Source organism: Rhinolophus ferrumequinum, chromosome 6, assembly GCF_004115265.2.
Source record: "Rhinolophus ferrumequinum isolate MPI-CBG mRhiFer1 chromosome 6, mRhiFer1_v1.p, whole genome shotgun sequence".
Classification (NCBI taxonomy): Eukaryota; Metazoa; Chordata; class Mammalia; order Chiroptera; family Rhinolophidae; genus Rhinolophus; species Rhinolophus ferrumequinum.
Genome location: NC_046289.1, coordinates 2734653 through 3023010, shown reverse-complemented (window position 1 = coordinate 3023010; position 288358 = coordinate 2734653). Strand labels below are relative to the sequence as shown.

Here is a 288358-nt window from a genome sequence, read left to right as displayed (position 1 = left end):
TTGCTACTTTCTTTGCAGGATGAAGACACCCATGATTGTGTTTTGCTTACTGACCACCTTCTTGTTCCTAGGAATGTTTTACAGGAAGCTTCTATTGCTGATGCTTGACTTAATTTGGTTTACAGATGGCTCATATTCTGAAAGATGAGCAGGGACATTATCAAGCTGGATAATTGAAGTTTTTTATTTACCTGAATAAGATCTGCCCAACAAGCTGAATCAGTTGTTCTAACTCAAGCTTGTCAATGGCCAAAGATCAAATCGCCAATATGTACACTGATAGTTGCTATGCCTTTGGTGTCGCTCATGACTTTGGAATGTTGTGGAAGCCCTGAGGCTTCTCAACCTCCTCAGGGCAGCCCATGAAGAATGGAAAACAGGTTGCAGAATTAGTAGATGTCATACAGCAACCGAAACAATTGGCAATTATCAAAACTCCAAGACATTCTAAACACGCCACCACGGAAGCAAAAGGAAATAATTTCGCTAACACTGCAGCTACACCAGAACAATAAGTAACCAAATTATCCAGACCTGAGAATGTTTCTTCTCCCTATTAAATCAATAAAAGACTCTCTCGTACAGTTCCAGCACACAGCTGCAAAAGAATAAAAGGTATGGCAACAAAAAGGGGGAAGCTTTGACCCGGATAAACAAGGGTGGCTTGGACCCAATCAGAATCTGATCTTACCTGTAGGGGTTCAGTTACCTCCACTTCAACATGTACATGAGCTCGCACGTTGGGGTCTTGCAAAGATGATTTCATAGAGTAAATGATATTACTGGAAACCTTCTATGAGCTACTGTAGCTCATAAAGTATACAGCAGATGTCCTATTTGTCCAAAAATAACCCTGGAAAATCACTCCATGAGTCCCAAGGACATTTCCCACTTCCTTTAGGTCCATTTGAGGTATGGTAATTGGATTTTATCCAAATGCCACCATCTCAAGGATACAAATATGTGTTAATCATGATTTGTATGTTGTTTCACTGGTTTGAGGCATTCCCTACAGGAGAGCAACAGCCTTAATGGTAGATAAGTTATTACGGGGGGAAAAAAATACCCAATTGGGGAATTCCCTCTGAGTTACATCGTTACCGAGGGACTCATTTCATCAGACAAATAATGCAATCCATCTGTAACATTTGGCCGATTCTACAGCATTTTCATTGGGCTTATCACCCCAGTCCTCTGGATTGGTGGAACGTACAACTGGTACAATTAAAACTCAACTGGGTAAATTTTCCGCTTTTAATCTTTCTTGGCCAAGAGCTCTCCTTTCTCCTCATTAAACAGTCACTGGTGTCACCCTATGTGTCTGGATGAAGGGATATGTGAACCAACCTTACTAAAAGGAGACATTCTGAATTATTTTCAAGGACTTATTGACCAGCTTGAAGAAACTGATAAATTAGTAACTGATTTACTTCACAGTGCACTCCCAGGAGATGAAGACTTCAAAAACCACAATTCACAATCAGATTTTGTCCATTGGACAAGACATCAATTAAAGACTCTCTCCAACCTCATTGGAAGGGACTTATCAGGTGTTACTAACTAATCCATCTGCAGCTAAACCTAAAGGTATTAATTAACTGAAGGGTTCACATTTCTCATTTTAAAAAGGGGGGGGTGCCTACCCACGAATGGGCATCTGCCCCTGTCTGACACTCACCCCTGCCTACAGCTGACACCAAAGATTCCTTGAGAATCAGAAGCCGCCAACATCAGAGATAGACAGCTGTCCCAAGACATTGACAAGCCTGTATACCTACAAATTGATGTGGAACGTAAAATAACCATTTCTTGACTGTGGGTTAAGATGGGGGATTGAAGACATGCATCTGCTTTGACTCTCACCTGAATCCCTGCAGAGCTATAGTCAGATATTTTTAAAGGCATAACAACCACAGGAATAGAGAGACTCTGAAGAAGACAACATAAAATTTTGGAAGCTGAGAACCAGATGGCTGCATAACAGATCACTTACCAGATTCAAGAAAACCAAATCTTGAGCTATGGGAGATCCATTATGGTGGAGTGTATACATGCTGTGCTTGCCTCATCTAGTGAACACATCAAAATTACAACTAAATTATAGAACAATCAACCGGGAGAACCATCTAAAGTCTGGCTGAACAGAAGTTTCATAACTAAGGATATAAAAAAGAAGCCATGTTGAGACTGGTAGGAGGAGCAGAGACGTGAAACAGGCTGACCCCAAACCTCCATGTTGTGGTTGAAAATTGGGAGCGATATCTCAGCCACAGAGGCCCTCCAAACCAGGCTCCCCAGCCCAGAGTACGGGTGCTGGGAAGAGGAGCCACCACAACTTCTGGCTGTGAAAAGCAGTGGGGATTCCGACCGTCCGTGTGGGGCGGAAGGCTGCAGGAAACGCAGACGTCCTCTTAAACAGCCCGAGACTCATTTGCAGGCACTCACCTTGGGCTCTAGTGGTGGATGGTGACTCTGGTGGCGTTGGAGGCATATGGGGAGAGACTGAGTTGTGTAACTTTGGGGCAGGGACTGGAGGGACAGTCCCCATTTTCCCTGTGAGGAGTCCTCCTGTGAAGCCGACAGGTGGGCGCCATCTTTCCTGTGTTGATCCTGCCCCCACAGGCCAAATCTGAATCTGATTGGTCTGGTGAGCTACACTTGCTCCATCCTGCTGACTCACTGAGATCCCTCCTGACCCAACTCTCACACCACCAAAGGCCTTCTCAGTAGCTGAACAAAGGAGCCAGCAGGTGGCAGCAGACCTCCGAGTGTCCTGGCTTTTTGTGGCGCTGCCCCCAGACCTGGTACTGGTGGCAGCCATCCTCATTTTGCAGCATGGTCTCTCCCATGGGCCTCCAGGTACAACACAGGCAGCGACCAACCGTGGATCACTTTGTAGCTCCTACCAGGTACTCCCCGGCTGTTCACAGGTAGTGACTGACCTGGGCCTGCACTGGAGCCCCTGCCAGGAGGCCCCACAACAAACACACTTGGAGGCTGGCTTCAGACCACAGCAGAGCAGCACCCAATTAGCCCCACAAGAGGCACACACAAAGAGTGGTCTCAACAGGCACCAGAGCCCACTGGGGTGAATCCTGCTCTGTGGGGGTAAGCATCCCACACAGCAGCCCATAAGCTGTGGACATGGACAAACCCCATAGCTAGTCACCCTGAGGGTCAATACCACCCACTGACATGCAAACAGCAATCAAGGCTCAACTATAACAGGAAGGCACACACAACCCCACAAAGGACACTCCTGGAGCACCTGGCTCAGGTGACCAGGGAGACTGTGCCACTGGGCTCCACAGGACCCTTACTACATAAGGACACCCAGCAAGACTGGGAGACATAGCAGCCTAATACATAGAAACAAACACAGAGAGGCAACCAAAATGAGGAAACAAAGAAAGACATTTCAAATGAAAGAACAGGCGAGAACTTCAGAAAAAGAACTAAATGATATAGAGGCAAGCAACCTACCAGAGTGCAAACAAATGGTTATAAGGATGCTCAAGAAACTTAGTGAGAACTTCAACAAAGAGATAGCAAGCATTAAAAAGGACATAGAAACTATAAAAAAGAACCAGTCCAAAGTGAAGAATACAATAACTGAAATGAAGAATGCACTAGAAGGAATCACCAACAGATTAGATGAAGCAGAGAATCAAATCAGCAATTTGGAAGACAAGGTAGCAGGAAAAAACCAATCAGAACAGCAAAAAGAAAAAAGAATCCAAAAAAATGAAGATAGTTTAAGAGACCTTTGGGACAATATCAAGCATAACAACATTTGCATCATAGGGGTACCAGAAGGAGAAGAGAGAAAGCAAGCGATTGAGAACCTATTTGAGGAATAATGACTGAAAACTTCCCTAAACTGGCAAAAGAAATAGATATGCAAGCCCAGAAAGCACAGAGTCCCAAACAAGATGAACAGAAACAGGCCCATACCGAGGCACATTACAATTAAAATGGCAAAGATTAAAGATAAAGAGAGAATCTAAAAGCAACAAGAGAAAGGCAACTAGTAACTTATAAGGGAGCCCCCATAACACTGTCAGCTGATTTCTCAACAGAAACTTTGCAGGCCAGACGGATTGGCAGGATGAAAAGTAAGGACCTACAACCAAGAGTACTCTACCCAGCTAGGCTGTCATTTGAAATTAAAAAACAGATAAAGAGTTTCTCAGACAAGAAAAAGCTAAAGGAGTTCATCACCACCAAATCAGTATTACAAGGACTGTTAGAGGGGCTTCTTTAAAATGGGGGTAAAAAAGATTTGAAAATATGAATAATAAAATGGCAATAACTACATATCTATCAACAATTGTTTTCAATGTAAGTGGATTAAATGCTCCAATCAAAAACACAGGGTGGTAGAATGGATAAGACCAAAAAAAAAAAAAAAAACCCTAACATATGCTGCCTACAAGAGACTCACTTCTAGTTGAAAGACACACACAAACTGAAAATAAAGGGTTGGAAAAAGTTATTTCATGAAAATGAAAAAAAAAAAGCTGTGGTAACAATTCTTATACCGTACAAAATAGACTTAAAGTTTACAAGATATGACAATTAAGTTCGGAACCTGTTGCAACAATGTTGCAAACCTTTTTTGATATCAGAGGGATTATTCATTATGAATTTGTACCAACTGGACAGTTAACCAAATTTAGTATTTGGAAGTGCTGAAAAGGCTTCATGAAAAAGTTAGAGACCTGAAATTTTTGCCAACACTTCGTGGCTCTTGCATCACGACAATGCACCAGCTCACACGGCAGTGTTTGTAAGGGAGTTTTTTAGCCAGTAAACAAAGTGGAACACCCTCCTTACTCACTGGGTCTGTAGATTCCCAAGGGGAATACTTTGAAGGTGACCATAGTGATATTCAGCAATGAGGTATGTAGCACTTTTTCTAGGATGAGTTCACGAACTTAACTGTCTCACCTCGTATAACAAAAGACCAAGAAGGACCCAGTAATCCCACTTCAGGGTATTCACCCAAAGAAACCCAAAACGATACTTTGAGGGGACATATGCATCCATATGTTCATTGCAGCATTGTTTACCATAACCAATATGTGGAGGAAGCCTGTGTGTCTGCTGATGGAAGAATGGATAAAGAGGAGGTGGTATATACATACAATGGAATATTGCTCGGCCAGGGAAGGGAGTGGGTTCTTGACATCTGCAGCGGCATGGATGGACCTGGAAGGTATTGTGTTGAGTGTAGTGTCAGACAGAGAAAGACGCATGCAGTGTGATTTTGCTTGTATGTAAAACCTAAAGAACAAACAAACAAAACAGAAACAAACTCATAGATATAGAGAACATTTTGATGATTGCCAGACGGGAGGAGTTTTAAGGGTTAGGTGAAAAAGGGGGAAAGGATTAAGAAGTACAAATTGGTTTTTACACAGTAGTCATGGGGGTGCAGGATATAGCATAAGGAATACAGTCAATAATATTGTAATAACTATGATGTCAGATGGGTACTAGATTTATCAGTGTGATAGATGGGAGGGGGGTCGAGGCAGGATGAAAAAGGTGAAGGGATTAAGAAGTACAAATTGGCAGTTAAAAAATAATCATGGAGATGTAAAGCAAAGCATAAGGAATATAGTCAATAATATTGTAATAGCTATGTATAGTGCCAGGTGGGCACTACACTAGTCAGAGAGCTAACTTCATTAATTTTATAAATGTCTGCCAATGTGCTGTCCACCTGAAATTAATGTAAAATAATATTGAATGTCAACTGTAATTGAAAAATTTTAAAAGGGGGGGAAAGGTGAAGGGCAATATGTGGTCCCAATTTCCAGGTATAAAGTAAGTCATGGGGATGTGATGTACAGCATGGGGAATACAGTCAAATAAAATTGTGACAATGTCAGATGGTTGCTGGACTTATCGTAGTGATCACTTCTTTAGGTATATAAATGTTGAATAACTATGGTGTACACCTGAAACTAATATAATATTGTATGCTAACTACATTTTTAATAAAAATCTTTTTAAAAATAACCATTTGTCTTTACCTGTCTGCTAATAATATTAGTCATAATAATAGCTATATTGTTCTTTGGGCTTTTCTCAAAGCTTGTTCTTTGTAGTTCAACTGTTGATAATTGCTGAAGGTATATAAAATTTTATATTATTGATAATACTCTTTTTATGGTTTCTCTCTTGAAATTTAGAAGGAATGTTATTATTGCAAAGGAAAGGAAAGGCATGTGTGTGTCTTTGAGCGAGGTTAAAAGGAAGTAGTTTGTCCCAATAAGTTGTTTATTTCTGAATGAGTAAAAAGAGAAAACTAAGGACAAGAGAAGTTGTAGAAGGTTAGAGGAAAAGGAATATTGAGAAAGGAATTTTATGTATAAATGTTAGAACCCAACTATGGGAACGTGCTTACCACCTAACCCAACAAAGACTACTAACTATATTGTTGTAATTCAGATGGAAGCTTAAGTGGCAAAACGAAACAAACAAAAAACCAAACCTGTGCAACAGCTGCTGGGGCCCAGGAAGTCCACTTAGGAAACTTACTGTCCTCCTGGCCTCTGGGAATTGTCAGATGGTCATTGAAATTTACACCATTGTGTTCTTACAGCCTTGACCCCAATTAAACCTGAAAGTTACAGTCCCCAATTGCACAACTAGCAGGAATCAGATTAATAACGAAAGGCACCTGAGTGCTTCCAGTGGGAAGTAGAGGGGCCATATTAATATAAAAACAATAATCAGTAAATAGGAACCCATCTCAGGGTCAGATGGGGAACACTGCAGAGGTGTACGGTGTGCCCTCCAACCAGAAGTAAATGTCACACTAGACGCAAAATACAGAAAAGTGAGGCAGACGGCAAATCTTGGATCATGACAGCTTGTAGTTGAGATGATACAGAGTGGTGTTTTTCTTAACGAAGGCGCATAGAGCGGACTGCCTCCCGTGTGCCTGCCTTTCCCTTTGGAGAAAAATTTGGCCTCAACTGCCATCCAGGGTTAGTCTTGCCCCCCCCAATGGTCCAATGTTTAGCAAGACAGATGACGACACTAAGACTTCCTAGGGAATGAGCCTTCCTAGCCCCAGAAAACCGCATCATCCAACCACCAGATTGCATCCTTCAGATTGAATTATGACCCAAAGGGGGAACAGTGGAAGAAAAAGGGGCCACATACTAAACCTGATGAGCTCTGGGGAGGCCAGCCTGCAGGCCCTACAAACTCAGAGACTGAAAGTGACCACACAGGATGGTCTGAACATCACAATTCCTAACGAAAGGCGGGTCGTAGCGGGTAGTCAGGTCCTAGGCCTGTAGCTTCCTTGACAAAGGTCACTCTTTACCTGAAGTGAGCCTGTCTGTTGTCTTTTTGCATCTAAGATAACAGACCTTTGAAATGTCAGAGGAATCTCCTTCCCCCAAACCCCTCAGGGCACAACCTCCCACCAGAGCCCAGACCACAGACCCCCTCACTGTTATTTTGTTGTTCCCATACCATCTCCACGTGCTTAAGTGTTCATTGTTGTCTGTCCTGTACCCACCCGTGTAAAGGAAGCGTGTGTCTCTCCAGTTTACTTTTTGTCCAACCCCAGAGATCTCCCCGCTTTGCTTTCTCCCACCCCCTTAACCTACCACCCATGGATTCCATGTAACCCCCCTTATGTCTCCTTCTTTGATTCTCATGTATAAAATAAGCTGCAAAACTGCCATACTCGGGAGCATTTTCTCAATCCATTGAGATTCTGCTTCCTGGCAATTGTCGTCAGTCTGGCTCAAGTAAACTCATAAAAATTCTCTACAGGTTTGGACGTTTCTTACGTGGACACAAGGCTCAGTGGGTATTTGTGAAAGGAAGGAATGAGCAAGGGGTACCGGCAAGAACTAAGGAGGGCACCTCCTCCCTGACGTTCACAGCCCTGCGGGTGGGCGGAGGCCCATTGCTCTGCCCACTGGAGGAGGAAACATCCAGCACAGGGGAGAGCAGACAGAGGAAGGGAAGAGTGGCAGGACGGGGAGGGGGCGAGGGGAGGGAGACAGAGAGGGGAGGATGAGGGGGGAGGGAAATGGCTGTATTCCTGTGGGATTCCAGGTAGCTGGGCAACAGCTCCTGGGTCTGGGGCCCCGCTCCTGTGGAAATTGGCACAGTTACCGGACCCACCCTCTCCCCTAAATGCCCCCCGGCTGTTGAAGAGGGAGAGCAGCTGTTTCAGAGACAAAGTGCGGGATCTGGACCCCGGATGAGAACGTGGTCGGTGCCTGAGTCTCAGTAATTAACACTCCGCTGTCTCAATTTATGAGAAGATATATAAGGCACGTAATTGCCTTTGTATTTTGGACACTCATTAGGAGAATAATAAATGTTATTATTTATTAATACGGTAATGAATCATTCAGTTTTTAAAATTAAACATTAAACCGCTCACAAATTAAATGTAAATTATTGGGCCCGGCGTTGATGGAGAAGGCTCCCCAGGGAAGGGCCGCTCAGCTTCTCCACAGAAATGAGCCGCGTGGCCCTTTAATGAAGCGCGGGGGGCTGGAGGCGGCGGGGTGACGCGAGGACACCGGCGGCTCGCGGGGACATCCTGCCCCCTGCCGGCCACGCGAGGGGCTGCGGCGCGCGGCGCCGCGAGGGCTGCCCGGGCGGTTGCTGGTTTTGCTGGTCTCTCCAGAAGTAGTTAATCCGCGCTGGATGCCCGCGCCCCTTGTCTGGCAGGCAGTCCCCCGCGTCACGCATGAATTCCGCGGCACAAATCTGTTAGGAGTGGGGCGTTTGGCCCCGGAAAACCCTGCTCCCCTAGGGGGAAAATACAGCTCCTGCTTGCGTCAGGCTGGGGCAGGGCTCCTTGCTGCGCATCAGCACTAATCCCCGTGCTCAGCGCCCCTGAAAGAAAGGAGCTTTTATCTCCACATGACACAGGAGCAGAGTGAGGCTCAGAGATGTTAAGTGACTGGCTGAGGTCACACAGCCAGAATCTGGTGGGTCTGGAATTCCAGCCCAGCTGTGTTTGGCCCCAAAGGCTGTTCTCCTCTCGTCCTGCTGTGTGGCCTCCATGCAGTGGGGTTTGCCATCCCGAGCCGGTCCAGCAACATGAATATGGTACAAATAGGGTAAGGTTATGATTTCCTGAGGGCTGACTCTGTGACAGGCACCAAGTTCCCTGTGCCCATCTTACAGATGAGAAGACTGAGGCACAGACAGGCTGCAGTGCCTTGCCAGCTCAACTGTGAGGAAGTGGGGGTAGGAGTTCAAACTAGGTCTTGCCAAGCCCAGTGTCCAAGCCTTGACCACTCCAAGGCCAGACCAGCTTCTTCTGGTCCCCAAAGGACAGGCACAAGGGTAGTGGCTGCGTATTTGGCAGACACCTGATTTACCTAACCAGTGCATGATCTGGTGCCTCTTGCTTGTGTCCAGCGACTGCCATGAATAACCCTGCAGCAGCCTCTGAGTTCAGGATCAGGTCCCCAGAACGGATTCCCAGAAGCCAAACTGCTGAAACCAAAGACAGTTTTAGGTTTGGATGCAGGTTGCTAAATTGCCTTCTAATAAGTGTGTCCCAAGTCACACTCCTTTGGGGAGGGCCTCCTGCACCCCCAACCATGGGGGCAGCCCCCGAGAGATAGGCTGGCACAGACAGGTGTGAGCCCCCTTCTATGCCCGGCTGGTGTGCTAAGGAAACCCAGCTTGTCTAGGATTCAATTTCTCAGCTACTCGTCCCAGATCTTTCGGGATGGGCACTGCCCCTTGAACCAGCCCACCCACCCCCACTCCCTCAGGGGTCAGAGGTGGACAGGTACAGCCATGGGTGGTCCCGGACCCCCTCACTTTGCTCCTGGCCTTGCTCCCTGACTAATCCCAGTCCAACACCACCCTTTGGTTTTTAAACACAGCCTCCCTCCCCGTCTTGACCCTCCCCTGTGTCAACCTTCAGGATTCAGTAGCGACTTAGTGGGTACCCTCCCTCACCCCCATCAGACTCTGCCTCCCCTTCAGACTATTACAGCATGGCCACTGAACACTCACTATTTCCCAGACCTGGATCTGAGGCTTTTTGTCGTTATGCTAACATGTTACAGGTGAGGAGCCTAGCAAGCGACCGGCTGTGACGATCTGATCCCAGAGCCCATGCAGCTCTCACTGTCTGCCCAGGCCAGGGCATGGCCCCTCAGACACACTCAGGAAGTATTTGTGGATGAATAAATGAATGAACACAGGAAGCCTGCAGTTGTGAGTTATCACCAGGAGCCCCATGAGGGCATGTGGCGTTGGAGCACTGTTGATCCTGAGTCATCCCTGCAGAAAGCTGGGGATGGGACCAGCAGCTGCTGTGTGTGTGCATGGAGGGAGTCACAGATCCTCTCTGCACTCGGATACCCCCCAGGCGATGAGAAGTGTATGGATGTCCCAGGCCCCAGGGGACATCCCAGTTCTTCCCACATGGTATCCTGTACCCCTGCCCCTGGGAATCCAGGTTCCCAGTCGTCTCAGGCCCCACTTACTCCAATATCTGGCTTGTCCCCAAGCCACTTTCCTCAGCCCAACAGGACTCTGTTCTCTGACAGCCTGCCCCACGCCCCTCACCCCTGGCTAGAGGAGACATTACTCCTGCCTTTGCCCACCGATGTCCCCACCTCAGGAGCCGGACAGACAGCAGCAGCTCCATGTCGTTGCTGTTATTTCTCGGGGCTGCTCAGACACCAGCTAATTTGTTTCAATCTTCTCCCCTCCCTTACTGATCAATGTTTTAACCCAGCCGTTGTGTTAAATGACTTGTTGCCATAGCAACCATCAGATACACGCGTGGATGTGATGCGTCTGTTTCCTGAGCCAGATCGCCTCCTAAGAGCTTGGAGGGAACAAATCTCCTTTCATATCCGCTGCTGTTTGCTGAAAGGTACAGGATATTGTTCAGAACAAGCCATTTTAAAAAAAAACACAGTATTATTAAAAAAAAAAAAAAAACAGGTTTCTCAACAGATATAAAGTTGTTTCATAAGGTGCATCACTCTTAAGAAATATGAAATCAGATTTTTTAAAAACCCTTTGACCAAGTTCATCTTTCTTCTGAGACTCTCCTTAGGAAATAAGCTGAAATATGCAAACAGTTCTCTGCATAAAGATATCAGCTGCCTCATTTATAAAGAGGAAAATTGAAAACAGCCTGAAAGTTCAACAACAGAAGATTCAAATAAACTCTGGTTCATACACTCGAGGATATTATAAAGATGTTTAAAATGCTACCTAGAACAGGGAAACCTATGTGTCAAGTGATGTGAAGTGAAAGAAACAGGATGAAAAACTGTCTGCTGGGGAGATCATAATGAATGTAAACAAACCCAAACTACGTAAGGAAAAACACTCAGAGAAAACACACGCACTGAAACGCTGACAGAACTGTCTCTCGCTGGTGGACCCCTGGTCATTTTTTTCCTTATTCATTTACGAAACAGAGATTCAGGGAACACCTACTGGGTGCCTGGCCCTGTTCAAGGTACTGAGAGCCCGGCAGTTATTTGCATTTCCTACAGTTTTCCAAATGTGTTTAATGAGGATGTGTTATTTTTCAATTGAAAACATGTTTGTTTTTTTTAAAGCTAGGGTGTATGTTTCATCTATCACGTTGACAACAAAATAAAGATAACATATTCCGTTGGCGGGGAGAGGCTGTGGGCACACAAGCCCCCTGCTGGTGGAAGGATGAATTACAGTCACGCCACATATTTTGAAAGAAATTATCTCACCACCACCACCACCACCACCCCCACCCCGCCCCGCAAAAGATGTTCCCAATTGAATGGTTCCTTTCTCCACTTCAGGTAACGTGGGGGTGAAGCACCCCCAAGTTGACATTCAGGTCTCTTCTAGGAAGCCTGCGCCTCTGCCGAGGAAGAGAAGAAAGTGCTAGAAACCAGGCAACACCCACCCAGAGTGGCTCCTGCATGGTTAATCTCAGGGTGGGGTCGCCGCCATGAAGAGATGGGTCTTGGCAGATTCTCATTCCAAGCCCATCTTACTTCGCTGCTCCTGGGCATGTCCCTTCACCTCTCTGGCCTCAGTTTCCTCATTTGCACAATGAAGGCGATGAAATGTCCCTGGCAGTCTTCCCATGTGGATTACACTAGGTATGGCATGTGACATGCCTTCCACACAGGCCCTCAAGTACCTTTTCTTTTCTTTCTTTCTTTTTCTTCCTGAAATGGAAACAATGAAAGCTGACATGTGGCCGTCACTAACAAGCTCCGAACTAACACGTCCCTCCTCTTTTCCTGCAAACCCTTCAGAAGTCTAGGAAAAGGGCCCCCAAATGTAGAGCTTTCCCTGGGAGGGGCTGACAGCTCTTGCCTACAACATACTCAATGGTTTTTACAGCCAGTAAATAGCTCAGCCTGGCATTTTCTAGTTTTAATGTGCAGGGTCGCAGGGAAAAGTGTTCCTTTGTATTCTCAAGGCTGTCACCGGCTCTCTCCTACAGGCCCAGATCTGAGGTTCACCATCTTCCATGACAAGCCCCTGTCCCCTCAAACCCAGCCAGCAGGGGCCACCCCTGGGCCCACTTTCACGCTAAGTTTGTTCAGCTGTTCCAGGTTATTTGAAAACTTATAACTCCTTTTCTTTTAAAAAAAAAAAAAAAGCAAAGTCTTGTCTTTAATGGGATTCCAGTGTTTTCTTAATAATACTAACTCAGAAGTTGCAGGAATTTTCCAGACTTGAAAAAGAGGAGAGAGAGAAAAAAATGGTCACCTCTGATTTCTGACGGAACATGCATAATCCTGGCTGGATTCTAGATTTAGAGAAGAAGCTTCTGGGCCAATGCTCCACCCTCCAACTGAAGGACAGGCCTGCGGGAGTGGGGGGGAGGAGGGAAGAGTGTGGGAGGCTGGGGAGGGACGTAAGCGGGTGGTCCTTGGGGGAAGGCGGGGGAGAAGATGGTTCTGTTCGCATTTTCCGAGTCTGTCCCAAGTAAATGCATGCCAAGGACCCAGCCCGGGTGGGTGGGGGCGCCCAGTGTAGACCTGACTTTACACTGGCGGATAATGTGTGGCAGCGGATCCGGCATGTGGGTCCCTCCGCCCTTCCTGGAGGGCTCTGACACCACCGATCCAAGTCCAAAAAGCCTACATGCCCTTCGACCCAGCAACTCCACTTCAAGAACTGATCGCCACAAATAAGTGAAGACTGGAAGACAAATTTGGCTCCTTCCATGTTCACTGCTACAACTTTAAATGGGTAACGAACATGGAGGGTGCCTAATGTTCACAGGAGGGGCTGAATTGAACAAATTGTGTTCAACCATACCCTGGAATGTGAATAAAAATATTGTCATAGATGATACTGTGAAAAGATGATCTCACCAAACAGTCCAGTGAGAAAAACAGATTACAACACACTGTGGACAGTATGTCACCAGTCATGTTCAACAGAATAGTGGGGACATCTAAATCTAATGAATACATAGGCAAAGGAAAAAGTCTGGGAAGAAATATACCAAAATGTGAAAGTTCTGAGTGACTTCTCTCTTTTAATTCTCTACATTTTCTGATGTTTCCCACAATGTATTAATGTATGTTTTTGTTCATTTCCGAGCATGGTCTGGAAGACAGCCTGCCTGGGTCCAGCCCTTCCTGTGTGCCCTTGGGCAAGTTACTTAACCTCTCTGTGCTTCTGTTCCCCCACCTATACAATGAAGATGGCACCTGCCTCCTGGAGTTGCTTAGCTCACTGCCTAGAAGATAAGTGCCCAAATGTTAGCTGTTTTTATTATTTGCTTGTTTTTCTACATATAAACATGTCATTGTTTTTGGTGCTGAGAATACGGCAGAGACATCTAGACTCCAGTAGAGAACAGACATTAAACCAACACTCACACACAATGAATTCATTAGTTCAGAGCCGGGAACTTTCAAGCGCTGAGCAGGGGACCTTGTTGAGGATGTTGATCATCGCCTTAAGGGCAGTGGGAAGCTCTACATTGAAGGGTTTCAAGCAGAGCAGTGAGATCAGAAGTGTGTGGTTTAAAAACTCACTGTGTCTACACTGTGGACTAAGCGGGACTCCGAGGAGGCAGTTCTGGGGGTGTGGACCAGGTGCTTCTTGATTCTGCTGGGGACCAAGGCAGATGGCACCAAGGGAGGAGGTGGATTCTGCAAAACCTGGGATGTCTTTGGAAGCAGGGGTGGGGCTGTTGGGGTGACCCCGGGCCTGATGAATTGCATGGATGGTCCCCAGATACATAGGCGACATGGGGGAGGAGCAGGCTTGGGGACTTCAGAGTGTTCGGTTTAGGCCAGGGGTGTCCAAACTGGCCCGCGGGCCAACTGCAGCCAGCGATCCATTGTTAATTGGCCGGCAGCAAATTCCAAAAATATATTTAGTTTACTTAAATAAACCAGGTGAGGCAATACATACTTCACCTCGAGTGAGTGGCCCGGCTGTTTGTGTATTTTACCGCGTATGGCCCTTGGTGAAAAACGTTGAAAAAAGTTTGGACACCCCTGGTTTAGGCTATGCTGAGTTTGAGGTGGGGCTGTCCCTGGGGAGAGGACCTTGAGATGGTGTCCTCTGTGGTTGCTTTAAACTCAGGATCCCAGCTGAGACCAAGTGCAGTCATCACTGCACAGGGGAGAAGCCCCAAGTTCTGGGGGTGGTGACTCGCCACAGCTAGGAGGGCAGCCCCCCAGTGACCATCAGGGCAAGGGGTGGAGCCTGGGCGGTCACAGGTGGGGCCCCTGAGATGTGGAGGGGCACCCAAGGCCCAGCATGGGGGGCTCCGAGGGCACCTCCTGGGGCCTCTAGGCCACGACACACACAGCAGCTCGACCCCAGAGGCTTCCTGCAGGTCTGGGTCCCTCGGAGGTGGGCACGTGGACATCCCATGTGGTCCTCAGGCTGTCTCTCTCCTATGCGCAGGCCCCCTACCCACCCACCTCTGAGTTCACCCCGTCACCCTCAGCTCCTACCCCTTCCCCCTGCTCTAGCCACAGGGGCTGCTTGCTGCCCCCCAACCACCAAGTGCCTTCACTCCTCAGGAGCTCTGCTGGGACAGTTCCCTGAACCAGGACACTCTTCTCCCAGAGTCTCCATGGCTCCCTCCTGACTCCTCCTGATCCTGCCAAAATGCTGCCTCCTCCATCTGGCCTTTTCGGACTATCCCACCCCAAGCAGCCTCCCATCTTCCCGCCTCCACAGGAACCAGCGAAGGGACAGTGCCTGGGACATACTAGTTGCTCAGTAAATGTTTGTGGAATAAATGTAGCTACATGAGGGAAACAGATGGAGAGAGGGAGCAGGAAAGAAGAGAGCCCACGATGTTTTCAGCACTTCTCTCAGGGGGATTATGAATAATTTTATGTTCTAACCTATACACTTCAGCACGTTCCACATTTTCCACAGCGCACTAGCATTTCTGTTGGCGTCAGAGAACATGATCTTTCAATCATTTTTTGGAATATATATTGAATACCGACGGAATGCCAGGGTGCTCTGGGGAGAACTGACTGAGCTCTAACTTTTCGAGGAGAAGGGCGATGCTTGCGGGGTGGCCTGTTTCCCCCCACTCCTGTGATGCTTGCTGCACAGAGGCTCCTAGTCAGCCCCCCCCCCCAGCACGAGCCCCCGCCCCTAGAAAGAATAACAAGCCCATCCCTACACCCTAACTCTGTTCACAGCTGAGACGCAGACACTTGCTTAAACCACCTGAGAGCTGGCTGCACCTCGAAAATGTGAGCCCCTCCCCCTTTCCTGTGCTTTGCCTATGTGCTTCGTTGTCACACAAATACATGAAGGAAGGACCTGGCCTCTTCTCTCTTGATTGACCAGGGCCCAGTTTGGAGAGCAGTGTTGAGTGTAGCAGTTAAGAGCATGGACTCTGGGTCTATACTGTCCCCATGTGACATCCAGCCAGCCATCGGGACATCCAGGGACATTCCCTAACCTTCCAAGGCTCCTTTCCTTTAAATGGGACTCACTACATACACCTCCCGGACTGGTGGTGAAAATCAAGTCCTGAGTCCTGGGCAAGGTGCTGGCATGCAGTCAGTACTCTGTAAGGCTAGTTATTGTCATTCTCAGTAAAGTTCTAGAATTAAGTGCATGGAATTGGAATAAGCACGGACCATCGCTTCCCCCAAAGTCCACATTCTCGGGGCTTGGGTGGCTTCACATTTTGGCCAGGCCAGTGTGGAAGTGGTTGAGGATAGCGCATATCCCACAGAAGGACAGCTGACAGGTTCTGAGACGGCTGTGACAAGTTAATGAATTCTGCCCCGCTCACCCAAGGCACACATCTGGGCCACACGGCCCGTCTGTCTGTGCACTGACCTTTAACGGTGAGCAGTGAATACCCACCAACCACTCACGGGCTGATCAAATGTTCGGGAGAGAAGAGTGATCACTGTTTCCCCACCCATCCACACCAAAATACTGTCACTCCTTTCTGAGTCAGAATAAAACATTGCAAAATTCCTTGGTTCTCTCACCAGCCCTTGCTGTGAAAACTGAGGCACTTTCTGACATACCTGCTGCTAATGCCAGCCTGGCAGGGTTCCTTCACCCACCAGGACCCACACGAGCCACTACCGGGGAAAGGGGGACTCCAGACCTCTCCACAGCCATAGCTTGTATGTTACTCCCTTAATAATCTTCTCATTCAACTTCCCATTTATCAGTTGAACAAATATTCACTGAGGATTAGATGTCCTCACCTTAGTTTAGATGTCTTTGGCTACAAGAAACAGAAAACACCTACTCAAGCGAAAATGATGAGAACACATAATTTCATATAACAGGAAGTCCAGAGGTCGAGCAGGTTTCAGGGTGGGTTGATTCAGCAGTTGAGTGTTGTCCTGAAAGACACAGGTTCTTCCCAGTTCTTGGCTCTGAGGACCTCTCTCTCTCTACCTCAGCCTTGGTTTTGTCTGTAAACTGGAACCAAGATGGCGGCTGCCACCCCAGTCCCCTTAGCGGGACCTGACATCTCTTTCAGTGACTTTATTTTCTTCTGGAAGAATCTAGGCCAGACAGCAATTCCATGAACTTCCTAGATTCAGCCATTTATTATTCTGGCACCTCAGATTGTATGTGTAGCCCCCTCCTCCAGAGAGTACCCCAAGGCTCCACCCAATGTCGGGACCCTGGCCTTCCCTTCCGTCAATCAGAGAGTCAGATTATGACTTTAGTCACCCACTGTTTATCAGTGAAATTCTTTGTTTTACATAAGTATGAAAATATTTACTTTTCCTTTTGATTTGCTTTTATTTTTCACAATTTTTAATTCAATCATCAGAGGTCTATGTGATTTTCTTTCTCTTAGTGATGAATTTCAGTATTAGGTGTTTCCAAATAAAGCATAATTGACTTTGTTAATTTTCCTGATTGCTACTTCATTTTTAATTTATGCTTAAAAACTGATATTTACAACTAATAACAGTCTAATTCTTAAATTTCATAATGAATTATTATTTGGTTTTAAAACTTGGGAAACAATGCTTACATGTTTAAAAAATAATAATTTAACAGACCGAAGCAAATCAATTCTTTAAATGGGACTGTAGGCATTTATAGCACCAGGAAATCTATCTTTTCAAAATGTATTTTTCTTATCCATTGTGTGTAGGTAGTAGTCACATTTTATAAATTTATCAGGAATTTAATTTCCGAATACACATCAACATTTTACTACATCCTATTTGTTTACCCCGTGCTTCAGTTTATTTTAATTTTTATTTATATTTTTAAAACATTTAATAATGCAGTCAATCTTTTCTTAAAACACTTGAAAAATAGATTTTCAGAAAAAGAAGCTGCAGAGGTCTCAGGTCTCCTTATTTCCTGTCTAGATGGATGTCCTTTCACAGGTATTTATATTCCCTCCATAAATGACAACTTTTTAATTAAAGCTGGAAAGTTATCATAGTCACAAAACAAGCAGTAATTCTCCCCAAAAGTCTAAGTCGTTAATTAGGCAACATAATGAGAATTGTCACACATTGGGAGTCGCGTGCCCTGACAATTATCCCCTGTCGGCCTAAATGTCCTATTTGGCTGGAAGAATTATCTAGCAAGGAGGGAGCCACTCAGACCTCGCCAGCACCTCACTGCGCACCACACGTGTTTCGCAGAAAGAAGCTGTGACCTTTTATCAGCATCCGCAAGCACAAATTAAGAAACAAAGTTCTTTGCCGAGATCGATTGCCCCGTACACGATAGAGCCCAGGGAGCTGGTTACAAGGTCGAGCAATTAGGAGCTACAGCCGAAATGACTCACATAATTGCAGAATCGCTCATTTTAACAGCCTGATTGGAAATTGTCAACACTGTCTCTGAAACTAATGAAGCAAAGGAAATGGAAAAGGTGACATTTTCGAATAATATTATTAGTAAACGAAGTGACGACACTTCAGATGACAAAGACGTTTCCAATCCAGGGGTTTATTAAGTCCAAAAAAGTTTTCATTGCAGATTGATGAATCGAGATATTAACACATTACTAATTGGTCTCAGTTAAGAGCGCTAATTAGAATCTCTAAAGGAAAGAGACTGAGGAGGCACCGTTTGCTCTTTAAAATAGTCCCTAAACAAATTACTGGGAATGAAACATTCGAACTGGTAAATTAATACTTTAAGATGCAGAGCTCATTACAGAGGGCCTGCTGTGTCGTGTACAGATGTGGCTGTAATGATGGAAGGTGTAACAGCTCCTCCACATCAAGAGTTGGTTCTAGAAAGCCCTGAGATTCAAGTAATGCAGGCATTATTCACAGCTTCTGGTGTAAAAAGGTCTCATGCGGATCTGACTTCTGCATTAAATGACATGATCAAACAGGTGACTAAGTCCAAGCTGTGACAGTATCATTTGCCTCAACATTATGTTGGGGTGAGAGGGGAACGGCATGAGAATAGGGGCTCGGCTGTTCCATATCCAAGTGGCTATCCAAAAAATGATAATTTTTCAAGAGTTTCAGAGCTAAGAGAAGAACTGAGGGTGGGGAAGTGTCAATGACTCCCTTAGCAATCTCCCTTGGCTTGAACAAATGGTGCCCTGAACCTGACATTGTGAGACACCTGAGTGAGTTAACTGGAAATTGCAAAGATTATCGGGCCACGCTGCCCTTCAACTATCCCAGGCTATGAAAAACCATTTCAAAAGCACAGAAACCCAGAAATATACTCTCCAGTCCTTCCTGAGGAATCTCCATTAGATATGCTAAATTAGATCTCACAGAATCACACACACATAGTATATATTCTAACAAAATAGAAAGAATGCAACTTAAAGTGGGAGGAAAAGGAAGAGAGAATGGGAAAAAAGAAATAAACTCATTGATTGTCACATAAATAATTAGTGAGAGACAAACGATGTCAGTGCTGACAAACCAAATAATATTAGTTTCCTCTGTTTGAAATTGCCTGTATCTCACCATTTTTGAACTAAAAAATGAGAGCTCTATAGGGCTCAAGCTAATGAAACATTATAAAGATACTAGACTAGAGACAGCCAATCAAACAACACAAACTTCCCTAACTTGCAAAAGAAATGCAAAAACAGAAACATGCTATGATGTGAACCTTGAAAACATGCATAGTGAAATAAGGCAGACACGAAAGGACAAATCCTGTATGATTCCTCTTATAAGAGGTACCTAGCGTAGTCAGAGTCATAGAGACAGAAAGTAGATAGAGTTTGCCCCGGGGCTGGGGAAAAGGAGAGGGGGTGTTGTTGCCTAATGGGGACAGATTTTCTTTTTGGGGTAATGGAAAAAGTTTTAGAAATAGTGGTGATGGTTGCACAACATTGTAAATGCATTTTGTGTGCACTTTAAAATGGTTAAAATGATAAATTTTATATTATGTGTATTTTTACAATTTTAAAAAAATTAATAATGTAATATACCAAAAACCATTGCATTGCACACTTTAAATGGGTGAATTGTATGGTATGTGAACTAGATCTCAGTAAAGTTGATTAACAAAAAAAATATATATATATATGTATACATAGACATATATAGGAATAAAGGTAGTTATGATTTTAAAAATAAGAACAAAGAGATCACATAGACAAACAGAATAAATGTAATGCAATATACACAATAAATATTACATATAATAATTTGGCAGAGTGAAGACGAGCATATCAGTATAGTAATACATGCAAATAGGCTTAACTCATCTACTAAAAGAAGATGATTTTCCAATCAGCTTGCAGAGCAAGCCAACCCTAATCAGAGTGATTTAGAAAGACTGAAAATCAGAAGACAGACGAAGGTGTATCAGGCAATGGAAACAATAAAAAAGCAGGGTTTGGAACCTGATATTAGACAAGGTAGAATTCAGGCCAAAAGCATTAAATGTGACAGAGATGTTATATTAGTAGGCCAACAGAGATTTAACAGTCAGGAATGCCACAAATAGCACAGCAACCACTTGTACAAAGCAAAAGCCATGGGAAACGTAAGGAGAAATGGACAGAAACACACAACTGACAGGAGACACACCACTCTTGGTCAAGTGAACAAAACCAAAACAAAAAAAAAAAAAAAGGAAGGTTATAAAACTAGAACTAAACGATATAATCAATAAGGAAGATCTTATGGTTTTATATGAAATTTACACCACAATAAAAGAGAATATACCTCCTTCTGAAACACACATGAAACAGTCACCAAAACACATACACATTATACCACAATACTTTTCATTAAGTAGAAATGATACAGATCAACTCTGTTGATTAAAATGTGCTAAAAGTGGAAACTATAAACTAATTCAAAAAAAAACAAATTTTCTGCCTGGAAATTTGAAATCTCTCTCAAACAACTTTCAGGTGAAAGGCAGAATACAAATTGAAATTGCAGGATTTCTTTAAAAATAATGACAAACACTGCATATCAGCACCTTTGGGATAGTTTTAAGACAGAGAAAAAAATCACGGCTTCAAATACTTCTATCAGTAAAAAATATATACAATGGAAATAAGTGAACTAAACTCCCAACTCAAAAAAACTAGAAGGTGACCAACAAAGTCAACCAAAAGACTGAACAATAGGAAATAACAGAAATAGTGAAAATTAATGAGGTTGTAGGTGCGTAGATGGTGCTGCCACTTCGGGAAAAGAGTCTGGCAAGTCCTCAAAAAGTTAAACTCGGAGATACCCTGTGACTGAGCAATTCCACCCCAGGTATCCACCCAAGAGAGATGAAAACACACATCCTCACAGCAGCATTATCCCTGTGATGGGGTGATGAAAAATTTTGAAACTAGAGAAACACTAAATAACACTGAATTGTACACTTTACTAAATAACACTTGTGAATGCTAAATAACACTGAATTGTACACTTTAAATGGTTAACAGTATGCTATGTGACTTGCACCTCAATTTTCGAAAAAGAAATTAATGAGGTAGGAAGTAGAAAAGCCATAAACTAACTAATAAATCACAGTTCTGATCTTTTGAAAAAATTAACAAAATAGAGAAGGCTTTCATTATCAAGAAAAAAGGGATAAAGCACCTGTGTACAAAATAAGAAATGGTAAGGTTATACATACTGCAAGAGAGGAGTTGTTAAAAACCATGATAGACTACTTTGCACAACTCTATGAAAATAAATGTGAAAACTTAGATGAAATGGATAGCTTTCTAAGAAAGTACAATTTACCAAAAATGATTCCAGCAAAGACAAGAAGTTTAGACAGCCTAATTTCACAAAAGAAATAGAGAAAATTATGAAGATCTGCAAAAGTAGAAAGAATAAAACAGAACCCAATGAAATTGGTTAGCTATAAGAACAGAAAACTTAAATATATTTTTAAATGCTCAGATTCACTCATAGAAAGGGAGAATGCGACTTTTCTGGTTATGCCTTTTTAAATTATTTTGACTTTTGACCTATGTTAATATATGTATTACACATTCATAAAAATTAAATTAAATTAATAAGATTTGTGGGGGGGATCCTGAAATTGAATACAAACAGAAGCAAATCCATTTAACTGTCTATCAGTTTGCTAATGTAACCACATAGAAGGAAAAAAATGAATTAATCCAAGTACTTCTTAAACACATTAATCTGTTTGTGGAAGCATAAGAACTTAAAGAAAATCTGCACTTTACTGAGCAGTTTAGTGTTGGAGTTGCAATTCTTAAGGTATTTTCTGTGTACTGTAGGATTGAGCAAAGAGTAAACATATGGATGTTATTGAAAACCAGGATTTGTTGTAGAAGGAGGTTTCAAAAGTGCAATAGAAAAGGATGGGAAGAACCCTAAGATGTTGGAATGAAATTAAAAGTATCAGTGTGAACTAATCTTTAAATATTTACTTTTTAGCTCTCTCCACTGAATCTAGAAGTTGGTAACAGGCCTGGGACAAGAAAAGTCAGAATTATTTGTACCAGATAGTAAGGAAGTATTCAAAACTGATGGAGATGTTGAAATTTCACAGGAACCAGCTTGTTTATTTAGATTATGAACATTTAATGTAATTATGGTTTGTTTGTTTTTTAATTGGGGAAGGGGAACAGGGCTTTATTGGGGAACAATGTGTACTTCCAGGCCTTTTTTCCAAGTTAAGTTGTTATCCTTTCAATCTTAGTTGTGGAGGGCGCAGCTCAGCTCCAGTTCCAGTTGCCATTGCTAGTTTCAGGGGGCACAGCCCACAATCCCTTGCGGGAGTTGAACCGGCAACCTTGTGGTTGAGGGGACGCGCTCCAACCAACTGAGCCATCCGGGAGGCAGCTCAGCTCAAGGTGCCGTGTTCAATCTTAGTCGCAGGGGGCGCTGCCCACCATCCCTTGCGGGACTCGAGGAGTTGAAACTGCAACCTTGTGGTTGAGAGCCCACTGGCCCATGTGGGAATCGAACCGGCAGCCTTCGGAGTTAGGAGCACGGAGCTCTAACCGCCTGAGCCACCGTGCCGGTCCAAATGTGATTATAGTTTTGATTTAGGTTTAAGCTTATGTTGCTATTTGCTTTCTATTTGTTCCATCTGGTCTCTGCTCTCCTTATCTTCTCTTTCTGCCTTCTTTTGGATTACCTATTTTTTCATGATTCCACTATATCTCCTTTTTTTTACTTATTAGGTCTCTTTATATTTTTAGTGGTTACTTTAGAGATTGTAGCACACACCTTTAACTTACCACAATCTACCTTTAATGATTATAATGTATAACATAAGAAACTTACAATAGTAGGAATTTCCAGCCAAGGTAGTAGGGTAGGTAAATGAAATGCTGTGCTTACTTTCCCTCACAACCACATCAAAATTACAATGAAACTACAGAATAACCATCATTGAGAATCACCTGAAGTCTAGCTGAACCGAAGCCCTACAACTACAGACGTACAGAGGAAGCCACCTCGAGACTGGTAGGAGAAGTGGAGATGTAGAACGAGCTAGTCCCACACCCACATGTGACCATTAAAAATTGGGAGGGATATCTCGGCGACTGAGGTCCCCCCTTGAGGAATGATCGGTTTCAGCCTCACACCAGGCTCCCCAGCCCAGGGTTCCAGTGCTGGGAAGAGAAGTCCCCATAATTTCTGGCTGTGAAAACCAGTGGAGATTGTGGCTGAGTGAGATGAGGGCAGCTGGAATCCCAGCCACTCTCTTAAAGGGCCTGCGCATGGACTTACTCACAGAATCACTAGCTCTGAGCTCCAGAGCTGGGGCAGCAGCTCGAAAGGCACCAAGGACATCCAGGGGGCAACTGACTTATTTGGCCTCAAAGCAAGGGCTGGAGGGGCAGCTTTCTTCCTGACAGAGGAGCTGGAGGAAGGCATTGTTTCTTTGTTGAGCTCTCTCCCGTCCCAGCATGCAGACACAGGCAGCCACCATATTTGAGTCTACATCAATAACCTGCCCTGGTGATTCCCTGAGACCCCCCCCCAATTCAACTTTTGGGCCCACCCAAGCTACTCTAGTGGCTTTTCCATACAAATGGCCTGTCTTGGCTCATGCTGTGGACTTTCCTAAAATTTCTCAAAGGTTTACAAAACCCAAACAAGCAGCATCTGGCTTTGGTGTGTCCATACCTCTGGCTGAGCAGCTCTAAGCCCAGCATCAGCGGTAGCCGGCTTTGGTTTGTGGCTTGGCCTCTCAAAGCACCTCCAAGCCCCAGTGATGGCCGTTTGAGGACTGCTTTGTGGTTCATGCAATGGCCTCTCAAAGCACCTCCAAGCCCCAGTGATGGCCGTTTGCGGACTGCTTTGTGGTTCATGCAATGGCCCCGGGCAGGGCGCAGGCTGTGGCTAAACTTGGCCTGTGGCAGGGCCCCTCCCAATAGGCCCCAGGGTTGGCAAGCCCAGTGGCCAGCTTTGGACGAAGCTGGACCATCACCCAGCTTCCAGGGAATGACACACCCAAAGGGCACATGAGGCAGGCACCAGAACCCTGCTACAGCAAATTCTGCTCTGGAGGGTCAGCCCCTGCACAACAGCTCCTCCACGGTAGTCATGACCAGTCCTCATAACCAATCAACCTGAGGGTCAATCCCTCCAATTGATGTGCAAACAACAACCAAGGCGCAACTATAACAGGATGACACACACAACCCACACAAGGGACATACCTGGAGTACCCGACTCACGTGACCAGGAAGATTGTGCCAGTAAGCCCCACAGCACACCTACTACATAAGTCCACTCTACTAAGACTGGGTGACATAGCAGCCCAACCTAATACATAGAAAGAAACACAGGGAGGCAGCCAAAATGAGAAACAAAGAAACATGTCCCAAATAAAAAAATGTAACAAAGTTCAAAAAAACACTAAACAAAATAGAGACAAGCAATCTACCAGACACAGAGTTCCAAACACTGGTTATAAGGATACTCAGTGATCTCAGGGAGAACTTAACAAAGAGATAGGCAACATAAAAATTGAGATAGAAAACATAATAAAGAACCAGTCAGAAATGAAGAATACAATAACTGAAATGAAGAATACATTAGAGGGAATCAACAGTATATTAGGTGAAGCAGAGGATCAAATCAGCAATTTAGAAGATAAAGTAGCAGAAAACACCCAGTCAGAACAACAAAAAGAAAAAAGAATCCAAAAGAATTAGGAGAGTTTAAGGGCCTCTGGACAACGCCAAGCGTACCAACATTCACATCATAGGGGTACCAGAAGGAGAAGAAAAAGAGCAAAGAATTGAAAATCTATTTGAAGAAATAATGACAGAAAACTTTCCTAACCTGGCAAAGGAAATAGACACACAAGCCCAGGAAGTGTGGAGAGTCCCAAACAAGATGAACCCAAAGAGGCCCACACCAGCACACATCAAAATTAAAATGCCAAAGATTAAAGACAAAGAATCTTAAAAGCAGCAAGAGAAAAGCTATAGTTACCTACAAAGGAGTGCCCATAAGACTGTCAGTTGATTTCTCAACACTTTGCAAGCCACAAGGGATTGGCACAAAATATTCAAAGTGATGAAAAACAAGGATCTATAATCAAGATTCTTCTACCCATCAAAGCTATCATTTAGAACCAAACGACAGACAGATAAAGAGCTTTCCAACCAAGCAAAAGCTAAAGGAGTTCATCACCACCAAACCAGTATTACAAGGAATCTTAAAGGGGCTTCTTTAAGACAAAAAATAAAAATAAAAAATAATAAAATTGCAATAAGTACGTATCTATCAACAATTACTTTAAATGTAAATGGCTTAATGCTCCAAACAAAAAACATAGGAGGGCTGACTGGATAAGAAAACAAAACCCTTACATTTGCTGCCTACATGAGACTCACTTCAGATCGAAAGGCATATACAAACTGAAAGAGATGGAAAAATACATTTCATGAAAATGGAAACAAACAAACAAACAAAAAGCTGGAGTAGCCATTCTTATGCCAGACAAAATAGACTTTAAAACAAAGGCTATAACAAGACAAAAAAAGACCCAGTAATCCCACTTCTGGGTATTTATCCGAAGAAACCCAAAATGCTACTTTTGGGGAGGAGATGTGTGCATCCATATGTCCACTGCAGCATTGCTTACAGTGGCCAAAATATGGAGGCAGCCTGGGGTCTATCAATGGAAGAATGGATAAAGAGGAGGTGGTACATATGTACAGTGGAATATTGCTCGGCCACGGAAGGGAATGGGTTCTTGCCATCTGCAGTGGCATGGATGGACCTGGAGTGGAGCATGTCAGACAGGAAGACAGATGTAATGTGAGTCTATGTGGAGTTTAAAGAACAAAATGAACAAACAAACAAAACAAACTCATAGATACAGAGAACATTTTGATGATTGCCAGATGGGAGGGGGATTAAGGACGTAGGTGAACAAGGGGAAAGGATTAAGAAGTACAAATTGGTTGTTACACAGTAGTCCTTGGGATGTAGGGTATAGCATAAGGAATATAGTCAATAATATTGTAATAACTATGTATGGTGTCAAATGGGTACTAGATTTTTCGGGGTGATAGATGGGAGGGGGGTTAGGAAGTAGAGTAAAAGGTGAAGGGATTAAGAAGCACAAATTTGTAGTTACAAAATAGTCACAGGGATGTAAAGTACAGCAGAGGGAATATAGTCAATAATATTGTAATAACTCATATTGTGCTAGGTGGATACTAGACTAGTCAGGGGGGTCGTTTCTTAAGTTATATAAATGTCTAACCACTATGTTGTACACCTTAAATTAATATAAAACAGTATTGAATGTCAAATGTAATTGAAATTTTTAAAAAGGGGAAGGGGAATAAGAGGTCCAAATTTCCAGGTATAAAACAAGTAAGTCATGGGGATGTAATGTACAGCGTGGGGAATATAGTCAATAATATTGTGATAGCGTGGTACGATGTCAGGTGGTTGCTGGACTTATGGTGATCACTTCTTTAGGTATATAAATGTTGAACACCTATGGTGTGCACGTGAAACTAATGTAATATTGTATGTTAGCTATATTTTCATAAAAATCTTAAAAAAAAAAAAAACTTACCATAGTAGACTTCCATTTCTTTGGTCATGACGTTTGTACTACTGTTGACATATATTTTTTCTTTTATAAATGTGTAAAACCAACAATATATTGTCATTTTTCTTTTTTAAAGATTTAAATAATTTTTAAAACCTTACATATGTAGTTTTATCATTTCAGATATATCCATTTCTTTGGTAGAGCCGCATTTCTAAGAGTACCGTTTTCCTTCTGTTGACATTTCCTTTAACATTTTCTGCAGTATGAATGTGCTGTTCATGAATTTGTTCAGCTTTTATATCTCTGAAAAAGGTCTTTACATCATCCTCAGTTTTGAAAGGTATTTTCACTAGATCAAGAAGTCTAGGTTTTTTTCTTTTTATGCTTTAGGGCTGTTGCTCCACTGTCTTCTTGCTTTGATTGTTTCTGATGAGAAATCTGCTGTCATTTTTAGCTTTGTTCCTCTGTACATAACCTGTCTTTTTTCCTCCGGCTGCTTTTAAGATTTTTCTCTTTCTCACTGGTTTTGAGCAATTTGATTATGATGTGTTTTCAGGTAGTTTTACTCAGGTTCCTTGTGCTTGGAGTTTGTTGAGTTTCTTGGAGGCAGTGTGAGTTTATAGTTTTCATCAAATTTGGAAACAATTTTTTTTTTCTTAAAATTTTTTTTTTTTTTTTTAGTTTTTATTGGGGATGGGGAACAGGACTTTATTGGGGAACAGTGTGTACTTCCAGGACTTTTTCCCAAGTTGTTGTCCTTTCAATCTTAGTTGTGGAGGGTGCGGGTCAACTTCAAGTTGTTGTCCTTTCAGTCTTAGTTGTGGAGGGCTCCAGGTCCAGCTGCTGTTGCTAGTAGCAGGGGGCGCAGCCCACCATCCCTTGTGGGACTCGAGGAAACGAACTGGCAACCTTGTGGTTGAGAGCCCACTGGCCTATGTGAGAATCGAACCGGCAGCCTTCGGAGTTAGGAGCATGGAGCTCCAACCACCTGAGCCACCGGGCCAGCCCTGGAAACAATTTTAGCTATTATTTCTTCAAATATGTTTTATGTCTTCTCTGTCTGTCTCCTTTCCTTCCAGGATTCCAATTACCCACAAGCCACTTGAAATTGTCTTATAGCTCACTAATGCTCTTTTCATTTTTTTATTCTCTTCTCCGTATCGTTTTAGATTGTTTCTATTGCTATGTCTTTAAGTCCCTTAATCTTTTCTCCTACAATGTCCAAACTTCTGTGAATACCATTCAGGGTGTTTTTCATATCACAAATTGTTTTGTATTTTTATCTATAGAAGTTTGACTCGAGCCATTTATATCTTCCATGTCTGTACTTAACTTTTTGAACATATGGAATACAATTATAACTGTTTTAATGTCCTTGTCTAATTCAAACATCTGTGTCAGTTCTAGATTGGTTTCAATTAATTGATTTCTCTCTCCATGATGGGCTGTGTTTTTCTGCCTCTTTGCGTGCCTGGTAAATTTTGCTTGAATGACAGACGTTGTGAATTTTACCTGGTTGGGTATGGGATACTGTTGTATTCCTATATTCTTGAGCTTTGTTCTGAGGTGCTATTAAGATCCTCAGAAATCCTTTTTGGGTCTTTCTTTTCAGATTTCTTAGGTAGACTAGAGCAGTGCTCAGTCTAGGACTGTTTCCCACTACTGAGGCAAAACCCTCTGTGTACTGTACCCAATGTCTCACAAATCTCTGAGTTTTCCCATGTGGGCTCTACTCCCAGCCCTGTGTGAGCACTGGGAACCATTACCTCTAGTTCTTTGGGTGGTGTTTTTCCTAGCCTCACACAAGTTCTCATATGCGTGCACTGATCACTGCTGAGCTGAACATGCAAGAGGGAGCCAATGCAGATCTCTGGGGTTCTGTCTGGGGGCAGCTCTCTTCTCTTGGGTCCCCGTCCTGGAAACACTAGGACCTTGCCCTCCTCAGACTCTCACCCCACGTCCTCAACTCCAAGAGTCCACCAAGTTCCTCCTCAGAAACTGTCAAGGCAGCAAGTTGGGCAAATAACAGAGCTCACCTCCTGTATCTTTTACCTCTCGGGAATCACTACTCTTTGTTGCCTGATTCTCTGTGTCTTGAAAAACATTGTTTCATATATTTTGTCCATTCTTTGGTTGATTTGGGTGCTGAGACATATCTGATCCCTATTATTCCATGTTGGTTAGAAGCAGAATTCTCTAGCCATTCATATATAATGTACTGATTGATATAGTTGGGTTTACTAAATTCTGTACACTCTCCCACTTGATCTATAGTCCTTTTTCTCTCTTTCACGATCTACTTTCAAATGAATTATTTTTAATTCCATTATTTTTTTACTCTGCGTGCTTATAAATTATATAGTCTTTTATTATTCTTAGTAGTTACCCGAGAGATCACAACATGCTTCCTGAACTTATCAAAGTCTAATATTACATGATAGTTTTATGGACAATGCAAAAATCATAGAACATTTTAATGCTACTGTACCTACCCTCTCACAAATCATAGGCCAGTATGGCCTTGCATTTTCATTCTGTCCATATTTTCAACCCAAAGAGATGTTATTGTTGTTCTATACTATTTACATTGATTTATACTTATCTATCTATTTACTGTTTTGTTGTTCTTTATACCTCTTTGTCCCTCTAACATTCCTCCTTTTGCCTGAAAAACCTCTCAGTATTTTCTTTACTGTGGGTCTTCTCATACCAGATTTTCTCTGTGGATGTCTGCAAATGTCTTTATTTTACCTCTAGTTTTGAAGGGTATTTCTTTACATAGAAAATCCTGGTTCAGCAGCTATTTTTCTTGTAGCACTGTAAAGCTATCATTCAAATGCCTCTGACTGCCTTTATTTCTGTTGAAAATCAGCTAAGGGGACCGGTGACTGGTGACTGGGTATAAGGGTAACCCAGAAGCATTCCAGCCCTTTTTTTGGGGGGGTGGGGGGCAGGGAGTAAAATGCACCTTTGAATCATCTTACTCCCTAAAACTGGGTTGAGGCCTCGGTGGAGTTCTGGTGCCCTCTGGTGCCTGGCAAAAGCAAACCTCAACCACATAGAGGAAGATGCCCGTGTCTTGAAGAATTTCTATAATATGGCAATACAAGGTCTGTTCCGAAATAGGCCTACAAAGAGACAAGACAAAAATGTGTGGGAAACAAAAGTAAACAGTAACAAGCCCACGGGCACCCAGATATTGAAACTACCGTAAACTGTCACACACAGGTCTCAAAATAAATATGCATTCTTTGTTTAAGAGGTAAAAGGCAAGACTGAATTTTGGCAGCGATCTGAAAACTGTGAAAAAGAAAGTAGAATTGTACCTTCGGCCTCTTAAGACCAGGGCTAAGTTTCTTGGCCTCTCCTGTCCCAGAGCCTTTGGCCATTTGTTTTGCTTCAGCGCTCATGCTAGAAACTGGACTGAGAGGGGCTCCACCTGACTCCATGCAGGTCAGCGCAGCAGTACTTGGCACCCACCTGGGTCTTCTGTTACCACAGAGGCATGAAAAGCCCCAGAACTTGCTCAGCACTCACGTATGCGCAACACAAAAGAGGGAGCAGTAATACTCCATGGAGGGAACCACTGATACATGGTGAGTAAACTAGCCCCTTCCTCCTCCTGATGGAGCTGCTGAGACTCAGCCATAGTATAGCCTCTTGGAAGACACTTCTATGAGAGGGAGTCGCCATCACACTCCTCTCCAGCCGTGTGACTGTCACGCCCTGCGTCACTCCGCTCTCTCGCCCCTGATTGCTTGATTTCCCCTCTAATAAAATTGTGGCACTGAGCCTTTGCCTCACACTCTGCCGCCTAGGTGTGTTCGTCTCCTGTGGCCGCCGTAACAAGGTACCACAAACGGGGTAACTGGCACAGCAGCAATCCTTTGTCTCATGACTCTGAGGACAGAAGTCTGAAACCAAGGTGTCAGCCAGGCTGAGCTCTCTCCAGAGCCTCTAGGGGAGAAGCTGTCCTGGCTTTTTCCTGCTTCTGTAGCCCCAGGCCTTCCCGAGCTGTGGCAGCATCACCCAGGCTCTGCCTCCCTCCTCACGCCGTGTTCTCCCCGTGTGACTTCCCACTGTCTTCTCTGTGCTTGTCAGTCTCTGCATCCAAATTTCCCCCTTTTATAAGGACACTGGTCATATTGGATTAGAGGATATACAATGAAATATTATTCACCCATGAGAAATAAGGAAATTCTGCCATTTGCAACAACATGGATGGACCTAGAGGACGTTATGCTATGTGAAATAAGTCAGACAGAGAAAGACAAACAGTATGATTTCACTCATATGTGGAATCTTAAAAAGCTGAACAAATAGATTGGTGGTAACCAGGGGCTGGGGGGTGAGGAAAAGGGGAGATGCGGGTCAAAGGGCACACACTTCCAGGTATGAGATGGGTAAGTTCTGGGGGTGCCATGTACAGCATGGTAACGACAGTTAACAATACTGTATTATATACTTGAAAGTTGCTGAGAGAATACATTTTAAATGGTCTCCATCACAGGAAAGAAAGAGTAATCATATGAGGTGACGGAGGTGTTAACTAACCTTACTGTGTTAATCATTTTGTTATATCTCATATATAACATGATCATCATATTGTCCACCTTAAACTTACACAACATTACATGTCAATTACATGTTAGTAAAGCTGGGGAGGGGGGAGATGCCAAGAGGAACAGAAGCTGGAGTAAGAAAGGCCAGTATATATGTACACCTTCTTTATATATGTAAAGAAAATACATGTGTGAAGAGGCAAAACAAGAATTGAACAGTACATATCAATGGGGCAAAATAATAACAAAATCACGCCCCAGAATCTCCCCAAACAGATGAAAGGGACCAAGCACAGACTTAAGAAAGGACTTGTTAAAAACCCAAGCAGGAAAAGTAAAAGGAAATACACACCTAGATACATCACGGTAAAAATTCAGAAAACTAAAGAAAAAGAAAATATCAGAAACAGTCAGACTACAAAAGACATACTACTTTCAAAGAAAGCACCCTTCAGTCTCTCAGTTCCTCCCACACAGAACTGGCAATTTCCCCCAAGGGAAGAAGCAACCTAAGTACCAGGCTTACCTCCCTAGCCTATCACTCGTGTAAACATCTAGCCCAGTAATTCTTCACTATCTTAGTATGCCTTCATTTTTTTTAATCCAGTTTTTCTTGCTGTCATCAAAAGAGGAGTCGTTCCAAATTACCTGGGTTTCAGGATTACCAGAAGCAAGATCCAAATTTTAATGTTCAAAATGTCTAAATGGTAGTAGACATAGCATCACTGATAAAAGAGCGCAAGGCCCAGAAAGCGTTTCAAATTAGTGCTAGCTAACATTCAAATAAGGATCATCTCTATGTTAGTCAAAGTATTTCAAGTCATAGAAAGAGTTAGAAATTTCCTTAGTTCAATTTGTGAAGTTAACATGTCCTTAATAGCAAAGTTTTCTTAAGTTACTCTTTAAAAAAAGAAAGAAATGAGCAATTTTCATTTCTTAACATAGACAGAAAAGCAAGTAAAACATTACAAAATTAAACCAAATTTATATTAAATGAATACACTATGAATTTATTTTTATTCCAGGAAAACAACGATATGCCCATATCAAGAAAACAGTCTATAGAACTAATTAAAACAACAAATTGGAGGATTGAAAACTAAGTTGAAGTAAAAGGAAACTCTTAAACTTAATAGACTATTTACCAAAAGCTGATAGCAAATATCCAATTAAACAGTGAAATTCCAAAGTCGTTCCTATGAATATCAAGGAGAAGAAAAATTCAGTATCACCACTGTTATGCAATATTGTTTGGGAGGTGGTAGCGAAGTTATAAAACATGAACACTGAAAAGCAAAATTCTGCTTCTGGCATCACTCTGCAGAACAAATTCTTTGAGGCATAACTGATCTCACAAAAATAGGAGAAAAAATAGCTATGAGCTACAGCCTGAGCATCAGGCACCCAGGAGGGACAAGAGGACCCTGAGGACAGAGCACGGTGGTGTCCCCCAGGAATGTGGAGTCAGCCAGGGGAGACACAGGGGGGAAATCCAACAATGATGGTGGACCTCCAAGGGAGCTTTAGGTGATCCCAACTTGATACCATCCCTCCACTACTGGTAAAAGATGAAGCAAATCTTCTCCTGAGGAAATCGTCCTCAGAGGAAGATCAAGCAATAAGCTCACAAGTAAAGATCACCACGCGTGGGAGGAGACATGTGGGGGAGAGTAGAAGAAAAGCAAGCGGCACATTCAGACTCCCGAGGGTATCGGTGTGGTTACATCAGTCAAATAGAAAAATCGGTGTAAAATGTTTACAAGAATTAGGGCACCACCACTACTAACCAAGAGATAACTGGGGTGATATCAACAAAAGAACCAGTGAAAAGACTACCAGCAAGGATACCTCCATTACAGTGAGCACACCGAGCATCCAGATTTTGGTTTCTAAATATCAGTTCCCTCCAAAGGGTACCTCCTTCGGGAAATAACTAATTTGAGGTCTAGGGTAGGGAATGATAAGGTGAGGTTCGAACATCTGTGCTAAAATCAAGGAAATGCTTAAAGATTCTTGCCAAAAGACACAGAAGCCAGCTGGACACTACACTGAACATTTTGAGGAAATAAAAGTTCATGTATCCATATCAACATTCAGGAAAAGAGTAAAAGGAGAGGGAACTTCTTATAGAAAATGCTAATTATCATCTAGAAGAAGTCCTGGGTTTAGAAGATCATAACTTTGAAACCACCAATAGCTGATTCAATAGCGCATCCAGTAATTGAATTAGTAAAAGTAATAACTGATTCAAGTGAAGAAGTCAATGAATGATAAAACCACTAGGCAAAAGACTGGTGAATGAAGCAGACATCCTCTGCCCCCATCCATTTGCCTCAGACTTGACATTTCACTACGCTCCAAGTGACCTTCAATGGCCACTTCTGCAGCTGTACCCTGAGGGATCTCTGCCCACACGTGGGGCACTAGAGAAGGGCTGGGGTACGGACTTAGTCAGAGTTGCCCAGAGAGAGAACCAATAGGAGCTAGATGGCAGGTATAGATTAGATAGAGATATAGACATGGGGTCGGGGAGAGAGACAGAGAGAGGAGATTTATTATGAGGAATTGGATCACGTAATAACGGAGGCTGAGAAGTTCCATAATCTGCCAAGCAAGCTGGACCGAGAAAAGCCAGTCGTGTAATTCAGTCCAAGTCCAAAGGCCTGAGAACCAGAAGAGCTGCCAACCATGTAAACCTAGTCCAAGGGCAGGAAAAGCTGTGATGTCTCAGCTCGGGCAGGGAGGCGGGGAAGGCCACTAACTCCTGCTTCCTCTGCATTGTATCCTATCCAGGCCCTCATCAGGTGGGATGGTGCCCACGCACTTGAGGAGGACCATCTAAGTCACTAAGACCAGTGAGTCAAACGCAAATCCAATCTGGAAACACCACAGACACACTAGGAAATGATGTTTCATCTGGGCTCCCCACAGCCAGTCCCATGGACACATCAAACTAACCATCACAAGTCCGTCTTTTATCAACTAGGCACCGGTACGAATCTCCTAAAAACCATATTTAATCTCCAAATAAAAAATGGTAACGTCACGATTCTGCCTAATATGTGACCATCCTGCCTAAAAATGAAAACACACTAACCACTTACCCAGACGAGGAGGTAATGTACTTGACAGGAATGAAAACAAAGACAGACACACATATTCATGGCAAAATGAGAAAGAAACGTGCCAGTCACAGTCCCCATTTCCGTAACTGGTCATGTGGCCGTACTGGTCAAGGTCCTCAGGTGAGGCATGCCTCTCAGCTTGTGGCTGCCGTCCACCTATGCAGAGGGGGCATGTCAGACACCGAGGCGTGGGCGTCTTACCCAGCACCTTGCTGCAGGGAGCCCTCCAACACCCGTGTGGGGCTCATACCCCTGACTGGGCACCCCCTGCCCTCGCCTGTTCTGTCTGCTCCCCGATGAGCCCCGGATCCGCCAGCTTCAGCTGAGACCCTCGATGCTCTTCTCTGCCTGCCCCTCACCCCTGAATTTGGTCTCTCCTTCTGGCCACATTCAAGTGGCCCCTGCCTCATCTCCGAGACCCTCTGATTCAGTCTAGATTCCCCTGCCCCCAGGTGGGCTCCCTGCCATGTGGGCAGGATCTGGAGGTCAGGAATGGAGAATGCTGGCCCCTGTCAGCCTGGGAGTGGCCTCCCAGGCCCAGAGGGCATCTGTGGGCCTGGGATCCATGTGGGAAATATGGCTGCAGCAGATTGGGCAGGGATGGGAGGGGCCATGGGGAACTCGTGACTCTGGGCGCAATGAGGATGCCCCCACTCACTCAGAAAATGTTCACTAACTCCTGTGAGCCATGCTGGGGACAGACACATGGGTGGAGTGTGTCATTGGGGGTGGGTGGGCAGGGACAAACCAGGACACAGATGTTACCAACCCTTTCTAGACGTCAAAGGGCCCAGAGAAAGGCTGCCCTGTAGGGAGATCAGGGGAGTCATCCTGGAGGAGGTGACACCTGGCCAGACCTTGCAGGATAGGAGAGATTTGGACATTATTATTATTGTTGGTGTTTGCCAGGCACTGGGCAAAGGGCTTCCTCTGTGTTGTTGTAACCAGTCCCTCCTATGACACTTTCGGGGCCAGGTCACTACCCGGTTTTGCCAAGGAGGACAATTTGGCATGTGCAGGACTGGCACAGAGTCAGAAAGGATGGCGGTGAGGGATGGTGGGGCCAGGGTGTGGGTGCCCTGCTTCAGTCCACCTGGACTGGTGTGGCTGCTCCAGGCCTAAAGGCGATGGAAGCTTTGAGCACGATCCGCCCCCAGCCCCCCACTGCAGGCAATAAAGTGGGGAGGGGTGGTATACAGTTTAAAAGCTGTCACAAATCCAACTAAAAGTCCTGGCAAATTCTAAGCATTCAGTGACATTCCCCACCGCCACCGCAACATGGGATACAAAAGCGTCAGGTCAGAAATTGACTTGCTCTCATTTCTCTGTCCTTAGTTACCTTTGATTTCTGGTAAGTGATGTACTAATTCCGTACGGAGGCAGCGGGGTTCCAGGGGAGGAACACAGCCGGGCGCAGACTGACCTCTCTGGTCTGACTCCTACGTGGCCTGCAGGGGGTGCTGCTGATAGTACGTCGTGGGGACCTCCGGCAATCGTGAAGAGTCGGAAACACCTGTGACGTACAGAGCATGGGCAAGAGCTGAGAAATACTGGCTGTTGCTACATACGTAGGGCTGAAGGGAACAGGGCAAAAGTGCCACAGGCCTCACTGTTGGGAGGGAGTGGGACCTCAACCCACCCTGGGGCCCTGACCGAGGGCTCCCACATCTGTACAGGGCTGGCTCCGACCCCCGCGGAAGGCCCAGTGCAGGACAGAGACCCAGGGACGTCACCATCCAGAGGGACGCGCTGGATCTGGGTTCCAGCAGCCTCACGCCCAAAGTACCGTCCAACACTCCCTGCAGAACCTAAGCCCCATGTCCCCTGCTGTCCACCCAACACCCAGCACAGCACCCGCCACACAGGAGGCCTGTCATGCAGGGTCTCAGCTCCCGCTCCCCACATAAGAACGCAGGATATGCTCAGGCCAAAAAGGAACAATGGAGCCATAGATAGGGAAGTCATACCACTACATCCTCACTGGCGGCTGGGTTGGAGATACAGGAAGCAGAAGCCACACAATCCGCAATCCACCATCCACTTCTCTGCCAACCAACCAACCCCACTTGCTAGCTGCAATCCGCCATCGGCTTCTCCATCAACCAACCAATAGCCAACCCCTTAGCATCCCCACAGCAGTTATGTTAGTGGCTAAATGGCTAACTGGTTACAGCTGACGGCCATCTACTACCCAAGCCCGTACCTTTCCACGTGAGGCCGAGAGCTTGGAAATTGCTCTCTGGGACTCTGTCCCCACAAGGCCTGTTGCCCAGGACAGGGATAGGGCATAAGGAAGACAGCAGAAGCACGGGAATAGTGACAGCTGGGTTTTAAAAATCTGCAGCAGCGAGGGCCTGCTGTTAACCCAGAGACCTGAGGGCTGGGTCTGCCCCGCCCCTGGTGCCCCCCCACCACACACACACACACACACACACACACACACAGTGGGGGCGGGGCTCACAGCAGACCCCACTATATCCCCTTTCCCCCCAAGACCCTTAACCACCTTCAGACCCCGCCCAGCTGCTCTGGGGACAGCTTGTTAATCATTCCTGTGAGGATATGCCCAAGTCATCGGGACAAGAGCTAGCTCTGAAGAGCCCAGGACACTGTGGAAGAGGAAAGGACTGTCCAGTCAAATCCTCCTCTTTCCTGAGGAGGCTGCCTCTTGCAGGGGCCAAGGGGCTGAAATGGCGGAAGGAGGGCCAATAGCTCCCAACAGCCCCCTGTGGCCACAAGTGGAAAATTACCCACCTGTGCACAATCTATGGTGTAGTGATAGATTTTGACCACCAGATGGCAAGCAATGATCATCTTTGTTTTTAGTATCAGAAAAATTCTGGCGTATTTAAACTGCAAGAGAAAAGAAAGGTTTGTACTTACTGATCAATCATTCAGCACGTGCAAGTGTGTCTGTTAGCTCATTTAGTCTTCACAACCACCGTAGGAGGTGTGTCGTGCGGGGTGGCCTGCGGGGTCTCAGCTCCCGCTCCCCACAGAAGAACGCAGGATGTGGCTAGGTCAAAAAGGAACACCCATGGAGCCATAGGTAGGGGAGTCATACCACTATAGTCTCCCTGGAGGCTGGATTCACACGATGTGCGACCTGCTGTCCGCTTTTCTGCCTGCCAACCGACCGACACTTGCTAACTGCAATCCACTTTTGCCAGCCACCATCTTCTTGCTAGCCCCCATTTTCTGTTAGTGTAGCCACAGCAGTTATATTTAGTGGCCAATGGCTCACTGGTTACAGCTGATGGCCAACTAGCCACAGCTGATGGCCATCCAATCACAGTTGATGTCCATTTACTACCTGAGCCAGTACCTTTACACGTGAGGCCAAGACCCTAGAAACTGCACTCCTGGCTCCCCACAAGGTATCAGTCGTCATTTTACAGATGAAGAATCCAAGGCTCAGAGAGCTTGAGTAACCTGCCTGCGGTCACACAGCAGTGACTCAGAGGCAGGATCAAACCCAGGCCTTGGCTCCTGAGTCTGCACTCTGCACCTACTATCCTGCTTACCATTTACCCTGTATGAGTTCTCATGCGTTCAAGTTCATGTTTCAGCAAATTCCCTGTGGTGCCAAACTAATTTGAAATGCTAAGGGGCCAGCATGGTGCAACATAGATGGAGGTCCACTGTGCCATGAGACACACAGAACCCCCTCAAGCTCTTTCATCCCCACCAGTGCTTGCTGGCTCCAGGTTTCCTAAAGGAGGGAGGAAGGGAGGAGAGAGGGAGAGAGGTAGGCAGAGAAGCAGGGAGTCTCAGGGCAGCAGGAGCAACGACAGCGAGGTCCATTTGGGGACCTTCCAGTGGTTCTACGGAACTAGCATGGGGCAGTGGGGGGTGAGTCTGTGGCCAAACAAAGACCCCCCTGGGGAAGCTACGGGAGGAGTTTGGAGTTTACCCTGCAGCAAGGGTGGGCTTGTGCTGCTCACAAGAGCTGACCATTATACCAGGTCTGACAATTAAGTTCGTGAACTTGTTGCACCAATGTCGCTCACCTTTTTTATATCAGAGGGATTGTTCATTATGAATTTGTACCAACTGGACAAATAGTGAACCAAGTTTACTATTTGGAAATACTGAGAAGGCTGCGTGGAAACGTTAGACGACTTGAACTTTTCACCAACAATTCATGGCTCTTGCATCACAACAATGCACCAGCTCACACAGCACTGGCTGGGAGGGAGTTTTTAGGAAACAAATAACTGTATTGGAACACTCTCCCTACTCACCAGATCTGGTTCCCAATGACTTTTTTCTTTACCTGAAGATAAAAGAAATATTGAAAGGAAGACATTTTGATGACATTCAGGACATCAAAGGTAATATGACGCCAGCTCTGATGGCCATTCCAGAAAAAGAGTTCCAAAATTGCTTTGAAGGGTGGACTAAGTGCTAACGTCGGTGCATAGCTTCCCAGGGGGAGTACTTCGAAGGTGACCTAGTGATATTCAGCATGAGGTATGTAGCATTTTTTCTAGGATGAGTTCGCAAACTTAATTGTCCAACTTCGTATTTTCTGGTTGTTAAAAAGTCAATTATATAATTTTACAATTAAATTGTATTAAAAATAAAGGTAATAAATATTTAAAACTTAACACTTCATTATTTTAACTGCTTTTTGCTATCATGTCTGCTTTTATCTACCTACAGAGTGGAAATACCATACTACGCATATCTCTTCCCCACCCCAGTTCAGTGACTTCAGGCCAGTAGTTTGAAACTGACCGTGGTGGGCGTGTTGACACCAGGGAAATTGGCAAACACTACCAATCAGGGCTTTTTATCCAGAGTCGGTTGTTACACATTTGCGCAGAAGCGCACCACTCCCTGCATGGTACTAGTGGTTAAGATTTGCACTTAGTGGAAAAGATCTTGAGGGAGAGAAGCCAAGACAAAACGTCCCAGTAAGGGAGAGCAGCAACCGAGCACAATCGCGTGAGCAAGTGGGGATGGGGACATGTTTGGAGTCCCAAGTACTATGTGAGAAGCCGCCAGCTGATATCCAGACGTGGGAAACAGGCCACCCCAAATCGGTCCTCTGGCTGGGTGCCAGGAAGATCATTGTGGGGACAGAGCCCCAAAAAGCAGTTTCCAGGCTCTCGGCCTCACATAGAAAGGTGCTGGCTCAGGTAGTAAATGGCCATCGGCTGTGATCAAATGGCCAGCAGCTGTGGCTAGTTGGCCGTCAGCTGTAACCAGTGAGCCATTAGCCATGAATATAACTGCCCTGGCTAGGCTAGTAGCAAAAAGAAAAAGGGGGAGCTAGCAAGAAGATGGTGGCTGAGTCTGCAAGCGGCACAGTGAGGGTTGAGAATTGTGTTGCTCCTGATTCCTGTGTCTTCAACCCAGCCGCCAGTGAGAATATAGTGGTATGACTCCCCTACCTATGGCTCCGTGGGTGTTCCTTTTTGGCCTAGCCATACCCTGCGTTCTTGTGTGGGGAGCGGGAGCAGAGACCCCACAGACCCCGCCTGACACCCCGCACAACACATGGCGAAGTCGGCAGGATCCCCTGCACTACAATCATTTAGGCAACTGTATTGACTTTTAACCACACGCCTCTGAATAGGCAAAAAACAAAAAGATATTTGTGTCTCCTGGAACTTCTCACCAAAAGATGACTTCAGAAGAGGAGAATTTTAACAATCAAGCAGATAGATTTTAATAATTAAATTGTGGTCTCTTTCCCCAGCCACCCTTGTCACCACCCACCAGGCTCATGAACCAAGTGGCTGTGGCGGCAGGGATGGAGGTGATTCCTGGGCTCACCACCATGCATCTATTTGCCAAGGCTGACCTGGCTATAACCTGGCACAGCGCTTAACCGCCAGCAACAGAGACCAACACTGAGCCCTTAATATGACACCTCTGTTAGGGTGATCAGCTTGATTTCATTGGATTATTTTATTGTGGAAAGACGTGTTTTGTTCTTACTGGAATAGACACTTACTCTGGATATGGATTTGTACATGATGCTACCATCCGTGGACTAAAGAATGTCCACGGTCACGGTGTCATGCGGGGGACCCTGCTCGCTGCGCCATGTGTCGTGCAGGGAGTCACGCAGGGTCTCTGCTCCCGCTCCCCACATAAGAACGCAGGATATGGCTAGGCCAAACAGGAACACCCACGGAGCCATAGGTAGGGGAGTCACACCACTATACTCTCGCTGGCGGCTGGGTTGGAGACACAGAAAACAGGAGCCACACAATTCTCAACCCTCACTGCGCCGCTTGCAGGCTCAGCCACCATCTTCTTGCTAGCCCCCACTTTCTGCTAGCCTAGCCACGGCAGTTATATTAGTGCCCAATGGCTCACTGGTTACAGCTGACGGCCAACTAGCCACAGCTGATGGCCATTTGATCACAGTCGACGGCCATTTACTACCTGAGCCAGCACCTTTTTATGTGAGGCCGAGAGCCTGGAAACTGCTTTTTGGGCCTCTGTCCCCACACACAGGATCCCAACCACCAGTGCAATGAACTCACATCACAGCAAAAGAAGTGCAGCAATGAGCTCATTCATACTCGTGGAATTTTCTGGTCTTGCCGTGTTCCCCATCATCCTGAGGCGGCTGGCTTGGCTTTGGGGTGGAATGGCCCTTTGCAGACTTAGTTACAAAGCAGCTTAGTGACAGCACCTGTCAGGGCTGGAGCAAGGTCCTCCCAAACGTTGTATTTGCTCTGAGTCAGCATCCAGGATCCGGGGCTTTTTCTCCCGCAGCCCAGATTCACAGCTCCAGGAATCAAGGGGTACAAAAAGGAGTGGCACCACTATCACTCCCTGGTGACCCACGACAAACTTTTTGCTTCCTTTTTTCTTAACTTTATGCCTAGAGGTCTTACTTCCAGAGGGAGAAATGGTTCCACCAGGAGACACAATAACGACTCCACTGAAATGGAAGTTAAGACGGCCACCCGGCCACTTTGGGATCCTGGTGCCTCTGAGTCGATAGGCAAAGAAGGGAGTTATGGTGTTGGGGTGACTGAGCCGGACTTCAGGGTGAAATCCGACTACGACTTCCCAACGGAGGAAGGAGAGAGTATGTCTGAAACATAGGAAATCCTTTAGTGTGTCTGTTAGTGTCACCACTCCCTGTGCTTAAAGTCAAGGAAAACTATGACAATCCAATCCAGGCAAGACTAGTAATGGCACTGACCCTTCAGGAATGAAGATTGGTCACCCCACCAGATAAAAAACCATGACCAGCTGAGGTGCTTGCTGAAGGCAAAGGGAATGCAGAATGGGGACTGGAAGAAGTGGTTATAATACCGCTACGATCACGTGACCATTTGCAGAAACCAGGACTGTCATTGACGTGAGTATTTCCTCTGTATTTTGCTACGAATACGTGTGTTTTCTTTCTTCTTCCCTTGTCATGTAACATAAAATGTATTGATTTAATTTCATAGTATTAAGTATTGTTGATTTTACATCTCAGTGTTTAAGTTATAAGATATCAAGGAGAAGAGTAAATATCACTCAGACTTTACTTCTTCTTCTGGGGAGGGAGTTAGTGCATTTAACATTGTACACAAGACACTGTATTGTGTTAGGAAGAATTATGATCTTGTTATTCTTTATTTGGAGATAAAGTATGGTTTTAGGAGATCTGTGTGGGTGCCAAGTTGACCCAGAGTAGACTTGTAATGATTAATTTTATTTGTTAACTTGACTGGCTGTAGGGAGCCCAGATTAAACATTATTTCTGAATGTGTCTGTGAGGGTGTTTCTGGATGAGATTAGTATTTGAATCGCTGGGGATTCAATCCAGCGATTGTAACGTCATCCAATCGACTGGAGGGCCTGAATCGTACAAAAGGTGAAAGAAGGAGGAATTTCTCCCTTTTTCCCTGCCTCTCTGAGCTAGATCATTGCATCTTATCGTCTCCTGACCTCAGACTGGGGCTTACACCAGCAGCTCCCCTGGTTCTCAGGCCTTCAGACTCAAAGTGACCTGCACCACCAGTTTCGCGAGGTCTCCCGCTGGCAGATGGCAAACAGTGGGACTTCTCAGCCTCCGAAATTGTATGAACCAATTCCTATAACAAATCTCGTTTTATATATAAATATCCTATTGACTCCATTTCTCTGCAGAACAGCGATTAATACAGTTCCTTAAAGGAGTGTTGGGCACTTTAGAAATACATGTCCACTGTACAACCTTAAACCTCTCATCAAAATACATTCTGGATTCTGGACGGCTATAAGGTACATACACTTTCTACTATGTTTCAAATATGTATTTTTAAATGAAACCAAAAAAGTACTAGAAAGAAAATGTTGGTAAATATATAATCTTGAAATAATTCTTCCTGAATATTACTCCAAAGACAAAACCCACAAGAGACAGTTTTGACTACATGGAATGTAATCTCTGGATGGCCAGCAAGAAAAATAATATAGACACTTAATAAAGAAAGTAAGTAATTATCTCATAGTCACTGTATTCCAGGCACCACTGGAAGAAATTTATTAGCTCATGCAATCCCCCTAACAAGCCTACCAAGTATTGATACAACCCCCCAATTATAGATGAAAAAAACAAAGGCTCTCGTAGTGAAGGGACATACCCAAAGTTACACAGAAAGTGGCAGTCAGTGTAACCGAGTCTGCTCCTAACCACAGACTGGGAAACCCAAGAACATTTCATAAACCACATATGAAAAGTAAAGATTCATATAGATATAGATATGGATATGGATATGGATATAGATACATAGATATAGATATAGACACACACTTTTCCATAAGAAAAAGACAAACACCTCTATAGAAAAACGGGCAAAAGAAATAATTTTTTTTTTAATTAAAGTTTATTGGGTGACAATTGTTAGGAAAGTTACATAGATTTCAGGTGTACAATTCTGTATTACATCATCTATAAATCACATTGTGTGTTCACCACCCGGAGTCAGTTCTCCTGAAAGAAGTAAAAAGACAATCCACACTCCTGGAGAGCTGGGACTGAGCCTTGTAATTTCCTTGCATTTGCACTAGGGCCTAAATACGGAGAGACTTACTAACATCCTAAGAACTAATAACAGCTCATATTTATTAAGTGTGCCCTATATGCCAGGCATTGTGCCTTGTACCTTTTACACCCATTAACTCACTGAATTCTAGCACTATCCTTACGGAATGGAATCAATGTGATTATTGTCCCCCATTGGTGAACCTAAGGCTGCAGAGGAGGCACAGCTCGGAAAAGGCAGAGCCAGGATTCAAATTCAGGTCTCTTAATTGCTCTGGCTATATTGGCTGAGTGCACCTTTTCAGAGTCCTGCCTTCCCTCCCATTAACCACTGCTTTCTGGTAAGAATGGTGTCATTTCAGTTCCATTTCACCTAGTTACAGCTAGCTGTCATCCCATTAAAATATAAATAAATTCAAGCTCTTTTCTAGAATATGTCTAATGAAGATTAAATAGACTGGACTTTTTAAGCTAAACTTTGGGCTTGTTTAGAGTGTAACTGCCTGTCTATATGCTAATCAGTGATCCCTTCTTGTCAGGAGGGTTCTCTTTCAATAAAATGCACATTTCAATTGAAAAAAAAAAAGACAATCCACAGAGGAAGAGATTCAGTCAATGCCTATAAAACAGTTCAACCCCACCAGTTATCAAAAAGAGGCAAGTTCAAACAAGGCCATATAACTCTCACGCCATATAACTGGCTAAGAGTCAAAAGCATTTGTCTCCGTGGTAGTGAATGTTGTGAGCTGAGCTCCTCGGGAAGCAGAGTCTGAGATGGAGTTAGCGAGCAACGCGATGTGTATTAAGGACTGGCCTTAGGATCGATAGCTGTGGAAGGGAGGGGAGGGAGGCCCAGGGCAGAGGGAGAAGGAAACTGTGACGCGGACCCAGGGACAGCTCCCACAGGGAGTACCTGAGCTCCCTGGAGGTCCCTGGAGGATTGTCCTCAGTTGAGTGGAGGTGGCTGACGTTTAGACCCCCACGTTGAGGTGTCATTGGATGAGCCTGCCAGGGAAGGGTCATGACTTGGGGAGATGGGTGGCTCTCTGCTGCTGGGCAACCCCTGAAGGGGCTGACAGCTCCTGGCAGCCAGGGCGACAGGCGCTTCCTGGAGGAGAGATCTGGGTTCTCATCACAAAGATACAGAAAAATCCATATTAAAAGCCACTTAAATGTGCAACCCACTTCTCCAAGCTTCATGACAGACGTTAAAGGGGATTAGAGTTCTCAGTCATCCTTATAAGACCTCCATGCCTCCCTCCCCCACCTCTACCCCTGCTCTCACATCCGTCCATGCCGTCTGCTCTGGAGACCACCAGAGCCTAATCTGCGATGCCCCGTACCCAGTGGTCTGCTGCTGGAACCGGCTAGTACTAGCTTGCAAGAGCCGATTGTTCAATTTTCAGGCATTCTGCAAGCCAGCTGTTAAACCATCAGTAGCTTGAAATGGGCTATGGTGGGAGTGTTTACTCCATGGAAGAGGGCAAATGCAGCAAGCCAAGCCCAACAGAGTGTTGTTAACTCAGTACACCCCTCCTCTCACCCACCAAAGACTACCAGGACTCCTGGATCAGCTCTGGAGACCCTAATCCCCATGAGGCTCTGCTCATCTCCAAATCCCATCCCATCCTCTACCCCACACCCCACCCTCAAAGGAATTTAAGAGGCACCATGACCAAGAGTCTCTCTCTCCTGCAAGTTCTCCCCATCGTCTTGTTCCATCTGGAGCCCAGCTCTCTGTAGTGTCCTTCTTGATCCTCATGTTTCCTTCCGGGTCATGATCCCTCCCACCTTTCCCAAACCCTCCAGCTCCTGGTTATGCTTGTCTGCAAATCCCCGGTCCCTCTTACTTGTTCCTAGAAGATTTATACCCCTGTCTCATTGTCACTCACTCTAAACCACTCCTGTCCTAATTCTTGGTGATTTGAATATCCCCAGAGATGATGTCTCCATTCTTTGACCTTCACTCCTCCAATGACCTTGTCTTCCACCCCTCCTCAGCCACCCCTTCTCATGGTCATTCTCTAGACATGCACTGTCCAGGACAGTGGCTGCAAGCCACTTGAAAGGCTGGTCCAAAAGGAGATGTGCTGTTACACAAACCAGATTTCAAAGACAGTATGCGGGGAAATGTAAATATCTCATTACTAATTAATCTGATGCCTCAAATAGCCTAATATTTTTTTATTTTTTTCAGCTTTTTTTCAGTGAGGTATAATTGACAAATAAGAATTATATATATATATATTTACAATGTACAATGGGATGTTTTGATATATTTGTGAAATGATTACTACAATCCAGCTAATTAACATATCCATCACTTTACATAGTTTTGGGGTTGCTTGTGTGTGATGAGACCATCTAAGTTCTACTCTTGTAGCAAATTTCAAATACACAGTATAGTATTATTAACTATAGTCACCATCTGTACGTTAGATCTCCAAAACTTATTCATCCTGCATAAGTAAAACTTTGTACCCTTTGACCAACGTCTCCCCATATTCCCCAACACCCAACCTCTGGTAACCACCATTCTATTCTCTGCTTCTATGAGTTTGACTTTCTTATATCCCACATATAAGTGAGGTCATGCAGTATGTCCTTCTATGCCTGACTTACTTCACTTAGCATAATGTCCTCCAGGTTCATCTATGTTCATCGGTGTTGTCACAAATAAAAGGATTTCCTATAATCACATTTTCTTTATCCATTTATCCTTTAATGGACACTTGGCCATTGTGAGTGATCCTGCAAGGAACATGGGGGTGCAGATATCTCTTCAACATCCTGATTTCATTAACTTTAGATAAATACCCAGAAGTGGGGTTGCTGGGTCATAAGGTAGTTCTATTTTTAATTTTTTAAGGAAGCTCTATACTGTTTTCCATAGTGGCTGCACCAATTTACATTCCCACCAGCAGTGCACAAGGGTTCCCTTTATTCCACATCCTCGCCAATTCTGTCTTGTTGATAGAAGTCATTCTGACAGGTGTGAGGTGACTCTCATTGTGGTTTTGATTTGCGTTTCCCTGAAGATTAGCGATGTCAAGCCCTTTCTTTTATACTCATTGGCCATTTACACGTCTACTTTTGAGAAATGTCTATTCAGATCCTGTGGGTTGTTTGTTTTTTTGATATTGAGTTGTTTGAGTTCCTTATGTATCTATTTTGGATATTAACCCCTTATCATATGTATGGTTTGAAAATATTTCCTTCCATTTTGTAGGTTGTCTCTTCACTCTGTTGATTGTTCCCTTTGCTGTGAAGAAGCCTTTTTGTTTCATGCAATCCCTTTTGTCTTTTTTTGCTTTTGTTGCTTGTGCTTTTAGGGTCATATCCAAAAAACAATTGCCCCGACCAATGCCAAGAAGTTTTGTCCCTATGTTTTCTTCATTAATAATTCTTAAAATTCAATTACATGTTGAAATGATTATATTTGGGATGTATCGAGTCAAATAAAATGTATTATCTAATTTTGACTGTTTCTTTTTACTTGCTTAGTGTGGCTCCTGGAACACGCGTAAGAGTACACATGGCTCACATTTGCACCTCCCATAGTATCTCTATCAGACCCTGCTGCTCTAAACCTTGCCATTGCCCAAACCGCACCACTTTCATAACCTCCCTTTCCAGCACGCTACCTCCAGACCACTACCTCTCATCTTTCCAATTCACCACCACTAGTGCACTCACACAGACAACTTTCAAACCCCCTGAGATCTACAAGTCATTGATCAGTCTTTCCATTTTTTAATTGCCCCTCCTCTACCTCATGTCCTTACTCCCCTTCCTCCCCTGCTGGGACTCCATGGGCCATCATTGCAACCCCTGTCTCGTATATCTTCAGCTCCCTCTCCTCTCTCTCTCATTTCATTGTATTCACCTGAGAAAACCTCAAACCTAGCGAATTATAATGGTAGGCCAGCACCTGTTAAGTTGAAAGAAGCTGAAGGAAAACTTGCACACATGGCAACTGGTCACACTTTAAATGCCACATACTGAACTCAACTCAAGTGCTCCCTTAATGCAGATTGGCAATCCTACCACATTTTCACTCCATTCTCCTCAAAACCGCAACATGTCCTTCCCCATTTCAAGACACTGTACTCAGCTGATGAACTTATTTCCTATTTCACTGAGAAATAGAAGTCATCTGAGGAGAACATCAATATGCTCCCTACCACATCTGCCCAGCCATCTGTCCTAAGGCACATCTAGACTGTGCCCTAAGGCTTATTCACTAGCTCCCCCTACTTCAGAATCTCTTCACCACCAGTCATTCCCCTCTCTACTGGACAACTCCCACTATATCCCATTAGAAAAAGAACCTCTTAATTCCTCATTGCATTTCCTTCCCCTTTCCAGTAAGACTCTGAAAGTATAAATTCTCGGTCTCCATTTCCTCTCTTCCCATTTTCTCTTGACTCATTTCAATCAGGCTTTTGCCTCTTACCACTTCTGAAACCCTCCAATGACTCCTCTATTTCACTTGGGATAAAAGCTAAAGTCCTCAAAATGGCCCACAAGTCCCTATTTGATCCCTACATGATCTGGTCTCCCACTATCATTGCCCCTCAGCAGCCACCATTCCATGGAGTAGCCCAGCCAACTATTTACAGCCAATATCAAGGAGAACCTGGAGAACATGTCTGGGCCAGAGGACCCCTTCTTTCTGGCTAACAAGAGGACCCAGAAATCCTACAGCCCACCCCCACATGTCAGCCACAATTTCAAGTGGAGTCAAGGATGGGAGCAGTAAGAAATCTGAATGGTTGAGTACTTCAGCCTAAGAGTCATAAGTTTCTCAAAGAACTATCTAAATTATTGTATTAGACTAAGGTTATTAAAATGGACTCTTCCCCCCTTTCTTATTACCCAGAAAATGGTACTTCTCAAGGAAGGTCAGATGAATTAAGTAGGGAAATAAAAGAAGCCCTGTCTTCTTTGTACATCTATTGTGAGTGACTTGTGACGTTGCTACATACACACATATGCACAGGGGGAAAAAAGACAGAATACAAACCAAAATATTATTAGTGGTTATGGATGAGTGATGACATTAGGATTGATTTTATTTTCTTCTTTATATTTTTGTTATTTTTTGATTTTGTGTGTGTGTGTGTGTGTGTGTGTGTATGTTTACAATGAGTGTGAATGAATTTTATAATTGAAAGAGTATTTTCCATTTTAAAGAAGATGGACATTTTTCTCCCAAACAAGATGGAGTAATTGAGACTAGGTTTACTTTCCTGCTTGAAACAAACAAAATAAACTGGATTAAATATATGAAATAAGAGTTCTTAACTCACTGATATCAGGCAACAAACACAATAATCTTTGAGAACTGAAACAAATAAAATGAACCCACAATTATCCCCACCTTACTTCCTTGAGAGGGTTTCCAAGCCATGGCACAGAAAACGGTATCCAGGTGAAACTTGGCAGACTCCATGAGTTGAGGAGAAAGAATTGAGAGCCCAGGGAGACCAACTGGCTAGAACTCCCAGGATATCAGCAAAGAGAGAGCTGCACAGAGACAGAACCCAGAAATCTGCAGAGTGTCCATTAAGCATTCAGCAGACAATTGATTGGCACATGCCTCTGAGGAAACAACCCAAGGCTGGGAAAGAACCATCTGAAAGGATCAGTGGTGACGATGCCTGGCATTCATGTATGGCTGGGAATAGTATCTGTTCCAACCATCCAGACTGGAAAACTTATAATTCATGGGGCATTGAGTAAGGTACTCAGGAAGGCCTTTTCTCATTAGTGGACAAAAACTAGTCCTAGAATAAAAGCTACTATGTAACTGCCTAACATGTCATAAAAGCAAACCCAGAGAGTATCAAACTGTGTCCAACTAACTTAACTGTATTCCAAAACAAAGCTCAAGAATATTTCTAGCAATAAAAAATATCTAGCACCCAATAAAATAAAATGGACAATATCTAGCATCCAATCAAAAATTTCCAGACATGCCACAAAGCAAGAAAACATAATAATACTCAGTCACTCAAAGTAAACTCAGAACTGAGATAGATGTTAGAATTAGCAAACAAAGACATTAAAAGTTATTAAAACTGTATTTCATATGTTTAAATGTTATGTAGAGACATGAAAGACATAAAAAAGAACCAAATCAACTTTTTAGAGATGAAAACTACAAGTGTGAAATGAAATAAGTGTTCATCCAGATCACTGGATTAAATTAATGGCAAATTGACATTAAGAAGAAAAGATTAGTTAATTTAAAGACATAGCAATAGGAGCTATCCAAAATAAAAGAGGGGGAAAAAAGCTTTTTTTTTTTTTTTTTTTTTTTTTTACTGAAAAGAATGTCACTGAGCAGTGGGACAACTTTAAATAGCCTAACAAACATGTAACTGGAGTTCCCAAAGGAGAGAGGTTCAGGAAAATATTTAAAGAAATAATGGCCCCAAATCTTCCAAATTTGATAACTATAAATCCACAGACCCAGGAATTTCAACAAATCCAAAGTCCAAAGAACACGATGAAAACTCCATCGAGGCACATCATAATCAAATTGCTCAAAACAAGTAATAAAGAGAAAATCTGAAAAGCAACCAGAGGAAAATAAACACATCTGGTACAGAAGAACAAAGAATGGCAGTAGACTTCTTACCAGAAACAATGCATGCAAGAAGATAATTCAGCAACATCTGTAAAGTACTGAAAGGAAAAACTACCAACCCAGAATTCTATACCCAGTAAAAATAACTTTTTAATGAAAGCAAAATACAGATAATTTCAGACATACACAATGTTAAAGAATTTACTAGCCCAGCTACACTATAGGACACATTAAAGGATGTCATTCATGTAGAAGGAAAATGATATCAGGTAAAAATATGAATGTACACAAAGGAACAAAGAGCACTGGAAATGTTAACTACATGGATGAATAAAGTGTTTTTTCTCATTATTTAATTCCTTTAAAATATAATTTATTATCAAAACAAAAATAAAATGATATATTGTGGGATTTATAACATGTATAAATGAAATAAATGACAACAGCATAAAGGCTAACAGGGGCTATATGGAGGTATGTTATTATTAGGTTCTAATACCACATGTGAATACACATGATATAACATCACATGAAGGTAAACTGTGATTAGTTAAATATGTATACTGTAAGCCTTAAAATAGCCATTAAAATAACAAAACAAAGGCTTATAGCTAAAAAAGCAACAAAGGAATAAATAGAATCATAAAAATTACTCAACATAATAAAAGGCAGTAAAAGAGAAACAAAGAACCCATGGACAAATAATAAAAAAAGCAAGACTATAGACTTAAACCTAAGCATATCAATAATCACATTATATGTAAATGGTCTAAACACCCTAATGTAAAGGCAGATTGTCAGACCAGATTAAATAGCAATATCTAATTATTTGCCACTTACATGAAATGTAGTTTAAATACAAAGAAATTAATAGGCAAAAGTAAAAGGAAGAAAAAAAGACATACCAAACCTGGTTAAAAGAAAGCTGAAGTGGCTATATTAGTATCAGACAAAGTAAAGAATATGTCCAGTGATAAAGATTATTTTATAATGATAAAGGTGCTAATTCATCAAAAGCACATAACAATCCTGAACACTGATGTACTTCATAACAGAGCTTCAAAATACATGAAACAAAAACTGTTAGAACTGCAAGGAGAAATACACGAATCCACAATTATAATTAGAGATTTCAGTAACCTTTTTTCAGTAACTGATAGAACAAGTAGACAGAAAATCAGCAAGAATATATCAGACTTGAACATTATCAACCAATTTGACTTAATTGATATTTATCAAACATTTCACCCAACAACAGGAAAATACACATTCTTTGCAAGTACACAGGGAATATTTATCAAGATAAATCATATTCTTGGCCAGAAAACAATTATCAATAAATTTTAAAGGATTCATATAATTCAAAGTATGTTCTCCTGCTACAATGGAATTAAATGACAAGTCTTATCAAATGACAAGATATCTTCAAGAAAGATACCTTGAAAATCTCTAATTATTTGGAAACTAAACAACATACTTCTAAATAACTATGTGTCAAAGAAGAAATCAAAAGGGAAATTAGAAAGTATTTTGAACTGAAGGAAAATGAGGACACAATGTATGAGAATTTGGGGGATAACATTTGTAATGGTCTGAATTGTGTTCCTCCAAATATCCGTATGTTGAAGGCCTAACCCCCAAGTTACTATATTTGGAGATAGAGCCTGGGGGAGTAGTTAAAATTAAATGAGGTTATAAGTGAGCTGTTAAATATACCATTAAACCAGCACTTGGGGGACATATATAACATTAAACACCTAGAATAGAAAAGAACAATTTCAAATTGATGACCTCAGCATCCACTTTAAGAAACCAAAGACAGAAGTGCAATTTAACACACAAGAAAGGAAATAATAATGATTAAAATGGAAATCATCAAAATAGAAAACAGAAAAAAATGATAAAGTCAATGAAACCAAAAGCTGATTCTTTGAGAAGGTCAATACAATGGATAAACCTCTCGTTAGACTGATTAGGGAACAAAAAGAAAGAAGACACAAATTATCAAAATCAGGAATGAGAGAGGTGATATCAACAGTCTCCACAAATATTAAAAAGATTGTAAGGGAATGTATGCCCATAAATCAAACAATTCAGATTAAATACACAGATCCTTTGATTGACAAAAACTATCGAAGTTCTCTCAAGAAGAAATAGATAACCTGAATAGGTTTATTTATTACCAATTTGTCTATCTATTATCTACTGATAAATAGCATTTATAAATATCTGTTAATGAAATAGCATTTATAGTGATGAACCTTCCCTCAGAGAAAATTCTGGGCCCAGATGGCTTCACTGGAATTCTACCAAATATTTAAGGAAGAAATAATTCTCATTATACATAAACTCTTCCAGAAAATTGAAAAAGAGAATATTTCCCAACTTATATGAGACAAGTATCACCTTGATACTAAAACCAAAAATATTATCCAAAAAGAAAGAAGGGAAGAAAGGAAGGACAGAAGGGAGGGAGGAAGGAAGGAAAGGAGAAGGGGGAAGAAGGAAGGGAGGAAACTACAAACAAATATTCCTCCTGCACACAGACACAAAAATTCAAACAAAATTGTAGCAAATATAATTCAACATACACAAAAGGATAGTATGTCATGACCAGGTGGGGCTTATCCAGAATTCAAGGTTAAATTGTATACATGCTCCAGCATGGATGAATCTCAAAATCACAGTGCTAAGTGAAAGAAAGCAGACATAAAGAGATACACACTGCATGGTTCCATTTATATAAAATTCTAGGAAATTCCACATAATTTATAGTGACAAAAAGCAGATCAACGGTTTCCTGGGGAATCAGAAGCATGGGGGAGGACTCCAGACACCAGGAAATCTGTGGGGGGAGAATCGAGATGGATGTCTTTGTTATCGTGGTTATGGTGAAGGTTTCAAAAGTGTGTGTCCATGTCGAAACGTATCGAATTGTAAACTTTAAATGTGTGTAGTTTATTGTATGTCAGTCGATTAAACCTCAGTAAAACTGTTTGCAAAAATAAAATGGAGTCACACATGTGTGAAGGTGCTCTTCTCTTGTCCAAAACCTGCTTCCCTGACTGTCTTGACAGGACACGCTGATGCTAGAGCCCTGGAATGCCTGCCCTCTGCAAAGCTCAGAGCTCCCAGGGGGCTGGGTGACAGGGTGGGAGCACGTGGGACCCAGCTGCAACTTGGTTTAAAAAGCCAGAGCTATTTATTTCTAAGAGGCCATGAGCCTGAGGGCCAGATTCTTCCTCCTCCCACCCGTACATTTTCCTTCTGGAGCTCCTGGAGGCTGTACACTTTCTCCCAGAGACAGTGATTTTGGTGTAACTCCAAAAGTCCCCAAGCCTGGCTCCTGATGCTCTCATTGATGGCTCAGACCAGGGGTTCCCAAACTTTGGTGACTTGTGCATCAAAGATTGTGGGGGGAGCAGGTGGCGGGGGACTAAATAAAAACCCGGGAGTAGACTCAGGAGTCTCTGTTTTAACAAGCTCCCCCGGAGATTCTAACCCACAAATGCTTGCAAAGCCCCTGCTTGGGATGTGGGTGACCAACACAGTAACAGTAGCGTTGTCCCCGAGTGCTGTGTGGAAACAGGCTACACTTCCCTGAATTCTCAGGAGTGGAGAAAGAGCTGGAAAAGGGCAATGTCCAACAGTAAAAGGAAAAATTGCTTTAGCAGAGGCATTTCAGGCATGAGTCACAGGGAAGTGCCCTCAGCGCCCAGGGGGACAGGGCAGCCTCAGCCAGGCCAGACACAGACTGTTTTTCCTTTTGGAAGGAAGAGATGGACACCTGTCAATGGCAGAAGCACCATGTTTTCCTGGCCTTCCTCACTTAAATACTTTCTAGGTGGGAAGAGGGAACTGGAGGTTTGTCGGAATGCTCTTTGCCTCCCCAGCATCCACCCCCCCATGCCATGAAAGCAAGAGAGTCTGGGAGGAAGAGGAGGGCAGTGGGATGGAGCTGTCCCCCGGGGCAGTGCCCACCAGAGGGCTCTCGTGTTGGGGTGCACGCCCTGCAATGGACACCCCGAGAGCTCGGGACACCACCCACGGCCCATCCTGCAGACCTGACCCTTCCAGAGTGCCACATCCATAGTCTGGACTCAGCAGCCTGCTGTCCCCATCATACACGAAGTCCGTCGTGTCACAGAAACACCTCGGACTTTGCATCTGACAGACACAATTCAAATTCCAGCGTTATCATTTTCCAGTGTTATCATTTACAGGCTCAAAGGTGCATTGACTGGGAAGCTAAACAAGCTGTCCCGCGAGGCCCCAGCTTCCATAGGGCCTCCCCAGGCCCTGACCTCCCTTTGTCTTCTAAAACCTGTTCTTTCCCTTCAAGGAGCCTCGCTACTGTGAAAGGGTTAGGACTCACAGAACAGGACCCACTCCAGAGAGGTGCCCGGGTCCACACCACGGGGGCAATAATGAATGTCTTAAAGGGTCCTTCTAGGGATTAACAAGGTTGTGAGTGGCAGCTGCGCACCCACAAGGCGCCCGAGCTCTGGTGCCTGGTGTCGCTGCAGGACCACACTGGACCACCCTCCACCAACAGGTCCTGCGCCATTAGGATTTCTCTCTAAAACCTGGGGCTCTGGAGAGAAAGTCACGTCGCAGGGCTAGGTTTGCCAGCACATCTTAGCAGCTTTTTGAAGGAAAGCACTTCAATATTTAGACACGGTGGTTTTCTTCTTGGTGATGACATCCACACAATAAAAACTCCGTCTGCAAAAAGTGAAGAAGAAAAGCCAGCAGATTTACTATTTCACAGGTAAGCACGTCTAATGACATCTGCACAACTAATGAACGCTGCACTGTCTTTGGGACCTCGGTTCCCCGTGTTCTGCATTCCTGTAGCGCCCCACACCCACCCATCTCAGAGAGCATCACAGCTGAGTAAGTGGAGCAGATGAAATCATGAATCTCAAATGCAGTATTATGTGTGCATGCCGAAGCAGGTCCTGTGTGAACAACAAACATTTTATAATCGTCTCGTATTGCCATCCCCCCCGCCCCCCCCGCCCTTCCCCTCCACCCCCCCGCCCCCCCCGCCCTCCCCCCCCCCCCCCCCCCCCCCCCTCCCCCCGTTCTGGGTGCTGACGGGCTCAGCTAGGCGGTCCTCGCTCCGGGTGTCTCGGCAGGTCAGTCAGTGGGTTAGCACCTTCAGGCTTCCTCACCTACACAGCTGCCCTGAGAGCTGCCAGAACACCCTGCATCTGGCCTCCACGTGTGCACTGGGCTTCCTTCAAGCATGGTGCTGGGGTCTGTACGAATGTCCGGGGACAAAGCCTTTTATGGCTTAGCATCAGCAGTTACATAGCATTACTCCCGCCATAGTCACAGGCCCACCAGTTCCAAGGGAAGGGAAAATAAGTCCCACCTCTGGGGGGCAGGAATGTCATTGTCATGTTGTAAAGAAGAGCGTGTGGGATGGGAGAACTTGTTGGGGCGATCTTGGGAGCGTAATCTGTCGCTTGTACCTTCCAAGCACAGAATAAGTCATTCCATTTGCCTCTATTTAGTCTCCGGGGAGGCCTGCTAAATGGTCCTCTGTGAATCCAATTGTCACTGCTCTCTGAATTTTGAGTTTACAACTAATGAGCGTGCATTTCTTTGAATAATAACAATCTATAAATCTGACTTTCCACTGTTCACATTCATCTTCTTCCCACTTTTCCCGGTAAAGCGGTTTTGCCATAATGCAGGGCAGATTCTAGATTTGCCCCCCATATGAAGGTGTTTCCCCAATCACACAGGTTAGCACCGGCTGGGCACATGTCCCTGTCAGCAGGGACACTGACCACAGGGAGGTTCAGATGCAGCGGCCTTGGGTCTTGGCCTGTTTGCAACCAAATCAGCAGAGATGTAGAATGAAAGGTGTTGGGGGGGGGCGGCGGAATGTCAGTGTGCTCCTCACACTCCAAGGACACCCTGCTCGAGCTGCAATTGATTTGGACAAGAAAGGCTCTGTCTGGGTGACAGGTCCTGCACGGCGTGGCCCCTAGTGACTTTGAGCGTCCTATATCCAGCCCCCCTTACATGGCAAGGCCATTCACTCCCAAAGGAAACCCAGTTGAGCTTACTTTGTAAGGCTATTTTCTAGTACTTTAGCAACTGGTTGTTCAACTAGAATTGTTCAGATCTTCCCACTGAGGGTCCACTTCTGGGCAGGCTGTGAGCCGGGCCTGGGGTGGGGAGGATTCAGACACAGCTGTGGCCACCACAGCTCACAGGTCACTACATAATGTGACAGTAATGGGGCCCAAGAAAGGCCCCCAGCCAGGTGATGGAGGAGAAGCCCTAAGAGAGTTAGCCAGAGGGGGTAAGAGGAGGTGGGGAAGGCATGGCCTCCGGCACGGGGAGGAGCTTGTAGAAATGCAGGGAGGAAACTGCAGCAGTTTCATTAGGCTGGAGTGAGGAGTGGGTGGGGTGCGGTAGGGTGGTTGGTGGTGGTATGAGATGGGGCTGGAGAAGTCAGTAGAAGCCAGATGGCCAAGGGCCTTGGAACCCACGCCAAGGGGTTGAACTTGATCCCCAAGGTGGTAGTGAGCTACTGAAGGGATTTCAGTAGGGAAGTGACATGATCTGATTTAGGTTTTTAATGGGTGGTTCTGGCTACTGGGCACAGTGGGATCAGAGGACAAAGGAGTGGATTCTAAGGAGGCGTGATGGGCACTTAGAAGCTAAGGGAGTCTTAGTTTGAGAAGCCTTCCCCCTCCCCCGTGTATTTTATGTTAAAATACACCCACCAGCTATACTGGAAATGTAATTCTGCCATGCGGTAATTTGTACAACAGTCCCCCCTTATCCATAGTTTCCATTACCCATGGTTGACCACGGTCCAAAAATATTAAATCGAAAATTCCAGAAATAAACAATTCACAAATTTTAACTTGCATGCTGTTTAAGTAGCGCAATGAAATCTCATGTCGTCCCGCTCCATTCCCTCCACCACGTGAATCATCATGCCTGTCCTTGCCCAGCATCTCCCCGCTTAGACACCCCCCCCCATTAATCATTATCTCAGATATCAGAGCCATTGGCGTGGTATCGTGGTGCTTGTGTTCCACTCACCCTTATTTTACTGCATAATGGCCCCGAAATACAAGAACAGTGACACTGGCAATTTGGATATGCCAACGAGAAGCAGTCAAGTGCTTCCTTTAAAGTGTGAAAGTTCTTGACTTAGTAAGAAAAAAATCATATGCCAAGGTTGCTAAGATGTATGGTAAGAACGAATCTTCTGTCCTTGAAATTGTGAAGGAAAACATTGTAAAAAAGAGTGAGTATAGTACAATAAGGCAGTACAGTACAGTGCTGAAAGAAGCCACATTCACAAAACTTTTATTACAGTATCTTGTTATAATTGTTCTGTTTTATTATTAGTTGTTGTTAATCTCTTACTGTCTCTAATGTACAAAGTTTACCCTAGGTCTGTATGTATACAAAAAAACATAGTGTATAGAGGGTTTGGTATCTTTGGTTTCAGGCATCCTTTGAGGGGTCTTGGAACGTGTCCCTCATGGATTAGGGGAGACTACTGTATTTGAAAGATTTTTTTTTTAATTTTGCTTTTGAATTTGTTTGTGAGCAGCACGTTTCGTTGCTTCTGGGCTGTGACTCACTGCTGATTATGTGTACCTGCAGGCCCACGCCTCATATCTCGGGGCAAGAGTGCAGATGGAGACCGGTCCACATCTGTAAGGATTCCGTCCATGGCCATGGACATACTGGCCCAAGCTCCATGCACACTGCCCCTTAAACATCTCCCTCCAGGCCCCTTGGGCCTAGGGGCATGCACCCAGCTGTGTGATCAGGCTTCGGGGGTCCTGGAAAGAGATTTAGATTAGGGCTTGGGGACAAGGAATTCCAGGATCCCAGGTACCCACAGTGTGGTACAGAGAGAGACGGGAGGCAGGGCTCCTGGGCAGTGGTGGGCAGGAGGCCTCTCCCAAGAGGCCCGGATGCCACTCTGGTCTCTGGGCACTACCCCTCTCTCTGCTTAGGCTGCCTTCGCTAGAGGGACAGCCCATGATTCATTCTTCCCTTCTGCTGTCATCCTTCCTGTCTCCTTTTATCACCTCCAGAAAACCTTGCTCAGCAGCTGACAGGTGACTTTGAACTCTTCTAAGACCTGCAGCATTCGAGATTCAGGGAGTGACCTGAATGGTGGGGTCATAAATGGCCCCCACCTCCACCTTTGAACTCCTAGTCAATGCCGCCCCACCTTTTCTCCCGTATGTTAACTGCCTGGTTCCTCTTCCCCAACCCACGGTCATCAGACATCTTACACCTGATGGCAAAGCATTTCACACCTGACAGATACCATTCCAACCTGTTTCAATATGAGCTCTCCTCAAAGCATCTTGGGATTTCATGTGGACCCCACTGCCGAGGCCCCCGCTCCCTGAGGTTCGCACTCCCTCTGGCCACAGCGTTCTCTGCTCCTGCCTTTGTCCCTCTGCCTAGTCTGAATGGAGGAGCCTTATGGGATAGTGGGAGAAACTCAGGGTCCCGAAACAAGATTCAGATGTGGGCTTAGCCTAGTCATGTGACCTAGACAAACGGTTCACTCTCTCTGACCCCCCCGTCACAAGGTAACCTCCTTTGCTGTGATAGATTTGTGTCCCCCCCCCAAAAAAAAGACACATTGTAGACCTAACCTCCAAGACCTCAGAATGTGACCTATGTGGAGATGGGTTTTTACAGAGGTGGGGTCATCAGGGTGGCGCCTAATCCAATATGACTGGTGTCCTCATGAAAAGGAGAAACTGGGACACAGACACACACAGAGGGAAGATAATGTGAAGACACAGGGAGGAGACAGGCGTCTACACGCCAAGGAGAGATTGGGGCAGACCCTTCCCTCCCAGGCCTCAGCAGGAAGCAACCCTGCCGACACCCTGAGTTCAGGCTTCCAGCCTCCAGAACCATGAGGCAGTAACTTTCCGTTGTTTAAGGCACCCGGTTTGTGGTACTTGGTAGGGCGGCCCCACGACACCTGCCCTGCTGACTTCCTGAAATGAAATAACCACGTGGAGGTGCCGTGTAAAGGGCAGGTGTGGCTAATTCAACCTGTGAGCACCCACTGACACCCACTGTGTGCAGGGACCAGCCTGAGAGCGTCGTCGGCATGACCAACGTTTATCAAGTCCTTTATTTGCTTCCTGTATTCTCTCCGCCATCCTTTAAGTGGAATCCATCTCAGACTGTTCCAGTCCTCACATCTCCTACTTAGTCATTAAGGCCATGGCAGGTACATACCAAATGCCTCAGAATGGATTTAGTATAGGTTTGTAATAGCTGCAAATTATTCAATAGACAAGTCTGTACGTCGGCATGCTGAATATTTTATAGTCTTCGGCAACATCCAGAAAAACTAATCATAGGTTAGGTCCAAAGTAGCCTCGTCTATTTCACACCACGATGGGCCTGCCTCGTTCTGTGGGGCGCAGGCTATTGGGCCCCAAGTGGGGCATCTCATTTGCTTTCACCACCTCATCCCACCTTGCATGGGTGCAGATCATGGCTTTCGAGAGTGTTTTGAAGTGAAGTTACATTTTCCGGGTGTAGCCAACTGTAGAGAAAAGGCATTTCATGTGATGCATCATGCAGAATCTTAATAATTCTAATAACCCTGTAAGTCATTTACAACTAACCTTTTGACAGCTCTGCTTTCTTCTTCAATAAGGAATGAAGGAAGGGAGGAAAGGAGGAAAGGTGGGGAGGGAGGAAGGGAAAAAAACATATTTGGGGCAAAAGCAGTCCTTCAAGCATGTGGACGTCAAGTGAGACTGGTCGGAAGGCTTTCGGCACGGCAGGAGAGGATACCAAGTGTGTACATTAGAACGCCTTCTTCTCCCTGCAAACAGGGAATAATTACAGATGCCAAGTGCCTCAGGGAAAATCTGCTGGGCACATGGCCCTCTTCTGCCTTCACACCACTTTTCTTTGCTCCTCCAGGGTCCAAAGAAACTAGTATGAATTCGAGCGGGCCACAGCATCCTGACCCATGAGGAATAAATATGGACGTGTTTTAAGTCCCAGGGGAACAGGCTCCCATGGTCAACCCAAAACACATTTACTGAGAGGCGAAAATATGCCATGTTCCTTGGGAATGCAGGAAGGGTCCTTCACACAAGGACTGTACAAACTTGCCTGACAGCCTGGTTCCATGATCGTTTATTGAGTGATTACTGTATACCAGGCACTGCGCTCATTGGGGGTTAAGGGGTCAGAGACCAAGATGAATATGCCATGACTCCTGCCCCAAGGCGATTATAGATTCATGAGGGAGGGAGATTCAAAAAAGGTCACCTGTTTTCTTTTTCATTCTCACAGCAACCTATAAAGGAGGCACAATCATCGCACCCCTTTTACAGATGTGGCGTCTGTGGCATGGGTTTCAGTCACTTCCCTGCAGAGGGGTTAGGAACTAGAGGAGGTGGGGTGTGGATCTAGCCTGGCTCTACCGTGTTTTCCTGAAAATAAGACCTAGCCAGACAATCAGCTCTAATGCTAATGAGAGTCTAATGTCTTTTGGAGCAAAAATTAATATAAGACTCGGTCTTATATTATGTTAGATAAGACCGGGTCTTATAGTAAAATAAGACCGGGTCTTATATTAATTTTTGCTCTAAAAGACACATTACAGCTGATTGTCCGGCTGGGTCTTATTTTCGGGGAAGCAGGGTATTCATCAGACTGAAGTGGTTATCCCAGCACAAGAAATGTAAGAGATCCCAGGTAAGAGATGAGGGGGTGAGACAGGTAAGCAGCCCACATGAGAGAACAAAGAAAATGCTCCCACACAGGTGCTGAGATGGTGTCCTTAAAATCCAGAGGAGTGGCTCCAACAGAGAGATGGGAGAGGCTTCGGGACAGGGTGGACTTTGAAAATCGAGGTGGATTTCAATAGGCAAGGAGGTCGGGGATGCCCAGCACCAGCACAGGCAGGACAAGGCAGAACCAGAGGTCCCAGGGAAGATGAGAGGGGTGTGGATGGAGCAGAGGCACCACTACAAACAGCGCCACTACATGAGGAAGATTACACACCATGACCAACGGGGTTTATTCCTGGAGTGCAAAGATGATTCAACACAGGAAAATCGAGTGATGAAATACACCACTTGACAGAAGATGGGGGGAAAAACACACGATTATCTCAATTGACGCAGAAAAGCATTTGACAAAATTCAACACCCCTTCATGATATAAACACTCAACAAATTAAGAACAGAAGGAAACTACCTCACCATAATAATGGTTATATATATAAAAAGCCAAAGCTAAAATACTCAGTGGTGAAAGACTGAAAGTTTTTCCTCTAAGATCAGGAACAAGACACAGACGACTGCTGTCACCACTTCTATTCAACGTGGTACTTGAAGTCCTAGCCAGAACAATTAGGCAGGAAAATGGAAAAAAGGGGCGGGGCATCCAAATTGGAAAGGAAGAAGTAAAGTTGTCTCTATTTGCAGACAAGATGATCGTATATATAAAATATCCTAATGACTCCATTAAAAAAAAAACTGTTAGAACTAATGAACGAATTCAGCAAAGTTACAGGATACAAAAATCAACACACAAAAATCAGTTGTTTCTGTAGACTAACAATGAACAATCCAAAAAGGAAATTAAGAAAACAATTCTATTTACAATAACATAAAAAAGAATAAAATACTTTAGAAAAAAACTTAAGCTAGGAGGTAAAAGACTTGCACACTAGAAACTACAAGCATTGCCGAAAGACATTAAAGAAGACACAAATAAGTCAAGAGACATCCTGTGTTCATGGCTTGCAAGGCTTAATATTGTTCAGATGTGAAAACTACCCAAAGCAATCTACAGATTTAATACAATCCCTATCAAAATCCCAATGGCATTTTTTGAAGAAATAGAAAAATGCATCTTAAAATTCAGATGAAATGTCAAGGGCTCCTGCCTGAGTAGTTAAAGCAATCTTGAAAAAGAAGAACAAAGTTGGAGGCCTCACACTTCCTGATTTCAAAACATATTACAAAACTAGGGTAATCAAAACAGCATGCTACTGGCATAAAGACAAACATCTAGAACAATGGAACAGAATAGAGAGCCCAGAAATAAATCCACACATATATGGTCAAATGGTTTTCAGCAAGGCTGCCAAGACCATTCATGGGGAAAGGACAGTCTCTTCATGAAATGGTTTTGGGAAAACCAGATATCCACATGACAAAGAATAAAGGTAGACCCTTATCTTATACCATACACAGAAGTTAATTCAAAGTGGATCGAAAATCTAACTATAAGAGCTAAGACTATGAACTCTTAAAGGAAAACACAGAGGAAAAGCTCTACATTGGATTTGTCATAAAGAAATGATTTCTTGGATATGACACCAAAAGCACAGGCAACCAAAAAAATGGATAAGTTGGACTACATAAAAATTGAAAACTGTGCATCAAGGACACAATCAACAGAGTGAAAAGGCAACCTACGGAATGGGAGAAATTATTTGCAAATCATATAGCTGATAAAGGGTTCATATCCAGAATATATAAAGCACACCTACAACTCAACAACAGAAACAAACACCAAAATTCAAAAATTGGGAAAGGGCTTAACTAGATATTTGGCCAAAGAGGATACACAAATATGCAAAGCTTATGAAAAGATGTTCAACATCACTAATAATTAGGGGAATGCACATCAAAACCACAATGAGGTATCACCTCTCACCAGTTAGGTTGGCTACGATCAAAAAAGAAAACAACAACAAGTGTTGGTGAGGATGTGGGAAAACTGGAATCCTTGTGCACTGCTGGAGGGAATGTAAAATGGTGCTGCCTCAATGGTAAACAGTATGGCAGGTCCTGAAAAAAAATTAAACGTAGAACCACGATATGATCCAGCAACCCCACTTCTGGGTCTATTTCCAACAGAACTGAACACAGGGCCTCAAGGAGGTATCTGAGCACCCATGCTCCTCACAGCATTATTCCCAATAGCAAAAAGATAGAAGCAAAGTGGGCACCAAGGTATAAATGAGTAAATAAAATGTGGCATATCCATACGATGAACTGTTATTCAGCTTTAAAAAAGAAGGAGCTTCTGGCATGTGCTACGACATGGCTGGACCTTGAGGACATTACGCCGAGTGAAATAAGCCAGTCACAAAAGGACAAATCCTGTATGATTCCACTCGTATACGAGGTACCCACAGTAGTCAAATTCATAGGGACAGAAAGTACAATGGTGGTCGCCGGGGCAGGGGAGTACAGGAGGTCACTTCAGTTTTGGAAGATGAAAAAGTTCTGCATGTGAATATGTGAATATACTGAACTGTACATTTAAAAATGGCTAACATGGTAAATTTTAGATTATGTGTATTTTACCATAATTTTTTAAAGTTTTTAGAAAGGCGGTCTCAGTAACTTCCACTTATAACTTGGATGGCGTTTCCTCTAGAAAGGTGGTCTTTCCAGGTCTCCCAGGACAGACGTGACCAGGAATTCTGCTCAGTATGGCAGAGACTGTAGAGTTCTGTCCAGAAATTGAAGAATTTCTTCTTAAATGAAGTCTGTAGACACAGCTGTGGCTTTCATGCCCATTACTTCCTGTGGCGCTCACAGCAACCATGGAGGGGGCAAGGCAGGTTGCATCACGTCCATTTCACACGGGTGCAGACCAGCGTTTCCCCACCTCAGCACAGCTGCCATTCGGGGCAGGGTTCTTTGTCATGGGGGCCGTCCTGGGCACTGTAGGGTGTTTAGCAGCATCCCTGGCTTCTAACCACCGGATGCCGGTAGCAATACACCGCCTCACCCCTGCCCTGCTACCCAGCTGTAACAGTCCAAATGTCTGCAGACGTTGCCAGATGTCCTTTGGGGTGGGGGGAAATCACCCCCATTTGAGAATCATTGGTTTAGAGAGCTTGAGCCAAGGTCACACAAAGTCTGCACATAAACCTGAGTCTTCTCATTCCAAATTTCCCATTCTTCCCTGATACAGTTATTCTCCACTTAAGGTCCCTCGAGAGCACCCCCACCCTCTCTGGCTCCCTGGCCCTCTGGCTCCAGGCCGTTAGACCAATGGGAGGCACTGGTGAGAGAGAGGGGGAAGGAGGAGAGAAAGGGAGGGGCTGTGAGATGTGACTTTGGGGTGTTTCCTTGGATCCTCAGAACTGAACAGCACCTCACATGAAATCACTGTCCACTGGACTTAATGAGCACTTGCTATGTGCCTGGCACTGTTCAGCACTCCTCATATGGGTATTTCATGTCAGTGTAATCTGAGTTACACTTACTCCCTCCAACTCCTCCACCCCAAATCTGCAGGCACGTTTGAATGGTGCCCAGTTCAGTGAGAAATGTGTTTGATGACATGTCAATGGAAATGAAGAGAGGAAAGGTGGGGGAGTAGACGAGTTGAACTTCCAGGGCAGGGAAGGCCTCAGGGGTGACCGTGAAGAAGTTACTGCCCAAGCGAGTTCATGGGCAGCCCCTCTCCAGGAGAGGTGAGCAGCAGGGGCTGGGAGCCTGGTGGGGCTGGTGATGTGGACAGAGAAGGGGGTCTTGTAAGCACTCCCCAGGCTGAGGGGCAGACAACAGCCTAAGAGAAAAAGCAGGAGGCCAGAGAAGTCTGAGATATGGGCCAAACCACAAGCAGCAGTGGAATCAATTTCTTTCACAGACGCCAGACACCGGGAAACACACAATGCCCAAGACAGGCTGGTGTACAGAGAGACCGGAGAGGGGCATTCTGGGTGGAGGAGACCACAGCTGCAGCATAGCAAGCGGGGCTGGGTTTGAAGTGGCCCCAGAAGAGACTGTGAGAGCAGGGCAGCTGTGTCACAGGCACCTTTGAAGACAAGCGCGTGGGAAGAGCTGCTGAGGGTAGATGCAGGAAGGGTACCACGGCTGATGAGGGTCGGGGCCCGTCTTCTCTCTGCCCTACTTTGATGTACCACTTCTGCTGCCCAGAGTGAAGCACCAGACTCTGGGGCTGTGGCTGTGGCTGCAGTGCAGCCAAGGACCTAGGTCCTCTGGGGACTTCTCTGATCCCCCAGAGACCTCAGAGGTGTACACGAAGTCATCCACTGTACAGAAAAGATGAACATAGAAAAAACATTGCTAGGTCACTGGGGGCCATCTCAGAAAAGTGTTCCAGAAGGGTGGGTGTCTGAAGAAGAGGAGTTTTGTGTGCCATGGGCAGTGCCTTTAGGAATGTGGCAGGCGGGGCATCTCAGAAGAGGTAGCCCTCAGGCACATGTGCACACGCTCACACACACAGGAGTATGAACACACACAATTTCCATATTCCACTAGAGCCTATTCCGTATCCTTCTTTTGACACCTATCTTTATGTTCCTGTAAAGGTCACAGCGGCCAGGACACTGCACCATACCCAGGGTCCCCTGTGAACGTTCCATAACTAATCGTGGTTATGGGATAGCCCTACTGTGGGCACATGAAAACCAGTTCAATGACCAGTGAGGAACACGTGTGCCAGGCTATGGTGTTGGCTCCAATTTCTCTGGTTAGTATGGTTTCAAGGTAACGAGGCAGCTTTTCTGGTATCTTGCCCCTACACTTGCCCCCAAACTCTAATTGAATTGATAAATACCTAACCTGACATGCACTGACACTATCCTATCAGATCCATATTGTCATTTGCCACCTAGGACACCTCTACTGGCATGTGGCAGACATAGCTCCAACTCAACACATACCAAAACCGAAATCACGGTCCCTCAAAATGCGCTCCCTGCTGTGTGCCTTCCTCATCCCTGTGCAGCCCCAACTACACAGGTATTAGCCTGGATTCGGGTTCGCTCCCGCCGAGCAAGTCTGCCTCCTGGATGTTTGTGATCCTCCTGTTACTGCCATAGAGACGCCTCACCTGCCCACACGTGGACGGTAACTAGATCCTGGATGTTCTCCTGGCCTCCTACCTTCACCCCACCCCCAACATTCCTGCTACAGATGTCTTCTAAAGGGCAAACGTGAGCATGTCACTCACCAGTTTAATATCCTTCAGTGACCCTGAATTACATGCTAAATTACAACCAGAAAGAAGTCCAATGCCTTGGGAAGGTCTCGTAGAGGCCTTTGCTCCCATCTCCGGCCGCAACAAAATCCTTCTGTGCTATTTCCTGCTTCCAACCCAGACCACCCTCACCCCAGTCCCTGTAGACTTGCCACACGTCATGTCCTTCTGGCTGCTGGTTTTGTTTCCACCAAGGATGCAGAGCACTTGAGGACAAGGGTAGTGTCTTGTTCACCACGATCCCCGCACACACAGCGGGCATGCAACAAATGTCTGCTAGGGTGCAACACTGTATCAGGGGCTGTGATCCAAGGGTACTGGAGGCATAGACTTGTCTTGGAGAAGCTCCCAGCCCGCTTAGAGCTCCATGGTTGTACTGTTTTAGAACTACTCCTTTTTGATAAGGATTTATGCTGGATTTATTAAATTGATAGCATCTATTTTATTTTTAAAATAAAAAGTTACTAAATTAACTAGGGGCACTGCTCTACCCCTCATAGTTTAACTATTTGTTTTGGAAAAACTATTAAGCTACTTAAAAGACTAGTCTAAAACCGTTTCTTCTGCACATATAGCTGTTGGAGGCTGTGCCATTTACTTGCAGTCATTTGTCTAAAAGTGCACATCCAGATACCTGCAGGCAGAACTTACTTTCAGGACCTCCCACGACACTCCTCACTTTAGACCTTTTTTTCTCTTCTTCTTTTAGCTTTCCCAACACAGAATAACCGAAAATGCTCTGCCTGGCAACTTTCAGAAACTGAAAACCGGAGCCTAAGACAAAGTGCCCAGTTATGATCCAGAAACTTAATCATCACGGTGAGGCACCGCTTCTCACACGTGAAATCCGTTCACTCCTGGAGTCTTACTACCTCAGCTATGTTTTCATCTCCATGCCTGTCATCAGAGTCTCCAACAGGTTTTGACACTAGACTGTGGAAGTAGTCTGGGTATCGAAATTAACCTTCTTCCCTTAGTAAACTCATCTCCCCAGAGCTATTAGTGAGATAACAAATCGCGTGACTACTGGTTATAATGCAGAGACTTCCTCAAATGGTTTATGATCAAGCCAATGGGAAGAATAAAATAAAACCCCATTCGCGCTGGGACCTCGGGGCGGGGTCTCGGTGAGCGGGGCGGGCATCGGCGGGCGGGGCCTACGATGGAGGGGGCGGGGCGGGCACCAGTGGGCGGGGCCTAACGAGGCGCCGCGAAACCGCCGCCCCCAGACTTCCTAGTCACCCCCATGCGCTAGAGCGCGGGCGCTTTCAAGTTCGGCAAGCACCGCAGTGGCGAGGGGGCGAGGCCGGGAGGCCGCCGTTCGCCCCGGGCCGCGTCCGGCCGGCTGCAGAACTTGTTGCCAGCCGTTTGAAAAGTGCCTTTTCCGTGTGTCTCCCTTGCACCCTGCTGTCTCCGTCCCGCACCTCCACCGCGGGCACCGGACCGTCGCCGCAGTTGCAGCCCCACGCTCCCTCCCCAGACTCGCCTGAATTCTCCCGGCCGGCCGCTCGCCGCAGCCGACGACCCTGCCGCACGGCCTGTGGATTCCAGCAAGAGCGCGGCGTGGGAACGAGAGTGGGACGAGGCCCAGCGCCGGAGGCGGGGATGCGGAAGAGCGTTAGGGCACGTGAGGGCGTCTGGGCCAATGGTAGGGCGCCTGGCGGCGGAGGGGCGGGATCTGCGCGGGGGCAGGGCGGGGAGCGGGGCTGGGAGGCGGGCGGGGGGAGGGGAGGAGAGCGGAGGGGCGGAGCGGGGCGGGGAGGGCCGGGGAGAGACGCCGCCGCTGCCGCTGCCGCTGCCGCCGCCGCGGCTGCCGCAGCCTCTGGGAACCTGGAAAAGGGGAAGCGCGAGCCAGCGAACGGCTCAGTCCCCGGGCGGCTGCGGCAGCGACGGCGGCGGCCGGGAGGGCGCGACGGCCGGGGCGGGGGCGCTGCTGCTGCGGGGGGCCGGCGGCGGGGGCGGCCCGCACCAGCCATGCCGAATAAAAACAAGAAGGAGAAAGTGAGTCAGGGCCCGGGCGGGCCGGCGGGGAGGCCGGCGGGGACCTGCCCAGGAGCCGGGCGCGGCGGGGTCGGGGTCCTGCGCCCGGACCTGCGGCCCCGACGCCGGGGTCCTGAGGGCACCAGGGCGCCGCTCCGCCTGCTCCCGGAATGGGGGGCGGCCCGGTCTGGGCGGGGGTCCTGACTGCGGCGTGGGCGCCCGGGCAGTGCGCGCGGTGGGCGTGAGGGGCAGGTGCAGCCGCCGAGGTGGTTGACCAGCCTCGCAGAGCCTGGGAAGGGGCTTCAGGGGTGGGGGCCGCAGACGTAGGCGGGACCCGGCCCGGAAGAAAGGGAGCGAGCGAGTGCACCCCGCTTGATGTTTGTGAAGAGTCGTCTGCTCTGCAAAGGGACCCATTGAGGCTCTGTTACCGGGGTGGCGGCGGCGATGGCTCCGGGTGCTGCGTTTGCGGGGGCGTGTTTGTGCTTCAGGCAGGGCTCTGGGACCACCTCGGGGATCCCCGCTCTCAGGGTTTCGGGGGGATGTGGGTCTTCAAAATGCTGCGAGCACTGTGTACATTTGCGTTTATCTGTTTTTGCTTAAAGTTTTCAACTTCAAACACAGATAAAACGAGGGGAATCTGGATGGTGGGGGGCAGGGTGGCGTCTATCTTAGTTACATCTCTAAACAATATGATATAGGGTTTGATGGTATTGATTAAAACTGTCGTTAAGTCCTGGTTAAATTGTATAACTCAATTTTAAAACTGCATTTTGATTTATCTGTTGTTGAGCAGTCTAAAATTTGAGAAGCCTAATTGATTCTGCTTGATATTTCCCAGGAATTGCCAAAAGCAGGGAAAAGTGGAAAAAGTTCAAAAGAAGGACAAGACGTAATTGAACCAGAGGTAACTGTTCTCAAACGCTCACTTCCCGCTTGTTTATAAACAGCTCTTAACTTAGGATAGAAAAACGGAGGCTGATAAAATCTAGGGTTTTGTAATGTTTCCCTATATGAGATTTCCCCCCAGTGTCTTTCATAGCCCTCAATTTTAGTTATTTAGGTTTTTATAATGCTTTGGTAAAATATGAATGTTTCTATGAATATTATGCGTATCTGTGCTGCTGGGATTTTAAAATTCACCCTTACCCCACCCCCATTGCTCCCCCACCCCACCCACATCTAGCAGCGGTCCTGTAGAGACTGGTTGGTTCCACAGCATCTGTCTCAGCTGGACTTTTTCATGTTCCTTTTAGCTTTCCATCCTCCCACTTCCTTCCTTTGTAAGTGGCCAAGGTCCCTCTCTCCTGGGCTTATCTCCTCCTTCCACCGCCGTAGCTTTCCTCAGTGCTGTCTTTGCTGCTGGTTTTCTGGGCCACCTCCTTTTCTCTGTTGATGTCTGGTCCCCTTTAGTCTCTTTCCCCAATAGTGTTGGTATATTTTGGTTTATCTAGTTCGGGTATTTCTGTACAGTCTTCCATCCTCTTTCGCATTTTCTCTTTGTCTGCATTTGCCAATTCTGACTTCTTTTGCTTCTTGACTTTGGGCTCATTGGGTAACAGCTGCAATGCCCGGTGAAGATTGTGTTGACGTGGTGGGGTCGTGGCAGTCTCTTGACACCCTTGTGCTTTGAGAGCATTTGCAGAGCCAGCCTTTGGCGTTGCCTTTTCTTCCTTGTGACTACTTGTTGAACTGGAGCACATCGGGCTAAGGGTCCAGGAGTGGTGTGGACCCAGGCAGAGCTAATAGGCCCTTTTGAAACATTAGGAGCAGAGAAGCTGCTCAGTGTCCTAGTTCTCCAGGGCTGGATCGTGGAGGTCTCTGGTCTTATCACAGATGACATTAATTTGCAGGTGTCAGACCCCTTCCTATGTAAGCCAAATTAGGATGGTTCATTTCTGCGTGGCCATTATCTGCAGTAGCCTTTTTTTTTTTTTTTTTTGCCCCAGGTAATCTTTTCCTTATCAGTTGGTGCATTCTAAGCTTCCCTCCTCTTGGTAGGTGATTTATTCCAGCAAATGTGTTGCTCTCCCCAAAACAAAAAGTAGAAATCCAAACGGTTCCTTAACTGTCAATATTAGGGATGATTTGTGCCAATCTTTCCCTGCCCTTTCTTTATAGCAGACAATCGAATTTTACTGTCATTCTTGTATTTGATTTGCTTATTTGTCTAAATTGCTTACTTCCGTGTCAATTTAGATTAAATTGATTTAAATGAAATTTAGTCTCTCTGGAAGAGTGTATACTTTTTCTTTTCTCTTTTTAATTTGTTGATCTTTCATTAAAACTGCTAGACGTCCTTCCTAGTGCTCCCCAAATCTTTCTTGCTCACGTACCTGTGTCCTCTCACTTGTTAGTGTCCCAAAGAAGTCTCAATGAGTATGGTTCATTTATTCCTGTTTTAGCAGAAAGAACCCGGCTGAAAGGATGGAAAAGATTAAGTTTGAACCTGAAAAAAATCCATCAATAACTGAAAGATACCAAAACCACTAATAATGTAAATTACGTGTTTTTAAGGTGGATTGGGTTCCTAGAGTGTCAATTGCTTACGACCCTTTGAAGTGTGGCCTGCAGTGTCTGAATGTGATGCCCCAGTTGTCTTTTTGTATTTTTTCTAGCGCTACTAAGAGCTGGAGCTACAGAGCTTGAAATTACCACTGAAAAATACTGAAATGTGGGCCCTTCACTACTTCCTCCTAAGGATACCAGAGGCAACATGGCATGTTAAGCATGACACTGGCAGATGACCGTGTAAATTATTTTGCAGGAATACAAATTAAGGCTCTGCAGTTCACTTGAACTTTGAGTTGAACCTTACTTTTTTATTGTTGTTTTTCTCTTCTCAGTCTTCATTTCACTTCTTCACTTCTGGTTCCACCCACTTACCAAACATGATTGACTCAGGCAGGTGAATTAAACCATTATTGCACACTCTTTTTCTCTCCTTTTCTCAGTGTTACCCTGAACTTGTGAATATTTTAACCTGAACAATTCAAATTGGCTTGCTATTCCCATGATGCTTTTCAGACCTTTTTAGTATCACCTCCCCCTCACAGCCATCATTTGCTCAGGTTACCCTGTGAAGTCACCTCTGTCAGGATGGTCACCACATTCTGGGCTGCCCAACCTGAGAGTACAGGTGCCCGTCTAGGGCGGAGTGACCAGGTGTGGGAAATGATCCCAAGAGAACACGTTCGGGAACGTGGCCTACTCTACGTGACTTACTACACGACTTCAGGTGTGGGAAGGTCCTGGCACTCCAGTGCTGGCTGGCTGCACTCAGCCTTCCAGAGAACAGCAGCCAGCCGTGTGCACTGCCCACCGTTTTTCAGTTCGAACAAGATATGTTGGTGGCCTGGGTTTTTTAGTGAGGAAGAGACGGAGTCCTGCCATGAGGGTAGTAAAGGAGAGAGTGGTGAAGGAGAAAGCATTTAGCATAGTGATAAATGTGCTAACCCCTGATGGCCTCAACAATGTCACTTAACATCTGCGGCCCTGTTTCCTCATCTCTAAACTGACTCGGTGAGTTTCAGACTCGGCCATTTTTAACCATATGGGATAGATGAGGTGCGACCCCTCAATTAAGAAGTTTTTCCTGCAGGATGTGTAGCAGGATATATCTTTCAATGTAACAAAATACTGTTAAAGGTCATAACTGCTACTGTGCAACTTTTGCTTTTTTCTAGGAATTTTTGCTCCTTGCATGATGTGTACTGGTATATTTTTCTTTTCTTATTTTCTCTTTCAAATAGAATGTTTACTTTGACTTGCTTGTCCACATGTGTCCTGGAAATAAAAGTTTCTGCCCAGTGCTTACTGCTGGTTTATTTCGTGGCACGCTTTTAAGGGGTGAGGCCCCGATGGGCTCACGGGCCACTTGAAGTGGGACATGAAGATTGACGAGGAAACTCATCTTTGAGCAGCTGTTCTCGGTGTAACACACAGATCTGTTACATCTTATGACCATTTAGAATCTTAAATTGCTCATAGAGTCCTAAAGCCCATTTTGGAAGATCGGACCATGTGATGGTGTTTTTTGTTTTTTAATTTGTGTACTGTGTCCGGAGTCACATATTTAAAAAGTGTTAATGCTTTTTGTAAAGTGATTTGATTTAAGCACATTAAAGGTTGCTCTAGTGTTGTTCTTCGGTCATGCATTTGACATATCCTACCTTGGCTTAGTTTTGTTTGAAAGTCTCTATGGCAACTCTTCAATAATGTCTGTTGCTGTAAAGAGAGCCGAACAGTCCTCTCTCTAACTTGTTAGCTTATTTTGACACCTACCTTTAGTAATAACTTTTTTGTCTTTATAATCTGTCCCTTTACAATTCCCCTGCCACTCCTGCCCAGTGTCCCAGAAACGTGGGGCCAGGCCTGCTGAGGTCCCATAGGTGTAGGTGGTGGAGTCATGTTTTAGAAATTAAAACTGATATTTAAAAAATATTTATTCTCTAAATAATAATACCCACTACATGTTAAATAATTTTTATGAAAAATGTTTTCTTAAGAAAAGTTTTTTTCCTGTCTCATCACTTGTCTCTGTAGTAGGAATTTTAAGCTGAGTGAGTTGGAAGAACACAAGGGAAGTCGTTTTCTGGGGAGACAGCTGTGATTATCAGCCCCAGAGAGGAGAGTCCTCGATTCCCCTCCTCCACAACACCCAACACCACTGTCTATAAGCTAATCGGGAGCTCAGGCTTTCACTGGGGGCTTCCCGTGCCACATTTCCCATCGTTCTCTCCCCAGCATTTTTCCATACAACCGTAAACTGGGCCCCAGTGAAACAGGCCCAAAGGAACAGTATTTTTTTTTTTTTTTTGAAATTCACGTGTAATTACTACGTAGGAAATGGAGTTCCCTGCTTTTAATTGCAATGTTTTGGTTCACTGTTCCTGGCCTTTCTATTTATCTCTGCTTAGAGCTGGGCGCTCAGGACAGAGGAGGCTGGCAGAGCATAATGGGGGAACTGGAAGGCATTGGAGTTGGGAGGAGCACTGGGAGCTAACTGTCCTCATGGTCATGAGCAAGCAGTTGTTCTTCCCTGAGCCGTCCCCTTTCTAGCACCTACTCCTGTCCTAGATGGACGCCTGGGCTCCCTGTGAGATCTGCTCACCGGTAGGCGGTCCAGCCCCATTGCAGCCCCGTTGTGTGTGGGGCCGGATGCTTCCCTGTGGTCCTGGGCTCTGTAGGAAGTTCACCAGCACCCTGGGCCTTCCCCAGTAGATACCAGTAGCCCCCCAATTCCTCCAGTTGTGACAACCAAAAGTTCCTCCAGACACTGCCAGATGTCTTCTGGGGGCAAATGGCCCCTGTTGAGACCACTGCGCTACAAGACCCCTCAACAAAGTATGTTTGCTTGCAAATCATGCCTGGCACATAATCGTCTGAGCATAGTATTTCCTTTACAACAGCAGTGATCAAACAGAAGGGGTATCAACACCCCTTTATAGTCTTAGAAATGAGGATCTCAAAGAGCTTTATTTAAGTGGGTTATAGCTATCCGGTATGTTTTATGTTAGAAATTGAAACTGAAAATTTTAAAATATTCGTTAATTCATCCAGTAATAATAATAACATCCATTACATGTTAATATAAATAGTATATTTTTATGAGAAATTACTGTCTACAAAAATTCGCTGAGAAAATGGCATTGCTGTGTGTTTTTGCAAATCTCTTTAACGTCTGGTTTAAGAGAAAATAGCTGGCTTCCTGAGTCTGCTCCCACATTCAGTCTCTTGATGCTGCATGTCTCGTAGCCTGTGAAAAACTGACATGATGCTTATAAAGGCAAATTGTGTTACGGTATTATCATAGAAGCAGTAGACCCCAGAAAGGCTCTAAGGGGTGTCCGCCTGGAGATCCCCAGACCACATTTTGAGAACTGTTGTAGAATCCTCTTCCCATCTTCCTTACTGCCTGTCTGAAATCCTTTCATCCTTTTAGCTCCAACTCAAGTCCGTTTATTCTGAAGTTTAAGGGAAGCTTTTTCTCACCATCTTGGACCAAATTTTTTGTATCTTTTAAATTTGAGTAGCAATCATTTGCTCTACCAATTATCATTTGTACTGCCTGGGACCACCTTTATTTACCTGTGGTTAGCCTCCCTAACTAGATCAAGTCCTTGAGACAGCAGTTTAACTTGCTGTTTCTTTGCACTTGCCATTTACGTGAGGTCCTGGAGTCGAGAAATATTTGGTGGATTTTGGTGGATTTTAGGAATCTTTGGGAAGAAGGAGAGCTTTGGATCAATTATCTTCTGATTTTTCTGATACTGTAAATTAGAACAAAAATCTCTCATTAAGAGGCTTATAGCCTTTTTATCCTCTAAGAATGTTTTAATGCAGTTTTCATTCATTATAATTTGTTTTGAATAGCATTCTACTAAAGCAGAAGATTGTGGTACTTGGGTCTTTTTCTAATGTCCGTTGAGAGTTTTAAGAAGAGCGTTTTGGTTTTGGTTTTAGTTTGCTTTTACATAACACCAGAGGTCTGGCAAAAAGTATAGTCTCCTAAGATCTTACTTTAATTAAAGCATTTCAAAATGGGGTTTCCACTTAAATATAAGATTTCCAATATGATCTTCAGTGCTTTATATTTTTTATTTTAAATTTATTTTGGGAATTTTTCTCAGAACATACATATATATTTTTAACATTTAATAAGTTATATATAGAGAGAGAGAGAAAGAGAGAGAGAGAGATTGAGTTTGAGCATCTCACGCTCTGCAAGCACTGCAGAAGGTGAAAAGAATGACATTGTCTTCACTTGTTAGGAATGTCAGTGTTGGCTGCTTCTGTTCATTGTGAAGTGTCATGCCTGTTGCTTGTGGACATTCAGTCGACTTGGGAGGAGCTAGGCCCCCCATTCAGTCAAACCCTCGGCCGCTGAATACATGGAACAAGATGGAGCACATTTAGCATAATGAGCCAACTGGAGGGAATCAGATGCTTGAAAGCATCTGAGCAAACACAGGATCACCATTAGATGATGGAGTTCCAGAAAGCCAGCCGATAAGATCATCAGTATTCCTTTTCTTCCTCAATAAAAGCTCCAGTACACGTTATGTCATTCCAGAAGGAGTTCATCAAGCCAACCACGTGAAATAACCTAGTTTCCCGGTTCATGACGGAGGTGCAGAGTTCGTATGTTAGAGCAGCTGCAGAGTGAACGTGAGCCTGCAGCCCTGCGTGTAACGGTCGAGAAGCTCCCGCCTGCATCTGGCGGGGCAGGGGGAGTCAGTCTGCCACCAGCATGAATCATGGTGACGGGAATTTCATCTGAAAGATTTCGGCTGTCAAGTCTCCAGGGCTCCCTCAAACACCGGTACCCGCCAAGGTCAGGGCGCGTGGTGTTTGGTCGGCACAGGCACAGCGTCGTAGGTAGTTGTCTTGCCTTCTGCCCCCTTAGTGTGTGTGCCGCAGGCTCCCTGCTTCCTGGTCAGGTCAGAGAACAGCCGCTGCAGGAAGTGCCGCTTCCCAAACCCAAACCATTCGCCATCTTCGTTTTCTCCACCTGGGGGAGCCAGAGAACAAGCCTAGGAATTAAACTTGGGTTGGGTGGGATGTTTGATTGCTTTGAGGACCTTGGATTTTCCTTCATCGTGAGTATTTTTTTTAAGATGAGGTTTAGCATGGCTCTGAAGGGTGTTGGCTCTGACCTAATGCCGTTTTTGCCCACTGGGACTGTCAGAGTACCTGTAGCTCTGAGGTGTTAGACCTGTGCTGTCCGAGATTTAGCCAGTAGCCAAGTATATGTATTTAAATGACTGAAAATCACATGCAATGTAGAAATTCAGCTCCTCAGCCACAGTAGCCACATTTCAAGTGCTCAGGAGCACGTGTGGCTAGTGGCTCTGCTCTCGGACAGCAGATACACGACAGTTCCTGCTTCACAGAGAGTTCTGTCCGACAGGGCTCCTTAGACCCTAGCAGCATTTTCCAAAATATTTCAAATGTGAGTGTATTTGACTTAATTTAACTTTGTTAGTTTTCACTTTTTTAAATATGAAATATCAAATTTGAGATTACATTTAAAGGAAAAGAAGTCATATGTTAATAAATTGGCAAAGGAGAAGGAAGTGGATAAAATTAGAGAAAAGAGGAGGGTGACAGACAAGGGAATTTGGTGGTGAGATGGGAAGGAGGGCCTGTCACTATTTGGTCCGGGACCACCTTCGTTTTAAAGACCTGACACAGGCAAGGATTGGCCATTCCCATAGGCCTGGGGACCCTCGGAAAGCACTGTCCTTGATTTCATTTTTAGATGTTTTGTCTATCAAAACACACATGGTTAAAAAATAAAATGATACGAAACCCTATAATTTCCCATTTCACCTAAATCCCTCTCAGCCCCGCATGGCAGAGCAAACCTCTTTGGACTGTTGTGCTGGTTTCCCACGGTCCAGACCTACGGGAAGCAGTGTTGTGTGGCAGAGGGCGGGTTCTGCGGTAAGACCTGCTCCCTGCATTGACCTTTCTGTCTCCGTCATTTTCCTCCCTTCATCCTGGCTGTTCTCTTTCACGTTGCAGGCTTCTTTCCAGTTGATTCATTCACTCATGGTCACCCAGCAGGTACGTCCTGAGATCCAGCTGTGTGCTAAGCACCATCATGGGTGCTGGGGATTCGGCACGGGACACAGAAGGGTCCCTGCCCTCATGCAGTTTGCTTTCCGTGAGTGCTGTGTTTCTAAGGGGCACCGATGACGTGGTGTGAGAGCGCCTCACACTTTGCAGAGCAGGGGCCTTGGGGTTCTTGATGCCTGTGGCACCCTGTGGTTGTGTTACCAAACTGTACTCACACATTTCCAGACACCCCTGTGGGGCCGGACCACCTCTGGCAGCCCCTGTGCTGGAGACCTGGAGGCAGCTTCAGGTGGTCAGGGATGGTCTCACCAAGGAGATCCCATTCAAGCTGAGACCTGAATGTGAAGGAGCCAGTGGTGCAAAGATCTGAGGAAGGGCGTTCAGCCAGAGGCAGCAGCTAGTGCAGAGGCCTTGCGGCAGAAGGGAGCTGGGTGTGTCACCTGAAAGAAGGCCAGTTTGGCTGAAGAGAAGTGAGGGTGGCTCGAGCAGGAGGGATGAAGTGGGAGAGGTGGGCACAGGCAGGGTCCAGTGGGGTCTCGTCAGCAGCTGTCGGCCAGGTTTTGGATTTTTACGATGATGGGAAGCCATTGAGATATTTTGAACAGGGAGTGAGATGATCTGACTTAAGTATTTAAAAAGATCTCTGCAACACATCTCTGTGCAGGAAACAGGGGGGCAAGAATTGAAGCCGGGAGACCTAGAAGACACGGCAGTCTCGGTATGTGTCCTTGCCCGCACTTGCACAGCGGGCCGTGGGCTCTGTACCTGGGTGGGCTTGTCAGCTTGCGTCATAGGCCTAAGCTGAGAGCTGGCTCTGGTGGCTTCCGACCTAGAAAGGCCAGGATGCAGAGAACTTTGCTCTGAGCCGCCAGCTCTGACAGGAGCAGCCTTAGTTTTTCCTGGGCAGTCTGGTTTCTTTGGAGAATCTCTTTCCTCCCCTTGTGAATACGCAGTCCACCAGTACTGTGCACAATGTTCAGTGGCTATGGACAGATCATCTTGCAGACCAAGGATGAATCTCCTTCTTTGTAGCCCCACATCGTATGCCTGCCCTCGAGAGTTTCTGAGTCCTGAGCCTCTCCGGGACTCTGTGGGGTACATCACCTGCTTCTCCCTCCAGCCGCACTCCCGTTTGTGGTTTCCAGGTGGAAGTTTCCTTAGCCTTGCTGTCGGCCCTGCCTCCCGTCTGCTTTCCACTCCCCAGGCATCTGTTGAAAGCTCTTGTCCTTACGTGCACCAAAGATTCCCCTGCAGATCTTTGGTGATTGGGGGTTTTCACCTTCCTATTCCTACATGTTCCCTTGTAATGGAAGCTCGGGAGGTTTGCCAATCACTCTTAATCAGGGAACTCTCTTCTGTTCTTCCCTTGTTTTCACCTGTCAGCCAAGGATTCTTGGCCTAGGGTAGGGGTCAGGAAACTCTTTCTGTAAAGAACCAGGTAATAAGTATTTTAGGCTTTGAGGGCCACACCACTCTGCTGTTGAAGCAAGTGAGCAGCCATAGACAATATGTAAACAAATAGCCATGGCTGTATGCCAATAAAACTTTATTCACAAAACAGGCAGGGGGCCAGATTTGGCCCATGGGCCTTGGCTTGCTGACCCCTGGCCTAGTGGAGTCCAAACCAGGTTCAGAACCTAGAGAAACTCTGGCGAGAAGCTGGGCCCTGTTGCTACCCTGTAGGTCTCTGCTTGGGCTCTTACCTGAAACCAGTGTGGTTATGCTCTGTGAAAGAGGTATTCCTTTGATATTTATTACATATGCCATCCAGAAAATATCAAGAGATTTGCCCTGCCCAATTGAACAGTAAATGTATTGCATCTCGTTGTGAATTCTTAGACTTTCAGTGTTTGAATGGAAGGGAAGAGGTGATTGTTCCTTATAGTGGTCCCTTGTATGGGAAAACATCTAGAACTGGGGCCTTGTCACCAGTCCAGTTGCCTGTTTTGTTGTTTAAATGAAATAGAGTACAGAAACTTTATCGAACACCCCTATTTTTTCGCTCATTATGGGGGTGCTGTTGCCTGGCTCCATAGAAGTTTGGGGATTGTGGGTAACCACTGGGCCCTGGAACAGGCAGGCTTGATGCATCTCATGTTGGAAACTGCAGTGGGTCGCCTTTCCTGAGGGTGAAGGAGAGCCTCTAGAATGCTGTTCCCTCTGCCTTCAGAGGGGCAGCCACACACATCGGCTGCTGTGGAAGGAATAGGGAGAGGGCCTCGTACCCCTTAGGAAGACCTCGCTTTTTGCCTCTGCACCTCCCTGTGGGCCAAGCACTGTGCAATGAGGCCAAGCCCGGGCTGCGGTTTCACCTCCCTTTACAGGGTCCAGACCCACCTGGGACCGGCCACTTCCTCCCCTCCTCTAAGCCCCCACCACCCCGCAGAAGCTTCAAGGATCCCAGCGGCCCACGTTGACAGACCCACCCCCACCCGGAGTCCACACAGCTCTTCTGCAAGGAGGCCCTCTCCTGTACAGCGCCTGCTTCATTGGCATCGCTTCAGTTTGAATCTCAAACGGTGTTTCAGATCATCCCGAAGCCCCCACGTCCCACCTACAAAATGCAGTCACCTCTAAATGTGGCGGTGGGGGTGTAGCTTGCTTGCTGAGAAATCTTCAGAGGCTGCTAAGTTCCTCTGAGAGGAAAAGGGCAGGCATTTCAATTTGGGTTTGATAAATAAATACTGGTTTGATAAATAATTCCCCATCATTGAGCCAAAAATAAAGATGCTGAAGTAGGTCCCACGGTATCCTTCACGTCACTGAATGAACAGGTAAAAACAAAACTCGCCGTAACCTCCATTCCAGGAGTGACCAAAAAAGGGAGATCTAAGTCTGTTTTAGCTTTACCCACGACGAATAGCTAAACAGTATCATACTTCTGTACAAAAATTTCCTGTAACTTCAAGATAGAGAATCCGGTTTTGATTTGGTGAGGAAACACCCAAGTCAAAGCCGCACAGCTGTGTTTATGGCTCAGTGTCCCACCGACATGCGTGCCTCCTGTGTGCGGCTGAGCCTCGTGAGCAGGCGTGCCCGCTGGCACGTGGCACCTGGCATTTGCTGCAGGCGACCTAGAGAAACAGCCAGGAATGGCGGGCTGGGCACACGTGCGTTGAGTCCTCTGTCCTGCCCTGGCCCTCCCTTGCTTGTGCCCGGCACTGTCCTTGTCACTGAACCTTGACTGTTCAGAGTTGAGAAGACAGGCTCTTTCAAAGAGCTTCCAGTCTCCTGTTGGAGAGAAACCCACCATCGCAGTGTGAGAGGTCGAGAGCTACAGGCTGTATGTAGAGGTCAGCGGGGGTCACAGGACAATGAAGCTCCTGGTTCTGCCTGGTACAGTGTGTTGGGAGGGTGGGGGGGTCCCCTGAACATGAAAAGGAACAGATAAAATACTTTTCTTTAAATGCAGTAAAATACACACAACACAAAATTTACCATTAGTGACATTTAGTACGTTTACAATGTTGTGTAACCATCATTACTGTCTAGTTCCAGAACATGGTCCTCACCCCAAAAAGAAGACCCCTCCCCATTAAGCATCACTCTTCATTTCCTACCACGCCCAGCCCCTGGCCACCACTGTCCTGCCTTTTCTCTGTGGATTTGCCTGCTCTGGACGTTTCATGTAAGTGGAGCCCGTTGGGACAGCTCCTTTCACTCAGCATGTTTTCAGGGTCCGCTCATGTGTTGTAGCGTGTGTCAATACTCCATTCCTTCTTATGGGTAAATACTACTCCATTGTTTGGGTATAACGCATTTAGTTTCATCGGTTGATGGACATTTGAGTCTTTTCCATCTTCCGGTTATTGTGAGCAGTGCTGCTATGATTGTTAGTGTACAAGGTTTTGATTGGACACCTGCTTTCAGTTCTTTGGGCTATACATTTAGGAGCAGGGTTGTTGGGTCACGTAGTGATTTGAGGTTAAACTTACGGAGGAACCGCCAGACTGCTTTCCATAGTAGCTGCACTGTTCTACGTTCCACCAGTAATATAGAAGGTTCTGGTTTCTCCACATCATCCCTGTAACTTGTTCTCCGTTTTTTTAAATTATCACCACCCTAGTCCGTGTGAGATGGTACGTCGTCGTGTTTCGATTTGATTTCCCTAGTGGCCAGTGATGAGCATATCTCCCCGTGCTTGTTGGCCGTTCTGTAAGTCCTGAGTCAGCACTCCGCACCTGCACCACCGCCACCACCCCTCCTGCAAACAGTCAGAGACCCTCCTCTGACCCTGCTCCCTCCCCCGGTGTGCTGCGTGCTGCTTTGCTCCCCAACCACATTTTTGGAAGGTGCTACGGATACTCCAGGTCTTCCTGCTTCATCCTCCACCCCCTCACCAGCCCCCATGACCTCTGTGGCTTTGGTGGCTTTGGACAGGGTTGACGCTCCTTCGTCCTGAATGGCTTTCTTCCCTTAATCTCAGTGATGCCCCATCCTCACCCTGCTTCACTGGCTGTGTCTCCTCAGCCTCCTTTGTTACCCCCTCACTTTCCCTGCTCTCAGTATGCTCCTCTACTAGACGGTCTCATTCATTCCCTGACTTCAGTCACCAGTTAGATGCGTTGACTCCAAATTTACGGCTGGTCTCAGAGGACGGTTTCCTGAGCACCAGCTGTGTGGCAGCCAGACTGCTTGCTCCAGGTTCTGGGACCCAAGGTGAAGACGGCAGACGATAGGCCGCTCGCCAGTCTCCAGAGTACAGTGGGATAGACGGTAACCAAGAAAACCAAGAAGAAAGAATTTCAGCTGTTGGTTAATGTAATAAAGAAAATCAAATGAAATCGTTGTGGAAGGAGTGGGGAGAGGAGGTCATTTGAACTTGGACGTATTGGAATTGCCATATAGGTACCTCAGACTCAGCAAATTCGCAGTTGAGCTTATTTCTACCCATGTTTCTTTCCTGTCAGTGACGTGTCCCGCCACCCACCTACCTGTGTAAGCCAGCGGTCCGGGAGTTCTCACTGGTCCCCTCGTCTTCCTCACCCCACGTTCCCACTGTCAGCCGGCACCCTTGGTTTTCCCAGTTATTTATCTGCCACTGCCCTGGTCCCAGCCAATGTCCTTCTCTCTCGTCTAGACGACTAGAAAAGCCTTCTGTGGGTCCTGTGCTTCCCTCCCCCTCCTCATGTGTAGTCCACACCGAAGCCTGAGGGGACCTTAAGAAGGACAACTTCGCGTCATTGCCCCACTTAAACCCTTTCACTTGGCTTCAGGTTGCCCTTCAGATCAAGGTCAGACTCTAACCTGGGCTAGTTGGCTCTGAGGGCACCTGCGGCCACTCCAGCCTCACCCTGTGCCGGCTGGGCTGTCTCTGCTGCGGTCATGCTGAGCCCCTCGGGCTGTCAGTGACGCTTCCAGATGCTTCTCCACACACACACTGCTCCTCTCTGAGACACACACACACATACTCTGCTCCTCTCTCACACACAATGCACACACACACCCCGCACCCCAGCCCCCTTCTCACACTCTCAGAGAAGTCTTCTGACCTTTCAGGTTCCTCGGTCTCCTGTCAGGTAGTAGGCAGCCCTGTGTTTTTCTCAGAACTGGACAGTGTGGTGTCCAAGCAGACGGGCCTGCCCCCCGCTGCTGACAGTCCTGTTAGGTAGAGATGTGTGCCTCCTAACAAGTGAATGTAAAGTTATAGCCATGCCGGTCACAGGAGACAAGCATGGGCTGAGATCACGTGGCAGGACACAGCTGACGGGGGCGGCCTCATGCCATCTGAACAGGGAGTGGGGTCGGAGCCAGCAGAGGCTGGGCCAGCGCCTCGGGGCTCTGCAGACACTATTAAGGTAGAGGGCGGTGAGCCCTGGAAGGGCACTGCAGTGGGTCGTCTTTTCTAGAAGCTAACTGCCTGCCCTGAGGAGGGCTCAGGAGGGAGGCCCAGGGGACAGGAGGCGAGGCAAGGAGTCAGCAGGTCTTAGGGTAACTTGGTTTTTCCAGCCTTATCTCAGCGTGTCCCTCCCGAGGGCTGTCAGTCCCACGGCTGTAATTGTTGGGTGGCTTCGTCACGTCACCCAGTCCTGGTGTTCCGTGCGTTGTTGGATGAGACACGTGGGCCAGGCTGTTCTGTTGGGGTCAGAGCAGCAGTGGGGCTCTCCTTCACCTGTGCACCCAGGTGTCCACCACAGTCATGATGTGAGCAGCACTGGATGCGGCATTACTGACAAATACAAGGCTGTGTACACTGCAGCCTGGCGGACACTTAAAACAAGTGCATACGAGGAGCGATTCGTGGCTGTGAGTAAATACTAGGGTTTCCTGGGGTCACCCAGAGGAAGCTGAGCAGAAGAGTTTTAGCTTGGGGAGTTCTGTGGAGGAGGAGAGTTATGGACGGGGTTTTTAAGGAAGAAAGACCCAGGCTTTTCCAATCAGGTAGAAAGAATGACAGGTGCCAGGCACAGGGCCCAAGAAAGCCTGTTTTGAGGAAAAGGCTGCAGACTGTGGAGAGGAACCCGTCTGTGTGCGGCAGTCTGACATCTTGGAAAACTCTTCCCGAGCTCGGTATTCCTCAGCACTTCCTTCAAAATTAAAGCAGCGCTTACTTCTGAGTAAGAATTCCAGGCAAAGATGAGAGCAGAGTCGGGCGCGGGTCTGCTGTCCTTGGCCCTGCCTGAGTGGGGACTTGGTGGGTGAGTGTTTCCTAGGACACGTTGGGTAGGCTTTTTAAGAGAGCAGATGTGCAGACACAGACTCCATTTCTTCGGGCAGACGGGATGGGGGAGGAGTGAGCACCTTCGTTGCACAAAGAATCTTTTTTTAATTAACATTTATTGGGGTGACAATGGTTAATAACATGACATAGGTTTCAAGTGTACAATCTGTGACACGTCATCTATGTATCACATTGAAGTTCACCACCCAGACTCAGCTCTCCTTCCATTACCATATATTTGACATTGCACAAAAAATCTTGATGGTCCACACTCATTGTTGCACCTGTCAGCTGTCACTGCTGGGGGCTCCGAGCACAGCTGATCCACAGGGCTCCCTGGGCGAGCTGGCCCCTTAGGCCTAATCGGATGACGGGGGACCCCCGCTCTGCTGCGTGCGCCCTCAAGCACCCACCCACCTCTGCTTGAGTCTTTGCACTGCCACTCAGCTTGCATGCTGGCTGCACAGTTGTTGCGATGTGGTCTGGAGAGGAGAGCTAGAAGAAGAGTGCTTCCTGAGGCTCCAGGGAAAGACGCTTTTTCTGGAGCCTTTCCTGACTTTGGAGGCTAAGTAGGGAGCTAGCAGGGAAAACCTGTCACTTGCAAGGTGGTCCGAGATACTAGTTTCCTATTGCTGCTGCTGCACAAATGACCACAAACTTAGTGGCTAAAAGAACATAAACTTATTATCTTACAGTTCTAGAGGTCAGAAGCCCAACATGGGGCTGAGATTAAGGTGTTGGCACAGCTAGTTCCTTTTGGATGCTCCAGAGAGAATCTGTTTCCCACCTAGAGGCACCTGCACTCCTTGGTGCGCAGCCCCTCCTCCATCTTCAAAGCCAGAAGTGTAGCATCTTCCAGTCTCTCTCTGACCTCTGCTTGTCATCCCATTGCCTTCTCTTGTAAAGACCTGTGTGACGGCATGGGACTACCCCTGGTAACCCAGGGTCACCTGCCATCGCAGGAGCCTTCACCCTATCACACCTGCAAAGTCCCATTGGCCAAGGAAGGATACATAATCACCGTGCCAGGGGTTAGGATGTGAACGTCTTTGAAGGGTCATTGTCATCAGCCTACATATATATCAGCCTAAATGATAAATATACGATAGGAGCCAAAAGTTTGAAAGAGGATAAAACATTGGGTAGGTCTGCGAATCTCTCGAAATCTAGTGTAAGTAGAGGCGGGGTAGAACCTCAGACTCCAGCAACTACCATGTTTCCCCGAAAATAAGACCTAACCGGAAAATAAGCCCTAGCATGATTTTTCAGGAGGATATCCCCTGAACATAAGCCCTAATGCGTCTTTTGGAGCAAAACTTAATATAAGACCCGGTCTTATTTTCGGGGAAACACGGTATAAGGAATCATGGCGTTCACAGTAGCGTGGAGGAGACAGTCCCAGAGTAGAAGTTTTATATGTTTTTCCGTATTCTAATGGCGCTATAGAATCAAATCATTTAACGTTTTCCTTTGGTTTTGTTTTTATTTTGGAAACAGATTCCCAGCAGGAAAAACAGCCTCTTATCTGCCCCAGCTTCAGCATCTAGTAAAGTGAAAGTGCAGATTCCTCCGTCCGTGGTGAAGAGAGACAAACGGCAGAATTCCTCCAGGTTTAGCGCCAGCAATAATAGAGAACTTCAAAAACTACCATCTTTAAAAGGTAACTTTTATTATTTGTCTTTTAAAGTTAAACTTTGCCTACTTAGGGAGAAGGAGGAACGTTCTCATAGTTGGCTAGCTTTTTATACCTTTGCTGTGTTTATATTCTGCAGGATCACCTTTTCTTCTTTTGATTTTGTTTAGATTGAATGCCATTAAGTTATTTACTCAACTAATATTTCAAACTCCAGAGCTCTTTAAGATAAAAAATCTAATCATAAATGTATTACTGGTGTAATACACTAAAAAACTAAGAGGAAAGAATTAAAATCTTTTCATGCGAATCATAAGTAAGCCAGTCAGTTTTTCTTTTGAGGGATTCTTCTTTCTCATTTGTCTTACAACTCTGGCAACTCAGAAAGGAGTAATTGAGAGAACAGTGGTAGAATCTCTGGTTTTTCTGGTGTTGGAGGAGTGCTGATGAGAACCACAGTCCTTCCGGGACTTTGTCCTAAGAGTCACTGGGAATTACCTCGACCCAGGGGTTTTCCATGTGAGATGATTCAGGGAACAGTACTCTTTGCTTCGAATCCCCCCCCAAGTGGCACAGTTATCCCTTTCCAGCTGAGGGTCTCCCCTCCCTAAGAGTGTTCCTGTAGGAGATTTTGGTATTAAAGCACATGACACCCTATGAAAGGAAACAGGGTAAGGACCCCAAAGTCAAATGCTAACGTCTGAAAACCTTTCTATTTACCAAACTCTAAGAGTAGTGCAGTAAAGGAAACGTCAGGTATTTTTCCTACCTTGAAGACATAATAATAGGTCTTTTACAATTAATAAACTCAGAGTGGGAAGTTTGTCCTCTCTACATGTGTATCCCAGTGCCTTCCATTCTGCATGGCAGTGAGCAGGAGCTCAGTGCAGATGTGTGTTGGGGGGTGTGCAGGGACCTGGGGGGGTGCAGGGAGGGAGGGGTGAAGGGAGGGAGTGGGTGCAAGTAGGAAGAGGGTGCGGGGGGTGCATGGTGGAGAGATATGGAGGGACAGGCAGGGTGGATGGAGGGAGGGGTTTGTGGATTCAGGGTGCATTTCCTACGCCTGCTTGCTGGGAATCCACTCATGCAATTTCAAGAGTTTGTATGTGGCTTATATTTGGTTTAGCTTTGTGGTGGATAATTTGCATGCTAAGTTGTTTTTGAGGGGTCCCCCCTCCCAAATAGTCCATGCCTTTCTCGTGCCATTCATTCATTCAGCAAATACTGTATTGAATACCTACATAAACAGGCCCTGTTCGAGGATTGGGAGTACAGCATTAAACAAAAACAAGGGCACACAGTGCTGAGACCAGGCTCCTGTTCCAGTGGGTGGGACACTGCCAGTGAGTGGGTAAGGAATGTGTGTTCACGCCTCCGTCCAGGGCCGGGCGGACCTGGGATGTGCAGTGGAGAAGCCTTCCCAGAACCGTCACCGACCTTGGCGGGAGCTTGGCTCCTGCGGTGGGGGCCCAGTGCCCTGCCCTGGTCCACGTGTCCCGCCCGCTTCCTTTGCCTCTGTCTCCCAGAATTCCCTGCTCAATCCTCTTTCTCCAGGCCTCTGCTTTGCTGTCTGAACCTCTATTTTCTCTCTTTGTCTTTATACCAAGTAAGAATGGCATGTAGTCTTCTCACGCTGACACCAGTTTTCTCTTCCTAGAGGGAGAAATTTTCCGTTGTACAGCCACACATCCAGGAGCGTTTCACGCTGGTCAAGGAGAAGCCAGGGCCCCTCGCTGGTCTTGTTTGATCTGTCTTGGTTATTCTAAATTATCAGTAGTTCTGTAGATACGTTAAAATAATTTTGTCTAATTCAGAAAAAAATAGGAATTGATTGGAATGATGTTGAAGTTATATATAAATTTGGGGAAGATTGACACTTTTATGATACTTTTCTCCCATCTAGAAAGATGGTATATCTCCTCCATTTTTCTGGGTCTTGTTTTCCAACTTTTTATAAGATTTTATGATTTTCTTTTAAGTCTCTACTTTTTCATTAAATTTATTCCTAAGTACTTCATAGTTTTTGTTAGTTTTATAACTGGGTTATATTTTTTCCATTTCTGCTTCTAATTGGTTCTTACTAATCCAATTAAAAGTTGTTGGTTTTTTAATGTTTTCTTATTCTGCCACCTTACCAAATTTTATTATTTATCATGGTAATTTTTAAACTAGAGTCTGCATATATCGTCCTGTCATTTGTAATTTGATACTTTTATCTCTTCCAATATTTATACCAACACATACTAGTTATTTTAATTTTATTATACCGTTAGCTAGAACTAGTAAAATATAGATAACAGAGATCAGAGCAGGCTTCCGTTTTCTCCCATTTTGGTAAAAGGCTTCGGCATTTCCTTGTTTCACGTGAAATGGCTCAGTTTCTGGTGCATCGTCGCCTTTCCCCAGGGTGCTGGTGTATGAGGGCCACCTTCACATGGCCCTTCCCCACCTTCGCACGGCCAGTTCTAACTGGCTCGCGCGTGCTAGTGCACTGCTGCTGAGTTTTATCAGATGCCGCATGCTATACTCCTCGAGAGGGTAGTACAATCACTGTGTTGATAGGTTTTTCTGGTTTTGAACTATGCTTGCATGACGGGCCTAAACGTCAGCATTGTCGCCACACACGATTCCTTTCTCTGGTTTATTCTACTAACTTTCCTCATTGTCTGCCTCTGTATTTACTACGTGGAGCTAGTCTGTAGTTTTCTTCTCTTTTCACTCTCCTGTATTTTATCAAATCTAAGATGTCTTCATACTAGCATGTTGTGATCTTTCCTGGCACTGGCCTGCAGGTTTTTATGCAGCTTTGTCACGCTGCCATATGATGGCAGGGACTGTGAGATGCACCTGCCTCTCGGCAGTGACCAGGCGTGGAATAACGGGTGGTCTTGAAGTCCATGACACAAGATTAGAGGTCGACTTAATGAGGTCCGCTGGCCCTTGTGCTTTTCTCAATGAGAAATCTGTAGGTTCCTTCAGGCGGGGTCAGTTTAGAGTAGATGGTATATTAAGTCGTACATTATATTCTCTAACGACTTAATTTCTTCCACATCTGTGGTGGTGATGTCTGCTTGGGAGTTTATTATTCTTTTGTTTGTTTTCAGTATCACTCATTTTCACTTTCATCTTTAATTACTCATTCTATCTTATTTTATTATTTCCCAACTTATTAAGTTGAATACAGAGGTCACTTATTTTTAGTTTGTCTTTAATAATAAAAGAATTTAAAGCGTGTGTTCCTCTGGGTATAACTTGAGCTCCCGCCATAGATTTTCTTTTCTTTTTTCTTTCAAATCGTAGACTTTTTTTTCGAGTTTTATTGAGGCATAATTTACATAGTACAAAATAAACTCATTGTAAACACTTAGCATAATGTTTTTGAATTTCATCCATATTGAGTAGTTTGTTTCTTTTTAATGCTGAATAATCTGTTATATGAACATCCCACTTTTGTTTATCCACTCACAAATTAATAGACATTTGAGTAGGTTTTTTTGTCTAGAATGATGCTGCTGTGAGAATTCACATAAAAGTCTTTGTTTGAATATATGTATTTTCCTCTGTCTTGGATAGATACCTAGGAGTGGAATTGGTGGCTTGTGTGATAAGTTTATGTTCAGTTTCTTAAGAAACTTGCCAAACCATTTTCCAAGGCAGTTACACCATTTTACATTCCCGTGTGTGTCCACACTTTTGCCAGTACTTGTTATTGTCTGTTTCTGAGACAGCCTTTCTCATGGGTGTCTCATTATGGCTTAATGTGCGTGTCCCTAATGGCTGCAGATGTTTCGCGTCTCTTCATACCTGTTAGCTATTTGTATATCTTCTTTGGTGAAATGTCTATCAAAGCTTTGCCTGTTTTTAAATTGGCTGTCTTATTGTTGAAGTACAGTTGACCCTTGAACAGTGTGTGGGTTAGGGGCACTGACCCCCTGTGCAGTCAAAAATCCTATTATGTACTGTATTCTTACAATAAAATAAGCTAGAAAAAGAAAATTTTATTAGGGAAATCGCAAGGAAGAGAAAATGCATTTACAGTATTGATTGAAAAAAATCTGTGTAAGTGGACTTGCACAGTTCAAACCCATGTTGTTCAGGTGTCAACTAGATAACAGTTCTCTGTATAATCTGGATATGAGTCTTTTATCAGATATACGATTTGCAAATATATTCTCCCAGTTTATGTCTTCTCTTTTTCTACTCTTTGAAGCACAGAAGTTTGGAATTTTTGATGAAGTCCTAGTTATCCCATTTTTCTCTTATAGATCTTGCTTTTGGTAGAGTATCTGAGAACTCTTTGCCTTACCCAAGGTCACAAAGATTTTTTTCCCCGTGTTTTCTTCTAGGAGTTTTATAGTTTTAATTATTATATTTAGGTCTATGATCTGTCTCAAGTTCATTTTTTTTTTTTAAATAATGTGAGGTAGAAGTTTAAATTCATCTTTCTGCAGGTGGATAACCCAGTTGTCATAGCACAATTTGTCACAACCACGATTCTTTCCCCATGGAATTGCTTTGGCACCCTTGTCAGAAACCATTGTCCATAAATGTCAAGATTAATTTCTGGACTCTCAGTTTTGTTCCATGGGTATATATGCCTGCTTTATGCCGGTATCAAACTATCTCATTGTGGTATCTTGTTGTTTTCATCTGCATTTCTATGATGTAAGGTCTTTTCAAACGTTTATTGGTGATTTTCCATTGGGTTGCCTGACATTTTCATATTTTTAAAAGAGTTCCTTGTTTATTCTGGATATGAACTCTTTGTTGGTTACATGTGTGTTGCAGATACTTTTTGCCACTATTGCTTGTCTTTTTCATTTTAGCCATTCTGATGAGCTGGTTTCAATGTCTAGTTATTTGATGAATGAAGCATCTCTTCATAAATTTATTGCCTGTTCAGATAAATTATTTTCTGAAGTGCCTGTTTAAGTCTTTGGGCCCATCTTTCGAATGGGTTGTAGCAGTTTTGAAAAACAGATTTGTAGGAATTCAGATAATAGGTCCTTTGTAGATACAGGAATTGCAGGTTTTCTTCTACTCTGTGTCTTGAATTTTCACTGTCAAAGACATTGGCACTTTGAGAGTACTTTGTATGTCCTGTTTAACAAGTTTTTGCCTGCCACAAAGTAATAGATGTCAGCCTATGCCTTTTTCCCTAAAACTTTATTTCACCTTTCGCATTTAGCTGTACAATCCCTGTAGAATTAATGTTTGTGTCTGCTGTGGTGTTAGAGGTCAAGATTCCGTTTTTTCCAGGCAGCTTTCCATTTGGCACAGAACCCTTTGTTGAAAAGATCACCCTTCACTCATTATGGTGTTATCTTTGTCATAACAAAGTACCATTGATGTGTGGATTCGTTTCTGGGCTCTGTTTTGTTCCACTGGTTTGTCTTCCCTTGTTTGTGTCAGTACAACACTAACACATCCCAGTCCTACTGGCTCTTGACATCTGCTTGTGTAAGCCCTTCAGCGTTTTCTTCATAATTGCCTTGGCTCTCTTCATGTCCATGTAAATTTTAGAATCAGCCATTTCTCTAGAAAGTTCTTCCGGTGGGGAATAGTATTCTAAGACCACTGTCTGGGTGCTAGGATTCGTGTACTGCTGCCAAATGGTTATTGTTTTCAGGTCTTTTTTGTGGACCAAACTAGAAAATACGTTTCTTCAGGATATAGCACAGCAGGAGTTTATATGTTATTTTCAATTCAAATTCGGGTTGATAGGCATTTATGTAACTTCTATCTTATATCTACTTTTGTCACCCCAAGATTTCAGTTCTCAAGGACATCAGAGAGAATAGCATTTAAATGTCAGATAATTATTCATTTACTTTATCCCACATTGCACACAATATATTCTCAGAAAAATAATGTAAACATTATGACCAATGTGATGATTGAAAGACAATTATTTGCACTTTTTCATTTTCTGTCCCGGCTCCTTTTTCATAGTTTTGCTCTCTTCATCTTCAGAGCACATAGCCATTAAAACTATTCTCTCCTGCTGTGGAGAAAAAGGAACCCTCGTTCACTGTTGGTAGGAATGCAGGTTAATGCAGCCGCTATGGAAGGCAGTGTGGAGGCTCCTCAAAAAATTACGAATAGAATTACCATATGACTTAGCAGTCCCTCTCCTGGGTATCTACCCAAAAAATCTGAGAACATTTATCCGTAAAGATATGTGGGCTCCAGTATTCATTGCAGCTTTATTTACGGTGGCCAAGACATGGAAACAACCAAATTGTCCTTTGGATACTTGGATAAGATGATTGGATAAAGAAGTTGTGGTTTATATACACAATGGAATACTATTCAGCGGTAAGAAAAGATGAAATAGGACCATTTGAGACAACATGGATAGATCTTGAGAGTATAATGCTAAGCGAAATAAGTCAGACCATGTGATTTCACTGATATGTGGTATATAAACCGAAAACAACAAAAAGAACAACACAAACAAATGAAGAAACAAAGATTCATAGACACAGACAATAGTTTAGTGGTTACCAGAGGGTAAGGGGGGAGGGCGGTGGTAGATGAGGGTAAGGGGGATCAAATATATGGTGATGGAAGGAGAACTGACTCTGGGTGGTGAACACACAATGTGATATATAGATGATGTATTACAGAATTGTACACCTGAAATCTATGTAACTTTACTAACAATTGTCACCCCAATAAACTTTAATTTTAAAAAAAGCAAAAAGAAAACTATTCTCTCCCTCCTAGCCCTATTTATATTTCTTTCATGTGAATGTCATGTTTCCCCAAAAGTAAGACCTACCCCAGAAATAAGCCCCAGTTAAGATCGTCAGCCAGACGGAAGCATTTTGTACATCATGACGATGTTCCAGGAGAAGATGACATGACTATATTTGAATAAATGTAGATTGTTGTACATGAAAAAATAAGACATCCCTTGAAAATATGCCCTAATGTGTCTTTTGGAGCAAAAATTAATATGAGACCCGGTCTTATTTTCGGGGAAATACAGTATATAGTTAATCCTCGGCACCGGTTGTTGTGCTGACACTCCGCCTGTTATTTTGGTCTTCTGAAGGTTGCTCTGTAGTAGATTTCAACTTCAAACTTGAAAGAATGCCTGGGTGAAAAATGCGGGGCTCCTATTTTCTTCAGTATTTTAAGGATTGTTACTCCATTTTCTTTTTCTTTTTTTTTTTTAATTAAAATTTATTGGGGTGACAATGGTTAGTAAAATTACGTAAGTTTCAAGTGTACAATTCTGTAATACATCATCTAGTTACTCAATTTTCTTCTGTAATAAAGTATTGCTGTCAGAGACTGACGTCAGTTTAATCTTCTCCCCCTTACAAGTTTCTTGGTCTGTTTGCTTTGATGCCTAAATAGTTGTTGTTTTTTCTTTAAAGTCCAGTAATTTCAGAATGAATTATTCTGGGTTGGTCACATATACATGTGATGTTGTTTCGATATGTAGTAGCAAGTTTCTTTCTTTGGATTATTATCTAGAGGATTTGTTCTGTTTGCTTGCTTTAGTTTTCTCCTGTGGAGACTCCTGATGTATAAATATTGAATCTTCTTTGCCTGTTTTCATATTCACTGTTTCTCCTTTGTGCTTTCATTTGTTTTTAATTTAAATTATTTTTCTCTTTTTTATACAGTTCCTTGTAAGGCATTTTACGTTGTATTTATTTGCTCTTGTATTCCTTCCAGTTAATCTTCATTTCTGAAATTTTTTTTCCTTATGGAATTATATTACCTATTTTTGAGTTTGTCTGTTAAAGATTCATGTAGTCCTTTCACACATTATATTATCCTTTAGTGTCTTTTGCCTCATCTTGAATTATTAGGTTGTAGTTATTAATGTCTTTTGTGGGATGTCTTTCTGACGTGCTTTTACTGTCTGCAGAGGTGTCATTCTGTTCCTTGTTCTCTTTTACATTATAACTCTGTGTGGGACTTGACTTTGATCCCTCCTGGTGTGTGTATGTGACAGAGAGAGAAAAAGAGAGAGAGAGAAAGAGAGAGAGAGGTGTGGGAAGGAAGGGAGGAGAGAGAAAGAGAGGGGGGGGGAATTAGAGAGGAGGGGTTTGAGCTCTAGAGCTCTAGCTTTGGTTATTTTTGTGAAATTTTCAAAAACATGACGGCTTACGCACCTTCTTAGCTCCGTGATTCAGTCTCTTCCCCCACTTCTATCTGGGCCTGTTTTTCCCGTCGTTTCCTCTCTGCCCGGTGGTTTCTCCCCAGTGTGGCCTAGTTCTGGAAGGGAGCTTCGGCTGCTGAGTTTTGAGGATTCCCGGGCCCAGATGGGTCTAACCCCGTCAGACTTAGCTGTGGCCTCCTTGCTTTCACCGTCTGGAGCACAGACCCCGTCCATTTCCAGCTGCTAATCTCAGATGGGCTCACAGCACTGATAGCACACAGGTGTGCGGCTGCTGGCGGCCTACCCCTCATGCTCATCTATCTCTAGGGACCTTTTCTCCTGACCTCGCTGTAGATGTTGGCCATAGGCTTTGGGTTTTGACATCTTAGTTGCTCTATGATGTTATGCAAGAATTTGGAGAGATGAAAAAACTATGCCACACTTTTTTCATAATTGCCAAAACTTGGAGGCAGTCAAGGTGTCCTTCAGTATGCGGACAACCTGTGGTCCCTCCAGACAGTGGAATATTATAAAAAGGAATGAGCTATCAAACCATAAAAAGACATGGGGGAGCCTTAAATGCGTGTTACTAAGTGAAAGAAGCCAACCTGAAAAGGCTACTTTCTGTGTGATTCCAACCGTGTGACATTCTGGAAAAGGCACAGTTGTGGAGACAGTAAAAGGATCAGTGGTTCCAGGGGCCCAAGGGGAGCTCAGTAGAGTTTAGGACAGTGAAACTATCCTGTGTGTTACCATTGTGGTGACAAAATGCAAAGAATGTAAAACACAGTGAACCCTAATGGAAACTATGGTCTTTAATTAACAGTGATGTTATCTATCCTGGTTTAACCAGTATAGATAATGTACCAACTGGTACATTTGTTACCAGTTGTAACAAATGTACCACAATACAAGGTGTTAATGATGAGAAACTGGGAGCGGGGTGGACAGGAGGAGAAACGTATATGGGAACTCTATACTTTACATTCAGTTTTTCTATAAACCTAAAAATCAGTCTATTAATTTAAAAAAAAAAGCAATGCTACTACTGTTGGATATTTTAATTCCAACCTTTTAAAATCCTCCATAACAGCATTCTTTTATTCTGTCAGTGATCATTTAGATTGATCCATTTATTTATCACTGTATCCTTCATTCCTTTCTGCATCTCAAACTTTCTGGATCTCATTCTCCTTCTTTTTGAACATCATTTAGAATTTTTTTAACGAGAATCTACTCTGGGCAAATTCCCTATTTGTTTAGCTGGAAAATGTCCTTATTTTGCTCTCATTCTTGAAAGATACTCACTGAGTATCGAATTGTAGGTTGAACTCTTTTCCTTCAGGGCGTTGAAGACAAGCGTTCCATGCTTTTTGATTCTGTTAGGATTGAGAAGCCAGGGTCCCTGTGTGAAGGGGGTGGTGTGATTTCTGACCACTTTTCTGATATTTGTCTATGACAGTGATTTTTCCAGTAGTTCCACTGCTAGGTGTCCAAGTGGGGGTTCTCTCCATCAGTGTTTTTGGGGATTCATCTTGAATCTGGATTGTTGTATTTCCTTAGTCCTGGAAAGTTCCCAGCCATTACTTCCTCAGTTGTTATCTCTATGTTAGTCTCTGTTCTTTCTTTGGCTCTAATCAAACCTGTGTTGGACTTTTTTATTTACTGTCTTTCTTTAGTCCTCATCTGTTCTTTCCAGCCTTTTTGTTTACCATGCTATATTCTTGATCAGAGAGTCTCACACTAATCATGGTGAGGCCCCGTTTTCTTTTTCTTAATTTTCAACTCATCATGGAGTAATACATTCAAAAAATACAGTACAAATTACTATAGAAATGAATATAAAATACAGCCCCAAACTATTTTATTATTATAGTCGGTAGACATAAAAGTACCTAAATTGCTATCAGTTTCTCGGTGTCTGTTATCTTTTGGAGAATCTTCAGGTTTGTCTGTGCTTTATGAAACCCACCTGTTGAGCTTTTAATTTCAGATACACTTTCTCATTTATGGAACTCCTGTTTTTGATCTGCACTGTGACTTAAAAAATATTTTCCTATTCTCTTGCAGATACCATCAAACTTGTCATTTCTTTAAGTGTAGTAAGCACACTACTTTATATGTAGTCCGTGTTAGATAATTCTAGCATCTGAAGTCCCTGTCTCAGTTGGCTCATGATACCTTATTTCCTTGTGTACGTGACTATTTTTTACTCTATGCTGGTCATTGTACTCAAATATTTGAAATAAATGGAAACCTAGAATGAAAGGATCTTCTTCAACACCGATTTGTTTTTGCTTCTGCCAGACACCTGGGGTCACTGCTGGTCTGAGAGTGCCAGCAAATCACAACCTTGGTTACGACTTGTTAAATTAACCAAACTGGTTGACCGGTAAAACATCCCCCTTAATCCATGGAGTTCCTGTAAATGGAAACCTTGGATGGAATACGTCAGAGCTGACGCTGAGTTACTCAGCAGATAGTGTCGTTATGGTGGGAAATGCGTGCTACCTGGTGACTATCAGAAGTGATGCTAAATTTTATCCCTGTAACAGGGTGATGACAGACTGAGCTCGCCATCGTACAATGATATTTTTCTTTGCAACTCAAAAGGTACTAGTGATAATCTGCAAGGTATATTTTGGCATCTTGCCCATGTCTGTTCCCTATCAGCCATGAGCTTTACACACTTGATAAAACTTGGCTGAGTCAGTAGTTTCACTAGAGATTTCAACATTTAATCTGGCTTTTTTCTAAAAGCAGAGATATTTCTTACCAGCTGGAGCTATTTGGTTATCTTGATACAGAGTTCCTACTGGAAAGTCAGAGGAACCTTCATTCTTTGCCTTTTAGTTACCAATTTCCCTCAAATGGTGAAAACTAAAGTCTTCTTCTGGCTTTCCCTCTTTCTTTTTTCTTTTTATTTATTTTTAAATAAATTTTATTGGGGAATATTTGGAGACAGTGTGTTTCTCCAGGGCCCATCAGCTCCAAGTCGTTGTCCTTCAATCTAGTTGTGGAGGGCACAGCTCAGCTCCAAGTCCAATCAGCTGGCGCTCTAACCAACTGAGCCATCCGGTCACCCCTGGTTTTCCCTTTTTTGGATATCATTATAGACTCATGTATTTCATTGATTTCAATGTGTTTTAATCTACTAAGATCATTATTTTTTCTGATGTGCAGATGCTTATTTTTAACCACTGGGTGCTCTTTAGGCTAGCTCCTGTGTAATTTTTGACATGGGCGTATTGATTGATTGACTGACTGACCTCCCTACCTTATTTATTTTTGATTCCTTGATTTCTGATACATGAAGATGTCCCCCAGGCTTGTTCCTACCTTCCGTGCCCCAGATTTGGAATCAGCCACTTTTCAAAGATCCCTGAGTCCCTTCAGTGGGGACTGAGGTAGAGACCACAGTGTGGGGTGCCTGCTGCCGCTGGGCCGATGTGGCTTCTAGGTGCTTTCAATGGAGGGAGCTAGAACACGCATATATAGTAGTCGTGCATTCATATTGATATTTCTAATGCAACTTTAACATTGTTTTTACATGTTTCTTGAATTTTCATAGTTTTATCTCTTTATCTTACACTGAAAATCTTGATTTCTAACAGTATTGACATAATTATTGCTATAGCTTATGAAAACAATTCACAATAACAATATTGATATTATTACAAGCAGTAGGAACTTTGGATTGGCTCGTTTCATTGTAGAAAAGTCTGTTGGTGTTTTATTATTAAAGACGCATTTATTCAGCGTCATGATCAGACTATGGCATTTAGCAATCCACAGCATGGATACAAAAAAGAAAAAGTCTACATGAAAACCCTTTGCTGGTTTGCTGTATACTTTCCATAGAACAGAAACTAAAATAACCTGTTACACAATTAGTCACAAATACAGTCCTCGAGTGTTTTGCCCATACACATGAGTATTGTCTAAAACATGGCTTCTTTGTATAATAAGAGCTAGGCTCCACCACCACTGTGCTTGGCTGAGTTCACAAATCTGCTGTAACCTGTGGCTTCCCTGTCACTTCTCTGGATCTCCTCTCCGGCTGCGCTTTGTTTCCTGGCAGCAGTGAAAACCTTCCGCCACTGCCATAGCTGCTGCTGGAACCACCACAGCCCCCTTGGTTTCGTGGTTTGGCAAATACTGGCCTCCACCACCACAGGGGCCAGAACTTCTGCCTCCAAAGTTTCTTCCTTTCATGGGTCCAATCTTTGAAGATTGACTGTTGTAATTGCCAAAATCATTGTAGCTTCTGCCACCTCCATAACTGCTTCCATCGTTACCAAACCCATGATAGCCTTCCCCATTGTCACCATATCCTCACCACGACTGCCATCAAAGACACCTCGACCACTGAGGTTTCCTCCATGACCAAAGTTGTCATTCCCACCAAGAGCACCACCGAAGTTTCCGGAACCACTTTGACCTCTGGCTGGATGAAGCACAGCCGTCTCCTGCTTAGATAGGGCTTTCCTTACGTCACAGTTGGGGCCATTCACAGGATGGTTTCTGAATGGCAATCGTGTCTACAGAGCCACGGTCATCACGGGTCACAAAAGCAAAGCTTCCCTTCCTTCTTTCCACAGCCTCGATCAGTCATGATTTCAGTCACTCAGTTTTCCCACACTGTTCAAAGTCTCTCTTAGGCGATGTTCTCCAGCATCTTCTTGGATACAACAGCAGTCTTTTCTCAGTGAAGTGGGCACCAGGTCTTCGAGAATGTTCTCTTGACACAGCCCTCTCTTGGCCCCTCAGCTTTTCCGTCCACCTGTGTGGCCTTGCCTTCATGGCTGCGTCCACTCCTCCACAGTGGCATAGGTGACAATCCCTAAGCATCTGGACAGTCCAAGCGTCCCCATTGCTCAGGATGGTTCCTCAGACTCTCGTCGCTATTTCAAAGCTCAGATCTCTGGGGAACCGGACTCTCTGGGAGACTGACTCAGACAGGATGACCAGGAGGGGAGACTGATGGGGTGCTTATTCGGGGGTGTCCGTCCACCAACAGAACGCAGGCTGTTGCTATTTTTTTGGGATCCTTTCAAATTTTAAAAACATCCAGGGAGGTTGGATGTGTGCTGCATCTGTTTGTTCAAGGCCACTCTTGTTTCCTTTAGGGTGTTTTTAAGTTTTCCTTAGATGGTTGCATATTTCTTAGTAAGTGTATGCCCAGATATTGTCATTAGTATACATGGGGTCTTCTCTCCCATTATGTCTTCTAAATAGCTGCTAATTGTTTATATGAAGGCTGTTGATCTGTCTTTCACATCCTGCTCCCTTACTGAATTATCTCATTGTTTGCAATAGTTCTTCAGTTGATTTTTCTGTTGTTCAGGTATCTAATTAGATGTGCACATAAAGATAATCTCATCTCTTTGTTCCTAATTCTCATTCCTCTGGTGTCTTTCTTGTGTTGACTGAAAATTCCAGGAAGGTGTTACGTGTGGTGTTGTCAGTGGGCGTGTTTGTCTTATTCCTGACTTTAATGGAAATAGGAGCATGATTTTTAACAGCTATGTATTGTTCTAGTGTGTGGGAACCCCACATTTTCAGCTGATGTAAACTGTGCTGTAGTGTAAACCTTTTGTTGTTGCTGTTCACGTCTTTGAACCTTCCCTGCAGCTGGATCCAAGGAAAGGAAGTCCTGGGTCAAAGACTGTACGTTTGCGGGAGCCCTGTAGATATTGCCCCGACAGCCGGCACCAGGCACACTTCCTTCCTTCCACCCAGAGCGTGTGAGATGCCTGCGTCACTTAAAAGCTTTAGTCATCTGGTAATGGAGAAGGGCACTTCCTATTTTTATTTATTTATTTACCAGTGAAGCTGGTGAAATAAGTCAGAGAAAGACAAGTGCCATATGATTCTGCTTATATGTGGAATCTGAAAAAACAAAACAGAACAGAAATGGACTCACACACAGAGAACAAACTGGTGGTTGCCAGAGGGGACCGAGTTGGGGGTGGGGCCAGGCACAGTAGGTGAAGGGGATTAAGAAGTACAGACTTCAGTTATACAGCACATGAGCTGCAGGGATGTGAAGTGCAGCATAGGGAATATGATCAATGATACGATAACTTTGTAAGGTGACATAATGACCAGATTTACTGTGGTGGTCATTTTGTAAGGGATATAAGTGTCGCATCACTGTGCCGTACACCTGAAACTCATACGATATTGTATGCCAACTATGTTTCAGTACATTTGTAGGTGAAGCTGAATGTCGTCTCCAGGCCCTGTTCATTCAAAGGTTTTTCTGAACTAGTCCCTTTGTTTAACATTTTTGGTCTGGAAGGCAGAAATGTTAAATGAAGAGATGACTTTTTGTAAGTGACTTATGGGAGGAGTAAATTCATTATGGGATCCATTTCTGGAGGTATTCTCCCTGTTTGAGAAAAGAAAAGCCTGGCAGAAGTCATGAGTTATACCGGAGCAAGGTACCGGTAGGACGGAGTCACAGTTAACGGGAGACCCTGGCTGGGGAATTCTGAGCTGCTAAGTGTCGGGCCTTTTGCAAAAGAAGTTGCCACTTTGTTGTTGGGAGAATTTATTTGAATTTTTAAAAATTAGCTTTTGAATGGCTTAAAATTTTATATATCTTGCCCTCCTCTTATGGAAATATAATACTTCAACCTCATTCAGCACAAGTTATTTTCTGATACAGTTAAAAGTTTTGCCACACATGTGGATAGTTTTTCTGCCTACAGATGAATTATGCATCTGTTCAGGGCAGCTTTGCCTCCTGCCCATTAGTCGAAGAAGAACAGAAATGGAGGGAGATATTGCCAGAGCTCCTGCTCTGATCCAGTGGGCTGAGGGACAACCTTCACCGGTGTTTTCTTCTGCGGCCCACAAGTCTTATCTTGTGCCATGTTCTGATTCCGTGTCTTCTCCTGCCACAGTCATGAGAGGGAAGAGTCCTGGGCTGGGTGAGGCAGGGGCCTGTTACCTGCAAATAGTCACTGACCCTCTGCGTCGTGCAGAGCATGAAGAGATGGTCAGAATGATGATGGTGACCAAAGATAGCACTTGCCCTCAGGGCGCCAATGGACCCAGACCCCTGACCCCCGTGGGTGTCCAGCTCCAGGCCCTCTTGGCCGCATTCTGCCAGCAGCAGGGCAGCAGAGGTGCCACCAGTGCCGCTTTTGCAAATAACAGAGCTGGTCTCATGTCAGACGGCCTGAGCCCAACCACAGGCCGTGGCCAGCCCGGCCCCTCCAGGGCACCCTCCTGTCCTCTCTCCTCAAGCCACAAACATGGCCATTACACCAGGAGTGAGTCTCAGGCCTCTGCCTGTCACACTCTGCCAGCCCCCTCTGGGCAGAACCTGGGGTCCCAACTGGCAGCTGTAATCTCACATTGACTGTTTAGCCCGGGCCCTCCCCAAAACTCACCAGGATTTCTCCCAGCTCCTTATGTACAGCTCATTCTCTCTCTCTCTCTCTCTCTCTCTCTCTCTCTCTCTCTCTCTCCCCCCGTCTCTCTCTCTCTCTCTCTCTCTCTCTCTCTCTCTCTCACACACACACACACACACACACACACACACACACTCTCTCTCTCTCTCTCTCTCTCTCCCCCTCTCTCTCTCTCTCACGCACACTCTTTCTCTCTCTCTCTCTCTCTCTCTCTCTCTCTCTCTCTCTCTCTCACTCACACACAGCCCTTTCTTGGGACGTTCCCATCCTCTGTCCAATCCTTCCGGGCCCTGGTGGCCTGGCCTTTTCTCTGTGCTCTGCCTTCCCCAGAGGCAGCCGCCATGCCCTGCCACTTCTGTCTCCTCCAGTGTCTCCTGAAGCACCTGGTTCAAGCCTGCCTTGTTTTGTTGTTCATTGTGGTTAAACATACATTGCGTAATACTTATCACTTTAAGCACTCATGAATGTACAGTTCAGGGCCATGAAATACACGGACAATGCAGCGTGCCCGTCATCACCATGTGTTCACCACCCACCAAAACCCAGGGCCTATTAACACCTCCTCAGCCCCTGGCACTGCCATTCTACTTCTTGTCTCTATGATTTCCACTCCCTAGGTCCCTCATGGCAGGGGAGTCACATAGAATTTGTCCTTTGTGACTGGCTTATTTCACGTAGCGTGAGGTCCTCCAGGTTCATCCACGCTGTGGCACCTGTCAGAAGGCCCTTCCTTTTAAAGCTGAGTGACATCCCAGTGTGTGGATGGACCACACTCCGTTTAGCTTATCCCTCAGCAGACACTGGGTTGCAGAACGCTGTTGCCCTGGAGTGTCACCGATGGCAGTCTCTGTCTGCATGTCTGTTCTTGGTGCCTCGTCGGGCATCTGCCAAGGGTCCAGGAAACGTGTTTGCTGGAAATTGCAGAGCCTCAGGCCCTCTTCCCGTTCCTTCCTGGCCCTTCTGTTTCCACAGAATTGCTGTGGCGTCACCTCTTGTGGGGCACCCTAACCGGTCGAGGCTCACCGCTCCCTCCAGCTCAGGTTCTTTGTAAAGCGGGGTGTGTCACTGATAGTGGACACAAAAACAGTCCGATAGATCTCGTGTGCTCTGTATACTCTGGGTACCTCCTCACACGAGGAAGGGCTGTGGGGACCTGCCTCGGCCTTAAAGGTTTTCTAGCCCGCAGCTCAGCTCGGGAGAACCAAGCCAGCTCAGGCCCCACAGTGCTTTCCTCGCTGGCCTTTCCTGGGGACGAGCTCATCCACCCTTTTCATCACTCAGGACTCGCTCATATCAACAGGGTAACAAGCGCCTGTCCCTTTGTCCTTGCTGTTGGCAGCTGAAGTCCCCTGGCAACCTTTGAACACAGCTGAATGCTAGGTATCTTTGATCTGCCTAAGGAAAAAGTCTATTTTAAACTATAAGTGAAGCCAAATATTTTAGGTTAGATTTTTACCAATGAAACATATATCTCCATATACCTCCATGCTCAGGGGGCTTCCACCTGAAGCAGTTGCAGCGTCCGTGCCTGTGGCTCAGGGGCCACCATCCTCTAGGTCCAAAAACCAAATTTCTTTTAATGAAACAAACTGTAAAGCTTCTTCACTAAAATAGGAATATATTTAATTTGCCTGAAACTTGCCTGGGGATGTGAAAAATAAAACCTTCCGCTGAATTTAGAAATGAAAGTGTGGAAGTTTTATTCAGAAATGCTTCCTAGAAATAAAATCAGTGAGATGTATTTACAGGCTGTTTGTTTCTAAATAAAGAGCAAACGAAAGTAACAGAGGGGGACCAGAGAATAAAGAAAAATTCCTTTTTAAGCCTTTATTTTTGTGCAGTACAGAGGTACTGGGATATGGTGTCGGGGGGTGGGGAACGCACTGAAGGTGGGGGCTGTTTGCCCTCTCACATCTGCGAGGTGCATTGCCTGAGCCCAAAAGACACCTGTGCAGTGTGACACAGTGGCAGGAAGAAGAGGAGCAGGAGGTCACAGACGGGATGTCTGCAGCGTGGGGCTACCTGGCAGGCAGGGAGGGCCGGTGACAGCTGCACCGGAGGGCGTGCTGGAAGACTGGACAGGCTCCTGTCTTCGAGGGGGGAGGCATTATTCTCCAGGTGACCTTAGATGCTCCAGAGACGAGGTGTAAAGAGTAGTAGGGGGTTTGCAGGGTCAGAGGTAGGTGTCCATTCACTGCTGGATTTGTCTATTCACTTAGTAAATTTAGCTGTGCACCTCTGTGCGTGGCACTGTCTGGGGGCCTGGGGGAGAGCCTTGGCTAGAGCGGGAGGAAGAAGACTTCCTGGAGGGGTTCACCTAAGCAGAGGTCACTCAGTGCCTCCTCCACACCCCACACTGCAGGCAGAGGGGCCTTTCCGAAGTGCTAAAGTGTCCCCTGCTTCCTGCCGCCCTTCTTGATTGCTGGACCAGTGCGATGTGGTGGATCCTGCGTGGGTCGCAGCTGCCCCTCCTGAGCTCTCCACCTCACCTCAGCAGGGTCGCATCCTCCATCTGTGACATTTGCATCTACTGCCACGCCAGGAGGTGGGGAGACCACATATACCCCCTTTTACAGGTGAGGAAAGGTCCAGCCCCAGGGTTACTTCAGGTGGCCTCTCCCGGAGCAGGGATGAAAAAACACTTTCCCAGTGCCATGAAGGGCTGCAGTGTGAGCCTCTCCTGGTGGCATTTACTGAGTTGTTTCATCGGGAAGGGAGATGCCCCCAAGACTAATGGAACCCTGCTTTTTCACGGGAGCACACAGATTCCATGCAGAAGTAACAGACTTGCCACCAAAGGTTCAGACGTCCCTAAGGTTAAGTCGTCCATAACGGGATTCTTTGATTCTTTGAGACAGGGAGTTGACAGCCTCTAGCTTGTTGGTTCCATTTGTCATGCCTGACTTAGGCTAATTTTTGTTTGTGTGTTTTTATATACATGATCTTCTTTCCGCATTACAATAAATCTTTTGTATCCTTTTTCCTGGGTCCCATCACAGCCCTTTCTGTGTTCCTTAGCCTGAGAGACGGGGTTCATGAAGGATTCTCTCTGCTGTAACCTAATCTGTATGTCTGTATTTAAATTGTTACTTTCAGTTTTCATGAAAGTATTATGTACTTATTTTAGCAATATTGAAAAATATAGAGAAGTTTTAGAAAGAAAAACCATCCATAGCCATACTCAGCCGTGACTACTGTCAGTATTTTGGGAGTATTTATTTTTATGATTATACTTTTTCTGAAAAATTATACCTTTTCACTTATATTTTCATTTTATAAATTTATAAACATTTTTGATGAATGTGTAATATTTCACTTAATCCTTTTAAATTAAGGTAGTTTCTGGTATTTTAGAATCATAAATAAAAATGTGATGCTCTTAAAAAGAATAAAATACATAGGAATTAACCAAGGAGGTGACAGATTTGTACTTGAAAACTACAAAACGTTGCTGAAAGACTTAATGTCTTTTATTAAGTCTTTAATGAAATTGGGGTCTTGAGAAGACCCCAGTAAATAGAAAGACATCTGTGTCCATGGATTGAAAGACTTAATATTGTTAAAACATCGGTACGATCTACAGATTCAATGCAGTCCCTATCAAAATTCTAATGTTTCCAGAAATAGAAAAATCCATCCTAAAATTCACATGGAATCTCAAGGGACCCTGATAGCCAAAGCAATCTTGAAAAACAGAGTTGGAGGTCTTACATTTCCTGCTTTCAAAACTTACTACAAAGCTACAGTAATCAAAATAGCATGATACTGGCATAAAGACAGACATATACACCAATAGAGCAGAATAGAGAGCCCCAAAATAACCATCACATGTATGATCAAATGGTTTTCAACAAGGATGCCATCCATTCAATGCGGAAAGGACAGTCTCTTCGAGAAACGGTTTTGGGAAAACTGCAAAAGAATGAAGTTAGACCCTTTCTTACCTTACACAATATACGAAAATTAACTCAAAGTGGATCAAAGACCTAATTATAAGAGCTAGGACTATGAACGCTTAGAGGAAAACACAGAGGTAAAGCCTTCATGGACTTGCTCCTGACTTCTTGGATATGACGCCAAAAGCACAGGCTTCCTGTTCAGAAGCACACCTCCAAGTAAAAAGGGATAAATAGGACTTCATCAAAATTTAAAACTTCTGTGCATCAAAAGGACACAATCGACAAAGAAAAAAGGCAACCCACAGAATGAAAAAAAATATTTGGAAATCATTTATCTGAAAAGGGGTTCATATCCAGAATTTATAAAGAACTCTTGTAATTCAGCAAGAAAACAAATGATCCTGTTAAAAAATGTTCAAAAGACTTGAACGGACATTTCCCCAAGAAGATGTATAAATGGCCAACAAGCACGTGAAAACATGATCAACATCACTAATAATTAGGAAAATGCAAATTAAAACCACAGTGAGACACCACTTCACACGCAGCAGGTTGCTGCTATCAAAAATAATAACAAGCCTTGGTGAGGATGAAGAAAAACTGGAACCCTTGTGCACTGTTGGTGGGGATGTAAGATGGTGCTACCTCGGTGGTACACAGTATGGCAGGTCCTCGGAAAATTAGAACTAGAGCTGCCACACGTTGCAGCCATTCCACTTCCCAGTATGTACCCAGAAGAATCGAACGCGGGGACTTAGGTACTTGTAGACCCATGATAGCAGCATAATTCACATTAGCCAAAAAGTGGAAGCCACCCAGCGTCCATCAAGGGATGACTGGAACACGTGTGGTCCGTCCACACAGTGGATATGACTCAGCCTGAAAAAGGAAGGACATTCTGACACCTGCTACAGCATGGATGGACCTGGAGGTCATTACGCTGAGTGAAATCATCCAGTCACAGGAGGACAAATACCAAATGATTCCACATCTATGAGGTCCCTAGAGGAGTCAGATCCAGAGACGGAAAGCAGAATGGTGGTGCCAGGGGCTGGGGGAGGAGAGTGGGGAGTTGGTATTTATTGGGGACAGAGTTTCAGTTTTGCAGGTGGAGAGAGTTCTGTGGAGGGTTGGGGGTGATGGCCGCACAGCAGAGCGAATGTACTTACGGCCACTGAACTGCTCGCTTACAAACGGTTAAAGTGGTCGATTTTATGTTGTGTTGTGTATTTTAGCACAATTTTTAAAAGTTAAAAAAATGTGATGTTCACTCACAGCTACTACGTTTCTAGAATGGATTCCCAGAAGTAAAATTACTTAAAGAATCTTTATACATATTACCAAATTATTTTCCAAAAGAATCAGAACAATTTATAGATTTGTTGGCAGGGTTACAGTATGCCTTTACCAGTATTGAGTAATTATCGTGTTTTTTTTTTTAATTATTGCTAATTTGATAGGCAAAGAAATACTTTCTCATACAATTGTTGATCAGTTATAGTTCTTTAATGAACCAAATCACTTAAATATTGAGATCTCAGTTTTTTCCTAATCAATGATAGTATATTATTAACTCCTTGTATTTATAATATTTATATCTTTTTGTTTTTTGGAGGAAACATACAGAAATTTGTAAATTTAAAAAAAAAATTTGACAGGGGAATGTTGGGGAACAGTGGGTTTCTCCAGAGCCCATCAGCTCCAAGTCATTGCCCTTCAATCTAGTTGTGGAGGGTGCAGCTCAGCTCCAAGTCCGGTCGCTGTTTTCAGCTGTTTTCAGTTTCAATCTTAGTTGCAGGGGGCGCAGCCCACCATCCATCCCATGTGGGACTTGAACTGGCAACCTTGTTGTTGAGAGTTTGTGCTCTAACCAACGGAGCTATCTGGCCGCCCCTCCAGGAGCTCAGAGGCAGCTCATTGTCTTCAATCTACGTAGTTGAGGAGGGCGCAGCTCACTGGCCCATGTGGGAATCGAACCAGCAGCCCTGTTTTTCAGAGCTCGCGCTCTAACCAACTGAGCCATCCAGCCGCCCCTGTAAATTGTTTAATGTGAGTAATATCCCTTAGGGGTTCAGTGTTTTAAAATATTCTTTTCTAGCTTGAGCATTGATACTCACTTCCCTCCTCTTCTAAAAGCTGTGGGGATTTCGGGTTATCATTTTGGTGGGGTTTTTTTATTTATTTAATGCCATTCAAATCTTATTTTGGTGTGGAGTTAAGACTTACATTGACTTCCCTATATACAGCCAACCAGCTACCTGACTAATCTTCCCTTTCCATTGATTCGAGATTCATTCTTTATCGTAATACTGCACTTGTATAAATGTGTTTATGGGTTTGGGGGCTGTTAACTTCTACCCCATCAACCTGCCTCTTAATACCACATCACACTGTCGTTAATTCTTGTGCTTTATAGTGGGTAGGACTAGCCTTTCTCATTCTTCTTGCTTCTTGTCTTTCTGGGTGAACTTTAGGATTATTTTGTCAAGTATCCAGAAAAATAAAGAGACCTATGTGAATTTTGACTGTAAACCAATTTGAAGAAGAATTAACACCAGCATGTTTATAGTACTTATGCTTTCCGTTCAGAAACACACCTTATCTTTATTTGTTCAGGTCTTTTTTTCTTCTTCATATTATTGATTTGTTCATGTATATTTTAGAGTATATTCCATTGGTGATTTCCAGAGCCCAGTCTTTGAGTTCTCCAGAGAACTACTTGATATGCATAAGGCTTCGGAAGAGCATATGGGAATCACTAATAGCGTGGAGATCCTTTGATCTGAGACCATTAGGAAAAGTACATCAGGAAGTGTCTTCACTTTTTCTTTGACTCCTAATCTGTGTATTTTACATAAAGACTCCAGGAGTCTTTCCCCCATATTTCTGCATTCCAATTCATCAGCACAATCTAGGACAGGCATATTTCCCATCTCATCTCAGAAGAAATACTAAATTATTTGAGGGCGGGTCTGTCTTTTTAAAGTACAGGCCTGCAGTAAGCATGTGCTTCTGGACCCATCGCCAAGCCCTGCACGCCTCACCCCTAAGGGCAGTTTAGTCTGAGCTCATCTGGAATCACTCCCTGAGGGAGGAGGTGATGATAGGTCCTGGGGAGCCATCCTCCCGGCATCTGACGAACCCCGATGGTCAGCAGCCAGGATCTAAATTCACATCACCTGACTGCCAGCACAAGCTGTTTTTGTTAAGCCATGTTTGCTGTTCAGATGGCAGAGGAGCCAAGCAGGTGTGAGGCCAGGTATGCTCAGGTGGTAGGAGCCCCCCTCACAGGGCACCCGCTCCCTGTTGCTTGTTACACATAATTCTGTGGCCCGCCATGGAATCCAGCAGCAGTCTTCAGTTCTGTGGAAAGAGGGGGCAGGGTGGGATTTGGTTTGCTTTTACTTGTTTGATTAGGTTTGCTTTTACTTGTTTGTTCCTTTAATGGCCATTAATAACACATAGTAAAAACTCTATTCTTACTAATGAGGGAGGAGTTAATAAGCACCCCTGAACCATCGCAGCAGCTCACTCCTTCAGGGGGTGGAAGCAGGCCAGCCCACAGGTGGACTTGCTAGCCCAGTCGGGTTCCAGGTGTCTCTCACTACTGTGAATTAGGTTCGGGAACCAAAGGGGTTTTGTATCCTTGTGCACTGGGGCAAATGAGGTGGGGGGAGTTGAGTGACGTTATAAAAGGAGAAGACGTGGCTTGGACAGACGGAGTTGTGCGTGTGACGAGATGAGGGATTTCTTCAGTTTTACCTGCCAAAGAGATTTTTCTTAGAGTTTGTTTTTATCTGGAGCTCGGCATGACGGTTATTTTTATAGGGAATCACCTGTCCAAACCCCCACCCCCTATTCCCACTGCCGCCCCCAGGGGTACTTCAACTCAGAAATGATGTCTTTCTCCTTGGAACAGCTTTTTCATTAACCTTTTTTAAAGATAGGAAATTAAGATCTGAATAATAGATTTTAATACCAGCCCCATAAAAATAATTGAAATATATTTTAATTTAAAATTTTTCATTTAAACAGAGTATCTAATATGTTGTCATCTTTAAGATACAAAAATAAACACTGAATTTTATTTTTATGGCCTTTTTCTAACTTCTGCTTTCTAGCTATTAAATTTAAAGGAGCTTCCATTTTCCATGTAATTAATTTTTTTTAAATTTTTACTGAATTTTTCCAATAAAATTAGATCTGGAGAAAAACTGGTGTTTGAGGATTAGAAGTTTATAACTTGGTGGTAAGAGAGGTTGAACAAGAGTCCAAACTAATCAGTTGGAATTGTGGTATTTTTAGTAGAGTTTCTTTAAAAACAACAATAAAAAAAAAATCTGCATTGCCACAATGCAAAATATGATACAGACATTAAAAGAATTAGAATAGAAAATAGGAAGTGGCCAAGTGGGTATGCAATACCATTGACTTTGGGGTACCGGTTAGGGAAATGCTGAAATTGAAAGTTCCCGTGGACATACACACACACTTTTTTGGTAGCTCTGTCAGAATCATCTGTTTACAGTGTGGCTGGAGATGTGGTCTCAGTCCTGCCCCGTAAAAGATGGGGTCTTTGCCTGCAAGTTATTGAGAAATGAAGACAGCAGAAAGCCGGAAAATGCCCAGGCTTTCCATGCACGCTGACAGCCAAACAGAACGCTCTTTCCCGTTGCAGTTTTTTCAGTGTCATTTTAAGTTGCAGCTTCCAGCCAATGGGCGGGCTCCATGCCTGCTGACATCACGAACCAGCCAGTTCCCTCCAGCTGCCGCTTCAGTTTGTCTTTTTTTTTAAACTAAAATGGAGGCTGGTTTCTTGCCTTAAGGAGTCCATTGCCTTCCCCGCCGAGTCTAGATGTTGACATGTAATAAAGCGGGCAGCAGGATGGTGGTGGATGCGGCCAGCTCCAACGGGCCTTTCCAGCCCGTGGCCCTGCTCCACATTCGAGGTAAGTTATTGTGTCTCACTGAGTCGGAACCGTCTGTGGTAGTTAGTAAATGGCTATTGTGCTTCAGATAAGAAAAGCAGGACGTCCTTTCCAGCACAACGCATGCCATTTCGCTGCAGACTGGACCAGGGCAGGCTGGGCGTGTCACTGCAGTCTGGCATTTTACGAACTACTTACAGAATCTGAGGCTTGAGAGAGGCCTTGCATGCATAGTTCAAAGCTGGTTTTTCTGCTTTCTGCTCGTTCTCCCATCCCCCTTTCAGAGCTGTGCTGATGTCAAAGGATGTGAAGTCACTGCCCGGGGAAGGTATTGGGTGGGGGGAGGAGGGAGAGGCGGGCCGCGAGCTCCGGGCCAAGCTGTCCGTGCACGGAGTTTCTGTTACATCTGTGTTGTTGAATGCTGCAAAGCTGTTGTCGGGCACACGTCCCCAAATTAAAGATGAACTGCAGTCAGAAAATGTGCAGAAACGATTAGAAAAGAACTTCCTCTGAAAGGATTGTTTTCATACTTGCCATGGAGCCTAAAAGAGAAATGGACTCATGCTTTGAAATACTGAAATCCATTGTGGGTCATAATTTCTGAAATGTTAGCGTTTTCGTGGATTCCTAGGAAATATTTTGCATTTAAATTGGTTCTGTATTGCTGTTTGACTTTAAAATGTAACATGGCAACAAGTTTTCAATGTCTATATAGATTACTCTTAATAATTACAGTTTGCCTCTTACAGTTTATACATAATTTGGGTTAAACACACAATTTACCTTAAAAACACAGTTACTATAGTAATTAATAATAGTTTTACTAAAATATAGTTATCAGGGTAATAGTATACTTATTCTTAGTTGGTATTTTAAATATTGGTTATGTAAATTTATTGTTCAGAATTGGGTGAAATAGAAAATGGAAGTTAAGCTTCATCAAATCACTTTAAAATTTACAATATCACAGCTGTGCCTCAACAAAACAGTTTTAACTGTCAGAATCTCCTTTAAAGACCCGTGTCAAGGAAGGGTGGGAGTAAGGTTTCCAGGTGACTAATAGTCTGCATGACTAAAATGCCCGACAGGATTTTTCAGATCCCAGGGTGGACCCAGGGAAGATGAAAGCACACGAATACCCAATCATTGAAATAAAACGGGTGTTGCTTTTCTCTCCAATCCACTTTACTGAGGCTAGTTGAGGTTAGTATCCTCAGTGACCAAGTTGTAGGTTTGCCTGTGAATTCATTGTTTTTTGCAGTGCGCTCAGAAAAGGGCAAACATCGACCAACTAAGCAGAGCTTGTAGATATTTTGGCTGCAGGAACCACAGGCACAGACACAATGTAATTGTGTTTAGGTTTAAGTTCTTAAACACTGACTGACTAGTTGGCAGTAAGATTGAGTTTATTGCGTAAAAAATGTATATTTTTATACTTTTGAGATATCTTCTTATAAATAACAGATCTTTTTGGTTTGTGAACTTTCTGATTTTATTAGACACTTGGGGTCCTAGTAGTTTTTTGAACTATGAATTTATTGTGAAATGGAATCTTTTAATTTTATATCTTATACCACATTGATTTTTTTTTATTAATTCCAAGACCTCCTTGTGGCCGGTTTGGACTTTTTGCTGTTGGTTGGGTGATTGATTGGTTGCTGTCTGATCTTGAAGGGAAAGGAGTGAGCTGTGTTAACTTGATAAGGACTTGAGTTTTTAAGAAGGGGTAATCTTTAGGGACCTAAAACTAGTTTCTAATTCAAACTGTGGGGATAATTTCTAATTTCAAACTCGAAAAACGCTTGATTTACTCATAAGGCCTTTTTAAGGTTTAGCAAAATTTGTTGTATTTATATTGGCTTTTAGAGTCCTGATCACTTTAACATCCGGTTAGCCACTGTGCTGTGTCCAGTGCTGAGGGTCATCAAGCCCCGCCCCAGAGGAGCTCAGGGTTAGGTGGGGAGCCCCCACAGGGGCCCTGGTGCAGGAGGGACACACAGGAGGAGCCAGCTCTGGGCAGGTGCTGGGAGAGCTGGGGCTGATGTAATGCCTCTGGGGAAGGGCTGGGGGGAGGGGCGGCGCTGAAGGTTGCCTCCCTCTCTGGGGACACCATGGTTTCCACTTAGGGAGGAAGGGTCTTCCACATGGAAGGGAAGATAACCTGCCAAGGTCACACAGCCAAGTGGCGGGGCCAGGATCCAAGCTCAGGCGATTTTGTTGTTTTGTTTGGATCTTTAAAAAAACAAACAAGCAAAAAAACCTCATTTAAAATAGAAATTTGGGCTGTTTGTAGAACCTTTTGCCACAGGTTATAGTGGTTTTTTCCAGGGCCTTATCAACATCCGTTTCAGTGGCCTCTCGTATGACAGTTTTGTGCCCAGGGTCCACTTCTTCACGTATTCTACAAATATCTGTCGTGTGCCTACCTCCTGGTGCCAAGCCGGTTCCTCCTAACTGGGAATGTGAAGCAAGCCTGCGCTAAGGCCCAGCTTTCCCAGAGTGGAGGGTCCCCTGGGTGGTGGGGAAGTCAAGTAAACAAATCAATACTATCCCTGAACTAGTAGTCCTCATTGGTTTGATAGTTACCTTCTATTAAATAGTCTAGAGTTTTCTATTAATACAGTGAATTAGCACATTCTAAGAAAGTTCAAGTGCAGAAGGGACACTGCTGAACCAGTGTAAGCTTTTCTGTCTGTAGGAGGGAGCGGCCCCTGGAACTCCATGGCTGTAAGTTTAGCTGGATGACTTAAGCCCTGAACTTGCAGCACTGTCCAAGAGAACTGTCTGATGGAGGAAATGTGCTCTCACTGCGGTGGCCCTGGCCACATGTGACTGTTGAGCACGTAACGTGTGGCTAGCGCACGTGTGCAGTTGAATTTTAAATCTTCGTTTAAATAGTCACATGTTTAGTGGCTACTGTATTGCAAGCACAGCTCTGGCTGCGGACGGACAGTGTTTTTCAGCTTCTGGGCAGTCACTATTTTGGGCTGTGATGAAAGCAGCCATAGACAGTAAATAAGTGAAGGGACATGGCCGTGTCCCACTAAAGCTCTATTTACAAATGCAGATGGCAGGCCAGGTTGGGCCCAGCGGCCACAGTGTATGGACCCCTGCTCTAGACTATTCCTTGAATTTTTTAATTGCCTATTAAGAATAGTAACCTAGGTGTCTCGTGGGCTTGCGTCTTCCCTCTACTTCATGGCCTGGTGGGGGGGGTTTCTGGAGTTGGGCCCTCACAGAGCTCACGCTCCCTTTCAGAGCTGGGTTTAAGGCAGGAATGCCAAGCCAAAAAGACTTTAATGGCCAGAGAGGAAGAGAGGGATGCGACCCTTTTCCAGCTGGCTTTTATTCTGGCCTCAAGAACGTTGCTAACTGCTCTAGTCTTTGCTGGTCATTTAGCCAAGCCCACCCGGTGATGGTGCTGGTGACTATGGTGACAAGTGTGTCTTTGAAAGACTGGTGGGGAGCCAGAGAGCAAATTACACTTTTTGTGCAAACCCATTCTATTGGGAAGTGGAGTTCTGATTATAGAAAAGTTTGTTTTCTCACGAGTCTTCCTGAATCATCAATTCGATGAAAACCTTCACCTTTCCAGTAAAAATTTAAAGGAGACAGTGCAGGAAGGCTGAGTGGGAGTCAGACCCCATAGTGTCACTGCCTGCTGCACGCAGCCTGGTGACTTAGCCAGGCTGTAACACAACCTCGATGGAGAGCGTGCCGTGTGGTGTGCAGTCAGTCAGTACCAGGGAGAACATGCCTGGGATTGTCCTCATTCCCCCAAGTTAGGAAGGAAACGTATTTCAGTGATGACCAAAAATAAAAGATCCTTCCAGAGATCTGACCGGTGAGCCGTTCCCTGAATACTGCGTCAGCTCACCTCAGATGACTTCACAAACACCTGTGTGCTGTGTGACTGTCGCTCGCTCTCTGTGAAGTGACTTTTTAGAAATGCACTTTTAAAGCTCACCTGTCGCAACCCTCTGTGTAAAGTTGTTTCTTTCGTATTCCTAAGGTGTGTGTGTGGGGGGGAGGCGGGGGTACAAGTTGGTGTAAAGCCTGAACACCTTACCTTGTTAGTGTGCCCTTGAACTTGGGTACAGTATCTATTCAGAGGTTTCTGATCATGGTTCCTGCCGGGCAACCAAAGCTTAGCTGCTGGAATTTTTTCATTAAAATGTTAATTATGGAGAAAAAGGAGAGAAAAAAGGGTAAGGTTAGTAGTGAAGAGAAGGACGTGTGTTTCTAACCCTAGGAAAAGGCCAGACTCCTCACAGGCGAGTGGTTGGGGCACATCCCACTTGTGGTTCTGGGTCGCACATGGCAGGGGCTTGGCTCTCTGATCCTACAGCACTGACTGGCCTCTCCTGCCAGCATCCCTGCCTGGGAGCTGAGACGCAGTGGCCCGGTCACCACCCGGTCACCTGACCTCCCCACGGCCACCAGCATGTAAGGCCCAGGCCATGGCCCCTGCCCCCTGCCTCCGGCGCCAGTTGCATGTCCCCGAGTGCTGCTAATGGCTGTCTGAGCACCTTCCGTGTGCTGGGCCAGGGCCAGTCTTCCCACCTCTGTGCTCTCTGACCGCCCAGTGCTGTGAGGCACGTTTACTGCCTTTCTTTTCTGGAAGAGCCGAGGCAGCCTCTTGCCCAGGGCCACAGAGAATGAATGAAACAGGAGTCAGCTCAGCCCTGTCCTCTGCCCCATCAGGGTGTCAGGGATGATTGTAGAAGCTTCCGGGTCACGTGTACCTTCTGATTGTTACTGTTCTCTGTACTGTGCCTGGAGTCCAAATGCATCTCCGGTTTAAATGAGAACTTGTGAAACTTCACGCGTGTGCTCGGGTGTGAGGGGGAAATTGAAAATGCGCCATTTCACTTACTAGGTCTGCCAGGTACTCAGTGTTAGCTTCATTTTCTTGTGTCCTCCATGAATCGTGAGCATCCGGGGAAGGCCGAGGTCAGCTGGGTGCTTCTGGTGACACCTGGCACCATCCTGAGTGTGAACGCTCGGTCAGTATTAGTGAATTGAAAATAAAAGTTTCTGGAGGCCCGACTCCAGAAACCCCACCAAGCCATTAAGTAGAGAGAAGACGCAAGCCCACGAGACACTTCACTCAGTAAATAAGTGCAGGGACACTTAAAAGAGCAGGGGTCCCTACACTGTGGCTGCTGGGCCCAACCTGGCCTGCCATCTGCATTTGTAAATGGAGCTTTAGTGGACACAGCCATGTCCCTTCACTTATTTACTGAGTGACCGCTCAGATAATAGTTCTTTGGTGTATTTCTTATCTAATGACTCTGTCACTCAGGCAGTACTTGTCAGGCTCCTGAGAAGCTGTACACGGTACCTGGTTGAGAAAGTGGACACAGGTGACCACTCTGCTCTGGGCCTTGCTTCAGACTCAGTCTTCTCTTTCCTGTCACATGGAAATGGTGCCACCAAGGATAACAGAGTCTTGGGGAACTCTAAAAGACGGGGTAAACAGTTTCCATCACTAAGGTATTTAAAAGTCTTGTAGGTCCTGAGACGTTGACTGAAGGGCTTCAGGACTGACTGGCGCAGCAGGTGAAGTTGGGTTTTGCTTCAGGCCCTTCATTGAATTATTCATTACTCAAAACCCTTCTAGTTTAAAAATCAAAACTAAAAAGATGTAACAGTGAAATACAGTGAGTCAATCTATGTCAGACCTTTGTTCTCAGAAACCCGAAATGAAACCTCTAGAAGGCACTCCTGACGTAATCGGAGAGTTGCGTACAGACACTGACGCTGTGGAATTCCTGGTAATCCTCCCGGTGTGACAAAGGCACTGTGATATCGGGAGCTGTCTGCACTCTTGGGGATGGCAGACTGAAGTATTAAGGAGTGCGGTATCGTGATCTCTGCAACTTCAAATGATAAAAAGATAACTGTAAAGGAAATACCCTGAAATAGGAACAGTTGCTGAATCTGGGGAAGAGGCTATACAGGTATTCATTCGGCTTCTATGTAGGTTGAAACTTTTTCATCATATTTGAGAGAAATACCTTTGAAATGTTCTGCTTTAGAAAAGAATGTGCAAAGGAAATGTAATTACTTAGAATTGTTTCCTAAATAGTGAGCAATGGTCTTTTATGTTGGAGTTTGGCTTTTCCTATGTTTTTCCTTTTGTTCCATTGTTGACAGATTAGTGGCTGTCAGTGAAATAAGCAGGCGAAGGCTTGGCCACCTGGATAGGGGAGGTCAGGACCCTGCAGCCTGGTTCCTGAGTGCCAGGTGTGTCTCCTGCCTGCTGGCACGGTCCCCTCCTTGCTAACTCATAGTGGCTGCATAGACCGCTGCACCATTTTACCAAACGGTATTTTGTGGGTATACATCTTTTTTGATGTTTATTGGCATTTTTATTGGTCTTTTAAAGGGTAATGGCCTTTAAGGCACACTAAAATAAAAACAAGGTGCCCTCTGAACTTGAGAGGCAGGGTACTTAGTGGTTAAGGGTGGGGGTCTGAAACCACAGGGCTGGGGTGAGATCCTGGCCCGGCCCCACCCCACCCCTGGCCAGCTGAGCCCTCTTGGGCAAGCTACTCATGCTCTGTGCCTGGAAATGGGAATGAAATGGGAGTAAGATGACTGGCCTCTCTGGGTTTGATGAGGGTTAAATGAGTAAGAACATATAAACTGCTAGAAACGGTGCCGGTGGTGTTGGAAGATTCTGAAGGTGTCAGTGGTCGCTGTGGCGAACATCCCTTTTTCTAGGTCGTATGTGGCACTTGGGAGCCCAGCATCTTAACCGCTCTTGTTTCTTTTTCTACTGCTGTATTACCTGTTTTGTTTCCTCTTGAAGCTCGTCTATCACCCCGTTCCCCACCCCACCCGCAAGCCTTGTCTCCTTTCACAGTTTGCTGGTCCCTGCACCCCCGGAAGAATCTGCCCCATCAGCAGTCGTGGAGTCTGCCATGTCCTGCTTGTAGGTTGTGTATGAAAGTCCCTAATGAGGGGATCCCAGGTGCGTCCCCGGTGTGGGTGTTCACCAAGCACTCTGCCCCCTCAGTCTTTCTGTTCTCATGAGTCCCCTCTGTGAAGTAAAAGAAGAAATCAGCATTTATATACATTCCTGCCTCTCCTGGTCTGACCTCTCCACCATTTTTAACTCTTGAAGAAGAGTTTAGCCTAACATTCAGAAGGAGAGTTCTTTAGTAGAAGTTAGATATATTATCTGTGATTAGTCCCAAGTAGGATGATGTCACTTCCTTTTAGTTGTTTTTAAATGCGGATGTTGCTTTCCTGGCATTAGCAATTTGACTTACAAAGTTTACTGTCTTATTGTCAAATCCCATAACGTTAACCTCCTGAATTCCTTTTTCGTGTTGGGGTTTTTTAAATTGAGATAGTATTTGAAGTAGGTGGGATGACAATTGTAACCTTACTGTTTTAAGTTCTAAGGTTGTATTTTTAATAGAATTTGAGTTATTAACACTGTTTGGTTAAGTTTTTCCGTCTCTTGGTCATTGATGCTTGTGAACTTTTAATGCAACGTTTGGATTTTTGTGTGCTGGTTGTGTTGCTCATGAACAATGTGTTCTAATTACAGTATTTTGATTTATAAAGTTAGTAAGGCAAATAGGAATATACTCTGGGGAACAGGCCCAGTCCTTCCTGAGTTGCTGGTCCCTGATTCTTGGTGGTGAGCATGGTGTGTACATGTTTGCGGTTGTCCACAATGTCTGTACACACACAACTGGGAATTGGTTTTGTTCACCTTTATGTAATAAGCCAGGCTTATCTAGGAGTGTCATTTGATAACTACATTCTCAGAACTCTGAAATTGCGAAGCCGTCCGCAGTCTTTATGTAGGGTGGCATTCACAAGTGTGGAGACCCTGACATCCTTTCCAGGGTTCTGCAAGGCCACACCTGTCTTCATGAGAACACCAAGACCTCATCTGCCTCTCTCACTGTGTGGCCATTTGCCCTTGTGGTGCAAAGGCGTGGTGGTGATGCAAACCAGCTCCTTTCCTCGAGCAAGGTAGTGGTGTCCACGTGGCAGTCACCCTGTGCTCCACCACATATACTGGTCTGACCTCAGAATGACCTTGGTGAAGCATGCGAGGGCTCATTTGATTCCATCTCAATCCTGCGCACACCTTTTAACACTGTGTGATGAGTGCAGAGTTCACAGAGAGCCCTCTGCATGCTGGAGCATACTACTGTCCAAGGAAAACTGCAGTTGCTTGAGTTGCAAGCTGAACTAGCCACTTTTCTCAGGAACATCATTTTTACTGAAAGAACAAAAGGCAAACTGTGGTTAAGGCTTTAATATTTGACAGAATTTCCTTGAAAAGGAACGAAGGGAAGCAAAAGAGACACCATTTTGTCGCCCATGATAAAATTCAAAGCAAGAATTTGAATTTTGGAGAACTTGAATCTGCCAGCGTGAGCTGGACAGCTGCCAGTAGTGAAGACTCCCGGTGTTGTCAGCAAACGAGTTTCTTGATGTGGACACTGGAAGGTCTGCATGACTCCACACACACACCAGCCCTATCCAAATGAGCCATACACGCTGCTGTGAGACACGCGTGGGCAGAAGAGACGATCAAAGGGCAGGACACACCCGGGATTTTGGTGTAACTGAAACATCCACCAACATGGTTTCAGATTCCACATTGCAACTGATCTTTAAGAAACTACCTCTCGTTGGATGTTAGTGTAGAATCAAAGAAGAACATCCACAGTTTTTTTAAAAAGCCATTGAAATACCTCCCTTTTTCAACTAAACATCTCTGTATAAGGCTGGGCTTTTCTTCATAAACTTCAACCAAAAACAACATATCAGACATTGACTACAGAAGCAAAAATGCACGTCTGCCTGCCTTCTGCTAAGTCAGACACTAAAGAGATGTAAAAATGTAAAAGGCTGCCGTTCTTCCTGCTGATTGTTTTCTGGGTTTTTTTGTGATTTTTTTGGAAGATAAAGTTATTTTCATAATGATATTAAGTTAACACGAAATGAACCTATTCTTACTATTGTATCTGAATTAATAAGTAAATATTTTAAACATTTCTCCAATCTGGTCAGTATAAATAGATATAATTCACATAATCCAAGCTCTTCAGGCTCCTCCATACTTTTCTAGAGTGAGCATGGGTCCTGACACCAAAAAAATGGAAATCCCTTGGCTTAGGAAATCTCTCCTGTGTGGACTGGATGTGCACCTGGCCCTGTTTTTACCAAGCCTCTGTATATTCTCTCTTCTCCCCTCAAAAAAAATCCCCAAATTAACTAGTTAGTCAGCCAATCATGTAAGGAGGCCTCTCGGGCCACAGAGACAGGCAGTGGTGTGCCCTGCGGTGGGCAGTGGGCAGGAGAGTCACCCAAGCCCTGGAGCCTCCCTTTCTGCCTTAGCCAGCTTCCTTTTATCTTTTTCTAATCTTTAAAAAAAAAGTCTATGTGACTATAGCCACTTTAAAATGTTTTTGAAATTACAACTAAACTCAACTCCCTCGCCTTATTCCCCAAAGCAGTCTCCTGCCTTACCTTGCTTAGCATCTTGCAGGGTATCGTTCCGGGGGGGTGGAGGGGGAGTGTTTCACATAAATAATAGAAGTATGCATTTATTTATTCACAGAAAGTATGTGTTTTTTTTTAAAACAAGAAAAATTGATGAGCGGTTTTAGGAGCCTAAGCATTTTGCATGTTTTCAGTATCCTGACAGTGCTCTACAATGATTTGTGATTGAGCTAACTTTGGTACATTGTATTATCCTGTATTGTGTTATATATGCGTGCATGGCTTAAACTAAAAGTGTGGTCTCTCCAGTCTTTCTTCTACCTTGGTTTAAACTCCCAGACTAGGTGGGCGTCTGGGAGGAGGCGGCTAGTGGAGCACCTGCCCTGGGCCTGGGACTGTCCCAGGGGTTGTCACAGACACTTAACACAGACACCCCAGCAGGAGAGGAGCTCTGTGCCCATTTCATAGTTGTCAAAATAAATGTCCAGGAGTAGACCTAACTAAACGCTGGGTGACAAGCCAGAATAAACCTCGGGTGTCTGACTAGAACATAGGCCACTCCTGTTACACCAAGCCGCTGAGAACGTGGGGTTTGTTTCCCCAAGCCTGAGACCTGGTCCTGAGGAGGCTTTTTACTTTAGAGAGCATCTCTGACCCTTCTATACCTGCTTTTAAAACTATTTTACTACTAGGGAATATAGTCAATAATACTGTGATAACTGTGTAAGGTGTCAGATGGGTCTAGGCTTACTGGCGTGATTGCTTCGTAAGTTATATAAATGTCTAACTGCTATGTGGTACACCTGAAAGTAATATAATCCTGTATGTCAACTGTAATTGACAAATAAAATTAAAATACTTAACTTAATAATAATACATTATTTATTAATAATATTTCATTTAATTTTGAAGGGATTTGAAAGCATTGAGGTCTTGTTAATTTAGTGACCTGCCCCTCCCCCACACACACCCCTTTCTGAATTAGGTCCAGTCACACTGTAACCTGGAGCCGTCAGATCCAGGGGAAGGCCGAAGTGTCACTTGCTTCAGTCCTTGATGAAGTCTCCGTACCTTCCTGCACCTGTGAATACCTTAAGTTTAAAAATGCATTTGATTAGATGACTTACTTTCAAGGGAATTGAAAGAAAGGAGCTTAGTTTCCCATTCCGAGGACAAAAAACACGAGAATGCACAAACTTCTTCTATCCTGAGTTAGGAGAAATGCTGCAACAGTAGAAAGCTTGAGTGTCCAATGAGTGAGGATTTCGTGAAGATTCTAGTAAATTCAGAAGCTTTTTTCTCTTTGCAATAATGTGTTATTAATCTTAAAGTTTAACTTAAATTTACACTTTAAGCCAAAGTTAAACTTACAACATCCTGAAATGTTTTACTTCCTCTCTCCCTACTTCCTCCCTTGAAGCACTGCTTTCTTATTTTATCTCAGTTATTTTCCAGGTGAGGCCTTCAGGTATTGAAACTGGCCTTTTCAAAGGCATGTAAACTTTCTTCGGGTTGACTTTTCTTAATTCAAATAGTGCTTATGAATCCTACAGATTTTATTTCTAAATTTTTGGCATCCATTAAATATAAACTTTCAAAATATTAATCTTGAATTTTTGCATTTGATTTTGATATGAGTTGCAGTTATCAGTATCCAGTTACGTGAACTTAGTTTGTCCTGCCTCCATAGATTAGAAAAATATATTGCTGGGGGCGGGGGGGGGGGCATGTGCGTGCATGTGTGTTTATGTAAAGCCAGATACCAATGTATAAAAACCAGTTCAGTCTGTAGTCTTCTTATTTAGTATAATTAGATGGACTTAAACATTTGCTTATTGGAGACTTTTCTCTATTTTAAAAAATGAGGAAAGCCTTTAAGGGGAATGTAAGCTCAACTTGGAGCCCCCCAAGTAATTTTTTAACACTTATATTCATGTTTAAATGTTAAACACAGTAATAAAGGGAAGTTTAGGAAGTGTGTTCAGTAAAGCCTTCTCTGGCAGGAAGCAGGAACTTATCAGCCAGTTAATAGCCTGGCTGTGGCCTCCATAGTAACTGCAACATGCTGCCTGGGTAAATATTTATACCAGCGAGGCGTATGCAGAACCGAGGCGGGGCCGCCCGGAGCCCCTGCAGCTCCAGCGTCTGCCATCTTGCACAGATCTGGTGCCCTGAGCATTCCCACCATCCACTTCTTCCAGAGTTTTCCACCATCCTGTAGCCTTAAGAATCATTGTCTCAGAAGAGCAGTTTCCTGCGAGTACTTCGCTCTCCTGGTTTGTGGCAGGATAGACACCCACAGGAGGATGAATGGATAGACATGTTTGTCATTAGCACCAGGAACCTTTTTCATCTTCAAAGCTCCTTGCAAGTGTTCATTAACTGTCCTCTTTCAGTGAGGTTGCAAGCAGGTATTATTAGTCCCATTTTTACAGCTGTAGAAACCAAAGTAGAGAGGTGCCCAAGCTTGAGGCCCCAGAAGAAGCTGGTGACAGAGTGGATGAGCACTGGAGTTTCTGACTCGGCTCTGAGCGTGCGGCTGGGCTGCTCCCGCAGGTCCATTTGTCCCAGGTCGAGCCACACGGCACTCTGCTCTTGGTTGGTACAGTGCTGTGGAGTCAGGGCCACTGAAACTAGGTTAGTGCATCTTTCGGTGTCACCTAGAAACACAAGAGATGCGGATTGTGGGTCATGAAGGTAAGGCTGTCCTCTGGGGGCTCGTGGTTACGGATGGAATTAACTCTCTGACCTTAAATTGTCTCGCAACCAACCCACAGGGCCACTTGCCCCTTAGCACAGCCCAGAAGCCTGCAAGAGACACGGACTTCATGACAGTTTCCCACGGTTTAAGGATCTTGCATATCCTGAGGTTTGCGCTGAAGTCCCATTTTCAGCATAGCCGAGGAGAGTATTTATTTCATGCTAAACATAAACTATTACAGATTCCTTGTGCTAACTTAGAATTTAGTACAGAGTTAGATATTGTTCTGTTGGCGAAGCCATAGGAACGAGCCGTGGAGTAGGGGTGAGGGGCACCTGTATCGGGACGGTGGCTGTTTTGGTACAGGGCCTTGTCCATGGGGACGCGGAGCTAAAGAACCATTTCTCGGTGCTATGTGCAACTGAGGGGTTGTTTACACCGTAGTGAGAAAGGCCCTGATTTGCATAAAGCCCTAGAACGTTTCCTTCCCTATGCACTCCCATGTGTACGATGTGTGCTCTTGATTTAAAGCGTTGGTGGCAAAGCAGCCCTACGCCCTTTGTTGTGCCAAATAAGGTCAAAATTAAGACCAGAAAAGTTTAGGTAACCGAGTTCATTTCAAAAGGCAGGAAAACTTCATGGAATATACTGAACACGGAAAGGGCACCACTGTTCAGTTTTGACCTTCTGCCTGGCAGCCACCTAAAGCCATTCGTTACTTTCACATGGATTTGGAAATCGCTGCCTTGGAGGCTGGCACTGTACTCGGCACTGAGGACTGGTGGTGGTACGGGTCCCGCACCAGCCTCCCAGGCAGAGGGTGCGACAGGAGTCCTGCTCGGTAAGCGCACTGATGGTCCCAGAATGCAGTGGGACACCAAGGGTGACCTACTCAGCAGCCTGGGGAGGGTGCTGGGCATGGCATGTGGTGAGAAACCCCTGGCAAAGGGTTTCCATGAAGTAAGTAGCATCTCTTTATGGACTGACAATGCAGCACGTTGGAGAGCAGCTGAGTGAAGAGGCAGGGGCAGAGCAGGGTTGCAGCCTGCCGCTCGTGTCACCACATGGGAGGGCGAGGAGGATATTTGTTATGGTTCCAGAATGAAACTCAGAAGACAGACAAGAAACCAAGAGTGATACCTGGGGTGGGGAAATGAGGGTTTTCGCCGTGTGTGTATTTGAACTGTTGTAAACATACTACCTATTCAACAAATAAAAAGAAGATAGAGCATGAAAAGTGGGCGGCATATACTGATGACAGCTCTTCCCGGTCAGAATCAGGGATCGCTGTTTTTCTATGTCTTTGAAGTTACTGTTGTGCTTTTCATCGGTTAACTGGGTAGAACACAGTCCCAAATGGCCAAGATCGTGGATCTGGATTTGACACATAGCCAAAAGTTTACTTGGCTCATCCCATCCTAGCGTGTGCACTCTCCGCCTTGGCCCAGCCTGTGTGCACCGTCGCTCGTGAGGGCACAAAGCACGAGGACACAGGTGGATGGAGCAGGTTGGTCAGCCCTTAACTTCACACCTAGGGCCTCACTCAGATGGTATCATTCTGCTTAAACTGACCTTTCGTTGTTGCATGTCACTTAGTTGAATGAACCGGTTTTGTTGTATTTCAAACATTGTCACTGTGCAGTCAGCCCTGTTCCTTTCTTAGCTGTGAATGATGATTCTGTGAAAGCCAGAAAGTTCAATGTTATCTTCAGCAGAGAGGGTTTTCACACATTTCTGGGGCAGGAAGGGGAATTTAGAAAGGAAGTTGGGTTGGGTAGGGCCCAATGGTTTTGGTTTTCCTAGTGCCACAAGAGACCACTGCAGAAAATCAAGGGGGACAAGGTGAGGAGGGAAGTGTAAGGAATGAAGAGGGAGCTGACCAAAGATTGGGGAAGTTGTCACCTGAAGGGCGTAGTTAGAGGTGGCACTCATGACTTTGTCACAGCAGTCTCACATCTGGATGCCAGTCTTTTATCAGATATGCTTTGCAAATATTTTTTCCCAGTCTGTGGGTTGGCTTTTCACTTTCTTGATGGTATCATTTGCCGCACAAATGTTTTTAATTTGGATGAAGTCCAAGTTATGTAATTTGTCTTGTGTTGCTTGTGTTTTTGGTGTCATATCTAAGAAACCACTGCCTAATCCAAAGGTTTGCTCTTAAGTTTTCTTCTAGGAGTTTTACAACCTTAGCTCTTACATTTTGTCTTCAATCCATCTTGAGGTTGTTTTTGTATATGGTGTTAGGTAAGGGTCCAGCTCCATTCTTTTGCATGTGGTGATCTAGTTTTCCAAGCACCACTTGTTGAAAAGACTGTTCTTTCCCCATGGAATGCACTTGGCATGCTTTTTGAAAATCAATGGACCATAAACGTGAGGGCAATGGTCTCCATGTTCTAGTCCATTGATCTATATGTCTGTCCCAGTCTTGATTACAGTAGCTTCGTTGGAACTTTTAAAATCAGGAAGTGTGAATCCTCCAGCTTTGTTCTTGTTTATCAAGATTGTTTTGGTATTCGGGTCCCTTCATTTCCATGTGACTTCAGGGCCAGTGTGTCGGCGATCCTGGCCTCTTTTTATAGCCCTGTCTGCACTATGATTGGATAGATCTAGACAGTGCAGCCTGGATTCTCCCTGGCAGCCACTCTGACTCTACAGGGGAGAACCCACTCTTGTGGGGCACTGGGGCCTTGGCCCAATATGGTCTACTGAGAACCCCCAAAATGTTTGTTTCTGAAGTCTCAGGATTTGTCATAAAAAGCTGTCTGAGTTTTATCCTAAATTATATTCTCTTTCCTAATTATTACAGTTTGATGTAAAAATATTTAACGTGATTTAGCTACATTGTAAGACTGGTATTCCAGGAAGTGTAGCTTGTTTATCCTGTGGCTTCGTGCACCCCCAGAACGCATACCCTGGTTTAAAAGGCCCAGCTGAGAGAAACCTGCCTGTGAGAGCTCTTGTGTTTATAAAGGTTGTTTCTTTTTCTTTTCTTTTTTTAAATTTAAATTGGGGAACATTGGGGAACAGCATGTTTCTCCAGAGCCCATCAGCTCCAAGACGTTGTCCTTCAGTCTAGTTGTGGAGGGCACAGCTCAGCTCCAAGTCTAGTCACCGTTTTCAATCTTAGTTGCAGGGGGCACAGCCCACCATCCCATGCGAGAATTGAACCGGCAGCCTTGTTGTTGAGAGCCCACACTCTAACCAACTGAGCCATCCAGCTGCCCTAAAGGTTGTTTCTTTGACCATTGCCCTCTAACCTCTCCAGACCCCATGCGTCCACACTGGGTAAAGTGGTGGTATTTTCAGTGTGTGGGTATCTTTTACAAAACTGCCATCCTTCTCATTTGGTTCTGGAGATAGACTTAGATCCTGTCATTCTTGCCATCAAAAAGATCTAATTCTTACGGGATGACATCGTTTCATTCCTAAGTTACCCTTTTTTTTGAAAATCAAGTTCTTGGCCAGGGAGCACACATACTGAGTTTATACGTTCAGGTGTACCAAAGATGGCGGTCCAGGCTTAGTCATTTCTGTGGCCAAGTTTTACCTGCCTGAGGCAAAAATAAAGGTGTAGCATGAGTTTTTCATAAAAGTAGGCCTACTTTTTATTGTAAGATTGTCCTTTTTTATATTAAAATATCTTTTCTTGATTTTTAAAAATGTTCTTATTTGTTAGGATGGTAAAACAATGTCAGTCTTCAAGATTCTTTGCGAAATTTTGCTGGTCTGTGAAATCCTAGCTCCAGACTATCATTTTAAACCACACAACCCAGATTTTCACCTCGCTTACATTTGGAATTACCACAATATTTCAGACATTTTGTGTAACTTAAAAACCCATTTTTTATTCCTTTTATATGAAATGTCCAGAATAGGCAAATCCATAGAGACAGAAAGCAGATTAGGGGTTGCCAGGGTCTGGCGCGGGGGGAGTGGGGAGCGATCACCTAAAGCAGGGGTGTCCAAACTGCGGCCCGCGGGCCAACTGCGGCCCGCAATCCATTTTTAATTGGCCCACAGCAAATTCCAAAAATATATTAAGTTTACTTAAACCAGGTGAGGCAATACGTACTTCACCTCGAGTGAGTGGCCCGGCTGTTTGTGTATTTTACCGCAGATGGCCCTTGGTGAAAAACGTTGAAAAAATTTGGACACCCCTGACCTACAGGGTACAGGGTGTTCTTCGGGGATAATGAAAGACTTTGAAACCAGAGAGAGGGCGTGGTTACACAACCTGGTGAACGCACTAAATGCCACTGGATTGTTCACTTCAAAGTAGTGTACTGTATGTTACGTGAATCTCACCTCAGTGTTTTTTTTAAGCCCACTTTATTCAATAGTATAATTACACATCAGGCTGGAAGGTGGGAAGGGGAGTGTTGTATTCGGGTTACATAAATCCAGGTGAGCATACAATATATGCTTACACATACACATGCTACATGTATATGATTAATTTGTGTCTCTAAGCATAATCATTAGAAGCTGATCAGGTCGACACGTGTTTTGGGACAGCAGAAAGTTTTGTTTTAACAGTCCACTGAGACTCAAAGATTTTCCTTATTCTCACATCAGAAACAATATACATTCGCCAACTTTTAACAACCTCTCACACTGAAAGATGAAGTTTTAAAATCACCTTCGGTATTAATCTGAGGTTTCTCTTACTGCTCTGTCTGGTGGATCTGTTCTCAATGTTCACTGGGACGCTGGCCACCAGTGAGCGCCGTCAGCGGGGCCCGTCCTGTGTTCCTTGGAAGGGAGCATGAGATCTGCCCTCCCCTTCCTGCTCCTCACCCCAAAAGAAAAGGAAGGGAAAAGAAGAAGAAGTGCTTTATGTTGAAGTGAGGAAGAATCCTTATTCTGAATCCTGGGGACAGTAGTTTTTAGGCTTTCTCTCCCTGCTGCTTCCAGAAGGAATTCGCAATGGGGGAAAGGCCGGGTAAGGACCCACATGGACTGGGGCTTCTGGGCATTCTGAATATTCACTACTGTTCAGATGTCTTAGTTTCCTGAAATGATTGAGCTTGTTGCCTTAACTTCAGTTAAAATACTGATTATGCTTTACTTTTCACAGAACATTAAGACCTCTTATAATATTCTACATAGTGGATTTTTTTTCAAGAAAGGTGACTTCTCCACTTAACGTTGTGTAAATGTGCCGTGTTTTGTCAGTGTTAGATGGTTTTCTGTGCATTGACCCTGATCCCAGAAGGACAGTCGCACACATCCTGATCATACAGGGGAGGAATTCAAGCACACAGCTCCACGTGGTGGCAGTTCTGGGCCCCTAGTCCCCCACCTTGGCACCCTTAAGTAATGCCCTCAAATTGCATTTCTTCACAAACAAGCAGCTCGGTCCCACTTTTGTTGTTGTCATTATTCTTATTATTTTTTGCAGTATTGAAATTGTGCTGCTAATTCGGTTTGGAAGCAATACTAAATTTTTTGCTTTGAATACCTGGAACAATTGCTTATATCCTCTCTTATTCTTACTTGCTGTGGTCCGTAGCTATTACCATTTCTATACGAATGGTCAACTGTCCTCTACTCAGGCAAGGCCTGTGCAGTTTCCTTGTACGTCATCTCCTTAGCGATGATCTTCTCTCGCCATAAATGCGATTAATCCCGTGTTTTAGTGTCCATGATGACAAACAAGAAAAGTTTTCAGGAGTTGTTTCCATTCAGGCCCTGCTGCCGCAGCTGAGTGCTTGGCATTCTTGCCTTGAAGAGCTGGAACTGAAATGAGGACATACGTGGTGTCATCTGAACCTCAGGTTCCGTGAATGTCATTTCTGTAAGGAACATATCTGCTTAGTTGGGCCTGTCATTGGGGCAGAAGACCTTAGATTTATGACTCCCAAGCTGCAGTGTAACTCCTGCAAATGACACGCTCTTCTCTCACACATTCCCTAAGACTCACTGTGCAGTGGTCCAGAGGGGAGGGCACTTCCAAGTCCGAGAACATGCGTCCCTGCTACCAACTCCTGTTCACAAACCCGGAAACCATTATCTCAGGGAAATCTTCAGTTTTCACAGTGCCATTGCGTAGGATCTGTGAGCTCCGCGCTGCTCTCTCCAAACGCGATCTGGGTTTCACTTCACCTGCCTCAGGACGGTAGGCAGATTCTGAGCTGTGACTTAGAAGGTCTGACCCGACTCGGCCCTGCCTTCAGGCTTTCCACAGCCAAGGCTCAGCCCCGATCAGTGGAAGCCAGAGGGACAGAACCTTCCCCCGGACTGGGGCTCCTGCCGGGGTGCCTGGAAGGAACACGCAGCGGGCTGTGTTTGCACTAAACGTATGTCCGTCCAATGAGATGGATCGTTCCTAGCAAAGGAACTTGGTTAAAACTTGACGTACTGTGGTATTCTGTGAAACACGTGATTTCTATTAAGTTGGGTCAAATTATACATACTTGACTTTAAAGGTGTGAAGGGAAAGCTCAGGTCCGTAAAGCAAAGAACGCAAAGGTCAGCGAGAGTGCCCGCCCTCGGGGAGTGTGCGGTCTGAGGGGGACTGAAGAGAATCAGTGTCTACAGCGGAAGGTCACAAGAGATGCTAACAAGTGTCACCGGCAGGCGGCTGGGCTGTCAGCAGTTGAGATGGGACGGGATTGGGGACGGCAGGGGGACCTGGCAGAGCAAATCGCACTGATGGTGAAGAAATGGCACAGGTGCCAGTAATGGGCGAGGGGTGGTGGGATGCAGGGCCAGGTTCGGCCCTTATTGTAAATATATTCCTTCGGCACACATTTCTGAGCACTTCTGTGTCTGATGGCTGTCACACAACGGGTGGAAAAGGTAAGGCCAGCATTACGTGTGCAGAGAGCAACAGTGTCACATGTGCGTGCAAGACTGGCAGCTAGCTGTGCGAGGATGTTAACAGAGCCTGGAGGGGGTGCCCCGCTCAGCTTTGGGGAGCAGAGGTGTGGCTTTGATGTTTGTTTGTTTGTTTGTTTGTTTGTTTGTTTTACTACAAATGAAATACGGCCCTTCTTGTTGGAATATATGATAGCCTGATATTTAAGATATGCTTACATTTTTATGTAGGAAGTTTTTGTATTGTATATTGGCTACTTCCCAAAAAGAATTTGAAATGCCCTGAAATATTAGAATTTACGCAACAGTATATTAAAGGGAGAAAAAAATGACCAGGAGCCAGTTTGGAGGGCCAGTTCAACTTTTGAATGGAGTTATTCAACAGTTTCAGAACATAGTTTGTGCTACCAGTGGGCATAGCATCTTTTTAAGCTTTCTTCTCACATGTGACACCAGATGCACTGAAGGTGCACAAAGAGAGATGCGCCCCTCCTGTTTGTTTGTAAGATGGGACATGCCACCTGCTCATACAACATTCTTAAATAAGTAAAAGAATTAGTCTGCTGTTTACACTGGTTATAGTCGAGTTTAATTTGTCGAAAGATATTCTTGGACAAAGATATAATTTGTCCAGCGATATTATGATGTAAATTTGAAGGCAAAACTGGAAAGAACTAATCGATAGCCTAAGATTGGTGGAGAGAGTCTAACACTGGGTTCCTAAACAGTATTTAATTTATAGGAAAGGCTGAGAGGACTTGTCTGTCTGTCCTCTTGGTGAGAGAAACAGAATGTACAGTAGGGGCAGAACGATCTTGGTCCTCATTCAGGACAAGAGATGGAAACTCCAGGTCCTACACTTTGTTGAGCAGCAATATAGAAATCTACAATTTAGGTGGAATATGGGGGTTCTTGTTTTGTTCTTTATTCTGTGGGTAGCCCAGGATTCCTGAGTGTGGGAGACATTCACCGCCAGTGACACAGGAGATGCTTTGGTGATTCAGAGTTAAACATTATTTTAATAATTATATATTGATGAATATAAACTACATAATTAGCATGTCAAATCCATGGTTTCTTGGGTTATTATTGCGTAGGTCAGAGCTTAGTAAAAAGTGTGGCCACTTAAAGAAAAGCACCGAGTAAATGATAGCACAGCTATGGCAGAAATCGAGGTGTAAGTGAGTGCTCGCGTGTGGGGACCCTGCGACCCACTCGCCTGCCGGCCGGGCTCTGAAGAGCCCTTCCAGTCTCTTGCATCTGATTGCCCCACACCCAGTGGCCTGCACAGCTGCGCCTGGGGACCGACTGGCCTGGGGTCCGATGGGCCTGGGTCCCAGCAGGCTTGGGGTAGGGGGCACGGCAGCCCATCTCACAGCTCCCTCCGTGGGGGCCGTCCCTGCCCCTCCTGCTTGTTCCCTTCCCCACCTTCTGGCCTCGCTGTCTGTCATTCGCGGGCAATTTCTCTGCTTGTCTCTTCACTTCTGCTCATGGTATGGCTGGAGCAAGTTACTTAACCTGCTGAGTAACTGTTTCTTCATTTGCAAAATGGAAGTAATAGCAATTGTCCCCTGTGGGTGGTTGTGGGTATTGAGTGAGCTGAGGGCGTGAGCGCTTGGCACAGAGTCTGGAACATGCTAGATTCAGTAATGTTAGCAGCGATGATGACTCGATGTACCCGATTCCTCCCGTGTCCCAAATTCAGGTTCCGATTTGTGCAAACTGATAGTTGGCAGCTTCCGTTTCCAGGAAAAAAGCATTGATTTGCCAAAACGTTGCCCTCTAATCAGGTCGTTTGCTCTTGGCCCAGGCTGCATGGGAGGGGGTCCTGCAGCTGGGCCTGTCCCTGCGGCTGACGGTGGGCCCGGGGTGCTGCGTGCTTCTGTTAACTGGCCAGTTTTGGGGTCCCCATTTGTGTGGGCAGGGGGTGGGGAGGCTCCCGCTGCAGGGCAGGCCCCACCCTTCAGGAGTGAGCAGTCTTGGCCAGCTTTGTTTGACGAGAGCAGGTGTTTTAAGAAGACGGGTTACTGAAGGTCAGCAGGCAGATTCCTAGACTCAGAAAGTTTGGCACAAGTTGTCACAGGATCACAAAGTTGCGTAAAACAACTGATTTAATTTTGTGGTTTGATAATTCTTCAGAAACTACCACCGTGGGTAACCTACTGTTCTTAATTTTGCATTCATTCCTGGCTCTGATCCCAAAAGCCCCCTCCCTGACTGACATCTCTGCTTTCATCTGGAGAGGACACAGTGTGATGGAGTGAGAGAACCCAACTAATTGTCAATTCAAGTAACTGCTCCAAACGGAGTTTTCTCGTGGGCTCGTTCCAAGGGTCAGGCAGCACAAGTCTGTAACTGTGCTGCCTGAAACATCAAAGTACTACGAACAGGTTTTGTTCTCAGTTTTCTCTCTAGTACGGCTGGGGGTGCTTTGGTTTTTGACTTCACGTCTCCACAGGTTTAAAAGTGGCCGTCCTTCTGACTGACCACATGGTCCAGTCAGGACAGTCTTGTCGCACATGGAGGGCACCTTAAGTGCTGCGTGGTCTTGGACCCCACAAGCCTGGCTGTGGAGCTGGGCAGCCCCTGACCTCGTCCTGTCCTCTGTATCCACCTGCTCAGGCTGTCGAGGTTGTGTGTGGGGCTAGCAGTAGCGACGGCGACACTGAGGCCAGTTGCAGGAAGAAGGAGTCCTTTCAATTAATACGAAAAATAATCTTTGCAAGAAAAGGAGATGAAGAAAGATCATGACATGAAACAATCCCTTGATAAGGCACCTGCGTGTAGCTGTTGAGTGGGCAGGCCACCAGGATTTAATCGGACTAGGTCTTTTCCTCTGTGGTTAGCGACTGCTCCAGGAGAAATGGCTCAAGGGGAATTCTCTTCCCAGACTCAGTGTCTTGTAGGTGAAACTTCAAGTCTGACATCCAAGTCCCTTAAAATTATGAGGTCATACGTGTTGCTTGGGGACATCTGTACAAAGGATTTATGCACTGAGTTACTAATTTGGTCTTATCAGGAATCTGGGTGGGGGTTAGAGGATTGAATCTTGATAGTATGGTGGGAAAGTCCAAAAGTAACCCTCTCATTGACCACCACTACCCTTTTCTCTCCCAAGATGACTTGGCCATAAAACCCTGAGAAAAAGTCCTCAGATCTTGGAGAGTCACTTCAATTCAGGGACAGGGAGCGTGTGTTGAAAACATACTCCTGGGAGCTTGTGTTGAAAAAGCCTCAGAGAAAGGTTAGAAGGTCTGGCAGGATCTTCTGTTTTGCTTCCCTTTCTTGTCCGATTCCTGGGGAAGCCTCTTGCTTTTAGGAGTGTGTTCTGGGCCCGTGAGTAGGGAGGAACACATGCAGCCTTCGTATGTCAGGCATAGGGGACTCTGATTGCGCCTGGCTGGTGACCTGGTAGCCTGGACAGTGTCCCTTCCGAGGACACAGCTGCTGGGCAGGGGCTGCTGAAGGAGGACTGTCTGGCCCAAGCAGGAACCGTGACGTTCTGTGGCCTTCAGACCAGAGTCACAGCTTCTAGGAGCGGGCACACCCACATAGCTAGTTTTTGTGATGTTCAATTCTTACTGTCAATGAGTCATTCTGTAATTTTGGAAATTTATATCTCGCGGATCTGAAGATCTTTTTCAAAATGCTATTTAAACTGAGTAAATTTATTTAAATAGAATATCTAATAGGGTGTTAAACACATTTTTCTAGGCTAGCAAAATTTAAGGATTACTTCCATAAATTTAAGTTACACTTACATATGCATTACTGTATGTAACAAATTGAACAAAATGTGATTCTAACTTCTGCTTTAAATCCTAAAATGAGGTGGGTAATATATAAAAGGGCATTAAAGCGAATAGAGAAGAAATATGAAAATGAAAAAGGAAATATGTTAGGCGTGTTAACCTAAAAGTAAAAGGCCTTTCAAAGTGAGAATCATTGATTCAGACAGAAGGTCAAATAGTGCTCCAATCGGGAGACAAAGACAAAGGGTGTTTGTGAGAAAGGGAAGGGTACAGTCAGGTCCGTAGAAGGCATCTCCATTGGGGCAGATGACATAACATAGTGACACTAATTCTAAACAGTTTTTAATTTCAGTCCAGTAGTCATATTATCTGCTTTCTTGTTATCTTTGCAAACAGTTCTTTAGGGGCACAGAGGTGCTTTAGGCTCAGGCCAGAGGTTCCTTTGCTCTGCTCTCACATTCCAGAGGTCTGAGGCCTGAGGCCTGAGACGGGCCAGGCAGGTCCTCTGGGAGGGCAGCTCCCACTCCATTTCAGATTGGCTCCATTTATACTGTTTCTGACAGGCAGATGCAAAAGAAAAGCAGGGGTCATGACTTTAATCCTGGGCTAAGATGAATTCAAGGCCAAAGTGGCCGAGGGAGGTAGGATTTCTCCATCATGCTGAAGCACACCATCCACAGGATGACAAAACCGCCGTGCACAGAAGTACCCAGACGATTGAACGGCAAGAGCTGGAGGGATTCTGAGAGCACGTGCTGAGGCCAGCGGTGGTGGGAGACGCGCCTGCCTGCCCAGCCCTTCCCAGAGCAGATGGAGTTACTGCAGCAGGCCAGGGGGACTTCAGAAAACAGGTGCACACCAAGTGTTTCCGTTTAACACAGAGCTGTTCACGGAGAAGCCTCTGCAATTCCCAAAAAGTTGAAATAAGTAGAAACCATACTCTGTCACGTAATGCAATAAAAATAGGAGTAAGTACAGGGGCAGAAGGCAGGTCTCCTCCTTGGTGCTGGCGCCTCCACAGTCAGGGCTCCTCCTTAGCACCCACCTTTCGGCTGGGAGTTGTCTCCATGGACAGGCCCCCGGCCCCATCTCTCCCTTTACTAGGGTTTCTTGTTTCCTAAAGTTGTTCTGTTTATTGGCGGGTTTTTTTCTTTTTCTTTTTGCTTGCTTGTCTCCCCCACTTGAGTGAACCCTCCATGAAGGCAGGGACTTTACCTGTTGGATCAAAAGCTTTATCCTCAAAGTTAGAACACCGTCTGGCACTCAACCATGTTGTCAAATGAACACCAGCCAGTAATAACAACGGTGTTGCAGGGCCGGTTCTAAGCTCTTACACCTGTCATCTCACTTCTTACATTCACTCCTGAAGGGGGTACCCATGATAGAAGCACAGGCTCAGCACACCCTCCACAAGTGGAGGATTGAGGTTTGAGGTGAGGCTGCCTGACTTGGGCTGTGCTGTCGGATCCTGGGCCACCGATGCTTCCAGTGAATGAGGGTCTGTAATAAGGTGACAGCTTGCAGCATTAAAGAGCAGGCGTGGTCAGTAAATGAGAAGAAATTATTTAAACACTGTTTTAAATGATAGAAAGGATCAAAATAAAGAATTGCTGTATTCTATAAAGACAAAAGCAGAAACGCATGAATTAAGAAACTGGTAACCAAAAAGGATGAAGCCCAAGAGCTGGTTTTGGAAGAGGGGTGGGCAGCAGAGGAAGGGGGAGGAAGGAGAGTTATGTAAAGGAGAAACCTGGCTAGCCTAGTGAAAAGAGAAACCAGAGCAGCTCGCATTAACAGGCCAAAGCAAAATGGAGCATCCCGATAAGTCTGAAGGTGGCATTTGGGAAAACTCAGCTTCCATGCTTGATTTGTGCTGTGTTTGTTTTTAACTTTCTGAAATCATTTCAAATATACAGACAGTTGAAGAAGGGCACAAAGAATTTTCTTTATCAGGTTTCACCTGTTTGTCCAGCGTTTCGCCACATTTGCTCTGTCATTTCTCTCGCGTATGTATGTATGGTCAGTGAGCATGGGGGTCTACCCAGCCCCTCCCCCAGGAGGGCACTTCCCCCTTCAAGAAGGGAAGGGTGACCCCAGATGCAGGGCTCATCTCTTTGGGTCTCTGTTGTCCAGTCTTCTTGATCCTACAGATCCTCACTATTTTGTGAGCTCATTGATGCCCTTAAACACATTGTTTTAAAAAATATGTTCTCAAGTATTACCTGCTGCAGACGAAAGACCTCTAGTTTTGCAGTCACGGGGGAGTCAAGGGCCTGCGGAGGACAGTTCTGGCCCCTGCACCCTGCTTCCAGGCCCGTGGACATTCTTACCAGGACATCCCAGGTGGCCTCTCCGCCATCCCTCAGCCACGCCACTGCCCTGCGCCCCCGTCGCAGGCTGTCCGGCCAGCCTCCCTCCACCTGCCCTCCCGCCCAGCAGTCCCGCTGCCTTGAAGGTGTGAGCCATTTACAAAATTCACTGTCCTTTTTAGTGAGGTTTTAGAAGGGAGTAGAACTAGATATATGTGTTCCATCTTCCACCTACTAGTATAATCACAAAGCATGGTTTATAATGTTTTTTTTTTAAAGAACATTATGAAAAGACTGGTTTGATGAATTAAATTATAGCACACGTGTACAGGGAAACTCCAAACAATTACAAATGATGTTGGTCTGTGTATTGACCTGCGGACATTCTTGACATAGGCTCAAGGGAGATGAAGACAGGAGCGAGTGATGCGTGGTGTTCAGTGGTGTAGACGGGACTCAACCGGCCGGGTGTGTGCAGACCGTGCAGACCCCACTTGGACACACACCGAGCTGCCGGCAGCGCTTCTCTCTGAGTTTCCCTTTCTTATGTCATCTGCAGTTTTTTATTTCACAGCGAACATGTATCATTTTTCTGAAAAAATTCTTCAAAAGTATGCACTGCATTAATACCTCGTATGTTAGCAGTTGAATAGTTGAATACTACGTTCCAGTTTCACATAAAGACCACTCGTCGACTATGTGCAGACAGATTTCACAGAGAGCTTCACGCCCGTGGCTTTGTGCGTGTTCCTCCCTGTGCTACCCACTTACCAGTTACTGTACTGAATTTTTTTTAAATCATACCCTTTTTCCCATTTCTGTCTGGAGATGCTGTTGTGTTTCCATCTTTTCCCCTCGAGGAACCCACTGCTGGCACATTATGTCTCTGGGAGAGGGGCCCTCATGCAGCCTCTTAGAGCTAGAAAGAACCTCACTTTCCAGATGTGGAAACTGAGGCTCTGAAATATCAAGCAGCCGGTCGCAGTGATCTGCTTGCTACTTTCCAGTGTTATTTATCTTCTTACCCATGAGAGCTTCTAGTTAACCCCCCCCAAAAAAAATCCAGCTCCACCAAAATCCTTTATAAGCCTATCAAACTTTAAGGATATGTTTCCATTCACATCTAGTTATGCCACAAATTGATAGTACTAAAACATCTGTGAACTCGTCAGAGAGATTGGCTCCTGTGTGACCCAGCAGACAGGGGTGTGATAACTGGATTTGGGGTTCCCTCGGCCTCTCTCCGCCAACATTACGTGGCTGCCCTCATGCCACAGCGTTCTCTGCTGATCTAACCGCAGACCGCGGTCAGTGCACTATTTGCCAGCACATCCGCTTAATTGCCTTACACGCAGCCAGACACTACCAAACTGAGGTTTTGCCTTGTCCTGGGTACCGTTTAGCTGCCATGTGCCTTAGTGGCCTGCCTGCAGATGCCTGGATAGGGTGAAAACCAGCATTGCTTCTGCGACGGATATTTTTCAAGGATAGGAGCATAAACGAGGTTGAGAGATAGAAGCTAACACGTCTGCTGGCATCCAGTTAACAGAAAACAAAAACCAGGCACCTTTGTTGAGAACAGACTCTATTTCAGACGTTAACTCTGAGCATATCCTATCTGTCCATTCACAGCAGCCCTGCTACTTATCCCCATTTTCCAGTTGGGGAAACTGAGGCCCAAAGAGATGAAAGTACTCTGCCTGAGATCACTCAGGTAGTAACAAGCAGAGCTGGGATTCCAATCCAGGTATTCCCACTCTCTGCCCAAGTTCTAACCGCCTTCGTTCTGCTGGGGCCATGTCTCGGGGGCTTTATAAATATTTGCTAAGTGAAGGATACTGAGTCAGAAACGAAGGGGCAGCTGCATCTAGTGATGACCTCAAAGTGCCATGAGCATAAGTTGTTTTGATTTAACCATAAAACTTGGACCATAGAGAACAAGTCTTTGAAAGTACCTTGTACAGAAGCGTAGAATTTAGAGGACTAGACAATGGAGAGTCCCCCAAATGGCACCAGCTCAGGTCACCAGGAAGCAGTATCCTGCTATAGGTTCCTCAAAGGCACTCTGTGTCCAGACAGGCACTGCACTGGTGGGTGCACCACTGTGGTGTTCCTTTTGTAATAAAATACTCTGCTTTCAAATGCAGAGAGCTGTCGAGAATAAAGATTCCGGGGGTGCAGGCTGGGACGTGCCTGACGTGGGGGGAATCCTTTGAGACCAAGGCGGGCAGCAGGGCCCAAGATGGGCAAGCCACCCCAAGGCTGGGATCTCACACTCCCCAGGACCTGCCCAGGCTTAGGTTGGAAGGAGGAGCAACCTTGTTCTGTCCTGGCATGCGGTGCCCGCCCTGCCTCAAAGACGACTGAGGCTGCACCTGCCCCGTGGCACATCTTGTGTGTGGTTCTTGGTACTTCCTGGAGATCAGCACCGCCGGCCAGCATGCAGTGACCTCTCGTCCTCCCCACAGAAGAGAGGAGCTCCCCTTCCAGGTCCAGGCGGCTCACCTAGGTCCCCCCGTGGAGACCCCATTGCACTGGCAGACTTAACCCTGCCGCCTCAAGGAGTCAGAATTGAATGGAAGTGTATACATGCATGAGTCAAAGCTTAAGCTCAGCTTCCTGTGCAATTTGGATCAAATATGTAGGGAGGGATCAGCCAAATTTTTTTCAGCACATACAAAACAGTTGAGTGTTTCATGTTGTAACTACCGTAGTTCCCCGAAAATAAGACCCAGCCGGACCATCAGCCCTAATGCGTCTTTTGGAGCAAAAATTAATATAAGACCCGGCCTTATTTTACTGGAATAAGACTGGGTCTTACATAATATAAGACCGGGTCTTATATAATGTAATATATAATGTCTTACATAATGTAACGTATAATACAGTTGTGTGTGGTTTAAGGAGCGTGATGTAATCAGGCCTTTCTGTAACGTGGCGAGTGCTGCGTGTCATCCCTGGCCAGTTCCTCAGTACACGCTTGCCTCCCTGCAACGAGGAGGAAGGCAGGGATCAGACTGGTCTCCTCGCTTAGTGCTCTGCTTTGTGCAGCTGGGGGCCCCCTCTGGAGAGTTTCCTGGAGCAATGGGGGTGAACCTGGCTTTTGGCCTCCGACTGTGTGCGCTCCATCCAGGGACCCACCTAGACTCGCTGCCTCAGAGCCATGGCACCGTGACAGGGATGTCGGGGAGGAACACGTCGCAGAACATGTCACTACTGATCACCCCCGCCACCTCGCCGTGCAGGGGCCCACTCAGGAGGTGCAGGCGTGGGAGCGCGCGTGGTGATGGGTATCCCCCGGGATTATCCTCCAGTTTCACAGACTTGGGACCAGGCCCCTGGTGGGTCACATCTGCCAGGCACAGGGGACAGACCTGCCGCAGCACAGCTGGTCTTCCTACCAAGCAGCCTTCCAGCTTTTCTGTCATACTGTTTCCGGCTCTCAACTAAAAGCTTTCTCTTTATGATTTAAGCATTACTTGAGACAGTGAAGTGACAGGTGTACACTGTGTAGCTCCTGTTTTGTTTGTGCCTCAGGATCCTTTCTTGCCCGCCACACCAGGCATCCCACCCAGCCCGGCCTGAGGGCCACCCGTCTAGAAAGAGACACCCCTGCACAACAGGCAGAGATCCCTATAGTGAACACCTGTGGCTCTGTCCTTCTCAGCGTCGTTAGTGTATGTGACACATTTGTTGCACACCTGTCATTTGCTGGCGTACAGCGGAGGGGGAGGATGCCACACCCCTCTGAGCCTTCTTCCCGAATAGCAGCCAGGTTACATGGGAGTCCCCTGTCAGAGCAGGTCAGGAAGCCCAGAGAAGGCTGCTCCCTGCCACCAGGGCCCCTGGGCCCTTGGAGACAAGAGCTAGCATTCCTCTTTGTTGGCTTGTGACTTTCCCAGTCTTGGTGCCTGGCAGGGATTAGTTGATGACACAATAAATACTGATCCTCGAGGGGTGGGTGGTGGGCATGTGTGGAGATGCTGGGAGTGGGAACTAGAAGGGTCCAGCACCTGTTTTCATCCACGCCTCCCCAGAGGGAAGACACACCACACCCAGTCCGAGGTTTTGTGGTTCCCCTGTGGCGTGCTGCCTGTATCACTTTAGGGCCCTGAGTCCCAGGGCTGTCTCTGCAGGTCCTGGAACTCAGGCCCTGAGGCTGGTTTGCTTGTGCCGTCCACTGCTCCTGCTGCAGCTCTGCCCCAGACATCACGTGTGAAAAGCCCCAAATTCATTGTAAGCGAGCTCGTGTCCAGAAAGAACCACTCCTATGTATCAATTTGAGACACAGAAAAAGGAAGTAGAGATCATAAAATGAAAGTGAAAAGTGTGTATATATTTTCAGTGTATCCTTTTCATAGCTCTACACTGTTCTGTCTGCTGATAAACATTTAAAGTTTCTGAAATCTGCCTGTGGCAGATTCTGGTTTGTCGCATGTGATAATAACAGTTACTTTTCCTGAAATGGTACCTGTCCTTGCTTTAGATAAATGACCTACTGTGTGCTGGAGCTGTTGGTCACCAAGTGCAGTAAGATTCTTTCATGTTTACTGTTTCAGCAAAGATGCTCACCTGAGTGGAAGATGAAGTGATAGGGACTCCTCCCGAGGCGCTGAACATTTGCTCGTTTACAAGGCACTCTAGAGCTAGGTTCTTAAGCAGCAAATGTGGCTGCTGTGAATAAATCAGGCTGTTTGGGGATTTAGATCTTTATTCCTAGGAGCTTGACTTGTCTCCGTCTCTCCCTATAAGAAAGCCAAGGCTTCAGATTCACCTAAGATCTCGTGAGTTCCTCCTTACGCATCACGTGTCCCAGGAGGTGGGGACACATTCTGAATATACCTGTGTGTCCACAAGAGGTCCTGTAGTGAAAGGAACTTGACACTTAGACTGATGTCTGCATTCTGCCCTCTGTTCTTAGGTGGAGTCTAGACTAGAAGTCATTTGTTTCTTCCATGACACTTCCCTCACTGAAAAACTCACTTGCCTTAATGAAGAGCTTTTCCAAGGAAGCCAGTCTTTCCTGAGCTTCATCAGATCTCAGTCTGACCACACTGCTTCGCCACCCTCCCCCACTGCCTTCCCACCGGGTGGCAAGGCTACCAGTTCTCAGGGGCAAAGGGCGAGAATTAACTAGACCTTGGCTCCAGCCCCCTGCTTTTGAAATGAAAAGATCTGCCTTATACTGTAATTTCATGAGAAAGGGATGGTGGGTGGGGGTTGCTGGTGGAAGGTTGTGAGGACAGTGTATGCTACCCCTTTCTCTGTATGCAAATGAAGGCAGGCTGAAGAATCAGAATCGCAGAAAAACTGAAAGGGGTTGGGCCTCAGTGTCGGAGGGGAGCAGCTCGGGTTTGGGGGGAAGCCACTGGGCTGTGGGCTCCACACAGGATCTGCTGTCCTGAGCAGACTTCACCCCAAATTTGGCCCAGGGTTAGCAGATGTCTTCCCTCAGGCAGGGAGACAGAAGCAGCTGGATGCCTGTGAATAACACGCTGATGAACTAAGTGGGACATTAAAGGGAACATCCTAATGCCGGTTGTCTCCAGCAGAACATGTTTAAAGCAAAAGTGTCCCTGTAGAAACTTCTGGCCAGCCTCACATTATTACCAAATTTCTGTCCAAATTAGCTTAGCAGGCAGGACTTTGATTTTGCCCGAGCGCTAGGTTCCACCCAGAAAGCCTGGGAGAAGGCAGTTTTCAGTGTGCTGGTGACAGGAAGGCACACTGCTCGCCTGTTTCTCTTGGAACGCCACCAAACAAAAGGGTCGATGACAGGTAGACAGCATTCCGTGTTTTTATACTACCGAACACTCTTAGCATAGTGACATTGTCCTTCAGAGCCCGTCTGCTTCGCGTCACCAGTGTCCCTGCATCTCCTTGATATTAGGTGATACACAGCGTGTGGGGGAGGGGCACCGTGGCTGTATTTAATAAAACAGGATCCACCACCGAGACACCTGGTTAAGTATGCTGAACTTAAACCACCACATCTCCTCAGGTCCCAGGCGCCGTGAGTGTAGGGCAAACTGTTTTATAAGGAATCCCAAAAAAGAAAGCGAGACCACCCATCGGGGAAAGATGCAACTTGATGTGGGGATGTTAATTTGCAAAGTGTGCATTAGGGTGGACAAACTGGGATCCTTGCATTTTGACACTGAGAAACGCGTTGTCATTTTGAAAATCATCAACCAAATTAGGAACCGTTTAGAGGATTCACTCAATTTTGAAATCTCGTAGGTGCTAAGGGTCAGGGTACAAGTTAGTCTTACCGCTTCATCTACAGAAAAGTGAGTATTTCAGTCAGTCGTGTTCATCAGGCTTTTGAGTTGTAGAAGTTGGGATGTATAGAGTAAGAGATCACTATTACCACACATGATCCCTGACAGGCCAGCTCCCTGAGGGACCAGAGCGCAAGGGTCGTGGTATCCTCCTGAGAAGGCTGAGCAATGGGTTTCATAGATCAGCCTTTTCTTTTGAGGTAGATCTTCCTGCTTCTGGCACCTTAATTTCAGTCCCTGTGTCACTTTTGAGGAGATCTTTCTTACTCCCAGATCAAGTTGTATCACTCTCTGTTTAAAAGGCGTCTGTGATTCAAATCTCTGTACGCCCAGTACTTTCCACATTTTTCTATCAAAGTCCCTCTGACTAAGAGATTCCAGAGTGCTGAAATGCCTGCTCTGAGCAGTTTCTTTGAAGACCTTGATTTTATCTTGAGTTTGTATAGACTGCGTTCTACTCTGATACATGTGGCATTATTTTAATATAAATATGTTTTAAATTATGGTACTTTCCACTTAAATTACCTGACTTTATTCCCTTCTGGTTGATTTGTTCACTCAACAAATATCTGAGGCCCCACTGTGTGCTCGGTCAGCTTTAGATACAGGGAATAAAAAGGTGAACAAAACAAAGTCCCTTCTCTGAAAATGTATGGTTAAGGATCCAGGGTGATTCATTTAGGGCTTGTGAAATGTGATCAGTGGGTCCTGATTTAAGGTTCTGTCTTTGGGGGGAAATTGATTTTCCAGGAAAATGCACCCTATTTAATCTGTCCTGTGACTTCCAAGCCCTCTGGTCTGAGAAGAGAGCACCTGTCAAGTCTTCCCTGAGTGGGGCCTCAGCCTTCTTGGCGTGACAGGGCTTCTGCTCTTCCTCCAAGACCAAGATCAAGTTCCCCCAGGAAACCCTGCCCTCAGCCTGCATCCCTGTCCCCCACCCCCTGGTTCTCATCACACCGCATGTGTCTCAGTCATAGCCCTTCACTCTTCTCACATGTTTTAGCTGTTGTTTTTCTTTCAGATCAAGTACAGTCATCCCCCCTTATCTGTGGGGAATGTGCTCCAGGACCCCCAGTGGAGCACAGTGAAACCACGGACAGTACCAAACCCTCCATATACTAGGTTTTTTTCCTATACATTCAGACCTAGGATAAATCTGGATTTGTAACTTAGGCACAGTAAGCGATTAACAGTAATAATAGTAACATAGGAAATTATCACAACGCACTATAATTAAAGTTACGTGAATGTGGTCTCTTCTCCCAAACTGTTGTATTGTACTCACCCTTCATGTGAGGCTGGGAGCTGATAGACTGTGATGAGGTGGAGTGAGGTGGGTGCCGTGGGCATTGTGACGTCGCGCTAGGCTGCTGGAAGCGTCACTTGAACACAAGCACTGAGACACCACGGCAGTCCGATAGCCAAGACAGCTACCAGGTGACTAAGGGACAGGTAGCCTGTACAGTGTGGATGTGCTGGGCAAAGGGATCAGTCATGTCCTGGGGGGACAGTGGGACAGTGCAAGATTTTATCCCACCACTCAGAATGGCGTGATTTAAAACTTATGAATTGTTTATTTCTGGAACTGGAATTTTCCATTTAATATTTTTGGAGCATAGTTGACCACACGTAACTGAAACCACGGGTGGGGGGACTACTGTATCTTGTTTTAATTTATCTCTGTCTTACCAGTGCCTACTACAGTGCCGTGTGTGTACGTGTCGGGTAAATAGTTTAATCCCTTGTGATACAGGCTCCCTGGCCAAGGTCGGAGTCTACTCTGAGGTCTCGGTATTTATGTGCCAGGCGCTTCACACCATGCACTTTCGATCTGATAGACGAGTCATACCACCATTTGTGTTACACATTTGGGATCATAATTGCTGATCTTTTCTGAGAGAAGGAGGGGAGTGGGCGAAACTATATAAATAGGAAACAATTAGAAATCACTTAGAACTTTGTCTTTCTTTTTTTTTTTTAAGATTTCATTGGGGAAGGGGAACAGGACTTTATTGGGGAACAGTGTGTACTTCCAGGACTTTTTTCCAAGTCAAGTTGTTGTCCTTTCAGTCTTAGTTGTGGAGGGCGCAGCTCAGCTCCAGGTCCAGTTGCCGTTGCTAGTTGCAGGGGGCGCAGCCCACCATCCCTTGTGGGAGTCGAACCTGCAACCTTGTGGTTGAGAGCCCGTGCTCCAACCAACTGAGCCATCCAGGAGGCAGCTCAGCTCAAAGTGCCGTGTTCAATCTTAGTTGCAGGGGGCGGAGCCCACCATCCCTTGTGGGACTTGAGGAATTGAACTGGCAACCTTGCGGTTGAGCGCCCACTGGCCCATGTGGGAATCGAACCGGCAGCCTTCGGAGTTAGGAGCACGGAGCTCCAACCGCCTGAGCCACCGGGCAGGCCCTAGAACTTCATCTTGATTGGGAAATATTTTCAATTAAAAAAAAAGATATCCAGAGCTTAAATTCTTCAACATAAACACTATGTAGAGGAACATTAGACAGTGTGTTGGGATTGTGTGTGTGTGCACGTGTGTCTCTGTGTGAGTGTCTGTGTGCACATGCGTGCGTGTGTGTGTGTGTGTGTGTGTGTGTGTTTTCCAGTCCTAACTAAATTGCGGTTAGTCTGTAGATTTTCGGGGTTGATTCATCTAAGGCGTTGTGGGAAAGACTGACATATATACACATGCCTGGAGTGTGCGCACGGACAGCTCTGGGGAATACCAGCTGGCAACCGTGGGTGCCTTTGGGATGAGAGAGGGTCTTTTTTTTTTTTTTTTTTTTTTGCTATATGCATATATTCTGCAGCCTTTTTAATTTGAAATATAACTCACGTAGAGAAGCATATAAAACAGATATGAACTATAATGAAGTGATTATGAAACAAGTAGTCATGTAACCACCACCCCAGACCAGGCACCCAAAAACCCCCTGCAGGTCCTGTATGGATTTTAGGGATGCCTGTTTATAAAAATGAAATCATGCTGAATGCGTCCTTTTGATCTGGCCTCTCTCCCTGGGCAGTGCTCTGTGAGGTTTATCCTTCCTGTGTGCGTTGTGTGTGCTGCATTCATCTCCGGTTTGGGGATGTTATGTCATGTCCACTACTGCTGGGTACGTGGGCTGCTGGGACTGCTGTGGATGTTCTCTTATGTCCTTATGTCTGTTGTGGTGCCCGTGGGAGTGAGCCCCGACTCGCGGGCACGTGTGTGTGCCATGCACGTGATAAAGCCTCAGCTGCAGCCCCCGGCCCGGTGTGAGAATCCAGCTCTACACCTCCTCCCGGCACTTGTGTCCTCAGACTGGTGAGTGATTGTCGATCTGCTGGGTGTCTCACGGTATCTCGTGCTTTCGGTTTGCATTTGTTTGGTTATTAATACGGATGATCCTTTCATACGTGGTTAGCCGTTTGGGATGTTATGTGGAGTTCCTGGTTAAGACCTTTGCCTACTTTTCTGTTGGTACTCTGGGTTTTTCTTACTGATTTATTGGAAATGTTAATATATTCTGGACATGAGTCCATTGGCTATCTGTATTCAAATAGTTCCCCTACTCTGTGGCTTTTCATTCTTGGCGGTGTCTTGACGAAGAAAAATACTTGGTATTGTATAGTTCAATTTATCAATCTTTTAATGATTAGTCTTTTTATATAAGAAGTCCTTCTCTCCCCCTTTCTCTATGTAAGATATTCTTCTGTATTATTTTCTAAATGTATTAGAGCTTTTTTTTTCTTATTTTTTTTTTGTTTTCTTTTTTTTCCTCATTTTTTTTGGTTTTTTTTTTCATTTTTTCTTTTTTTTTCTTTTTTTTTCTTTTCAGTCTCTATAAATTTTTCTTTTATGGCCTTTTCATAAAAATGGAATTACATAATATACAGCCTTTTTCATCTGGTTTCTTTGACTTAGCATGCTTTTGAGATGAATCCATGTTGTAGCATGTATTGGTATTTTATTCCTTCTTATTGCTAAATAGTAGTCCATTATATGGATATAGCATATTTTGTTTCTCCATTCATCAGTACATGGATATAGGATGTTAGCTGTGGGTGTTTTGTAGATCTTTCATCAGATTGAGGAAGTTCCTTTCTAGTCTTTGTTTTTTGAGTTTTGTCTAAATGCATTAGAGCTTTGTCTTTCTGATTTAACTCCAAACTTTCCAGCTTATTTTTTTATTTTTTTCCACATAAAGATATTTTTATGTAACTAAATAGATACTTTTAAAAAACAATGACTTAATTATTTTTTGTTCTTGTATATAATGTGATCCATTTCTCCTTCCTTCCTTCCTGTCCCTGAGAATCTACTTGTCCCAGTACCATGTATTTAAAACGACCTTTCTTCACTGGTCTGTAATCCAGTTGTCATAAATCAAATACCCACATATGCACGGGCCTGTTCTGGACTCTGTTCTCTGGCATTTCAGGGCTTGGCTATTTTCATTAATGAAGCTTTATAGTTAGTCTAGATTTCTGGAACAGCGAATCTCCCCCCCTTGTTGTTCTCCAAGGGTCCTGGTTAGTGCTGACCCTTTGCATTTCCATGTACAGTTTGGAATTTACTTATCCAGTCCCTACAGTCTCTGCTGAGATGGATTGGGGTAGCGCTGAATCTGTGGGTCGGTTCTTGATCTGCTGAATGTTGTCCCATCCTGACAAAAGCATCAGACTCAGTGATGAACCAGTGAGAACTTCTCTCCGAGAGGGGATAGGCATCCCTCTGAGGAGGGGAGAAGTGTCCCTCTGGGGGTGGGGGCGGCGTCCCTCTGAGGGGGGGAGAGGCGCCCTTCTGAGGCAGGGAAAGGTGAAGGGCACTGCTCTCACCACTTACTTGCAGCGTTGCTCTGGCAAGACAAAGAACAGAGTCGGCATTTGCAGGTGAAGGGATGGTACACACAGGAAACCAAAGGGATTTACAGAGATGTTATTAGAATTTATGAGTCAACCAAGCTAGCTAGGTACAAAAGTAATGCCCAAATCACTTCTTCTGTATCGTAGCAGCAGTTAGAACATTGTCTTTTTAAAGATACTATTTACAGTAGCATCAGAACATAACGAATACCTAAGAATAAATCTTAAAAAAATGATGTGTAATAAGGAAAACTTGAGTAATCAGAGAAATATTCCATGTTCACAGATGGGAGGACTCAATATTGCAAAGACTTCCGTTCTCCCCAAATCAATGTGGGAAATTTAAAGGGCCGCGAATAGTCGAGACACCGAGCCAATCAAGGTGAAGGGCTGGCTCTGCAGACAGTTGGTCTTATTCTAAGGCCCTAGGACCTAAGACTCTGGAGTGGGTGCAGTGACGGGTGACAGATCAAGCGTGCAGATGCTTGATATAGGACAGAAGGGACACAGGAAGCATTGGGGCAACACGGTCATTTCAGAAAATGCTGCTGAGCTTATGTTTTCTTGGTGGGGGGGATTTGCCATCTGGAGCTCAAGTAGAATTTAGTACATATTAATGAAGAATCCCAAATATACACCAAATTGTTAGTAATGAATTTACTATTCCGGCTGACTTTGCACTGAGAATAAATGACTAGAAGACGAGATGACTCCACAGCTGAAGTTCGGCTCTTGCTTTTGGAAATATTGCTCATTTGTTGCTGTTTTGCATGAGGTATGTCTTACGGTGGGCTCATGACTTGCATATTGTCATAGACCCTCGTGGGCCCCCTGCTCCATGCCATTAAGAAGGCGGAATGAACACTCAGGTTGCTGGTGGTGACACGTGATCTCTCGAGCTACCTTGGCTACCTTGGCTACTTAGCGAGTATTGTGTGACCAACTGGGAAGTAGTTCACACTCTCGCAATTGTACCTTGGGGGCGTCTCTTGAGTTGACATTCTTTGGCCTATAGTTTCTGCTGCTCTGTCTCTGTTTCTTTATGGTCACGGTTATTTGGGAAAAGCCCTCATCTCTGTACCAGGAAGGCCTGGTTCTGCTGTCCTCTGCGGCTGTCGTATACAAAGTCGGTCCTTTTTGTGTACTGGAATATTTGTTTTCACCACCAAGACTTGTCATGTGAAAGTGGGCTTGGCTTTTTAAATTCTTTCTGTATACAGAGTTCACATGATGCCTCCTTGCATGTAGCAACAATTTAGTTCTCAGCCTTAGCACGTCCTACGAGTTGGTGGTTCAAGTGTATTCTGTCCCATCTCACAGCCCCTGCTGTAGCTGAGGGACACATTCGCAGCACCAGGAAAGCTGGCTGGGCTGTGATTAGCTGTTAAGGATGTCCTGGGAAAGCCTGCGGGCTCCTTGTTGCCTAGCCGGGGCTCTAGAGCCATACCTCCAGTGGGTACCGATTTGTGGGTTAAATATTAGCACCTCTTACTTTTTTATTCTTTGTGGGAGAAGAAAACATAAGTGGAAGTCCTGTTACTACCTTGGGTAACCCCTGGGGCGCGCCCCCACTTTGGAGGTCAGGGGGCCGTGCACCAAATCTATTCCATATCACGTGTTAGAATGCCGCCTCCCTCCCTGTGGGACCAGGGACACCTACCAAGCCAGAAAGGGTGCCACACCTGCTCTAATGGCAGCCTTCATTAAGCATGCCTGTCCATCATTTACTAATTACCGGCTTCCCTTTAGTAAATGTGTTTTTAGAAGAGTAACACGTCCATTCTTATCTCCGCCTCCTTGGTGTTATACCATATGCCATGGGTCAGTGTCTTCTCGCCTCCTCTCGCCCTGCAGGTTTTCCATGAGTATGCCCATGCATTTTGCTCCTGCTGTCGTTAAGGCTTTACCTTGACATAATAGGGAAGCATCCCAAGTTCACGTAGCAAATCAGCGAAGATACGGGGTGGAGTGGGGCGGAGCTAAAAAGATTTATACAAACATGAGGTGCTTGTCATATTGTTTGTGTAGAAGAATATTAGAATATTATAGCTCTCAACTTTAAAAATAATAAAAGGAAGCATTAACAAATATTAAGAATGTTCTCCAGCCTAAACTGTGATAGCCTCGTTTCTATTCTTTTCTCTTAGATCAGCAGTTTTGATGTAGTATCGGACTTTTTGGTGGTGTCACAGGACATTTCCTGGCAAGTGTCCTTTTTACACCCTTTCTAGTTAAAAAGCCCTGTCACTGGGCAACTCCAACAGGCTACATTTGTGCTGTTTAGTTGATATTCTCTGTTGGGATCAAGATATGTTCATTAATAGGTTCTGAAACAAGTATGTCAGTATTATTAGTCTGTGTACAATTCAAAATTAAAGTAAGCCACTGTCATGCATGGGCAGAATTCAAAATCCATTATTATTATTATTATTATTATTATTATTATTATTATTATTATCTCTGTTCTGCATCACAGAAGTAATTATAAGATTTGGGTCAAATCTTAAGGTCATGGTTTATTACTTAAGAGTCGGGCAGTCTTGAATACCAAGCACCTGAAGTGTAGTCTACCAACAATGTCGGTCCTGGTTAGTTTTTAACATTTGGTTTATGTTACATGGATAATCGGAAGAGTAAAGTGAAGTACAGATTACAGTCTGTCATACCTTTTTTTTGGCTTTCAAGATTAGCAATGCTAACTTACAAAGACTTTATTTTTTAATTGCAAATCAATACATAAAGGCATAAAGCATATTCTTTCACCACCTCCACTCATTTTTATTCCCCAGTGGTGCAGTCCTCTTAACACAGCAGAAAGTAAAGACTTTTTCAATATGCTGACCAATAAGCAGCTAAATTAATTTGCATTCAAAAAACATGGAACTATTTGACAGGGACTAAGAATGCAGTATTTTTATTGTGCTCAATTTCATGGTTATCATATAGATTTTTTTTAAATAGTGAAATTATTTTAAGAAAAAACATAATAGCCAAATGAAGTTTTAAAAAGCAAAGAGAGCTCATGAGATTATAATCATAAACTTTTTTATAAAGTATAAACAAATATAGTATTCTAACACCTTAGCTACCTGGAAACCTGGAAGAATTGACATAATTTCCAGAAAGTTGAGATTTTCTTGCCTTTTAGAGGAATTTTAGATGGAAATTATATGAAAGAAGATTTTACCCTCCTCTTCTTTGTTAATCATAATAGATTTGTTTTAGTGTTTTGGTGACAGTAGGTCTTTTCTCTGAATGTCAGTTGAATGTCAGTTACTATACTGCGTTTTAAAAGTGAGCAGGGCTTTCGGGCCTTTCGATGTGTGGAAGATTTCTTTGACATCACCCCAGATGACCCCAGCATCCGTCTGAGTCTCGATGCCCTTGTGTCAGAGTGCATTGTACAATCACATGTGTGCTGTGCCACGTCCCCGCGTGGTGGCCATGGGCAAGGCGTTTTAGCACTCAGGGTCTGTCATCATCTCCACCTGGTGCAGCCGTGCCTGCCCGGCTCTGTGCTTCCAAGGTTTCATGACGAGGTGTGCCCAGTGGGGTCACCTGGCACTTCTTAGAAGCCTTGCTGAGTAGGTCCTGAGTGAAGGGGGTCAGAGTGGCCCGGAGGGGAAATGAGGACGTCTTAGTCCTCTGCAGTGCCGAGCGTGAGCATGTCCGAAGGTCCCAAATAGGCAAGCTGTGCCTCTGTGACTGCCAGAGGAACTCAAACAAGGTGATCCCTACGAAGCAGAGGGAGGACTAAGGGCACAGACACGAGGTCTGGAGTCAGGCGAGGAGGCAGTCCACAGAATGACAGCTTTTCATTGGAAAGGCTGGTCATGTGAATGTTAGGGGACCCAAACACTGTAATGACTGTTACTTGTGTAAAATGACTGAACAGCCACTGAGTAATCACAGTGTTTGTGAACCACATTTTGGTTTCCATGGTCCCCTAAGTGTCCTGCAGGCGTTGTGCCTTACCCCCTCACCCAATCCCTGTGCGCAGTACAGGAATCGCGGGGACACAAAATGGGTCAATTCAGGTTTGGGTATCAGGGACAGAGGGAACTGGAGAGCAGTCACCTGGCACCTGCTCTCCAAAAGCATCTTGTTGAGGAAGAAATCGTAAGCTAGCTAGGTACCTGTTGAAAGCAGCAGGAAGTGCTAAATGGCTGGCTCAGTCTAGCACATCTTGTCTAACTAGGAAGTAAGGACTGGCCTGTAGAAGAACCCAGAACAGGAAGTGGACAGGTAGGGCTGGAAGGCAAGAAGTGTGGGGAGGGCTATCGGGAAGAAGAGGCAGTGAGCATGGGCAGATGAAAGCAGGAAAGTCCAAGGGCCCAGGAGGTGTGCCTTGGGTGCAGGCTGGTGGGGGGCAGTGGTCTCAGGACCCCTTCACACTCCGCAAAACCGGGTAGGCCCCCAAAGAGCTTTTGTCTATGTCGGTTTAGCTACAGACATGGACCACGTTTGAAATTAAACCACACACACAAAAAGTTAAGTATTATTAATTCATTACTAAAATAACAAACCTGTTACTTGTTAACAGAAATAACATAGTGTTATGAAAATACCATGTTTCCTAAAACAAAAACAAACAATGAGAGGGTGGCATTGTTTTATATTTTTGCAAATCACTTGAACGTCTGGCTTCTTGGAGATAGCCAGCTTCTCCTGTGTGCTTCTGCATTCTGTCTGCCGCCGCATGTTTTGGTTGAAGTGTAGGAAGATTGGTTGGGAAGAGGAAGAGCGTCTTAATAGCCTTCGGGTCATTGCGGACGTTTTCTTTGCTATTACACCAGAACTTAACAGATGGGTATTTTCTTGAAGGAATCGGCAGTGTGGAATCTGAAATCATATCACTAAGCTGTTTACATTTTATGACACTAAAATCCAGAGGATTGTCGTGCCCTTCGAAGTGCTCCTTTGTCCTTGAATGAGTGTAGCGCTGTTTATTCATTCCTTGGGAAATACTGGTCACTGAGTTCTACAAATCTCCTGAGACATTTGTAAATCACAGACACATTTCAGTATGTTCATCAATACCTGCTGTCGTTAGCATCAGCCTGATCTCTTCCTCACCCAGAGGAAGCTGTCAAGCTCACAGTGGCAGACAGAAGTTTCCCAAGCTTCCCGGGATTCTGGAAAGGCATACAGAACTCCATTACTTCCCAGCCATACACTGACCCTCTAACCCTGTTTCTTAATCTTGTTGTATTGTTGTGAAGATGACACGAAAAACTTGTGTAAATGTGTATAAAGCTTTTAGGATGGTACCTGGCCCAGGTAAGCACTCAGTAAAAAATAGTGGTGGTGGTTGTTATTAGTGATTTTCTATACTGCTGTCATCATAGGTGATGTGTGATGACCCAACCCCAAATGGGGAATGAAAGGTGCTTTGTGGAGCAGCAGGAGTTTATAACAGCTCATTTTGGCAATCTCCAGACTCCCCTGTACGTCTACAGCACTAGCAGACCTGAGGAGACGTCCTTCCCGTGTCCTTTTCTTATTTTGCCTGTACCTGTGATCTCAGTTGTCATGTTGGTGTCAGTGTCCACGGCCCTCACCCCAGGCCGGGGCCTGTGTATCGCCTCTTGTTCCGTTGCCCACACGGTGTTGGCATGTGATAACTGGCTCTCAGATAGTATTTGCTGAATGAACACATTTAGAGGGAATTTATTCTGAACTGCTCTCGATGTAGTCTCAGAGTTAAGAAGTATAGAAACTATCATATGAAGCATATGTTCTGAGCAGTGACTAGTGTTTTTTTCTTTTCATTTTCTTTAAGGAATGTTTAACCTCTAATCACCCCACCCCATTGCTTTTTTTCTTGAATATCTATTAATTCAAAATAAAAATAGTAGAAGGCTTTAAAGTGTTTCACAATAATTTGGGGGCAAGCATTTTTGTGATCAATATTCTTTGCTTTCTGCTTTTCAGATGTTCCTCCTGCTGATCAAGAGAAGCTTTTTATCCAGAAGTTACGTCAGTGTTGTGTCCTCTTTGACTTTGTTTCCGATCCACTAAGTGACCTAAAGTGGAAGGAAGTAAAACGAGCTGCTTTAAGTGAGATGGTAGAATATATCACCCATAATCGGAATGTGATCACAGAGCCCATTTACCCAGAAGTAGTGCATATGGTAAGTAATTACAGCTTAACCAGCATGTCCCAGCCCTGAGGTACCACCAGGACTCGGAGATCCTAGAATAAGCTGAGACATTTGAGCCTAACAACACTTCCCACGAAAAAAATCCTCCTGTTCCAGAATTTGTACTTGTGCCTTGAAGAATGAAAATCTTTGTAATGTGTCCTGCATTATAGTGATAATAACAGTGAGAGAAATAGAGTGCCTTCAGGGGACCAGCTGAAGTGTTAACTCATGTAACTCTCACAAGTGCTCTATGGGGTAGAAATGTTAGAACTTTTATTTGTACTTATTATCGTAGCCTCTTTAAATTGTTTCTTTTTAACATATATAACATTAATATAATAATGCCCATGCATAATAATAGAAGTAAACATGTTGTCCACACATGTACAGGAAAATTCTAATGATGGGGTGGAGTGAAAATAATGATGTAGGCAAGGTGGTGTCAGGACAGTCCATCCTGATTGGCTGAGCCAGTTGTCAATGCCGGTATCAGGACACACCCCACTCTGTCATCCGCCAGTTCGCTCATTGTTGGTTTCATTCAGCTCCCAAATCTCAGACCTCTTGGGTCTCATATTTCACAGCCTGTTTTCAGGTCTTTTGCAGGCTGTCACGGTGACCTCAGTCCCACCTGGAAACACGTGATGCCTAAAGTTACTAAAACTCTTACTGTTTGACACTGAACTTCATTTTTCTGTTGAGTTTTTTTGAATTGTTGATGTTTTATCTGCCTTTGAAATTAGTACTCCCTCCCCAGTTACTAGGGAGTCCTTGTTGCTTAATATAAAATTTTAAATCCTGACTTTCATTGAACTCCTTAAGTTCCTGATTTTTCCCCCAAAGTTATATATTTCAGAATTGACTTGTTGACCTAAAGTATGTTTATTTCTCACTTTAGTATGTTCGCTTTGGAAAAAGAAGGTGAAAGTAATGTTCTTGTGTAATTCACAGTCTTGTGTCAGAAGTTGCGATCAACTTAATTGTTTTAATTTATTGTTATTAACTCTTAAAGTTCAGAATTTACCAGCGTGTGGTCATCCTAGGGCTGCAAGGGCCACATAGGGCCCTTCCCCAAATTCACACCTGAAGAATAGTCGTAGGCACATATACTGAGCAGTAAATACTCTAAAACCTTACCCATTCAGACTAGGAAAATTGGGGAATATCTTTTTTTCTCTCCTTAATTTCAACTCTCAATTACTTTGGAAGGCCTTCAAACCCTAGGATCACAAAAGTTTCTAATATTATATCCTAATACTTTCATAATTTTTTTGTTCACAATACACTTTATAATCTTCCTGAACTTTTTTTATGGTGCAGGGTAGGGATAAAACTGTCTTCTAAAATGATGGAAAAATCGTGTATTGAATATTCCATTTCCCCCGTTGATTTTAAATGCTTTTTATCATATAATTATATTTATTTTTAATTAAATGTATTAATATATATTAAATGTATAAACATATCAATTTATTCTACATTAAATCACATGTATGGAAGGGTTTCTGTTTTTAAGGAGCCTTGGCTGCTGGCAGCCCCTGAGTCCCACTCTTAACCCTAGAGGGGAGTCTGCAGAAAACGAGCGTTCAGTTGGCCTGGTTTGCCTCAAATGCTTGCCTTTGACCCAGTGTGGCCCGCCTGCTTGAATCAGTCTGTCACTTGCATTTATTTCACAGTAGCAGTATGCATTCGCAGAATCACTTAGGATACTTAAAACCATTAAGACTTCTTTTTTTATTAAATAATCATTACTTCTCAAAAAAAAATTTTTTTTTTAAAAATCATGACTTTTCTTCTCCTGGTCAAAATCGTGTCCTAACTAGGTCCTCTTCCTGCTGTCCTCACTTTGTTCCCCACCGAAGATCAAGCCCGGCTGCAGTGTTGGACAGCTTGCCCTCCAAAGCATTTAGCAGACCCTGAGCACCCACTGTGGGCCAGACACTGTCAGGGGAGGAAATAGCGTGGAGCCATATTTCTGCCGTTCCGAAGTTTTCCTGTTTGTGGAGAACAGGCTTCAAGTAATGCAGCTGGTTGTGTGTCATTGTAGGTTATGGTAACGTTGTGAAGGAAAGTGTAAAGGAGTGGACACAGGTACAAGCCTGCCATATGCCCAGGTGGTGGGAGAAAGGTGCAGAGAGAAGTCTGTATTTGGTGAATTAGACTGGCCCGTGAAGATAGGTGCACAGGAGGTACTTTCTGTGTCACCAAGAGCACAGAGGACTGTTCACTCTTTGCTCTGCTCTGATTGGAGGGGGTGAGGAGAGAGCACAGCCATTCCCTTACCTCCAGTTTGTCTGGAGCTGTTGGGGTGCAGGGCGGGGTGGTGGGCAGATAGCATATCTGGTTCACTTGCTATTGTTTTGTTCTGGAGACACGGGCCCTTGATGAAAGGTATAATGAAAGAAGAAAGAGTGTGGTGGGGGTGATTCTGACCTCTCAGAGGTTGCGTGGCTGCAGAATTTGAGCAACCAATAGGACTCCACCCCGAGCAGTGCCTGGACCCAACGTGGCAGGTGGAAAAGATGGGGCCCCTTCGTGGCTTCATCCAGGGGCCCTGGTGTGCTTGCCACTGACCCAGCACCCAGCGGCGTGCTTGAAAGATGCGTGGGTGTGTGTATTTGTGTGTGTGTGTGTGTGTGTGTGTGTGTGTGTGTAAGTGTGTTGTCATGCTGTGTTTCCCCGAAAATAAGACCTAACCGGAAAATAAGCCCTAGCATGATTTTTCAGGATGACATCCCCTGAACATAAGCCCTAATGCGTCTTTTGGAGCAAAAATTAATATAAGACCCGGTCTTATTTTCGGGGAAACATGGTAGTATTTTTAGAGACATTAATTTCCATATGCTTTGAAGAATCCAAAGCTTTAAAGAATTGTACTTCTTATGCTTACTTCTTTTAAATAGATTACCTGTTAGACTGGACTACTGCATGAGTTTTTAACAGGTTTAGAGAGGGAACTCACATGCCATACAATTCACCCATTTAAAATGTACAATTCTGTGGTTTTTAATATAGTCACAAGATTGTGTAGCCATTATCACATCTAATTTTAGAACATTTTCGTCCCCCTAAAAGAAATCCCATACCCATTACTGGACACTGCTGTTCCTCCCTAACCCTTCCCCCCCAGCCCCTGGTGACAACTAATCTTCTTTCTGTCGCTGTCGATTTGCCTAACCTGAACAATTCACAGAAATGGAATTATGCAGTATGTGGTCTTCTTTCACTTAGCATAATGTTTTCAAGGTTTATCCACATTGCAGCCTGTATCGGAGCTTCTTTTCATTGCTAAGTAGTATTCCATTATATGGTTATAGACCACGCTTGATTTATCCATTCATCGTTGATGGACATTTGGGTTATTTCTGCTGCTTGGCAGTTATGCATAATGCTTCTGTGAGCATTCGTGTACAAGCTTTGGTGTGCATATATGTTTTCATTTCTCTTGAGTATTTACCTAGGAGTGGAACTGCTAGGTTACATGTTAAATCTATGTGTTTAATGTTTGAGGACCACCAGACTGTTGTCCACAGAGGCCACACCATTTCACATCCACCACAGTGTGTGACGGTTCCAGTTTCTCTACATCCTCACTACACTTGTGATTGTCTGCCGTTGATGACAGCCGTCCTCATGGGTGTGAAGTGGTGTCTCACTGTGGTTTGGCTTTGCATGTCCCTCATGGATGTGTGTTTTTATACATGATAGACTTCAGTCCTAGAATGTAAGAAAACCGTATAGATCATCTAGCCTGACCCCTTTATCTTCCAGATTAAAAAACTTAGGTTCAGGAAACGAGGATGAAAAGGAGCGGTACCCAGGGGTAAACTCCTGGCATCTATATTCTCAGGCCTAAGTAACAAACTTCATTATCTCTTAATTTCAGTCATTTTTAAAAATATAACCAGCCATCTGTTTTTTTAATTGCATTATCTAGTTAATCTGTTTTTTCAGACATTGGCATTTTTCTCATAGTTAAAACACTGATAGCAAAACCAAGGAGCCACTTTTTTCACGGAATACCAGTTTTACTTGAAGAATGACTGACAAACTGGTTATTCAGACTTGAACATTTAGCAAGCATTTTCTCAATAAAATGAGAATGTCAGTCTCAGGAAAACAACTGACAGTGTTTGTTGTCGATGATGAAATTCGAGCTTTCAGATGAAAATTTGAATTTTGGAAAATTTGTGTCTGTGGGAACCTCCTCTTCTCGGTGCCACAGCCTCTCCTGCTGGGATCGGGGGCGAGATGAATGGGTGGGAGCTTTTAACACATGTGACATGTTGAGTCCCCACTGGAAGATCTGCATAATTCGTGACCAGTAATTTCCAGATGAGCAATAAATGATGTTTCAGAATCACTCACAGGCCAGAGAGCCATTCATGTACACGACAGCCCCACTGAGGCGGTTGAAGGCTCCACAACAGCGAACCTTTACCATCTCTTGGCTAGTTTTGGTGTAACACCAAAGAAGTCCAGTCACCTGAAAGGGCTGTTAGTCACCCCTCCCTCTTCCGGCTACATGTCTGTGGGAGACGGATGTTTCTTCCTCTCTTTCAACCAAACCAGCATTCTAAACGCAGGAGCAGACATGAGAAGCCAGCTGTTTTCTATAAAGCCAGACATGAAAGAGGTTTGCAAAAATGTAAACCAGTGCCACTCTTCTCACTGAGTTTGTTTTCGTTTGGGGAAATATTTATTATGAGTTCTTTTATGAAATAAATAATATTAGTTGTTAAGAAAAATTATTTTTTATAAATGTATGTTATTTGTATTAAGACATAATAGTTTATTATTTTTAATGACTTAATATTTTTTTAAAAATTCTCTGGTCTAATTTCCAAAACAGTCAATATCAATAGCTATAACTCTCTTAAACAAAAGCTCTTCAGGGTCCTCAAGAATTCTTAGGTGATTAAAGGGGTCCTGAAACCAAAAAGCTTGAGATCCGCTCTTCTGAAGGAGTGCCCATGAGAGGCCACAGCTGGCACCACCGGGAGCTGGTTAGAAATGCCTCCTCGTGGGCCGCGCACTGTCACCTGGTGTCCAGGTCTTCTGTGCCAGGAGCTTCAGAATCACTGTTGAGACGAACCTTCCCGCGCTGCCCGCCTGACCTTAGAGCCCTCATAGGGGGGCCCAGGACAGGTCTCTTACCGGCCCAGGCCGTAAACTACCCGAAAGGAAGACTTGCGTGCTTCCTCCTGTCTCCCACGGAAGTCAGCTCACTGCCTGCCCGCCGTTTCCTAGGGGCTCCGAGAACAGTCCCTGATGCCGCGTTTTCTGCATAGACGGGTGCACTAAGACTAGTGTCAGCAGTCACAGGTGAACATAAGCTGAAGGGCAGAAAGGGGTTGGTTAGGTCGACGGCAGAGTGAGTTGGGTGGCACACCGTGGCCTCTCCAGTTACCCACACGTTCCGTGCTGGGTTATAAGAAGACAGTAAATAGCGGTGGTGTCTGCCCTACACCGCCCCCCTTGTCTGGGAGACTGCATTCAGAGGAATACAGTGCAAACTGTAAATAGTAGCTGCCTTTGGGTGGTGTGATTATGTGGATTTTCCCCTTTTACTATATTTTTGTAATTTTTGAAAATTTTAATAATGATTTTGTCGTCATCAAAAATCATTAAATATGTTTTTCTTTTTGAAAAAACAAGCTCTCCATATGTAGTATAATAGTACTGTTCTTATCAGGACCCATGTTGGATTTCCAGGAAAAACAAGTTCACATTTTAATCAGTACTGCTGGTAAATGTCTTATGCTTCACTTAAGGATTGACGTGGGACATTCTCCTTCTTCTGTTTTCATATCTGATATACATAGTGTGTTCTGGGAAGTATTACTTGTTGTAAGGGAATGGGAGAGGAAAGAATGTTTTGAATTAAAGAAGGTGGCATATTAACCAGTGAAGCCTCAAGGAGTGTACAGATTTTCAAGTGATGATTTAAGTCGTGCATTCCCCTTTTTGCTCAGTTGTTTTTGCTTCACCAACGTCACCATAACATGTGCACTGACATCAGCAGATTAAAAAAACAAAGTTCTTTTGAAATCCAGAGAATGATTTTTCTACTTTAAATAGTAATGAGCCATTTCTTGGAGATTTGCTCTTATTTCGAGAGAATTTCCCATTGTATTGTTTGATGTTTTTGAATTATAAAAGAAATGCATGTTTGCCTTATAATAAGTGAAATAAATACAAAAACATAGGAAGTAAAACTTCATCTTTTTCCTGACTCCACTCCCCCACCCCCCAATTCTACCTATACCCATCCTGATCTCCAACCGAAACTTTTTTTTTTTTCCCAAAAGGCTACTAAGAAACTTTTGGGGGTGATGGATGTGTTCATTATCTTGATTGATAGTTTCACAGATGTGTGCATATGTTAAATGTATCAAATTGTACACTTTAAATATGTACGATTAATTATATGTCAATGATACCTCGGTAAAGCTGGGGTGTTTTTTTTTAAGCTCCTAAGTTGATGGGTATTTCTTTGGTCTAGAAGCTCAGTGAAGAAATCCTAGACACTAGGGACATTGTCACCAAGAAGGTTTGGGAACTTAATGCCTAGTAAATATCTTTCCGTTACATTTTTTTAAAAATTAATTTTAATTCACATACAACAAAAATCACTCTTTTTAGTGTACGCTTCTCTGAGATTTGATAAATACGTGTAGTCCTGTAACCACCAGCACAGTTAAGATAGAGAACATTTCATTACCCTCTGAAAAAGTTACTTTATGCTACTCCTCTGTAGTCAGGCCTTTCCCGTCCCCATTATCCCTGGCCATCACTGGGCTGTCCTCCAGCCCTGTCATTTTGTCTTTTCCAGACTGTCACATAAGTGGATTCATCTGGTGTATAGCCTTCGAGTCTAGCTTTTTTCCCTTAGTATCGTATGCTTGAGAGTCATCCATGTTGAGTTATCAATAGTTCGTTCCTTTACTTGCTCAGTAGTATACAGAAGTAGCACAGTCTGCCCACCCATTCCCCAGTTGAGGGATATTTGGGTTATTTCCAGTTTGGGACAATAAAATTATAAATATTCATGTACAAGTTTTGGACATAGGTTTTTATTTAACTTGGGTAAACACACAGGCGTGGGATTGCTGGGTTGTATTGTGTCTGTAGCTTTCTGAGAAGCTGCCCAACCATTGGACAAAGTAGCTGTACCATTTCTGCACTCCCACAAGCCGTGTGTGAGAGTGCGGATTGCTCCATGTCCTCCTCAACATTTGGTATCAGCAGTCCTTTTATCTCCTTTTGGCTTTAATTCGCATTTGCCTAATTACTAATAATACGGTTATTGAGTTTGAGATGACTTTCCATATCCTGGATGCACATTGTTTGCCACTTCTGTGATTTGCAAGTGTTTTCTCTGTGGCTTATCTTTTTATTTTAAGTGTCTTTTACAGAGTTTTTGATTTAGATGAAATCTAATTTATAATTTGTTTCTTTCATGGAAAGTGCTTTTGGTATCATATCTAAATAATCCAGAGGTTTTCTCCTAAAAGGGTTGTAGTTTTACACTTAGGTCTATGATGCACTTTGAGGTTCCTTTTTTTTTTTTTTTAACATGGATTTACAAGTAATTATATTTATGGAAAACTGTTTAAAAGACTAACCATTCTCCATTGAATTGCCTTTGCACCTCTGTCAGCAATCATTTGACCATTTTTGTGAGTCTTCCTCTGCATTCTCTCTTCTGTTCCATTGATCTATATATCTGCTCACCAATCCTGTCTGCATTATTGTCACCTCGTAGTAAATATTGAGATCGGGTAGAGTGAATGCCCCAACCCCGTTCTTCTTTTCCCAAATTGTTTGGCTGTTCAAGTTAGTTTAACTTTCCATATAAATTTTAGTACCAGCTTGTCGTTATCTACAAAATACCTTTCGGGGGTTTTGATTGGATTGCATTGAATATGTGGATTTGGAGAGAATTGATATCTTAACAGTATTGAAGCTTTTGATCTATGAGCATAGTGTATCTCCCCATTTTGGTCTTCTTTGTTGTAGTCTTCAGTATGTAGACCCTACATGTATCTTTTTAGACTCACAAATAAGTATTTCATTTGGGTGTACAATTGTAATTGGGGCTGTTTACTTTCTAATTCTAAGTATTTATTGTCTGTTTTTCCTGCAGTTCCATCAGGTTTTACTTCATGTTATTTGGTATATAAATGATAGTATTATTTATTAGTTGAATTGATCCTTCATCATTATAAAGTGGCCCTTTTTTTCCCTGGTAATTTATCAAAATCTACTTTGTCTGATGTGAATATAGCCACTCCGCTCTCTCGACTAGTATTAGTGTGGTTCGTTTTCCTTCCTTTTTCTTTTGACCAATTTCAATCTTTATAGGTAAAGTGAGCTTATTGTAGACAGCACAGAGTTGGGTGTTGCTTTTTTGTTCAGTCAGACAATTTCTGCCTTTCGATGGGGGTGTTCAAGCCATGTATTTTCTATGTGAGTATGGATATGTGGGGTTTAAATCTGCCATCTTGCTGTATTTTCTGTTTGTCCCATCTGTTCTTGTCCCCTTTTCCTCTTGTTCTGCTTTCTTTTGGATCGACTGAGTACTTTCATGAATCCATTTTATCTCCTTTGTTGGCTTTTTAACTATAACTCTTACTTGTTTGATCTCAAGTATTTTGCTTTTCCAGAATATGCCTTCCACTTATCACAGTCTCCCTCAAGCGATAACATGCCAGTTCACACAGAGCATGAGAACTTGACAACATACTTGCATTTCTCCTCTCCTAGCCATACATTTTACCTCTTCATATGTTATAAACCCCACAACATACTATTTTTTTAAATAATTATCTTTTAAAGAGATTTAAGTAATTTTTACTACCTTTTCTACTTCCCCAAGTACCATTTTTAGTGTTCTTCTCTCCATTGTGTAGATCTAGAAATCCATCTGGTGTCAATGTCTTTCTCCCTGACGACTTTCTTTAGTACTTCTTGTAGCGCAGGTCTACTGGTGATTAATTCTTTCAGTTTTTGTCTGTCCAAAAAAGTCTCTCTTTTGTCTGTGATTTTGAAAGGTGTGCTTGTGGAGTACAGAACTCCAGGTCCAGGTTTTATCCTTTGCCGGTTTTGCTCCACTGTCGTCTTGTTTGCATCATTTCTGATGAGAAATCTACTGCCATTCCCGTTTCTGTTCCTCTGCACAAAAGGTATCCTCTTTCCCTCTGGCTTCTTTTAAGATTTTTTCTTTTGTGATTTATAAGCAATTTGATCATGATGTGCCATGGTTTCCCTCTTCTTGTGTTTGGAGTCCGTTTATAGTTTTCATGAACTTTGGAAAAGTGGTCCTTATCTCTTCAAATACTTTTTTCTGCCCCCTTCCTGTCCTGCGGGGACGCCAGTCACGTACGTGTATATTAGGTTTCTTCGAGCTGTCCCCACAGCTCACCAGTGCTTTTTCTAGTCTTTTTTTTCTTTCTTTCTTTCTTTCATTTGGTAGTTTCTCTTGCCATCTTCAAGTTCACTAATCTTTCCTGTGATGTTTTATCTGCTGTTAATTCCCACCCAGTAAAATTTTCACCTCACACGTTGTAATTTTCATCTCTGGTAATTTATTTGTGTCTTTTTTATAACTTCACGTCTCCACTTAACTTTCTGAACACATAGAATACTCTTAATGTCTTTGCTACTTCTAACGTGTCAGCTCCAAGCAGTTCAGTTGATTGGTTTTTCTCTTATTATAAATGACATTTTTCTGCTTCTTTGCATGGCTAGTAATTTTTTATTGGATGTCTGACACTGAATTTTGCCTTGTTGAATGCTGTTTCCTTACATATTTCTATTAATGTTCTTGAGATTTGTTTTGAGAGGCAGTTATGTTACTTGCAAACAGTTTGATCCTCTTCGTTCTTGCTTTTGAGATGTGTTGGGAAGGACCAAGAGCCACAGTAATTCTATGGCTAATTATCCCCATGACTGAAACACGGACCTTCTGATTACAAGCCCAGTGCTCTGTAACTTGGGAAGTTTTTCAGTCTGGTTGGTGGGACCAGGCACTGTTCCCAGCCCTGGGCGAGTACTGGTGTCTTCAGTCTTTTCAGGAGGTTCCTTTCGGGGGCCCCGGTGCTCTCCTCACATAAATATGCTGATCAGTCCTCTGCTGTCAAGCTGAGGGGGCCTCTGCTATCTCAAGTGTTCTCTCTCCTCTCTGGGTCTTTGCCTTGCAAATTTGAGACACCTCTGTCTGCGGGGCTCCCCCAGGGTTTTTTCTCCCTGCGCTGCAACCTGGAAATTCCACCCAGGCAGGCAGCTGGACACTTGTGGGCTCACTGCACTGTTTCCCGTCTGTCAGGGTTTGTCCTTCACTGCCTGAAAGCCAGGGTCCTGAAAACAAACCATAATTGCATATATTTTGCCCAATTTTTTGGTCAGGAACTGGGGTAAATCCCATCGCTATTACTTCATGTTGTCTTAGAAGTCTAAGTCTGTATTAATTTATAATAAATAATCAACACAACTCCATCCACGCAGGTGATCCAGCAGTGATTCTAAAGATCAAAGCTTATATGTATCATTTGTAATTCCATAACTACACATATCTAGTGGGTGGTTAGGACCACAGCATGAGAATGGTTGGCTGTACATACAGACTGGGAAATGGTGAGTACGTTAGCTCTGAAACTTCCCTGTTCAGTTTATTTATATCATGTAGGCTACAGAATATATAGTTTTGCTATCCTAAAGCATTCCTGAACTCACATTTTTCTACAAAAAAAGGTCAGAATATGTGACAAAGCAAATATATTAGAATGTAAGTGTAAAATCTAGCCGGTGGCTATACAGCTACTCCCTGAGATGAGACTTTTTTTATTGGTATTTTCATAACAAAATATTGGGGAATATATATTATTCAGAATCTATGCAAAACTAACCTTTGGCCTAGAGTAAATCACTTAAGAGAAACTTCCAAATCCAATGTTATCTTTAAATAACACTAGTTGAATTGAATTATAAGTCCTCACTTAACATCTTCGATAGGTTGTTGGAAACTGCAACTTTAAACGCAACAATGCAGCACAACAAAGGAAACCAATGTTACCAGAGGCTAATTGACAGAAACAAGAGTCAAGTTCCTTCGGCTTTTTTCTGGTCACAAAAACATCACCAAGCTTCTAAATGAAGCCCCAAAACACTTCTAATACTCAACATTGAAATTAATGTGAGCTATACAGACACTTACGCCAGATCAATAAAAACAAGTAAGATAAGCTTATTCCAGGTCAGGGTCACAGTTGGCTGGAGCCAGTCGCTGGCAGCTCAGGGCACAAGGCGGGACCACCCTGGACAGGACGCCCTTCCATCACAGGGCCACTCACACCCCCACCCACTCACACTGGGACCATGTAGACACACCATTCACTCACGGGCACATCTCGTGATGTGGGAGGAAATCAGAGTTCCGGCAAATACCCACGCAGACCTGGGAGACCATGCACACTCCACAGACAGGGGCCCTGTCTAGGATTCGATTTTTATTTTCTCATTAACATTGTAACAAAATGATGTTGAACAAAATGACATTACTTGAGGACCTGCAGTATTACAAATTATTGCTTATCTTGTGTAAGTAGTCTTTCTATTCTTAAACTCAAAAATAAAGAGATAAACTCATACATGTGATTATAAATGACTAGCATATTTTAATACTTATCTGAAATAAGATGGTATTGTACGTGGAGTTGTGAATTAGTCATAAAATTAAAATATCCTTTGTTTAAAAAATTGAGACTAAACCTTTAATAAGGTTGTCAGGGTTTTTTAGTTGTAGGTTTTTTATTTCCATAATATCTTTAACCAATATTTAGGAACATACTTGAATAATTGTAAAAATAGCAAGCTATTCAAAATAAGAATTTAACTTGTAGTTCTTTTCTTCGCTATCATATTCTGGCATCTATTTGGAAATAAACTACATTCTTTGAAGGCAGCTCTTGCCTTAGAGAAAGTGGTGATGTCGCTTCATGGAAAAAGGGACCCTGCTTCACTCACCTGTTTACTGAGTGCCCGTCTGTGCCAGGTGGTGCAGTGACCTGGAAGGTGGTGCCGCGAGGAAGACGTTAACCCAAGAATTATCCAACCCTCTGGTTATATTTGAGAGAAATATCACATGGAAAATGTACAACCTAATAGACGACCTTACAGCGAGGAACCCAGTTAGGACTGGTCGGGACAGGCTCCCCCAATGAAATTACACTGCAGCTGAGATCTAAGGTTTAGTTGGAAAATGTTCACAGTTTTCAGGTACTTACGTGAAGTTGCAGTTAATAAGATGACAGAAAGCAGGTACTTAAGGACATCCTAGGTGCCAGCCTCTCGGCAGGTGCTGGACAGTCGGCATGATGAGTGAATCGTGGCACCTACATCCCCAGGATGACAGATGAACTCTGCTGGGAGAGCATATTAGGACTAACTTTACTCATGAGGAAAGGGACAGCCCTTCCCTTTAAGATTGCTACGAGGCTCAGGTTGGAGCGCCCTGCTCCTAACGCTGAGGTCGCCGGTTCGATTCCCACATGGGCCAGTGAGCTGCGCCCTCTACAGCTAGGATTGTGAACAACAGCTCTCCCTGGAGCTGGGCTGCCGTGAGCAAACGGAGGTTGGCGTGAGCTGCCACGGGCTGCTGTGGGCTGCCGTGAGCAGCCAGCAGCCATCGTGAGCAGGCCGACTGACCTGCGACCGACTGCCTCAGCCCGGGAAACAAACCGAAGTAAGGGGGCGGGGAAGGGGGAAGATTGCTACTAGGACTTTTATTATCCACCTAAATTTTAGATTACATCGAGTTCATCAAAAATCTAATTAGAATTATGTTTCAGATGGCATTCAGTGTCTGGACTGCTCTGTGGAGAATGACATCTTTGTAATAGGACGTCACCCAGCCCTGGAGAACGGCCGGTGCCTCCGCCTGTGGGGGAATTCTTCAGTGCCCTTTATTAGGGTTTTCACATTCTCACCACTGACGCCTGGTGACGGGCAGTGCGTCCCTTGGTCATTCTTGTGGCTGTGCACCTGGGGTCCTCCTATCAGTTGTGTTTCTGTGTTGCTTGTTAGTGGAAGGGGTCTTGCCATTAGGATTGTGTCTGGGGGTTTTGTATCCATGGCCCTGCTGTGATGGTCAGTTACCTCTGTTGGTTTTTCCAGATAAATTATATCATTTACAAACCAATATAAATTTCTGTTAAAAAAATAATGTAGATGGACTTCCCTCCCCCCCAAAAAAATGTGTGTCTTAGCAACCTGACTCTCTCAGAAGCTAGTATTTCCATTACAGGAGGAACTATAATTTGGCTTGCGATGGACTCAACTTTATAAATCCTGTCCACATGAATAAAACAGCATAAATAACATTGTAGAATAGCCCTGTGGTTTTGAACAAAAAACTGAATAATCAACCTTTCTTTCCTCATTGTCTCTGAAGTTACGTTACCGGTGCTGTTCTCAGGAGCGAATTCCTTCCTATCTTAAACCTCCACGTATTCTCCTGTGCTGCGGTTGTCACAGCATGAATATTTTATTATATCCCCCCTTTCTATACCTGTACTGAAGGTTACAAGTATAGATAGGCTGAGAGATACTGCTGAATTGTAAGAATTTTCCAGAATGTTGCTTCCTGAGCCATTTTGGTTTTCATCTAATTGAATAAATTTAGCAATTTTTCTAAATTTGTTCTAAATGGAGAACATCTGCAGGGCTGGTTTTAAGCACTGAACATAAGAGTGTCAGGAAAGCTGGAGTAGCAGGTGCTTCCTCATATTAGAGTCACTCCATGCCACACAGGTGGCCATGTAGACCACAGATGTGCGCACACTGTTTATGCCGCGAGCTGTTCCGTTTCACACATGCCTTGCGCAAAGAGGGCTTCAGCAGATGAGCAAGCCGAGGCGTGGGCAGGTTTTTCAGCCTGGGGTCCTGCTTCTGGGTAAGAAGAGGGCTGGGCGAGGCTGTCCCCACGAGGCCTGCTGTTCTGTGTCGCCTGATTCCCCTCTGTCCACGCCTCGTGGCTACTCTGCTTCAGTGCGTTTCCGCTGAGAGGTGGAAGGGATCTCTGTGATCGCATCAGACCCAGGATTCCACCTGGAGTAGACATAGGGTTCCATGCGGCTTCTGTGGCATGACATTCACAAAGGTCGCCTGTGGTTCTCTCAGACTAAACTCCACACGTCTGGACAGCACTCGCTCCCTCTGAGCACGTGGACGTTGGCACCACGGCGCTCAACTAACTGGAGCCCCGGAGTCATTCTGCTAAGCAGTGTCGCGAGGGCAGAAATCCAAGAGTAATTTGAAGTGACTTACTGTTTGCCTCCTTCTCTTTTTTCCAAATATGAGTTTTTAGCATATTTAACCTTTTCTAGACATGAGCATTAAGTTAACGCAATGTAACGTGGCAGGAAATTGGGTAGAAATGCAGTGCAAGATTTCTGTGTTGCATAAAAGAAATAACTTTTTATCAGAGTTAGCTAATGATAAAACTTACCGGATCTGGGATGATCTTCCTTCAAAGATACTAAAAAGGGGACTTCTGCATTAAAAGCAAGTCAGTCCACATCCCCTTGAAGACCCCTAACTCAGCACCTAGGATTCGGTGATGGGGTTGGGTCTTGGCTGACCAGACGCCAGCAGTGGGGACTTCAGCTGGACACGTGAACCATTGCTTTGCTGCTGGGAAAGCACAACCAACTCCCTAAGGAAGCGGCTAACCAGTGTGTCAGTCAGAGCTCCACGAGAGAACCGAACCAGTGGGACAGAGAGACAGACTGAGCAATGGACTCCCAGGAGCGGTCCTAAGCCTTGAGGAGGCCGGCTGGGCAAGGCCAAGTCCATGGGCGGGGGAGGCCGGGCTGAGGCAGGAGCTGCAGCTGCTGTCTGTGCCCTAGAGTTGCTTCTTCCTCAGGCACCCACCCCCACTTTCACTACTAAGGCTTTTCAGCTGACTGGGTGAGGCTCACCCACACCCCAGGGTACTACTCCCCTTTACTTAAAGGCAACTGATGATAGGTGTTAACGGCTACTGAACACCTTCGCTGCGACACTCAGATTGCTGTTTAATTGAATAACGGGGTCCTCTTAAGACTGGCCATCACACTGGGGTACATGTTATTTTTCTACCATGATCTTTAACCATGACCTGCCAAATTTTCCTTTCCTGCCCCTTTTTATTCCTCTGGCTGTAGCTGTCCCACCTGGTTTAAGCTCTAATCCCAGACTCAGAACCTCATCTCCTCTCCCCCTGGGGGCAGCCTGGCTGGGGAGGGACCTAAAGTGGGCGAGGCGGGGAGTGAGGGCTGGCCGAGCCCCCGGGGTGGGGGGGCAGCTGCCCGCGTGTATGTGTCCACGCAGGTACACACGTGTGTGTGCTCCATGCTACCTCAGTCTCTGCCCATGTGGCGGTCCTTCCCATGTGGGGTGCCTGCTCCAGAGTGTGTCCAGCGGCCCTGAAGACCCCTCCAGAGAGGTTGCCGTCCCCCCTTTAGTCCAAATGCTAGCCCCCGTCCACATGAGCTGACTGACTGCTCTTGGCAGTTCCTGGGCAGCCATGGAAGCCTCTCTGGAGGTGGCCCTGTGTTCCCCTCTAGGTGCAGTGCACCCCAACGTCCCGGGCTGCCCAGTATGCCCCCAGACACCTCCCCCACGCAGGATGCTCTCCCCACACGGCCTACCGCTCCCATCTACCAGAGGCACCCCCATCTCGGGGTGACCCTTTGCAACCCCCCAGTCATTTGGCTTTGAGGGAAGGACAGCAAACCCCAGATCACGGATGCCACACTCCCCATGAGGCCTTGGCCCCGACTCCTCTCTGACTTCCAGAGCCCGGGAAGGGCAGCTCTGCCGCCCGCAGCCCTAGGGTGCGGCCTTTCTGTAGCAGGGGTCTCAGCGCCTCCTTGTTGTTTTGTGTGGGCTTGGGGATCAGCATGTCAGGAGAGGAATCTCCACTCACGGCCTGGGGACCAGTGACTGAGGACTGGCCAGCTACCTGGCAACTCCTATCACAGCCTCTGTTCGTTAATCACCTGTTGTCTGGGAGGCCTTTTCCGGAACCCTATACACACACCCTATTCACAGGTTCCAACTTTTTTTTTCCTTTCTGTGTGTTAGGAGCATTACTCATATATATTATTTCCAAGTCCAGTTATTGTCCTTTCAGTCTTAGCTGTGGAGGGCGCAGCTCAGCTCCAGATTCAGTTGCCGTTGCTAGTTGCAGGGGGCCAACAATCCCTTTTGCCAACAATCCCTTTTGGGACTGGAGGAATTGAACCGGCAACCTTGTGATTGAGAGTCCACTGGCCCATGTGGGAATCGAACCGGCAGCCTTCAGAGTTAGGAGCATGGAGCTCTAACCGCCTGAGCCACCAGGCCAGCCCCCACATTACTCATATATTTTTACTGAACATTTTTTTTAACTAGTTTCTGGATTTCTGTCCATTTTTTTCATTTCTTCCTGTTGTGTCTCTATGTCCCATTGCAGTTACTCCCTGTAGCAGCTGCTCCTACCAGAGGACAAACATTTGGTGCTGAGGGCTTTTACAGTGGATACTTAAAGAGGGAGTTGTTTTCTTCATGAAAAATGATGTTAAAGTTTGGGGTGCGGTAGCAGTAACAGTAGAGACAGGTTGAAACTCCGTGGGTTACACAGCCCTGGACTCTTCCCCACAGACACCTTTAATTGTCATGGAGTCGGATTTTCTCTTTGGGGTCAGATGTTGTGATTCTGTGCTTTGGGAGGGCACTTTTATTTGATCACCTGTAAGAGCCGTCTGTAACTGGCAGGTTTAGAGTCTGTAATGTAGCTGATATTATTTAAACTTATACGAAAGAAAACAGGTGATGAGCTGATACAGAAAAACCAAACTTTTCTATTTCTATCACGAATCTGTCAATTACATTGTGCTTTTTTTTAAATTTTTTTTAAGAGAGCTGACTTCTTATTAACCGTGTGGGCATTGAAATGTACCTGTGCTCCAAAGAACCTTACATTTTCTATAGAAAACATCTGCTGGGAAACACATTGATGTTTTGAAGCTGAAAATAAACGGAGCCTGGGACGGGGGACTGGTGAAGGGTGGTGTGAAGATGGGGCTCAGAGGAGGGGTTGTGAGTCCTACGAGGGTATCGTCCCAATGCCGGAGATACTTCCTCTTCCTGTCACTTCTTTGTAAGTTCACACAGACTAGACAGCTCGTAAGTGTGTAGTCCCTGGGCACACAGCCAGGCTGCCCTCTCACGATCCCTCTCTTTGCCAAGGGGCAGCCTTTCTCTGGGAATGACCCTCGAGCCACCCACTCGGAAGTCACCCGTCCTGACTGTCGTCACTGTTGCTGACTGCAGAGGATTTCTGCGGCAAGTCACACAGGGCGTCCCGGTGCAAAGTGGCATCTGCACTTTCAGGTCTTGGTCTCTGCTCTTTCCTGCACAATCTCACCCTTTTCTTGGTCAACCTGGAATGCTCTCCTTGCTTTTGCACCTACTGGATAATAAAGGCCTGAGGAGTCATCACGGCCCATTAGCATTTGTTGGGGATTTGTCTGTGAAAGTTGACAACTCGGGGTCAAGTGGCAGTCCTGGTGGTCACCTGTCTACAGCCATGTTTCCTGCTGCAGTTTTGACCCAGGATCTCATTAGGGACCCACATTGCTTCAGAATTTTGAGAGTAAGGACAAGCCAGATAACCCCTGGAAGCATCTCTCATTAGAATTACTTAAGAGTTTTAAAAAATGTTCTCTGTAAATATTTTTAACGTCCTGCTTATAATTATAGAATATGTTGGTTTTAGTTTGCAGTTAACATGTTTCGAACATTACCGCCTTCCTCCAATCCTACGGGAGCAGAATTTGACCCAGAGGAAGACGAACCAACGTTAGAAGCAGCCTGGCCTCATCTACAGGTACTAAACTCCGAGAGTGCACCAGAAACGGGCGTGAGTTAGGTGTGTGTTAGTGGGTTTCCCTGAAGCAGGTACACTGTCCCTGGGGCCTCGCTCCAGCTGGTTTCAGTGGATCCCAATCATTAGTGGCACAGACCTTGCAAACCTGTGCCTACAAGAAAAGGGTTTTCGCAGGAGAGAGGACATTTAATAGTTTTTTATTTGTTTGCATACTTTATATAAACTCCGAAGATCGGAATTATCAATAGTTCCTTAATGGAAATGACCACTTTGCTGATAGCCATTGAGGTGAGGCCTAGAGGACTTACGCAGACCTTTCCCAGTTTTCGGGAATTGCCTGCTCTGTGCCCTAATGCCTTGCTCTAACGCATTTGTAAGGTGAAAGGTTGATTGGGCAGGACGCCTTCGAGAAGGTACCGAGACCAGCGTGAGCAGAGCGCTAGCTAGATGGGCGGTCTGGGTAGTCTGTAGGGGGGGATATGGAGAGGTGAGAAACCCGGGAAGGACCTAGGTGGGGGACAGACGAAAATGGAGGGCTGTCTCAATAGCAGAGGTAGCCTCCCTCAGCGTAACCATGACAGCATGCCACCTACTCGTGAAGGGGGAGGAATGTCCCAGCCCAGGTGACTGTGTCTATGACCTTCTCCGCGAGCAGTCCCAGCTTCCTGTTTGCCTGGCTCTCCCAGGAGACTTGCAGGTGACAAGCTGCAAATCCCTCTCAGAATTTGGTCACAGCCCGGCTTGTGGCCGCTGTGCACTGTGGTCTCCGAGCTGCATAATTTAAGCATTGATGACATCAGCATGGAAATCATTTTATTTAAATGCCATTTTTAGAATACAGTCTGTGGTTCTTAGCTAAATAAAACAATTACCATCCTCAGTTATAATTAAATTAAGCCATGTAATTTGGCATTAGTTCTTAGATATGTGGCTCTTTTTTTGAGGCTAATATTTGCAGACAAATCAACTTGTGGTGTATTTTTAATCTTCGTTTAATAAAATTCCATGTTATCTGACTCATTATTTGTTTTTTTTTCCTTCCTAGCTTGTTTATGAATTTTTCTTAAGATTTTTAGAGTCTCCAGATTTCCAACCTAATATAGCGAAGAAATATATTGATCAGAAGTTTGTATTGCAGGTAAGGTACAAAGCAGTTGAAACTACAAAAGCCCTCATTTATATAGAGGGAATACCAACTCACTAAGCGTCTTTTTCTTCTTGTAGCTTTTAGAGCTCTTTGACAGTGAAGATCCTCGAGAGAGAGATTTTCTTAAAACTACCCTTCACAGAATCTATGGAAAATTCTTAGGCTTAAGAGCTTACATCAGAAAACAGATAAATAATATATTTTATAGGTAAGTCAGTGTGTGGGTGACGTCTCTCTTTTTGCATGGCGATGTTGATTTTCACACTTGCACCTCTTCATTCCTTTGACAAGTGACCAGGGAGCAGCAGTGGCTGTTTCCAAGCAACCTGCCGTTTACAGGTGGCCCCAGTGTACACCTGCGTGTCTGGGCTGGGGTCGCCCCCCCACCCAAACCTTCCCTTGCCCGTCCCCCCACCACTCCCCAGCACCTCACCACACGTCCTTCCTTTGTTTCGGTTTTTACTGAAACGTCCAGTTGCTCTGAGTGTGGTTCCCTCTGGAATGTGGAGGAATGGATGTGTCCAAGGCCAGCTGTTCCTCCTTCCCCGTTGCTTCTTGGTAAAAGGAGGAAGGAGGGCAGCCGTGAATCTTGAGGGAATCTCGGAGCTCTGAACCTTATGTTAGAGGTTTGGAGACACCGCTGTGCACCATGGGAAAGGAGGTCCTGCCTGAAGCAGCACGTGGCGGCCGGGCAGGTTTCGGCAGTCACAGCCTGCAGGACCACGGAGACTGGTCAGGCTGGGAAGCTGGTCACAAACGTTGCCCTGTCTGGGTCTACGTGGAGGAGGGCCCAGCCCCAACGCTCATGAGAGAATGTTCCATAACGTTCCAAGTGCAGTGCTCACCTTGACCCTCACACACCCCTCCTCCCCGTCCCAGTCTCCACACCCTCGCACCTCCCTTTGTCTCTGCTGCTGCCTCTGAGTCACACAATGACTGGTGCCCTTTGGATGAACGGGTGTTAAGTCCTGGGCGAGGCCCTTGGGGTCCTGAGGTCCAGGCCGGGCTCCTTACAGTCTGCTCTGCTCGCGCCTGGGCTCCTTCCATACCAGCACCTGGCAGCCTTCTTTCATCCTCCTCCCTTCTCCTCAACCTCCAAGGCTTCTGGAAATACCCCCTCACCAGGAAGGTCTCCCTGGCTTGCAGGACGAGCTCAGTGTCTCCATGAGGACAGGCACCGTGTAGCCTGCTTTCTAACGTAGCCCAGTGCCAGCTGCGTACCCAGCCCCAGGGGCCTCAAATAAATGTTGATGGATGAAACAGTTAATGTAGTTTCTTCTCTGTTCCTGAAAAGCTTACTAAATGAGCAGTTTGCTCTGAATTTTGGACAGAATCTCAGGAAAGCTTACCCCTAAGTCCCCTGACTCCAGGATCGCGCAAGGAAGTGACAAATCCTAGTGCATCTCAGCTCTGAGCCTTACGTTAGAGCTCTTATGTCTGTGTCCCGTTTTGTGACAGGCAGTGTGCAGGTCCCTCTGTGAGATAGGAATAAGGTGGGTTTCTCAGAGTCTAGCTGCAGAGGGCAGCCTAGAGGTGTCGGCCAGAGCACCGCAGAGGCCAGGCAGGTCCCTCTTAGTCACCATACCAAGTAAGGGGAAAGAAAAGGAGGCTGAAATGGATGGATGGATGGATGGACGGATGGATAACAAATAAAACCCCACAGCTGAGACCAACAGCCCTTCTGGGAATTCCATCACCAGTTCCTCTCGTCCTGCCACCCGCCTGGCCCTGGTAGGCGACCCAGTCGTTAAAGTCTTGCCGTCCTGCCCATCTGCTGTCTTCAGGGTCTGATCCTCTCCCTTGTCTTCACACTCAAGATGCCATTTCGGTGTTAGAACCTTCCAGTTTGTGCGTGCCTTCCCTTTGAACTCCTCCCCGCTCTCCACATCCCATGTATATACTGGAGCCAGGCCGGTCACACCCACCGTGCTCAGAATGACGTCATGCTTCACAAGATCATTACTTAACCTGTCAAAACATAATGTGCATTATTTAAACAACAAAGAACAGGCACAATTTAAATTCTAGTCTTTTAGGCCTAAAATTAAAGCTCTACCTAGAATAGGTTTTATTTCCCTTAAACTTAGGTGTTGTTCAGATAACAGAATCACAAATCAACACCTGCATTAAAGAAGCAGAAAATGTCTGCTCCCTTAAAGAACCATAACTTAATAATAAATACCTAAATAGATTATTATTGAAAAGTTATTGCTAGTTTAATTCAGTTCTCGCTAAATGCTCAGTGCTCGAGTATGGTATTTTTCTTTCATTTGTCAGTAATCTTTTCTGTAATTATCGTTCCTGATAGGTACAGTCAGAAGTAAGCACATGTAGAGTCCATAATTGTCTGGATCTCCACCTTCATTCCCCTCCCTCATTTCATGTAAGAGAAATTGAGGTGAAAGGTCCTGACAGAGGTATTTGCTCCTCCAACTTCTCCGTAGTACAACTATATCTTGTAAGAAAGAGAACATTCAAACGTTTTTGGTCCAACTTACGGAAAATGTTAAAATTCCTTGTTTCTATAGTTTCTCTTTCTAATCAGCATTTTTAAGATGTGGATTAAAGAGAGCTCAAGATACTGCTGACACCTGTTTTGGCAAACAGTGGGACCTGGAGTTCAGGTGGACACGGTGGGGCTGGGCTTCAGACCTCTTCGCTACATAACAAACCACCCTCCATCTGAGTGGCTGAAATCCACATTTTTTATTCCTCACGATTCCGTAACCTGCATTGGGCTCCGTGCACAGGTCTGCTCCACACGCTGGAATGACCAGAGTGGCTCGGGGCAGTGCGAACTTTTACGGCCACCGCCGGCTCCCAGAGGGAAGGAGCAGGGCTGCCAGCGCGTGAAGGCGTGGCCGGAAGTGGTTCAGTCTTCACCCAGGTAGCTCAGGACAGCCCAGACCCAGAGGAGAGGAAATGGTTCTGCCTCTCCACGGGAAGGCAGAACGCGTCCTGCAGGGAGGAGAGGAATCCACGGGTCCGTTTCCGATACCGCCGACAACAAGCAGTGTTTAGAGTCCTAACCCCTTTTTTTTTGCTGAAAGAGTGAGCAACCCACTAACCTGCAGTGCGTGGATCTTTGTGGTGTCCCTCCCATTTTGTACCCTGCGTTTTTTGTCTGCCACTGGAAAAGTAAGAAGGACTATACTTGTTTTCTCTTATTTTATGCCTACTTCAAATCGGGTTAAAATAATTAGAAATTAAGAATTTATCAATAAGAAAATAATGTTGACTTAGGAAAACAAAATGACTTATAGCTAAAAGCCATCCTCATTTAAATGTTAAAGCTGCCGGAGATGATCAGGAGCCTTGCTAAGGGGTCAGACTTCTCTGTCTCTGGCCGGAACTCTCGCCCAGGTGTGTCTGTGTCTCTGGCCGGAACTCCCGCCCAGGTGTGTCTGTCTCTGGCCGGAACTCATGCTCAGGTCTGTCTGTGTCTTGGGTCCGGAGCTCACACCCAGGTCTATCTGTGTGTCTGACCGGAACTCACGCTCAGGTCTGTCTGCGTCTCGGCCTGAGCTCCTGCCCAGGTCTGTCAGTGTTTCAGCTGGAGCTGCTGCCCAGGTCTGTCTGTCTCAGCCAGAGCTCACGCCCAGGTCTGTCTGTGTGTCTGACCGGAACTCACGCCCAGGTCTGTCTGTGTGTCTGACCGGAACTCACGCCCAGGTGTGTCTGTGTGTCGGCCGGAGTGCCCGCCCAGGTCTGTCGGTGTCTTGGGCCCAGAGCTCACCCCCGGGAGCCTGGTGTGACCTGCTGCTTGCACAGCTCTCCCAGTTATAAACAGAGGAATAAGAATGGAAGTTGCTTGGTTGTACTATATGCAAAGCTGTATTTAAAACATTTAAACTGTTTTAAGTATTTCAAACAAGTGAAGCGAAAGGAAGCCTTCCGGTGGAGTTGTATCAATTAAAGTGCTTCTTGGTGTAGCCACGCCCCAGAGGCGGTGACTTCCACGGGAAGCAGTGTCCAGGCTCAGGGCAGGTGCAGCAGGAAGGGTGATGGCCCCAGAGGCCTGTGTCCGGTGGTGGCTGGGACCTTTCCTCACCGCCGCCATTCTTACCCCCCCAGCTGCCACACCCCTGCCTGCGTTCAGACCAGCCGACACCAGTTCCTCACTGTATCTGGCTGCTCAGTGGTTCTGACCCCTGGTGCCAGAGGGTGGGGGCTCGAATCCGAATCTGTGTGAGCTGGTGTCCGAGCCACTCCATGTGGCTGCCTTGCCCACCTTCCCAGCTGTTGCGTGCGCCCATTCTGAGTCACACCCTTTCCAGCGACTGTAAATATTGGAGGCTTTAAAATTAAGATGTCCACTTCTGTTGAAATGCAGCCAAAAATTAAGACGGGTAAATGTATGGATAGAGGGATGGCTAGGTGGATATGTGATACAGCAAATAGCGAAGTTCGTCGTCAAGCTCAGTGGTTGAAACATTGCTACTCACTATAAAATTGTTTCAGCTTTTCTTTTTGTTTGAAAACCCAAAATAAAATGATGGGCAAATTATTTGAGCACACTAGTGCTGTCTGCCCTCTGCGCGTTTACACATCCAGGCTTTGAGAAGTTTATTTGGTGACAAGGAGCAGTGCCCGGGGATGGTTTTCACAAATGGATGTGCTTGTTGTTGCCTGGCTGCCTGATTTTCCTCCTAAAGGCATTGTTTCCTCACTCAGAGGATCTTAATCTTTCCAGCTGTTATTGCACTAATTCTGAAGGACGCATTGCTTTTTCTAGGTTTATTTATGAAACAGAGCATCACAATGGCATAGCAGAGTTACTGGAAATATTGGGAAGGTAAGTTGTCTCTGTTATTGGTAGTGAATGGCTTTACATGGAATTTATGCCAGAATGAACCCATTCATTGTATTTCACTGCCCCCTAACCCCCACCAAGCAAGGCCATTTAGACCATTCCGTAAAAGAACTTAAGTAAGATCTCACCTGATGGAAAGGGTCCGTGAGCTTGGCTTAGAGCCCACCAAGTAACTGGTGCCTCCCACTTGTAAGGTTCCATGTATAGACTAATCTCATATACCTCAGTAGCATTACTATGGAAACACAGTTTCAATTATTTGCTCAAGAGCAATTTAAAAGTAGTTACATTAAGAAGGTTTCTCTTTGACACTTAGAAGAAGAGACCATTTATTGTACATTTGGGAGATTAAGTAAATGCTAATATTTCAGATTGCTTTGATTTTGTAAATTTTTCATATGTATACTTGTAACATAAGTAACATTTCAAAAATACCTTCAGCCAGGTAAAGTTCTTGCTTGTCATTTTTGTTAATGACTACATATTTTATATCAGCCCCCCAACCCCCTGTGCCCAGAGTTCCTCGGGGTCCCATGGCCTTTCCCGGGGGCTCAGGGTATACTGGCGGCTAACAGTTCTGAGGGATCCTGCAGTAAAGGCTTTTCTTTAGTGATTCCCAAAACAATTTGAACCCAAGAAGCTTTTCTCAGGGAACACTGTTGCCATCTGTTGGGTGTGTGGTCCTGCCCAGGAGTTCTGAGAAAAACTATCCTTGCTGTTTTGGATGTAATTTGGAAAAAAAGTCCTCAGGGAGAATTCACACTTGGCGAGTCTCTTTCCCTCAGGACAGCGCAGTGGGCAGTTAGGTGGGTGCCCCTTACAGGCTGTAGGACTTTGGGCAAGTTCCTTATGACTCTGTTTCTGTTTCCTTATCTATAAAATGGGAAGGTAATTAAATTCACCTCCCGGGTTGCTGCGAGGCTGGGTGCCGGTCTGCAGTGTCCAGCACAGTCTGGCACACACGACCTCGTGTCCTCCACCACTAGGACTGATTATTTTATCCTTCCAGAAGAGGGGTCTGATCTTCTCCCCAGTGGATGAGCATATCGCCCTTGACGGCCGCTTAAGGCTGACCCTGCCTGCAGGGCCCACGTCCCTGAGAATCGGGAATGATGGGGGAACGACTTAGAAGTCGCTTTAACTGCTTCAGTAGCTCTCGGTGACATTTATCTGCGCCCGCCTAATTATAAAACCAAATAGATAGACTACTTGATGGAGAGACAGAAACTTCAGTTTTCAGGTTAAGAGTAAAACCCCATTTCTTTGCAGAAGGAAACAGGGTTCTTGCTGATTTTTAACCAAACCGCATTCTGTACACTCAGACTCATGTTCTGCCAGCATTAGAATAATGAGCCAGAGTCTCTGGGAAAGTAAATTCCTAAAGATGGGTGAAGGTGCTGGGTGTGAGCGGCCCTGGAGCTGCAGTCCCACCTGAGCTGCTTGTCTTCGTGGCCTAAGGAAGGTTTTCCTCCCAGAGAGTCCTTCCGTTCTGGGTAACACCCTGTAAACCTAGAATTTTAAAATTATACCGTAGTTACAAAGATAAAATGACTGCTTCCTTGAAGATACGTAATTTTCTTTTTAATTTCAGCTGATACCCTCCTTTTTTCTGAAACATATGTTTTGCTTGCTGGTTTTCGTGCTGAACACAAAACGGAAAGAAAAACAGCAAGATCTTTTTTGTTAAATCTGAAATTGGTAAATATTCAAACTGTACATGAATTCTGTTTTCACAGTATAATTAATGGATTTGCCTTACCCTTGAAAGAAGAGCACAAGATTTTCTTACTGAAGGTGTTACTGCCTTTGCACAAAGTGAAGTCTCTGAGTGTCTACCACCCCCAGGTAAGGGGTTCACTGAATCACTGTCCTCACGGAGCGTTCAGGACTCAGGATGCTGAGTCCAGCCTTTTAATTGGGAAGGTTTTCTTTCTTATCTCACATTACTGACGTAGGTATCGAGGTGTTGGTGACAATTGAAAGGATAATAGGGTAAAGCGAGATTCCTTTTAAGAAAATCAGAAAAATCTCAGGAATGGAGGATTTTAAAACATTTTAAGCGTAGAGAAGGGAGTGACTAGCTTGGTGAAAAGAGTCGAGGAAGACTTCTCAGAGGAAAGTTTTCCATAGTATAATTTAAAATCTAGCACCTTAAAAAAAGAAAAAAAACCTGCATGCCATGGCCAATGAAATGACCTATGAGAAGGTTTGTTTTTGAGCTGTGCATTTTTAAAACTTTTGTGAAAACCTAACTACAGTTACACTGAAAAATTGGTGCATAAGTAGTTCCTAACTGCTGCATTACCCAGATCTGGTTGTCCTTCACTCTCATTCCTGTAAGTTCTATGTAGACAACCTCAGCTACGCTGATTGCAACATGCTGGAGGTTTAGCGGGACTCCCCCCTTCAGCTGCAAGCGATGTGTTGCTTCCTTGTAGCCAGGGTGTGTTCCAGAAGTCAGGAGCCTCCACTCTGCGTGGCCTCACTTTGGGAGTTTGAGGCATGGGCTAAATCACAGAAAGAACAGTTGACCCTTGAACAACATAGGTTTGAACCGTGCAGGTCCACTCACGCGTGGATTAGTTTTTCAGTGGACCCACGCAGTTCACACCTGTTGTTCAAGGGTCACCTGGTGGTTAGGATTCCACGTCTGCAGATGCAGAGGGCTGACTTAAGTTGTACGTGGATTCTCAACGGCGTGGGCAGTCGGCACCCCTCATCCCCACATTGTTCAAGGGTCAGCTGTGGATCCGTTAGATGATTCTAATGACATTGGCTTCCTGGGAAATATTTAGCTTAGAGTTTTTTCTCTGATTACTATTAACTGGTAAGAGCTTTACATCCTGCCTGGTTGTTATATTAATTGTTCTATATCAGAAATTAATCGTTCATAGATTTAAGATGGAACCAGATTTCCATCAGTTTTTGCCAGCTGTTGGCTTACTTGTTCATTACAGTTTCCAAAAGACCACAAGGAAAATGCCCATCAAACCTGGGGTGACTTGTTGGTGTTAGGCCAAGGGACGGTTTCCTGGTTGTTTTAGCGTGCCGATGTACCTTCTGCAATTGGTGAGGGAGAATAATCTGTCCTGGGGTCCCTGCCTGAGAATCTCACTCGGAGCCTGTGGCGCAGCCTACAGAGGGGAGCCCACACCTGCCTGGCTGGGGGCGCACTTGGGGGGCAGCACCTGTCACATCAGACCCTTGTCTCAGCAAAGGAAGGTGTTAGAAACACAGCAGCATCTCCACATTTAATGGAAACGTTAACGCTTCTTCTCCTTTTGCTTTTTAGCTGGCATACTGTGTAGTGCAGTTTTTAGAAAAGGACAGCACCCTCACTGAACCGGTAAGTGCACCCTCTGGGCGGGGCCCGCACGCCTCAGAGGCAGTGTGTGCTCTGCTAAGTGTGAACGTCACACAGTGTGTCCGCTTTACCAGCTCTTTTGTCGTAAGTTACAACACTAATGAACTAATGCAGGTCGGGTGTTACAGGATTTGCAAGTTCAGGGATTTTGGTTACCAGTTCCTTTGTGGCAGTGATTATCTTGCGTCACATGATGCCACCTTATTCATCCCTTAACGCACTTTGCCCCTTTGGACGCATAGCATCTGAGCAGGTGTCGCCACGGAATCAGGTGCAGTTTAATTCTTTCACATCTCTTGGCTTCACAACATACTACAAAGTGTGATCAAACAATATGGTGAGTGTTTAAATAAAATAATTTACAGTAAAAGACACATTGCCATCAATTCCCCTCAAAATACTACCCCTCACTTCAAACACATTTATCCCATCATTCTTGCCACTCTCTGCAGCAGTTCTGGAAGTCCTCTTCCATGAGTGTCTTTAGTTGTGCTGTTGTGGCTGCCTCGATGTCCTGAATCGATTCAAAACATTTACCTTTCATGGTCATGTGGACTTTGGGGAAGAACCACAAGTCCCACGGTGCCAGATCCGGTGAATAAGGTGGATGAGAACACACTGTAATGTGTTTATTTGACAGAAATTGCTGTATCAGAAGCGATGTGTGACACGGAGCGTTGTCATGATGGAGCATGAGTTACGGCACATTTTAAAACACACCTTCTCTCAACCGTAGCTCACACCCGACTGACTGCACTGAACAAGTTGAAACTTGTCACACACTGTTACTAAGGTTCGTCGCACCGCTTTCCCATTTTGAAGATCCCCGCCTTTCCGTTGGATGGCACTCGGCAGCAGCATGCACCGTATTTTGTGACCACCCCTCTTATTTAACTGACTTCAGTCAGAGGAGTTGAAATTAGGGTTCAAAATGCTGTTGTGCTGAAGAGCTTTCACTCTTGAAAATTCTTTTCAAGTTAGAGTGTAGCTGTTTTATGATCATTGCATCATAAGAGAATGTTACATTGCTACCACTCAGTGTTTGGGTTTCTAAATTTCTTGGCATTTTTTCTTTATTAAAAATACAAACGCTGTTGTAGCCTGGAGTAACAGAGTCGGGTGTGTCAGGTGCCAGGGGAAGCATTTGAATACATTTTTTTTTAACAGCTTTATTGAGATGTAGTTCACATACCATACAATTTACCCATTCAACATGTGCGATTCAATGTTTTTTGGTATATTATGTCATAACCTTTTTAAACTGTGGTAAATTATATATAACATGAAATTTGCCACTTTGATAAGTGTGAAGTTCAGTGGCATTACCTATATTCACAAAGTTGTGCAACTGTCACCACTGTTTCCAAAACTTTGTCTTCACCCAAACAGAAACTGCACTCATTAAACATTGACCCCTCCCCCCGCCCCCAGCCTCTGGTAACCTCTGATCTACTTCCTGTCTCTGAGTTTCCCTACTCTGGGTGCCCGGTAGGAATGCAGTCATACACAATCTGTCCTTTTGTGACTGCTGTTGCACTCAGCACAGTGTCCTCGGGGTCCATCCACGTTGTAGCCTCTGTCAGAACTTCGTTCCTTGTTATGGCTGAGTAGTGTTCCATTGTGTGGACGGACAACGTGTGTCTTGTCACTCATCCTCAGTAGACGCTTGTTTCCACACTTTGGCTGCTGTAATGCTGCTATCAACAGGGGTGCAAATATCTGTTCAGGTGTCTGCTTTCAGTTGCTGTGGTGTATACACCCAAGTACAATCGCGGAATCATGGTAATTCTAGGTTTCGCTTTTTGAGGAACCACCAAGCTGTGTTTTCCACCGTGGCTGTCCCACTTTGCATTCCCACCAACAGTGCACTGGAAACAAGGATTCCAGTTTCTGCACATCCTCACCAACATTTGTTATTTTACATTTTTTTTATTCTAGCCATCCTAGTGAGTGTGAAGTAGTATCTCACTGTGGTTTTTGGGGTGTGTTTTTTTATTAGGTTTTTGGGGTGTGTTTTTTTATTACTGATGACGTTAGTCATCTTTTCATGTGCAAATTGACCATTGGTGTATTTTTTTTTTTTTTTTGGAGAAATATCTTTAAATCCATTGCCCTTTTCTAAACAAGAAAAAAAATCAAAATTTTAATACATGCACATGGGGGATTCATATAAGCATGAAAATTCCAAAGATAGTGAGGCAACATTGGGTACATATGACATTTTGGGACAGAGGAGAAAGGGGGGGATGGGGTATTAGATTTCAGAAGTGCGAATGGGTGGTGTACAGGTAGTTGACAGAGCACAACACTCATGGCAGGAAAATTCTTGCTGGGCAGCTCAGGGGCAGCGGGACATAGGGGCGTGTAACTACATAGCAGGCCCTGCCTGAAGCTCTGTTCACCACACTTCATTCAAATTAGGCTCAGGCAGCAGCCATCCTCGGAGTCCCTTCCTGAAGCAGGTTTTTCTGTCTGAATCTCTTGGGCAGGAAGTGGGGAGGCCCAAAGGCTCTTTCTGACTCTTCTTCATAAACAGCTTAAAATCAATATTGCCAAAAGGCAGCTTCAGGGTGCCAAAACTTTGGTTCCCTTCACTAAGAACAATACTTGGATGCAGTAGAGGGCCTGATAGCTGATGCTGTCTCAGTGGTGGGTACAGCCACTCGGAGGCAATGCTTCGCAATTTGATCACGCGTGTAAAACTTGTTAAAATACAGAATGTGCGCTAGTTGGTCTGAGACGGGGCCCGAAGTTTCGTATTTCCGGTTCCCAGCTGACCCCATCGTGCGGTCTAGACCCACACTTTGTTTGGTTAGTGAGGCTTGGTTTCCTGCCGAGCATCCCAGTGGCTACACATCTAGAGTCACAGCTGGTACTTCTAGCAGGAGAGAAATTATGGCAAATAAAGAATTTCTTTTTACTTTTTTTTATGTAACACTTCATAGTATGTGACGTATCCATCGTGTTGTGGATAAACGTTTAGGTGGTTTCCACTTTTTTTTATGCTGTCATAAGCAACTGTACAGATTTGCATTCCTGTCTTCTCATACTCATGTCACCATTGCCCATTTTTTCATTGTGTTGTTTTTTTACTATTGAGTCACAAAGTAAAAAGTGTTAGGTGCCAGTTTAAATGTTTGACTATTCTTTTAAAAGTTTCTAATGGAATAGAAAAGGTAAATATTATAATTCCTGAGTCTTTTCTGTCTGTCCAGCAGTCTTTCAGTTTTCTTGTGAGATTGTAATTTTCATGGTGAAGATACCTGAGAAAGTCTTAATACTGTATTCCTCAGTGAAACTGACCTCTGATCTCGGCTTTCTTTTAAGCTTCTAAATTCTGTGTGTAGACTCCCCCATCCCACCCACAAATTCAGGAATAGCCTTCCATCGTGTCCCTAAGCTGCTGTGTACTGAGGTGACGGGGCTGCTTTTCAAGGTGACCCATCCCTGCATTCCTCCCTGGGGTCTCCTCATACCTGTGCCTCAGCTCTGAGGTTCTAGAAGCTCCCAAGGAAATGTACCAAAGCTTATCAGATGTCAACATCAAAGTATTTAGGGTGAAGGTATGTTATTTTTACCCTCCTTAACTAAACTGAAGACATGTTTAGTTAAGAAAAAAAAATTGAGATGGCACTAATAAGAAAAAAGCCTTTTGTAATATCTTTTCTCCAGTGGTGACAAACCTATTTGAATTCTTCTATTTGAAGGTCTTCTTCAAACTGAAGGGTGAGAGTTTTTACTAGAGAAAGTAATAAGTGAGGAAATTCCCACACACCTCCACCCATTTTAAGAAACAAAAAGGCAAAGGAAAATATGGAAGGCGAGAAAGTATGGAAAGTTTTCTACTATGATTTTCTTCGTGCATACTTTTCACACTCTGACCTCCCCATATGTCACACTGGGTTTACTGTAGACTAAGGCTTCTCCCACCAAGCCCCTCACCGCAGCCCCATGTCTGTCAGAGCCCGAATCCTAATCCTGCTCCAGCAGGACTCAGGGAGCAGGTTCCAGCCTGTTCTTTCTCACCTAAAAGTAATATGAAAGCTGATAAAGTTTATACATGCTTTTAATTCCCACTAAGAAAGCTAATATTACTTTGCAAGAGTGAATGCAGTTGTCTAAAAGAATGCAAGAGATGGTGTGCTGATGTCAGGTGGGTCCTTCCATCTTACGTAGTAGATGGAAAGCTGACTTGGCAGGAGCACAGACACGTTAAGCCCCCACACACCCGGTCCCCAGTGTTTCCACCCCAGGTCATTTCGTTTCTTAATTTCCTGCTGCACAGATAATATAACAGGATACTCTTGACTGTAGAAAGCAGATTTCATTTTCCACACATTAAAAACGTTCAGACCTTTGCCTCAGTAAATTCCCTCCTTTGAAATTCACATATTCTGCAAATACAAAGGCCATTTTGTGTTATTTCAGCATCCAAAGCTTGTCGATAATAAGATGAAAGTGTAGGCCCTTGTGATGGTGTGTGTCCACCCGGCTGCCCACAAAGACACTAGGCGCACATGCGTCTCACAGGCTGGAACCCAAGACACGCCTGAAGTCAGCGTGTGTCCAGGCTCAAGAATTCTTAAAGTGTGATCTGTTTAATAGACATCTGTTGCTCTTGTGTGTGATCTGTAGTGAAACTTTTTTCATTTGCAAGCTGCATACAGTGCTCAAAATCATTCTGGGCACATTGAACATGTACACTCTTGTAAAAAAACACAAGTTCATCAGAAAGCGATGGAAGTAGAATCGTGTTCTTTTTCACCCACCTGTTTCTTGAGGCTAATCAAATTTTGTTACGTGGTCTGGTGGGAACTCTCTTCTTCCCTGGTAGGCCAGGATGGGGGCTCCCAGGATACCAGACAGGGGCTGCTGGCACGCACCCCCAGGCTCACCTGTCCTCTCCAGAGAGTGGGCAGCCCCTTGAGTTTCCAAAGGAAAGCTGGTTCTGGAAGTGCTCCTGGCAGCAAGCGGCCACTGTCGCCTGGGAGTAGCATCCCAGAGCAGACTGCCTCTCCTGTACATGTTGTCGCACTCAGTCGGTTATTGGTCAGATCACAGGTCGTTCCAGGTGAAAAGGAAATCCAGCGCATCGCTCTGCTTCCAGAAATAATGCCTTTTCCACGACATTGAATAGTCACCTCAGTTGTGTTCCTCAGCTCACACCTTAATGTGTTTCTCCTACAAAGTTCCATTTGTCAAATGGCAAGGAACCGTGGTACAGTAGGTACTCAGTAAGTGTCTAGTGAGTTATTGTGAGCAAAAAGAAGGAGGAAAATCATTAAATGGTGCATTTTTAAAAATAATTCCTTGTAAAGACAATTGTGTTGTAAATTTTTATGTCACATCAGAACTAGGAGTACTTTCTTTTTTATAAATTTTGGAGTTTTATAAAGTGTAACACAAAAGATCACCCCGAAGCCTGAATGCCAAAAGAATCAAAACAGAATTGTTCTGTTATAAATGGGTGTTGCTTGAAGGCCACTGTGGTTCTTAATATGGTGATAATTAGAAGCCGGCCTGCTAAGCAGTGAGCTGGCGTCATTTGCGGGGCTGGAAATGACTCGTAGTAGAAACCACCAGCCAGCCTGCCAGTGCTGACCGACAGTGGGGTGAGTTCCACAGCGGCCCTGACTCCTGGGGCCACGGGGCAGTTTCAGGCTGAACAACTGCTGTAAAACAACAGGTTTCAGCTGTATAATCAGGTGTGTACATATGACCTAGCATGTACTCACGTGTAAATGCCTGCTCTGGATTGCTGCTGTTTCAGACTTAGATAGCTGATTCATTTGCACTGAGTCAAATCTGACATCTTGGGTGGACAATATTTATTGGTACCATGCTTCCCCAAAAATAAGACCTAGCTGGACAATCAGCTCTAATGCATCTTTTGGAGCAAAAATTAATATAAGACCCGGTCTTATAGTAAAATAAGACCGGGTCTTTAATATTATAATATAATACAATATAATGTAATACCAGGCATAATATAATACAGTACAATACAATAATACTGGGTATAATATAATATATAATATAATTCTGGGTATAATATAATACTGGGTATTGATTTTTGCCCCAAAAGTCACATTAGAGCTGATTGTCTGGCTAGGTCTTATTTTCGGGGAAACACAGTATGATTGTGGTAGGAAATGTGGAAACTATAGGAATATGATAAAGGCTGCCCAGCAGAAACTCTACCTGCCTGACTTGGGCAAGGAACGTAACTCCAACACCCACAAATCAGGAAGCCACTGCTGGCGAACTGAACGTGCCTCGTGGACCGCAGACACTGTCATGGTGGGGTCCTGGCTAGGGCCACCCTGCCGCACACCCACCGGGCCATAGTGAAGTCCCCACAGCAGCCCCAGGGCTGGGGGTGGTTGTGCCGCTGGTTTGTGATGAGGGCTCCCAGGGTTTGGTAACAGCCCAAGGTCATGCGCACAGAGGCCAGTGTGGCCCAAGCCCAGGTCTCACCGAAGCCCTATGGCGTGAGCTGAGGACATCGGCTTATTTCATGTCTCTTTTTTATTTATTTTAGCACAGCTAAAAGCACTGTGTATATATATATATATATATATATATATATATACACACACACACACACACACACACACACACAATGTATGTATGTGTGTATAAATACATGTGAATAGTCAATTAATTTGAGAAAGAAACATATTGTATTATGTGTATATGTGGCCAACAGTTTTAAAACTGGCCATTTCTACACTAAAACATGTACATGAACGAACCATATAAGCTCTGTGTTTGTCCATTGGTCCTGTTCTCTCCAAACTTTCCTGCCTTTATTTTTTTAAAGAACTGACTCTTAACTTGAAACAGTGGTTAATCAGAGTGAGTAGGTCACATAAATTAAAATTGTCATTCTAAAGTATATAAAATTAGTCCTATTTCTCAAATTATTTTTTTTTAAATGTAGTAATTGACTGAATCACACTGTTCCTCCTACAAGGCAAAAAGCACCACCTTATTCTGTTGCTTTGCAATGGGGTCGAAAAAACAGAATCTTAATTTCACGGATGTCGGGGCACCAGGGACCTCATGCTGTGTGTTGTTTCTTCTGTAGGTGGTCATGGCGCTTCTCAAATACTGGCCAAAGACTCACAGTCCAAAAGAAGTAATGTTCTTAAATGAGTTGGAAGAGATTTTAGACGTGATTGAACCATCAGAATTTGTCAAGATCATGGAGCCGCTCTTCCGGCAGCTGGCCAAGTGTGTCTCCAGCCCGCACTTCCAGGTACAGTGGGGGTGGGGGGGGCTGCTGCGGAGCTCCTGTGGGGGTGACACGTTTCTGGGTGTGGTGGTCATATTGTGCTTCTCGTGTAATTTGAAGGTAGACTTCAAGTTTTTACTTTAATTGGAATACGAAATAAAATGCTAAGGCTTTAATTCTATAAAAGATACTTTAGTATCTTGTCTCCATCACTGAAAACATTTCTCAGTAAGAGTAATTAAAAATGGCTGCTCTGTAAAATTGTCTTTATGTTCAGTGAGCTCCCAATTTCCCACAACTGACTGAGTAATCGGTATTTACAGATACTATGGCGATAAAACGTTCAGCTCTGCGTTCTCTCCCTCCATAAGGCTCTTTGTTTCTGACATCGTATAAATTCGTCTCCCTTCACCCTTTAAAAAAAATTAATAGTCCTGATTTTTGTCTCTATGAAATTCCTGTTTGAGACAGTGCCTCGGTCAAGTCACTTTCCACCTTCTTTTCCCAATTCCTTCTTAAACCCTCAAGCCTCTTTTAAAGGTTGTCCCCAGTGGCTCTGTGCAGCCCGCCCACCTCCATTTGACGCACTGGCCACCCACCCTTCTGTCTCGTTGAGCAGGTATTTGTTGTAACTCATCATGAACAGGGCAAAAGTCTAGGCATGAATGAGCAGAGCCTCATGGTCTTCTGGGAGTTGGTGACTCAGCAGAGGAGGGAAGGGATGTCAGCACAGCCCCCCAGTGTGACACATGTAGATGTCGCCAACAGTTTCAGAACCGTGCCCCCCTGCTGCCCGGCTGTTAGTCCTCAGCCAGCCGCCAGCTGGCATCTCACGCCCTCTCCTCCCTGGGGTCCCTCCTCAGGGACGCGCAGGGACGCGCTCCATGAGCACCCGTCTTGGTTGGAGCCACATTCCCCACGCTCACACCAGCGCACCCCGTTCCCCTCCCCTGCTTCCCACATAAGTCATCACTTCTAATAAATTAGGTCATTCACCCACCGTTTGTCTCCTCCCCTGGAATGTGAGCTCCTCGAGGGCAAGGACTCTGCCTCACCTGGTTCCCTGATGAGTCCCCAGGTGCAGACAACACGCCGTACGTGGTGTACGGCTGATGGGTGGGCCATAAACCTGTGTCCTCAGCATCTAGCCCAGAGTCTCCCATGAACGTGAATAAGTGACCGTGTTCTTGGTGTACAGGAAATCACCTGCCTCGTATGGAAGGCTCTTCAGGGTTACAGTCTGGAGCAGGGGTGTCCAAACTGCAGCCCGCGGGCCAACTGCGGCCCGTGATCCATTTTTTATTGGCCCGCAGCAAATTCCCAAAATATATTTAGTTTACTTAAATAAACCAGGTGAGGCAATACGTACTTCACCTCGAGTGAGTGGCCCGGCTGTTTGTGTATTTTACCGCAGATGGCCCTTGGTGAAAAATGTTGAAAAAAGTTTGGACACTCCTGCTCTAGATTATTTAGAATTTGTAGAAATAGAAATTTTCTAATCCAGTGTAACTCATTAGCCTTTTCACAGGAGTAGTAGGAAGGCGATTTGCTAAATGTTTTTAATCACGATCACAGACAAGGCTGTGCCCTTCCCATCTTCCAGGTGGCAGAGCGAGCCCTGTATTACTGGAATAACGAATACATTATGAGTTTAATCAGCGACAATGCAGCAAAGATCCTGCCCATCATGTTTCCGTCCTTGTACCGCAACTCAAAGAGCCACTGGAACAAGTAAGGACTGGCTGCCGTCAGACCCACATGGATTAAATGCATGTTCTGCTCAGACCGCACATCAGTTAGGATTGAAACCCAAGTCTGAAATGCCACTTAAAAACGAGCTGTTGATTTCTTTGTGGACTTGTAGTTAAGTACACGTGTGGGTTGTATCTGGGGATTTTGATTTGCCACCTGACCCCCGTTTTAAGCCCAGACAGAGGTGCGTCCCTGGCGGGGTCAGTAACAGTGTCTTCCAGGCCTGTCATTAAGTTCCCTCCAGAGGAGCTGAAGGTCCCTGCAAAGCTCATGGGGCTCGGCCCTTGCAGGAGTGCGGTGGCCACCCCATTCTTGGGAGGCCCCCAGTCCTGCTGTCACACACCCTGCTGAGCCCTACTGTGTGACCAGCAACCACCCCACTGTGCTCACTGCCTGGAGAGCAGGTGGTCTAAACACAGCCTAAGGAATGCAGTGCATTTGCCTGTGCTCCTCTCCTGTCCGCTTACAAAATGAGGCTGAGTAGACGGGTTACTCAGCGCTGGTTGCCCGAGACCTTGACATTGACACAGGTGCCATCTCAGCGTGGAATATGGAGCTGGGACTCGGGTCATTTACATGAATGTGGTGTCAGGGTTTTACGTCATCTTCTTTCTTTTCTTTCCCTTCTATAGTGCAGTCTTACGTCAGAATTTAGAGCAGGAAGAGCAGAGCTAGGATATCTCATCCTGCCCCTTGTTTGCAGGCAGGAAAACGGGACTGGCAGGAGCAGCCCTACCTGCCAAGGGAGCTGGTAGCGGTTCCCTGGCCGCAGCATCTGCCCACGCGCCCCACCTCGGTCCTGGGGCACGTTCTTGCCCCGCTGCCGACTAGGTCTGTCTCGGCCAGTTTCCTCCTCTGAAGAGTAGAGGAAACGTTGGCACCCACCTGAGAGTTTGATGACTGGTCAGGATAGTGTTACTACACAGCCTGCCTCACTCCCTGGCGCCTCACAGATGCTGTGTTTTCTACAAACTGAAGGCAAGAGCCTCCACCAGCAACATGATTACCACTCACTCTGCTGCGATGGTCGCTCTGAACCCACAGCGTCCCCAGGTGTGCCTGCACCCAGAGCGCTCTGCTTTGCAGGGACCTTCCCCTGGTCGTAAGGGAAAGTTAAGGAGTTGTGGGCACGAGTCGTGTCCAGTCAGTGTTGGCCGGCAGTGGTGGCTGGAACCGTCAAACGGTCCTCTGGTCACTGTTAACGTGTCCACTTTCAACAGCCTCTTCTTTGTAGCATCTGTTTTTTTATGGCGCTCAGCAGGCGATGACCAAGGCCTGGGGTTTGGCCAGTTCCTGTGTGTGATCGAGCAGGATTCCTGCCCAGTGCAAAGAAATAAATGTTTTTTTTAAGTGTTATCTAAATATGATTTTGAGTTGTAAAGTGAATTAAAAAGTAGTTACAATTTGAGAGTTTAGTGTTTGGTTTTGGGTTTTGGTTTAACTACTGTGTTGTTTCTGCTCACAATTCCATGGGTTGACTGGGCCCTGCCGAGCTCGCTGGGGGTCACTTATGTGACTGCACATATGGCAGCTGGAACTGGAGTCCATCCCCCCACAGGCTCCACTGGACACTGAGCAACTGGGCCCCTTCCTGGGTGTCAGAGCCCAAGTTTGACTAAGCTGCACTATGGTGGTTTTTCTTTCTTTTTTTTGTTTTATCCATCAACATTTTTACTTTTATTAGTTTCAGGTGTAGAAAGCTACGTGATAATTAGACATTTACACCCCTCACAAAGTGATAACCCCTCCCCATAGTGATTTCTTTTCTTTTCTACCTACCAAAGCTCTATTTTAGCATTATTACAATTAATTTTTCTGTCCTCAATGAATAAGATTGAAAGGAAACTGATATTTATAGAAAATAAAATGTTTCCGTAATGTTCTCTATATAATATAATTAACTTTGTCTCAATTGTATTTTTTCCACTTTCACCATTTTTTATGTGTTTTCCGAGTCAGCTGGCTTTTGCCCCTGTGAGCAGGGACAGTGAGCTGGAGGACCTGAGGCATTTAAGCGAGAGCAGCAGGATGAGGAGTTGCTGACTTCAAGAAAATAAACAATGAATCAAAAGTAGCAGCATTTTTATTTTAAAGCTCAGGGAACTTGTGAAATGTGGGACGATTGAAATCACCTGATACATTTGGAATGGAACTAGATTGTGGGCGAGGAAAAGGGGGAGATGGGTAAAAAAGATCAAGTATTCTGAGTTTCAACACGAAGTTTTATTCGTAGGACAATTCATGGCTTGATATACAACGCACTGAAACTCTTCATGGAGATGAACCAAAAACTATTCGATGATTGCACCCAACAGTTTAAAGCAGAGAAACTGAAGTAAGTTGCTCCTTTCGAAAGTTACTCTTTCAAGGATGTTTTTCCTTAATCTCTAATAACTTCTCCATCGGTTTATCCTAAAGTGTTAGTCTTCACTTTAAAGCGAAATCAAACCTTTTGTACTTGGAAAGCAAATAAAAACTTTGTTAAAATAACTGATTTTCCAAGAACACGTATTTAAAGTTAGGTATTTTCTCCATTATGCTACTAGTCTAATCGTTTTTCCAAAAAGTGCATGTGTGGTCAAGAATTCAACTTTCAAAATTTTTGCTTTTCTCCAGGGACACTCAAAGGCTGTATGTGTAATTTTTCACATTTATAAGACTGGAATTTGAATTATATTCTATAAGGTTTATATGATAGAGTAAAATCTTCATCTCAACCAGCTATGTTCTAATTTGGTTAACACGGGCGTTTTCTGGAGTGTTGCCTGTGTCCTTCGTAGAAGTGGGGCCCTCCTCTCAAGCTGTGAGGTCTTCAGAACCCACATCTGGCCAGGGACAGTGTAAGTGGCATGGTGCTCTGTCCCTAGGCTGTGTGAATAATTATGTGATTAATTAGTTATTGAAATCACATCTTCAGAGTCAAGTATATAAACTGTTGGCAGATTTTATTCTTTGCTTGTCACTTGAAGCTAAGGTAGATAAACTTGAAGGACTATAATTCAAATTACAGTACATATAACTAACTGTCATGTTCATTCTTTACACAGTATATTGACATATATGCCCGGCCCTGTCTTAGGTTCTGGCAACACAGCAGTGAATAAAACAAAAATCCCTGCCTTTATGGGGTTTATATTCTGAGTAGTATGGAAAGAAAAAGACAGCAAAATACAAATAAGTGAGATAGAGTGTGTGTGAGATGATGGTAAAGCAAGAAGGGACACGGGGACACACAGAGGGTTTCCTGACCCTTCAGCCACCTGGTCCATTCTTACCTCAGCTGAACGGAGTGTTCAGATATGAAATATAAAACCATTGGGCTTTCCTAATGGCAAATCTCTCTCCTAGGATATCATAGCTTTCTGAAAAGGACCTTAAAGGTCATGTAGTACATTTTCTGGATTTACGAAAAAAGTTGGATACAGGTCAAGTGGTTGACTTAAGGTCATGTGACTCATGAGCACGGGGATCAGACTAGAACCCAGGTCTCCTGGCACTGAAGATTGTTCCTTCTTCATGGGTCAGTGTTGGGCCGTCTGCTCTTTTCACCTGGCTCCCTTTACACTGTGGTATCTGGTCTCACTGTTCATGGATAGATCAGCTTCTCATCAAAAGGATATATATTCTGTGAGGAAGCAACTAAACGGGATGGATGGAGGCATAAGAAATGCTGTACAAGTGTTTTTAAGAACTTAGATTCTTAGACATGTTAAAATGTTAGCACATTTTTTCACCTTTTCCTCTAAGTCTTGGTGGGTTTTTGTTTTGTTTTTCATTTTGTTTTTTGTGTACATGCATTGTGGTCCCCTTGGTGAAGTATAGGGGACTGAGACCAGAAAGTAACAGGAAACAGGATTGTGTTGCTGCCCGTTCAGTGCTTTCCCCTTTACCCATTTCTTAAATTTGATTCATCTCTCTAATACCAATGACATTTTACTGTTTTTCAGAGAGAAGCTAAAAATGAAAGAACGAGAAGAAGCATGGGTTAAAATAGAAAATCTAGCCAAAGCAAACCCCCAGGTACTAAAAAAGAGAGTAACATGAAAACATCTAGGGTGTTACTTGAATGTTTTTATAAGATAGGCTTGTGGCTTCGTCATGGGAGGGGAGGGAAATCATGTTCACTAACATTGTATATGAAAATATCTGCAATAAAAATAATTTTCAACTTTTGTACAAAGTTATTTTGCCCCAAAAAGTTTTTACCACAGAATTGACATTTTTTTCTGCTGCTTCTTAAATGAGATGTGAAGCTTATGAATATACTGTGGTAAAAAGAAAATCAGGCTCTAGCCTGTGTTTGGGGCCAAGAGGGTGGTTTGCTTTCTCCTGTGATTGTCATAGATGCTGTAGCTCACACTGTATTTCCTCTTTCTAATATCAAAGTTTAAAAGAAATTAGATTTGAAAGAGATTAAACGTAAACTTTATGTCCTCTTTCCTAACATTAGGTTTCTGTAGGTTGAGCCTTTTATCGTTAAAAATGGACTGACTTGTGCCATGTTAGCAACTAACCCTTCCTCCCGTCCTAGCAGGAGGGTCCACCGCGCCGGCAGGGGCGCAAGGCCATGTCTTCCAGAGTGGCCAGCCGTCGAAGCATGTCCTATGTGACATTAACTGTTGGTTTGGCTCCCAGGGTGGCCGGGGTGTGTGTGGGATTTGTTTGGGTTGTGGTCTTTTGGTGCTATGTCCGCTTGTCCCTGTGACTGGAGCATTGTCACTGCAGACAGTCCTCCTGGTGCTGATTGCCTGTCTGGTTATCATGGTGTCACTTACTGGAAATCATTTGTGTGGAAATCTTTGCCACACTAAGAATTCTCAGGCTTTTCCCAGCTCCCCAGAAAATAAAAGATTTTACTTTACGAGGAGAATTACTCAGCTCACCCCAAACTCCTAACAGGTTCAGTAAGGTGAACAGGATAATAAACCATCTATTTCCTTTGATGAGAGGTTGAGATAAAGAATTATTATCTAAGGTGATGTGTAGCTTTTTCACTCTCTCTGACATTTAATAAAAAGTGATGCATGAATACCAAGTTAAAACCATGTATTATCTGTATAATAACATATTGATTTGTATTCCCTTTGCTAAAATTACAATGAGGAGACTGAACCCACAGAAAAACTGAGTGTCCTTGATTCCACCTAAAACGAATAACCAGCAGTTTTCTAACAATATTTATTCCATGCTCTTACATAGAAATGCAAGTTTAAGATTACTGAGAAACTGTATAGTACTTAATTTAGGCAGATAGCTATGGGTACCTACATTAAAGAATAGAATTTATGTTGAAACTAAGGTTAAAATACTGGCATTTGTTCTGAAGCAGAGTGGAACCGTAAACCTGGGCAGGAGTAGAGGACGGGCCCTGCCTGACAGGCCCCCACAAAGGGCGTCAGACAAAGGTCCCAGCCAGGATTGTCAAGGACCCCGTCACAACACCCGTGAAAAACCCATAGGTGCCTACAAGTCAGAGGGTCTGATTGGATTTATTTTACCTAGCATGTGGAGACAACCTCATGAAGAATTGCATAAAGCTCTTTCACTCCAAATGGAAAATTGCTGGGTGCCTTTGAACATGCGTGTCCTTGTTCGGGGCTGTGCCGTAACAGTTCTCCTCCTGAAATTACATGGCTCTCATTTCCCCTTTTCCGAACTTTTCCTGAGTTTGCTTTCATCACATTGTTATTCCTTCTGGCTGTCATCCTCCCACATGTCTTGGTGACAGCATCAGTGCTGCCGGTTTGCCTGCTCAGGTGCGCTACCCTGTGGTGACCTGTAACCTCCGACCTGAGTGCTGTCCTTCCTGCCTCCTCATCTGTGTGTTGAAGCCACATGTGACTGACCCCAGCACCATTGTGTGCATGCTCCCGTCCCCCGTGCAGTGCCTCCCGAAGGGAAAATACTTCATGCGCTGTTCCTTGGGGCTGGCGTTAGGGCCTCGGTACTCGCTTTGCCTTCCTCTCGAGAGAACATCTTTCTGAGTTCTAATCGCTGCTGCCATTTACAACAACAACAAGAAAAAGTGAATGATTTTGTGGGTCATACAATTTGTCTTTTATTTCTGCAACAAAAGTAGTTGGGTTCTTGAAGGTAGGTTCTCCATCTCGCATCTGCCTTCCGGAGAATTGATTTGATTCTGCCTTTTTGAAGGTGGGTCTGTAGTAGTTGACTGTCCGCTGCTGTGCACCCAGCAGCCTCCCGGGTGCTTACCCTGCTGTTTTCCCAAACCAGGTGTCTCACCTGCTCACAGACGTGAGTGCGTGCCCCACGCAGGCCTTTTGGGACTTGGGAAAGGTGGGGTGCCCTCAAGGTCTCGGTCTTGTTTGTTCCCTCAGTGTGGCAGCTTCATTTGGGGTTTTTTAATGTCGCACACAATTTAATTTTTTTAAATCATGAAATAGTGAAGATTTCTAACATAAATGTATTTCTTCTAATCCGCCAAAAGAGGCCATGTAACATTTTACTACTCATTTCTCCCTGACTTTCGTGGGACTCATGTGAAATGAAGGCCAGGACTTGTGGGAACGCCGAGTGTGGCTGTGGTATGACGTCAGGGCTTGTGCAGCCTCCAGGCGATGCCGCAGGGGCCCACGGCCCGGGCCTGGCTGCCTTTCCTGTGAGAGATGAGCTTCCTGGGGGATGCGTGTTCCTTTACCGTGTTAGGAACTTTCACCTTGACGGAGGTTTCCATTCCTAGTGAGCACTCTGTCCTGCTCTGTGACCTTGATCTTGCTGTGAACGATTTGTCGCATCTTGTTTGTTCACTTGCCTCTGCCCTGCGAGGCCTCCGAGCCCGCAGCGCTCCAAGCACCTGTCGGTGGGTTCCGGGGAAAGCACACCATTCTTGCTCAGAGTAGCCAGAAGCTGAAATATTGGTTAAGAAACAGTTCCTTTGCCACCGCCTGAGTGGCGTCGTTACTTGTGCTTCTGTCTAGCCCACCCGGTTGTGAGCTCAAGAACGAGGCACTGCGCCATGTCCCCATCTCCCCTGTGCCAAGCAGGCCACCACTTCACTGGCCAGAGGGCACCAGCTGTGTGTCCCGAATCATGAAACTTTCTGGGGTACAAAGATGAGAACAAGACAGCCCCCCGCTTCAAGGAGCTTACAAGCCCTGAGGGGAGGCAGATGGAAGCAGGAACAGTTCAGTTCAGACGGTCAGACTGTAAGATACACTTGCATGACGATGGCGAGAGGCCGGGTCATGCCTTTAAAGAGAGACAGGTAACGAAATAATTCCAGTGGGATGGCCACAGTCCCAAGTATCCCCAGGACCTCAGCCCAGCAGGGGGCACCTCCTGGAGTCTTGATTCCGGGGACTTCACCAGTCTGCATTCCGGGGAAGGGGTTCAAGGCGGAGCAGGAAAACCAAGTCGTTCAGGACAGGTGGACGGTGGACTACAGAGGAGGGGCTGTGGTCCCCCTGGGACAGAGCTGGAGAGGGAGCAGAAGTGGGCGTTCTCTCCCCGGAAGCGTGTGCAGGGGTATCACGAAGAATGAAGTGGCCTGGTCAGACTTGCAGTTCAGAAAGCTCTTTCTGGCCGCAGTTGGTCACTCAGGAGGGGCTCTGCTGGGCAAGGCAGAGGGGACCTGGGTACCCACTGGTTTGAAGAAGCGGAGCCGAGGGTGTGGCTCCAGCGAGTGGGCGGTGTTTTCAAGGACTGCATCTGAGGGATGTGGGACGCACAGGTGAACGAGGCGTGGTCAAGGACAGGTGTGGGGAGGTCCCACCGGAAGTGAGACGGGGCAAGGACTGTCGTGGAGAGATGGCCAGGAGGTAGGGGAAGCGGAAGAGTCCAGAAAGGAAAGGCTTCAGGGATGATGGTGTTCAGGCCACGGAGAGATCCAGGAGGATAAAAACTGAAAAATGGCTTAGCAACCAAGAGACGGCAACACCAACAGTCTGGTGCTGGCAGTCCCATCACAGATGTGAGAACTGAGAGCCAGTGGTGGTGAGCTAAGGGGTGGGGATGAGAAATAGGGGGCACTAAGAATTGAGCTGCTTTACCTGGAAGATCACCTGGTGGGAGGAAGGTGGTGAATGAGACAGGAGGACCGGGTCCCCAACCCAGTGGACAGGGGACCCTCCCACTAAGGCAGAAAGGATAACAGGTGGGGTTGGGTGAGTCAGTTGGCAGAGTGGAGGACATGTGACGGAAGAGTGCCGGATGTGAATCCCAACTGCCCCCCCACTGGCCCTGGGAAGGCACCTGACCTCAGTCCTCCCATCAGTGCAATGGGCCCATGGGAGCCACTTCATGGGTCTGCTGTAAGACCTGTGAAGCACTTGAAATAGCTCCAGGCTCACTGCAGACACACGTTGTTTTCCTTCCCCTTGGCCTCACCCTTGCAGAGAAAACAGACAGGAACGCAAGCAATAATCAGATTGTTTTGTGTCAGCTCATTTAATTTGTCCACAGCTCACACCGGAGCCTGGCTTGCCCCAGAGCCCAGGGAGAGTGGGAGGTGGAGAGGGTGCCGGCAAGAGGCCTTTGGGGACCCGGGACCCCACTGACAGGATATCCTGGACTTGGCAGGCTTACTGGTCCTTCCCCGCAGTGCCACCTCAGGGTGGCAGTTGTGTAGTTTGTGTGGAGAGCAAAGACGCAAAGGGTGTACACAAGGGGTGTGTTCCATGAGGGGGTTTAAGCAAGTTAGGAAATGGTAAAGGAGCAAGGAAGGAAGATATGAGAGGAAAGGGAGGAGGGCCACGAGGTTAGCAGGTGGTGTGCAAAAGTACGGAAGTTAGAGGCGGCGGCTTCAGTGTGAGACAGGTCTCGTGACCAACTCAGGGCATGTGTCGTGTTGCTCACGTGACGTCAGGACTCCAAAGGCTGCAAGGCGGGTGTCGCCACCAGGGACTGGGGCGGGTCTGCAAGTGACCACTGGAGCCAGCTCTGTTGTCCCCACCACATGTGACCAAAACTGTAAGAGAATACACAGCGTTCCTGTGTTCAGAAGACTGGCAGGGCCCAGGGCACCGCAGGTGTAGACAGCTCGGCAGCAGAGGGCCTGGGGAACGGGGGTCGGTAGGAAGTTGTACCCCCCAGCCTACCCCCCCAGGCGGAGACCCTGGAGTCGCCCCGAGCGAGCGCTAACAGAGTGACTCCACACTTTGCATTGCAGTACACATTGTGTAGTCAAGCGAGCATCGCAAGCTTCCCGGTTGCAATGGAGACAGATGGGCCCTTATTGGAAGATGTGCTGATGCTGAGAAAGACAGTGAATGAAGAGGCTCGCCAGGTAAACATGCACAGGGCTCCGCTGGGTGCGCTTGTTGCAGGTTTGCTGCAGAGATGCTGCCACTGCAGTGGGTGGTGCGCTGGCCAGCAGTGCCTTCCATGTTCGCTAAAGCGGAACTTGGTCAGCTCACAATTAGCATTTTATCCGCACTGGTCGAATTACTACTAGACACAAACTTGAAGGATTAAGTATGTGCCTGAGATTTGTCCCTTCGCTTATCTTAACAGCAGTATCCCCACCCTTAAGTGTCTTTAAATGTGAACTTGAGCAAAAAAGCAAAAGCTTCGCAGTAATGTCTTGTGCTCTCTTTTCCCTCTCCTTCCCTCCGACTTCTGCTCTGGCCCAGCGGGTCCCCGTTAGTCCCCCATCCCAGTTACTGCCAAGCCCCAGGCCCAGACGGCAGGGCCAACAGAGCCATGTCCCCTCCCAAGGATGCATGGCCTGCAGGGCCTGTCCCAGGGCACGGGCTCTGGTGGGCATTCCCGTGGGCTGGGGCTCTGTCGGGTCCACCTCATGTAGTACCCACGCTGCAGTGCTTTTGTTTCCACTGTGGCAGAAATGCATACTTAGATCACCACTGGTCCAAAGTCAGACCCATCGCTAAACTGCAGATCTGTCCAAAGGGGCTTAGGAGGCGGTGTCCTCGATTCCTGCCTGTGTGCGAGGGCCTTTCCCTTGCTATTTCTCTGAGCACGCCTCCCGCTTCAGTTTGTGACAACTAGTGTGGTCCAAACTGGAGGGGGGACACAGGCCTTCTGACTTTGAGATTTGAATCCCCTTCGAAAATTTTTAAAGACACCCAGCACTAAAATTCTGACGTAAAAAAGTTAAGAGTGGCTAAAATTATACTGTATGCAGATGGTTCAGAAATGCTAGTGTCACTCGGAGCTCAACTAAACAGAGAGGGGTGTTTTTAATTCAAGTGAGTTGTATTCCCCACCTGGTCAGACAGGATCAGGCCTACGATCTAGACCATCCAGACTGCACTGTCTACACGGCAGCCACAAGCCACACGGCTACTGGGTACGTGAAACACAGCCACTGAACTATGCTGTCCGTCTAAAGCTCGGGAATTCCCAGGCTTCAAAGGAAAAAAAGAATAAAAAACATCTCATTCGTAGTCTTTTATTATTTATTATATGTTTAAATGATAATATTTTGGATATGTTTTGGGTTAAATAAAACATCAAAATTAATTTCACCTGTTTTTTAATGTGGCTACTAGAAAATGTGGAATTCCATATGTTGATGGAATTATTGTTCAATCGGACAGCACTGGTCTAGACTCCTTTCTCATAATGCTGACCACGGTCATGCCTCTTCCTGCCCAGCCGGCTCCTGGCCTTACGTTAAAATAAAAAGACGAATGTATGCTTCTTTTAGTTCATCAAAGCTTGAAAATACTAAAAATGCAGTGGAAAAGCTCAGTATATTCCTACTGAACATCAGTAACTCATTTTTTACTTAATCTAGTTGAATTCCATCATTTCCTTACAGTTATTACGAGGTGTGATGGAAAAGGACGGTGAATGTTTAAATTTTTTAAACATTTATTACAGTAAAAGACATTGCCATTAATTCCCCTCAAAATACTCCCCTCGCTTCAAACACATTTATCCCATCGTTCTTGCCACTTTCTGAAGCAGTTCTGGAAGTCCTCTTTTGTGAGTGGTGTCTTTACTTCATCCTCCATCGTGATAATGCTCTGTGTCATATTGCTTCTGGTACGGCAATTTCTGTCAAAAACATTACGGTGTGCCCTCATCCACCTTATTCACTGGATCTGGCACCATGTGATTTCTGGCTCTTCCCCACAGTCAAAATGATTCAGGACATCGAGGCAGCCACGACAGCACAACTAAAGACACTCACGAAAGAGGACTTCCAAAACTGCTTCAGAAAGTGGCAACAACGATGGGATAAGTGTGTGTGACGCGAGGGAGAGTATTTTGAGGGGAAGTAAAGGCATGGCAATGTGTCCTTTTTTTGTTTTTTAAGGAGGGCGCAGCTTACAGTGGCCCATGCAGGGATTGAACTGGCAACCTTGGCGTTGTTAGCACCACGCTCTGACCAACTGAGCTAACCGGCCACCCCGGCAATGCGTCTTTTACTGTCATAAGTTTTTTTTATTTAAACATTCACCGTATTTTCCTACCATTTTAATCAATGAAATAGATTTAATAAAAAACATAAAAGTTGTTATATTTTTGTCTATTTATGGAGTGTTAATTTTCCTACTTGATTTTTTTTTTTTTAACTTGGAAAGGAATTGGAGGTCACCTTTTTGATTACCAGTTTGATTCTGTGGCTTAAAGTGTGCTCAAGACATGAGAGCTAACCTCATTACCTGCAGACATTCAGAGGGGATCAAAGTCAGTGTCTCCCCTTCCTTCCCCCCAGTAAGCCTGCCTGTGAATTTGTCACCACATGGTAGTTTTTAAGTCACCTTGGCCATACAAAGTTGAAAAGGAAATTGATGGTTTATAAGCCAGTTCTTCCACGTTAACTACGTTAGGGTTGGAGGATTTTTCTTTTTGGTACATCTTTTAACTTGATCATTAAAGCTAGGAAAAGAATAAACTATGTCCAAAATGTAGTGAACATATTACATAATTATGTAATTTATGGACAGATTTATGACTTAGGGCCTCCTCTGTAGGAGATGGGGGACTTGATCATGAACACAAACCAACGCAGCGTTCAATCTCATCTTGAGTAAAACTGCCTTTGAAAGTCAGCGTTAGTGTTTACGTGGCAGCCAGTGGCCCTCCATCCAGTGCCTTAGAAAAGGGTGTGTCTCCTTCCTGGGAGCAGCACTCCACACGCAGTGGGAAGGCAGGCAGCTCTGAGCTCACACACTTGTTTAGTACAAATAACCGGTATGTAGAATGTTTCGTGGAGACCTCTTATGACATGTTTGTTTTTATGACTCTTGAAATTAGATTATAGAAGGGAGTTTTTTGTGTGATTGACCTTCTTACAGAGATTATCCCCCACTCTTACCTTTAGATTTCTGTGGATCGCATCCCAGGGTTGGAAGACTCAATGCCATTAAGACATCAGTTCTCCCCAAATTAACGCGATCTCAGTCAGAATCCCAGCAGGCGTTTTTTGTGTTTTTTTTTTAAGAAATTGACAAGCTGATTCTAAAATTTATATGAAAACACATAGGACGTAGAATAGCCAAAACAACTCCAAAAAAGAGTAAAGTTGGAAGAGTAACACTCCCCAATTTCAAGACTTATTATAAATGTCTATGGATCACTTGAATATGCCCCCCTCATCTCAACCTATCTAGATGGAGATAGTTACAGTGCAGTCTCTTAGGTATAATATTCAATATGATAGACTCCTTAATTTGAAACTATTTGGAATCATGTTCCCGAAATTCTCAAAAACACTGTTGTCAAAGCAAAGAGAAGATACTGAGATACAGGGAAAATGTATGTGCATAATTTGGAGACCCAATTGACATAAGCTATAGCTAAAAATTAAACCTTTAATATGTTCAATGCCCTTTTATTTTCAGCTAATTTTGTTTTTCCAAAATAATTCCACTTTAAAATGATTCAAATGTGGGCTGAGGACGGGACACGTGTGAGGTAAATAGTAGTATTGCAGGAGGAAAGGGGAGAGGGGCTCTAATGGCAGCGGAATGTAGCTGGTTGGTATTTCATGGAGGAATTCCACTGTATATTTACCTGTGAGAACCATAATTTGGATTTCTTTTGGGAAGCTTGTATCACCCTCTATGTAACATCCAAAGAAAACTAGTAAGTTTCATGTGAATGACATTTATACCAGAGACATTTAAAATGTTTACAATTCTCATTTTTAACAGTCAGTCGGGAGAAAAGCAGTGTCAACCGTGCAAATAAGGAAGGTGTAGAAAGACGAAAGGTGGGAAGTGAGGGTCTTCATTATTCAATCTGTAGAGTATATTTAAGGCTTTTATATGTAAGAAAAGAATTGACAGGCTAATGTTGTGTACATGAAGTATTTTCCCGTCATTCCAGCTTGTGATGGTGAAGACCAAGGAATCTGGTCCCTTAAGAAATGTGGATGAGTTCTCTCCTATATTAAGTAGTAAAAACACACACAATTATGTCCGTCCAACCCCTGAAATGCTTTTACCATTTACTGTATAAAAATTCGGCCTCTTAGATCTGCCGTTATGCTGCAGAACCGAGGCCGTTTCTCTCTGGCTTGCATCCCCACAGCAGAAACGTCACAGTCACGGCTTTCCATCTGTCTGTCTGCTCTGTTCCGTGTGTCTGGTCTAATCCTCCCACTGCCAGCATGTTCACCAGCATACCCCCTCTACCATGCGTTACTCACTTAGGGTCACCGTCTGCATGTGTCATGCTCCCCTGTCTCCTGTGTTTGTCCCCCATGTGATCTGTGACATTTTCCTCCTCTTTACACACCAACTTAAAATGCCTCCACAGGAAGGCTGAGATGCGCCCATCACACTTGCTGTCCTTTCAGAAGCTCGGGGTCGTGTTGGTTTCCCAATTTGCATCTGTTGGTTCCGGTTCCCAGGTTTTTGCTGTTACCTTTTTCAATGAAAAGTTTCTTTTCAGAACGCCTCTCTCAGCAGTCACAAACTACCTCAAGTATCTAAACGTCTTGGTTTTGTTTGGCTTCGTTTTGTTTTGTTTTACAGTTCGACCTGGAGCAGAAGTAAAACTCAGGGTAGAATTTCCCTCTGAGTTTGTCTTGGGTCGAAGGCAAAGCCACTTCACAAACAGAAGCACTCTAACAAGTGCTGTGAGTGTGACAGGCTCGTGTGTCTGTCAGTCAGTCTCCTGCTGTGCCTGCTTTTCCTGAAGCCAGCTTATACCAGTGAGGGGGAGGGGGTCAGAATTCCTGCCTTGACCACAAGTGAATATTAATATTCAAATAACATCCCGAGAAATAATCTTAAAATGATGTCACACAAAATTCTTTCTAAACCTTGACATTATTGCTGTTTCCATAGATAAATTTGCCAAGAACCCTAAGAAATAAATATTGGCTCTGCAAAAATGCGAACTTTTCACAGGTGACTTCCACAGGTCCTTGAATTTTTCATTAAAGCAAAGAAAAGTATACGTTACAGATTATACTGAAGTTAGAGATCTGAAAACTACGCTAAGTTGTTCCAATTCTGTTCTTTCTGTTGTCAAATGATTGGCTTAAAACAAATTTTCTCTGGTAGACGTTCATCACAAAGTAGCTTATTCTTTGTAAACACTCTCCTTTTTGATGGAGACACTAAACTGAAGGGAAGACGTGGTACTTACTGGTTAAGGTTTCTCATTGACAGGCCTCCATATACACATGGTGTTTGGACGGCTTGTTGCCTTGTTTCAGAAATACTGCTATTAATGCAGCGGCCCTCCTTCAAAAATGATTTGTTGCACTGTTATTTGTGGAAATGGGTGCTTTTGGTGTGTAAATGCCACCTATCACGCTCCCCTTTCTCAGCAGACACAGTTCCCCCAATCCTCGTGCAAAAATGGGGTTCGTTTAATTTTTCTTTAAGTAAAACCAAAATGTCCTAAACTTAAGGAAGATAATGGGATGGAGGAGGGAGTCTTTTATTTCTTACCGTTAATATTAGGAAATTTTACGTAAATAATTAAATACAGTATAAGTTCTAGATGGTCTTTCCCCCATGTGACCCATTTAATACCTCTTAAAGTATCTTTTTTCAAATGTGATCCAAGTTTGAGACCTTCTATTGGCTTTAAATTCAGTTTATGCTTTTCTTCCTTTTTCGTTACCTCCAAAAGAAATTTCGACTTGGTGAAATGCTTCTGTAGTGGCCGCAGCCCTAGGATAGCTTTGCAGTTTTATGAAATAAGAGACTAGCAGTGGGATTGACTAAAACTGGTGAATTTGCAAAATAGAAGTACTGAGTACTCTGCAAAACTACACATTATGGAAGACCAAAACGCACCATTGTCCACACAGCCCTTCACTAGGCTGAGGTCATTTTTAGCAGACGTGACGTTTTTGGTGAATTGGCACCAGAAGGAAGACGATGCCCCATGGCCTGTGCCTTAGAACTCACAGGGGGCCGTAGGATGTGTGCTGCTTCCTGCCACCCCCAGTCCTCTGACCGATCATGCAGCCATGCGCTCGCTCTCAGAGCTTAGTTCATAGTCAACCCCACTGCGTTTTTACTTCCAGGCCCAGAAAGACCTGAAGAAGGAGCGGCCTATGGTGCGCCGCAAGTCCGAGCTGCCTCAGGACCTCCTCACCAAGAACGCCTTGGAGGCTCACTGCAGAGCCGACCAGCTGCTGTCCCAGGACGGGCGCTAGCCCCGCCGCCAGCCCGCGCCAGCTCTTCTGGATTCTGTAGAAAACACATACTTTCCGTGCCATACAAATCAGTTACACTCAAAGTCAGAGTTTTCTTCGACCCCGTCCTATAGGCAATAACGTACTTCCACCTCAGCTGAGATTAGGAGTTCAAACAATGGTGACCCTCAGATCGGGGCAGAGCTGGGGGCTGCCGATGGCGTCCCCATCACGTCGTCGTCGACCCCGGCACCGTCCCAGATAAGACAACTTCCCCAAATCAGAGCTAAGGAAAGCACCCTGGTCGTCAGCTTCATGTTCTACCCAAATGGAATTCAGGATCGTTTAAAATAGGTTCTAGGATAATACCAATGTTTTCAAATCAATGGAACACTTTCAAAAAGTATTACAGATTTTATAAGACTTTACAACCTTAGAAATTGTTTCCACATGATTGTTAATGCCAGCAGTTTTTTTTTTTTTTATCTCATTGAAATGGTTCTTTGCTGTCATTGTTCTAACACAGCTTACTGGGAAACGTGACATGACAATCCTCCCTCAGCCACTGCTTTTTCCTAAGGTATTTCCTCACTCTGAATGACGACATGTCCCCCATGTCGGACTTCTTTCATGTATTTGTAAAGCCATATTTCCCAGTCTATGGTCCAGCACCAGGACTCCAGGAGTAAGCTCATAGGAGAAATTTATTTTCCAAAAAGCTTTCTCTGTCTACCTTGACTGGAAGTGGAATTTTTAAGTAATGTGTTCATTTTGGGGTTTGCAGAGTTTTTTTCTCTATTTACGCATTGTTGCCCTTAAACAAGGCTCTTGGATTAATAGAATTAGAGTCTCCAAGAATTCCACACTTGGTAGAAAGCTACAATGAGCACATTTTGAGTGAAGACAGTTCGTGGCCTAATGCAAACTGCAGCTGTCTTTGGGCAGACGTTAACAAAAACACCACCATCGGCACCGGGCTCTGGTGTGACACTGGCTTAGTGCTGTCACGTGTTTCTAGGAGCTTACAGGAAGCAACAATGAGCGAGACTTCAACTGAGTCTTTTTATGTTGAAAAGAGCACACATTCTAAACACCCCATAAGGAAAATGCAGTGTCTAAGTTTTCATCAAATGCTGCTATATATTTCAGACTTCCTTGCATGTATTGAGCTTTTTGTTGTTGATGGAATAGCACGAGGAGAAAAATCTTTAAACTTAGTGCTTTGTCTGTTCTTTATTTCTCTCAGGGTGGCCAGTATCTTGACTTATTTATCCTGCTTGAAAGCTGTTTGAGACGTGTACTGCTGTTCTAAACAAGTGATTCTAGTTCCTTTTGTCTCCAGCATAAGATGATATAACTTGATGTTAAATGTCTTGATGCATAAAAGGTAAAATGTGGCTTCTTTTAGGATCTATTTTTTAATCGAGGTCTCGGGTATCCATTCAAATGTTGTGAAAAGCAGACATCGTCCCCTGTGTGGCTGGGTGCCTGCTGCTGCCCGTTGGTTCCACGTAAATCCCTGACAGTGTTTATTTCCTGTGTCTTGGAGGAAAATCATTTGGGGGGAGGGGATTTCTTGAGTGAAGAGCAAACATTAAATTCAGAGAATACCCCAGCCGAAAGTGAAAGGCCCACTTTGTGAGCAGAAACATGTCCTGAGAAACTTGACAAGTACCTATCTATTTTACCATTATGAAACTTACCATTTAAAAAAAGTTTAGATGCCTTCTCCTTTTGAGGGAAAAAGGGTGCTTTTTATTGTACAAAGCAGCGTCTTACGTATTTTGATATACCATTGTTTGAACTTCTGTCTTTAGCTGATAGATGCTCTGATATCCTTGATTTAGGATGTTCAGTATGTTTGTGAGCGCTTTCTGGAAGACTTTTGTCCTAGGGAAAAAGCTAAACATCAATGTGTGGGTGATTGTGTGAAGCTCACCGTATAAGAACATCTTTTTGTCTAGGTTTTATTTCTGCTCTTTATTGAAGACAAACATTCACCAAAAAAGGAGGGGGGGAGTTTTGAGATAAACTAATTTTCTTTGACAAGAGTATTACTTAATATTTTGGCCTATTAAAGTTTTCCTAGTTAGTACTCAGATTCCCTGTGCTAATTGTTCAGCTTATATATTATTATATAGATACATTGTTTATTCTGTACCAAACTGATCTCAAAAGTACTACATTGAAAATAAACTGGTGACTGTTTTTCTTCATAAAGTTCTGCGTTTGGCATCTTCACTCTTTCCAAAATGTATCTGTACATCAGAAATGTCACTATTCCGAGTGTCTTTTTAGTGTGGCTTTAGTATGGCTTCCTTTTAATATTGTACATACATTGTATCTTTGTTTTATGGTAATAAGTAATAAAAATGTAGACTTCATATTTTGTACAAAATGTCCTATGTACAGAATAAAAAAGTTCATAGAAACAGCAAAAATAGGTAAGTGGCACAATTATTTTTCTTTAGAAAAATATCTGTAACTTTATGCTTTAGTGAAATGTTAAGTACCTACATATTTTTTAACATTTTGTAACTCAAAACTTTTTGTTTTGACATTGTTTATGGAGAGAAACTTCATACACTTGCCATTTAATATGCTCTTTTATCTAATTTTAAAAAACTCTAAAAATGGTGTATTATATGGACTAAATAAAGAAATGTGAATTTTATTGCTCATCATGAAACTAAATTTAGTCCTGCTGTTGGGCAAGCCGGTTCTGACCATTATCCAGTTACTATTAGGGTCCGGCAGCCACGTCAGGGACACTGCCTGGAAGCTGGCAGCAGGGGTCCCTCACTCAGCTCACGGCTGGCTGCCCACTGGGCTGTCGACTGCATTCAGGTCTTTCCACCGCTTTGCGTGAGCTCATTCCCCACTTCTCTAAAAGAAAAGTAGAGGGGACTTGTTATCAACAGCCTCTCCTTTTCTGAGTAGGCAACTATGAGTCGGAATACAGTTTATGAAAATGGAATTATTTGAGCCCTAACCATCATGTTGAGAATGATTCTTGAAGTTAACGTCTTGAAAATAGAGTAGAATCACTGAGAATATGAATTTGGGATCTTAGTGGATCCATCCCCTTCTTATTGCAGCTCATTATCCTCACCGATGCTGTTACTGAAACGTCAGCAAGAGTAGGCCTAGAATAAAGTTATTTCGTCAAGTCATGGCAATAACCTCACCTCCCCGTGGTTGTGTGTGATCAGCATTGTGGTGGGTGGGTTGTGACCTGCGCTCCTTAATTTCCTTTGCTGTCAAATGGCTCTGTGACTCCCTTCTCATGGAAGAGGCCCTAGGACCTTCCCGAGTATCTGGCCAGGGCATCAGGTAACCTTACGGGGTGTTTTGGAGAAGCACGCACTCCCCACGCCCACCTGGGAGCAGGTACACTGGTGAGGGATGCTTTAAATCTGGCACAGCTACTGAAACTCTATCCTCAGTCTACAGTTCCTGTCTCCCACCTTGAAACTACAGGAAGCTGTAGTGTTCAGTAATGTCCTCTGGTGCAAGAATTCTCGAGAGAACTTACTGAATAGAGGCATGCTATGATTTAAGTCTAGCATCGTGCTGCACTTTTTTCAAGGTGAAAAGAGGCCTAAAAGTAAAATTGAACTGGCTTTGTGTCTCCGCCCATGAGAACTGGTCTGCCACCATCAACAGTAACCATGACAGTAAGTGATAACTTCCCACCACCTTTATGCCACAGGCTGTTATAGGTGCCTCACTCACCTGTGTTAATTAATTCCCACAACCCACCAAAATATTTACTACTGTTACCCTCACTGACAAATAAGGAAACTGAGGCACAACAAGGTTAAGTCACTTGCCCAAGGTCACACAGGTACTGAATGGAGCCAAGTACTGAATGGAGCCAAGTAGTGTGGCCCTGGAGTCCAAGTCCCTCACACTATGTTACAGTGTAGAAACAGAACATTTTCGGGGAAGCCACTTGAACACATGATGGGGTCCCAGGATCACTGGAGAAACACCGTGGGACCTACAAGTTTGAGGGATGAACACAGGTGAGAGCTTCTGACCGTGCACTGCTAGAGCCAGAAGAACTTCAGAAACCATCTAGTCCAGTGGCCTGAACCCCCACTTCAGAAGCTATTGTTTCATGTAAATTTACACTTAATGTAGGCAGATTTCTACAAGATGTATTTTGGAGACAGAAATGAAAATAATGAAGTTACCAAACCTAAGAGAGATCGGCCTTAGACTGACTTCTCATATTGCAATTTAGTGCCAGGTCCTAAGATCCTGCTTTGCCCTCCACAGAGCCCTCCCATTTATGGATGAAGCAGCTAATACCCAGTGCGTGTTGGCAGACCCACAATCAGAGCTCCAGTGCCCAGGTCCCCAGAATGTGCCCAGCGGTGACCAGTGCAGAAACATGAAGGCTTGACATCGCTCTCTCTCTGCCTTGCCATGTTGTTCAAAAATTTTAAGAGAACAAACTAAAAGTTTCCAACCCTCTGTACCCTCCCTCCATCACTAGCCAGCCATCCACTCCCACTCCCCAGAGGCAACCGGTTACAAACTTGTGTATTTTCCAGAGATTATTTTGCCTGTGTGTAAGTCAATGTGTATATTTTTTTCGAGAGTTGCAGTTCCTGACTGGTATCCCCTAAAACGCAAAGACAGTGTCACCTAGCATTACTATTACTGCTATCCCCATATTATAAAGGCAGAACCTGAGACCTAGGGAGCTGGGGTGAATAGCCCAAGGTCACACCACAGGACAATTGAGGGTCTGAGTCTTAAGAATGGCTCTCTGATCTAGACAGGCATCTGGGTCATGCTCTTTCCAGTGTCCCCTTTGTGTTTGTGTCTCTCCCACCTCTCTTCCTGTTCTCTCTCCCCGTTTTAATCACTTATTCTCACCTACCTGGAGTATTGCTATATTTGAATCAGAGGTGTGAGGACCTTCAAGATGGAATCCAACTCCTACACTCTACAGATGGGCAAAATGAGGCCCAGAAAGTCTCCACACATGCTCAGATGTCTAAGGCCAGCCTGTGCTCAGCTGTTCGTTTTCCCTCCTCTGCCTGCCTAATTCCCTCCTGCCCTTGCACCCCTTACGTGAACAGCTAGCTGGCTCCTGCTGCAGCCAGAGATCTACCAAAAACACCTAATCAGTCTGCCTTCTGCCTAGCAACACCCCAAGCGTCAAAACGTTGGCCCTGCTACCTTCTCTACTCTCCCCTGCTAGACCGTGAGCTCCCTGGGACAGTGCCTGAGCTTGTCTTGTCCACCACTGTGTCTCCAGTGTCTGACGCTGTCCTCATCCCATCAGCCCCAAACACATAGGCTCCATCCATGTTTGACGGGAGGCTGAGCGTCCCCACATAGGGAAGGGCGTGACCCGTAGGGAGGCGTGCCATCAAAAGTTGTGTGCAGGTAACCGCGAGAATTCCTCTAGGGATACATTGACGTGTATGCAGAGGGTAGTTGGGAGAAATAAAGTTCGGATATTCTCTTCCGTCTAGTAAGCACCTTTGAACATCTGTGCCTGGCCCTGCGCTGACAAAGGGCACACAGACGGACAGATTAGGGCGGTTAGTCCTGCGGGGAGCCAGCCTGTGAGGTTCTCAGCATGAGTCTGATGAAAGCCACTGCCACCCCCACACGCACAGAAAAACCTAACAGCCTATTCTGCATATAATTTGAAGGGAGTCACAGTTCCCAGAAGCCCAGCCAAGGACCGCAGTTTGAATATCCCTAGTCTAGTTGGAACAAGAAAAATCAAGAATGCCTGGAGCGCGAGCCAGGCCATGACACAAGTGAGCAAGGAACCGGGGGCTTCAGAGGAGGTCCGGGGACAGGGGCGTGGAGCCAGGGAAGAGACGGCGATGGGAGGCCCTTAGGTCCACGATTAAAAAAAATATATATATCACATTCTCCACGCAACAAGAAGCCAAGCAATTTCAGAGAAGTGCCGCTCAGAAAGATGACGCAGGCGGCGCGCAAGGCCGCACCAATACGTGACCGCCCCCCTCCCGATGCATTGTGGGGCTTATGGAGGCACCAGCAGCACGTCGCTTCTCGCGAGAAAGCGAGATTCACGCGGCTGACAGACTTGAGCGGGGAGAGACTGACAACGCTTCCCGGTCCTGGGAGCAAAGTCCCGCCCCCTGGCCGGGAAAGGCCAATCCCAAAGCCTGCCCGTTCTGGCCACGGGAATTGGTCCAAGGGCTCACATGACCGAGCGGGCCGCTGGACACGTGACCGAGCCTACTACCCAGGCACCTGACCGAGGCGGCGGTGTCCTTGAACCCAGGTCTTATCTGCGGTGGGAAATGGCCGGAGAGACCTCGACCCCAAACCAGGGTTCGGGAAGGCGAAACTCGCGGCCGGCCTGCCGGGTTCCAACCTCCGCATGCGGCCGTCGGCAGGGCCCGATCGGTCACTTGCTAAGTAAAGAGCCCGCCTAATTCGTCCCGGGTCCTACTGTCAAAGTGATGTGGACCTCAGTCCCCTCGCCTGTGAAATGGGCAGTGTCACCCGAAGAACAAGGGTGCCCGAGGCCTAGGTGAGGCAGGGTGCGTGGAAATGCACTGCCGGGTGTGAAGCGGGGACCCCGCTGCCGCTGCTGAGAAAGCTGACGGTGAATCAGATTGCCGAGCAGGGTAGAGCCCCTGTTCAAGACTCACTTCACCGACCAATCGTTGACAGTAGGTATGTGGCGACCTGCACCCTGTGGGTACAGGCCACTTGACTTGTCATCTTACTAAATCTACAACAGCAGTGAGGGTTCAATAGTGCCCGCGGGGCCCAAGAGACGGGCAGAGACTTGGCTGAGGCGGCACAGCCCGGAAGTGGAGGTGCAGGGGCCGGACCCAGCGTTCGCCTGCTCTACCCGCAGGCCCTCCGCCAGGTGGCACTGGCATCCTGAAAAGCTGGGGTGGGCGAGTCAACTGGGAGCACCGCTCCCATCCCCCACCCCCGTGCCGTGAGGGGTCACCCAAGCCCCGGTGACATTCCCTTTCTCTACTGCTTCCTGCTCAAAATAATGGTGACCCTGGAGTTTGGAGCCAGCGGCTTCCCATTCTTCCCTCCCAACTGGGGTCTTGAGCCGGTTACACCAGGGGCGGGAAGGTTGTCAGCACCAGGAAAAGAAGAGAAGCAGAGGGAGTACCGAGCCTGGAAGCCAGAGAGAAATGGGCAAAAGCCCAAAGAGAAACACCCACCCACAATTCAGTTCATTCAGTACCAAGTATCTATTGAACACCTACTAGATGCCAGGCACTTGTGTAGACCCTGGGGATCTAGCATTAAACGAGAAGTAGAAATCCCTGCCCTCATAGAACTAATAGTGCAGGAAAGAGACAACAAACGAGACAAACAACATTCTTATTGTATTGTAAGTGACAGTTCTACTGGGAAAAACTAAAACCGCAGAGAGGGATAGGAAGGATCTAGGAGGTGGGGACAAATTTACATAAGGGGCAGGTGAGACCTTACTGAGAAGTGACTTTGAAGGAAATGAGGGAAGAGCATCGGTGCAGAGAGCACAGCACATGCAAGGGCCCTGAGGTGGGCGGGAGCCTGCAGTGGAATGAGTGTGGGTTTGTGTAGTAGGAGATGGTCAGAGAGGTAACAGGTGGCCACAAAAAGGACTTGGAATTTAATTCTGGGTGAGATGAGGCCATTGCAGTGTTCTAACACAGCCTTTGCATCATCCCTGCCCCCCGAAGCCTCTGCTGTTCTTACCACGCTGGACACACCCCAGAGCTGGAAGACAGTATGCTTTCTAGTCCCCAAAGCCCAAACCACACTGGCATCTCTGTTCTCTTTGCCCAGGGAATGACAACAGCCCCTGCTCATGCCCTCAACACCCAGCCCTCTTCCTTCCACCTTGGTTTTCCTATTCCTGATCCCCAACCCATCCGGTGGAATCTTCAAGGGGAAAACCTGACCCTGACTGGTGTCGTCTTCCTCTGCATCATTCTCAGCCCAGGTCTCTGAGCTCCAAGACTGCCACACAGGGTTGGGCAGGTGCTTAGATGGCCAGTGGAGTGAAATCGCCATGCTGTGTGTCCTGGCTTGGGGCTGCACACACACAGACAGTTTCCACAGCACAAAGAGGGGCCTGCAGCTTTGCAGACGGCACAGCCAGTTGAGAACTCCCTTTCCCTGACTCCCAAAGCCGCCCATCAGCCCCATAAGGATGTCTGGCCCTTAGGTGGAGGGGCCCAGGGGACGTGGTCATCACAACATCCACTGCCGCACTTTGTCTTCTTAAATAGACTATTTTTTAGAGCAGTTTTAAATTTATAGAAAAATTGAAGTACAGAGAGCCCCTCCCCCACCCAACACACACACACACACACACACACACAATGTTTCCCTTATTAACATCTTATTAGTAAGGTACATCTGCTACAGTTGAAACAATACTGATACTTTATTATTAACTAGAATCCATAGATTGTTCAAATTTTTTAAAAATTAAAGTTTGTTGGGGTGACCACGGTTAGTAAAGTTACATAGGTTTGAAGTGTACAATTTTGTAATACATCATCTATATACCACATTGTGTGTTCACGACCCAGAGTCAGTTCTCCTTCCATCACCATATATTCGATCCCGTTTACCCTCATCTACCAGCCCCTGCCCTGCCTTTCCCTCTGGTAACCACTAAACTATTGTCTGTGTCTATGAGTTTTTGTTTCTTTGTCTTATTCCTTTGTTGTTTTCAGTTTTATATCCCACATATCAGTGAAATCATATGGTTCTCGACTTTTTCTGTCCAACTTATTTTGCTTAGCATAATAATCTCGAGATCCATCCATGTTGTCGCAAATGGCATTATTTCATCTTTTCTTACCGCCGAATAGTATTCCATTGTGTATATATACCACAACTTCTTTATCCATTCATCTATCAAAGGACACTTTGGTTGTTTCCATGTCTTAGCCACAGTAAATAAAGCTGTCATGAACATTGGAGCACATGTATTTTTACGGATAAATGTTCTCAGATTTTTTTTGGTAGATACCCAGGAGAGGGATTGCTGGGTCATGTGGTAATTCTATTTGTAATTTTTTAAGGAACCTCCACACTGCCTTCCAAAGTGGCTGCTATTCAGATTTTCTTAGTTTCTCCCTAACGTCCTTTTTCTGTTCCAGGATCCCATCAAGGATACCATGTGACACTTGGTTGTCTGCCTCACTTGTTAAATTGTGAAGATGCAGTAATGAGAAAGGAAGTTAAAGAAGCCATAATTGCTTATCTTTGGCTTTAAGCCTCTCCGTAAGCGCTAGGGATGGGGTTTGCTCCTTGTGGCTGCGTTTCGGTGTTCTGTCTGACCCAGCCCTGTCCTGTGTGGGAAGGAAGGAAAGTCGGCTAGGGCAGTAGGCGGATGTGGCGCTGGGATGGTTGGGGCGAGGACGGCGACCGCTGGGGATTCCTGGGAGCGTCAGGCACCCCAGGCCTGCGGGGCGGGACCTGCAATTACACCGAGAAGCCGCTAGGTGTCAAGATTCCCTCGGGCCTGCGTTCGGAGTCAGCTGGCTGATTTTGACCTTGACATCTTTTCTGGGCTGATGCTCAGAGATCCTTCAGCACCCTCCGAGATCACGGTTTGCACCGAAATCATCGTTTTACAGATGGAAAGCTGAACTTCGGAGAACAGGCGCTGGTCGACATTTGGGTGAGGGTGGGGGAGGACTGGAAAAATGACAGAACGTGACCCAGCCTACGCCCTTCTAGTGGTTAAAAGGCTCTAGACACACAGGCAGTGTCTGAATTTGAACCCCTCCTCTGCATCTGGTTACCTAGGAGACCTTAAGCCAGTTCCTTCTCCCTCCGAACCTGTTCCGGCCCGCATCTTCAAACTGCAGTGATAATAATATATCTCATTGGGGTTGTGAATGTTAAAGTAGTTAGAGCAGGTGGCTGATGGCGATGGCACAGCCTCCTGATTAGCACAGGAATCACACTCCAGCCACAAACTTGGCTGTGGGGGGAGTTTGACTTGCTTCATTGTCCAGAACAGCCTACTTTCTGACCCAAGCCCCCATTCCACGATTCCACAGGCTGGCACATCACGGGACTCAGTTTCAGAATGCTGCTCCTGTCCTCAGTCAGGACCCCTACAGGGACAGAGCCCTGTGGAAGAGCCTGCTGGTCACTGGCCATAAGTCCACACTGGTTACTGCAGCCGCCTGGTCCCTCGCTGCCGCCAGCCTCACTGGGCATGAGGGCCTCTTTGGCCAGCCTGCCTGGGGTTCTGCCACACCCCTCCTGCGTTGCTCTCTGGGGGCTGGCGGGCAGCAGGCCCCAAACCTTACCACCTGCCTCTCCTACTCCAACCCAGGGGAATCTTCCCAGGATGCCTCATTATCCCCTGCTTCTCCTGGATACTTTGCATACAAGGGAGACTCCATTCTCCCTCCTCCCTCATACATGCTTGTTCTCTTAAGGACTTGAACTTCTGGGAAAATCCCAAATCTGAAAGACCCACAGAAACCTTCTGCTTTAAATCGTAGGGCAATGGGCCCGGGCCGGCTCCTTCTTGAATAGGGAGAAGGAGCAGGTAGAGGGAGGGGAAATTTTTCAATATAGGCAGTCCCTGCTTTGCACGGTTCCAATATTCACAAATTTTAGTTACTGATCTAGTTAAATAATACCAGTCCCCCAACAAAACGGTTATTGGCCAAAATGCTGTCAGTTACCACAGTATATTAATTGTGAGTATTTGCATCAAGTACGAACTTCTGTCAGCTCTTCGGTCCACAAATGACTACAAATAACAGATGTGCATCATGACCCGTGACTATCACGTCCTTTCTCCCAAAGTCCGAGGTCACCGCCCACTGCGCACCTGGCACTCGTTCCCACAGTCTGGAGCCGTGCTGTCTTCTGCGATGAACTCACTTAACTTCTGACAAAAATGCATCATGGAAGCCGGGAAGTGGCCAGTGGAGGTGAAAAGCAGCCAAGATAGGAAAAGCGATCGCGCCGGAAGTGACACTCGAATGGCACAGTCATGGAGTCATAGAGAGAGCTGCCGGAGGGCATGTGGACACTGGCCCTGCTCCCAACGCTGAGAGGGGCGCCAGAAGGGCCCAGTGGGGGTGATGTGTCGACATAAGTGAGGAAGGCGGGGGTGATGGGGATGAAGTTGTCCCAAGCAAGTGGTGGCAGCAAAAACGTCACGTTAAACAACTCTCAGAGACGTTTCACATCATTGAACATGCAAAGGATAAAATGCTGAAAGCTGACCCAAACTTAGAAAGGACTTTGACAATTCACCAAGGCATGGAAAAGCTGCTTGCTCAGTTTTGTAAATACCATGAGAAGAAGGCAAGGCGTGCTCAAACTACTCCTGGTAAGTTTTTATTATTATTATTATTATTATTATTATTATTATTATTATTATTATTATTATTTCTCTACATACTTATAACCCATAAGAAAAGTTCTTAATGTTTTGAAGATCATAGAAAACTCATACTTTTTCCACCAATTACTTTTTCTACATGTTTGTTCAAAAATGTTTTTTATTGAGATAAAATTCACAAAACATGAAATTCACTACTTTAACCATGTACAGTATACAATTCAGTGGTTTGTAGTATATTCACACTATCCTGCACCATCACCACCCATGAGATGGCTTTGCATGTTTTCCGTTGAACCATCATTTTTATAGTCCCACACTATCTTGCAAAGCAAGGACTGTCATACTTCAAAATATTACCCCATCACACAAATAAGCAGCCAGGTAATTCATTCCTAGAGCAGTAAGTGCTCTGATCCCAGGCTGGGAGTCTCGGCTGTGCCACCACCCAGCAATGTCATTTTTAATGAGGTACGTAAACTCTGTGAGACTTGGTTTTCTCATCTGCACATGAGGACTAGTCATCGATTTGTTCATTCAGTAAATTTTTGTAGCGTCCCGGCTCTGTGCTGAGCCCTGTTCCAGGAGCTGGAGACACAAGACCTTGGGCTTCCTGGGTGCACGGTGGGGCTCCTACTCCTAGCAAGGTATGCACAGTGGATGCTATCTGTGCTCGCAAAACAAAAACTCAGGTGACAAGGAGCAAGCAGGGGGACAGTCTGGAGAAAGGGTGTTCCAGGCATCTACTCACAAAACTCCTGTACAAATGGTAAGGGGTATACAGCTGTTTTCATTATCATAAGTAGTAGTTCAAAATTTCCTATTTTTACCTGAGTATCCAAGTCAAATCCACTCTTTCTGCAACTTGTCAGCTCTCCTCTTACAGTGCCCTTACAGGGTTCACCCATTACTGGACAGGCCTCTAGTACATTTTGAATTATGTTAATGCCTTATCACCTGAGGCATTGGGGATTGATCATTAATAACAAATTGGTGAAATCCAGGAATCATAAAATATTGGTATTGGAGCATCTGTGCCCTTAATTTATTTTAACTTAAAATATATAAAAGAAAAAATATTCATATGTAAAAGAATATTTATTCATTTATTAATTGTACCAGAGACATAGCTTCTTTGAACCATCATTTAATCCATTTTCTAGTTGCTGAAGTTTGAAAACTAAAAAAAAAAAAAAACTAAAAAAAAAAAAAAGACCTGTTTTTCCCAGACTCTCTTGCAGCTAGGATTCTGTTGGTAATTTGGTTTTGCCAAAACACACCCACACAAGTCTTGGTAGATAATCTTTCCAGGGAGATTAAAAGAATAGTTGGGCAACCAGGCCCTGGTAGGTGTATGTGTTGACAGTAGCGGGACCCACATCCCACTGCCTGGTCACCTGCTTCAGGTGCAGGTGACTAGACAGGAGCAATCCCCTGACTTCTGGATGACATCTGTGACAGTGGACCTTAAAGCACATGTCCAAGGGCAGCCCTTGACGTCTGCACCTCTAGCTCTTCCAGCACTTTTTCCTGCACTTGACTGCCTAGATTAAATCCTTTTCTACTTGAAATACCTGGAGAGGACAGAAATAGGAGATGAGTATGGAGGGAGAGCCAAGGGCCTAAGTGCGCAAGCCAACGATGAGATGAGAAGCCATGGCAGTGTTGAGCAGAGAGCTGACGACTCTGCCTTGTGTTTCTAAAGACTGTTCCCCTTGCACCTGGAGAACAACCTGTAGTCAGCTGCCACGGGAGCCCAGATGAGGGTCAGAGGCATTTGAACAACGGCTGAGGTGCAGGTGGAGAGGAGAGGTCAGATTTTGGAGATATTTGAGGAGAGTAGCAGGGTTTGCTGTTGGACCAGGCAGAGCTGTGAGGGAACGAGAGGCACTAAGGGGCACCCCGAGCACCAAGTGAGCGGCGGTGGAGTTACTGAGATGGGGCACTCTGGGAGAGGAAGGGGTTTGAGGAGAATCATGAGTTCACTTCGGGACAAAGAACAGGTGGGACAAATAGAAAACAAATTGCAAGGTGGTGACTTAACCTAGCCGTAGATATAATCCCACCACACACAGGGCAGGGATTTTCAGAGAGGATTTTTCAAAAACAAGAGGCAACTATGTGCTGCCTCCCCCAAACCACTTTAAATATAAAGGCACCAATCAGTTAAAAGTGAAGGGTGGAAAAAGATACACCCCACTGACACTGATCAGAAGACAGCTGGAGTGGCTATGCTAAAATCAGGCAAAGAAAATTGTACAGCAAATAATACTGCTAAGGATAAAGGGGCATGTTCCAAAATGACAAAGGGGTCAGTTCATGAAAAGGACGTAATGCCATATGTTTATGCATCTAATAAGGGAGCTTCAAAACACATGAAGCAAAAACGATTTGAACTGCAAGGAAGAGAGACAAATGCATGCCTATAATCCACATGCCTCTTTCAGTAACTGATAGAACAAGTGGCTAGAAAATCCGTAAGGATGTGGAAGACGTGAACAGCAACTTTCAACCAACTTGGCTTAAGTGGCATGTCCTAGAACACTCCACCCAACACAGAAGGCATCTAAGGTTCATAGTCATCAGTGTCGAGATGTATTGAATGTCACAGGGCCAGGAAGTCACCTCAGGAGGGAGCGTAGCAAGAACACGAAAGCCATCTGAGGGCTGATCAAGGCCACCGCAGGATGAGGACCGTGAGCTGGTCACTGGATTTGGCCATATGGAAACCCTCAGTGACCTTCACAAACGCACTTGCCCAGGAATGTGGGGGTGGGTGGAGAGCCCACCTGGTCAGTATGTGCAAGACAGGTGAGAGGCAATCCCCACGAACTCATTTTCAAGAAGTTTTGCTGAAGAGGGCGGCAAAGAGATGAGGGGCTGGCAGGAAGGTGTGGCAGGGTTTTCTCTCTCTTCTTTCTTTCTTTCTCTTGCACGCACTTGTGCGCACACGCCTTTTTTTAAAAAAGATTTTTATTAAAACATAGATGACATACAATATTATATGTTTCAGGGGTACACCATAGTCCAACATCTATATACCTGAAGAACTGACCACTGTGATAAGTCCAGCAACCACCTGAAACCGTACGATGCTGTCACGATATTACCGACTATATTCCCTATGCTGTGCGTTACATCCCTGTGACTTACTTGTCATGGAAATTTGAACCTTTGATTCCCCTTCACCTTCCCCCGCTTTTTACATTTTTCAATTATAGTTGACATTCAATATTATTTTATATTAATTTCAGGTGTACAGCATAGTGGTTAGACATTTATATAATTTACGAAGTGATCCCCTGACTTGTACTTCTTAATCCCTTCACCTTTTTCACCTAGTTCCCTACTTCCTCCCCCCTAGCAACCATCATTTTGTTCTCTGCATCTATGAGTATGTTTCTGTTTTGTTTGTTCGTTTGGTTTGTTCTTTAGATTCCACATATGAGTAAGATCATATGGTATTTGTCTTTCTCTGTCTGACTTATTTCACTTAGCATGATACCCTCTAGGTCAATCCATGTTGTTGCAATCTCTTCTTTCTTTTTAAAGTAGGGATGCATTGGAACAGATTGGATACCACTGAGAAGAATTGAGGAGGGACAGAGAGAATGTTTGGGAGCAAGAGGAGAATTTCAGAGGCGACATCCACGAGAGGGGTTGGGGTCCAGAGCACCCAGGGAGCAGTGGCCTTGGCTGGGGACACAGATAGTTCTGACTTAAGGGAAGGGGCTGGTACCTCCAGAGAGGAGTGGCTAGGGCAGCGACGGGTTCAGAGGACCTGCGGGCAGGACAGCGACTGTGAATTGCCCAGTTGGAGACAAACTTCTTTAACTTTATCAACGGGCGGTGGGGTACTAGCTGGACCATCGGCTGATACTTGCCTCTGGTCACTGCCATTGCTCGCTCTGTGAACCTGGACAAGTGACCCAGGTGACCTTGGGAAGGTGAACCCCGTGGCGCCACCCGGAGGGATGGTGCAACGTACTGGGGTGGGGCCTCCCCGCAGCGGGAGGAGGTTCCGCTGTGCATGTCTCCTCTGCACCACCAGAGGACGCAGGAGACCGCTCTGTTCCCGGCGTTTGCCCCTCCCTCCCCACAACCACCCCCAGCTGGGCTCAAAGCCTCTAGGAGCCCTATTTCTTTCCAGCCTTACTCTGCTGCTCTCTTATCGAGGACGCGAGACCGAAAAGGGGGTGGGTCCTGGGAGGAGCTTCATCAGAAGTCCTGCAGCCCGGTGACCGATAGGTGGGTGGAGTCCCACGCTGGCAGCAGCTGGGAGGGTCAAAATCCAAAGTGTGCCCTGTGGGCGGGCTGCTGCTGTCACCGCCAGCACCCCGTTCCCTGGGCATAAGGCGTTGGATTCACAGCCATTAACCAAGCTCCTGCGTTGGCCACACCCTGCTGGTATTGGGAATGAGCCCATGGAATGAATGAATGAATGAATGAATGAATGAATGAATGGGCAAGCCCAAAGTGGAATTCCAGGGAGAGGAGGAGAGATCCCAGGAGCAGAACCTGAAGGTGCCCCCAGGGTTGGAAAGGGGAGAGGGGGAGGGAGGGTGGAGATGAGACTGACCCCAGGGTTGGGACTTGAGGAGCCACCCAGTGCTGTAATTTAAGGAGAGGGGCGGGGAGTGGACGGGTCTCCTCCGTGTAGACAGTTCACAGCCAATTTCTGATAAAATACAAGTGCCTCCTTAGCAGTAAGTATCATCCCCCATCAACTTAGAACAAAACTTCTCTCCAGTGCCCCCTGCCCACTGCCAATTGAAAGCTGATTCTACTATGGCCTACAGAAAACAGATGCCAACGGAACAAGTGGGAGGTGGGCCCCCCCCACTCCCACCCAGGGTCAGCTTGGGGCACGATGGGGGGAGGGGCAGAGTCCTGCAGCAGGTGGCCAAAGGGGCATCTCACAAGAAGACCCCCTCACCTTTCAGCCCTGCGGCAGCCTAGCCAGCCCCAGGGGAGGAGTTTAGAGTGCCCAGCACCCTGTGTACAGTAAGCACTCAATAAACGGTGACCATTCTTATTTATTAAACACAGCAAACATCTTTAGAAAATAGAAATGCAAGCACTTTGGGTAGATGTATGAATCCTTGTAAATTGATCGTTCAGGTTCCTCTGATTTCCATTCTCTTAGAAATAAGCCCTTTAGTTCTGACCCTATCACACAGGGCTGCCAATCTGGACACTGCTGCTCTGCTGTCCTGGCTCAGGGCCAGGTTGCAGATGTTGGAGTCTCCTGGATGCCTGAGCGGGTGTGTCTCCAGGCCGGTGCTGACTCACCGTGCAGCCTGCAAGCAGCCTCTCTCTGTCTGTCAGGTCACTGCTGGATTTCTGGGTCTCAGATGGAGTGCGGTCAGTTCACAGTTCACTGGCCTGCTTCTAATAGATTTTCCTCTTCGTCCCTGTTCTTACCCCAAAGGCCATGGTGGTGGTGGTGGGGGAGCACTTAGCAGCAAGCCTAGCATTGAGTGAGCAGTGTTAGCTGTTGATGGTGCTACGTATTATTCATTACTGTTAGATAATAGCACAAACTCATCGTAGTTGCTTCCAGTTCCTGGGAGGTTATTTCAATCTGCTTGGGCATATTATCCAAGAGTGGACTGGTGCAGGGCAGGAGGACTGGGTATTAATCTATCACCTCTACCATTAGCTCCTTAAAGACAAGAATTGTCTAATTAGTCTCCATGTTTCAGCAGCCTCTGGAGCCTGGCACCTGGTAACTGAGCAAGGATAAGCACATTGTATGATTCGAAGTTTTCCAAAGATGATTTGGGGAAATCAAATCATCCCATCATCCTTTCACCAATCAGGACTCAGCTCTCTGACTGTGCACTCCGATATAAAAATAACGTCTTGGCCTCCCTTCCTCCACTCAATTTAAGAAGCAAGTTATGAGTTTGAACTATCAAAGGCCAATGAATTCTCCTTAAAAGAAACTGTCATCTCTAAAGTAACCATGTGGGCCACCTGGATTCTGGCCCTCGTGTCCTCTCAGTGTAACGAGGAGGTTCAGGGGGATGGGAGCTGTGGTGGGGGGACCTTAAACAGCAGGCATCTCAGCCTTCTGTGGACCCAGATACCCAGGCCCACGAATGACAGTGCCAACCCCACCTGCGAGAGGAGCATCACTGTTCTAGGCGGATGCCCTCACATAGGTCCCACGGTCCTCACAGCATCCTGGGGACAGTTATTTTGTCATTAGCAGCAGCCAGGAACCACCACAGCTTGGCTTTACCCCACCGTTCAGGACCCCAGCTGTCACCTTCAAGCCCCTGCCTTTGTAGAGTTTAGTTCCTTGGCTGGGAATGCCCCTCCCAAACTCCCTCGTTCCAGCCTAGTCATGTGACACGCCTGGACGCGCCCCTCATCCCCTCCCCCTCTGATAAATGTCCTTACTCTCCATCTATACACCTAATAACATATATGTCATGACTATATTTTAGCACTTAACACAGTGTAGTCATTCATTCGTTCAATGACAGAACACGGCTTAAGGGTTAGAACAACGTAGGGCACAAACTAAGTGCTCAAAAAAACGTTAGCTCTCGTCGTTAATACCATTAATTCATTCAATATTTATGAAGTCTCGGCTCCCACCTGTTTGCTGCCGCCAGGGCAGTAAACAGGACATACCTAGCTCGGGTGCCAAGTTCCCATCTTTAAGGGATTGCAGTGCCTAGACCGGGGGGCACCGCCCAGCGCTGAGACTACAAGTCCCAGAAAGGTGCGCGGCTGCGTCGCGGGGGGCCCACGCGCATGCGCGACGTCGTGACGCCAGGGCCGCGAGCCCGCGCCAGTGGCTGTGGCGGATCGCTGGCGGGCGGGGCGGGGCTGGCTGGCGGCGGCCTTTAGGGCGGAGCCGGTGCCCGCTCGCTTCAGTCGGCCGCAAGCTAGCGGCGGTCGGCGTCTGTTGCCCGTTTCTCTCGTTTGCCCGCTCGATCTCGCGCAGCGTCTCGGCCGCCTTCTCAGTGCTGCCTGCAGGTCCCGAGCGCGGCGTCATGTCAGAGCCCGGGGGCGGCGGCAGCGAGGACGGCTCGGCCGGCCTGGAGGTGTCGGCCGTGCAGAACGTGGCCGACGTGTCGGTGCTGCAGAAGCACCTTCGCAAGCTGGTGCCGCTGCTGCTGGAGGATGGCGGTGAAGCACCGGCCGCACTCGAGGCGGCGCTGGAGGAGAAGAGCGCCCTGGAGCAGATGCGCAAGTTCCTCTCGGACCCGCAGGTCCACACTGTCCTGGTGGAGCGCTCCACGCTCAAAGGTGCGGCGCCGGGGCCGGGGCTGCAGACGGCCGCAGGCCGCCCCCGCCTCGCTCCCGCCACACCCCCCGCCAGGCGGGAGCCCCCGGGTGCCCCTTCCGGGTCGCGGGGAGGATGAGGGTGCTTCTGTCTTGCCGTCACCCACAACAATAGGATCGCTTTGTCTGCTCGGGCCTCAAGATGGCCGAGTTGGGTGGAGACAGCGTCTCCCAGGCTGAGCGCGGGCGGAGGCCGCATCCCGGCCTCCAATGTCACATGAGCTTTTCGGTTTCGTTTTGTGTCCCGGCCAGGCCGGCCTCCGGAGGGATGTGTCAGCGGCAGACCCGTGGAGCCGTGGACAGCTGGGTTCTGGCCCTCCCGTGTTTTGGGCGTAGGGGGAAGTCCAGGCGGTCGGAGCCGGGAGAGCCGTGGCCGGCTGGCATCTCAGCACCTGCCTTGTACGGACCCAGACTCCCCCGGAGTGACAGGCCTGCGAGGCGGGCATCACTTCTAGGTGGATGCGCGCAGGCAGGTCTAGCTCTTGGTCCTCACAGCCGAGTGGGTCTGTCCCCCCCTTTCACACGTGAGGAAACTGAGGCTCGGGTGAGCCAAGGTCTCCAGCTAGTCCTCGTCCTTGGAGTAGACTCCACAGCTCAGCTCCCCTGTCCACTGCTCGTTTTCGCTAACCATACCTGATATTTGCATAATGTTTGGATGATCCCAATAATGACCCTGTGATATTTGAGTCTATTTGACAGATTTTTTTTAAAAAGGAAGACTCAGGTTAGGCACCTAGTGAGAGGGAGGGGGCAAAAGGTCTCCTCAAATGTTGACCTCCCAAAAGCAAGGCTAGATTAGGCTTGAGAGGGGAGCTTGCCTTCAGGGAGGGTTTTGCGTTGACCCTAAGACCGCAGCATATCTGACAGCCCGCGGATAGGTGTGGCACTGTCCATCTGGAAACGCAGAGATGTCTAAGTAAATTTTAATGTTAGTCCCAAGCGATTGTGCATTGTCTGAAAATGTTCCCCAGCAAGCTGTTTATAATCTTAGAAAGCTGTATGGACGGTCAGTAAGAGAACCTATGCTATCCGCCTCACCCCAACACACACCGAAGTTTCTTTCTGATAATTTGTTTCTTTCAGAGGCTCTTCTTAACTCAGGGATGCTTCATTGTAGCCTGTTTCTTCTGGAGGGGTGGAGGGTCAGAGACAGAAAGATTTTTCTTAGATCCTCATGGAATGTTGAAACAAATAAGCCATTGGGCATATTTAGAGTATTAATGTATTAATGTCTAGGATTTTCTCTTATGTTTGGGTTTATGTTTTCCTGAGTGGCAATCCTCTAGTGGTTTAAAAAAAAATTAACTCACCTACTCTTTTTCAAAGAGTATTGACTTCATGGTAGAAAATTTAAAGTATACAGATAACAGATAAAATTAAAATCACCTGGAATCCTTCAACCCAGATAGAAACACTGTTCGCATTTTGGCGTCATTCTGGTCATATTTCAATGAATACACATTTTATTACAGTACGTTTTAATGTGTGTTAAGTTAAATGTATTTTGAGTAGTTTGACCTTGACTAATTCTTGATCATATTTTCATTGCACAATTTCCGTATTGAAATCAGCGATTTCTACCTTGGGTCTCAGTTTCTTTTTATGGAAAAAAATGTGTGTTTTCTTGATGGGCATAGAAGCGAATATCCAGGCATCCAAATCTTGGCTCCATAATGACTTGCACTTTTGAGCGTTGACTAAGGAATGAGACAGTCTAAAATTGAAATCCTACCTCATTCCTGCTTACAGAAAAATCCCTGAAGTATTTCTAGTAATTCAACCTGTCTATAATTTATTTTTCACTTACAGAAATCTAAAGAAAGGCTGTGTGGTCCCATCAGTCTTGTAGCATCCTGGCTACACTAGCATAATTGAGGTAGAAGAAGTGCAGACCCAGGTCACTCAGTAGGAGGACTTTCTCCTGGGTGGGTTTTATGCGTTAGCCTTGGCATCTGCACATTTAAGCAAAAGATGCCTATCCAGTAGTAACTACAGTGAAAAGGTAGCTTACATTATAACATGGAAAACAACTGTGAATTGTTTAAACTGAACAAAGACCATCACCAACAATGAAATCATATGATTTACGTAACGAACGGGAAATTCCTTTTATTTTATGCCCCTCCACCTTTTTCTGGAAAGAATTTTCCAAACATTTGTAATTGAATATAGAAGCATTTTTATATGAAAATATATATGTGTGTGCGTGTGTGCATATATATTACATATATTTATATATTTATACATTTTTTTACCCCAAGCTACCTATAAACTTTTTTTGTTAAAGTACAGTATTCCTTAAAATGTAGAATAAAGGCTGCAAATTTAACAGTTTATTTTGCTAGTGAAGAGTTGGTGGGAAAGGCATGTTAAATTCTAGCTCCTTATTTTGAAAAGAGGAACCTCCTTTCTCTAATTGCTGGCCTGTAGAACATTGTTTTCTTCATGGTGTACTTCTAAAATTATGACCAGGTAGGGGCTCGTTATTTCCTAGGCGTTTCACAGTGTAAATGACGTTTTTCAGCACTTCTCCCTGAAGTGCAGTCTTGGTTGTGTTTTATCCCGGTGAGAGGTTGGATGGTGAAGGTGGGAACAGGTGCCCAATGCTGCAGGTGGACTGGTGGCTCCAGGACCTGCCTCTGCGCTCCAGCTAGTTGGTGACCTGGCTGGGATCAGGTCTGTGGGTTTTGTTTGTAAAACAAACCCAGGTAAAAAACTAACTTAGAGCTTTGAGACTGAAACGAGTGGCTGCTTTTAGTCAGTACTTACTCTCAGCTTAGAATTAGAGTTTTTCTTGAGATGTATAACATAGGGGATTTTACTTCTTCATCAGATGGCTAGGGACTGGAATGGAAAATAAAACTATAACTTTTTAGAAAACTCAATTTCTCAGAGAGGATGGTGTGGGAAACTTGATGGGGAATTTTTTGATAGATTTTTTTTTAATTATTTTTCTGAGGACTTCATTTCCCTAATGGACAAAGAAATGTAGTCGATTGATGACTGCAAAGTAGTTGTTTCTGGTGTATGCTTAGCGCCCAGAATGGTTACTACGTTAACCGGAACAATTTTCTGTGACTCCGTGCTGTCTTGGCACACTAGGCCAGGAGTCCATCGACCTGCGTTCTTACTGTGCGTGCTGTCACACTGTAGGCGGGGCCGTTTGCCCTGGATAGGACAAACCGGTCTGCAGCAAGATGCGTTTGAATGTGCAGTATAGCATAGTAAATGAAATTTATATACAGCAAAGGGAAAACAGCCATCTCTTCTTTTTATAAAGTAAAAGGATGGAAATTCTGTTCGTCAGCATCACGGAGGACCAGACTGGGAGCAGTGGAGAGATTTTAGCCCCACCTCCCGTGCCATGAGAGAGGAAACCGGAACCCACGATTTTAAGATCCAGTTTGGGAAAAGATGTTTTAAGTAGGATTCTAAAACCAAAAAGCCAAATTTCTCTGTTCAGTTCTTTGGTCTCCATTAAAGTAGGAGTGTTTGTTTTCATTTGTTTCGTATCAGTTATTTCTTTTGAATTAGTAGTAGACTTAAAAATATTAAATCATACGTCCCTCAGGCATTAATAACTTACTAGATTTTTCAATTATTTCTCTCTTTTCTGTAAATACCAAGATTAACCCATTTTACAGCATATACAAGTATTATGTGGGGTTTAACCCTCCCTTCATGTTCCTAACCTGTTACATGGAAGTGTTCAGGTTGAAGAGAAAACTCAGGCTTTCTCAGCAGCTTTTAGCCTTGTCCCAGAGCAGGGAGTGAGTGGGTGTGGCAGAGAAGTCACAGACCCTCAGAAGGAAGATGAAGGATGGACCTCAGGGTGACAGGAGAAAGCACCAGAGACAAGAAAGGGGGAAACTAAAGCAGCCACCTGCGGCAAAAGGGGAGGACATGTGTGGCAGTGAGCAACCAAAATCTGTGGTGTTAGCCTACTTTTTATTTTAAAATGGAAAGATGGAAGGTAGAGAACCAGGAACACGTAACCAGTGATTCGGTAGTGTGTGGGGGCAAAGAAAATGACTGGCTTCGTTTGCTGGGTGGAGAAGAGACTTGCCCTGTGGCTGGGAGGGAAGGGAATGAGGAAATGGCCATGGGTGCAGGGGGTCGGGCAGCCTTGCCTGGTCCTTACCAGTTTGCTCTGTTCCTTTTCCAAGTGCACATTCATCAGACTTTGTGGAAATGCGCCTCTCTCCCTAGGAGAGGCAGTACGAGTCTTACAGTGACCGAATGTGCATCTTCTTTGATTTTATTAAAGGAGGTATAATGCTCACCTAATTGGCAATGTAATGACACAAATCACTCATAGTTTGCAGTCAATTAGTCCTTCAATAGAAGTATAGGCAGATTAGTGCTAAATGACACTTGGAACATCTCTAAACACTTTGAACAGCCCTAGAAATTCTATAAACTCTCAGAAGTTAGCCAAAGAAATGTCCACGGGTTGTGGGTATCAGTATGGCTTGCAGCAGAGGAACTCATGAGGCAGGCCCAACACTTTCTGTGCTGGTCCTGGGTTCTTTGACTGTATTAACAGGCAGTGCTGGTCCGTTAGGTATTAACCAGTAACTTCAGCAGCATTAGGAAAGTAATGCAGACTTGACTGAAAGAGATTATTACCTGGTGAAACATGCGGGTTGGGTTTGTACATAAGCCTCTAAATATAGCAGGATCAATAGCCTTCTTGTTATTAAGCTTTAACTATCAAGTATCTTTCCTCCTCTGAACAATTTTTAATGTTTCTGCAGAAGTAGAATGTCAAATTATTGTTATTTGGAGAGGTAATCATTTACAGAGAGGCAGAAAGGTTATTTGATGGCAGTTTATAAAACAGTGTCAGAGTGTCTTTAACTATGTGAGAGTCAGACATACTCAGACTTCATTTGACCTCTATATTTATGGGGAATAAGCATTAACAAACGAATCCAAGGTGTATTCTATGACTGATCGATAATGACCTGCATGAATTATTGTCAGAGACACCTTAGAATTTTACCAAGCCGGGGAGCATACCTTCTTGCGGCTCTGCATCTGAGGATTACGTCACTGGGTGTGCCTTGCTGGGCCGCAGTACTGCTGCAGTGCCGGCTTCCTCCTATGACTCACCACCTGGCGGGGTGCCCAGTCCCCAGCCCGTTTGCAGTAGGAAGTACAGGCAGCCTGCACCTCCAATCCGTGGGATTTTGTGTAGATGATGAATCTTTATCTGAGAGGAAGAAATGATTCAAAGTTCACACTTTCAGTTATGTCAGTGATTTCCTTTGGTGATTACAGAATATTACTTTTATTTTCTACATATTGTTTGGGTGTTATTTTGATGGTGTATTTTATGTAAATTGTAGAACAGTATTATGGAAAGTTCAGAAAATTGAGGGAGAAAATATTTCATAATTCCACCCCCCTGACAACTATTTTAGCTTGGCGGTGTGTCCTGATTATGTGTACTTGTGCTTGCATTTTATGGATTGCAATTATATGTGTGGTTGGTTTCAGGCAGAATGATTTATCTTGTGGTATATCCACATTTCAGTAGTTATAAAACTTAATTGATTTGATTAGTTGGTATTCTGTTTTTTAGTTAGTCATTATTTTGAAAAACAGCTTGTAAGTACCTGGCATACTAGAATGTTCTACCACCCTCTCCTCCCCTTCTAAAAATTAATACGAAAAACAGTATTTTGGAAGAGTTATTGTCTTAGATATACTAATTGTGTGAATTTTGTATTTGTTTCATCTTAAAGCTAATGAAGCAGATTAGCTTTTGCGCAGACCCTATACCCTCAGATTTCCTAGTTTTTGCACTTAAAGAAACTATACAGACCACCTAATTTAATACCCCACTCCCTCTGCTGCGCACTTCACAGCTCACGAATTTGAAGCCCAGAGGAAGAAAAATCACTTTCCCAAGATCACTTAGCTAAGTCTACTGCCTTGGCTGTTACATGACCACAGAAAAGGGAAGGCCAACCCTGTGTGTATCTTGTTAATTTACTCCTTAGATAGTGACTTTGGCAAACGCAGGTATTCCACCTAATGTGTCATTACAAAGATAATTCGACCAGAGCATTGAGGCATCTAGTGGATTAGTGCTAGATCCCCAGGTTTGGATTATGTCCCATTCTTACACATTTTTAATTTTTCAATTTTGATTTTTAACTATTTAGAAACTTCGTCTACATGCGTCTTGAGCTGTCTTACTATTAAATTCAGTAAGCTTTTTTAAATGATTGCTGTGTGTGGTGTTTGCTGTGTGGGATCCAGCCAGGGTCCCTGCCTTCCAGAAGCTCACTGCTGGGGAGAAAGAGGCGTAGTGGACCCCAGAGCAAGCCCTGAAAAGTGCCATAGGAGCAGAGGGAATGGTTAGGTGAATGCAGTTTGCTTTTTTTGTTTGTTTGTTTGTTTCAATAACAGTGATGCAGCTCTTTTTTTTTTTTGAATTTTATTGGGGAATATTCGGGAACAGTGTGTTTCTCCAGGGCCCATCAGCTCCAAGTCATTGTCCTTTAATCTAGTTGTGGAGGGCACAGCTCAGCTCCAAGTCCAGTTGCCATTTTCAGTCTTTAGTTGCAGGGGCGCAGCCCTCCATCCCATGTGGGAATTGAACCGGCAATCTTGTTGTTAAGAGCTCATGCTTTAACCAACTGAGCCATCCGGCTGCCCCTCCGGCAGCCCAGCGGCAGCTCGCTGTTTTCAATCTAGTTGTGGAGGGCACAGCTCACTGGCCCATGTGGGACTCGAACCGGCAACCCTGTTCAGAGCTCGCACCCTAACCAACTGAGCCATCCAGCTGCCCCCGAATGCAGTTTCTTGATAGCAGTTTTCTTGTTGGGGGTTTGCCCTGGGGGGCCTTGCTGAGGGAGGGGACCGGCCATGTACTGGTGAGGACCCTGGGTTTGGAGTCACAGACTTCTGAATTCTCACTTTGTCCCATTCCAGCTACGTGGCAATTTACTTACATTCCTTACTTGGAAAACTGGCATAGTAACAGCCATGCCAGCCCCTATGGGTTAAAGGTGTGCCACACCTAAAGTACTTAGTAAAATGTCTGTCACATAGTAAGTGCTGAGTAAACAGCTGCACAGAACAGGCGGGGAGGTGGGTGGAGGTGACTTCTGTGTTTGGAGCACGGGATGAGACTGTGGGATGGCGCGGGCAGAGCGGGCTGTAGGGGGCACCTAGCACTGTCCGGCCAGGCCCTGAGGCGGCACTTCTCTGCGTCAGCTCGGTTCACCTTCCCAAAACACTGGCCTGCTGGTGCTGCCCCGATTTACAGACAAGGAAACAGAGGTCAGAGCCGTTAACCACCTTGCCCAGGGTCGTTCAGCGAAGAGGTGCCCCGTCAGAAAAAATGGGTAGAGCCAAGTCAGAGGGGTTTAAATGTCAGTTTGGGGGTGGGGTGAGCTAATCATTCTCTAAGCAGTTGATAAATTAAAAATTGGAAATGTTGACAGGGATTTGATGCAATATTTATTATGATTTGTAGAGGACGTTGGTGACGAAGGAGAAGAAGAAAAAGAATTCATTTCCTATAACATCAACATAGACATTCATTATGGAGTTAAGTCCAACAGGTGAGTAGTGTGAAAATGCCGTGATCTCGGGCGCTAAACTTGCCAGAATTAAATGTCAATCTTAATTGACTCAAACGAAGACATTAAGAAACACTCAAAAGATTTCTGCTCTCTAAATTCAGTGTCTTAGCTTTGATTTCATATATTCAAATTAAGAGGGTTTCTAAGTCAGTATACATTCTAAAATATTTTTACTTTTATTGCCATGTCATGGTACCCATTTTAGGTTATCTAATAACACTCAGATTATGTCTGGATTTTCATAATTATAAATAACTAGTAAACATTCTTAAGTACAGGTGTGATTCTTTTTTAGGATAAATACCTAAAAATTGCATTCCAGGTTCAGATGCAATGCATCATTAAAGTTTTTAATACATGTTACCAGATTTTCCACCATCCAGAAACATTGTGCCAATTTATACTCCAATAGACATATAAATTTAAATATATAAACGTTATAATCGATTCTGCATTGGCTTTTAAAGCCTTTTTATTTTGAATAATTCCAACTCTTACAAAAGAGTGACACGAATAGTTTCTAGAACTACTAGAGAGCAGTTGTGAACATTTGCATCGTCATTTTTTCCTGGACCATTTGAGAGTCGGTTACGGACACCCTGCCCCCTTTCCCTAAATGCTTCAGGGTATTTCCTCAGAACAAGGACATTCTTGTTCATACAGGTATCAGAATAGGTGTCAACCTCAGGAAACGTAATGTTGGTGTCATACTAGTCAGGGACAGCACGTATTCAGATCGTCCCAGTAAGGTTCTTTACAGTGATTCCCCTGTGATCCGCATTCAGTTCTGTGTCTTTCTTTCTGTGTCTGCCTTTTTGTGTCTTTCATGACATTGACGTTTTTGGTTAAGTATAGACCAGTGGTTTTATAGAACATCCTTCAGTTGGGTTTGTCTGATGTTTGTGCATGATTAGATTCAGTTTGTGCATTTTTGGCAGGAATATTATTGCAACTCAGTTCCTTCTCAATGAAGTCAAGGAAGCCTCATTGACTCTTTAAATAATACTAAGTATCATGTATAAAGTACTGGCCTGGGACCTGGAAAATTCAAATATTCATTTTCTTAAAGCTATTAATTCAACCACCTTTGAGCACCTGTTATGTGTAAGATATGGCAGTACATATGCAAAAAATGAAAGCTAGTTCCTGTTCCTAAGAAGCTCGTGGTCTTTGGGGAATAAGAATGGTAGATACACAACTAACTGTAATAGTTGACAAAAATCTATCGTGAAACATGAAGATTAGAGAGACTGCTTCTGATTAGGGAAGGCCCCGCGGAGGAAGTAATGCTGGAACTGAGTTTTGAGGGTAACTTGGAATTTCAGCGGATGAATACAGATTTCTTAAGCAAAAACACAAAAGCACATGACACACTTAGACAGTGGGACATCTAGCTTAAGTAGGGCCTCAGAGTGGGGAAGAGGTGCATAGCAGGAGATGGAGCTGGGAGAGTTGGTTTAGGCCAGGCTGTGGGGATCCCGGAATGCCCGCTTGTCACTTTAACCTATTGGTGACTTTTGTTGTTCAAGCTGATATGTGACATAGCACCGTCAATGAATGCTACAGATTATTATAAGATCAGAGCTAAGCACATTGTGGCTTGTAACTTGCAGTTGCCAGGGAGGTTAGTTTTAGTGAGGCCAAGATTATAAATTTAACCAAGATATGGGACAAATAACTGCCTGGTTTCATGGTCACATGCTATAACCATAACCTTAATTTGATAGTTCTCATGTAAGTAAATGAGTAAAGAAAAATGAGCAGTATACTTCACTATTAGAAAAACAACAATTCATAAGTTTTTTAAATTAAAACATTCATATGAATTTTTAATTTGTATGTAACACAAAGAAGGCTGCAGTTGATAAGATTGATTAGGAATGAGATTTCTTGTTCTAATTTCTTCTTGTGCTTTCTTTTAGCTTGGCGTTCATTAAACGTACTCCGGTAATTGATGCAGACAAACCAGTGTCCTCCCAGCTCCGAGTTCTCACACTCAGTGAAGACTCACCATATGAGACCTTGCATTCTTTCATCAGCAATGCCGTGGCCCCTTTTTTTAAGTCCTACATCAGAGAGTCCGGCAAGGCAGACAGGTAAAAACTGTGTTTCTGGTTAGTTTGGATCGTATTTCGCTTAGTGTTTACAAGACACTGGGAGATGTAAAGCTCAGGAATTGGGACGGTAAAGCTAACAAGCCAAGAGGGTGTAAATCCACTGCATTAAAAAAAATGTATATTATTAATACTTGACCTAAAATAAGAGCATCTCTTTGGAGGCCAATAGTGCACTCAGTTTGGAGGTATTTCCTATCTTTTTAGGGATGGTGATAAAATGGCTCCTTCGGTTGAAAAAAAGATTGCAGAACTTGAAATGGGACTCCTTCACCTGCAACAAAATATTGAAATTCCAGAGATCAGCCTGCCAATTCATCCAATTATTACAAATGTTGCAAAACAGTGTTATGAACGTGGAGAAAAGCCAAAAGTTACAGACTTTGGAGATAAGGTTGAAGACCCAACTTTTCTCAATCAGCTACAATCTGGAGTTAACCGCTGGATCCGAGAAATTCAGAAAGTAAGAGCATAGATTGAAAGTATCGTGCATAATGTTTCGCTCTTTGCTGTCTGTGAGCAAACTGGTCCCAGATTCTGTCAGTGAGGTCAGTTCTGCGGTGACTATTAGCCATGCTACCCTTGGTTCTGGGGGAGCCCCACAGAGGACTGACACGGGCCAGGGGGGTGTGTGAGATTGTGTACTTACTAACCCTGATGGCGCTCATCTCAGCCATCTCATACCTTTGATCTCAAGTTAAACCACTTACAAGTTACAGGCAAGGAAATCTACTTGAAATATAAACAATGCAATTAAATTGTAATGCATGTGTTTAGTTAATGATGCTTATTCTATCTTTGTTTAAATAGTAAGTACTCTTGAATGTTATTTTTTCTTTAAAGGTGACCAAACTTGATCGAGATCCTGCCTCAGGAACTGCTTTACAGGAAATTAGTTTTTGGCTGAACTTGGAACGTGCGTTATATCGCATACAGGAGAAACGAGAGAGCCCAGAAGTTCTCCTTACTCTGGATATCTTGAAACATGGCAAGCGTTTCCATGCCACCGTCAGTTTCGACACTGATACAGGTGAAAACTAGAACTAATAATCTGGTCGAGTAATTAATCTGGCTTTTCTGAGATCTTACTGATAATTTAGATAAAAATGAACAGATTCACCATTTTTCCTGACCCTTTCTTCTCTTGCATCTGTCTCATCTTCCCCCCCAGTTCTAGGTAATGGAAATGACTTTTCCACACCCCTCCCTTCCCTTCAGGGGTTTTGAGAACATGAGCCAGTTTCCAGTCCTGAGTACAGAGAGCCTTGGGAGTTTCCCTCCTGTTCCTAGTTCCTTGGTTCCTTGAGCAGGCTGTGCTTTCTTAGTGTGAAGTCACTGTGCTTCTGCCAGTCCAGGCAGGAAGATGGTTTACATTAAGCAGAAGTTACTTGGTGCACAGAGCCGTGGAAGGAGAGCAGCCACTGCTTACTTTCTCTTCCTCCTTTAACCTGCGCTTCCCCTGCTCTCCGCCTTCCTCCCTGCTCTGAAAAATGGGCGAGGGGAATTTAGTTTCCCACCTGGGCGACAGTATGAGTGACGATGCGTTAGCACACAGTAGGCACACGGACGTTGGAATGACCTGGCACGGTTAGCATTTCTGTACCACTCCGTGCCCACAGAGATGTGTTGGAATGAGTAGGCAGGGCTGCAGTAGTTGTCGTGTTCTTTTCCTTTCCTGCCAAAAAAGGCGTGGTGCCCACGTTTTAGATGTTAGAGGAAGTTCTGGGTTGAAAGTGTCCTGTTACATTGATTACACTGCACACCTTACCTGGGCATTCACTGGGCCTGAAAAGTATGTCTTGACTTTTTTTTGTAACACCTCTGAAACCTTTATTTCCTTCCTAATACATTTTTTTTTTTAATCTAATGTCAGAGGAAACCAAAAAACAGACTGGGACCCAGGTGCTTCGTGATTCTGTGTCCATAACACACACTCACCTACCTTGAGCCATGGGTATATAATTTAAATTTTAGTGTGTTTAAGGAAGATAAAATTCTAGTTTTTCTAAACGTGGATAATATAGAAAGCAAAAAAAGATGAAATATGAGGATACCACCCACAGCCTTTAGCGTGTATGTGTTGACTGATTTGCTTTAAAAAGCAAAAATGAGACCATACTAGGACCATCCTGTAATAACACAGGTTTGTTTTCAAATATCAAACAATTTCTGTCACTAAATCTTCTATAACATCAAAACGTCCCATTGTGAGGATACATTTTAGTTTACTCACCCAGTATTAAGTCTGTATGGAATATCCTTTTACTACCTTATGTCTTTGTATTACCCTATTTTTTTTCCCAAAATTTTATTGGGGAATATTGGGGGACAGTGTGCTTCTCCAGGGCCCATCAGCTCCAAGTCGTTGTTCTTCAATCTAGTTGTGGAGGGTGCAGCTCAGCTCCAAGTCCAGTGGCCGTTTTTAATCTTAGTTGCAGGGGGCGCAGCCCACCATCCCATGCGGGAATTGAACTGGCAACCTTGTTGAGAGCTCAGCGTTCTAACCAACTGAGCCATCCGGCCGCCCCTCCAGAAGCTCAGTGGCAGTTCACTGTCTTCAATCTAATTGTGGAGGGCGCAGCTCACTGGCCCATGTGGGAATCGAACTGTCACCCCTGATGTTCAGAGCTCGCGTTCTAACCAGCTGAGCCATCTGGTCACCCCTACCCTTTTTTTTTAATTGAGGTGAAATTGACATGTAACGTTATATTATGTTTGTATTACTCTGTATCAGGGGTGTCAAAACTTTTTTCAACGTTTTTTACCAAGGGCCATCTGCGGTAAAATACACAAACAGCCGGGGCACTCACTCGAGGTGAAGTACGTATTGCCTCACCTGGTTTATTTAAGTAAACTAAATATATTTTGGGAATTTGCTGTGGGCCAATTAACAATGGATTGCGGACCGCAGTTGGCCCGCGGGCCACAGTTTTGACACCCCTGCTCTATATGAACACTGTTAACTGTTTCTCTGTTAAACTAGGTCTCAAACAGGCTTTGGAAACTGTGAATGACTACAATCCTCTGATGAAAGATTTTCCTCTGAATGATTTGCTGTCTGCCACTGAGCTGGACAAAATCAGGCAGGCACTTGTGGCAATTTTCACCCACCTGAGAAAGATCCGAAACACAAAGTATCCCATTCAGAGGGCGCTGCGTTTGGTGGAGGCCATCTCAAGAGACTTGAGTTCTCAGTTACTCAAAGTGCTAGGCACTAGAAAACTGATGCATGTCGCGTATGAAGAATTTGAAAAAGTACGTTTCGTATATTGGAAATTTACCTCAGGGCGTTGAGGTGAAACCATGCTCTAATAATAAGCTTGCTTTCTTAAATTACATCCTAGGTTATGGTCGCATGCTTTGAAGTTTTCCAGACTTGGGATGATGAATATGAGAAACTGCAGGTGTTGCTGAGAGACATTGTCAAAAGGAAAAGGGAAGAAAACCTGAAGATGGTGTGGCGGATCAACCCAGCTCACCGGAAGCTGCAGTCTCGCCTTGACCAGATGAGAAAATTTAGACGCCAGCACGAACAGCTGAGAGCTGTCATCGTCAGGGTCCTGAGGCCACAGGTAGGACTCCCGTTCTAAAAATTCCTACCGGCAGTGTTTTAATGATGCACGCTTTTTTGTCAAGAATTAACTACTTGTTTCTATTTTGCACTGTTAAGTACTTCTTCAGCTTTATTTCCATCTTGTCACTGCCATCTTTGAGATCGAGTGATTGTGTATTGTATTGTTTCAACCCAAATCTTTTAACGTTCTCTGCACATTTATTCCCACCCCCAAATTTCATGGACTCTAGAGCCAGACTTCCTGGGTTTTAAACTGTGACTCCACCGTTTAATTAGCTATGTGACTTGGACATAGTATTTAACCTTTTCTCCAGATTCCTCATCTGCAAAATGGGCATAATAATTGCATGTGTTTGAGATTTATTGAAAGAATTAAATGACTCATTTTCATTGTACCTGCTTTGTTTCTCTTTTCTTCACCAGTGCTTTTCTTCCCTTAAAAAATCTAGTCCAGAAATATAAGATGGATTGAGATATGTAGGTAGAGGAATTGATAGAGAGATATAGATAAAGCCAATATATAGCAAATGTTAATTGATTGAATGTTAGATATAGACCCTAGGTAGGGGTATAGGTGTTCAGTCTGTAATGCTTTCAACCCTCCTAGGGTTTGAAAGTTTTGTAATAAATTGTTAGGGGGGTGTCCAATCTAGAAATCATGCCATCTAGGAAGATCCATTTACAGATTGGGGTGCCTACTGTTCAGGGTTGAGTAATTGGTAATAACGAATCCTCAGCACGTCTTCACTCGGTGCAGTACTAATGTACGTGCACGTGTATGGAGGCTGGCTTTTAACGTGTTACACGCGAGAGTTTGAGACTCGTGCTGACTCCTAGCCTAGGGTTTCTTAACCCCTCTTGCCATGTATCTCTTCTCATGTATCATTTTTTTAAAGAGCTTTGTATATTTTCTTTCTATTTTTTAAATCACGTGGTACACAGCCTTTATATCAGTAAAGTTGTATAAATCTACATATGTGTATGTTCTTAGTGTGTTTTATTGGCATGTTTAGTCAGTTCATTCAGTATAATTATCGATGTGGTTGCATCCAGATGTGCCATTTCCTGTTTGTTTCCCACCCATCTCATTTTTTTTCTTTCGCTGTCTTCCGGCTCCCTTCTTTTGTGTGAGGTTTAGTGTATCATTTTAAGTTCCTCTCTAGACTTGTAGCTGTGTGTCTTTGACTTTTCTTTTTAGTGATTACTCTTGGGATTACACTATGCATCTTTAATTATGACAAAATCAATACTGACTTCCAGTAGAATACAAGAACCTCGTACCCGTATAGCTCTGTTTCCTTCTGCTTGTCATATGTACACTGGGGAAATAATTCTATTCTTGTCACATATATTACATCTGTATATGTTAGAAACCCAGCAGTACAGTGTTGTAAGTTTTGTTTTAAACGGTCATACACATTTTTGAAAAATTAGAAGAAAAATAATATATATATTCTTTTATATTTGTCCACATATTTACATTTTCAAATTCTCTTCATTCCTTCCTGTGGGTCTGAGTTAGTGTCTGGTGTCTTTTCCCTTCAACCTAAAGGAATTCCGTTAGTATTTCTTGTTCCATAGGTCTGCTGGCAACAACAAATTCCCTCATTTTTCGTTTATCAGGAAAGATATTCCACTTTCATATTTGAAGGATAGTTTCACTAGATATAGAATTCTTGGGTGACAGCAAGTTGTAAGTCTTCCCAGATTTTCATTCTTACAGGGCTCCCTGGGGTCCCCTGTGTGGATATCATTTCCTAGCTCGGCCGTTCTCAGGCTCTCTCATTTCCAGAATCTCCCCTTCAAACTCATTGCTATTCTGCTCCCCCCAGCAAAGCTGCAGGTTTTCCTGCCTGAGCTCGGGAATGGCAGCACCTCTAGGCTACAAGGTGTTCTCACCTTGTTGTGAGCAAACACTTCTCAGGTGGTTGGCTGCCTTTGGTTCTTTCCATTGTTCCTGAAAAGGTCATTTTTAAAAATTTTGTGCAGTGTTTGTTGTTACAGTATCATTACCGGGAGCCTTCAGAATGTTTTAAATGCATAAACTGAAATGGATAGGTTTGCGAACAGTTAGCAACAGGTTTGAATTGTAATGGAGTAATCCGTGTGCTCCTCCGTGAACACGCAAAGTAGCCACGGGCCTGCTACCGTCATTTTGAGGTAGTGACGGGCATCAACAGGCTCTCAGGATACGTACAACTGGAATGTGATGGGGAAGACCTGATTGTGCCAGAGTCAGGCACTGCGGACCACCGGGACTGTGGCCTGCGTTCGTGAGTGGAGGCAATGTTACGTTGGAGTTAGGGGCTAGTGGAATAATGATTTTCATTTCCCCCAAATTCCCAGTCTGTCTAAAGGGCATCTGTGGACCCCAGGTCAATACCCTGCCTAGCTTTCTAATACTGTGGGAGCGTGGGCGTGCGGCACGTGTAGAAGTGTAGCACTTCCTGCCGGAAAGACCATGTGTTTGCCCCGTCCTCTCCAGTAGAACTGAAGAGAGGTTTCTTACGTTACTAGAGCACTTTACCTGTCCCTCTGCTGTGTACTTATGGGTTAGAATTTAAGGTACCATGGGTTAGAATTTAAGGTTTTTAAAAATCAAAAAGGAAGATTATTTATGTTGGATACTGAGTTTGTACGTAGCACTCCTGTGAATTACTGAGCTTTCCAGTGCAGTTTTAACTGTCAACTAGACATTGAAAAGGGAAGTACCCAAAACCTAGGTTTTGACACATGTTAATTTAGCTTCTTAAGCAACGAAACTGCACTGTCAGAAGACTTGTACATTGCAGAGTTAGAACATACTCTATAGTGTTTTATTCGGCTTTATTGAGTTGTGGGTACAAAATGTTTGACTAAAAGTTAAAAACCTCTGTAGCTGACTGGTAAGTTTGTGTGACGTGTGCTACGGGTGGACCACAAAATAAGAATCTTCGCTTGGTGACCTCTCTGGTTACATATCCTTCTCTTACAGGTCACAGCAGTTGCACAGCAGAATCAAGGAGAGGTGCCCGAGCCCCAGGATATGAAAGTGGCTGAGGTTCTCTTTGATGCTGCTGACGCGAATGCTATTGAGGAGGTCAACCTGGCGTATGAGAATGTCAAGGAGGTCGACGGGCTGGATGTGTCCAAAGAAGGCACGGAGGCCTGGGAGGCGGCCATGAAGAGATACGACGAGAGGATTGACAGGGTGGAGACGCGCATCACTGCCCGCCTGCGGGATCAGCTCGGCACCGCCAAGAATGCGAACGAGATGTTTAGGATTTTCTCCAGGTTCAACGCGCTGTTCGTCAGGCCTCACATCCGCGGCGCCATCCGCGAGTACCAGACGCAGCTCATCCAGCGTGTGAAAGATGACATTGAGTCTCTTCACGACAAGTTCAAGGTGCAGTACCCACAAAGCCAGGCGTGTAAGATGAGCCACGTGCGCGACCTGCCGCCCGTGTCGGGCTCCATCATCTGGGCGAAGCAGATCGACAGACAGCTGACCGCCTACATGAAGCGCGTGGAGGACGTCCTGGGCAAGGGCTGGGAGAACCACGTGGAGGGCCAGAAGCTGAAGCAGGATGGCGACAGCTTCCGCATGAAACTCAACACCCAGGAGATATTTGACGACTGGGCTCGGAAAGTGCAGCAGCGGAACCTGGGCGTCTCGGGGCGCATCTTCACCATCGAGAGCACCCGGGTTCGGGGCCGCTCTGGAAACGTCCTCAAGCTCAAGGTTAACTTCCTTCCTGAGATCATCACACTTTCCAAAGAAGTCCGAAACCTCAAGTGGCTTGGTTTCCGAGTCCCACTGGCAATTGTGAACAAGGCTCATCAGGCAAACCAGCTCTACCCGTTTGCCATCTCGCTGATCGAGAGCGTCCGCACTTACGAACGGACCTGTGAGAAGGTGGAGGAGCGGAACACCATCTCCCTTTTGGTCGCCGGCTTGAAAAAGGAAGTGCAGGCTCTGATCGCGGAGGGCATCGCGCTGGTGTGGGAGTCCTACAAACTCGATCCATACGTGCAGCGCTTAGCAGAGACTGTCTTCAACTTCCAAGAAAAGGTGCGTTCTGAGCTGATCTCCTGTGTCCAGGAGTGAGCCAGACACTTACACGCTGTTCTCCCCTAGAAGGCGTGTGTGACTGTTGGAGCACCAGGCCACGTGAGCTGAACGGAGAAGGGGCTGTTTGATGGGGTCGGGCTTTGGGGAGGCCGTTCAGTAACTACACCCTGATTTAGAAGCCAGTGGAGAGGTGACGGGCGCCGGAGTCTGACAGGAGGAGAGCTTTGTTACGGATAAAGCTGCGTGGAGAACGTGGCTCTAGGTCTGCAGCCGTGGCGCTTGCTGTCGATCCACCCCAGACCTGGGCTTCCTCCTGGGCTCCAGGGCAGCTGGACAGTTGTCAGCCTGCTGGCCCCGCGCCTGCCACTGCCGACAGAGCAGCGTGCTAGCGTCCGGTGCACAGGCCGCTCCCGAGGACAGAAGGTGCCGATCAAAACACAGTTAATTCCTGCTCCTGACTTAACAATCAGAGGTCGCCCTTCCCGGGAGCAGGAGGGAGTGAGGGGTAGTTTCCCTTCCCTCTCAGCCCAACAAACAGGATTAGCTGTCTATGGAAGAGCTTCTCTACTTAGAGCATTTGTTAGTTAATTGAGAAGAATGTACATAAGAATTAAGGGGTAGAGTGACAGGGTGTTTTAAATATTAAACATACCTTTCTTTAGGTGGATGACCTGCTGATTATTGAAGAAAAAATTGACCTGGAAGTCCGTTCCTTGGAAACGTGCATGTACGATCATAAGACTTTTTCGGAGATCCTGAACAGAGTCCAGAAAGCCGTGGATGACCTGAACCTGCACTCCTATTCCAACTTGCCCATCTGGGTCAACAAGCTGGACATGGAGGTCAGCTGGGGCTTGTCACAAATGCTGCCTTGCATTGTCCTCCTGTCAGCATAGGGCTGGGACCTCCTTCGTGAGCTTTAGTTTGTCCCTGAAAAGCAGTTATCAGTGATGGTTTAGTTTCCCCTCAGAAATCTCATTTAACTAGTAACGACAGAGCTCAGCTGTCGGACTAGCAGTACTCACGTCTGTTCCAGGTTGGAGACAGGCAGGGAGCTATGAGGGAGGAGAGAGCGTTCTCTCTATTCCTGGGTATGTGACAGCCTCCTGCCTGGCCCTCCCTGCTCTTCTCGTAATTTAGGTTGTCCTTCCTGGCCCCCTCCAGGCATCCTCTGATAACCCTGCCCTCTCCACCACCCAACTGAAAAAGAAATACTCGATGACAAATACCTCTTAGACGTGTGTGGGGAGGGGGGAAGAGTGTGTGTGTGTGTGACAGACAGCCACACGCATACTTAACCGCCCCGCATGGCTGGCTTGTTGGTGGATGTAAGAGAGTACACCCCTGACGAGTCTCAGGAAGGATATCTTAGGCCTGAGGTCACACAGTGGACAGGTGGTAACTGGTCAGTTCCAAGCTGTTTGTGGTTCACAGGTTTTCTCTTCCTTTCCCTTTTAAAATGGCTAAGTTGCAGTGTGTCCACATAGTGGACACTAACAGTGAAAGTTAACAAACCCCACTCTTGAATCCACTGAACTTCCCCAGTTGTTCTCATAGCTGCCCTCACAGCATTTCCAGGATGGTTGTATGGCCCAAGGCAGACTCTTCACAAAGACATACACCTGTTCTGTTCGTAGGAAATTTACTTGTCTCATTTTAGATCAGAGAGAAGATTTTGTTGTTTACTTATTAAGAGAGAAAGTGTCTACTATGCGTGGTAACAGATGTGATCATTTTGCAATATATACAAATGTTGAATCATTATGTTGTACACCTGAAACTAATGTAATGTAATGTCAATTATACCTCAGTTAAAAAACAAAAAAAGAAAATGATTTAATCTCTAAATTATAGTTTTCTAGTTTTATTTCTGAGGCTGCCAGGAAAACGCTTTTATTTTGTAAACTTTTTATCATATTAAACCTATATCTGACTGTGTCTCCACTTGGGAGGCTTGGTGACAGCCCACAGGTGGAGACAGCCTAACAGAGAGCAGGTATCTGAGGCCTGGAGAAAGTGACGGAAGTGAGACTGAGAATAGCGGGGGGCAGGGGGTGTCGTTAGTAATTTTATCTTTGACCTGAGACCTCTGCTTTGTATTTTATGTGCTCTGTGAGTTGACTTGTGGAGGAATCACTATTTTTCAACGTTCCTTTCTCTGCAGATTGAAAGAATATTGGGTGTTCGCCTGCAAGCTGGTCTTAGAGCTTGGACTCAGGTGCTTCTCGGACACGCTGAAGATAAAGCCGAAGTTGACATGGACACGGACGCACCACAAGTCAGTCACAAGCCCGGCGGGGAGCCCAGGATCAAAGTGAGTCCTTCCCGCAGCAGCTCATTTGCAAGGCAGTAAACTTCTCCCCCTAAAAAGTACCCATGAAAAGGCCACTTTACAGTGGAGAAACCTGACAGACACCACCTTGCCCAGGTGACCAGGTCAGCAGCACCCACGCCGTGTGTGTGGAGTAAGGAGGAGGGCCCTGCACCTCTGTGGGCTTTCTCCCTAAATCTCTCGGCCTCATTCTAGTCAGGAGCAAAACATCAGACAAATCCAGATTGAGGGTCGTGCTACAAAACCCTCGCGCAGTGCTCCTCCAGGGTGTCAAGGTCACGAGAAAGATGAGGAAAAAGCGAGGACCTTCACCGATTGGAAAGGATTAAGGAGTTGTGGCAGCGTGATGCGGTATTCTGGATTAGATCCTGGGAAATCTGACGGAAGCCTGTATTTTAGTTAGTACTGTATCAGTGCTAATTGCCTGTTTTGACAATTGTACCACCATAGAGGAAGGTGATGACGGGTATATGGCAACTTTTTGTGCTTTCTTTGTAGCTCCTATCTATAAGTCTAAAATTATTTCAAAAGCAAGTTTTTAAAAATGAAAAATATATTTACACTGGAAGAAAAATCTCTGCTTCCCAAGCTTATGTGCAAGAAATCATTTTGCTAACTGAGCATAATCTGCCTCAAGTAGAATTTCAAATTGACACCAAAATGTCACTGTTTCCGTGAAAATCTAAATCGGAGTCTTGTGAAAGAATGCAGTAATGTCACGGTGGTCACCACACTGGACAGCAGTCCTTGTTTCCGAGCCACCAGTTTCCCATTCGTGTGAAGAAGTGGTCGGCCAGAGTCTAGCAAGCTTTCTAGAAAATTCTATTCAAACTGCAAGGAGACCCTGCCTCCTGATGTGAGCGGTGGTTTTAAATATGCCCACATTGCAGTAAGTCAGTAAGCCCTGCAGAGTGGTGTGTAGTTGACAGTGTTTGTGTTACATTTATCGATAGACAGGTCTCACAGAACTGCCCGTGGACTTTGATCTGGGAGAAATGTTCAGCTTTTTTCCCCTACTCAGACTTTACCTTCTTATTTTCTCTTAATGCTTGAAAAATATTTTCACTTTGAATATTAGATATCTATCCCCAGACCATTCTTTGTAAAATACTGAGATGCAGGAAAGCAAGGGGGTGAGTATCTGAGTGGTATGATCTGTGGAGACTGGGTGGGAATCCCTGATTGGCATAAAGCACTGGCAGGTGGCCCTGCCATGTGCGGCACGTGTGTGACAGCCAGTGCAGCCTCCTGTCACTGCATCAGAGGCACGGGGCTCTCGGGGCTCTTGGTCATTGTGTCAGAATCATGCACATCAGATCCGATGGTGCCTTATTGAGCACCAGGCACAGAGACACGAGAGAGAGACCTAAGTAGTGCCTGCCCTCTGACTTCTCATCCCTCGGGGTGGGCCATAGACCACAAACATGACATTGTACACAGAGGTGACAGACCTTGTGCTTCAGATTGAAGTCATTTCATAGTTTAAAAAGTGTTATGCATCCAACCCGTTTTGTTGAAACAGATTGCTGACTAAGACATGCAACCTTCTTTTGCACCCTTCTTTGCAGAATGTCGTTCATGAGCTCAGAATAACCAATCAGGTCATCTATTTGAATCCGCCAATTGAAGAATGCAGGTACAAGCTGTATCAGGAGATGTTTGCCTGGAAGATGATTGTGCTGTCTCTCCCCAGGATCCAGAGTCAGAGGTACCAGGTGAGCCTGCTGTCCCCCTCGCCCCCGGGCTCCGTGACCACACCTCTGCCGGCCGTTTTTATTCCCCTCCATGCCTCCCCCACTGTATTTTTTAAAAGCAGATTCCATATATAATATATTCTATTAGTGTACTTACTTCTAGAGCAAAAGAAAACTCAAGACCGTTCTGCGTGAATGTTCTAGGGAACATTACTTTTAAACAGGACCAGTGGTTTTTAAATAAACGATTCCACAGCCTCTGCTTTAACAGGCTCTTCTAAAGAATAGCGATCCTGTTAGGAAGCGCATCTCTCTGCTTGGAGCATAATCTCAGCTCCTTTCAGATTTTTCTGAGGTAGCATCTGCCCGTACGGGGCTTGCAGTCTCGCAGTGCTTGGCCCAGAACTTGGAGTGTCCGGCTAATCGGAACGGAGCTGTGAGTGGTTCCTGCCCCTTGAGGAGTCTATGCCAGCCTCAGGACGTTTCTGGTCATATCTGTCCTGCCCTGAACTCGCTGCCGAGTTTCTCTGCATTGTTCTCTCGTTCATCTCCACATGTAACGAACTAAAGCCAGCCCCTCTGCTTGTGCACTCACCCCATCTCCCTCATTCTGTCTCTCAGTTCTTCCCTCTCTTCTGACTCTTCGTGTCAGCGAATAAACTTGACCCTGTCCCCCTGTAGCCATGTGATTTCACTGCTCCTCTTGGTAGCAGACAGCTGCTCCAGCCCCTGCCCCTCAGGCGTGTGCCCACTGCTCCGCCAGCATTGTCTGCTCAGTGTCACCGGGGCTCCCCGCTGCTGGTGTGTGGCTCCTTAGTCCTGGAGAACTGTTAGCGACAGATCCCACAGGGTGTGCGCTCACCGCTCCTCGATACACTGTTTTTGCTCAGCTTCCCTGGTTTTCTCCCACCCCACTGGCGGGTCTCCTTTACTGCTGCTTCTCTGGCTCTCCCTCCTCCCCACCTCTAAATATTCAGTGCCCTCTCCACCCCCGAGCACTGTGTCTCATCCAGCCTGTCGACTTTCAATGCCAGCTGTGTGCCAACAACTCCTGTTCACATCTCCAGCCTGGCCTTGACCCTGAACTCCATACCTGTCTACAGGTGCCTCCTTGGCATCTCCACATGACCATCTGAGAGACATGTCAAAGTGAAGGTGTCTCCCCAACCCCCCGCCCTCAAGTTTGTTCCTTCCTGGTCTTTTCTTTCCCATCCTTTCAACCCACTTGGGCCAAAAATCGTGGTGTCATCCTTGACGTCCATTGTCTCTACTTTCAAAATTCACCGTAATTTACTTCTTACCACATTCACTGCTAAGGTACCATCATCCCTCACTTGGATTATTAGAATTTCCTCTTGATGGGTCTCTCTGTGTCTGCCTCGCCCCCAAAAATCTATTTTCAACACAGCAGCCAGAGTAAGTCTTAGTAGCATGTTGATCCTGGCAGCGCTCTTTTCAGAGCCTGGTACTGGCTTGCTGGGCCCCACGTCGTAGCCTGCTTCTTGCATCTCTAAATTCAGCTCTTGCTTCTCCCTCGTTGGCTCCGGCCACCCTGGACTCTTCTCATCCTCACACGTGCCAGGCAGACTCTTGTCCTTGGGCCTTTGCACTTACTGAGCTCCTCTCAGAATCCCTGGTGGCAAATACTCATAGACTCCCTCCCTCCCTTGTCCTGGCTCTGCTCAAATGTCACCTCAGTGAGGCCTTCCCTGACTTCCCCATTTAAAATATAGCCCCCCCCGACCCTTTACTCCCTGCCCCCCTCTTTGCTGCTTTTTCTCCATAGTACTTTTTCTGTATATTGTGCATTTCCCTTAATTGTCTCTCTCCTCCCGTAAAACATAAGTCAGTGTGAACAGAGATTTTTTTTTTTTTTTTTTTTTTTTTTTTTTTTTAATTTATTGGGGTGACAATTGTTAGTAGAATTACATAGATTTCAGTTGTGCAATTCTGTATCACATCATCCATAAATCACACTGTGTGTTCACCACCCAGAGTCAGTTCCCCTTCCATCACCGTACATTTGATGCCCCTCACCCTCATCCCCCACCCCCCAACCCCCTTACGCTCTGGTAACCACCAAATTACGTTCCCCAGATTAATTTTCAAACCCCGTGGCCATCCTGTGGTCACCGACTGCCCTCCAATCCCCTCACCCTTCCCCCCACCCCCCCCCCCCCCCCGCCCATCTAGCAACCCTCAGTTTTTCCTCATTGTCTCCCAAACTGTTTCTGATTAGTTCATTCACTTATTCTTTTCTTTAGAATCAGCAAATAAGTGAGATCATATGGTACTTATCTTTCTCTGTCTGACTTATTTCACTTAACATAATGTTCTCTAGATCCATCCATGTTGTTGCAAATGGTAAGATTTCTTTCTTCCTTATGGCTGCATAATACTCCATTGTATAAATGTACCAGAGTTTCTTAATCCAGTCATCTACCGATGGGCATTTTGGTTGTTTCCATGTCTTAGCTATTGTGTATAGTGCTGCAATAAACATAGGAGTGCATAGAGATTTTTGAATTGAAGTTCTGGATTTCTCCGGATAGATACCTAGGAATGGAATTACTGGATCATAGGGTAGTTCCATTTTCAGAATTTTGAGATACCTCCATACTGTTTTCCATAGCGGCTGCACCAGTCTGCAATCCCACCAACAGTGCACAAGCGTTCCCTTTTCTCCACATCCGCGCCAGCACTTGTTGTTTGTTGATTTATTGATGATAGCCATTCTGACTGGGGTGAGGTGGTATCTCATTGTGGTTTTTATTTGCATTTCTCTGATGGTTAGTGAGGTTGAGCATTTCTTCATATGTCTGTTTGCCATCTGTATGTCCTTTTCAGAAAAATGTCTCTTCAAGTCCTCTGCCCATTTTTTAATTGGATCGTTTGTTTTTTTGGAGTTGGGTTGAGTAAGTTTTCCATAGATTTGTGATATTAATCCCTTATCAGATATATCACTGGCAAATATCTTTTCCCATTCAGTAGGATCCCTTCTTGTTTTATTGATGGTTTCCTTTGCTGTGAAAAAACTTTTTAGTTTGATATAATCCCACATGTTTATTCTTTCTCTTAGTTCCCTCGCGCAAGGGTGTATATCAGTAAAAATCTTACTCCGGGTAATGTCTGAGAAGTTTCTTCCTATGTTTTCTTCTAGGTATTTTATGGTTTCAGACCTTACATTTAAGTCTTTAAGCCATTTTGAATTTATTTTTGTATATGGTGTAAGGAGGTGGTCCAACTTCATTTTTTTGCATGTGTCTGTCCAGGTTTCCCAGCACCATTTATTGAATAGACTGTCATTACTCCATCGTACATTCTTGCTTCCATTGTCGTAGATTAAATGGCCATATAGGCGTGGATTTATTTCTGGACTCTCTATTCTGTTCCATTGATCTATGTGTCTGTTTTTATGCCAGTATCATGCTGTTTTGATTACTGTAGCCTTGTAGTATAATGAACAGAGATTTTTGTCTTGTCTGTTTATTGTTCCTACAACAGTGCCTGGCACATAACAGGCAGTCAGATTGTTGAAGCAAATGATTGTCGTGGGTTCCATCATCCGGGTTGGTGTAAGTCTTTGGCCATGGTATGTCACGTTCTCAGACATCACCTCTCAGATTAGTGGTTCAGGCCTCCAAGGTCCGCTCTGGGCGCCTTGCTCTGCTCCTTAGGCTGGGCGTGAGCATGTGCCGAGGGGGAAGCCACATCTTCTAGCTTGTGGTTGACTTGATGAGTTAAATCTAAGTAGGCCTCTGGTTACTTGTGATGGGGTAAGAGGGTGTTATCCCTTACGCGCCATTTTTATTGGGGACTGTTCTTTCAGTTCATTTTAATAAGTGGGTGGTGACTCAGATTACCACCTGTGTGCACACCACTCACGTTCATCTCTGGCTTTGCTTGGTTAGGTGGGCGTGCATTACGAATTGACTGAAGAAGAGAAGTTCTATCGGAACGCTCTGACACGGATGCCGGACGGCCCCGTGGCCCTGGAGGAGTCCTATTCTGCAGTGATGGGCATTGTAACTGAAGTCGAGCAGTACGTCAAGGTGAGAGGCCCTCGTTTCCCTCAGCACGCCGGGTAGCGTATGTGAGACACAATGGATATGGAACTAAAAGGTCTTGACTGTATGTAATAGGTGTCACTGGATAATTGCTACTTGAAAGCAAAGTGAACCGTAGGACAAATCTGGGCTATTCACGATCATTTTGGGAAATTGTAAATTGCATTCTTTTTTTGATACGGTAATTCTCAGAATTTCAAGTGAGAATTTTTCTAATGATCAATGAACATGAACTTTTTAAACAGACTATGACTGTATAAATATTCTATAGAAACGAAAGTCAAACTCTGTTGTTTGACTGTTTTCTTCCTCTGCAGGTTTGGCTTCAGTATCAGTGCCTATGGGACATGCAAGCCGAAAACATCTATAACAGACTCGGGGAAGATCTCAACAAATGGCAAGCTCTCTTGGTTCAGATAAGGAAGGCCAGAGGGACTTTCGACAACGCGGAAACCAAGAAAGAGTTTGGGCCAGTCGTCATAGATTACGGCAAGGTGAGCTCTGCGGTCTTAGGAGAGGTGTCGAGCTCGGGAAGTTGAAGTGGAAACAGCCTGCAGGACAAAAGTGACCCTCTGTTGCCTTGTGCTCACTCACTTGCAGGTGCAATCGAAGGTGAATTTGAAGTATGACTCTTGGCATAAGGAGGTTCTCAGCAAATTTGGGCAGATGCTCGGCTCGAACATGACCGAATTCCATTCCCAGATCTCCAAGGTGAGGAGAGGCAGGGTTTCGGCAGCATAACGAGGCTGCTGACAAACCTCGGCTCCAAGCTGAACCTCTTTCCGTGCTCTCTCTGGACAGTCTCGCCAGGAGCTGGAGCAGCACTCGGTGGACACGGCCAGCACCTCGGACGCCGTCACCTTCATCACCTATGTGCAGTCTTTGAAACGCAAGATCAAGCAGTTTGAGAAACAGGTTGAGGTGAGCTCTAGGAACAGTGACAATTCTCGCTGTCCCCCCTGTAGGCACCGCCCACAGTTCACCTCTTGTAACCACCTGGTCGACGTGCTCGTTCAAGGGCAGGGGCTGACGTCCTGGGTGGCCATGTTCTATCAGCTCTGCAGGTTCTCCCTACGCACACCAGGGTCTGAGGACCACTGCTTTTATCTTTTAAGATCTTTCACTTTAGTTATGGATCTTGAAGTTATCAGACTTAGATTTCCTTTTTGCTGTTTGCGGTGGGGGGCAAAGTACAGCTGTGGTGTGCATAGCTCCCCTCCAGAGCCTTCTGGATGCAACTAGAGCAGTGAGGCCTGGCCGGCCGGCTCTCAGCACGCTGCCTCTGACCACAGCGCTCGGGACAGGAGGTTTCTGGACAAGGGAGGTGTATTGATATTCTGTATTCGGTAGCCAGTGTTTCATGGGACACTGACAGCAATTTCTGTTGTTACAGAAGAACAAAAGTATGTTTCTTTTTTAACTCTCAAAGCTCTACCGCAATGGTCAGCGCTTGCTGGAAAAGCAAAGGTTCCAGTTCCCGCCCTCCTGGCTCTACATTGACAATATCGAGGGAGAGTGGGGGGCCTTCAACGACATCATGCGGCGGAAGGACTCTGCCATTCAGCAGCAGGTGGCAAACCTGCAGCTGAAGATTGTGCAGGAGGACCGGGCCGTGGAAAGCCGCACCACCGACCTGCTGACCGACTGGGAGAAAACCAAGCCCGTCACGGTGAGTCTCGGCCGCCATGCCGTGGCTTAGCTTTCGAATAACGAAGACTTTATAATTAGAAAGAACTTACAGAGCATGCATTTGAAAATGGGACTGCCAACTTAGACGTCTGTTTACCCAGAACTCTCATGAGAGTCCCCTAAGACGGTAGATGGTTTGCAGAGTAAAGGTTTTCTGTTCTGAAGTCGTCCTCTTACTGAGGCATATGCAAAAATGGGGATTACTCTCGTGGACGCAGACTGAGCCCCACTGCTGCTGCTCTGTCGGGGGACAGGTTCTCTGTCATTACTGTTAATTAAACATGTGCCCAGAACCTACCACATCCGGTTCTCTGGGTTCATTCCAGTATTTACCAAGCTCCTGCTGTTCTAGGCAATGGAGATATAGCAGTGAACAAAAAAGACAGGAGCCCCACTTCATGGAGTTACGCTCCAGTGGGAGAGACCGATAATAAAACATGGACGAGGAAAACTTGTGTTTTAAATCATGGTGCTATGTGCCTTGGGGGAAGGGTGAGGGCCCAGTGGAAGGGGTGTTAGTAATGTACTTACTGCTGTGTCAGGGACAGTGACGTTTAAGCGGAGCTGTGGAGGTGGGGGGCGGGTAGAGGGGACAGCAAGTCCGAGATTCGGGCAAGCAGGTAACAGCTTACCTGGTTACGGGGGATAGATACCTGGTTACGGGGGCGGACCTGGTTACGGGGGATAGATACCTGGTTACGGGGGCGGACCTGGTTACTGGGGATAGATACCTGGTTACGGGGGTGGACCTGGTTACTGGGGATAGATACCTGGTTACGGGGGTGGACCTGGTTACGGGGGTGGACCTGGTTACTGGGGATAGATACCTGGTTACTAGGGATAGAGACCTGGTTACTGGGGATAGATACCTGGTTACGGGGGTGGACCTGGTTACTGGAGATAGATACCTGGTTACGGGGGTGGACCTGGTTACTGGGGATAGATACCTGGTTACGGGGGTGGACCTGGTTACTGGAGATAGATTCCTGGTTACGGGGGCGGACCTGGTTACTGGGGATAGATACCTGGTTACGGGGGTGGACCTGGTTACTGGGGATAGATACCTGGTTACGGGGGTGGACCTGGTTACTGGGGATAGATACCTGGTTACGGGGGTGGACCTGGTTACTGGGGATAGATACCTGGTTACGGGGGTGGACCTGGTTACTGGGGATAGATACCTGGTTACGGGGGTGGACCTGGTTACTGGGGATAGATACCTGGTTACTAGGGATAGAGACCTGGTTACTGGGGATAGATACCTGGTTACTGGGGTGGACCTGGTTACTGGGGATAGATACTTGGTTACGGGGGTGCACTTCAAATCTTTATTTAGACAAATGTAAACATAGTCAAGAAAGGGAGAAGGATGTTAAATTTTTGTGAGTGTTAACCTGGTTTTGTAGTTTGGGGATGTGGGTTTTCCACCAGACCTGGTGGGAGATTTGGCCTCCCACTGTCTACTGGTTAGGGCTTGTCCTGCCCTCAGCCCTGTCTGTTGCTGGGTCCATAGGCCATTCTCTGGGTTTAACTTGGTTTCCAGCGGCCCTTGTTTTTTGTTGTTTTTTTTAAGTTTCATGCATATTTCCCCCTATTTTTTTTTTTTTAATTGGGAAACTGTGTTTCTTCAGGGTCCATCAGCTCCAACTTGTTGTCCTTCAATCTAGTTGTGGAGGGCGCAGCTCACTGGCCCATGTGGGAATTGAACCAGCAACCCTGTTGTTCAGAGCTCGCTCTCTAACCAACTGATCCATCAGGCCACCCCATCAGGGGCCCTTGTTTTAAGAAGGCCCCTGCTTTTACTAATGCCAGTGCTGTGGGTTGTGCAGAATGCTAGTTGTAGTAGGGGAGTGAGTATTGATCAGTAGGCAAGATTCTGGTCACCCAAACTTGGTGAATATCTCATACTGTCTCACCTTGCTAGTAATGTGCTATAGTTAAAATTCTAATCGCTAGTCCATATAGTCATACTCAAAAGTTAGTAAAGTGGAAAAGAGAGATGGACATAGTGTTAATGCTGAAGTACAGGCCTTCTCCATGATGGCAGGGCTTTGTTTCTCACTCTTAGTGACTGATATAAGAACTCTGTGTCAGGGAGGGTGTGGCTGGCAGCCCTCAACTGCAGGTCCCCGCAGATCGGGAGTGAACGTCTGTCCTGTCTGTCGTCTTCCCATCTCCCCAGGCACTTAGTGAAATGATGACTGAATTCAGAGGTGTCCCACCTTTCTTGTATTTTTTTACTTATGTCAAATGGAAGGGTTACACTCAGTAATGTACACAATCAGAAGAGTCTCTCTTGTTGAATGTGTATGTACGTGGGCGTGTTCATGGACTCCCAGCAGGCTCCCGGCTCCATTTCCCAGCCAGTGTGCACTGTCCTGAGACCCGGGTGCAGCGTTCTGTGCTTTGACTGCTTTCAGGGCAATCTCCGCCCGGAGGAGGCGCTTCAGGCTCTCACCATATATGAAGGAAAGTTCGGCAGGCTGAAGGACGACCGGGAGAAGTGCGCGAAGGCCAAGGAGGCGCTGGAGCTGACGGACACGGGGCTGCTCAGCGGCAGTGAGGAGCGCGTCCAGGTGTGGACCGCCGTGCGGCGGGGTGCAAGTGGGGGCGGGCGCGTGGCTCTGTGCCTGACTCTGCGTGACCTGGGCCCTGCCAGACTCGGACATGGCTTCTGTTTCCAAAGTTGAAGTGCTTGCTGTTCTTAACCGCAGGTGGCCTTAGAAGAGCTGCAGGACCTCAAAGGCGTTTGGTCAGAACTTTCTAAGGTCTGGGAGCAGATTGATCAGATGAAGGAGCAGCCGTGGGTGTCAGTGCAGCCCCGGAAGGTGTGTCCCGTTACGGTGGTGTTCGTAGTGCCCTCGTGTGTTAAGATACAGACTGTCCTTAGAAACTGCAAACCAGGAACGGTGTTGTGAGTTCACAGACTCTCACATACGGTCCTGCATGTCGTTTACATTATTACATCCAGCCTAACGTAAAATTTCTTTTGAAATCTTCTTAAAAAACTTTTAAAAGAATGTTGGCCAACTCAGTATTGTCTTGTGTCTCTCTTGACAGCTTCGACAAAATTTAGACGGCCTCTTGAACCAGCTGAAAAACTTCCCCGCACGATTACGGCAGTACGCATCCTATGAGTTTGTCCAGAGGCTTCTGAAAGGTTACCTGAAGGTAGGTGACGAGGTGCTGCAGTTGTGGTATCCATAGAAACGCACCTGCCCCCTGACCTGCTTCCTCTCCCCACAGATCAACATGCTGGTGATCGAGCTGAAATCCGAAGCCCTGAAAGACCGCCACTGGAAACAGCTGATGAAGAGGCTGCACGTGAACTGGGTGGTCTCGGAGCTGACCCTGGGCCAGATCTGGGACGTGGACTTGCAGAAGAATGAAGCTGTGGTCAAGGATGTGCTGCTCGTGGCACAGGGGGAGATGGCCCTGGAGGAGTTCCTGAAGCAGGTAAAAAAATGACAGGACTGACGGCCACTTTCAGGTCGCGTCGCAGGCTGTGCCGTTGATCTAAGCTGCAAGTATGGAGCCGGCGGTGCTGCTTTTTGTCCCCACAACATGTGTTGCCTGAGCGGCCTGTGAACGCCCTCTCTCTGGTTTCCATCCAGATAAGAGAAGTGTGGAATACTTACGAATTAGACCTGGTGAACTATCAGAACAAGTGTCGCCTGATTCGTGGCTGGGACGACCTCTTCAACAAGGTCAAAGAGCACATCAACAGTGTGTCTGCCATGAAGCTCTCGCCCTATTACAAGGTACCGGTGGGGGAAGCCTTCCCTCCCTGATCAGAGCGTCCCCGCCACTGTCACTGTAGTACCTTCTGACTGACAGTCACCAGAGCCCGTTACTTAATACGTGAGCCAAGTAACTTGCCAGGCTCTTAGTGTGCATTTGGCGTGAGCTTTGGCCTATCTGTTCTGGAGGGAACGCTTAGCAGTTGGACTCTTCCTCCCGTCTGCGCACTAGGTTTTCGAGGAGGACGCCCTCAGCTGGGAAGACAAGCTGAATCGCATCATGGCTCTGTTTGACGTGTGGATCGACGTGCAGAGACGCTGGGTCTACCTGGAAGGCATCTTTACAGGCAGTGCGGACATCAAGCACCTGCTGCCCGTGGAAACCCAGCGGTTCCAGAGGTGGGCTAGCCAGGGGCCAAGGAGCTGACGGAGAGATGGGCGGGTGCCCTTCTCCCACGAGGCTGACCTCGGCTTTGATTTGATTTCTAGTATCAGCACAGAGTTTTTGGCGCTGATGAAGAAAGTCTCCAAGTCTCCCCTTGTTATGGATGTTCTCAACATTCAGGGCGTGCAGAGGTCTCTGGAGAGATTGGCAGATCTGCTAGGAAAGATCCAGAAAGCCCTGGGAGAATACCTGGAAAGGGAGCGGTCATCTTTCCCCAGGTGAGAGTTGTTTTTTTGTTGTTGTTTTTTAAATTTTAGGTGTGTTTTCCTAGGACCCATCAGCTCCAAGTCCAGTAGTTGTTTCAACCTAGTTGTGGAGGGCGCAGCTCACAGTGGCCCATGTGGGGATCGAACCGGCAACCTTGTTGTTAAGAGCACCGTGCTCTAGCCAACTGAGCTAACTGTCCACCCCAAGAGTTGTTTTGAGCTGCACTGAGATGACGTCTCTTCCCTTCCTTTTCAGTTGTGCTATCTTCCAGGCCTCCTCTCTCCCTTCTGGGCCTGTGTGGTGGTTCCTTTTGACAGCAAGGGTCTTGTTACACATAATCCACATAATGAGTACCGTTTCCTTTTCATGCACTGATTTCTGATTCTAACAGATAATCCTTCGTTTTCTATCTGGATTTGTTTATTAAGCTTCATTTAAAATCTCATCCACCCTCCCAGGCAACTTGCATCTTAAAAGTTTAGCTTTGATTATTTTCTAAGTGGCATCTTTTCCTTTTTGGATAGTTTGCTTAGCGTAAATCACAGTTTGCTTAGTGTAAATCACACTGAGTGGCTCAGGTTTTAAAAATGAATTCATGAAGTAAGGTGAATGACGTGAAATTGACTGGCTTCCTCGTTGATGTCTGGTTAATAACTGTGTATGTCTTGCTGGTGCTGGAAGAAACCTGGATGTGATGTGAATCCAGTTGGGAATTGTCCTCCACCGTCCCATCCACTCTGCCTTCCCACAAGTTGAAGTTTGGCCTGGTTCACCCTATTTGTGTTCATGGAACATTTTAGCAATTGGAATGCTGTTTTAAATCTAGGTTCTATTTTGTGGGCGATGAAGATTTGCTTGAAATCATTGGAAACAGCAAGAATGTAGCTAAATTACAGAAACACTTTAAGAAAATGTTTGCTGGAGTTTCGAGCATCATTCTGAACGAGGATAACTCTGTCGTCTTGGGCATTTCATCCCGTGAAGGAGAGGAGGTAGTTAAATTATGTTTGTAACCTTGAAAACTTCTCCCCCATTTTTGTATATCTTAGTTCTTAAATTTCACTTATTTCAGGTTATGTTTAAAACTCCCGTGTCGATTACTGAGCATCCCAAAATCAATGAATGGCTCACGCTGGTAGAAAAGGAGATGAGAGTCACGCTGGCTAAGCTTCTGGCTGAGGCTGTTACGGAAGTTGAAATTTTTGGTAAAGCAACTTCAATTGACCCAAACACCTACATCACTTGGATTGACAAATACCAGGTAACGTAGAAGGAAGTGGGGAGGGCTAACGAGAAAGGCACTGCTGACCTGTGCAGTGACCCTTTTGGGTCTCGTGTCTTCCAGGCCCAGCTTGTGGTCTTGTCAGCCCAGATAGCCTGGTCTGAAAACGTGGAGACGGCGCTGAGCAGCATCGGGGGAAGCGGCGATGCGGCGCCCTTGCACTCCGTGCTCAGCAACGTGGAGGTCACGCTCAACGTGCTGGCCGACTCGGTCCTCATGGAACAGCCCACGCTCCGGAGGCGGAAGCTGGAGCACTTGGTGAGTCCCGTGCCCAACTCATTCCTCTCTGTAGGCTCTTGTGCCTTCAGCTCAGCGGTGAAATCACCCTTGAGAAGTATTCTCATTGATGTTAAGAAAGAAAAGTAGACGGTGTGGATAGGCCCTGGGGTGGGTATTTGGCTCTGTTCCTGTTGAAAGATAATCTTGGTGCAATATAGAAGTTAGGCGACATCCTGGTAAGAAGGGAGTGGCAACCGTGATCAGGACCTTTCACTCCTCATCACCTTCCCAAAGGGGCGGGAGCTCGGCCCGGCCCCGAGCCACAGCACCTGGACTGGGCTTTGCGCTCCCTGCACAGAGCCTGTTTGGACAGCCAGCTGTTCTCCCATCACGTTTTACGTTTGTTGCAGCTTTTACTTAGTAAGGTGGTTTTGGGTTTGCTGCAGCTCTTGAGGCTAATTAATTGCACTGCACAAACAGCATTTCTAAATGAATTTGCCACCTGAAGTGCAGTTAAGAAAACCCGGGCTCTCCATTGAGGTCTAATAATCCACAAACCCACTGAAAGCACTGCAATGCTGGAGTTTGTGGTAAACTCTCATGGGGACTTTCTTCAGATTACAGAGCTGGTTCACCAGAGAGACGTGACAAGGTCCTTGATCAGAAGCAAGATCGACAACAGCAAGTCGTTTGAGTGGCTCAGCCAGATGCGGTTTTACTTCGACCCGAAGCAGACGGATGTGTTGCAGCAGTTGTCCATCCAGATGGCGAATGCCAAGTTCAACTATGGCTTTGAGTACCTGGGTGTGCAGGACAAGCTGGTGCAGACTCCCCTCACCGACCGTTGCTACTTGACCATGACACAGGCTCTGGAGGCTAGGCTGGGCGGGTCCCCCTTCGGTGAGTTATACCGCAAACCTGGACAGGTGCAGTCTGACAGCAGATTTACTTCTCGGGGATTAAGTAAAGTATTTAATACTATATTTCTTAACTACATGCCTACTGCATTTTAAGAATTTGACATTTGTTTGCATTTATGACATCTGTGTTGGTTTTTTTAAATGAATTGCCTTTTACAGTACAGCTACAGCTATCTTCCCAGCTGAGTGCTAGACTTGGGCACTGACTGACTTATCTTCGTGTGACAGGGCCCGCTGGGACTGGGAAGACCGAGTCTGTCAAAGCCCTTGGCCATCAGCTGGGACGCTTTGTTCTAGTTTTCAACTGTGATGAAACCTTTGATTTCCAGGTGAGGAGCTCTGTGAGATCCACCCCAGATCTCACAGTCTGAGAGGGTCAGGTGGGGAACAGTGAGCATGTACCCCTCTACAAGCTGCTGGCCTGGTCGCAGCATGGCCTGATCCTCCAGGGACCAGTGTTGTTTGGAAGTGTGCGCAGTGTCCAACATAAGTGCTTGGCCTTGACTTGAGCTTCATGTTCTCACTGACCTCTCTAGTGTAACATCGTTTTTCTTAAAGGACAGTTTGTGAAAGAAATGCTGAGTGCCTGCACGTGGCAATAAACAGATGTTAATGGAAAAGATTTTTTTAATCAGCAAAAGTGATAGAATGAAAGTAACAGCTTTGTCATTAGATTTGGGGCACAGGAGGAAAAGTATGATGCGCTGCATCTATAGCTAAGTCACTTGTTCGTGAAGCACTTGCTGTGTGTAGGCGTGGCCTCGCCTCACCTGTGAATCTAATTTCACCTTCACAGCCACCTGGGTGGGGGCTGGTATTATGCTCACTTCAGAGATGAGCAGATGTCAGTTCCAAGTAGAGACTTGCCCAAGGGCAGACAGACAGACGGCCCGAGCCAGGATTGGAGCCCTGTGAAGTCAGTGCTGAGGCAGATGGCTTTAGCTCCTCTCTGTCCATCTCAGGCGATGGGGCGGATCTTCGTGGGCCTTTGCCAAGTGGGCGCGTGGGGCTGCTTTGATGAGTTCAACCGGCTGGAGGAGCGGATGCTGTCGGCCGTGTCCCAGCAGGTGCAGTGCATCCAGGAGGCGCTGCGCGAGCACTCCAACCCCAGCCTCGACAGGGGTAAGATTCCTCTGCTCCAGCGGCTGCTCGGGGGGCGGAGGAAAATCCCACGGGGCACTATGGCCACCTCTCGGTTAGAAATGAGTGAGCAGGTCATTTAGCTCCTGGGGCTGACTGTTGCAGGCAGGATGGTGATCCTGAGTGCAGATGCAAGGGACCCCCAGGCATTTTGTCCTCCTCACCCCAGAGCAGTCCTTCTGGGCAGTCCAGAGTCCTATGTGTACCCCCTCTCCCCCCACAGCACCTGCCCCAAAATGAGGGTTGGGCCGATGGGGGCCCTCGGTGCTCCCCACCTCCTCCCCTAAAAGCCAGCCTTCCTCGCCACCTGTTTGGCCAGTGCTCTTCCATGCAGCTCTGGGAATGAGCCCTCGGTCATGACAGGCGTGAGGTGGAAGCAGGTGGGGTGCTGGAGGAAGGGACCCCATCAATGGATCGGTATTGGATAATTTATGTGCACTTTAACTTTTAACATTTCCTTTTATTCCGTAATAATAGTAATTTGTCTGCCAATTTGCCAGACCTAAATAAAACAAAAGGAGTATCAACCAAAACAATACCTGTGTGCTCCGTATTCTCTTATGGAGAAACACTATCCCCAAATGACTTGGAATTATGGCTTTTTAATGATCCTAGGAAAGGCTAATTTTCGTGATCTAAGCCTGTCAGTTGTGTCACAGCATTGATTTTTCATTTCTGCAACAGATTTTTCATTTCTGATTTTTCATTTCTGCAAGAGTCATTGGACTGACTCCATTTGTAGTCTTGCATTGAACCTGTGACACAATACGGCACCACCAGATAGTGGGTTTCCTGCCCCTGCTGACGTCATCTATTACATAATCAGACACTTGCGTGTAGGTGAGGGTGGCCGTGCCCGGTGAGTGCCTACGAAAAGGCCACCACGCCGCTCCCCTGCAGCTCTGGGCTCCGGGCTGCGAGGCCAGCAGAGAAATGGGTGCTGGGTGATTTTAGGAAGATTTTTAAAATAGGTGTTTGCACATCATGAGTCCTAACGCCTTCATCCGATTTTAGCCGCTGCCCCCATTACCTGTGAGCTGCTGAACAAACAAGTCAAGGTGAGCCCAGACATGGCCATCTTCATCACCATGAACCCCGGCTACGCGGGCAGGTCGAACCTTCCAGACAACCTGAAGAAGCTGTTCCGGAGCTTGGCCATGACCAAACCCGACCGGCAGCTGATCGCCCAGGTCATGCTGTACTCACAGGGCTTCCGCACTGCCGAAGTCCTCGCCAACAAAATCGTCCCGTTCTTCAAGTGAGTGCCTCCGCCACCAGCATCAGTTTCTACCACAGTTGAATGTGCCCGTTGAACGTCTCTCTGTGATTGTGGCACATTTTTCACAGGCTGCTCCCCTTTCTTGACAGCAGACGCTGTTGTGGCCTGAAGCCCTAACCCTAAGAAAACGCTTTCTCTGCTAGGCTGTGTGACGAGCAGCTCTCGTCTCAAAGTCACTACGACTTTGGTCTCCGAGCGCTGAAGAGCGTGCTGGTGAGTGCAGGCAATGTGAAGAGGGAGAGAATTCAGAAGATAAAGCGGGAGAAGGAAGAACGAGGCGAAGTAGTCGATGAAGGGGAAATTGCGGAAAACCTGCCTGAACAAGAGGTCTGTGCGCATGTTCTTTAAATTCACCTGGTCGACGTCCAAGTCGTGCCTGGACTCTGTGCCTTCTCACTGCGACTCACGTTCACTGGAGTGAGGAGCAGAGATTACATTTACACAGTAGATTGAGCGAGTCCGCGGGGGCGCGTGCTGGGTCACACTCTTCACGTAGCAGCGTGTGGGGATGCGGCAGTAACTGTGCGAGCCGGGCTCCCTGCCCCTCGGCGCTCAGTCCCCCTTTCCCCACATAGATTCTGATACAGAGCGTCTGCGAGACGATGGTGCCAAAGCTGGTGGCAGAAGACATCCCTCTGCTCTTCAGTCTCCTGTCGGACGTGTTCCCTGGAGTCCAGTATCACCGCGGTGAGATGACTGCACTTCGAGAGGAGCTGAAGAAAGTGTGTCAGGAAATGTACTTGACATATGGAGATGGAGAAGAAGTTGGCGGCATGTGGGTTGAAAAGGTAACAAGAAGTGTTCTGGTGGCTGCAGCCTCCACAGACCCGCTGGCTGCAGGATAATGACCGTAGGCACCGGGAGGAAATTACATTTGCTAGAACTCTGTCCATGGAAAAATTTCAGTACTTGCCGTTAAGAGTTCATAGCGCACATTTCTTGCTTGTTGACGCGGGGTGTGGCTGAGGAGCCTTGGCCATGCTTTGCGTGGTTGTGATGCTGGTCCTGTCGGCCGCAGGTTCTCCAGCTCTATCAGATCACTCAGATTAACCACGGCCTGATGATGGTGGGGCCGTCGGGCAGCGGGAAGAGCACGGCCTGGCGCGTTCTCCTGAAGGCTCTGGAGAGACTCGAGGGCGTGGAGGGCGTGGCCCACATCATTGACCCCAAGGCCATCAGCAAAGACCACCTTTACGGGACCCTGGACCCCAACACCAGGGAATGGACGGATGGGCTGTTCACGCATGTGCTGAGAAAGTAAGTTCATCTGGATCCATGTTGGCATTTGGTGAACACAGCCCTGGGTGTGCGGGGCTTATACAACAGTGTGTTTCACTTTTCCAACCAAAGTCTGAGCACATTTAAAAATCACCTGAGAAACCCTAGGGCGGGATGTTAAATCTTAACCGTTTTGAGTTAGTCAGCAGCTGCTCAAAACCCTCCTATCAGGATCATAGACAACGTGAGGGGCGAACTGCAGAAGCGCCAGTGGATTGTCTTTGATGGTGACGTGGATCCTGAGTGGGTTGAGAACTTGAACTCGGTGCTGGATGACAACAAGCTGCTAACTCTGCCAAACGGAGAGCGCCTCAGCCTCCCTCCCAATGTAAGTAGCCCTCCTGGGCGTCCTGGACCCAATATTCCAACGTGAAGTTCATGGGCTAGCCGAGTACAGTCTGGAGACAAGCTGCCAGGTTCCAGAGGGTAGCAGGCAGGTGTATAGATAATTTTCAGTCAGAGTCTCTAGAGTTTTTCTGTTCCTGTGGCTGGCAAGAGATATTTCCATAGGCTTTATTAATAACTTTCCACTGTTGAATATTAAGCCTCCCTACAACCCTGTAAGGTGGGGTTGTACTTAGGATTTCTATAGTTGCTGTACATGTGGGAGGGGGCAGAATGAGGAAGCCTCAGGGCTGTCCCCTGTGAACAAGCATTTGGTCCGGGTTCTAGCAGAGCAGGGAGTGTGGGCAGGCCTGCGTGGATTTGCATCATTCTTTGATCCAACGCTTGGGGAGTGCTGTCATATGTCGGCCTCTGTTCTAGGTGCTAAAGGTACAGCAGTAACCAAAATAGCAATACAGTGGTACCTCGGTTTTCGAACATTTCCATTGACGAACATTTCGGTTTACGAACGCCGTAAACCCAGAAGTAAATGCTTCCATTTTCGAACCCCCTCAGAAGTCAAACATGTCACGTGGCTTCCGCTGAGTGCAAGATCCTGAGGCCTAGCTGTAGGCTGTTTCCAAATGTCTCAGAACTTTAACGGTCTTCTGGAACAGATTACATTCGAAAACCGAGGTACCACTGTACCTTCACTCTCCTGAGCTCATAGTCAGCTGAGATGACAGACAAGCATAAGTGGTGAGGGTGCTAAGGAGAGAATGGTGAGAAGTGAAGGTTGCCCTGTGGGAACAGGCGGCCGGAGGCTCTGCTGGGAAGATGGTGGTTTAAGTAGAGACTGAGGGGTGAGGGAGCGAGCCCTGTGGGCTTTGGGGCATCCAGGCCAAGGGCAGGTCGCAGGGGGAGCGGTCTGGGTGTGCCCAGAGTGCGACGACAGTAAGGGGGCAGTTGGCTGGTGTGGAGAGAGCTGGGGGAGGGAAGTGGGTGAGACCACAGAGGAAACGGGGCGATCAGGTCGGGCCTGGGGGGGTCCATGTGAGGATAGGAGCTTGCCCCGCGGTGAGTCAGGAGACACGGGAGAGCCTGGGTCTGGGCGATGCAGCCTGTTTGTTTACAAACACCCCTCTGGCTGCTGTTGGGAGGGCAGCTGAAGAGGGCAGGCGTGGATAAGGAACCGTAGGAGGCTGTGTGGTGCCCCGGGCACAGTGTGGAGATGGGCTAGTGGATTTACAGCTTGTGTGGTGGACTTCGCTGAGGGACTAGAGGCGTGTGTGCGAGCAGGGGGTGGAGCGTGACTCCCAGGGTGTTGGCACAAGAGCTGGTGACATGAGCCTTTATCACAAAGGCTCAACATTGGTGGCTGTCATCACTTCAAAACCAAGCCATGAATGCTTAGTGCCAGTCTGAAAATGTGTACCCACTCAGACGTGAGCTTGATTTGACTTGTCAGGTTCTTTTCTCATAGCCCATCGGCCAGTAGATTCTGTTGTCAGAACAGTTGTCACACAAGGTGTGAGGCACATTAGCCCTGAGGTTAAGGCTCGACTCAGCATGTGGTTTGAATCTCAGCACCACCATCTGCTGGCCGTGGGACCGGGGCAGGTACCCAGCCCCGTGTGTAAGATGAAAACACTGCGGGCCTGCCTCGAGGCCCTGGCAGGAAGACTGAGTGGGCTGCAGTCGGGAGCATGGGCCCAGGGTCCACACGCTGTGTGGTTACTGCTGGCCCCCCTGCAAGGGAGCTCGTTGGTCCTGGTCTCACTGCCGGTCCCAGCATGCACATGGTCTCGCCCAATTTCTTATGGAGAGAGCTTGATGGATGTAGCGATGTGAACTGCAGCTATTTTTACATTTAAACTAAGTACAGAAAAATTAGATTTAACTCGCCCTTTCAGTGTGTATGTAGGTAAAAGAATTTTAACATCCAGGTTTCTACCAACCCTGCATCATGCAATCTGCTTCATGTTTTCTCTCAAGGTGCGAATAATGTTTGAAGTGCAGGACTTGAAATACGCTACCCTGGCCACCGTGTCACGCTGCGGCATGGTCTGGTTCAGCGAGGATGTGCTCAGCACGGACATGATCTTCAACAACTTCCTGGCCCGGCTGCGCAGCATCCCGCTGGACGAAGGGGAGGATGAGGCCCAGCGCCTGCGCAAGGGGAAAGAGGACGAGGGCGAGGAGGCCGCCTCCCCAATGCTGCAGGTTGGGGGGGAGGCGTGGGGGGTGGCGAGGGACATCCCCGAGGGTCTGGGGCGGTCACTGCTGAAGCTAGGCGCTTGGTCGGTCGCTGGGTTTGTCTTACACCGGCTCCTAATTAAGGAAGCCCAGGGTCACAGCAGCTATAGTCAGATGTGCATGGGAAAATGCAAAGGACTCTTGCAGTTAGTCCAGTGTTCCCAGGAAATGTAGCTTTTGAGAACCACCAGGATGAAGGGATGAGGGTTGTTCACTGAAGCGTCATCCTTCATTTTTTAATCCAGAGTTAATTTTCAAAGGTCATGTGATCTGCTCCCAGGCCTTGGTTAGAGTTAGAAGGGATGAAAATAGCTGGGCTTTTTGAAAGGACCTGTTCAGCACCGCTTACTACTCTTGTAGATCCAAAGGGATGCGGCGACCATCATGCAGCCGTATTTCACATCCAACGGCCTGGTCACCAAGGCGCTGGAGCACGCCTTCCAGCTGGAGCACATCATGGACCTGACGCGCCTGCGCTGCCTGGGCTCGCTCTTCTCCATGCTGCACCAGGCCTGCCGCAACGTGGCGCAGTACAACGCCAACCACCCCGACTTCCCCATGCAGCTGGAGCAGCTGGAGCGCTATGTGCAGGTGGGGCCTGACCCCCAGGAGGGGGCGGTTTCACACAGGGCAGGGCGTGGTTCCCTGGCGCCCTGATCCAGAAACACCCACGGGCACCAACCTCAAGCTTAGTGCTGCCGCAAATGACTGTCTTATTGTGGTTGCAACTTTACAAAATGAGACCTTACTTCCTGTTTCAACAGCGGTATCTGGTCTATGCCATTCTCTGGTCCTTGTCTGGGGACAGTCGGCTGAAAATGAGAGCAGAGCTGGGCGAATACATCAGGAGGATCACGACCGTGCCGCTGCCCGCCGCGCCCAACATCCCCATCATTGATTATGAAGTGAGTGCACGAAGCACCGCCTTCCTCCCTTGGTCTCTGGGGTAATTCCGCCTGCAGCCACGTCACCATGGACTTGGACGTAATCCTTCCGTTTCATAAAAGCAGTTTATCCTTTTGGTTTTATGCAGTCCAGGGAGTGCAGATTAACTTGAAAGTTCTGATTTGTATGAAAGTGAGGAGGCACGTGGGCCCCGAGTGACCACTCCCCCATCCCTGTGTGCAGGTGTCCATCAGTGGGGAGTGGTCGCCGTGGCAGGCCAAGGTGCCTCAGATCGAAGTGGAGACGCACAAGGTAGCAGCCCCCGACGTCGTCGTGCCCACCTTGGACACGGTCCGCCACGAAGCCCTCTTGTACACCTGGCTGGCCGAGCACAAGCCGCTGGTCTTGTGCGGCCCCCCTGGGTCCGGCAAGACCATGACTCTCTTCAGTGCCCTCCGGGCCTTGCCCGACATGGAGGTAAAGGGGCCGGGAGGTGGGCAGCGGGCTCTGGTGGTCAAATGCGGGGCCAGCCCTGTGATACCTGATTTGTTCCTTCCTTTTCAAGGTTGTGGGTCTGAACTTCTCAAGTGCTACGACTCCAGAGCTCCTGCTGAAGACTTTCGACCACTACTGCGAGTACAGGCGCACACCTAACGGGGTCGTTTTGGCTCCTGTTCAACTTGGCAAGTGGCTGGTATTATTCTGTGATGAAATCAACTTGCCAGACATGGATAAGTACGGGACACAGAGGGTCATATCTTTCATCAGACAGGTTTGTTTATGTCCTTGAGCCCCCTTGTCCACCCCCCACGTTCCTTGTTCACATTTGCTCCTGACATGTGACACTCCTGCTTTCCCACAGATGGTGGAGCATGGAGGCTTTTACCGAACCTCAGATCAAACCTGGGTGAAGCTGGAGAGGATCCAGTTTGTCGGGGCCTGTAACCCACCCACAGATCCTGGGAGAAAGCCCCTCTCTCACAGGTACCAATGCTCTGTGTCTTCTCTGCCCTTGCCCACCAGTTCCAGGCTGGCTGTAAACACAGCACGACACAAATCTGGGTTTAATTCTAAAAAGGTAACAATAATGCTTATAGTGTCCCTCCTGGGTTACTGGCCCTGTGCTTTAATACTAGGAAACACACTTGAAAATAAAAGCATTTTCTTGGACAGAAGTGAAGTGCCCCCAGAGCTGTGTGCAAGGCCAAGATGAGACTGAAATAAGCCTGCATTATTTTCCCTACCTTGCTTGAATCTTTTTCAAGCGTTTTGCATCTACCATTGTGCCAGACCTGTCCTGGGCAGGCTGTGTGGCCTCAGGTGACTGACATGCCGCCTGTGGAGGTGGGTGAGGAAGCACCTCGAGTCCGGGCCCAGAACGGGGCTGTGCTCGGACGCACTGCTCTTCCCAGGAGGGACTGAGCTGGCTGTCCTGGCACAGGTTCTTGCGTCACGTGCCTGTGGTGTACGTGGATTATCCGGGGCCCGCCTCCCTGACACAGATCTACGGCACCTTCAACCGGGCCATGCTGCGGCTCATCCCGTCGCTGCGCACGTACGCCGAGCCACTGACCGCTGCCATGGTGGAGTTCTACACCATGTCTCAGGTAGGCGACCCTGCCCTCTAGCCATCCAAGAACTCTGTGGAAACATTGAGCCTTTCTCCAGAGTCCGCCATCCAATCATTCCCTGCCCGGGTTTTGCGACTGTGAGCATTTCCGTGCTCACTCCTGCCGTCCTCATCCCTGCACGTGTACACAACCTAATTTCCTTTAGGAAATCGGGACTGTACTGTGCAGTTTGCAAAAGGACACGTGCACTTGTTTCAATAGTACAGGTGTGAGCATCTGATTATTCTCCTGCAGTGTTTGTACTGACTGACTGCCTGTTGACTGGTTACACTCCCACCAGCAATGCTTCCTTCCCTGTATCTTCGTTAACATTTTAACAGTATTTAAAAAGGTCTTTGCCCACTGAGTGAACAGAAGTGGTTCTCATTTGCATTTCTTTGTGAAGGCTTCTCACTTTAGCCCTTTAACAAGGGGTCACATGAGAGAACTGGGGGATTTTCCACTGATCCTCCATCTGGCTCCTAGGGCTTTGTGAGCACTGTCAGTATATTGCAAATATTTTTTCCAGTATTTGCTTTTAATTTTATGTAATGGCAGGTTTTTTTCCTACAGAATTTTTTATGTCATCGGTGTAAATCTTTTTCTTTAATTATTTCTGCTTTTGAAATCATGCTTAGAAGGCTCTCTTTCAACTTAGGAGTTAGATTTTTTTTTTCTCCCTAGCCCGTGACTCAACTCAGGGTTAGATTTTTTAAAAATATTTTCAGAAGAATTTTCTTGTAGTTTCATTTTTTTTTTTTCAACATAAAATGAGCAACTTGGATCTAATTTTGCTGGACAGTTGTCCTGGTGGTTTCAACATTTAATTCATCCTTAAATATTCCAGAGTCTAGATTCTTTATTTTTAATATAAAAATGTTACACAGCATTTACCTTTTTATGTCATGAGAGATTTACATGTAATTTCCATTTTTCCAACTTCTGCAGGAAAGATTCACTCAGGACACACAGCCCCACTATATCTATTCCCCCCGTGAAATGACCAGGTGGGTGCGTGGCATCTTTGAGGCCCTGAGACCTCTGGAGACTCTGCCTGTGGAAGGCCTCATTCGGATTTGGGCACATGAAGCCCTCCGTCTCTTCCAAGACAGGTAAAACCAAGGGTCCACTTAGCCCCAGGTCCCCTACTTCCGACCTTCTGAGTTCGGGTCAGTGTGTGGCTGGCCTGCCCACGCGGGCGCCAGGCTGTGAGGGGCATGGGAGGGAACAGAGGTGGCGAGGGCAGCCTTGCGTCTGGGACTTGATCACAAGCACCCTGGTGAGATGGGGTCACAGTGCCCTGTGACTGCCCACCACTGGTTACCTGCTGTGTGGCCTTGGGCAGAGCACCGCTTTCACAAGGTGGTTAGTCACCTGTGATAACTTTGTCAAAGCACAGAGGTTGGTGGTGAACTGCAGGCCTTCTAACGACTACCTGGGTACGGGTCCCGTTTGACTTTTCCTAGTTAAGTGACCACCCCTAAGCGGAAGAGTTACTAGTGACGAGTGATCAGCACCAATCACAGGTTTGTGGTTTGAGCCACCGTAAGTGTCACAGTAAAAAGCTGAATCTTTTTATCTTTCAAGGAATCTTAAAAACTGTTGACATGTTTTAATCAGAACTTTTTCCTTGCATTCATTTTAGTTCCATTCAATCATTGTTTTAGAATAAATTCTTCATTTTCGTGGCTCTTGCCTTGTCATTCTTTTTTCTTACATGTTTAATTTTATGTATTTTAGCACTGTAGTCCTTCACAGAATTTTAGGCTCAGTTCAGATTAGTTAAATCTAAAAAAGTTAAATTTTTGTTGCTTTAACTACTAATAAACAGCAAATATCAACTGACTTAGTGTTTAATGCAACACCACAGTTTCCTGTTGCAAATCATTTGGGGAAATTTTCTGCCCATGAACCAGGTGCTCAGAGTGGGGGAGGGCAGGGCAGGTCCCCTTGTTCCCCGGGGAGTGCGAGTTTTCCCGAGGTGGCCCGTCTATAGGACACAGTCCCAGTAGGACAAGCTCCTCTGGTCACTGCTCATCTCAGCTGTGGTACGTGGTAGCAGTTAGTTAATAGTTACTCCCTTGGGAGGACCATGGGTAGGTGGTCCCTCCAAACTAAGAAATACGCCATTAGCGGTTATCCCTCTGGACCAGTCACCCGTCTCCAGGGGCTTTTCTCATCCAGGCTTCAAGGAGTCTCGGAACACTGCCTCTTTGTCTATCGCTGGTGTTCAGGCCGGGCTCTGGAGCCACAGAGCCACTTTACAAAGAGCCAGGCTGCACGATGTGGGAGGCAAGGCAGAGCAGGGCCACTAGCCCTGCAAGCCCTATTTCTATCTCTTGTTTTGGGTTCTCCCACTTTAAAAGTGTTGTCTTTTTGTTGTTATGTGAGCTACCTTCACTGTCCGTTTTTGCTTTTGTTTTAATTTAAAAGAAGAGTTTTGAGCTACAAAATACCAGAGCAAACTTGGTTGGATTCCAGTGTAGCCCTGGCAGTTGTGCGTCTCAGCTCTCTGGGCTGTAGTACCTGGGTGCCTTCACTAGACCTTCAGCTGGAAGCCTGCTGGGTGTACCGTATAGTCAGCTTCTCAGAGGCCCCCCCACCCTGTAGGGCAGTCGGTCTTACCTGCCTTCCCTGCCCTGCCTCCAAAGCCGTACAGCCTGCAGTCCTTATTTCTGTGCCCTTGGTGCCCCAATACTCAGAACATGTATATTAAGCAAGCTTAGAAGTGAAGCAAACTTTCATTTTTTAAATCAATGTGATCGAACCTTTTTAGGGGAATTTCTTTAAGGGTAGTCGTGCCATAGTTCTGAGGGTCTTTATATTTCATGTTAAAATTTTGGATTGCTTAAGCTGTTTTAAGTTCAGAGTCTTAGGTTCTTCCATCCGTGGAAAAGGTTTCTGGCAGAGGCGATTCCAGCCCTTGGAATAGCTGCACACAGCACACCTGGTGTTCTCTCACCACGGCCTCCAGGACTCAGAGGCGTCCACTGCTCTTCTCCCGACAGGCTTGTGGGGGACGAGGAGCGGCGCTGGACAGACGAGAACATCGACATGGTGGCCCTGAAGCACTTCCCCAACATCGACAAGGAGAAGGCCATGGGCCGGCCCATCCTCTACAGCAACTGGCTGTCAAAGGTGACGCGGCCCTGCACTCAGAGCTGCCTTCTGTCCTGTAGTTAGGGTTCTCTTGAAACCAAAATACCTCTTTTGGAAGTGCTCTGTAACGAGCTGTCATCGTAGGCATGACGATGGCCTGTGTAGTTACAGCCATTGATCATTTGGGGTAGAAAATCCCAGGGCTCTGGCTGGCTGACTGGCTGTGTGCTTCTTACGCCCGTGTGCTGGTCACTCCCACCAGTGGACGAGGTGGCTTTGGCGGGTTTGCAATGAAAGAAGTCCCCCACCCCTTTGCTTTCATTTCCCTCACGCTAAAAATGGGGTAATTGTGAGTAATTTGTGTGAAAATGTTTCACATGCTAAAATACTAAAGGTGACATTTCCAGAAGAGCCGTGAGTTGTCCTTTTCTCTGAAAAAGAGATCGGAACGTTTTAGTAAGTTACAGTCTTGCTATGCATTTCATTCAGTACACTCCTGATACAGGGCGAAGTAAAATCTTCCTTTCAGGAGCTCAGGGTCTACAAGGGGAGAGGCAGATGGACATGGCTCAGTCTGGGGAGAGATCTCGGTAGAGCTGACCCCTGCGTTGGGTCTTGAAGGGTTCGAAGGCCTTCTTCTGAGTGTCTAAAGTGCAAGCCAGGCAGAGGGCCCCACAGAAGCAAAGGCATGGTAGCCAGGAAATGGCAAGGCAGGTTTCCTCTGTGTTACTACAATTTTCATTTCTATTTATTTCTGGACTCTAGATACTCATCTTTCATCATTGATAGGCAACATCGTCTCCCAGTGGCTTTCTTTTCACTCTCTTTATAGTGACTTTTGAAAAACAGTTGTTCTTGAAGATATATCATTTACATCTGTTAGTAATTTTGTGTATGAAGTGAGTTTTTTTTCCTGTGGACATCATTGTCCAGTGCTGTTTGCTGAATGGCCCTTTACTCTGAAGTGTCACTCTGTCATACTAGGCTTCCCTAGGCGTGGGTTTATTTCCAAGTTCTGTCCTATTGATCTATCACTTCCTGTGCAAACCACATAGCCTCGATTACAGCCATAAGTCTATGTGACAGGATAGGTCCTCACAACTGGTTCTTTAGGGAGAACTCGACCATTTGGGCCCTTTCCACTTCCAAATGAAAGTTAGAATTGGTTTGTCAAGTTGCACCAAAGCAACCACTGCCTTCCATTGTTGAGATTTTGAGTGGGATTACATTGATTTTCGATGTCAGTTTGGATGGAAGTGACACTTCTACAGTAGTGTGTATTTTTCTCCATGTTCATTGTATATCTCTTCAGTTATTTAGGTTTTCTGTGATGTCCTTCAGTGAAATTCAGTTTTCTCTATAAAGATTTTCCATGTTTTTTGATCCAGTTCTAGTTAACTTAGTTTTTTTTTTTTTTTTTGCTCTGTTGTAAATGATACCTTTTTCTGTTGCATTTTTAACAGCTGCTTAGTATATGGAAGTACAACTGACTTTGGTTTAATAACTAAGATGATTTCTTAGTAACTTGGTCTTACCTTTTTCCTACAGGATTACATCCCAGTAGACCAAGAAGAGCTAAGAGATTATGTCAAAGCAAGGCTGAAAGTCTTCTACGAGGAAGAGCTGGATGTCCCTCTGGTCCTGTTTAACGAAGTGTTGGACCACGTGCTCAGGATTGACCGGTGGGCTTTTTGTTGTTACAGCCTTACCTCCTGCCTCCGCTGTCCTTGATTTAGGGTCGGGGTGGGGGGCGGTCATGCCAGGCCTGGTCCATCTCCTGACGGACCTCCCGCTACGTCCCCTTCAGCCTTCTCTGCCAAGCGACTCCTCTCTTCTCTTCTTGCTTTCTAAGTCCAGCTTAACTGTCCTAAACTTGCCCACTAAGAGCTTCCTTCAGCTCTTCCTAGCACTTTACACCTACCGTGGTTACAGCCCCTCAGCCTCCTGCTAGAATTGGGTCTGTCTCCTCGTGTCATCTGAGTGTCTGCAGGACAGGCCCATGTCTTACTGCTCTTTGCTTCCCACTGGGCCTGGCAAGTAATAATTGTTCATCAAATGTCTGATGTACAAATTCAAGTTAAAATACGTTAGAAGTGTTGTTGACTAAATCCTGAAAAAGTTCAGGGCAGAGTGTCAAAGGGGATGCAGCATGAAAGCCTTAAAATCTTTCCTTCCTAATAATGTTTCAGAATATTCCGCCAACCTCAAGGCCACTTGCTTCTGATTGGTGTCAGTGGTGCGGGGAAAACCACCCTGTCCCGCTTCGTGGCCTGGATGAATGGTTTGAGCGTGTACCAGATTAAGGTGGGTGTGGCTGCAGCCTCGTAACCCACGAGGACTCGTGGGTGGTGCCCGTGGCCCCGTGCCTGAGTGGGCCTGACGCGCCGCGCTTCCTCAGGTCCACAGGAAGTACACAGGAGAGGACTTCGACGAGGATCTGCGGACGGTGCTGAGGCGCTCCGGCTGTAAAAATGAGAAGATCGCCTTTATAATGGACGAGTCCAATGTGTTAGATTCGGGATTCCTGGAGCGCATGAATACGCTTCTGGCCAATGGAGAGGTAAGTCAGTGATGTGTTGCATCGTAGTCACATGTTGCGTGGCATTGGGTGACAAGGACCGGTCAGGCAGAGTGCTGTTTTATTCCTAGGTCCCCGGTCTCTTCGAAGGAGATGAGTACGCCACACTGATGACCCAGTGTAAAGAGGGCGCCCAGAAGGAGGGCTTGATGCTGGACTCGCACGAGGAGCTGTACAAGTGGTTCACCAGCCAGGTCATCCGCAACCTCCACGTCGTCTTCACCATGAACCCGTCCTCGGAGGGCCTCAAGGACCGCGCGGCCACCTCCCCGGCACTTTTCAACAGGTACACTGGTCTGCGCTCAGCACAGTCCCAACAGCAGGCTTCCTTCCAGGGCTCAGCCTGCTCTTGGTAGCTGTTCTGAGACGTGGGCATCTTTTCAGGTGTGTGTTGAATTGGTTTGGAGACTGGTCCACAGAAGCACTGTATCAAGTTGGCAAGGAATTCACAAGTAAAATGGACCTGGAGAAGCCGAATTATATCGTGCCTGATTACATGCCAGTTGTGTATGACAAACTACCGCAGCCACCATCACATCGGGAAGCTATCGTAAATAGCTGTGTGTTTGTTCATCAGACTCTTCACCAGGTGGGTTCCGTGTTGAGATCAGGAAAAGCAAAAGTAACCGTTGTACTAAAGTAAAACTAAACTGACTCAGAAATAGAGCCTACGGTCCTTCATGTTTGACACTGTGCCATCACCCGCAAGAAATAGGCTTCTCTCCTGTGTTCTTCCCTCTGCCATTGACAGCTCAGCCTTGTCAACAGCCCTCTTACTGCTCCCATTGCTTCTTTATCTGTAAAGCGCTCTCTGTTTTTCTTTTCTCACTGCTACTGTATCCCTTGTCCTGTCCTCTCTACCGGGGATCGGTACCCCTTTTCTGTAAATGGTTCAGGCAGACAGGTGTCTGGCACGACTGCTGGGCTCTGCCATTGGAACAGAAGCCCCTGCAGCCGTGTGAGGGCGTGGCTGCCACCACCACGTTGCACTTGGAAACAGACCGTGGCAGGGTCTGACGTACTGGCTGCACAGCTCACTGACTCTTGCTCTAGAAAAGTCCAGTCCACTCCCATCTGGAAAGCTTTGTGAAAACCACTGTGAGCCTGTGGGTATCCCATCGGCCGCTTGCATGGCCTCCTGGCTTCCCCTGTGCTCCCATTCACCACTGCCCTGCTTCACGCATCTCCCTTCAGGCAGAGGGGACCAGAGCACTTGGTGACTTGGAGCCTGTACCACTTTGCCCCTCTCTTACTGGTGCATCTCTTCTTTTGGTATCTACTGAAAAGAAGCAGTAGGTAGAGGAGGCACGACTAACGTTTACGTGGTAATTACCTGTTTGGGGAGCCTTTTCCTGTGAAGTACACCTCTGAGGTTGCCATAATCACCTTCCTCATCTTAGAGAAATTTGAGGAGAAAGCTTAGAGGTTTAAGGGCCTTTTGAGATCTAAAGACCCCAACTCCAGTAGTGTGATTCCTGAGGGCGGGGTCCATGCCACCATGTCACACTGAGGTCCAGCAGGCAGAACAATTAGAGTTTCTTGCGGTCAAATCACAGAGGATGTCCTGAAAGTGAAAGCTTTAACTTCCTTTTCTGGAAGGCTAATGCTCGGCTAGCCAAACGAGGGGGCAGGACCATGGCCATCACGCCTCGGCACTACCTGGACTTCATCAACCATTACGCCAACCTATTCCACGAGAAGCGCAGCGAGCTGGAGGAGCAGCAGATGCACTTGAATGTGGGGCTTAGGAAGATCAAAGAGACGGTCGACCAGGTACATCACAGGCCTCAGTTTCACGTCCTGGGTCAGGCGCAGTGAGGGCCCTTAAGTTCTGTTTGCCTAACGTGGCTTCTGTTATTTAGGTAGAAGAGCTGCGTCGTGACTTAAGGATAAAGAGCCAAGAGCTGGAGGTAAAGAATGCAGCAGCCAACGACAAGCTGAAAAAGATGGTGAAGGACCAGCAAGAGGCCGAAAAGAAAAAGGTGCTGCTTCTATTTCAGGAAGTGCGGTCTGTGTGGGCTGGGGGGCAATCAGGGCAGGGCTAGAGGTGTCATTCCAGGGTTCAGTCGGCAGATTAAGCCATGCTTACCCAGAGCTGAGCCATCCTTCCTTTCTAGGTCATGAGCCAAGAAATTCAGGAACAGCTGCACAAGCAGCAGGAGGTGATTGCCGACAAGCAAATGAGCGTCAAAGAAGACCTGGACAAGGTGGAGCCAGCTGTCATCGAGGCCCAGAATGGTACGTACGTCCTGGTGGAGTCTGCTTCCTAGAAAGGGTGCTTTCTCCCTGCAGCTGGGGAGTGCAGGGGAGTGAACATAGCTTCCGTCAGGTTCCAGGCGTGCGCGCCTGCAAAAGCCTCCCTGCTGACACCCAAAGGCCGCTTCTGCATGCTTAGGGCGGTCTGCAGCTCTTAAGAGCAGCCGTCCTACACAGCTAGTCTGCTCTGACTGGGGCGAACAAAGGGACACAGTAAGCTTTATGTTGATATGTTGTTTTCTATCTGGTGACAATTAAACATTCTGTTTATAAACCCCTGACTTGAACGTCACCAAGAAATACTGTGAAGTATGCGGTACTGCCATCCTGTAGTCATTTCTGAGAGGGTCCTGTCATGCCCAGTGATTACTGACTTAAGGATTGACGACAGTCACTCTGCACGTGCGTGGGAAGTGCCGTAGAAAGAAGTAGGGCCCCTGGCACCCTATTTTTATTAGCGACTTGCACAGTAATTAAAAGTGCCTGTGTTCCCTTCCTGCCATTACCATTTAACTGTTTCAAATAACCTAGTTAATTATGCGTGGTTTTCATGTTGCACCACAAGATGAATTAAAAGCACCATCCAAACTATAGATTTTCATTCAGAGTAGGGTTTACAGGAGAATTTTATTTAGTTCTCACCGGCTGAGTAATTCCTTAAAAGTGTTTTCATAAAAGTTCAGGCTGGAAAACTACATTTCAGCTCGTGGAAGGCACTGGCCATTTTGTAAGAACTGTTAAATTCCACATCTTCACACAGCCAGTCAGGCAACTTCTAAACGGTGGCAGATCGAAAGCGTCTTTGTTTGAACTGTGTGAAATGCACAACTACAATGCTTAACCCATAGTTGTGTTGTCATTACATTTAAAAAACATTTTTTTAATCTTTCTGGAGGTAAAGGCACGAATGAGAACTTGTGAGATATTTTCAAAGGTCACATCCTGCTTCTTACAGAATGTCGCAGTTTGGCCTTAGTACAGTAAGAAAGGTCGGCTACTTGAGCTATTCCAGAGGATTTTTAGACAGAAACCCTGACATTTGCTTGAGCCTTCTGAGCAGCTGTCCCTTTCCTAACTGGAAAGTGTCTGAGTGTCTGGCGGTGGTTTGGTCCCCTCTCACTGCCCCGCTTTCTTCCTCCCACTCCACCCTCTCACACGTCACTGCGCTCAGCTGTCAAGTCGATAAAGAAGCAGCACCTAGTGGAGGTACGGTCCATGGCCAACCCCCCTGCCGCCGTGAAGCTGGCGCTCGAGTCCATCTGTTTGCTGCTGGGGGAGAGTACGACCGACTGGAAGCAGATACGCTCCGTCATCATGAGAGAGAACTTCATCCCCACCATCGTGAACTTCTCCGCGGAGGAGATCAGGTGACTTGCCGGGAGGTGGAAGGACTGTTCGCGTGTCAGGCGGTGTTTCCTTTTCTCCTGGCCTTGTGTGAGCTGTCAGATGCCAGGAGGCAGCGTCAGTTACTTTTGTCACACAAATGCCTTCCCAGGCCATTGCGATGTAGTCAGATGTCTTCCCCACGTTCCTCCTCGCTGTCGTTTTCTGATCTCTTAACGTAACCCTGCGAGCCGAATCCTTGCTGTGGTCAGAGCGGGGGCCACCCGCCTGCTGCCTCAGAGCCGGCCCTAGTCTGTCTCCTGTTGGGGGAAAGGGCAAGAGGCCTGATGGTCAGAGTCCTCAGAAACAGTGTCCACTGTCACCTAGAACAGGAATCATTCTGGCTCGTCCTCCGTGGTCACTGGGCCAGTAGGTGGAACTGGGCTTTCCATTTCGATTTCCTAACAGCATCCCTTCACTGTTGCCCTACATGTGCTTAGAAATGCACCCCTCTTTTGCAGTGATGCCATAAGGGAGAAGATGAAGAAAAACTACATGTCCAACCCAAGCTACAATTACGAAATTGTGAACCGGGCCTCCCTAGCCTGCGGCCCCATGGTGAAATGGGCAATAGCACAGGTAACGCGCAGGCCGGGGACTCCTGCGGGCGACGCTGTCTGTCCGGTCATTGAATAACAGTTACCGTTCACCCTGCTCAGCTCAACTACGCAGACATGTTGAAGCGGGTGGAGCCTCTGCGTAATGAGCTGCAGAAGCTGGAGGACGACGCTAAGGACAACCAGCAGAAGGCCAACGAGGTGGAGCAGATGATCCGCGACCTGGAGGCCAGCATCGCCCGCTACAAGGAGGAGTACGCCGTGCTCATCTCGGAGGCCCAGGCCATCAAGGCTGACCTGGCCGCCGTCGAGGCCAAAGTAAGCGCATCTTGGGGCTCTGGGGCTCGCTGCTGACTCTCCGAAGTTCACATGCTGTGCTCGCTGGCCCGTTTGGTGGAAGCAGGGTTCACACGTTAGCGTGTGCTGCATGGCCGTTGCAGTGAACTAGCTCTGTGATGTCCTAAGGTCCTGATGACGCTGTCCTGCATACGTGTAGATAGGGACCGACTGAGCAGTCTAGAGTGAGGGCGTCTTTGTCAGGGTCTGCACCGCCGCCCCATTGCTCACACCTGCACGCCTCATCACCCCTCAGAATACTAATCCCTGCCACAGCACCACTCCCTCCAGGCCAACCCGCAACAGCTGTCCCTCCCACCTCTTCCTTCTTCCTGCCCCATCTCTGCTCACTCACAAGGCTGACACTTAATCTCTGCACTCTCTCCCGCTGATGACATTCTAAGACTGTCGTCATGGAGGTGGATGATCTGGGCCCCATCTCTTTGGGGACAGCTTGAGCAGGTTTCTATTGAACAGCTTGAGCGGATTTCTATTTTTAGCCCACCCAAAACCCTGCACCTAATGTGGAGGGACAAATTTGCACTTTTCTGTATAACTCCTGTTGGGTCTTCCTTTTAGGTAAACCGGAGCACTGCTCTTCTGAAGAGTTTGTCTGCTGAACGCGAGCGATGGGAAAAAACAAGTGAAACTTTCAAAAACCAGATGTCTACCATCGCTGGTGACTGTCTCTTGTCAGCTGCGTTTATTGCTTATGCGGGTTATTTTGACCAGCAGATGCGGCAAAACTTGTTTACCACCTGGTCCCATCACTTACAGCAGGCCAATATCCAGGTAACGGTCTGCAGGGAGTTAAAAAAGATGTGAGCCAAATTGCTGTTGGGTAAACTTGTCCTGAGCGGACACCGTGACAGGACAGCCAACCGCCCTACCCTCTCAGTTCCGCACAGATATTGCAAGGACGGAGTACCTTTCCAATGCGGATGAGCGTCTTCGCTGGCAGGCCAGCTCCCTACCTGCGGACGACTTGTGCACCGAAAATGCGATCATGCTGAAACGCTTCAACAGGTAGGGAGAGCAGGTTAGATAGAGGGCAGCAACCGCAGTTTCATTTTTATTCAAAACACACCTTTGAAGAGATGAACAAAAATTGAGAGTGGGCGTGTAGTGCTGACACGGTTCGCACGGTCTCCTGGTGAGGCGTGCGTGGTTCCTGTTATCCTTCCATCTGACTAAATTGTTCTGCGGTGAATGTTCCTGGTGTAACCGTTTGAAATTCATTGTCAGGGTTGTGTGTCAGGTTGGACATTAGGACAGACCCTCTTCCAACATTATAACTGAAAATATTCAGCTAGAAAGAGTTAAAGGGGAAATTGCTGCCTGTTGTTCGGTTCAGAAGGCCAGAGTAAGAAATGGAATGTAACTCCACGCCACTGCAGGTCAGGGGCAGTTCTCGGGCTGAGCCCGAGAAGGGCACGCTGCCCGGTGGCGCTTCTGACACCCAGGCACCCTGGGGGTTTCTTTTTCCTTTTTTTTTTTTTTTTTTTTAGAAAAAAGGAAACTTACTCCCAGATTTCTTTTTAATTTCATCTAAATGTGTTGGGTCATTGTCCCAGGGACACAAAGAAGATGGAGCACTCGTGTCGGTGGTGTCTGATTTTTATGCACAAACCTGCGGGTTCCATGAACGAATGGCTCCGCAGCCATCAGGCGGTGCTGCTGACACTGTTGATTCACCGGTAGTCTGCAGGGCTGGAGTCGTCTCGGGGCAAAGTGTGCACGCTTCTGTTTAGTCAGTGGCCCGGCACACGTGGAGAATGACAGATCTGAGAATGTTCTTGAGGATGGAGTGTGTACTCGCAGAAGACAGGAAGTGCCCCAGACGCCCCTCGTTATGGGCCAGTTAACACGAGTGTGCGTCTCCACAGTGGGAGGCCGGGAGACCAGGCCGTTCAGACAGAGCCTGTGCGCACAGGGCGCTCCAGCAGTGCGAGTGAGGAGAACAGGTGCCGAGCGGGGCGGGGTGTGCTCCCCTGGACACGTGTGTCTGCAAGCCCCTAAGCCGACGCATGGATAGACCAGAAACGGGCCCCAAGGATGGGGGTGGTTCTCACCATGTGCCCTTTCATGTGTGTGTGTGTGTGTGTGTGTAGTACATGTTTTTACATTTTTTAATTGGCTATGTGGCTGAACACTTGTCTTTTCGTGCCTCATTTTCCTCATTTGTAAAAATGGTTGTGAACAGTCCTATCTCATCAGGCTATTGTGAGGATTAAAGGAAGTGTCTGTGCTTTGCCAGGAGCCCTGGCAGTTTGAACTCTGTCAGGTGTTGGTGGTCACTGTCTGGAAGGGCCATCAGTGATGCACAGAACAGTAATTCTAGGCTCGTGCGCTCAGCCTTGGGAGACAAGCGCGGGCAGGACACTGAGCGAGGAGGCCCCGTGCGTGCCCCAGAGAGTTAACTGCTTCACAGAGTGGAGACCTGTCACCACTCGTTACAGAAGTTCTACAGAAAGATGATCATAGCATTAAGCCCTCAAGTCAGTCTTTGTTGGGAAGTCTGGAAACCACACTGAGTGGGGGGCAGTGTCCGTCTGCCTGGTTGGGGCTCTGCCCACCGTGTTCTCGTGCTTCCCTTGGCTTCTTCACAGCTCTTCCGCCTCCCCCTTAGGTACCCGCTGATCATTGACCCCTCTGGACAGGCCACAGAGTTCATCATGAATGAATACAAGGACCGGAAGATCACGCGGACCAGCTTCCTGGACGACGCCTTCAGGAAGAACTTGGAGAGTGCCCTGCGGTTTGGTAACCCCTTGCTGGTGCAGGTGTGTGCGCACCCGCGTCCTGCCAAGGGGATTCTTTAGGGCCGTTTCTGGGTTGTTTCAAACACGGGTGATGTGAAACCCAGCTGAATTACATAATACAAAGCGACAATTCAACGCTGCAAGACTTCATTTGATATCACAGCAAGGATAAAGCCTTGAGATTGCTCTGTTAAAAAATGAACCCAACAAAAGCGGCGTTTGCACTTAAAATCCCTCTTAGTCTGGACCACCGTCCACTGGTTCTTTGTGCAGTGATGGACGGACATGTTTAGTCTGTGCTAGTAGGATGGGAGCCACACTGAGCTCAGCGTGTGACTAGTGTGACCAAGGGATGGGACTGGAAACGTGGCCAGTGGCTGTCGTAGTGGCCAGGGCAGGTCTGAATGCTGGGTGCTGCTGGGAAGGTGTGTCTGGAGTCGGAAGCTGGTGTCAGTACATCAGACACTAAAACCCTAATCATCACACTCCTTACATGTGACTGCAGGATGTGGAAAGCTACGATCCAGTTCTGAACCCAGTATTGAACCGTGAGGTCCGGCGAACCGGGGGCAGAGTGCTGATTACCCTCGGTGACCAGGATATAGACCTGTCGCCATCGTTTGTCATCTTCTTGTCCACCCGCGATCCAACTGTAAGCAACGAGGCACTTCACATGTGAAAATGTGGCGATGTTGGGTGTTCCAGCTGAAGTAACAAAGCAGACTGTCCTGTTACTCCTCCTGGCAGGTTGAGTTCCCACCAGATCTCTGCTCCCGGGTCACCTTTGTCAACTTCACAGTCACCCGTAGCAGTTTACAAAGCCAGTGTCTAAATGAAGTACTGAAAGCGGAAAGACCTGATGTGGACGAAAAACGTTCCGATCTTCTCAAACTTCAAGGTACATTTCTGGGTCTGTGGCTTGTAGGTTCTGGAGGCAGGAGGAGGCTGAACTAATAAGCGACGGGATGTTTCCGGCGTATGTCAGACTGTCAGCTTTCCTGTGAAATAAGGTAAGTCCTCCAGCCGACTCTGGATGTTTTGGTCCCTTCAGGGGAGTTTCAGCTGCGTTTACGGCAGCTAGAGAAATCTCTGCTGCAAGCTCTGAACGAGGTGAAAGGGCGCATTTTGGACGACGACACGATCATAACGACTCTGGAGAACCTCAAGAGGGAGGCGGCCGAGGTGACAAGAAAGGTTGAAGAGACGGACATTGTGATGCAGGAAGTGGAGACCGTGTCCCAGCAGTACCTGCCACTGTCCACTGCCTGCAGCAGTATCTACTTCACCATGGAGTCTCTGAAACAGGTGACCGCGTGGGTCGCCCAGGCGGGTGAGGGCCCATGGCACTGAGCTGTGGGGAGCTCACGGCCCGCCCACCGCCTTCTTTCAGATACACTTCCTGTACCAGTACTCCCTGCAGTTCTTCCTGGACATCTATCACAACGTCTTGTACGAGAACCCGAACCTGAAGTCCCTCACGGACCACACACAGCGCCTGTCCATCATAACAAAGGACCTCTTCCAGGTGCGGAGCCGGCGCGTGGCAGTCCGGGGCGGGAGGAGCCGGCGCGTGGCCATCCCGAGGCGGGAGGAGCTGGCGCGTGGCCGTCCCGGGGCAGGAGTCCCAGGTGGGCCGCTTCCTTGATAGCTGCAGTGTTTCTGGCTTGTCCCCAGGTGGCGTTCAACCGGGTGGCCAGAGGCATGCTGCACCAGGACCACATCACCTTCGCCATGCTGCTGGCCAGAATCAAGCTGAAGGGCACCATCGGGTAAGGCCGGCCACTCTGCCTCTCCTCCACCCTAGACGGCGGCACTCTCTGGGTTGCCCGCGAGCATTTCGTGTTACACGAGTTGTGGTTTCCCTTTAAGTCCTTATGCACGTTGAGTGTCCATAGAAATGAGCGTAAGAGCCCCAGCTCGCCCGCTGCCCCCCTGCAGGGAGCCCACGTACGATGCCGAGTTCCAGCACTTCCTGAGAGGGAAGGAGATCGTGCTTAGTGCTGGCTCCACACCCGAGATCCGGGGCTTGACCGTGGAACAGGCTGAAGCGGTTGTGAGGCTGAGCTGTCTCCCTGCCTTCAAGGATCTGATTGCAAAGGTTCAGGCCGACGAGGTGGGTGTTCTTCTGAATGTTCCCCAGGAAATTTCCCCAGGAAATTGGCAGTGAGGAACTGTGTGTCGTGGTGTTTGTGCACACACGTCAAATGTCTGCATGCTAGTCCTGCCTTCTGTGCCCACAAAGACGGGCTCTGCCCGCGGTGACGTTCCCACTGTTGTCTCCACAGCAATTTGGCATCTGGCTGGACAGCAGCTCCCCAGAGCAGACGGTGCCGTACCTCTGGAATGAAGAAGCCCCTGCAAGTAAGCCCCCGGTCTCCTCCCTCGTGTTGCCCTTCTGGACCCACATGTCACGTGGGGCCCCACTGCTGGAAGAAGGGACGCTGCCAGAAACTAGTCACTGGTTCCTATGACAAGTATCTGTGTTCAAACTTTCAGAGTTGGCTAGAAGTGGGAGAGCAAAACATTCCTAATTCCTGTCCAGCGCACGCTTAAATTAGACCAAAAGAGGAACGAGAGGAAGGCCCTTGCCAGCACAGGGAAATGGGCAGTTCTTGAGTGTTAACCGAGGCCCTGGGCGAGCCAGGCCCCCAGAAGGGGAAGAGGCAATGAGCCCCAGCCGGCTGCAAGTGGTGACTGATCTGCAGACGCTCCTGAGAGTTCAGGGGACCAGCCTGCAGGAGCCGCTACCAGTGGAACCATTTAAAATCAGCAACAGCCACAGCACGCAGAGATCGAAGCAATAGGTGCTGTCATCGGTTTGTCCAGAGGGTTCATGAGGACACAGGAGGTGGTGACTGTCCTTTGAGCTGTGTCTTGGACACTGAGTGTTTGCCAAGCGAAGGCTCATAGCAAGAACAGACCAGGCAGGGGGACAGCTCACGGTCTGTCCTGTCACCAACCCCCCCGTCCCGTGTGGCCTCGTTTCAGCACCCATCGGGCAAGCCATCCACCGCCTGCTCCTGATTCAGGCCTTCCGGCCCGACCGCCTGCTGGCCATGGCCCACGTGTTTGTCTCCACCAACCTCGGGGAGTCCTTCATGTCCATCATGGAGCAGCCGCTCGACCTGACCCACATTGTGGACACAGAGGTGCGCCTCGTCCCTCTGTCCTACCGCAGCCTCCACACCAGTCTGCCGGGTGCTTGGACTGAACGTGACCTATTCATCTGCAGGTAAAGCCGAACACTCCCGTCCTGATGTGCTCTGTGCCCGGGTATGACGCCAGTGGACACGTGGAGGACCTCGCGGCCGAGCAGAACACACAGATCACTTCTATCGCAATCGGTAAGGGGCTCGATCTCTCTCGGGCTGGGGCCCCCACAGCTCAGGCAGGCTCTGAGTTCCGCGCCTGCCATGCTGACACCAAGCTTTCTGGCACCAGGCTCGGCAGAAGGCTTCAACCAAGCAGATAAGGCGATAAACACAGCTGTGAAGTCCGGCAGGTAGGCCTGTTTGTCTGTTTGGAAAGCCCTGGCCCAAGAGCTCAGACAGGAGCCTGAAGCTGGCTTGGCTGTCACTCTTCCTGCAGGTGGGTGATGCTGAAAAACGTCCACCTGGCCCCAGGGTGGCTGATGCAGCTAGAGAAGAAGCTGCACTCGCTGCAGCCGCACGCGTGTTTCAGACTCTTCCTCACCATGGAGATTAACCCCAAGGTGGGCCGGCGGGTGGGCAGGGGCGGGACGCCACTCTTGGTGCCATTTGGGCTCTTTGTGTTCAAATGTGTGTGTGTGTGTGTGTGTGTGTGTGTGTGTGTGTGTACACGTGCATGCGTGTGCACGTGCGCTGAAGCGCCCAGACAGCCGAGTGGTGACGGGCGCCGTCTTCTCAGGTGCCCGTGAACCTGCTGCGCGCCGGCCGCATCTTCGTGTTCGAGCCGCCCCCGGGGGTCAAGGCCAACATGTTGAGGACGTTCAGCAGCATCCCCGTGTCACGTATCTGCAAGGTAAGCGCGTGTTGTGTCGGCCCAGACAGGCCCGCCCCTGAATTCACACCCGGGCCCCGCGCCTCCCAGAGACACCCGCGTGGCTACTTGTACAGGGAATTTTACTTAACTGCAGGCAAGTTTCCTTCCGGTGAACAGATGTTTGGTGGCAGGGTCGTGACAGTTAGGCTCCCAGGTGAGCAGACACGTCCACAATAAAGCTCTAGCCTGAACCCAGATGTGTATCCTAGACTATATGTCTGGGGACCCTCCGCTCCCAGGCACGGGCCACCCCAAGGCTGAGGCTGCGGGGCAGGAGGAGGGGGACCCTGGAACAGCGTGGCAGGTATTAGGGGTACTGACCTCTATGCAGTCAAAAGTCTGTGGATAAATTTTGATCCCCCAAAACTTCAGTCCCTCGGAATCCACAGGGATTGGCGCTAGGATGCCATGTGGACACCAAACTCCATGGAAGCCCAAGTCCCCCCATAAAATGGTGTCGATCGATGCATGTAGTCGGCCCCCCTCATCTGCGGGTGTGCAACCTGGGGACACAGAGGGCTGACTGAACATGTGTCAGACCGGCGCAGTCCAAGCCGTGTTGTTCAGGGGCCAGCTGTACTTGGTGCTATAATGCACCTTTTCCGACGCTTAGAATAAACGTTTTCTGTGTAATTCTCTGTTGGCTGAATAACGTGTCTCAGTATCTGCTATTTGTATTTGCTTATGCCAAGCCCTGGAGTGCGAAGTGGTTCATGTTAGACGTGGGAGCTCTTTTTAAAGCTGTGGTTCTCATGGAGGATCCGCTCTATTTTCTCAGAAGAAAGGACGCTGCTTTCTGCTGATTCTGTCCTTGATAACACTTTCCCTCTAGTCTCCCAACGAGCGTGCTCGTTTGTACTTCCTGCTGGCCTGGTTCCACGCCATCATCCAAGAACGCTTACGATACGCTCCCCTGGGGTGGTCAAAGAAGTATGAATTCGGGGAGTCGGATCTGCGGTCAGCCTGCGACACCGTGGACACATGGCTGGATGACACGGCAAAGGCAAGTGTGGGCTGTGCCACGTGAGGTAGACAGGAAGTACATGGTAACGTGGTGATGCGAGGTCGTGTGCTCAACTCACACACGCAGGTGGGAAAGCACCTGTTAGCGGTGAGAAAGCGGGAGGAGGCTGCAGGCAGAGCCAGGTGGTGCCAGCCCCCGACCTGCACACTCACCCACCTGTCCCCACCCAGGGGAGGCAGAACATCTCTCCGGATAAGATCCCGTGGTCCGCACTGAAGACCTTGATGGCCCAGTCCATCTACGGTGGGCGAGTGGACAATGAGTTTGACCAGCGTCTGCTCAACACTTTCCTGGAGCGTCTGTTCACGACGAAGAGTTTCGACAGTGAATTCAAGCTGGCCTGCAAGGTCGACGGGCACAAAGACATTCAAATGCCAGACGGCATCAGGTACGAGCCTGCCTCCCGGGACAGCCACGGTGGCACCCTGGGCGGCTTCTGGCGTTGCACATGACAGCATTTCTAACGTGCTCTGTTGCAGGCGAGAGGAGTTTGTGCAGTGGGTGGAGCTGCTCCCCGACACCCAGACGCCCTCCTGGCTGGGCCTGCCCAACAACGCCGAGCGGGTCCTCCTCACCACGCAGGGTGAGTCCCTCCCGGTACCAGCTGCTCCTCACTCACTCCTCGCGGAGGTGAGGAGTCATCGGCCCCACCTGCTGTCTGTCTTGCAGCACAGGCTCAGTTCTGGGCAAAAGGCCTGACACTCATGTAAACGAGGTTTGGACATGGCATTTAGGTTTTCACCTTACGTTCAGAAATAGTTCCATTTTTCTTCTTAGGGTTGCCAAGTACTGGTGATAAGTCAGAGTAGCAGGTGCGTCCCTGTGAATGCCCTCTCAGGATTACAGTGACTGTCATCTGAGCCCCCGTCACACCAGCACTCTGCTAGGGTGTCACCACCAGTCCCACCTTAGAGCAGCACTGCAGCCCAGGCCTAACAGGTTGCCCAAGGTCACTGGCCCACGTGGAGGCCTTGAGCCCTGAGCCGACACCTCTGCTGTCTGGCCTTCAGGCAGCCACGCGGCTCAGGGACGAGGACGGTGAGGGCAGGCACACCAAAGCCAGAGCAGGCAGGGACAGGCATTTGAGAGGGAGCCGGTGGTGATTCCTGGGGTTCATGTGGTCCAGGCCGCAAGTAGTCACGAGTCCCCAGGGCAGGTGGCCCCGAGCCCCTCCCTCGGCTGTTCCGCAGAAGCCTCTCTCTGGTCCTTGCACTCTCAGGTTGCTGGTCCAGGCCCCGCAGTCATGACTTGGTCTGGTACCACTTTTTCTCTGTATTTGCCTCCCCGTCTGTCTGGCCAGGCCATGTTCTGTGCCCACTTGGTATATTGTGAGTCCACGTGTGCCATAGTCTTTCCATTTATGTCCTCCTTCCTCTGGTCTCCTGCCTGTCCCTCCCCTCCCCCACCCATCGTTGGTGCAACTGCGGCCCAGGTGTGGACGTGATCAGCAAGATGCTAAAGATGCAGGTGCTGGAGGACGAGGACGACCTGGCATACGCGGAGACCGAGAAGAAGGCGCGAGTGGACTCCACATCGGACGGGCGGCCCGCCTGGATGAGGACACTGCACACCACCGCCTCCAACTGGCTGCACCTCATCCCCCAGACACTGAGTCATCTCAAACGGACGGTGGACAACATCAAGGTGGCCGGGGCTGCCCCAGATGGTCTTAGCAAGACAGACGGGAGGGCGAGCTGTGCAGAGGCCCAGACTGGGGGCTAACCCTCCTCAGAGTGATTAGAAATGCCCCGCAGGTCGTCCTGCCACGAGCTAGCTCAATGACTCTCCAGATTCTGGAGAGTCGTTGGGGCTGCTTCCGACCAGCTTCCTGCACGGTCTGGTCCCAGATCGGGCTCAGGTGCAGCTGTGGGGACCTGGCCCGGGCTGTGACTCCTGGGGCTCCCGGAGGTCGGCTTACTCTGGCTGGCTGCAGCAGGGGCCTCTTCTAAACGGCCCCCTCATTCTGGCTTCTCTCCGCACGACAGGACCCTCTGTTCAGGTTCTTTGAGAGAGAAGTGAAGATGGGAGCGAAATTACTGCAGGACGTCCGCCAGGACCTTGCTGATGTCGTTCAAGTGTGTGAAGGGAAGAAGAAGCAGACCAACTACCTGCGCACACTCATAAACGAACTGGTGAAAGGTGCGCAGGGAAGCTGTGTGCCGGGCGTGCGTTGGTCCTGTGTTGACATGACACGTCCCAGGCCGTCCACTCCCTCTGCAGCCGTCCCTCCGACGGCAGCTGGGGGCCTCCCTGGAGCACAAGCTCAGAAATGTCGGAAGAGTTTTCCTTCTACTAAAATCTTTCTGCAATTGCTGCAGTATTTAGGGGCGGGCACAGGACAGAGGAAATGTTGGGGGCGTGGCTTGAGTATGAGCGACAGGGCAGCCTCAGGTGTCTCCCGTTGGCCCCGAGAGCCTGAGCCGCCAGTGACAGAGTCACACCAGGCCATGTGTGATGGGAGAGGGTAGCTGTGGTGTCATGGGGGCGAGCCTGGTCCTCCAGACACCCCGTCAGTCACCCTGGACTGTCGAGTGGGGGGGCGGGGCTATACCTGACGCCGGCCTGGGGCCTCCCTCCCCTCCACAGGGATCCTGCCTCGGAGCTGGTCGCACTACACCGTGCCTGCCGGCATGACCGTCATCCAGTGGGTGTCCGACTTCAGCGAGAGGGTCAAACAGCTGCAGAACATCTCACAGGCGGCCGCGTCTGGCGGCGCCAAGGAGCTAAAGGTTGTGATGGCAGCTCCTGAGAAGCCTGGTGGCGGTTGGCGCTGCCCTGGGTTTGGGGCAGCAGCTGGGGGGCCAGGCAGAGGCCCGGCTCTGAGCTGGGAGAGCAGGTGGGCTCGCTCCTCACCGGCTGCTTCCTCTCACAGAACATCCACGTGTGTCTGGGCGGACTGTTTGTGCCCGAGGCGTACATCACCGCCACCCGGCAGTATGTGGCCCAGGCCAACAGCTGGTCCCTGGAGGAGCTGTGCTTGGAGGTCAATGTCACCACCTCGCAGAATGCCACCCTCGATGCCTGCAGCTTTGGAGTCACGGGTGAGTTGGAGTGTGCAGACCCAGGTCCGTGGTCCTAGCTTCTGTCTCAAGGCCCCCGCCTGCACCCACACAGAGGTGTTTAAGGGCCGGATGGTGGGAGCGGAGCTGAGCCCGAGGCCGGTGAGTGCCGGGGCTGTTCCCACTCCATTGGTTTGACTTCCTCCTCCCAGGGTTGAAGCTGCAGGGGGCCACGTGCAGCAACAACAAGCTCTCCCCCTCCAATGCCATCTCCACTGTCCTCCCGCTGACGCAGCTGCGCTGGGTCAAGCAGACAAATGCAGAGAAAAAGGCCAGTGTGGTAAGGGGCACCCCCGTCCTGTGGGCAGGGAGACGCGGCGAGACCCCCTTAGTCATTTCCCTCTTCCTACTGCCGAGCTCTGCCCGTGACGGAATCGGCACCTCCCGGGAGAAAGCGCCCGTTGCCCTCTGCCACAAAGCCCTGCACCCCACAGCCGCCCTCAGCCGTGTCGAGGCGGGTGTCTCGCCGGCCCCTGGGTCAGCGCTGAGCCCCTCTGCCCTTCCTCATAGGTGACCCTACCCGTCTACCTGAACTTCACCCGTGCAGACCTCATCTTCACGGTGGACTTTGAAATCGCCACCAAAGAAGACCCTCGCAGCTTCTACGAGCGTGGCGTCGCAGTCCTCTGCACAGAGTGAAACCACACTTTTCTAGCTCCCTCTTTCTGTACTGGTAAAATGCAATATTTAACATTTATTCATTATTAAAACGTTTGGAAGCTATGGACTTGTCAAAGGAAAGTCGTTGGTTCGAGGTTAGAGGAACGTGAAGGAGGCCTGACGGTTGGGACTGGTGGAACGTGGAAGGACGATGCACGTGTTTGGAGGGGAAATAGCATGGCTTGTTTTATGAAATAAAACACTAAGCATGACCTGCCTCCCGCCTCTTCTGTCTCCGCGCTGGTCCCGGGCACTTCGGGCACTAGGGGAGCTCAGCACCGGCGAAGAATGAAGAACCTGGGCCCTTCAGGGACACGGGAACGGCCAGAAAAGGGCCGGGTCCGTCCTGGGTCAATAGTCGACCCCTTAGCTTGTGCGCCCTGGCCTGCCATCCCTTGTGGTGGGGCCTGGCGCCATTTCCTGCGTCACATAAGGTGCTGACGTCCTGGTCCAGTTCTGCCACCTGTCCCGCCTCCTCCCTGGTACCGTCATTCCTGCAGAGCCTGAGGTGGCACCAAGTAGAGGAAGCTCCTGTGGGACGTGACGGATGTGGTGTCCCTGGGAAAATAGGCCTTGTGAGAGCTCCTGGGGTTGATCAGGGAGCAGCCCAGGCCTCAGGCCCTGTGATAAAACCTGTTCATCCTGCTGCTGGACCACCCATGACCCACCCCCCCATGTGACCCGTGTTTGGCCACCAGCCACGTGATGGTCTGATTCCTGGCTAGACGGTCAGGCTCTGTCCCCCGCACCCCCAGGGCTTCTGTGAGCTGCCAGGCTCCAAATGTCTCCAGGCCTGAAGGCTAGACTCAGTCTGCTCCTTGCCCACTTCTGGAATGTTCCACCAGGGGTCTCTAGGTGGCTTGGTTACAGTCCAAAGCTGTATTCCACTGAACATGGGCTCATTTAAAATGTTTTTCTCTGAACCAATAAAGATTTTCAGCATTTCTACGGTGGGCATGCTGGATGGTGCTGCAGGGTCTCACCTGAGAAGAGCTGGGCCAGGGCCCTGGGAACACAGGACAGCTCCCAGCAGGGCACAGCTGCTCCCAGCCCCCCCCGCCCCGGCCACCACTGAGACACTCGTCCACCTAGAGGCTGGGGGTTGGGGACGGGAAGGTCACCACAGGTACAGGATTGCGGTTCCCCCATCTAGGGCTGCCATATGGACCCCACGAGTGCCCAAGGCCTATCTGACACCCAGGGGACAACACCCAGGTCCAGGCCTTCTTGAGCTTCACTCCCAACCCACCCCACCCCCACAATGAGCTCAGTCCATGGGCCTGAGGGGGACCCCCCACCTCTGGGGCCACCTACTTGCCCTGCAGTTGGAGGGTCAGGCTGTACAGTGGCCACAGTGCTACTTGTCCTCACCAGTAGAGCTGGCAGAAGGGACCAGAGCAGTCTCCCGAGGGGCGAGCTCCACCAGCCACGTCCCCACCCACCAGGAGAGACGAGCGGCTCCGGTCATGGGGTGCAGCCCCTTTTATTGGCACTGGACAGCGGCCATAGAGGAGAGGGGCTCAGCGCCCAGCGCTAACTCCAGCTCCAGGATGTCACTGGGTTCATACCTGTTGGAAAGTGAAAAACCCTGAAACTGGGAAAAGCACAACAGCCACCTACTGCCACCCGTTTTTAGATACTACCACGTCAAGGCCACCATCACGCCCACAGACTGAGCCAAAACCAGCTGCTCAGAAAACCCCTGCTCC

The 288358-nt window shown here is 46.2% G+C and overlaps 2 protein-coding genes and 1 non-coding gene across 7 annotated transcripts; 2 read left to right on the top strand and 1 right to left on the bottom strand.

Moving 5' to 3' along the window:
• Positions 1-67502: 67502 nt before the first annotated feature.
• Positions 67503-205934, top strand: PPP2R5C (protein phosphatase 2 regulatory subunit B'gamma). Of its 5 annotated transcripts, none has more exons than XM_033109536.1 (16): positions 67503-67879; positions 69050-69115; positions 84950-85112; positions 151580-151779; positions 169595-169705; positions 170751-170843; positions 170930-171060; positions 175588-175647; positions 177402-177510; positions 178958-179011; positions 186120-186290; positions 187870-187997; positions 190252-190353; positions 191966-192038; positions 197146-197262; positions 203440-205934. In XM_033109536.1, the coding sequence occupies exons 1-16, from the start codon at positions 67877-67879 to the stop codon at positions 203569-203571; spliced, it is 1713 nt and encodes a 570-aa protein (XP_032965427.1). In that variant the 5' UTR covers positions 67503-67876; the 3' UTR covers positions 203572-205934. The 5 variants fall into 5 exon arrangements, with proteins under 5 accessions (XP_032965427.1, XP_032965425.1, XP_032965426.1 ...); XM_033109534.1 differs by lacking the exon at positions 67503-67879 and adding an exon at positions 68122-68232; XM_033109537.1 differs by lacking the exons at positions 67503-67879; positions 69050-69115; positions 84950-85112 and adding an exon at positions 109290-109479.
• Positions 199278-199351, bottom strand: TRNAV-AAC (transfer RNA valine (anticodon AAC)). Its single transcript has one exon. It is a non-coding gene; the product is annotated as a tRNA-Val (tRNA).
• A 15839-nt stretch (positions 205935-221773) lies between the features above and the next one.
• DYNC1H1 (dynein cytoplasmic 1 heavy chain 1) lies at positions 221774-286861 on the top strand. The gene is made up of 78 exons (XM_033108116.1): positions 221774-222169; positions 229698-229785; positions 231729-231902; positions 232128-232383; positions 232764-232950; positions 234904-235175; positions 235265-235492; positions 238469-239545; positions 240208-240387; positions 241710-241859; positions 243446-243592; positions 247483-247623; positions 247956-248132; positions 248239-248349; positions 248440-248559; positions 249068-249307; positions 251748-251903; positions 252042-252155; positions 252388-252498; positions 252574-252783; positions 252942-253088; positions 253300-253466; positions 253557-253730; positions 254546-254711; positions 254792-254980; positions 255065-255259; positions 255838-256120; positions 256369-256469; positions 257103-257262; positions 258295-258538; positions 258703-258886; positions 259135-259347; positions 259578-259816; positions 260009-260165; positions 262157-262384; positions 262778-263008; positions 263182-263322; positions 263546-263779; positions 263868-264074; positions 264165-264286; positions 264744-264909; positions 265861-266024; positions 267921-268050; positions 269560-269693; positions 270201-270315; positions 270410-270571; positions 270661-270875; positions 270974-271178; positions 272189-272362; positions 272452-272571; positions 272707-272827; positions 274017-274212; positions 274690-274807; positions 274888-275103; positions 275701-275913; positions 276020-276147; positions 277751-277904; positions 278389-278535; positions 278631-278781; positions 278935-279188; positions 279274-279408; positions 279558-279652; positions 279822-279996; positions 280169-280244; positions 280872-281032; positions 281116-281227; positions 281325-281385; positions 281472-281595; positions 281772-281885; positions 282739-282909; positions 283101-283318; positions 283410-283513; positions 284363-284574; positions 284916-285069; positions 285517-285659; positions 285803-285971; positions 286142-286269; positions 286500-286861. Exons 1-78 carry the CDS (start codon positions 221914-221916, stop codon positions 286626-286628), a joined length of 13941 nt encoding a protein of 4646 aa, XP_032964007.1. The 5' UTR covers positions 221774-221913; the 3' UTR covers positions 286629-286861.
• Positions 286862-288358: the final 1497 nt, after the last annotated feature.

What these genes read in the sequence shown, in the direction of transcription:
- PPP2R5C (XM_033109534.1), top strand. Translation starts at nt 68,206, where the DNA reads ATGCCGAATAAAAACAAGAAGGAGAAA. An exon ending in TTTAAAGCAGAGAAACTGAA is followed by an intron (nt 190,354 to 191,965) that starts GTAAGTTGCTCC and finishes ACTGTTTTTCAG; the next exon opens with AGAGAAGCTAAAAATGAAAG. An exon ending in TAGCCAAAGCAAACCCCCAG is followed by an intron (nt 192,039 to 197,145) that starts GTACTAAAAAAG and finishes TTTGCATTGCAG; the next exon opens with TACACATTGTGTAGTCAAGC.
- DYNC1H1 (XM_033108116.1), top strand. Translation starts at nt 221,914, where the DNA reads ATGTCAGAGCCCGGGGGCGGCGGCAGCGAGGACGGCTCGGCCGGCCTG. An exon ending in TCAACAAGCTGGACATGGAG is followed by an intron (nt 240,388 to 241,709) that starts GTCAGCTGGGGC and finishes CTTTCTCTGCAG; the next exon opens with ATTGAAAGAATATTGGGTGT. An exon ending in CATCCCGTGAAGGAGAGGAG is followed by an intron (nt 254,712 to 254,791) that starts GTAGTTAAATTA and finishes CACTTATTTCAG; the next exon opens with GTTATGTTTAAAACTCCCGT.